Source organism: Scophthalmus maximus, chromosome 17, assembly GCF_022379125.1.
Source record: "Scophthalmus maximus strain ysfricsl-2021 chromosome 17, ASM2237912v1, whole genome shotgun sequence".
Lineage (NCBI taxonomy): Eukaryota > Metazoa > Chordata > Actinopteri > Pleuronectiformes > Scophthalmidae > Scophthalmus > Scophthalmus maximus.
In genome coordinates, this window is record NC_061531.1 from 13,406,144 (window position 1) to 13,663,580 (window position 257,437).

The following is a 257,437-nucleotide window of genomic DNA, read 5'->3' on the forward strand; positions in this document are numbered from 1 at the left end:
TTCTCCCAGCCCAGTGCTACGTCCGTGCGCGTAACACTTCTCTGCATGTCCTCGGTAACTGGTGTCCAGCAGGGAGCCTTTGGCCTGGAAACCCTGCGTTGTTAATCAGCCCCTGTCCCCCACCAGAGAGCCCACCTGCTGGGCAGGCTGCTTCATGCTACAAAGGTCAGTGGCGTCTGACAGAGAGCGAAAGAACGAAGAGGACCGGCGGCGGCGGTCAATAGCAGACAGTAGGATAAATATCAGAACACATGGTTACTCATGGAGTGGAGGCCGGTGCATGGGAGCAGGACGGAGGGGACAGAGCTCGTACTAAGACGGATGTTGGGATGCTTCTTTGTTAGTGTTTGCAACGCCTTTAAAAACAGAGAGGACAGTTTCATCACCCAGCAGACGCTTCAATGAATCAAACACTCTTCCGCTCACTTTGTGGATCATTTTGTAGCTTGCATGATAAAAATGAAAAGCAATACTGATCTTTCTGAGTCACAGGAGAAGTTAAAAACCTCACCTCTCAACGTGTTAACATCTCCAGGCCCAGGCCGCCGCTGGCTCCTGGGATTATCACGCCGACTGTTCGAGCTACCGGTTCCTCTGCCTCAGTTTGCACATTCCCATGCTCAGTCTTTCGCCTGGCCACACCCATGTCCTCGTATTTCATTGAATGTTTTCTATCTTCCACTCAACCTTAAAAGTTGTAGTCAGGCATTTGTAGAGCGAAGCTGTTAGACGAAGCCTTCCCATAAGATGAAGTGCAATTAAATTCCAGCAGGCCCAAAGTGTGCTCATGGCAGCAACTAAAAGAAGTAAACATGACGATGGTGATGACACTGTGGATGATGAGGAGTGTGGTTCATGTTCCGGTTTTTCCAATCTCTGAGAAAAACAGTGCAAAGCTGCATGAAAAAAAAAAAAAAAATCAAAGGAAAGGTCGAGTGAGCCTCTGCTTAAAAAGCACACACCCCGCCCCTTTGTTCACACAGTCTAACCTATCAAGATACATGTGAAGAGTCTTTTTTAAGTCACGCATATGTTAAGATCAACTGATGTAACACATGTGTTGTAAAACGTGTGGTCATTGGACACTACAGTAGATGAATTAGAGCCGTTTTGTGTGAGTCATGAACAGTGTCGATGTATCGCAGCACAAAGAGACAAAGAAAACATAACAACAAACAACAAAAGCAAAGAGCTCAGCGATTGTGAATTGGGTCAAATCATTTCACGTGACCACTTTGATGTCAGTCGGTACTATGACTCTATTGACGGGAAGAGGTCCTGGTTACAGCGGTAACAAAAATGACAACAGAACAGCAGTAAAGCAGTGACGTGCTGTTTTTCGGCTGACTTTAATATGTACATATTTCCATCTGTTGTTAATGGCACTGAAGCTACAGCGGCGGTGGTGGTGTCTGGCCCGGGGCGCCGGTGAGCGTTTCCACCACATGGCTGCACCGTTTCTGTGTCGAAGCAGCACATTCGGAATTTCAGACAAACGATTTACAGAGGCTTGCGAATCCAAATAAATGGCATAAATGTCAATGGTGGACTTGGCTGATAAACGAGCAGAGCGAGTCTCAGTCTGCTGGCACATTTTTTCCCCCCACTTGTTTTTGGAGAAACAAGATTTTTCTGACTGAAAACAAAATCATATTATATGTTTTTGTATTAAATTAGCAAACTATTCACTTGTTAAAGTGGATATTTGTAGCAGTGTGCAATAAATATCACAAGTATTTACTTGTATAGCTTATGTTGCAGCTTCAATACTGTTATTAGCTCTAGAAATGATGCATTAATTGCAGGGCTCTCGCAGTGGACAGCCTTATGTTACTGTTTCTGTTTCCCTGTTCCCTGCATCTCTAACATGCATGTTCCAAAAGCAAGCTGCTGGATGGACACGGCTCACGCCGACTGACAGAAGCAGAGAGACTTTGAGAAAAATGCCCTGCACTGACTTGTGTGTTCTCTTTCTCCCATTATGTCCATTACTTAAAACTGGTGCTCTTTGGGTTTCGTCCGCTGCTGGTGAGCATAACACAATTGTGTGTGTGTTTGAGGGTGAAAGCAACAGGTAGAAAGTTTCAAAAAGGCTTTATGAAGACTAAAAAAGAAAAAGAAAAGAAAAGAAAACTCACAGGGTCTCTGCACCTGTGGCGTCACTTTCAGATACGTCAAACAACATTAAGTGTGACAAAACACACCTACAGCACAGAGGACAGGAAAAAACAGAGAAAAAAAACCTCCCTCGACCTCCATTTGGCAGCAGATTCCTTTGGCCGTCCAGATGAAATTGGCAGTGTCTCGCTCTCGATCCATAAGCATAAGTACACATTCATCCACACACTTGCTGATACGTACTGTAAACACACACACATACACACTGCACATACATGATGCAGTACATAACATGCACATACACGGATATTTGTACATACGGATTTTTCATTAAATGCACTTCTGTGTCCGCAGGTCTCGAAAAATAGGAAGGTGCATAAATAAAACGTTCTCATCATTATAGAAAAGGTCCATGCAGGTCCGGCACCTCTGAGTTCCATGAGACTGAATGTGGAGCAGGGCCTTGCGCCGCCTGGCTGCGTCCCACTCCATGTAATCAGTTCTTATTTTCCACTTCTTCCTCGAGTGTGTTGTTATGTCTCCTCCCTCTGGTGGGGGTTTGAGAGTATATTTAGTCTTTTATGTTGGTTTTTTTGGTCTCTCACAGATGGGTGCTGTCGTGCGTCTCGAACCTGTGGCTCTCTGTCAGCCCGGCGCTGCACTTCCTGCTGCTCCCCTGATTGGGTACCAGAGAGAGGGGGTCTGGTCTGATCAGGTACCTGCAGATGGGGCACAGACGAGGTGGCCAATAGCCTCCTGTAACGTTTGTAGTTTTCACGCTGTGTTAATTTGACAATGCCGTCAATTAAACCGGGGCGCCGCGTACTCACACGACATCATGAAGCTCTAGTCTGGTGTCCGGGGAAGGGTTGATGAGGATGTACGACAGTCTGTTGCCTTGGTCTGTCAACCCATCTGACGCGGGGAGAACAGAGGTGAGCGAGGCAGGAAATAAAATAGGCGCAGGATATACAGCAGGCTGTGCTGCATCCGCTCACACAGATCAGAGGCTACGTTACAGTGAGTCGCAAGACAGGAAGACAACTTTAGATAAAAATGGACTCAGGTGGAGAAACAGACATTAAAGAAGTAGTGGAGGAAGAGGAGCTCAGATCCTTAAGTTAATTACCAATACAATAATATTGAATGCAAGCATAAAAGGTTGACCACCAGTAAACAGTAGATCTGTATTTGTGAACAGGAGCAGATTTTTTTTTTTTTTTACACACAAATTCACGCAGCCTTACTGAATCCGGTTGGAGAGAGGCCTAAATGTTTCATCCTCGTTCGCACCAGGGCGTTGAGTTCCTGCCTCTCCGAGCGCCTGAAGAGGGTCAGTCGCTGGTGGCTGATCCTCTCCGCCGCACTGCCCGGCCCCCCCTTGGCTCCGCTGGAGCCCCGACCCCCCTTCCTGCTCAGTCGCCGTGCCCACTGCATGCTCTTCCTCCTGAGCAGCGGGTGGTCTGAGGAGTGGGAGGAGGTGGAGATGGGCTCCGAGGAGGTGGAGTTACGGTGTGCGCCGGTCCGGGACAGCAGGGGCTCTCTGGGTTCTCTGGTGTCCTCGTAGTCTTCCACTGTGATGGATACCTGGGACTGACACACACACACACACACACACGACCACACATTTACACACACACACACACACACACACACAAGCCTTTCATTTCCTCAGGCAGCGTAATCAAGCTGTTTTCGCACAGATTTGATTAAATCGGTCCTTCACCTGTGCGGTCTCTGATTTCTCACAATGAAGAGGAATTCAGTCTTTCTAATCAGGCTAGAAATGAATGATGAACAAGATACGCTCCTCTACACATATTGAATAGTCCACCACTGCTAAATATATTTTTCATGCGACAAAAGAACCGTCGTGCCACAAGTGATAAAACCATCAGGCGTCACTGCACCATGTTTAATATAAGATATAATATCTTTCACTGTGCAAAGTTAATTATTGTCCCATGTGGAGCTGCTCTGGGTCACATGTCAAAACTAAGACCTGACAGTCTTGTCTCGTTCCACTCAAGAAGTAAATAAATAGAGACGACTTTGTCTGTAATAACTGAGAACAGGAGAGTGAACAGTTTTTTTACAGCTGAGAAAATATCCAAAACATGTTTGTCGAGAAAATAGTCTTTTGTGTGCCTTAACATAATCTGTGAAATATCATCAGTAACCCTATGGGGAATTTAATTAATCTCGTGCTCTGCCTTTATATATACTTTTGGGCTTTAGCTGATGAAGTTGAACTAACTCCTCCTTCTTGTGGCGGGTAATGAGCATCGTAGCGTCGGGGGAATCTTCAGGGGGTTAGAGTTATTTTAAGTGTCCTTCCCAATTATCTCCAGTGACTTTAATCAGTGTATTGTTTGCCACAAATCTCAACACTAGATAGCAGCTGACCTCAGAGACTGGAAGCTTGTGGGCCTCTGTTCGGTAGATGCCTATGGGTATGTCTCCAGTGGAGGAGCATAGTTTCTGGTAGAGCCTGCCGTAGGTGCGGATCCACAAGTCATCCTCTGTGATTTTCATCTAGGAAAACATACAACATCATAATCAGCCTCTAGGAGTCCGAACCGAAAAGATTCAAGCTGTTTTGTGTTCAGTCTCTTACTGCGCAGAGGAAACCCGAGCCAGGCATGGAGTCTAAACCCAGCAGCAGCCTGGTGATGGAGATCATGTAGTCCTTCACAAATGACTGGCAGGAGAACACAGCAAAACAGGTCAACAAGAGCAACAACAATCGTATCGGACTCGGGCGGAATCGGAATCGTATCGGACTTTTTTGAAACACAGAGGAGAAGGATTGTGTTGTTCACTGAGTGTGTGTGTTAAGATACCTGGTAGAGTAAAGTGTCCAGCATGCTGACACTGAACACCTTCCCTGCAGCGAAGGGCAGGCGGAACATAAACACCAGGTTGGAACCCTTCTCCCTTTCCTTCTGCAGAGCAATCGCACACACACACACACACACACACACACACACACACACACACACACACACACACACACACACACACACACACACACACACACACACACACACACACACACACACACACACACACACACACACACACACACACACACACACACACACACACACACACACACACACACGGATTACACTAGCCCTCGAGGAGATAGTATGATAATAATCATGCGTTGTCACGTTTTTTGAATCTATCTTCATCAAAAAATGTGAACACAAAAAAGTTATTTCGCCTCCATTTTATAAGCCTATTCATTTACAATGTCAAGGGATCAGGCCTCTCTCCCAGCATGCACTGGGTTTGAAACCTCCAGTTCCGACCTCCCATCTGAACTAAGTTTAACATTGGACTTAATTAGAAAACCCCCAAGGAAACACACGATCTTGCACAGCCCGAAAATAAGGAAGAGTCCACCAAAGGTTCCTTCCGGCAACACAACTGTGAAGTTCAATAACAGTTTACTCGCAATGATGCTAATCCCAGACCCATTTTAAGATGTGATGTCAAATTTACTGAATTGTTGATGAATGTTATTGATGCACAACATGAACAACAACAACAACAACAACAACAACAACAGCTCTTAAAAGAGTCGAGAAGCCACGGGGTGAAAGGAACAAATATCACCGGGCTGTAATCGGTGACAAATGTTGTCTAGAAACGTTACTATGGCTGCGACGAACGATCACGGCAGCTCATCTAAATATAACAAAGCAACATTTGCAGCCCCTGAATGGATGTATTTCTAAATCCACTCAGGATGCCTCAGGATGAACGACTTTCATAACGCAGTCTGCTGAGTTTGTTCTGTGTTCTGTTTTTCTTTCTGGCCCCTGAAGTCTGGGTTTAAGGAAACGAGAGAGAGAAATAAAGTCGTGGTTTGAGGGTGTGAAGCTTTTACCTTTTCCAGTTTGGACAGAGCCAGGGAGTAGTGGTCTTTGACTTTGAACTGCATGAAGCGCATGTTGGCCGGATGTGTGAGCTCCGTGATGATACTTAGAGCTGGGAATAGTCTGAGAGGAAGAAGTAGAAGGGCAGAGATAATGGGTTAAAAAAACACACAGCGTTCACCTTAAGCCAGTGTGTGAGACTGCAGAGTAAGCTGGGTCGAAGCAGACCTGAAGAGGGTCTGGACGTTGACAATGGTCTTCGCATCCGCCATGTAGTCCTCCTCTGCGATCATGGAGCTCTCCTTGTCAACCACCACCATTGTGTCGGCAAAAGTCACTCCGCATCGGAGCAAACTGTCCAGACTGTGGAGAGCGAGATCAGTGACGAGGGGGCAATGAGAATAAATCAAAGGGCATTTGATATGTGAAAGAAGCACATAAATGAATAAGGATTGGGGAAACAATAAAAAGATGAAATGAAGGAAACATAAAATATGAAAACAGCCCAGGGCTTTGGTCTGTCTTACTTGTCGATGGAGCCCACTGTGTAGAACACCATGGGGAACCAACAGATTGCCTCCAGGAAGTCTGCTTCGGGTCTGGACCAATCAAAACACAAATGGACTTGAGATTTCCACCGGTGGAGATTTATATATGCCATGATAAAGGGCTAATACAGAGACAGCCCCCCCCCCCACACATCCCCACTCAGCCTGAGAAATACAACACAGCCACACTGCCTGCAGAGACGTCTGAAAATAACAGCACTACACTGGAGTGACTCAGCATTTTATTGCCTTTTTATTGGATTCCACTTTTCCTTTGGCCGCCTGCTTTTGTGTACCAGCCACGAAAAAAGAAATAAAATAAATGACAGGACTGTGGAGCGCGTTGTCCTGAAAGCATTCAGCATTTCACAAATCATGTCCGCCGTGCTCAGTTTTCATCCCCTACAGGCTACTTTAATAGAAACCCAATTTTGCAACCGAGGTTGCAACCTAGATTTGTGCTGCAGCAATTTTGGGCAACACGTAACCCCCTTCTGTCCGAAGCTGGGTGTCCAAGCTCGGCCTCCACATTACACTAACAAATAGCGTAGATCCGTTCTTACATGCTCTCCAGCAGCAGCACAATGGGGTTGAGCTCCTTTCTGGGTCGATAGTAGGCTCGCAGAGGCACAATGAAGTTGTAGAGGCCGTTTCCTGCGCTCTCCGCAGACACAATGATCAATTTGTTTTTGAAGCCATAGGAGCGCGCATCCTCAAAGGGGATGTGGTGACAAGCCTGGGACAGAGGCAGAGAGCAGAGGATGACAGCGATCTGATTTTGCCAAATAAGGATAAATAAGCCGATTTTAAATCCCATACCTTGTCCATACGCAGGCAGCAGAAAGGCATCTTTTCTTGAAGAAGGTGGCACAGAGCAGGCGAGCTGCCGATGTAAGGCGAGTTCAGCGGGTATCCCTTCACCCACCTGGAGCACAAGACCCACAGTCAGGCCTGAATGAGTTTATGTTCCAACATCCCAGCTGACAAAAATTCTCACAGCCTCATTAGCACTCACTCGCAGTGTCGACCCCACCAGTGGGCGCTCTCGTCCCGGTCACTGTCCTCCTTGCCCTCTTCCCCTCCCTCATCTTCCGATTGGTCTCCCAGGAGGTCAAACGTGGGGTTGTTGACTCCGTCCACCAGCTCCAGGACGGGGGCGATGCTGTGCCGTCGCTCCTCGGCCGATGCTCCTATGGCGGGCAGGGCCAAGGTGTTGGCGCCAACCACCTCCGTCCTGGAGTTTCTCCTGCTTCGTGTCCCGCTGCCCAGCCCCGTGCTCCCTGGGTCCTGGCCCTCTGGGCTGCTGTCACTTGAGTCCTGCAGGTCGATGGCCACCGTACCTGAAACACGCACAACCACCGTGATTACCAAGGCAGAGAACAGGCTGAGGGTTGAGATACTATACATTTGCACAGATTTCTGAGAAAACCATACAGCAGTGAGAGCTTTGAAAAGCAGTCAGCAGGACAGTTCTACTGTCGTCCACCAGGTGGTGTGTTTGTAAAAGCACAGTATCTGACATTTTAGTTCATTTGACTGTTGCGCTTATCAAGTGTGACTTATAATCAGATATATGATAAATCCTCCACAAAGCTGTGAATATCTCGAGTCCCTCAGATTGGTTATGAATGTGATAACTGCATAATTCTGACAGCTTTGACCAACACAGAAACCTGGAAAAAACGAGGGTCAGTGTGTAAATGTTACATTGCGTTACATCACATTCATTCTGCAGACGGTTTTGTCCAAAGCGACTTACAATAGGTGCATTCAACCATGAAGAAATTACCCAAAAAAAGTGCAAGAATCGATCGCGTCATAAATGTTACAGTATTCGCTCATCTGACTGACCCATACTGGCGATGATACTGTGGACTGGCAGACGGGTGAGCCCGTGGTAGATGCTTTGGTGGACTCCCCTGGCATTCCCTCCACTGCCGCCCCACGACGGCTCCCTCTGGCCCCGGACAAACGCAGAGTTCTCCTCTTTGGAGATGTTGATGTAGAAGCACGTGTCGGAGGCTCCCATGATGTGGCAGGGACCGGGGTTCAGCAGGATGTTGGTGGTGTCCAGTCTGCGTATGCCGATCAAACACACCCCATACCTGTAGAAACAAGGTCAGCTCTGAGCCGTGCAGGTCTGCGAGTGTGTGTGTTTCCATTTGTTTTGTTTTGTTTTTTTAAAAATTGCGACTTACTTTTTGTGAGCATGAAAGGAGGCAAAGGTGAAACTCTTGCCCTGGTATTCCCCAAAGAATTTACTCTCCTCCAGGCGGATGTGATGCACCTCATTGGCTGAGCAGCGGCGGTAGGTTCGGTGCCATTGGTCCGCCGAACACGCCCCGCCCTCCCTGAGACAGAAAAAGAAGATTGATTGGCTGCGAGGCAATTGACCTTTACAGCACAAAACACAAAGCTTCAAGCTCGGCACCACGGCCACATTAGAAGATTTTCCACTTGAGGTTCGGAGAGGTAACATCTTACATCGCTGTCAGAGCTGCTGATCAATACTCCAATCAGCACACGGATGTGGCCAAGGACACCCAGCCCTGTCTGAACAACGGGGCCCAGATGCAGACATTCACACAGTTAAGTGGACAGCACATTTTCTCAAGGGGGATATGGCTTTGGATGCGGAGGCTAAAGAGGTGACAATAGGAAAGAAGGTTGTGGGGGAAGTGTGAACGTGGGTGGCCCGCGTCAAAGACGCCATTATATAAACAAGTGTTACAGTGAATTTGTAGTTTACAGGAACTAAGTGCAAGGCGGCAGAGGAGGAGGACAAATCCTGGGCATGTAGCATTGTCACAGCCAATACACCAAATGGCATCAGATCCAGATATAGAAGCATAATTACAAAACTCCCTGCGTTTTTAATGTCGAACACCTTAGGCAACAGCCAACAGTTATTAAATTATTTAATAGCTGTTTCATTTTTGTGTTTCTTTTCTAACCATAATCGAAGAGCATTTCTACTGTAACCAAACATTACTGAGACAGACCTTCAATGATAGAAACGTTACTGACTTAATTTAAGTTACTGTCTCTACTTCATGGCCTTTTGCTTATATTCGTATGTGAGCAACCCGAAGAAATATTACACTAAAAACTGTGCATTAGTGCTGGAGAAAATCTATTGTCAACGCTTCAACGAAAACAACAAACAAAGATCTAATTGAATTCCAATGACATCTGATTTGAATTTGAACATTTTTTTAACCACAGGTATATTTCAGGCCACAATGTTAACAAAAGTAGCAAACTAAGACATTTGTCTCCGGTGTTGATTTTGGTCACTTCTGCATGAAGTGATAAACTCAATCCTGCGAACGCACCACCAAATAAATCGTCTAACCACATTTCCAAAATAACAACCCTTTTTTTCCCTTTTGCAAAATCCCCGCGGTCAATCACGCAGCCCATCATGCAAACTGCGGAAGCTGACAGAGAGCCGGCGCTGAGCGCAGACGTGACACACGATCCCGGGGTGTGAATACAGATGAGATGCATCCTACCTGTTGAGCGCTTGAAAGGCTCCTACACGTTGTTTGAAGGCCTCTTGGGGTGCCGTTCTGGGAAGGAGAGAAAGAAAGAAAAAAAAAAAAAGAAGTGACTGCGAGGAGGAGCAACTCATCTCTACTCACTCATCTAGTGTATATTTGACTGTAAGACCGCACTCTGCACAAAGCAAAAAGAAAAAGGGTGAGGACTCACTGTCCTCTGGACGAGTGGATCAACAGAGTGATGAGTGTCGAGGTGCCGGGGCACACGCAGTTTAGAGCCAGCATGGCATATTTAAACTCCTCTTCACACACCACGTGATCTGCAGACAACAAGAGGAAAGCGGTGGCTCGCAGGGGCCGAGGTCACAAAGGCCCTCGACAAAACACAACAACTCACATTATGCTCCACAAGAGTTTTAATCTCTGAACAACACTGCAGTGAAAACAAATGGGCTGCTGGCTCCTGGTCTTGACGGAGGAAGCTGATCGTTTCTCTCATATCGCTTCATTAGTCCTGGTGTAACCAACGTCAATGGGTCAGGACATCAGATTGATTAAGCCCCTTCAAAGGGTAAAGACCACAAAAGAAAATACACATTCTCTCAGTTTCTCCCAGTTGTATTTAGTCACACAGAGAGGGAACAGCGGTGCTCCAAGTAGAGCTGAAAGGATTTCTTATAATGAAGTCTACTACATTAGTTTTGTCAAAGCAACAGTGCAAAACCCAAAGATTTTAGAATAACAATTATATGAAAATAAACACATGGTCCTTGAAACAGGCTAGTGATTCTGGATCAGCTTTATTGAACCACCTTTCACTCACCATCGAACACTTAACGCAACCCTGCCCGCAAGCCAAGCGGACCAAAGTGAACAAACACAGACGGCAGTCTCCCCTTTACCTTTTGCCACACAGACTCTGCTTTGAAAAAGGTGAAACCAACGGAGCGATTAATGTTCGTAGTGAGCCAATCGGTAAGTGAGCGCGGCACAGGGAGCATCCGTTTTTTCCTGCTGTTGTAATCCCTGATTGCATTAGGTGAGTAATGAGCACACTGGCATATTAGCGCTTGAGCTGGGTTCTAAAAGAACAATGTGTGCCCTGTAGTAGAAAATAATCTGTGGCCAACGTCAGAGCCTGACATGAATTATCAAACTCAATCAGCTGCCAGCACGAGTATCATAAGGTCAGCTGAGAAGGCCCGTGAATTTCTTTGAAAGTGGAAGCAGAACATTGGAGCATCGGAGGCTTGCGATGTAAAAGACAAAAACACTGATGCTGTATCTACGGAGCAACATCCTTCATTGTTTTCACACACACACACACACACACACACACACACACACACACACACACACACACACACACACACACACACACACACACACACACACACACACACACACACACACACACACACACACACACACACACACACACACACACACACACACACACACACACACACACACACACACACACACACACACACACACAGTATCCATTAGTCCCAAAGCACAGACACAGTAGTTACACATTAAACTGAGTCTCCAATTTCCAATTTCCAATGTCCTTCTTCCCCCTCTCGTCACCACTGCGATCCCATTGCTTCCCATCTACTTCTCTGCCTACCCTTCACCACAGCCCTCCACCCTGCCTTCAATCCTTCGGGTGCCTGGACTCAGACCACTAGAGAAACCAATCACCGACTTTGACACACTGTGCATACACACACAGAAACACAAGCGCGCAATCTGGGTTTTTAAACCCATCACTTCAAGCTGTGTGTTGTTTTCTACCACAGACATGTATTAAAGGTGCAATGTTTGTGTGATTGTGTGCGATTTGTGTATGTGTGTGTGTGTGTGTGTGTGTGTGTGTGTGTGGTTATTTGTGCCCTCTTGTCGAGTGCAATTTCAACCTGACCACAGGTCCACCAGTTGTGCTAATTAAATCAGTAGGCCCTTGTTGTTTACATAAGCGTGAGCCGCTATCAACACAATGCAGCCACAATGAGCTCAAGCGCTTGTCGTTCAAAACATAAACCGGGGAGATAATCATTCTCACTGCACTCATGTACCAAATTCGGTTTGGTTACTCAAACGCCTCAGGGTTTCCTGGCCGGCCGCCGCAGCATCATACCGACAGACCTTTTTATAATGAACGTTGAGCTGTTATTTAGCTATTCCTTTGGAGCAAAATTAAATCTAGTATCCCTTGCTCATTAATGCCTCCCACACAGAGTGGGTATATTCCAGTGGTGTCAAAACATGGCATCTGTACTTACAGTGATGCCCCATGTGACGGACTGCGTGCAGACTGCCTGGGTCTACCTGTGGTGACTTCAGGATTAAAGGGACATTAAGGTCAGATGATTATGAACTTTGCTTTGAGCTCGTTTTTTTTGTGTGATTGAAAATGGTACTTTATTTCTCTTAATAAATCTACAGGGACTTCCCTATTCATCACAGAATGGCAGTTGCATCAGCGAGGGAGCGGCTGATGTGTATTTGAATCCATGCCACCCAACATGTGTCCACTGCTTTGCGGGTTACCTACCGTACATGATGCAGCTTTCTGGCTCCCATCATAGGAGCACAAGCTTTACCCCACAGGGCTATCTGATAATCAGATAATATACTGTAGAGTTATCTCGGATGATCGTGAATATATCTTTCAGCCAAAGAATTCCTGGCTCCCTAATGTGGCTGTGGCAGTGAGGTGTTTAAACAGCACCGCAGGGGTAAAGGAGGATTTGCCGGCGGGAAGAGTTTAACTGCCAGGTTGGCGCAACAGCAGAAGACATCAAAAGACGGGGGGATTTTCTTCGCCACGGTAGCAAAGTAAAGCGTTAATCATTGATAGAGACAGCTGGGATGAGGGCGGCGAGCTAGAATTGAGTTTGACATTCTCATAGGGCTGTAGTCGGAGGGATGTGTGAGAGAGGAGAAAGGGTGAGATACTGTTTTTTAATTTCATCTTCTCTCACTTGGAGATGATTGACTCAACGTCTTCTCTTGAGCAGGGGGGAGAGGGGAAGCTCTCCAAAAGGCAGAAACCTTGAGGAGGCTTACAGCCAAGCTGGGGCCCATCTGTCCAGCACTTTTTTTCGGGGCTGGTGTGACAGAGAGAGGCCTGCCACTGCACAGGCACGCTGATGGAAACAACATGTTTAAGTCTCACAAGTCAGGCAGACAAACTCGGGTAGGAGGGAGGACACGACAGCTGCTGACACATACTGGAAACGAAGTGCGCACAGGATAGCTCAGCTCCTGATGTAATCGCAACCCAACCGTGCAGTGGCAAAATAAAAATGCTTACCTCAGCACCCATCGTTTGCATTGTCATTTATCATGAATAGTGGCAGCACAATTCCCAGCCACAAGCTGAGCACAATCACCTGTCGAACTGGGCCAGGAGACTGCATTTGTTACGCTGACAGTGTGTTGGACTTCACACTCGGCCGCCTACCTGCAAATTTGACGTGGAACTTGTTCTCTGGCTTGAGAATCTGGACGTACAGGGGGCAATTTGGTGCAAAGTCTTTCACCGCCCAGGCTCGGAGGATGGTCTGATGATCCTGAGAAAATTGCGGAGACGCAGCGAAAGTGAGATGGACGGCACGAAAACAAAAGGAGGGAGAGAGCCAGAGCCAGAGCCAGAGAGAGAAAGGGAAAAGTGTAACACAGCGAGAAAGAGAGGGAGAAACCCATCATTAGCGGCATCAGATTTCGGCTCCTCTCTAATAATCCTCTTAAACCACTGACTGAGCAGTTGAATTGAATGGCCCTCGCACTGTTTCAGAGTGATGCGGTGCGGATACACACTTCAGAGGCTTGGCGAGGGCTGCACAAGGCTACACATGGCGAGGCCACGGAGAGGGAACTGAGTGAAAACCGGCAGCGAAATAAAAAGTGTCTCTGTGCGGCAGTACGCCGGCACACAGTCGGCTGAGGGCAACGTTCATACCCTTGTAGGTATTCGCTCATTAAGAAAGATTAACTTTCACAGGGATTCATCCAATGGTTGTTAAGACATTTAAGTTTGGACCAAAGCGTGGACCGACCAACCGTAGGATTATATCTACCAAGCAGCATTGATCAAATTGATTAAATATCTTCCTAAAATAGATGAAATCATGTTATTTACATGCATGAGGTATATGACATACAGTTGTTATGAAGTTGTTGTGGATTTTTCAAGAAAATTACAGATAGATGTGAAAATTGAATGAATCCCTCTTCAAATTTGACTCCCCATCATGCATCCACTGCTGCCTAACACCCTACCTTCAAACTGCTGCACTGTTTCCTGTGTTTTTCCACACATGCCTGTTTACAGTGATGTTGTTTTTTGTGTTTATTTTACTGTCAGTTGCAGGTGTTTGTACTGTGTAATTAATATTTTGGAAAAAGCAGGACAAAAAGCCAGTACAGCGAGCTACAGTAAATCCTATTGTATCAAAAGCTGCTTTGATGATTTGTTTTCTCTTCATGAAGCAGTATTATGAAGAAAACTCAATGTGAAAAGCAAACCGCAATATTTTTTCCCCCTGCTCATTTGCTGTAAGAAAAAACAATATATTCAAATTATAACCAGGCAAGGAGACAGAATACTTGATATGCAAGTGTTTGTGAGTAAAGGAGTCATGGTGATTCAGGGAAGCAGTGAGGAACGTACAGCAGCAATGCGGTCCACTTCAAACCGGTTGCTGAGGATAAAGCAGGCCTCAGCGTCGTCCATCCTTCAGGCAGTTAGGAGAGCATGATGGAGAGATGGATGGAGAAGAGGAGAGAAGACACGGGGAAGAGGGAGTTGTCATGTTATTAAGGGAGAGGACAAAAGCTGGACAATAGAACAACACACGGTGTGTCTTTCTAGCCTACGCCATTTATGGATGAGATAGTAGGAGGCGAGGACACAGGGAGATTGAACAAATAGGGTTTCGCTCCCTTTCTTTCCTTTGTGACAAAAGCCGGCCTAAGGTCGTGTATGGCTGTATTATCGGAAGCCAGGGAGTGAACAATAGGCAATATGACGCAAAATGTAATTAGAGCCGTTGTTCAAGGCTGTAGGTGCTTTAGGTATTAATTATGAGCTGCAGCCTCGACATGAGAGCTGAGGTGGGGCCCATTTTGTGACGATCATTCCTCGAATGGATTTGTACAGACAGACAGACAGTGTACATACCTAACACATGTATACGTTCGGACAGATGGCTTCATGCCAGAATATCGATTATTGCTGTTTTTGGTCACAGGGACTCACTTGGCCCTCATCAGGTCTTGGTCTTTGAGGGCAGACCCCTGCAGGTAGATGACCCTCTGGGCCCACAGAGGGACATGAAGGACCCTCCTGACCTGGACGTCCATCTCTGCTGGGCACAGGATCACCACATAGTAGTCCTACACACACAACAAACACACGCACGCACGCACGCACGCACGCACGCACGCACGCACGCACGCACGCACGCACGCACGCACGCACGCACGCACGCACGCACGCACGCACGCACGCACGCACGCACGCACGCACGCACGCACGCACGCACACACACACACACACACACACACACACACACACACACACACACACACACACACACACACACACACACACACACACACACACACACACACACACACACACACACACACACACACACACACACACACACACACACACACACACACACAGTTGAATTGTGGCTGAGGAAGGTTTAAACACAAGCAATTCATAATTCATAAATACAAACTTAAATCAAGGCACACCTGCCGATGCCAGACCATAAAGGTTTGATACGAGTTCTCCAGGATATACACAGCATCTTACATGGCATCTTCATGAGTTGGAGTTGAAAGCTAATAAATTGACTTCAGCTTGAGATGATTTATCCCTGTCAACTTTTAATTTCAACCTTAAAATAAACACCCATGTACGGTGGCCCTGAAGTGCAAATCCCAACGACAAATGGGAAAACACAACAACAAATCAAAAAACACCATTAACAACTTAAGATGTGATGACCACCACACACAGACACACACACAGACAGACACACACACACACACACACAGACACACACACACACACACACACACACACACATACGGATGCAGCCTCAAGCAAACACACATATCTGCTCCTTTTTGAACGAGGCAGCAGTTTGATGTTCGCTATGCTGAATTAATCCTCGTGCTTTAACATCAGCCTCTTGCACTCCTGGAGAGGATTACAGACAAGAAACGAACACAAAGACCAAACCTCCCTCACGTCCTACTTAAATAAAACCATTTGGAGAGAGACCTGTAGTCGCGGGTGAGCGAAGAACTCATTGAGGAAGTCCATGAGGAGGTCGATCTTGAGGCAGCTGACGCACAGCACCACGTGTTTCTCCGTCTGTGCCCTGTAGCGGCTGTAGTTCCCCCCAGACTTCTGCCGCTCCATCCACAGAAAGGCCAGCTGCTCGAACTGCACACGGGACAACATCCACCACATTCAACAGATGGAAAACGGGATTAAGTCGGATGAAATACAGCGGGGAGCCATGTGGTACACCAAAGGAAACAAAGGCTTGTACTGTTTTGTGTTTCCGATGAATTAGGGAGATTGTTCTGGTGGAATTAAGGTAAGTGGAGGTTTGGTTCAGAAGGTGGCTGAACGGGGTTTAACAGGAGGGCCGGGTGGATAGAGGGAAAAATACTAGGTAAAATAGATCATTTACACTGAACACATTGGTTGAACCCAAATATGAGCACAAATGTAGTTGTATTTACTGCTGCAAAAAGATACAGATCACTGTAGTTTACTATAAACAATGTCCCTTTCCTTTTTAGTAACAGCAAACTCAGGAAACCAAGAGTAAATAGTTTAATCTGGTTGGTGACATGGTGTTTTTAAAATCAGATTTTCTTTTCCAATATTGCTTAAAGACTTAGGTGCGTGACGGAAAATAAATTGTCAACACTAGCTACAGTGAAAAAGAAAAGTGTTTTTTTAGCAGTAGCGACAATTTATTGTTCACTTTCTAAAATACCTTGCTGTCTGAAAATTTGTTTTTAAATTTTCTATTTCTTCATATTTAGTTTTTTCCCAAAAACATTTTGGGGAAAAACTATATAATACAGTTGGTAGTACTTACTTACTTAATACTTATTCTCCATGTGCAATTAATGTTACTGCTCTGTATAAAGTATTTATATTTAATATTTTTGTACATACCTTATTGCTCTTTTATATTCTGCTATCCACTTTGTTGCTGTAACACCCACATGTCCCCGTTGTGGGACGAATAAAGGATTATCTTATTTTATCTTATCATAACCACCATGATGCAACTTCGTCTCCCTTTGTGTAAGGAGGAAAAGTGCAGTTCTCCAAAACTCCAAACCATCCTTTTTTTTTTAATACAAAGTGGTGTTGAAAATGTTCTTGGTCATAAACAGACACATTTCGCTCAACAATTTTTTGCTTTGAGTAAAATGAAGTCGACACTAAACAGGTGATGATAAGCCAATTGTAAAAAAAATATCATCAGGCCCTATACATCAGTTTGACAGTTGTCTTCCAGCATACTGTATATGTGTTCAGTCAGTTTTCGATGGCTCACACTGTGGTAGACCTGTGGTGTCGGGATTTGCAGTTTTTTTTATTTTTTTTGAAACAGGTGAAAATGAATTGTAGAATAAGACAGTAGCTGCATCCTGATGTGCTCTGTGGCTCCCCTGTGCAGCCTGGAGACTGGTCATGGCAGGACAAAGAGTCAGATGAAAAAACACACACACACACACGCACGCACGCACGCACGCACGGTGGGGGTTGGAGCTTGGGCTAAGGGGAGGGGGGCAGTTTCTAAATGTCAAGGGGTATTCATGGATGACAGATGCAGAGAGGTAGTGGGGATGATGACACGAAATCCCTTGTTGGCGATGCACAGATCGCCGTTTTAAAAAAATAAGTCAACTCATGAAAGTATCTTCGCGATGGCGTCTTTTGCTTGTGCGGTTTTCGCCCCGGCTCGGTCACAGCTTAAGTTCAACAGCTGGTTGATCAGGCGCGTGTAGGACGCAGCCCCACGCCGACTACTCATGTGATGCACTTAAAAGAAGAGTTATTTGAGCTGCGTAGTGTCGCCGCAAAAGAAATACAATTCACAACAAAAAGGAGATTGGCTTTAAACCAAATCACCTGTGAATTGTTCAGCACTGAGTGGAGTGTCTTGGCGAGGTAAATTCCTCCTATCAGCACTTTCACATCTTTTAGCGCTCGCCTGCCAAGCCAGCTACCTCAGGGATAAAAGGTTTACACAAATATGAGAAACAACCATTAGGCTACACGGGGAGCTGATATGTTTGTCAAGGTGTTTGGATTTAGTTTTTTTTTTGCAGTTCCCCTACAAATAGTGCATGTGCAAACGTTTTAGTTCTCCATCACCGGTTTTCCTCTGTGGAGCAGCTAAATGACAGGAGAGAGAACTGGGGAATTGAGCGAGTAAGGAGGACGCACTCACTGGTCTCTGAATAAAAATAGGTATGAAAATCTACGTAGGATGCAATGAGTCATCACATTGTTGTGCGGGGGGAGGGGGGGACAAGAATTATTGGTCTAGAAAACAAAAGTTTATTATAGTGAGCTCAATCAAAGGAAACAAATTTGGTTTTTGTGGGTTGCAAAGACATCCAAGCTATTTTGGAATTATTTCACTGATCACTTTGAGACAATGCTGGTGCTTATAACTTGTGCGGCTTTCTAGACAGAGCAATCAAGCCTTCAGGAATCCTCCAACACGCCACCGTGCAGCCCTCATAGCAATCCACTTTGGATGTACGATGTGCGATATCCTGTCCTTGCATTTAAGACTTCCGCCATTGCTTCTCACCTGGATGGGAAGCACAATGAGGGCCACGAAGATCATGATGACCACCAGGAGCTGCGAGGGCCAGATCTGAGGGGTGACATCTCCAAAGCCCACCGTGGAGAAGGTGACCACGCAGAAGTAGAGCGAGTCGAACAGGGTCAAGTTGTTGCCCGCTCGCTCCAGGTGTTGGATGCCGCAGATGCTGAAGGAGGAGAAAAGAAAGGAAAGAGAGTAAGGGCGACTCAGAAGTGGACTCCACATGCTGGATGAAGTAAAGGGACCTTGTGGTGGCCATTATTCATGAAGAAGCCGCTTTCACACTTGTGCATATATGTGTGACACTGCATGTGCGGAGGTGGGGCTGGAGGCATGGGTGGACACACTTGTGGTACATTGTGTATTCACGTACACGGGTCTGCAAACGCAAGCTGTGCACATTATCCTGATCTTTCAGGGATAGATGAGTCAACAGGCAAATGTCGACCCCGGAATGGTCAGGCGGCTTGATTCATGCCGCGTGCAGGATCTTCTGGATTAACTCAGGCTTTCACAGCAGACATGCAGCACGCTGACACATCCTCCACTGCACTGAGGCAATAACTAGATGTCATTTCAGCGCACTATCTCCCTCTTGCAGTTCTGCTGTCTGTCTTTGTCTCTCTTGGCTCCAGGAGCAGCATTTGTGTTGTGTTGAAATTCTCCCCTGTCATTATTTCCCCCTGCATGTTTCACACTATTGCTTCACCATCTCACCCTCTCCTCCATGGCACCCTTCACTTCCTGTCCAACGTCCATTTAACATCGCTCTTTTTCGCTCTCTTTTCCGCCCCTTTCTTGTCACACCTCCCTCTCACTTCATCGTCAGCCGCGGGGATACCCACCATGTAAACATGAGACAGACCAGCGTGCTGATGAGTATCACCACCTGGTTAAACATGGCTGAGTGCGTCCTCTGGATTGCCCTGTGGAGATCATTCTGCAGATGGGCAGAGAGATACAAGAGACGTTAATATGCGAAACAATCCAAGTGTGGCTTGTCAAAGTGTAAGACAGGATACAATGTGGTTGATGGGATGATGAATGCTGTTAAAATGCATTAAAAAGGAGGTGAACAAGACAAAGTGCTGGAATAAATTGAGCGGTGGTCAAGCTCAGTCAGCTGGATGTGATGGAACGCATTCACTCAACACGGTTGCAAGAGGGGCGATGGCATGCCAGCAAAATATAAAAGAGATGCTGAGATGAAATTAACAGGGGGAAAAATGGACAGGAAGACGGTGCTTCACTTACTATCATGTTCTCCAGAGCGTGTTTTGCCAGCCAGCAGTTCAGAAATACGGGGATGAAGAGATTTCTGAAGGAGGGCAAAATCACCTGTCAAGAGGAGGAAGCGTCAGTCTACTTGCAGTTTTGTCATTGAAAAAATAAAATAAGTATTTTCTTCTGTCACAGGATTTCTCACAGGGAATGGGAGTGTATGAGCATGTGCCTGTTGTGATACCCTTCCCCGTGTTACTGTATCAAACATTTGAGGTGCGACTCCACAGCATGGCTGCCTGAGCCTCCCAGTGCTGTCAAGTGCCCACTAGCCCATATCCTTCCACTCACAGTGATCATGAAGGGAATGGCGCTGATCATTTCCAGAATGAAGGGGACACGTAATACTTGCTCCCAAACGTTGCCCTGGAAACACAAACCACACACACAGGGGTCAGGAAACTCTATTGTCATGGCGACCTTAAGGGATTACCACATAACAGACCCGGTTGCACGGAGAAGAAGCGGAGAAAAAAAATGATCGGCCGCCTTGCGGAATAGATCGCGATTGTTTAAGAGATATACAACACCCTAGAACGCTTTGAGAGAAGAGGCGCTTTCCACTAAGCTTTGCCATTCAATTAAGATGTCAGCCATGGTTGTCTTCATGTGTCTGCCGCCTGCATACGGCTGACCTGGATCTGAGTAGTGTAGGTGGACAGGCACGGGGTACGTCCACAGGAATCAGTCAGCTCTAAATGCTAAGGCCTCCAGGCCCCAGAATACTCTGCAGAGAGACCTCTTCATAGGCTTATGGTGTCAAGTACATCAAAGGCAGGGCAACCCGTTGATGGATCGGCCCCCCCACTGCGGGAACACAGAACGCCCCCCGCCCCCCCCGAATGTCTTTCAGATGAACCAATGACAGCACGGTGCTGGGGAAGCCTCAAAGCTCAGGTGCTCTCCTCCAAACGCACGAGCAAGAGAAGTAGTTTACTCAGTTTAGTAAAGAGAACACACAGAGGAGTGCAAAGTGGACAACATGCCCTCTCTCACACACACACGCACGCACGCACACACGCACACGTAGACACCACAAAAGGCTTGGCGGGCCACAAGTGTCTCACCTTGTAGCTCAGATACACGAGCAACATCGTTTCTGAGAAGCTGATGAAAGCCACAAACACCTGCAAAAAAGAGAGAGAGAGTGAGGCCGGGAGGGGGAACAGAGGAGAGTGGAGATACAGTAGTCAGACGGAGACCAGAGCAGAGAGAAATTAGGAGCAGAGATGGAGGAGCAGAGCGTGGGAGGAAGCAGTAGGCGTGCTGATGATTGAGCTTCAGAGGGAACAGGTTTAAGGGAAAGCGCAGAGACAACCCGGTGTCTGATCGTGTACATATATTACGTGTGTGAATTTATTGCCCACGAACCAATAAAAATGGAATGCAAATGCACGGTCAACCCGTGTGCTCATTCATGTATTGCAGAAATGTGTGTTTTAACAGTCCGAGGCCTTGTTTACACAGGAGTGAACCGATCTATCTGACCTGCAGTGCCCACAGCGGCAGCGGTCTGTCCACCCAGATGATCAGCTTCCTGCAGAGCGCAAGAACAGGAAGGACAGGAGGAGAGGAGAGGAGAGGAGAGAAATGTGTAAAGGAAAGGAACAAAAAAAAAAGGACAAGATATTGAAATCATTTTCGACCCAACATTCAACGGGGAGCATGAGCAGCATGCTCGAGAAGTAACATTCACACACTCAAAAGGAAATTTACAGTCTCATTGTTAGATATAAGGCTGTTTCCTTTTTTTCTTTCAAAGACACCCTGGGGCTCATCATGGCCGCTTGTCTGCCTGTGCTCCTCCGAGTCTGCAGCCTGGAGCGGCAGTCGGCCCGTCCCTTTCCTGAGCTCACTCTGTCAGGCTCCTTATTCATTTGGAGCCAGAGCTTAGCCAGTGTCACCGGCCACCAATTAGATCAATAGGTTCGAGGCATGTACACTTTCTGGTTCCTCTCCCTCCCCCATGTATATTACGCACTCTATCTCCACTAGATCGCTGCTGATGAGGCTTCGCAGGCATCACGTATGTATTATGTCGACAGCTAATCCATTCAGTTAGATTGTGACAAATGAATGTGGATCTGTGATGCTCAATATCAGCACTGTGAATTGCGTCAGTTAAGTGGCGTCGCATTGATTGGGTTACACAACATTTCCGACCGGTGGGGCCGGCGTTGGGAGATGCCAGTCCTCCAGGGTGTGCGGTTTCCTGGTCCCCGTCTACAGGCCACCGCCATCGCTCCTCATTAGGAAACACATGCTTACCAGTCAAACTCACTCAAGGGACGAGAGGATGAGTTTGGTTTGGTGCAGTTTGCCCCGCTTGCGCTGCAAGAGGGGAAAAAATAAAATAAAACAACCACTAAGAAAGTGACTTCTTGTCCAAATATCACTTTACTTTCCTTTTTGCATCTCCACTTCCCTCTCTTCTCCCACCATAATCCCACATCAAATCTTGTTTTTTCTTTTCCAGGATACTCTATACACACTGTTATCTCAGTCTTTTGCCCTGGCGCTCGTTCTCCTGCTATCAGGCCACACTGAGACCTGGTTTCAGCTCATTAGGCCCCTGTTATCACCAGTTCTCTCACCAGTCCTGTCTTTCCTCTTGCGGATTGTCCAGCAGGACTCTGACAATGTAGAGGAGGCAGCTCAGCACCTTCAGGGCAAAGTTAAACATTCGCACCCGCAGACCTGCAACGCAAAAGCAAAAAAAGTTTTCAAAAAAAAAAAGAAATATCAACAGTTGATTTTTTTTTTGAATACAACTATAAATATTGAAAAAGCTCTTAAAAGTAGTTTAATGCTCTGTGCACCTAAGTCACAAATAAAGGTTTTAGAAGACACAACACAAATAATAAACCAATATAAATCCCTGGAGCAATAGCAGCTAATATGCCATTTATCACAATAACCCAAAAAAAATGTACAAAAACACAACACTTTCCATCTTTTACATAAATCATTTGTAGCCATGGTTGACAGACAATGGTTGGTTTAATGAAAATAAAAAAAACATGTCTGATGAAAGTTAATCTCTCACCCCTCAGTTCATATAACTATAATAATGATTATTACTTCTTAATAAAAAGGGATCAAGGTGATGAGAAGTACAAAATAAACCTGACATACACACCTTCTATTTCAAGTTAAGGTTTTATAATTTACTTTTTTAATGACATTTTTTTTACAGGAGAAAATATATAAAATATATTTTTTTAAACACATCATAGAATATATATAAATATAATCACTACAAGTTGAACAACTGCTGATGAAATGCAGAGCAAGAGTGACAACACATCACGCACACTAAAAGGAAACACGTCTTGTCAGACAAAAAAATAAGAGCAACTCAAAAACGCACAGACACAGCAGACGGAGAGAATTCGCCCGAGTATTTACAGACAGAGAAAGCGTGATCCCAAACACAGGCAACTCACTGGATCTTTGGTTTTTGATGAAGAACAGCTTGAGGCGCTCCTTGAAAGTGTTCTCATTCACATAGAACTCTACCTGCACCCTAAGAGAGGGACGGAGAGATGGGCAGAGGCAGTGAGAGAGAGTTGGAGATAAAGAAGGGGCAAGAGAAAAGAAGGTGCACGGAATATTTCCATGTGGAGTCAAGTCACGGGACAGAAGAGAGGAAACACGTGAAGAGATGGGAGATAAGGAAGGAAGGAAAAAGTGCACAATTGAGCAAATTGGAGAAAGAAGGGGCGATAATGATTATTTGAACCCTGGAAAGTATGGAAATAAGTAAATGTGGCCGGCTGTATTAAAGAATAATGGGGTTCTGGAGGAAATGGCGTTCCTGCTTGTCCGCCTGCCCATAAGCCCAGACAGCTGCAGTCAGTCTCGTTATCTGCACTGATTAAATATAGAGCAACAAATTACTTCCCTCTGATGTTTCTGCTGAACATGGGAGGCCATAATTACTGCTCTTTCTCCCTTTCCGTTCTGGTACCATTCTGTTAGAGGGAGGGACGCACGCACGCACGCACACGCACACGCACGCACGCACGCATGCACGCACGCACGCACGCACGCACGCACGCACGCACGCACACACAGGCCTAAAATACACACCTGCAACCAGGTCAATGGGATTATTATACCATTCAAGCGCCTGTCCGACATCGACGCTCAAGAGGAGACATGAGAAAAGCGACAAAGAGACCCTCTTCAGACAGCCCTTACATGTGTAGAGACACACAGGCAGACAGACTGAGGGTGACTGTATTTCCTGTCTGGCCACCTCCGGGGAGGATTCTCAGTAGCCCTCCTTTCATCCTATGGAGGGACAGAGTGGATGACTCAGGTTGAGGATAAAAAACGCCAGCCCCGGCTCGCCGGTGGTCCCTTCACCACACAGAGACAGATGAAAGGGAGGCGGAACAACTGCAGTCTATTCTCCTGTCTGCAGGAAGAGGAAGAGGTGGAGGTGGGGTCTTCCCATGGTTCCAGTGAGTGACGCTATACGAGCGCGCCCCCCACATGTTCACACACACGCACGCACACACACACACACGCACACGCACACACACACAGAGAGAGAGAGGGAGAGGGACCCAAACGCACCACATTCCAAGCAACATTTTGGGGGTGTTGCTCAGTGTTGCTATGGCAACGCAGGATTCGTTGTCTTTATTTCCCTCCTGCTCACATGAGCAGATGTGAGCAAACACAAGTACAGCAAGTGTGTTCAGCCACTGGAGCCGATAGCCCTGCTCCAACTTGTTGACGGCTCCCTCCGCTCCCGCTGGACCCTCTTACAATAATGCTCTTGCACACATGACGGGAAACAGAAAAACATGCAGATATGCACGATGAGTCCCCAGAGTTAAAAAAAGAAAAAGCTCAAGGTAACTGCAGCTTTTGACTGGACAATGACTTTGAATGAATTGCTGGAGAGATGGGACGCCCTGCAGTGTGTGTGTGTGTGTGTGTGTGTGTGGTGAGTCCTACTTAGCTAATCGACCATATGACTGCGTGAGTTCTTTTGCGCACGGGGCAATCAAACGGTCAACACCATGGTGGCACTGAGCAGAGAGCAACATCGGTTTCTGAGGTAAATATCACCCATCCACATTAGGGTTGGGAAGTAACAGAATACTTGCGATTACATTATATCATTTATATCCAAAAATAAAATGACTGTACTAATAAGAGAAAAAAATATATATTTCTGTGTAAAAGCTTGCTCTCTGTGAGAAACAGCAAGTTAAAACGTAGAGGAAGACCGATAAGGTTCATATTTAACTAGCACATTTGATTAGCAAATCAAATATAACCAGGTCTATTACATACAATGATGCAATGGAGACGACTGCATTACATAGTAGAATGGAAACAGGATAACTTGTCATCTCGGGCACATTGCAATTTCAAAAGTATCCTCTGCAACCATTTATAAAGAACTGATTTCCCTATATAGGAAATTTAAAGTGACATACATTTGTAAATCCATGCATTTCTTAGTTCATCAGGGCTCTTCAAGCTCCGTGAGGACTTCCCAGGAGAGGACGATCGTTTCAGAGGCCATTGTGCCCCTTGATATCTTTCTCTGAGCGAGAGCTTTTCCACTCGAGAGTACGACGGAGGATGAAAAAGTAAAGTGGAAATATATAGCCCAATAAAGAGTTGAGCTGTGGGATAGATTGAGAGCTGGGATCTTTAATCTAAAGGGAGGATGGGGGAGAAAAAACACATTAAAAACTCATAAAGAGCCTTATTTCAAAACAAAACACAAGCACATGACGGTGGCACCTCTGGGCGTATCAGTGCGCCTTGAGGTCCTCCAAATGCAAAAGGAAAATAAATGATTAAGTAATCGTCGAGGAAAAACTGCTCTGGGACACTGGGGAAAGTGTAGGGGCGCAGGGGAAAAAAACATGGCCATGAATAAAAAAAACATAGAGGTCTGTCTCGTTCTCTTCTCAGCTCCTAATTCAACATATAGGTTTATCAGAGAAATTGTTTTGAGCCACACAACTCAGAGAATCTCATGGGCTTTGATAAAGCAAGACGAGCAGGTTTTAACGGCTGGGCGAATTGCATAACATTTGAAACCTGAGCCCGTGGAGAGAATTTGCATTCGTGTATTTGCATGTACACTCAGCGCTGGAGTCTGAGAGAGAAATAGAGCAGACAAAAACCAAAAAAAAAACAGACAACGTAATAGACACAGACAAGATGGACAGACAGACGGGGGGGGGGATGAACCTTGTTCTCCCGCTGCTTCCACCCGCCTGTGCTCCATAATGACGCAGCACTGGCCGTCTAATGACACAGTGGAAGAGAGGACGGTACCCAAATCTCCGTGTGCACAGCAGCACAGCACGGGCTCATCACAGACCTCCATACACAACTCAGAAATAGTATTCATGAAAGTGAAGCAGAAAAAAAAATAACATAAAGGAACCAGGGTAAATAAGGTAACAGGAGAAAAAAAGTCTACCTGGTAACACTCTTGTTCAGAAAGCAAGCAAATATGTTAATGAGTTAAAAACAACAACAGCCATGATGGATATGAAACAATAAATAGTTCACAAGAAGTACAGATTAGAAAAAGTAAGGGTCAAGATGAATACAAATATTTTTAGCCAGTAAAAGTAAAACTGACATCAGCAGAACAGTAAAGATGTTATTTTTTTAAAGAAGCTGCTCTCATCGATTGAAAGAAATATATAGATTTCAATCGGGATGCACTGTGAAAATAGGGCACAAATAACGGGGGGGGGGGGGGGGGAAGAAAAAGGGAAAACGCAGACAAAAGGCAAAACCGTAATTATACACAAACGGTAGAAATTATGGCAGGGGAAATTCAATGGGATGAAGAGAGTCAAGTAAATTGCACACCACCATGGGGCCGCTGTAACAGCCAAGGTGTGCTCTGCTTCATTCAAGCAACAGTCGAACAGGACAACTTGTCCCCGACCCAAAAAGACACCAATCACACCCATCAGAAAGCGACGGCGGCAGATGGTAAAGTATGAAAAAAGAAAGTGAAATGAAAAAGGAGAATATGTGTACAAATCCCCGCTGTGGGGAGATTCATTTTCTTCCGGACAACATTTTTCTTTTTGACTGAGTCACAGTCAGATGAAACAGCACTCATCATCCCATCCAGTGAGACTTGAACGTACATTTCTGTTCATAATAACTTTATGATGACTGAGACTGTTAAAGATTCTCTTTCTCTGCTTCTGTCTTCACCCGTGTGTCACCGAAGGAGAAAACCAACCAGCCTGTATCGAGACCGATTCATCTACAATTTCATCTTGTGTGTATACATAATTGCATTCACGCATTCTACGTATGTCTGTTGCCTCCAACAATCACTCCATCTCTAAGCGCAGCGGGGGTAAGACGGTAATAACGCACGAGGCAACACGTCAAGCATCCCACAGTGTAATGACACTAAGACGTGCACTGCGGCTTTTATTTACAGGCATTCCCTGGACGACCTCTGGGTTCCCACGGTTAAAAACGTTCCATACATCATCAGTGGAAGTGCTCCAGCCACCCCCCCCCCCCCCCCCCCCCCCCCCCCGACGTAACCAGCCTTGCCTCATCCTTTCCTGAAATCATCAATCCCCTCTTAATAAGAGGATGCGTTGACACGTTCACGTCGTCCCCTTTGTTCACGTGACGGAGGAACACTGGTTGCTTCACCACCTCTCGGGACGCTTTTCAAAACGCCACGTTGATTTAAAGCACTAAAAAAACAAAAAACACCCACTTCATCCCACCTAGCATGAAACATAATACGGGTTGACTTGGCGACTCAACTCTATTATAAGCCATCCAATGACACTCCATCTGCCCGTCCCTTCAGATTACATTAGCCTCAGATGCGGACAGTTAAGATTTGATCAAACCAATATGAGATATCAGTCCGTTTCCAAAGCCGTCGTATTTCAAATCACTGCTTCGAGACATGACATGCACTAAAGGAGTGAAACATGAGAGGAGTCGTCTCTATTGCCCGTCCCCGGTGTCACCGGGGCTGCATGGATTTGAAAGGCAACTCCCATGTTGTATTGAGCTATAACTCAGTTTGGGAATAGGGGAGCTACAATAAGTGGACAACTGTGATTGGGATCCCCCACAGCAGCGTGGCACAGCAGCTCCCTGCCCCCTACTCTATGATGCCGCAGCATCGAGCTCCGCGAGAGCTCAGATGTGCTCAGGCGCATGCGAGTCAGCCCGATGGCTGTGATAGTATCCACAGCAGTTAAGGTGATGACAGGGCTCCTCTAAGAGAAAAGCTGGTTGGGGAATTCAATATCTGATTTATTAAAGCCCAGTGGCAGCAAAAAAAAAAAATCTGGTAGTAAAAAATGAGGGGGCCGCGGGTCTGGATGGCCTCTGGAGACACACCCTGCACTGCCTCTGTTCTCTCCTCAGCTTCGGGCTATTGCTACCATTATAAACGATACACAATGATAAAGGGAATCAGCTAATATGTGTCCAATGTGTTCCTGTATCTTTTAATGCATACATGTATATCTGACGTTATCCACACCTTGCAGGATGCAGAGGTCACTCGAGTACAAGGGACAAAGAGTAAAATTTAATAAACTCTGACTGTGCGGTGAGTCTCTCACTCTGCCTTTGGGTAATTTCTCCTCTGTACAGTACACAGCCTCCTCACGAAGAGCAACATGCGCTCAATATTCCTTGCAACAGGATCATGCTCAGACTTAATGTGAGCCCTTCACACTCTCACCATGCCGTGTCATTTTTTTCTCAAACAGCCCTTTCGTTAGTGTCCAACCTTTACTGGCCACCTTTCCGCTTTGTCGATATTAATTAGCATGTTATCCACGTTGTTGGTTTTGTTTGCCTACCACACTAAAACTGTTTTTTAAAAGTTTAACCTAACTCTGTTTACCGGACGAATTACGTGCACTGCTGCGAGGACAGAGAAGAGAAGTTATGAGGTCTGCCTGCGCCCTCATCCCCCCCATCTATCTCACCCAGCTTCAAATCTGATAAAATCACCTTTTCACAGTGACTCTTCTCATCATACAAGACATCTGTATCGCGAATAACCTCCATTGATGCCAGGCCTGGCTCTGCAGATGATGACGCATAACAGATCCACAGTCCTAGGATTCTCGACAGTGAGTGCCATCGGCTCTCTGAGCTGCTGCTATAAATCGTATGACTGAAATTCATAGTCTCCCTAAACGACTCTGCCATCCAGCTTTTAGTGAAGTCAAAGCACAAGACTGGCACAATAATTAACAGTATTGATGGATCATGCTCCAGGACGGAGGCGAAGGGAGCAGGAGCATGAGGAGGAAGAATGGCAGAGATCAGCGGAGACAGAGATTGATTTAGGGACTGTCATTTCTATGGTAATCCTGGACTCTCAGGGAAACCCCCACTGAGTCTGTCTATCGTGGAGCAACGGAGACTTATATTTAATTTCACATTTCACACATTAGACAGACTGGCAGAGATGTGATAGGAACCGTGCGTGTGTTTACAGGCTGTCATCTGCATGCTATCTACTCTGAGATCAATGTTATAATGCCCTGGGATTTTAAAACATGGTAACCTCTATGCATTAAGCTACCAAATTAACTATTTAGATTATTCTAAAACAAATGCTCAGGATATTGTAACAGGAGCATTTGGGTGAAAGACTGAGAAAAGCGTATACTAAACAGATTTAACTTGGCTTTGATAACATTCACAGAAAGGCAAAGACTAATGCTAATATCAACAATCAGCCAAAAAAGAGTTTGATATCAGGTTCATTTTAGTGGAAAAAACAGATGGCTCCCTTTGCCTGGCTAAATCCTTATTGTCAGCCTGCAAAAAAGAGATGTTTATTTAATGGATTAATCATCTGGCATTTTACTGAAAACAGACGCCTCTGACTCACTGCCAGAAATTATACCTGATGTCGGTGTAATCAGAACAGTGGCGTTTAAATGTTCCATCTAATTCTCTGTCCTTGACACATTTCTGTAACTACAGAACACTTATTGATCAATTACAACACACAACCTTGGACCGCGCAGACAGCCATAATTGGCTGCTGTGGCCAATTTGAGCAGCAGGCCGTGGAAATTCTGTCTGAGAGCGAGAGGGGCTTGTTTCGGTATGTACGGAGAAAAGCAAGCAAGATCTTTTGTATGTTTTAGTCTAATCTCGTTCCAAGATAAGGGCGGTCACGGATACACACACGAGGGCCAGGGCACCCTCTGCCCACACAAACCACAGCGCCCCAAGAGAGTAACAAAAATACAAACACTGCCAGAGGTAAAAAAAAAAAGGAAAAAAGAAAGAAAGAAAGAGAAAAGATTAATTGACACACTTGCCCCACCAGATGGAGAGGGAAAACGCCCACATAAAGGACCCAGTAATGTGTGTTTTCCAGAGTGCAATCATATGCGTCAGGGACATAAGTTATGCCCACACATGTTGACATTCTAATGTGTGGGAGCATATTGTTCTGAGATGTGGTCAGCTATTTGTGACCCACTGGGAGCGTCTGGTTCTGGGGAGGGGAAGGTGTTTGTGTTTCAGTCATAATTAAGCCTTCTGTCACGAATCAATCACAGCCCTCGCTTTTGTTATAATCAGTCCATTTTATTGCAACTAATAACCCGGGCACTGAGATCAACATCTTGACCCTCTGACAATCTCTCCCCATCTCTCTCTCTCTTTCACACACAAGTTTTCTATACATTTGCACACAGACAGACACAATGCAATATGAAACAGGCATGACATTATCAGTGATTGTTGTTATCATTATTGACAGCTTACTCCAACCATCTGGGCCTTCTTGAGCTTTTTAAATGAACAACACCGGGGTATCACTCCTCCATCCACACCATGTGCTTTATAGGGTATGACAGCACGTGTGGCACTGTGACACGCTGCATTTTCATTCGTCCAGGTCGTAGTTATATCCGCAGAACTGAAGAAGCCAGTTCTTCAGAACTGAAGAAGCCTGTTGCACGAGAGGTTTGAAACGTGAAATCGCAACCGAGTGCAGTTGCTACTCGTTCGGCACCTTTGTTCTTGTCGCAAACACACAGACTTTCGCAAATGTCTCCGGCTGCAGCCTCCAAATCTCTTTATATACAGTCTATGCGCCAAACCAACCAAAGGAAGCACAGCCACGCTGCCACCACACACATATTTCATCCCTGCGGCGTTCAGCTGGTGAGGTCATCCGCTGTGTTGTCAGCTGTATCCGATCACCTTTTTTTTTTCCAGAGGAAGAGGACTATAAAAAGTCCCTTTATTGATGGACTTCCAAGAAAAAAAGCAGAAGGCCCCCTCCCGCCCCCATTACTGCGGCTCTGTCATCAGGTGACTGAGATCACCCTTGCCCACCGGTTTGGAAACATTAGTCCTCAGGCAATGGCCGACAAATTACAGAAGGCCAGAGAGCAAGACCAGAGTGAGCAGGTCTTTTTTAGGCTTCAGCCGTGCGAAACAAGACCCGTTGAGAGGTAAATATGGCTCACCACATAAAAGGACAACAGAGAACGTAGTTTCGTCAATAGTAGAAGTACTGAGACACTAGGCCACTATTTCATGTACAACATAGCAGCAGCCGTGTCTGTTATAACCCCTGGCCAATGGCTGGCCTTGCATTGGTCACCTCTTCCATGCATTCAGCATCATGTTTTCCCCAATTATCTGAATTCGAACCTCCTGCTCAAGTCCAGAAGCACTTTGGTCGTCATCTCAACCTATAGCAACAGGGGACACCACGCGTGAAATGAATGTTAAGCCTTTCAACTGGTGAAATGGCCAAATTAAGAAATGCATCTCATATAGCACGTCACAGCCCGCTAAATGGAGTGTAAGCAAAGGTCAATTGCCAGTTACTGAGAGCACCCAGTTGAAATTGCATATATGCAAGTGGCAGATGGTTCACTGTAAATCTCATTCAGTAAATCCAACATAAAATATGGTGACACATATTCCAGGTCTACTTGTCTGCTTCATTTTCCATGGTGAATTTCCACCAGATGATTGATTGATGTTGCAAATGCATGGAAAATAAATTGAAAATAAATAAATAAAATTCATATTTAGTATCTCCATCTCTTTGGAGTGTTTTTTCTCTTCATATAAATTAGGATAAATGCTTCTGGTGTGATAGTATTGCATGATCAGTCGCTTCTGCGCACACAGGAGGGCGAGTAAAGCTGCTGCAGCATCCATAACATATGTGCAGAGCTGACAGTCAAACACCCCAGTACAGTATCACACCTGAATCCATGACATGCCAGAGAGAAAATGCAAACGTAAAAAAAAAAAAGAAGAAGAAGAAAAAAAAAAAAGAGTAGCCTACGTCTAAGGTGATACGACCCTCTCATGGCGCACAGATGCGCAGCAGATTCGGCGCGCCGTGCGTAAACGCTGCAAGTAGCGGCATCCTTACCTGTCGTCGGCCTGCCAGTCCCCGAGCAACAGGTCTCGGAACCGGTACCGGGGGGGTAGCGGGAGCACCTCCTTCTCCAGTTCGACCATGGTCTTCCTCCTCAGAGCCCGGAGACAGATATCAACGCGTACAGCACCTCCAAACTGGGAAGGTGGACACCACAAAATCCAACTCCGTGCTCCTTCTCCCTTTCACCAATCGAAGCGTCGATTAGTGAAGAACACATTGATCCATCTCATGGCATCGTCTTCGACCGCCCTCCCCGTCAGAAACATTCCACTCGTCTCCTCTCCGGCAGCGTGCAGCTCTACTTTTCTTCCAGCCGAGGCAACAGGTCGAGGATGTCCGTCCGTCGGTGTGCAGGCGGAGGCTCCACTTTTGCTGTGGCAGCTGGAGAGCAACTGGTTGCCTCTCTCCTCAGCAGCATCCTCCCCGGCCGAGCTCCGCATGGGCGCACTCACTGCGAATGTGTGACCAAGCGTTGGGGAACGGCGCACTGTTGCGACCACTCTTCATCTCAGGGATAACAACAAAACAAAGAAGAGGAAAAAAGGGGGAAAAAAGATAAAAAATGGGGGGGGGGGGGGGGGGGTTGACAATAACAAGAAACCCCAATACGCGCTCTCCATCATCATCTGCGCTGCATTGCAAACACTGTTCTCCTGAATGACAATAAAACTCACGTCACATCATAACTGAGCGCACCTCCGTCTTTATTTATTAATACTGATGGAGGTTTGTCCTCATTATCACCGGGCTTCTTTCAAATATTGCGTTCTTTGTCGGATTCGGTTTCAGGGCGCACACGTGGCGTGCTGGTAATTGCTCAGGTTGTGAGGAGAGAACACATCCAATTAATTTAGTGCAAAGAGCTTCGCTCGTGCTCATTCGTTGTCAAACACTTAACAGGATTGTGCACGGCTGAGCTCCGAGGGGCTGTTCTTCTTCTCTCACTTAGCATGCATGCATGCATGTGCTAAATATAATCAAAACACACTTGTGTTCTTTCCCACAAAGAAGAAACAAGAAAAACCACCATCACATTCACAACCAGAAGTTCCAGTGGACGTTTAATATTAAAACTCACTATTGCCACGGCATTATTCTCCTCATGAATATTCTAGTCGGCTCATATTGTCACTGAACAACATAAACTTGTAATTAAGGGTGTAGCCACTTGAAACGACTCTAATTATGCACCAAACCAATCATTTCCTATTTTTTTGACCCCCCCCAGCAAACTGTTGCTAGATGTTAGTTTGCCTGCCACTCAATCACATGTCACATGGTTTAATCTGGTGGAGCCTGTGGTCATAACAGAGGCAATAATGAAATTCAAATGTGGTGCTTAATGGGACTGTTGACTCGGAGCCACAGACAACAGGTGTTATTCAAATCAACTTCCAATAATTAATATTAATCGCACAGGCGAGCGGCGTCTCTATAAGTCCCGAACAAAACCTCCACTCAGAGCATCGAATAGGATTATTGCCTTTTGAACCGAGGAGGAAAAACAACAATGGATCATGAATTGAAACCATTTAGAAAAATGCAGAATGTGGATTGTTAATGATTTTTGTGTGTTTTTGATGTGTCCTCCGACATGCTCCTAATCTAACTGTTATCACATGTTATCTTTTCTCTGAGACAGCTGAACTGCTATTTACTCTATTGAAAAAAAACTTGTCATTACTGTCACCGGTTTTGTGTATTTTGCCCTCTGGTGGTCATCATGGCGCAGACACTACTGAGCCTTGAGGTTCATTTATATGATCAAACCAGTTGGGGGACTGCTGCCGGTGAGTTAGTTTGTAAAACATACATGTACATTTATTAATATTGTGCATTTAGGGATAATGAAATACCCCTTAAATGCGCTCGGGCATAAATAAAAATACAAAGAGCTTGACAGGCAGGCAAAACATTTCATTTCAAGTGGGCGGGCCTTGCTGTGTAGCCATGGTAACAACAAAAACTGTCTGAGAATATCCGAGGAGATAGTTCATGTGTTTCAAATCTCATTTAGACCCCATACTGTCTCACATTATCATAATGTGTACTCGGAGAGCAATTTGCAAGGCTGAGTAAAGAAGTTTGTCGTAAAAAATGACAATCAGGCTTTATTCTCTCAGTTCAAAAGCCATTTGCTTACCTGCCAACAAAGCAGCTGATACAAACATAAACAAAGAGTAGAAAAACAATCATCAATTTAAAAAGGTAATTCAAAATATATAAAATCTTTCCTTCCGAGTTCTATTCCACTGTAACATTGACGGAGGCCAGAGCGTCCACAGCCCAGCCGGGGTACTGGTCACGAGACGGAAACATTCGCTTCATGAACGTCCGTATAAATTCGGGGAAGCGGTCCTCCACGATGCTCTGCCGCACAGAGCGCATCAGGGTGAGCTGCAAAGAAAAATGTTTGGTGACTTTAGGAAAAAATAATAGTCATTATTGCGCTGTGTAGCTTCTCTTCTGCAGGTATGGGTCAGCTACAGGCCAGGTCAACATCCTCAGAGCATACAGGAAAAATGTATGGCAACACATCTCTCTGGATAATAGAAAAGTCAGAGCCCATCATGTTTTCTGCTGGAGGAGCTTCAATGGGAAAATGGATGGACAGTATCTTTTACTCCCTCTTAACAAGAACATTGTACTTTGGGCCTGATCTGTCACAAGAGGAGACTCTAGTTGTTTTGATAATGCCAGAGCAGCGAAGCACGTCTGTGTCGTTTTGGAGCTCAGAGAGTACTGAGAGACCTAATTGCTGTGACAAAAATCACGTCACATTTTTAAAGTTCAACATTTGCCGTCATATTTTCTGTTAGAGAGATTAGAGTATAAAACACACTGTGTTGCTATGTGGCACAAATAGAAACCTTAAGAAGAGATGAAATAGACTTGATACAGTGTGTGCAGTGTCCCCCCCCACAGACATATCAGCTAATTTATAGGAAATTAGTCAAATCAAATATTATGCTAATTTGGTGTGAATGAATTGAAAATGTCAATGTACAATATTTAATTGTTTGATGTTTTTATTCACTTTTTTGTTTCAGTTTTTTTAGTGGTCAAATGGATTGATGGTGTGCTTAAAACTGAACGCATAGTGGCAAGAAAAAGTAAAAGAACCATTTGGAATAAAGTATTAATGTGTTCAAATAAATATATTTTAACTAATAAAACATTAATGATTGCATTGTTCTTGTTCATACTGAACACATCATTCTAACATCTGCTGTGTAGGTTGGAAAAAAGTATGTGAACTGTGAGGATGATGACATTTGATGAAAAGTTAGTGAACCTGGAGCACATCAATGAAACAGGATTCAAAGGTGTGGGTTGCTTAGAGCTAGTTTGACTAAACTAACAAAACAAACAGTTTGCTCTTCACAAGAAGCATCTGCTGATGTCAAACACGCCTGAGAGGCCTCAAAAGACTCTCGACCAAGAATCGTCGATTTGCATGAAGCTGGAAAAGGTTACATGTTTTTTTTAAATATGAAACCAGTTCAAAGTGCAATAATCTCTCTATAAATGGAGAAAATATTCACTACTGTGGCTACTCTCCCTAGAAGTGGGCGTCCACCTGTGTTGAGTCCAAAAGCACGACGGAGAATGATCAGTGAGGTTAAAGTGAAGAACACACAGCACTCACCTGATAGGCGATGTTATGGATGGTGATGTGATGCATGGCTGCAGTGTCGCTCTTAAAAAGGGCATGAAGGTAAGCTCGAGTGTGTCTGAAACGAAAAAACAGGCACATAATTTACACCTTTGTTCAAGCAAAAAAAGTTTTACAACATTTCCCACAGGGCAAAATGTCTAAACATCATTCACCACCAACAAACTGCAGGAAAGACCAAATCTGTTTATCCACATATTTAGATCCTCATTCTCCCACAACACACACTTTGTAAGTTGTACAAATAAACCACAAATAAAAAAAACAAATGGTGAGAAAAATCTTAATGAGGTTGTCTTGAGCTTCATAAACTTCTGTTTCTATCCTGAAAAGAAAATGTTTTGACAAACCAAAGAGGATGAACCTTTAAGAGATAACATGTGAGCCAAACCTCCAAACGGACACAATGATCAGCTGCTTGTTTCTCAACGTACCTCTTGCACGTGGGACACTGGCAGTCTGGGTCAATGGGTTGGAAGTCCTTGGCATACTGCTTATGTTTTACTTGGAGAGATCCCCAAGGCACCAAGGCTGAGCCAAACCTCTGAGGGAAGAAGAAACACAGGTGAAATCAGTTGCTTGACGTGGCATTATAGCTGTTTAATGAAGATCTAAAAGTGAAGTGTGAGGTAAAATCAGCTTACTGCAGTGCGTGTGGGGAACACGCAGTCAAACATGTCACATCCCAGAGCGACACACACCACCAAATCCACGGCGTACCTGCAGCGTGTGTGGATCACATCATTTCCCATGTCAATTGACAACATCATAACCTACAAACAACAGTTATCATTAGGAATCTTACTGCATTACGGGCAAACGTACCCCACACCCATGAGGTATCGAGGCTTTTCTCGTGGCAGGTGGTCAGTGCTCAGCGTGACCATCCGCCAGAAGTCATCCTTCTCCTCCCCTCCACTCAGGCCTCCGATGGCAAAACCGGGAACATCGCGCCTGGTCATTTCTACAGGAAGGGGAAAAGATTTGTTAAGTGCAAGTCTGAGCCCTCATCATCAGTGTCTCACAGTCAAACTGGTTGTTTGCTGCCAATGATCAATGTTCATGACATTTGAATTTGATTTGATCGTAAATATTTTTGTATTGCTTGATTCGTCCTCATATCCTGGCACGTTGAACAAGATTTGTTACTATCCAAGCTACCTCCCACCTGTGTGATTCACACATCATTCCTTGTTGGGTCAGGATGTAAAAGCTTATATACATCATTGGACACACGGAGAGGAGAAACGTGTGATGTGAACATTCTAGTTAATATGGCTATGTTATAAATTATTCTAAACAACTGGGTTTTCATGCTTGTCAATACCAGTATACGGACACAGAGATGGGTGATCAGAAGTGGGGAAAGGATCACTTGTTCCGAGCAGGATGTTTTACCGTCTAGACAAGCTTTGCGCAAGTCTGCGTTCAGCCCTCCTTGTATGATGGCAAAAAGGTTTTGTTTGTTTGGATTTTTATTAGCTGCTATGCAGCGGTCCAGCCAGCGAATGGATCTGTGCATGGCCTCCTCCACCCGCGGGCCTGTCACAGTGCTGCTGACCACGTCATCCAGCTGCATCATGATGTCTGACCCTGGAAACACACAGGGTCACACGCAGAGTTAGCCGCTGGGAAACTGAGGGGGAGGTCCAAGTTTTCGTGACTTAACAGTGGTTCCATTTATTTTACTCTGTGCGGACCCAGACTGTTCTGTATGCTGATGGATTTCTCAGGACTTAGGAGGATCTCTTTGTCGTCGTAGGGCGACTTGAACTTGACCCCTTCCTCGGTGACCTCTGAGAGTTCAACGAGAGACACCATCTGAAAGCCTCCGCTGTCCTGCAAGAGGAGAGGGCAGATTTCAGCACAGCAACAAAAGCTGCTTTGGAGAATACAAACAAAATCTCCTACTCTATTCAAATCTCTCGTCAGCTAATAGAAGGTTTATTTAAGAAAGTCACACTCACAGTTAAAAGATTTCTACCCCAGTTCATGAATCCATGTAAACCATTGGCTTTCGTGATCAAGTCGGGTCCCTGTGTGTAGAGGAGATGAAATGGAAGAACACATTTACTAAAGAAAAGGTTGCATGAGCTCGTGTAGCCACTCTGAAAGCCCGATAAACACTGAGGGAGAAAAGTGGTGGACCGTTATTATAGTGTTGCGGCTTACCGGTCTCATGCCCAGGTGGTACGTGTTCCCAAGACAAATCTGACAGCCAAGACCCTCCAGCTGATCCACGGTGATCCCCTTCAGAGTCCCCTGAGTACCGACGGGCATGAACACCGGTGTGCTGACGGCGCTGTGCGGCAGAATTAGATCACAGGCCCGGGCTTTTGTCACTGAGCACTCCGCGACGATCCGCAGGGTGAGCGGGGACGCCGCAGAGAGAGCTTTCTTTAGCGGCATTTGGCTTTCTGAAGTGTGGTGTGTGCCAGCTCCGCACGCCACAACAGCAGCGGCCATGTTGCAGCGAACACGTGACAGGGAGCTGCTGCGGATGACAGTCGCGCTGACCAATCTGAAAACAGCAATTTGATCAGCGCAAAGAGCACGCCCTTTTAGTTATCCAATCAGGAGCCGGTCTGAGCAGAGAGGCAAATCAACTAGCAAATAGGCTTGAGGTTATCTCAGACAAGAGGCGGGTCTATAGTACACCGGTTTCGATCGGATGTCGTCTCCCTTGACCGGATGCTGTGTGTGTAGAGGAAGTTTTGTTTTGCGAGTTTTTCCGTCCGTTTCGGCTGGCTGGGTGTTTGGGTGAATGCGCTTAAAATAGCACGAAATGATATCAGTGTGAGTCGCATTACCGCCAACCAAAGTGTTCAAGAGGGAGTAAAAAGCCCGAGCCGGTGGAAGCGGCGGAACCCAACAGAGTAACCCGAGAGCACCTTGTTGCTAAGCTAACGTTACCTTGCTAGTTAGCGCGGCTAGCGTTAGCCTCTGGTCTGCGTTGTGTTCGCGGGAGGGCTCTCTGAGCTAACGAAGCCATGGGGAACCGGGGCATGGAAGACCTGATTCCCCTGATCAACAAGCTCCAAGACGCGTTCAGCTCCATTGGCCAGAGTTGCAATTTGGACCTTCCTCAGATCGCTGTGGTCGGTGGACAGAGCGCTGGCAAGAGCTCGGTCTTGGAAAATTTCGTCGGCAGGTGAGTGACTACGGTAAACGCTAAGGAAGTGTAGCTGTGTGTTTATCTCAAAGTGTATCCGGGTACTGTGGTGTACCCTTCGCGAACTGTGTTGTTTTAAAAATTGTCTGGCAGGCTCGATAGGTGTGTAAATGGCATATGCCGGCAATATCAATTTACGTTCTTGTCGTAAAGTTGCCTCGATAGTGAAGAGTGGCTGCTGTTGTTAAAAAAATTGACGTAGTCCTTTACGTGACAGACGAGCGGACCACAGCTTAATATACAAGGATAAAGACGCTGTATGAAGCCTTGTATTGGCCGTCTAAGTTTAAACAATGCAATGATTTAACTATGATGGGTACAAAAGTTAAATGTTAGTAAATAAGAGTAGAAATAGAATACGTTTTTTCCTCCAGGTTGTTTCTTTCATCACTGTCAGTAACTTATAAATATTCCAATATTGCTTTGGGAAACTATCTGTTGTCACTGGTCCATCATCACTGATGGACCTATGTAAGAATGATGCCAATGAAGGTTTCTTTCAGTGCATGTTGTGGAACATACGATTATTTTGGCCTTAGTTCTGAATGGAAACTCTTTCCTATTGGTCTATTTATAAATCCAGGCCACACCCAGAAAGTCCTACAGGATTTCTATTTACTAGTAATTGTTATTTGGTCTTCAGCCGGCAGCTGTTGATTGGAGTTTTAGCGGATCACATGAGATTTTTTTGTTTGAGCAGCATGTGTATTATTTCAGATGTGGGAGCACAAATGTTATTGGGAAGGGCTAATAGACTGAAGTGGTGGACGTAGAGCAAGTCACCTCTCCTTTGGGTAGAGTTTTGCTGCTGGATTTATCGCCAGAGCATTTTATGTAATGCATCACCTCTGATCTCTTGGCCAAAAATCATCAATCAGCACAAGTTCACATATTAAGCAGACGCAGCAACTTCCTCCCTTTACTATCTTCCCCTTTGTTACCCTGTTCTTTTTCAAGAAATTAGTGAAACGTGTTTCTCCATTGTCTGTGTTGTGAATATAAGCTACAGGCAGGTCCTGTTGCCTTCTCCCACATCAGCAGTGAATGAGATCATCCCGCAGATAAAGAAACAAAAAAAACTTGCTCTAAAAGGAGCCTGTCAAGCAGGTTTCCACCACATTGAGAGACACCCTGTTTGTGTGTGCGTAACACAACCCACACTGGGTCAAACTATCACGTACAGGGCAGCCGACAGGGAAGAGGAAGAGAGAATAGGAAGTACATTGGTTATGAATATGGCATGCAGACAGGCCTTTGGTTATAAACACACAGGCGAGAGCATGTCGTAACTGCTCTCAGGCATGAACACGCACGCGCGCACACAGAAAGATTAGACTGCCACTTGATGCACATTAATTCAGATGAGTGGGACTTTGCACTGTGAGAACACTTGACACATATCAGCTGTAATTAACACGGAACATTTCATGGTGACCGCAGTTTCACTGCCTGTGTTTTCCTTCCACTTTCTGCCTGTTGACAGGACTGACATACATGTCTTTGCTGAGTAGTTACACAAGCACTTAACGGTCATGTTTTAACATGACAACACATGTACATGTTCATGTTCCTTTTATAAAGTATGTGAGTGGCACACTTAAAGGCTTTACCATATCCCCCCCCACCCCCAACAGCCTGTTCCTGCTGTACAGGTGAACTTGAGGTGGAACAGTAGAAGTCACATGTCTTCAAGGTCGAGTCTTACTTCGACCTGGAAGGGCTTGGGAGCCGCTGCAATTTGCTATAGCAACAGGGGCGTTGTTGTCGAGGTGACTCATTGTTGGTCTAAGGGTTTGTTTGAGCTCAGTAGCGGCCTATACCCAAAGCCTTTCCATGTTACACAAAACTGTGGGTGTTCAGTGCTTTAGGATAATTGATTTGTGGTGACAACAGACTTCAACCATGAGCACTGAGCTACTGTTGCTCTATGGTTTCCTCAGTGACTGAGGGTTTCTCCTTCCTGATTAGTGTTTTTGTGTAAGAGGATGGCTTCATCTGTCTCACCAGGCATGAAAATAATCTCTCTCCTCGTTTCTGCAGCACTGACGACAAAAGAAACGGACTCACTTAGTTCTGGGAAGAGACACGTTTCAGACCATAGACTGTATGATCCACCGAGCGTTAATGGTTAAATGGTAAAATCTGAACTCCACATCTGATCTGATGGGTGCTGCCGAGTGACTTAACTTACTGCTTCACTGGCAAATTGTATGCCTTTTTATAATTTGCATGTCTGCCATTGCTCACCACGCAACTCATTCAGTTTCTGCTTTAATTTCCTGGCAGCTGTGAAGTGAAAGGGGAAAGTAGGGGGAAGATCATACTTGCTGTGTAGTTACTGTCTCTCAGTTGTGTCACAGTCCGGACTTTCACTGCAGGCACGTCAGGTGGCAATGAGATTACTTGCTGTTCTGTGCGACCTATCTCGTTGATGTGATCTGGGCCAGGTTTGTTACTGGAGAGACTGTTACACATTGTCTGGCTGGTCTGCATACTTTGATTGACAGAAACAAATCATATCACTCTGGCTCAGCAGCCTCATGTATTTGTGACTGTTTTCTTTCTTTTGATGGGGTGTGTACGTGTTGTTCTTATATTTTACAGAGGGGACTGTATGTTGCTGTACACACGTCTGACTTGGACAATCAATTCATGTTAGCTGTACTGTGTTGTAACGTCATTGTCCCAGAGGGGAGGCGTCATATCTAGCTCTGCAAGCTGGCCTGGGTGGAGGTTCTTATCAGATCTGTAGCACGCTCACACTACAGTGCTACATCAGGAGTCTTTTATTGAGTTTTGGAAAAGTTGTCCTGAGTTTAATGCAGCACTAGATCATTATTTGAAATGCTTTGTCCTTAACACAAAATTAAATTTGACGGCCTTACCACTTTTGTAACAGCAGACTTGCTCTGTAAGGGCAGCATGACTATATAGAGAAACTTACATGTATACAAATCTTGGTTTGTGTGTGTAGCACCATGGGCATCCGTGTACGAACAGCTGAGTGGCAGAGAGCATAGGGATTTTCCATTTAGCAGTTGGATTTTGGATATGCTTGCAGAGGTTTTGCTGCTTAGTGATGCCTCTTGGTACCCACAGTGACAGACTAAGGTGCTGCAATCATGCGGGTAACCATAAATATATGTTGGTCGCCCACACCATAGAGCCATGGGATATGTCCCACCAAACTACAAACATTTTTGGGATATAAACCCTCCATTGAGAGCACACAATAACCTCAGAGTTTCACACGCCCGTTTCTACGTTTGAAAACCCCTGTCAGGCCTCCGTAGACTCAAGGAAGAGGAGGATCTGCTCTGGGCTGAGGCTCCTCAGAGTTGATCGGCCTGTTTGTAATAGGCAGCAGAGAGTGTTGAGGCGGGCAGGCAGGGGGAGGGGTGTTGGCTCTCTTGTTCACTCACTGCTCCACTCTCTCTTGCTTTCTCTTGTGTTAGATGGAGGGAGGCTCACACACTGATGCTCTTTGCTTGGCCATCCATAATGCATGAAATGATACACAATCTGCTCGGCCTCGTCTATCATTTACAGCGCATCAATAATGGAATCCTGGCCCCTTGCTTCTTTTCAATCTGCCACTGCTATTTATCCAATTCAGTCTATGGAGATCAACAGGTTCAGTTCTCTTGCGTTACGTTTTTACAGAAGAGTATTTTTTTAACAAACCCTTCGTAGGTGCCTTATTTAGTTGCGTGAATCTTTGACCAGTGGTGTTTAATGAAAAATCCAGTAGGATTCACCTGTAACTGGAGAGACACATTAATACATTAGAAGTTCCTCGACATGGTCGCCCTTGCTTTGAGCAGCACCATACCACTATTCTCCACATCTAGTCTAATCTGTCTGTCCTTTCCCTCAACCTATAGTGTTTTTTGTTTTTTTAAATCTCCCACGCTCCCAATCCTTATCCAGGGATTTCTATACTGTTTCCCGTGTGGACATATGCCTGCATGCTCCACATTATGTGCATGACACAGCACCAGCACTGAACCACAGACCTGTGGATTTTTGCTGATGCAAGGGACATCCAGAACGTTCCCCACTGTTTCACCACAGGACCACAACCAACCTAGGAATAGCAGGCAGTATTTATTGTATACGCCAGCTCCTCTCTTTTCTCGTGGCCTATAGCCGACATATTGCTTCCAGTCTGAAGTCAGCAGCCAGGCTGAGCACCGCCATAGTCTCCTCGGGCCTGTAGGTTTGGCAGTAAGGAGGATAAGGAGAATGTGGGTTAGTGACACGCTAAGGCTTGGTTCAGGACTGGGGCTTGTGATTACCACCAGATGTAGTGTGTTTGCAGAGCAGTGCAGGGGCCTTCTGAAATGGGAGGGGAGTGCTGAAGACTGGGTGGAGGAGTCGGCCCCTTAGAGCCCTCATGTCTGAGGGCTGACTAAGCAACTTGGAGCATGTGGTGAAAAATTCCTCAGGTACCATGTCACCATAGGAGCAACAAACAAGTCAGTTGTGAAAATTGTCATTGTTTTCTGGAGGCCACAGTTTCAATAGGGCTCTGTCGCACCAATAACGTTTGTGCCATTGTTTACTGTCATCCCGGTGCATCATCCAGTTCAGAAGCATGACTCAACTCTGTAGTAGAGAATATGCCCAGAGCAAAACGGTTTCAGGCCTGAGGCTACATCCACACCACTACATTTTAAAAATAAAATGCAGTGGTGTGGATGTAGCCTCAGCAACGCTGCTGCCACATCTATGCCTGCTGTCCATGCTAGTCTGGACTGGATGTAGACTAACGCTAGCCTATTATAACACAAGCCTTTCCCATCCTTGTAATAAGCAGTAAATCCAGCAGCTTAATCGCTCAGCAATGAATCTAATTCATCCAATGAAAAACACCACACTACAAAATCATTGCATACACACATTCCACCCTAAAAAAATGTATATTGGGCTTTACAAGCATTGATAACTTGCTCCCCAAATTGGGGATCTTTTCTGTCATCTTTTCATCAAGACTGATGATAACACAAACGGACATTTTGGATTTGCTCTACTGATACTGAGTCGGTAGTGCTATATATTATCATATCTATAACAGTGTCATCTGAATGTAGGCCGTTCAGCTGTGAATCAAGAAATGTCTTCATGTCCCAATAAAATCACTTGTTTTCTCTAGGCTCTGACGCTAATATTGATCAGCAAAAATCATTAGCATTAGCAGTGTGGGTTGCTGTCACCGGTAAAATAACAAACGTCGTTGGTGGTGGTACATTGCAGCTTTAATTGACGTGCTCGCAGGTGTAAATCATACCTGGCTCTCTGCACTGCTTTAGTTTTCTCCAAACTTAACCTTACATTCAAATCATTTTTTTTACTATGACTTTTTGTATGTGGATCGAGGACCTCTTCAAAAATAAGGTGTATGTGTGCGTGATTATCTAGTCTATGCCTGTGTCAGATACACAGACAATTTAATCGAGATTTAACTAATGTAAATTAAGAATGGGATCGGTCCCAGTATCTACAGATGCCCAATTTGAAAAGACTCTGATTGGACCCAGGTGTCAGGTTTTTGAAAGGGAAGGTTGGGTATCACAATGCTTGGCAAAACAGTGTGATGACTGCATCGTCCATTGGCCCAACCTTTACACAGTCTGTTTCAGCATAAGGAGAGACTTGTTCAAATTTATAAATTAAGAGTGGTAAATATTGTGGATGTATTTCAGGGTGGATTCATCACATTGCAGCAAGACTGGATGTGTATGAATTGATGGTTAAAGCTCGAATGATGAGAGAAAATGACTTTGTCATGTTTGATTTGTTGTGCGACAAGTTGGAGGCGTGAAATTCCCCCCTGTCCATTAATTTACCAGAGGGCACGCTGTGAGGAAATGGACATCGAGTTTAATGAATAATTGAGTATTCTCTCTGGCTTCTTCTTTTTTTTCTCTCTCTCTGTCTGTTGCGCCTTTTTTGGGTGGGTTCTGAGCTGCCCCTTAAAAACCCAACATGTCCTAACCATGTTTCGATTTCCCTTCTTTTCATCCATTTTACTCCCGAGAAGTGTGGTGTTCAATTTTTTTCCTCTGTCTGCCTCTCTCACTCAGGGACTTTCTTCCACGTGGATCAGGCATTGTTACCCGGAGACCTCTCATTCTGCAGCTGGTCAACAATAAAGCAGGTGAGTGTGCCTGTCCACATCCCTGTCTCCTTTCATCACTGACCTGTGTATGCCCCCTCTGTTACATTGCCTCAAGCTAGGCAGCCTGTCCGCTCTTTGCTGCCTTCATCTCTTTAATTTAATATTCTCTTTTTCTCTCTTTCTCGCTGTCCTTTTACTCCCCCTCTTCCCTCCCTTCCTGTGTGTCTCCTTGTCCTCGTTTGTCTAGAATATGCTGAATTCCTGCACTGCAAAGGGAAGAAGTTTGTGGATTTCGAGGAGGTGCGGGCGGAAATTGAGGCGGAGACTGACAGGATAACAGGCTCCAACAAAGGGATCTCTCCCATCCCAATTAACCTCAGAGTCTACTCCCCAAACGGTAATGGGCACAGGTCTTATTGTAAAACACATGCATACATACACACTCAATGATGTTTGGCTTATATTCATTTTTGCATACTGTCTATACTGTGTGTATGATTCCTTAAATTTTTCCAACAGTGTCAGGTTATGATAACAGGAATGTGTCAAATCAGAATGGTGAAGTTTTGTTGATCTGTCAGAGTTTTATTTCACCTTTTAACTTCAACGTTTTTCATACTATCCATAAACAATTTACCTATTGAATTTCAAGAAAATGTTATTGTATATATTGTTATCATCATATGATATCAGATATCAGGAAAAATAATTAGCGTGGTTTGGACCAATGAGGTTTTGGTACAACATTTAAAATCTAATAGTCACTTTTGTGATGTTCTAATGTGTTCACTGAATGGCTGTCACAGACATCTATTAATATCCTTGTTGGAGCTGCTGTAGGGAAATTCTAAGTCAAATTTTGACATTTTAATGTTTATTCCTTTCAGAGGAAGGGCGATCATTTGAGGTATAATACAAATTAGACTTTGTTTTTCTGCAGCAGAGGTCTGCCTGCTCAGTTGTTTGTGCACAAGACGAAAGCTTCCCCTGCCCCCACAGACACCTATTAATGTGGTAAATTGAGCCTGATAGTGCAGATGTGTGTTGATGTTTCAATGAATAGGAAGGGGAATGAATGTGACAGATGAATAAAAACACAGGGCGCTATTTAACTTAAGCCTGCCATGTAAAAGGAACATATCAACAGCACTGTGAATAGGCTGTGTTTTCCCAGCACAGTGATTGCCCTTTCATTGAGAATACTCTTGATTAATCAAACATATATTTCCCTTGCATCCGCCATTAACTGAGTTTAAATTCAAATGCTGTATCAAGTTAATGATGTGTCAAATTAAAATGAAATGGCTATATGAAACTTAACAGCTTTATTTAAAAAATAAGGGGAACACATTACATGAATGATTGAAGATAATACTGTATTGCCAAGATATGTTTAGGAAATGGAGATAAAACTCTAATTTTAATAACCTTTTCTCTTTGTGGCTTAGTGCTCAACCTGACCCTGATCGACCTTCCGGGAATGACTAAGGTGGCTGTTGGTGACCAGCCCCATGACATTGAGCACCAGATCAGGGAAATGCTGATGCAGTTCATCACCAAGGAGAGTTGTTTGATCCTGGCCGTCACCCCTGCCAACACTGACCTGGCCAACTCAGACGCTCTGAAGATCGCCAAGGAGGTGGACCCACAGGGTAAGGGTATAGCGCTCTAGTCCCAATCACACAACGTAACACTCTTTTTATTCAAGCAGGCCTATGCTACTGAAAAATTATTCTGCTAATGCAATTTGGTCTGTTTTTTTGTCTTTCTAGCTGTCTTTTCCATCTATATTATTCTGTAATAAGAGCAGTATTAGGAAACAAGAAATGGTAAAAGGTTTTTGAAGTCGTGACGTGACAGTTAAGTATTTATTTATTTTGTTCAGGTCTACGCACTATTGGTGTTATAACAAAACTGGACCTGATGGATGAAGGGACAGATGCAAAGGACATCCTCGAAAATAAACTGCTGCCCCTGCGTAGAGGTGAAGATTTTGCACACACCCACACACTCAAGGATCAAAAGAAGAGAAGGGGGGGGGGGGGGGGGGTGACACTCTGAGCCCGACAGCTGCATGAAACTGTGCGATCTTGAACGTAGGCTATTTGAAAGGTAAATAGAACATTAATGACCCAAACACAAATAATTGTGTTGTCCAGAGGCTTGTACATACATGCTTTTTTTCTCAGTTGCCTTTGGCTTTGTTTTGTTTGTGTGCCTGCCACTTTGAGGCTGTTCTGTGACTTTGCGTTTTGACAGAAGTGTGAGTGAAATACAACTATTTATAATTTGCAAACAGGCAACTGTGTTTGAAAACTGCAGCCTGGAAAAAAAAGATGTTGCTTGTGAACATGCATTCATATGTGCGTTCATAAAGTGAAACTTGTGCTTTCCAGCAGCAACCTGAAGGGACCAATCCAGACTATATATGGGCATGATGACACTCTTCAGATGCACATAATTTAAAAAAACAAGACAATGGTCGTCTAGTCTCTCAGTCGAGGTTTGGACTTATCTTCAGATTGTATAGATAATGTTCTATTCAATATTTATTTTGTTTATACTTTCTGTTTTGTCTAGTTCTACTTATTCTTAGACCAACAGATGGAGCAAAATGTTTTAAAGGAGTGAGTATAGTGGGAGCACTGGGGTTGTCCGTTGTGGCAGATGGTTTACATGGCTCAGGGGTCAGGTACAAGCTCCCCAGGGCGGGGGGAAGGTCAGGACTTGCTTTTGGCATATTGGGACAATTTCCAGTGAACCAAAATGTCTTTACCGACTGTCTCTATATATTTGTAAATCGGGATTGGTCATGAGAGTGACTGGGACTGGGCTCATGGGCCAGTCACAACCAACCAAGTAATTTAATGCATGTTAACATTCATGACTTATGTGAGACTAGTGCACAGTGAGTATACTGTATGTAATCAACCCTTCGTCCCCTTCAGTCAGTAGAATGTTCTGTCTGCTTTAATCCCCGTACATTTACAGGCCTCACTTCTGTGCAGGCTACATTGGTGTGGTGAACCGGAGTCAGAAAGACATTGATGGGAAGAAGGACATCCGTGCTGCTCTGGCTGCAGAGAGGAAGTTCTTTCTGTCACACCCTGCCTACCGACACATAGCAGAGCGCATGGGCACGCCTCATCTACAAAAGACACTCAACCAAGTCAGCTATCAACGATCTATTTTAGTTAAATTTTCAGTCATGAAATATAACATTCCCTCTACCATGTCATTAATGCTCTAAAATAATATCACTTCCTCTGTCCTCTCTAGCAATTGACCAACCACATCAGAGACACCCTGCCTGGTCTGCGCAGTAAGCTGCAGAGTCAGCTCCTCTCCCTGGAGAAGGAGGTAGAGGAGTACAAGAACTTCCGTCCTGATGACCCGACACGCAAGACCAAGGCCTTGTTGCAGTGAGTGCAACTCAAAATGCAACATCTGTGTACCATTTACTGTTGAAAACTTGTGTGTGAAATGGAGCAGCCATATTGGATGCTCAATGTACAGGGAAACTGATAGAGTTTTCAATTGGTACTAAGTACAAAATCTGAACAGTAAAGAATAATGTTGAATAGTGTTTATTGCAGAGTAGGTTTTCACATTCAAGGAATTTATTTACTGCGTGGCATTATTTATTATCAAAATATCATCAATGTTTATATGGTCTGGACCTGCTCTTTATTAAAAGTATGCTAAGATAACTTTATGATAATGATGTATTGCTCTATAGAAGAATACAAAGATGACTTTACTGTCTTCAACATAATAGTTGTTATTTTGTGTGTAGATGAGATTAGATCAGTTACAATAACATGATTACCTCAAATTAACATGAATATTTTACAACTTATGTCAGGCATCATTGTACAGAAGAAGTTACATTAATGAAGTGTTGTGTTTTTTTTAAATTTTGGAGTGGATCTCAAGGAAGGATTTAGCTGAAGCTGAAGGTCTTGTGTCTTCTGTGCGTCCCCCTTATCAGGATGGTGCAGCAGTTTGGTGTGGACTTTGAGAAGTGCATTGAAGGCTCCGGGGACCAGGTGGACACCAACGAGCTGTCGGGCGGCGCCAAGATCAACCGCCTCTTCCATGAACGTTTCCCATTTGAACTTGTCAAGGTTAGTGTTCCATGAAGAATATGTTGAGCATTATTGGTTGTAGGTTGTAAACTGTAGTTGGATCTGTGAAATGTATCATTTGCCTCTTCTTCCCCTCCCCTGTCCCTCAGATTGTGTTTGATGAGAAGGAGTTAAGGCGAGAAATCAGTCACGCAATCAAGAACGTCCACGGTGTCAGGCAAGTGGAGCGGAGACAGAAAACCTACCAGACCTCCAAAGGAGACGCGCACAGAACTCGATAGATGCCTGTATTCTGTTTTTACATGAAGTACTCTTGTGCCCAAATGCCTCAACCTTCTCTCCTCTTCAAATCCTTTATTCTCCTATAATTTAGATATTATAATCAAGCCTTGCAATCGCAGACTAAAAGCACAGAGTCAGCGTGGTGTATTCTCAAAGCGTTTTCTGCTCTATGTGAATATTTTCCCCTCATTGTTCCTCCAATCCCCTTATCTCCTCACTGCAACACCACCCACTCTTTTTCTGTTTCTGTCTGCTGAAGCATTCAATTATTATAACTTGTTGTGTTACATTTATCTCCGTCCGCTGCGTTCTTGTTGTCATGTGTTCCACATTGATACTGTTCGGTCAGCCATATCTCATTTGTGGCAGTATGCTTAATTACTTTTACACCTTGCTATCTTTAGTGCCTTATCCTTAATCCCCATGTTGTGGCGTTCATTATGTTAAATTTCATTTTCTTTCCCATTTGTGTATAACCTCAAATCTTTTTAGTCACCTGTTTGTCTTTTTTGAGTACCCAATCATTTGTCTATCCATCTGTTGGCCTACATGTCTTGTAACCGTCCCATCTGTCTGCCGCTGTGCCTCTGTCTCTCTGTGAATCCTCAGAACGGGGCTGTTCACTCCAGACCTGGCGTTTGAGGCCATCGTGAAAAAGCAGATCGTTAAGCTGAAAACACCCTGTCTCAAATGTATCGATATGGTCATTCAGGAGCTCATCAACACAGTCAGGCAGTGCACCAACAAGGTACTGCAGGTGTCCAGCATCTCCCGACCCAGCCAAGACATAGGGCAATGGCAACCATGGGTGTGGCAGAGGGTATCCTGACGGAGAACAATAGCTGTATGCTTCATTTATGGCGTCACTATTGATCACTTAAGTTATTGCATTCAAACAGGAAAAAAAAAACGTTCTATGCAGCTTGCCCTCAGCCCAGCCCCAGCCCCGTGTGCCCTGTGTGCAGGCAGCGCTGTCGTGTTGTGGAGTGTTGTGACGTGTCGTCGTGGAGTGAGATGTTTCGGAACCTCAACCAGTCTGAACATCTCTGGTCTCTCCTGGACAAGCTGCAGGTTTCACAGCTCAGTACACATGGCCAGCAAAACATGAAGGGGTGGGTTGTTAGCCATAATTTGGCCTTGAGTTGGAGGTGATGTCAATCTTTACCATAGTGACCTAGCTTTAGAGGAACTGGCAAGTCAGGGATGAGGATGTGAAAAACCTGTGGCTTGTCCCTCTCCACTGCTTGATTTGTCTTTCAAAAAACTAGAAATGACTAACTGAACAAAGACTTTTTTTCTCTTTTTATTTCCTTCTCCCTCCTGTCTGTCCTATTTTCTCTTTTCTTAATGTCTGCCTATCCCCCTCTCTTTCTACCACCACCAAACGCAATCTGAACCCATGACCCTTCAGAACGGGGCTCTTCACCCCCGACCTGGCTTTTGAGGCGATAGTCAAAAAGCAGATCCTCAAACTCAAAGAGCCGAGCCTCAAATGTGTGGACCTTGTGGTGTGCGAACTCACCGCACTCGTCATGAAGTGTGCCGTTAAGGTAACCAGGGACATGACAAATACGAGGGGATTACTCTTCTCTGGAAACATGTATTTCTGTATCATCCTAGTACAATGGTCACCTCAGTGAAATCCGCCCCCACCCCACGTGCCACTACACCATCCATGCCCACTGATTTCAAGTGTGTTGCTGCCCCATCGCTACTCCTTCCCCACCTCTGGAGTCTCCCAGTCTCCATATCATTCAGATTGAGCAGCAACTTCCATATCACGTCTGACATTTTAAGCACAACTGGAAATTCCCACCACCCACAAGGTGTTTGACCTCAGCCTCAGATCATTAAAGCAATTGTTTTTCCCCCACCTCCACATTGCATCCTCCCCCTGTCCCTGCTCTAAGACCCTCCTGCCTGGTCTGTCAGACGGGGCAGAGCCGAGCCCGGTTTCGCTCCCTCACTGACCCACATGGCCGCCTGACATTCTACTATCTAACCGTTGGAAAGGGAGTGATATGGGGGGGGGGGGGGGGGGTGAGAGACGATACTAAGAACCAATCTGTGGGCGCAGTGGTATCTTGAAGGGAGTGTTTCCATAGCAACTGCTCCACTGCCATCTTGTGGACAGAGAAAGGAATTGCACTCCCACTCAGTCATCCTGCCCCTCTTGTCTCTCAGCTTTACTGGAACTAGTTGTCTCTGCCTCATCCCTTCGCTTTTCCCTTCTCACCCAGTCTTCACTAATCTGAAACACCACCATCAGCTAGAGATGACTGTAGTAAATGTTTTGACGTGTCTTCAAATTTGGACATTCCTCTGTTTAAAACATAATGCCTTCATCTTTTGCCATTCAAAAAAAAAACTTCATGATTTAGACAATGGAAAACATTGATACTTTTTTCATTACGTCATCCCTGGGTGATAGTGCCGTGCCACCATGTTGGTTTGTAGTTACTATTTGTGGCATTGAAATGTCACTTGACTCTCTCTCCTTTTTCCTTTTGTTCTTTACTCATTCTTACTTCTCACACCTGTTTCTTTCTGATACTTATTGGTAAGTCTTACTAAGCTCAAGCTCACATGTTAAGTGTGTCTGCGTGTCTCTGTTTGGTGCTGCAGTTGTGTGTTGTGTTGTTTTTCAGCTCAATTCTTACCCCAGACTGAGAGAGGAGACCGAGAGGATTGTCACCACCCACGTCAGAGAAAGAGAAGGAAAGACCAAGGACCAGGTGAGCTGACTGGATGTTAATGAAACAGCCCAGTGGCTCTCAAGCACATGGAGTGAGCTCATGTCTGGAAAAGTACAGTTAGAGCTACAATCTTTAATTCATATGTTGCTCTTTTCCAATAATATGTTTGAGATTTGCTGATTACATTAGGTGAAGTTGGGAACTGACAACTGAAAACTGATCGTGAAAATGTGTCATCTGGGATTGTCAGTCTCTGCAGATCCTGCATCTGCAACATTTAGGAGAAAAACCTGTGCATGTTGGGATCCTTCCAAGCATCAGCTACAAAATGTTTTAGCATTTGTCAAATGGAGACCAGTAAGAAACTAGAGAGATGTACAGTTGTTTTGTTTACGATAGCTGATAGCTAATATCTTCAGTCATTGCTCAACTAGTTAACACTGTTCCAACAACACAGGATCATCCCATGATTTACATTTGAGGAAAAGCAGATAGCAGCATTAAAATTAGACCTCAGTCTGAACATTGGTATTTCCTCTGCTCAATATGTAAATGCAACAAAACAAAAAAATCCAAAAACTTTGCTTTTCATAATTTTATTCTTGTCATGGGTGAAGGAGCCTTGGAACTAGCATCAACTGTAAACGTAATGCGAGTTTTAGGGTTGGTAACAGCTCTGCCACTAAGGAAGTGAGGCAGGTTGAATGAACCAAATCTTTTGAGGGGAAATCATCCTCGCAGCTTTACCACATTTGAAATTTCTTCCCACTAATGACACCAGTTGGGTTGAAGATAATCGGCATAGCTATGTTTAAATTTAGACATAATATCTGCCATGGTTGAGTGTGAAATATTAGCAGTGAGACTTTCTGTGAGTGGGGTTTAATTGAGACCTCTCAAGTCTAATTGTGATTTTTCTGCTTCTAATTAAGGTTCTGCTGCTGATTGACATTGAGCTGTCCTACATCAACACCAACCATGAGGACTTCATAGGCTTCGCTAAGTATGTGCGCCGCCTCTTTCCCCTACCCCCCTTTTTCTAGCCCAATTTACAGCTTGTTGCCATTGACCCCAGCCTCAGCTCACGCATCGTAATCCGGATTAATTACATGCCGGTTGTCTCTGGCACACTTGTGATTATGTGAATTATAAAAGAAAAGCCATAAATACATGCGCAAACCAACTGCCACTTCAGAAACTTGACACAATCACCACCATTTCACCGCTTCACTGCTACTGAATCAAAGTGTTTATAGCCACGTTGGCCACGTTGGAAGCGTGGGTGCATCATTGGGATGTGGCATGCACATTAGTTATCCAGCCACATCAGAGCATGCGTTTCCTCATAGGGTAGATGGATACAACAATGATCAAGGTTGCATAAGTTGCCCACCGCTTCTCCCCCCTGCATGAAAAAATACTACTTCCCCTCCAAACAAAGTCAATCAAGCGGCTGTTTGACTGTCAATAGAAAGAATGTTTACTGTACCAATGGACGGTCGACAGTGCTAATGTTTTACTGCTTTCACCTGTAGCTGCCGTCGTTACTGGAAACTCGTTTGCACACTCCAAAGCACTCACTGGTTGTTGTTTTATTCTGCTATATCTCGATTTCCTGGTTGAGTTCAGTTACAGTAGCATGTAGTTGAGTGGAGCTCCCCTCCTCTGTGTGGGCCATGCCATTGACTGAATAAAAAAAAGCAAACCCTGGTGTGTGTGCGTGCGTTTGTGAGGGTTTATGCCGAGCCTCTGCATGGCACGTGGACTGCTGTAATGTGTCGGAGGTAAGCCGGAGCTGTTTAACGGTTCTCATGACGTCAATTTCAGTCTTGACTACAGAAGGCTGGATGATGGTAGTCCCCCAGGGTTCGGCAACAACAGGTGGGCTGACAGAAAGGTTGTAGGGTTGTGTGTACAGTATGTTTGTGAGAGACAGCTTGACCCCTTCATATAGTCCAAATTCCTCTACAATCCACTCACCGTCATGTATGTCGATAGTATGTAGTAGTATAATAATAATGAGAACATTCAAAACCTTTAATTTGCACCAGACAGTTGATTTAGATCAAATACTAAAGGCCTATGAAGCATGGACATTGAGTGTTCATATTTTACGCGCCGCTGTGTTTGGTTTGTCATCTGTGTTTCTTGTCTTTTTCCCCCCCTCCATCTTTGTGTAATGACAGTGCCCAGCAGAGGAACACAGCTGCAAACAAGAAAAGGGCCATACCCAACCAGGTACGTTTCATCACTCGGCTCTGGCCTTTTCACCAATCCCAGATTTAATCTCCCCTGACTCATGGCTCCCATTAGCAGCCTATTAATCAACCATGTGATAATAACCGACTCCAGCAGTGATCTAGCTCACAGCCTTTAATCTATCCTGACCTATGTGTCAACGATACTCCCCTGTACATTATTTAAACTACTGATTTGTATCCAGTCTCTTGTCCCTAATATTGTGAAGATTGTATTTTTTTCTTATCTGTTGTATTCAGACTGACATTTGTTGAATTTTAATGTGTATTTTTAAGGTCTTGAAACACAATTATAATGCTGCCAATCAGCTTTAGAGATTGCAGTCTCAGTGAGTGGAGAGTTGCCATAGCGGACTTAAAGAAGACCCTGCTTCTCTTCTCTTTTCCTGAAATGAGCATTTGTTTCCATGGCTCTTATTAATTGCTGTTTGCATGAGACCCAGGCATGTTGTTCCACAGCAAAGCAACAATTTATCGCAGGTTGATTGTTTTGTTGCCCTCCCGTTAACTCACACGCATCTTTTGTATTGAGATTCAATATGTGCATGGACCTTGCACCTATCAACCGAGCAACAAATATGACATAACCAAATTGTGGTATACTTGAAGTAATTCTAATTGCATGTAACTCTTGCTCTCTCTCCCTCTCTTTCTCTGTCTCTCATCATCTGTCTTTCTCTGGTTGGCTTATGGATTTCCTGTTTCCTCCTCTTTTTCCTCCCTCAATTGTGTCATTGTCACTATTTGTCCAACCTTTTCTTTTCCTTCCCACCCTCCACCTGTCACCCCCTTTCCCTCTCTACCTCCTCTTATTTCTCATCTGTCTTCCATCTTTGCTTGCTTACTCTCTCATTTCTTTTGGCTATGATTTTACACTGCCCCCTTCCCCTTTTGCTTTAACCCCTCCCCACCCCCTTCCTATTACTGCAGGGTGAAATTCTGGTAAGTACCCCACAGATTTAAACCACACCCTGCCCGGGGGGCAGCAGTGGTAGGCCATACAGAGGAACTGAGGCCATCACACAAAGGTCAGCCAATATGGCCAGGGTGGAAAAGACAGACTGCTGTGAGAGAACCGGATAAACAGTTGACTCCTGCAATTACAGGAGTCAATACCTTACGCCATAATAAGTTGTTCTACCCTCCTGCAGCTTGGCGGACTGGGGGAGGCCCATGAGGAGAAGGTAGACTCTCCAGACGAATCAAACGGATGTTTGATCAGTTACCAGTAATTTGGACTGATCAAACTGATGTTTGATGAATTGCCAGTAATTTGGACTGTCTCTTAAAGTAACACCTGGCACGTTTGATCTCGTAATTCTTGGTTTCATTTTAATACGACAGTAATTGTCTTTAATTGTACACACCTACTAACATTTGACTTTATTCCAGCAAATATATTTTAAATAAGATATTCATTTTCCTCACAAAAGATTCTATTATAGCATTCCTGTGTTTTCTATGAGGGAACCGCAGAGAGCAATCTTCCACCAGCGACCGACGGCGGCTTCAGTTCTGACTTGTCTCTGGTTTTATACCTCTGCTGCTGCCTTATGCACGGTGATGCAAAACTTTGCCTCGTGAAAATCATCCTAAACATCACTAAGAACAAAATGGGGAGTGATTGGGTCGAGATCACATCAACAAAATACAAAAAACATAACTTTTGGATTCTTCAGAATTTTCTTCGATTTTTAGTGTTAAGTTTTTACTCTTAGATTAAATGCATGGTAAATTTTATTTTGAAATTTCTCTTCATTTCAAACCACTTCTCTCCATTTCTTTATTCATAGCTGATCAAAATTTGTCATTATTTTATATGGTGACTGGTCATGACTTTGGGATCAGTGTTTTTCAATGTTTTAATCAAAAATTCCCCATGGCATAATTTTTATTTTAATAATTCGATAATTTACTGACTATCAAGACAGATTTAAAAAGACAGGTTTCTTTCTAATCTTCTAATTTCTTGTTCTTTGATCAAAGATGTAATCTTTCAGATTTTTTATTAACAGAAATAACATAGGATCTCTTCCATTTACAGAACACGATTGAACATTGTATTATAGTTGTCTACCTGATACAAAAAGCATTTTTCTGACACTCACCTCTCATCATCTCCTCTTGATTAATATCAACTTGGTCATAACATTTCCAACTGACGCAAATACAGGGGATTTAAAACCCACTTTTTTTCTGAGAAGTTTAAGTAATATCCTCGCCAAGGCAAAGTACCAGTTCAGCTCCTATGCTCTCGCCTCCTGTCCCATGTTTGAGTTGGCGCTTTTGAACCAATGAACCTTTTTTTTCTCCATAATTCACTCCTGCTCTCCTGAATGGAGGGGGAGTTCAGGAGAGAGGGGTCTAAAGCAGGCTTTGAAACTGACATTTCCACTTGGCTTTACTTTCCACAGATAGCTCCCCCCCCTTTGTACTTCAAATGCATGGGAGCCTATTTTGAGTGAAAAATGAGAGACAGTAGTGAAGAGGGCTCCTCTAAAATACATGGCTTTTTTTTTTGGAGTGATTTATTTAACCCGGCCTCTCAGTCTGATGTATTTCCTCCCTCTCCATCTCTCAAATTTTCACTTTGCTGTGTAGATTTGTGTCACTGCATGAATTACTAACTCTGTTGGACTGCTCGCCTCTGCATTTAATCTCTCAGTGCAAATATTCTCTCCTGATTTACAACTGTCTGTAACAGTCACTTCTCGTCTTTTACGTATCCAGAGATTTAACCCTCTGTATATCAGAGTCTAGTTAACCCACTAAACCTGTTCATTTCGAACAGCCATTGCACAGACTAGCTTTTACTAACCCGATGACACTAACATACCACCGCTGACCTTTGGTTGACTCTGTGTTGGGGGTCTACAGCCTGGTCTGGTCACCATCTGGTCCTGTTTGTTGGTGAAACCGAACAGGGACTACATCCCTCTTCAGCTAAACCTTCTCAAGTTTCTTATTTAAGCTATTACTATTTAGCAATCATCTATACTCCAGCGATGTGTTTGCCTATGTAAGTCATATTAGACCAAAAGTGATTGATATTAGGATTAAAAACAACCAAATTCACTGTGACGTTGCAGGTAAGGAGGTAAGATTTTATTAGTGTCGGTCACATTGCAGTATTGTGTCACAAGTGCATAAGCCTGATTGATTATGCTGTTTTCCTCCACCCTCCTGGTACCCCCTCTCTCCCGACCACCCTTCTCTTTCTTCTACCTCTTCTCCTCGCCGTGCAGGTGATCAGGAAAGGCTGGCTAACCCTCAACATCAGCATAATGAAGGGAGGCTCCAAGGAATACTGGTTTGTCCTGACCGCCGAGTCCCTGTCCTGGTACAAAGATGAGGAGGTGAGGGGAACGGCAAGCTAATATCACACGGGACCACAGGGATGCATAAAGATCAAGATACCATATTTAGCACAGCAGGGATAAACTATCCAGAGTAAAGATTTAGTGACATTCCCCACTGCGGTCGGAGGTGTGTGTCTGTCCCAGCCCAGCCTAACCAATGTGCAGACTACTGTTCAGCTGTAGCCTGATGAACAGGTAGTCTGAACACTGGGCAGGCGGGGGGGTTAGGACTCTGATGGGAGGAAGGACCCTGAGGTCATTGCAGCTGCAGGTCGCTATCCTAGGACAGAGGACACGGAGAGTAAACATTACTCGGTTTCACTATGAAACAATTGAAACCTATTTGGAAAAAGCCACGTACATGGAAGACCAAAACACATTTGAAACACCACAACACTTTTTATATTGTGAAATGTGTTGGTAATTACAGTTTCATAACTTTACTTTCAAATGACTCGGGTTTGTCAATCTAGACATGGTAGGATTGTATTTCCTCTTGAGTAAATATGTTCAGTAAGTGCACACAAACTCAGCTCTACAGTTTGTTATGTTATTGACCTTTTCAAAGCTTCTATTCAAGGACTTGGAGAGAAACATTTTGTACCGGAGACATGCAGTGCAACATCAAGTTTATATGATCTAAAATCAGATTATTGATCATGTCATTTTAGACTACGTTCTAAAGACTGAACTAAACTGAACGTTTGCCTCCATCGATCTTAAGCATTGAAATTTTCTTACTCACCGCTTGATCTTCTTCCCAAGGCCTCAGTCATTCCTCTCCGAAAAAAAAAAAGACCACTACAAACCACGACTAAAGACGATCTCTGGTGCGGCTGCCTCAGTCTGTCCGGACACCAACTGGAATCGGTTAATTTCTTTTAATGTTAGTCGCCTTTAGCGAAAAAGCAGAGAAGGACAGAACGAGAGAGGGAGGATGGTGGAGGCAAACTGACGTGGCAGGCGGGCTGAAATGTTCCAGCCGGGATCTGACTTTGGAATTTGCAGGAAATCGTACTGGGTTACGGGGGCCGGAGGGGGGTGGGATTGTGTGTGTGTGTGTGTGTGTGTGTGTGTGTGTGTGTGTGTGTGTGTGTGTGTGTGTGTGTGTGTGTGTGTGTGTGTGTGTGTGTGTGTGTGTGTGTGTGTGTGTGTGTGTGTGTGTGTGTGTGTGTGTGTGTGTGTGTGTGTGTGTGTGTGTGTACACAAAAGTGTGCATGTGCAAGATGCTTTTTTCCCTCTTGTATCTTTTAGTGTTTGGGCAGTTGATCATGTCTTTAGAAGTCTATGCACACTGCCAATTCATTGAGACAAGCGTTTGTTTGTTTGTCTTTGCACGTGCAGTTATGTATTTATCTCTCTCTCCCTGTGTGTGTGTGTGTGTGTGTGTGTGTGTGTGTGTGTGTGTGTGTGTGTGTGTGTGTGTGTGTGTGTGTGTGTGTGTGTGTGTGTGTGTGTGTGTGTGTGTGTGTGTGTGTGTGTGTGTGTGTGTGTGTGTGTGTGTGTGTGTGTGTGTGTGTGTGTGTGTGCGCGCGCGCGCGCTGTTTGGGGGTGGGGGATTGTGTGGAACTGTGAGTGATGTAACTGTTGGGCTTGCGCTGCTCTCTGTGTTAGTGTGGACGTAAACACTTCCAGATGTCTCTGCTCAACGGTGAAAGCTGGCACCCCATCCCCCCAGAACTTGCTCATGCTCCTCCTCTCCTCCTCCTCTCCGTCACCATACATTTCTCCATCTCACCAGTTCGGTGGTCGTCAGCACAGAGGAAATGCATTCCAATGTATCTGCTCATCGGCGGAGTAGTGTCAGAACTGTGTTGAGAAGTGTTCTTCTCCCTTATCCAAATATAAACAGACTCGCATGTGTGAAGATAAAACTTCTGTCTGTTCAATACTCTTTTTTCAAGGTTGTTGTTTTATTGCAGCATCTGCTGTAAATACACTTTTCTTTCCGTGTCTCGTGTTAGGAAAAAGAAAAGAAGTATATGCTGCCTTTGGATAACCTGAAGCTCAGAGATGTGGAGAAAGGCTTCATGTCCACAAAGCACATCTTCGCAATCTTCAACACTGAACAAAGGTCAGGGTCATGATCAGAGCATTTGTTTTTTGATCAGACAGAATGACCACAGACATCAGCTTTGTGTTTTTCCTGTGCTTGCATTCCCTTGTGCGCTAACACATTCACAAGCACTTGTGTTTCTCTATTGTTTATGTGTGCAGGAACGTGTACAAGGATCTTCGCCAAGTAGAACTGGCCTGTGATTCTCAAGAGGATGTGGACAGCTGGAAAGCGTCCTTACTCAGGGCGGGGGTTTATCCGGAGAAGGACCAGGTTTGTGGGTGCTACGTTGTGTTTCTTTAACAGCCATGGTTTGGTTAATATTACAGTGGTCAGTAACACATGCGCTTCCGTATTTCTTCAATTACGATTTTGTGACAGTTGTCGTAATTGAAACTTCAACGGATATAAAGTACAAATTATGTATGTCATTATATTTATGCTTCATCTTTGTTGCCTGTTTGTGTTGCACTGATCAGACGGAGAATGAAGATGCTGCTCCAGCAGACACATTCTCTATGGACCCTCAGCTGGAGCGACAGGTGGAAACCATCCGCAACCTGGTGGATTCGTACATTGGCATCATCAACAAATCCATCAGAGACCTCGTGCCCAAGACCATCATGCATCTCATGATCAACAGTGTGAGTCCAACAGTCCTAGGCAACACACCCGAGCCATTAACACACCAAACAGTAGAATGGCACACAGTAGAGCACATACGTCCACCAAGGCCAAACAAAATATACACTTTTCACCAGATCTGCACCAAAATGTAATTGGTTTTTCACTGGCCCACTCTTCCACTAAGTTTGAATTATCGGTTCAGTTTTTTTTGTGAAATCCTTCTGACAAATAAACGAGACAACAAACGGACACGGGTGAAAACATAACCTCCTTGGCTGAGGGCAGATAAGAGTCTGTTAACATCTGAGCCTGTCTGCTTTACTGAATACTGGCACTATCTGGATTTCTACCGTAACAAACCATATAAACATCCAATTTTTTTGGATGCCCTGTTGAGTTAATATTATAACTCTACATGGTCCCTGTCCTTCTTACTAGATTAACTTCTGTTGGTGTACAAATCTGTGTATGAATGGATGTAATATGCCTTAAGCTGTGTATGCGTGCAGACAGTTATGTTGCCTTTATCGAGCAAGTATAGCACCCTACATAACGATATTACCTATAAAAGTAATCGAGGTACCTGATAAAACAGTGAACTGAGCTAAACTGCTGTTTAATTAGGTCTGAATGTCACTGTGTGTTTTATATATATAAAAAAGGTAATTAACTCCAAGACACTAATTAAGAGAGTTTATGATGCATAACTTTTCCACTGTCCATTTATTATGTTTTATTATTCTTGTGAGCTCACTTGATGTCTTTCAGCAATCCAGCAGCCGACATACACACACACACACACACACACACAACCACACAACCAACCAAAATTTGCACCGTTGTCCACTTAGCAGCTCTTTTGCAAAGAGTTATGATTTATGAACCATTTTCTGTTGGGGTTAATTAGCCCCTGGCCTTTCACTTCTTTCAACCACATTTTCCAGTTCATGAACTCTGTGATGTTAACTCTTTTGGCTACTGTTGCTCCACGTCTTTAAAAATTCTCAGTGTTAATCAATGTAAGTTGCCACCTTGTGTGTTTTTAATAATCATAACTTCCATTATAGGCAAAGGATTTCATCCATTCAGAGCTGCTGGCCTACCTCTACTCATCTGGGGATCAGAACAGCCTCATGGAGGAGTCGGCGGACCAAGCCCAGCGTAGAGATGAAATGCTACGCATGTACCATGCACTCAAGGAGTCGCTGGTTATCATCGGTGACATCAGCGCCAACACTATTACCACCCCTGTACCCCCGCCCGTAAATGACTCCTGGATGCAAGAAGCCAGGTGAGAATCTAATGATAAAGCCAGTTTTACACAATGATTTCACTTATTAAATATATATATATATTATTTAAAAAACAGTGAAAATGACAAACCTTTCATCTAAGTATCATGCCTGCCTGAAAAACAAAGTATCAAACAAAATGGGCTACAATACATACAATACATTTTGTGTAATTTTCGTAATTTCAGTTTCATTATCTCAAAACCTTTCCTCAGCCCAACCCCTCAGCGCAGGCCTGCTCCCGCAACGGCCCCGCCCCCCGGCCGTCCACCCGCTGTTCGGGGCCCAACGCCAGGACCACCCTTGAACCCTTCCCCTGCCTTTGGGACTCCGCTCAACCCCTCTCCCGCCTTTGGTGCGCCACCGATCCCGTCTCGCCCGGGCCAACCCATCAACGCCTTCAACAGCAGCCTGGATCCCTTCAGTGCACCCCCCCAGATCCCCTCCCGGCCAGCACGAGTCCCACCCGGTGTACCAAGGTATGACTTTGCTCTATGACGTGATCGTCAATGTGTCGTTTGTTTATGCTGTAACTTAATTGTGCTGTATTTGTAATGTTTTTTTCCCAAATACATCTGTCAGCATGCTCTTGTTTTCCAAGAGTCACAGTCGTCGCCGGTTGACATTTCTCACACTCTCCAGTTTCCCTCTGTATTTAAAATCCTTTCTTTGCATTCAGTCTCTCTCTCTCGTTCTGTTCTGTCTCTGTCGGGTTGTTTTAGTTTCTCCACTGTCACTGTGTGAGCATGTCTCACTCTTTGTTCTATATCTTCTCTCCTCATTGCAGCCGAAGACCCCCCGGTGCTCCTTCTCACCGGCCCACCATTATCCGCCCTGCTGAGCCCTCCCTGCTAGACTAGACCCATGGGCAATCCCACTTTTGCGCGTGTGTTTGTGTGTGTGGGTGTGTGTATCTGGACACTGTATGGCGGGGGCCTCGAGGGGAGGGGCCGACTGATAGCGGTGCATAATGTGCATCGTCCAGCCGTATCAATGTCTATTCAAGCAATGTTAATAAGCTGCTAATACTGTCTGTATCAGTGCAAATGAATGAAAGAAGGAAAGAAAGCCCTTAACCACTTGAATCTTACATCTGACTGCTGTGGAAAAGAGTGTAATACAAAATAAACCCAGCTGATCAGTGGGATGCATTAACTCCGACCAGTAGGAGGCGATGTATCGCATACAGGCCAAGAACTTTTTTTAAATAGTAATAACTTTATTTCCTCGGACGAGGTTCTTGGCAGAAGCCCATCAAATAACAAAATTAATGTTAAGGGCTGGCTTTCCTCCCCCCCCCCCCCCCCTCCACCTGTTGTTCAGATTGGACCAGACGCCCGAGAATAGATCGCTGTGTAATATACACACTTAACCGGTTGTTAATGTTTTACTGGGTTTTCATTTCCTAACTGATTTCATACTGAAAAACAAAAGCTAATTATCACCATTGTTATTTTGGTGGTGTTGATAACATTTCCCCCCCTTGTGTTATTTTATTGGAGTGACTTTCTTCCTTTTTAAAAGACCCTTTATAAATGTAGCTTTAAAAAATGAAAGCCTAATCTCAGCAAAAGCAAAGCATGAGGAGACACAGGGCCCGGGTTGCATGAGACAGAGTGATAGAGTAGCTAAAGCTTCCCATTTGTAATATATTCTTCCACGATGAAAAGATGTCAGTCAGATTGACCAATGTAGCCCAAGCACTTCTAACCGTTTTAGCCTTACATCAAGCCACACACAACAGGGATGATGTAGTCCGTTACCAGAACACTATGCACAAGAACCCAGGAAAGGGAGAGAGACGGACTGAGTGCTGTCTGCACTTTGTTGGGACGTTTCCTCTGCGCTAATTCTGAGTTGCTAAAGCCTTGATTTGAATCCCTTTATTCTCAGCTGAACCCCGGACGAGGCCTTCAGCCTTCGGGGTAGACTTTGTTCATTCCTGGATTAGCTGGTTAATATAGAAGAGATCACATACAGTTTCCTCTCAGACAGGATGAGACTCAGCGAAGCGGCGGGGTTTGTCGATGAGGACAGATCTGTGATTTAGAGTATAATGATGGTATTAAGAACTGAGGAGTTTGGCACATCTCTTTTTCGGCTCAGTTTGTCAGGGACATTTATTATTGCTCTCCAGTTCTACTTCCATGCATTCAAAAATATTGTATATAGCTGGCCTATACTGGGGAATTAGCACTTGTATTTTCATTTTAATTGCAGGGATGATGACAAAAACATGTTATTATAATCAGAGCCCAATATGTCAACATGCAACGGTAGGCGTCGATAAAGGAAGCACTAACACAGTCATTGGATCAGCTTTGGATGTAGGGAAAAAGAGATCGGCATCTCCTGGTGCATTATTTATAACTTGGGCATTTGTTCTTTCTTTTGATGATTTGGCTGCAGTTGTATCAGCTGTGTATAACCTACACGCTCCTCGGACTCTTATTTTGAAATTCTGCTACGGGGTTTACTGCCCTGTTCATTGTCTGAAGGTGTTTTCGGAGACGTGACGCTGAACATACACAGCTGTGATTATTTGATGATATCTTTTTTCTTTTTTTTCTTTTGGTCTTTGACCATTTAAAACCAAATTTTCTTCAAAATTAAAAAAAAATATATTTTTAGGTGTGAAGTGGAAAACTGGTCAGGCAGTGGGGGGTGAAAGTGGGGTTATCTGGATGTTTCCCATTTTTGGTTTGATCAGTAGAACTGGTGAACAGGTGGTGGGAGTTGTGGTGTATGACGGCATATCCTGTCTCTTCTCACTACAGACGATTGAAACTCAATTGGACATCCTGACAAAAAAAAAAAAAAAAAAAAATGAATCAAAAAAATTTCCCAAACCACAGACTCTTGAGACAGAATGTGTTGGGGGTTTTTTTCCCTCGGCTGAATTTCTCAACAGGTTTGGCTTTCAGTGGCAGTGCCAGAAAGAAAAAGAAAAAAACAAATCTTAAAACTGATGAACCAACAAATTACATGTGATAGAATTTCCTATTGACCATGTTCCTTGTGCCTGTCACTCCAGCCTGCCTGTGAGAAGCCCAGACTGTAAATGTCCTGTGATACATCAGGTTGCGCCCCCTCCTTCCTTCCTCCTTCCCTCCCGTGTCTGGAGGCGGAGGAAGAAGATGGGAAAGCAACCTGCAAAAACAAATTATTTTCTTTTTGTGTTGCAAACCCTTGTCAAGTGCCTCTGTAGCAAATTAATTGATTTCAATAAACAAAATGGACTAATTCAGAAAGGAGAGTCAATAAAGAGGTGTTGTGTACAATAAAGGGACTGGCTCTGGTGGTTGGTGTCTCCTGTTTCCTGTGTGATCCACTCGCTCTCTCTCTCTCTGATATCGTACTGTAAGGCCCCGTCCGAGTGTCCTCTCCCCACTCGCCTCCCTCTCCACATCTGATCCAATACAGACTGACATAAACCTGGTCATGTTCCTATGGCAACCCCTCTACTGGCTGCTGCAGAGAGACACGGCTCAAACAATGGTCACCGGTTCCTCAGCACATATGAACATTTTCATCAGTACCTTGTCATAGTAATTATCTGCTGTGCCTATATAAAAATAGTTCACCCACCTTGAAGGAAGGGTTAGGGGGGTTTATAATATTGAGTCAAAGTAGATTTAATGTGACTCTTCGACACTGATTAGCCTCTTTAATGTCAAATTTTAAAGGGATCCACTTTGTTTCAAGCTGTACAAGAACAAAGCATAAATACTTACAGGTGGGTGGATATTTTTATATGCACTTTACGTAGAGTTCATCCTATTTTTCCCATATGTTATATTGACTCAAATCTACTACGAAACAAAGGGAGTAGCCTTTTGTTTTAATGTAGTTTTCGTGTTGCAGCTGCTGCGTTCATCCATAAATGATGCGTCTAATGATGTCTCCTGTGAGAGCAGAGGATGATCTCTCTTCACCAACTCCCTTGCTGTTCCAATGACTGGGTTGTGCACTGTTGCCTGTCGCCAGGTTAAAACATTAACGTTGGTTGATTGTTCCTGAACAGGCGGCCGGCTCCTCGTCGAAACCAGTGGTGACCTTGAGCATGCAGCCTGCAGTGGACATGAAATGACCTCACTCCACGACAGCGGCAGGACCACAGAAACAACTGACCTATCTTAGTTTCAGTTCATTCACAAAGCTACAACACTGTCAGTAATGCTTTAATAATTATACAGAAGCATTGAACTTCAAAACTGAAGTAAGTTATTTTCTTTTACAGGGAAATAGTTCTCCGCACTAGATATATTTGAGTATTTCCACAGATGGTTAGGGTGGACTATGAATCCAATGCAGATCTTTTTCTATTTCCTAGTTTATGTCACTCATTTTTCCAGATTCAGATTTGTAAATGAAATGCTGTTTTATATACAGTGTGTTTTTACTTCAGGGGATAAATTGCCAGACCAGATTGCCGAGCCATAAACGCCAACAAAATGTATTTGTTGTAGCATCTGTTATGTGACGACAAAGAAAAAAGCCTTTTTAGTTTGGTGGAGTGTAACCATTTAATATGATGTTGACGATGGCTCAGGAAGCTGAACAGTCCCAGTGATTTCCAAAAGGGTGTCAGGAGAACATAGTGTATAGGTGCTTTCTGGCTTTATGTATTTTTTTTTTCTTTTACCACACACTGCTATTGAGACGAATGACTGCAGTGCGTCCAGATAATGGCACACTAACTTGACATCTGCATGATTTCACTGTGTTCTGCCTATTTCACCTCCAAGTGGGGAACATGATAAAGAGATTACTTGTTTTTGTCTTTTTAAACAGGCTTTGGTTAAAAAAAAAAAAAAAAAAAAAATCAGGAGTTTTCGGACACAACTTTGTTTTGTCATAGATTTCGGTGGAGTTGATGTACATTGTAAAATCTTAAATTCAATAAAACAACAGCTTTGGGTTTTCAAAGCTTCCCTGATGACATAATTAACAAATATCGGTGCTGTGGGTGTTGATATGTGTATGCATGTTACAATAGTGTAAAACTGATTTTCAGTTGTTGATGTGACCGAACAAGCCTCCTCCTGTGGCAGTGATTAAAAGAGTGCATGAGCACGAGTCAGTTGTAGAGTCAACTATCCCTTTAAGTTCAGCTCACAAGGCACGTCAGTTGAGCTTTTACTGTCAAACGTTCAGGTGCTCTTTGTTGGCCGGAGGTCAGTGAATCACTTCTGCAGCACTAGGTGTGGGTCCGCTTGGTGTCGTCGAAGAGACGCTGCACGGTGTAGATTTGCGCGGCGGCGACGGTGAGCATGACGAGCATGTTGAGGCAGGACCAGAAGGACACCCGCCACAGGTTGTCCTCCAGAAGGAAGCGGTCCCGCGCCTCAGAGGCCCGCAGCGAGGTCAGGACCTGACGGCTCCTCTCCAGTCGCTGGTACACAGAGTCCATCCTCGCCTGGCGGAGGACGAAAAGAAGAGCAGGGAAGGAGGAGATGAAAACACACTGACACCAGGTTTTTCTTCTTCTGTGTTTCACCACTCACCCGGATGTCCTCCAGTTGGTACTCCACCGTGTTCTCTGTCATGACCATGTCCACCCACTCATCTTGGCCTCTGCTTGTGCCGCTCTGGCTGTTGGGCGTCATGATCACCCCAAAGAACACGATCTTCTCGTACAGTTTACTGAAGCTGTTGTCGAAACACAGCCGGTAGTCTCCATCCTCTGTGGGAGACACCCTGCGGTAAAAACAAAATTGGCACGGAATCTTTTAGACAGAAGGGATTTGCCCTCAACATCATCATGGTGCAAACTATTCACTACTAAGTTGAGTGTAATCACTTTTTTTTACAGCTTTTCATATATTTTGGGGGTGTGAGCTGCTTTCAGGATGACTGGTTTGAATACAAACAAAGAGCGGGCCTGCTACAGGGATTGAGCATCGCATCAGAAGGAGGCGGTTGTTGGAAATCATTTCAGGTGACGCACGTGTGGATGCCGTCAGATCTCCTGAAGTCGGAGACCAGCCGGTGTCCCGTGGGGGAGATGAGGGCGAAGCCGACATCCAGACCAGACCCGGCTATCACCTGCAAGAGACAGTAACACAGAAGACAAGTTCATTTAGTATAGCACCTTTCACAGAGCAAATTCACAAAGTGCTTCGCGTAAATAAAATAAAACATACAGAAAGAGGGTGAAAAAAAAAAAACGTAACAAAAGTAAAATACATGGTTTCAAACTACGAGGTGAGACAGAGGTCATTTTGAATAAATGGGTTTTCAGCTGTCTTTTGCAGGTCAGAGGTCAGGAACAATATTCTGGTTGCCCAGAGTTCACCCGCACACACTCCGTTATCTGCGTATTTTCATTCCGCACCAGCAGCTCGCAGCTCAAACTTTTAATCAGACTACGTGAGCAACGGCTGTCTGGAATTCAAATGAGAGCCCTGATAGCGCACTCGGCAGCACACATAGCGCACACGACACGTCACGCGACGCGCCACACAGTCCGCGCATCTGCGTCTGGAAATTCTTTATTTCACAACACACCACATGTTTGTGCCGCACGCCATGAGGCGGCCTTTGACCTTACAGGAGTTTACAGAAGGAGACTTCCGCTCAGCATCAGGGCTCCTCACTGACTCCATGCTCAGAGAACGCAGGGACGTGCCACCGCGGCCAGAGGTGCAGCGGCAGTGAGATGACTGTGGCGTGAAGGTATGAGGTGATACAATGCAAAGGTCATGACCATAAAATGACTGAAGGCCAGCGGCACGTCATGAATGACCCCGAGCGCAGGTGTGCTTTTAATTTAAAGCTTTATGTTTGTAAAAAACAAAAAAGCACAAAACAGGCAACAATATTTATATTTTTTCTATGATATTTATTTGAAATTCATTTTTCTGGTCATCATGCGTGTTGGTCGCACTTAACAGTATCACCTTGTGAGCACACATTGTGGGATCATTACAGATAAGGCGTCTTATCTCTCTCTGCACGCACGACCAAAGTCCATGGGCCTGTTCTCTTGTTTTTCAGTTAGACAAAGATTCACAAACTTTAATCAAGCTGCTCAAAACTTTAAACAGAACATTGCACTGTCACTGTGCCAGACTGTCAAGAGAGAAAGGTACTTTCTTTACCTGGTATTCAACTTCAAAGCTGTCCTTCCTCGTGGTGGTTTGGTAAAAACACTCGGTGCCGCCGGCAGGTAACAGAAATGTAAATTCCGTGTCTTGATTTGGCCCCAAAGACAAAGTTAAGTCTACAGTGAGAGTGACAAATGCCAGCAAACAGAGCAGAGCAGACACGTTCATCATCCTCCGGTCACCGTGCATAGTCCATTTATTCCACTTCCACCTACTTTGAGCAGCTTGGTCCTATGATACACATGCACAACAACAACAAAAAAGTGAATCACTCTATATCTGTAACTGCTATCTCTCATACTCGGACGGCTGCAGAAGAGCCTGATAGGAACCGGCTCCCTGGTCAGAGCTGAATGCCACTATCTGTGTCAGCCAATAGAGCTCTGCACTCTGGAGCCACATGCACAACTGAAAAGCAAAGAGGTAGCAAGGTGCAATTTGTTCTTTTTACCCCTGGGGCTGAAAAGGCCCTTCACCAGCCCTATTGCATTCCTTAAATCATACGGATTTATTGTTGTTCTTTTTCCAAACAAGTAAAAAAAAAAGATGTTTTTCAACAAATATTGTACTTGTCATGTGCTGTTACATCCTATAGGTGGAGCTGTGGGCCAAAGCAGACAAAATGAGGCCATGGCCTCAGTATGGAAATAGGCTAGTGACAGAGTCAGTATAGGAAAACTCAATAGATGGTCAAATGTTAACAGCAGCTGTGTGACATTGAATCACGTCATGCTTTCTATGTTCTTAGTTCACTCTATTTGTCTTCGTGGCCTTGTGCCCCTTCCACCTGCCCTCTCATCCACAGCGAGAACTTTAACAGAATTCACCCAAAGCATAGGAGCCGGATTCCCTCCTCACCCTGTCAACCGCAATGATCCGAATCAAATCATCCATTTGGAGTCGGAGGAGTCCGTGTGTGTGTACATACAGCGCAAAGATAACACAGTGATGTGTGAACGAGTTGTGAATGCAAGAGAGGAAGTGTGAATGGAGATATTTCAACATTGCTACAGTGATGTGGGTGGGTGTCATGGGGAGGTCTTGTCTTCCACCATGAGGCTTCAAAAACGGGTCGTTTGTCTGGTTCTGCAGCCACAGAAGAAAAAAAAGTGCAATCAACCACAGAATCATTTTCATGTTTGCAGTTGCTGAGTGCAGACAGGTGGAACCTCTGGCGGCCTCCCAAAGTGGTCCCTGGTGATACCGCTCATGGTTTCTATATCTGAGTCTGTTCTACTCGTGAGCCCTGCTCACTTGAACCAACCACAAGTGAGCCCACCCATTTTGCAACTTTTTCACGCTGTCTCTCAAGTCTCACATCTCTTGTTTGTCTCCGCCGCCTTTGAATCAACACCCTCTGACGACTTCTGGAGGACATTCCAGACCCTCAGGCATTTTTTTGTATTAAGTTACTGAAAGAGCACTGTAGCTATGGATGCTAGGGCTAAGGATGGACATCCCTTTGTGTATGTGGTGGACAGCCACGCCGGCCTGCCTCCAGTCCCACCCAGGCTGAGACCGAAGCGACGAAGGGCAGGGGCGGCACAGACCCTGCTGTTCCTGCTGGTCGTCGTGGCGCTGTGTGGCATGGCCCTAGAGGCCTGCTTCCTCTACCACCTCTACACACTTGAACCTGTGAGTATCAGCTTTGTCTCTGAGTCTTCAACAGTACTTTGTGATTGCTCATCAAACGAACGTCACGGTTGTGGATTTTCGGTTCCTCACGTTTGCCTTTGAATCTCACTGTCCTCATCAGAGCTCTTTACCAGATTAACCACCCTTTTTCACACTTTTTGATTCCTTTTATAGTTTTACTTTTTGAGCAAAATTCTTCCAGTCTTGTGTATCTATACTTGTTTCCATGCACCAATGTAACATGCTCTCAAATGTTAAGACAAAAACAGAGAAATTAAGGATGTCACAAAATTTGTCTTGATGGCGAGAAAGTTCCATCAGAGCAAGAAAGTTCAATTATTAAATAAAATATACAATACAGGATAGAAATGCGAGGACAGCTGTTTGATGTACCATGTGCCACCTGGAGGAAAATGTCTGCTCTGCTTTTCCACACGGTGTCATCACAGTGGGGCTAAAGAAAATAACGCCATCAGCATATTGTGAGACAAAAGCAGGCCCACACTTCTAAAATTTACATTTCACATTTGGGGGATCTAGCTCGGGGTTTTGTGAAACAAAGGCATCCGTAAACCAAAGGACCCCTGTGGCAGAAACAAAAAAGGGAAATTTTACTCTAAACCATCCGAAAAACTGCTGAGGGTGACATAATTTCACTATTATGGGGAACAGAGCAGAAGAGATGGAGAAGTACATTAAAGTCCGGCCCATTTATTTGTAAACTCCATTGACGTCCCTGGAGGAGGGCGACAGGGGGGCAGGGGCATGCAGAAGGGTTGATGGTCACTGTCTTTACTGTATCTCTGTGACTCACATGTCTGATGCTCCGCGTGAGGGCCACAGTCATGGGGGGGGGGGGGGGGGGGGGTATGGTGAAGAAAAAAGGAAGTGCTCTATATCCTGTGACATGATTACGATCTACCTTCTGCTCATTGCCAGAAACACAGACCTTTACTTTTGTTATACAGAAAGGTCAAACCTTAAAGTGGTCCTTCAAACACAGTTTTTAGATTTTTACGATGTGGAGAATTTCATATATATCTGCTTGCTTTTGTCGAGACCGTGGTCTTTTACAATGGATTTTCACAACTGCTTGGAATATCCTCCCAATGGGAGGATATATGGAAGTGCACATTCATTGACACACTTGCACAACTCAGAGGTGACTTACTTCTGTTTGCCTTGCAGGCTGCCTCAGCATCCTCCTCTCAGCTCACTGGAGGTATGTCTCATCTATTTACTCACATGATGAATATCTTTGGTCACTTGATCCACACTGAGACGGATTGTGTCTGGTCCTCACACAGGGGAAGAAGGAACTTCTCCCACTGACTGGCCCAGCTATGATGTCCTTCCTTCCAAACCAGTTGCACATCTGACAGGTGAGACCATCGTCACTGTCGTAGCCATTACCGCCATTTTCAGCTCAGTTCTGTGTGTGGTGCAGTTTTCAAAGTGGTGGGTAATCATCAAGTTTGAGTAAAATGCCTCCTTGGTTTTAAAAATAATCAAACTTCACATTGTCTCCCCCCCCCCCAGATGGACAAGATGTAGTTCATGGACAACAGATCATGTCATGGAGCCAGACCGCAAACCCCATCTGCTACGGAATGGAATACAGAAACGGAAGTCTCATCATTCAGAAGGAGGGTTTTTACTATGTCTATTCAAAGGTCTTCTTCAGAAATGGTGGTCCATTTCACCACACCGTTGACAAGAATACTGAAAGGTATAGTCAAAAAAGCATTACCCTGCTGATGTCCAGGACATACTCCACAAAGACTGAGAGCAACAGTTACTTGGGTGGAGTGTTTCTCCTTTACAAAGACGATGCTCTGTGTGTGAAAGTCAGCAACCCAGCAAGAATTAAGCGCCACCATTCCTATGAGAACATCTTTGGCGCCTTCATGATATAAACATCGCATTGAACATCGCCGTCCCAATCGCCACAAAGCTAAAAGTTCGGAGTTTAATCTCTGAATGTTACGTGTCTTGTCGCCGAGAGAAACTTTGATATATTGTTCGGTCTTTCCAATTTTCATCTCGCTACTGAATTTAAGCATCAAAAGTACAAACATTTCTTATCACTCTTGCTGTAAAATACACTGCGCACTATTAATTTATTATTCCTTCAGTGGTAGATTGAATGACTGCTGTAATTACGCTGTATTTTTTTTTTGTACGACAATGTACGACTGTTTATCATGTTAATAAACAGACAATCATTCAACGTGCGCTGCATGGTTTTTCTCACGACTTTGCCCTGGGCCATTACCGCGCTGCAGTGAACTCACTTCCTGCTGTGTCAGATGAGGCCGGGTCTCAGTAGCAGCCGGAGTCATCACACTCAGTCTAACCACACAACACAACATATGTTTTTTTCTCTCCTTACCACAGTGATACATGAGCAGTATAAGCTCACCCAGTTGACCACCTCTAAACTGCATTTCTTCATGGCGTAAGATGCAGCAGTGTGACTCTTTTCCACTTTGTGACAAAGGTGCTGCACACATTCAGACCAGCGCACTCAATCATGCTCATCGTATTGTTGTGTTATTGTAATGCTGCAGGTGATCATTTTACAGATCATCACCATGGTGACATGTCCTGTGCGAGAGCCTCGTGACTTCTTTTGTCATTCGTTCTCTCTCATGCAGTCGCACTTTCCCTTCAGCCGTGCCTGTTCGAAGAAGCTGCTCTTGGAAACACCCACGGGGTTGTGTATTTGTAAACTGGGGAGGAAGTGGCAGTGGGGGCCGCGGGGGTGGGGGGTGTCAGCGGCAGATTACCTGACTCACTTTCCAACCCCACGACTGGAGAGCGATGTTTGGTGAACATGTACTGTAGTGTATGTGTGCGTATACAGGAGGGTGTGTGTGTGTGTAGGCTAACTGAACCACAAGTGCATTTTTTTTGCTCATTGCTACTGAGTTTTCTTCAAATCAGTAAAACAACTTGACTTGAGGCTGTACTTACGGCGTGGGGCATCAGTTTATAATGTGAATGCATGAGGAAACATATTATCTCTCCGATCATGGGTGGCCTTGGCCCAGATTTTTGTCTGTGTCCTCCTTGTAGTTTCCTCACACATGTGTCATCGTCTTCCAGCGCTGGCAGACATGTGAAGTGCGAGGCGCTGTAGCAGTGAAAGAGGGGGAGCTGTATCTGCCGTGTGGGTTTTCACCGCTTGGTCTCGACGTGACTTTTACAGAGAATCTGTGTGGGACAAGAGGGACAGAATAACTGCTCTTGATCTCAAATTAATTATTCACGATTCCATGAACGACACAAATATATTTCCCATCGCTAAGCAAGGTTGTGCGACGAGACATCAGTTCTTTTGACTTTTTTTTGTTTACACACTACCCGTGAAATAAACCACTCGGAAGCCTTTAAATTTACACTGAAGCGACGCGTGATGACTAGAGCGACATTTCCAAACAAATCAAAACTGAAAGAGGTGATGGTGGTGCGCAGCTAAATGCTGTCCCCTTGTGTTGGTCGCTAGATCAAGTGGAGAGCAGGAATTCATTTTCAATAGTTAGCAGTGGCAACTTTTAATCTGGATATAATTGTCCAGTGATAAGATTGGGGATTGTCGATCTGTCCTTCAAAAAGCATCCCTCACATCTTGAACTCTGGCCAATCTTTTCTCGCAATGTGAGACAATTTCACAGCAGTTACCAGCGGTCACTGAAATACGACAGCAGTTTCTTTCAATGGCCGCACGCTGCACGTCTAGCTGATGCAAGCCGTCGCTGTGACGTGGGTTCGTGAAATGATGGAAAGAGGCGACGAGGGTTTTCACAGTGATGTCACATGTCTTCATGTGGACACGCAGCTCCCTGTACGCAGGCAGGGGAAAGCAAGGGTAGGAACAAACCAACCCATACAGAGATGCTGCAAAATTAATGCGAGAGTGGGTGGGTAACTGGGTATGTCTGTTGTCTGCATTTGAATTCAACATCTTGGACGTCGCCTCGGTGCAATCGAAAGCTGCGGTGGCAGCAGCTAATACAGCATGCGGTGAGGGCTATGGGACTCTGCAGCTGATGTTTGGAAAAGAAGAGTTTTTCAGACGAAACCTCAGTAACTCGGAAAATATGTATCTTGGCTGTGATGACTAATATCATGTTCCAGACAGTGACGTTTTTTTTTATCTGTACTTAATCTCTGCTGTTGGTAGTGTAGGTCTGACAATATGCTGTGTGATGTGTTTTTTTTTTTTAAATTTTGCTTTGTCAGAATCTTGGGGGGTAATATTCTTCGACAGCATACTGAAGGGAGGGTCCCACCGTATCCGCGGGGTCCCACTGTACACTTATGACCTCTCTCTTTCACATTTTACCCAGGGTCTTGAAATTGACTCAGAGTCAAACGCTCCAGTCATCGCAGTTTCATTCACTCTGCACAGCTCTTGAAACACAATATAGAAAGTTAACACTATTAAGAAAACAAAGTTTTTAATTGTTACACATTTTAAAGACAGTAACTACGCTGACGTAGTCGAATATAAAAACACAAAATGGCTGATTTTGAATGCATAAACACGCTGACGTATACATATTTTCAGGGGCCCAAGCAACGACTGAAAATCCTTGACGAAACCAAATTAAAAACCTCACTACATGAAACTTTTCACACAAACCACCACAACTTGTGATCCAGGCGTCTCAATGTGCGTCAAGTAGTGACGGAGAATCGGAGGTTAGTTCTGTCAAGAAATCTCACTTTTCATTCCCAAATTCAGATTCGGAAATGGAATATTAATGTACGCAATTGTGTTGATTGCGTTTACATTGTTAATAAATAAATGAATTACATTGCTTAAAATCATTACAGACTGAAAAGAAATGAAAATTCTACAATACCATGTCAAAACAAATAAATCCACAATTCCTGACCCTTTTTCTGAAACACTTGCCAACCATTTTTTTCCCGTTTGTATTGCATTAATTAGAAATATAGAATATTTATCCACTGACTTAATAACAATGTATGTATGATACACAGTGACACATTGTCACACAGTGACATATATTCATTGGTTATTAGATGACCTGTCCAAACAATTTTGTTGAATACAATATATAGAGTAGCTGCATATAATGTACAGTATATATTTAATGTCCACATAATAAATAAGCACAACATAAATATTTAATTAAAACAGTTACAAATATTTCAAGAAATAAATTATCAAAATGAGCTGTGAAAATATCCAAGTCTGGCAACAAAACGTAGGTTTTCTGCCAGATGTTGCACTTCAAAATAATACATTCATGGAGCAAACTATTTTCTCCGACAAGGAAATAAATTTTGAACAATCAAGTAAAGACTGGTTCACCGCCTTAAAAGTGTTGTCTTCGGTCACAGCTGTTTTACAACCGATGAGAACAATCCAACTTTGCTTTTCTAACCCAGGCATTTTAAACCCCACCCAAACCTACAGTTTACTCCATGTTGTTTCTACGGCACAAGAAGTGTGAAGTTCCATTGAGCACAACAGCAGAGAAACAGATTTGTAGTGATGTCATCAACCCAGGACCAATCCTGGAGCTGCTTTACGGTATATTTACTTTACTGTCCAAAAGTAACTGGACGTTGAATCAATGTGAATTCAGTTGGGGATAGGGGGGGGGATTTTTCTTTTCTTTTTGTAGACCAGAATTTAAAAGCTATGAGGCCCAGCTTCAATCCAGTACTTTCATCCATTCTCTGACTGCAGGAAGACGCGTCTGTTTGGTATCATGAGAACAATAAGCACGCTCTGTCCTGCCGTCTCTGCATCTGACCAGGGTCATTGGGTCCTGTAAGGCTGGGACAGGTGACCTGGGAGATGCCAAGGGTTTTTTTGAATGGATGTATTGTGTCAGAGCTACGGCTTGCGCATGTAGATGATATCCAGGTGAGTTTCAGATTCAGACGTATTAATAGAGGTTTTCGGCTCGAGGGTGACCCCCAGGGTCCCTCCAGCAGACAGCTCCTCTACCTTGCCGAGCAGGCCCGTGCTGCATGACTTCGTATTAATCCAACCGTGCAGGAGGAGTTTGTTGTTCCACTTCAGACTGACCGTGTGCTCCTTTTCCTCTTCACATGAGCGCAGTGTCACCTGAAGATTCAGGAAGTAATAGCCGTCCTTCTTCACGGCCAGGACATCTCCTTCTGAGATAAGGGTTGCATCTGGATTCTTCGCTAACCATCTAATTCTCTTGTCATCTGTGGGCGACAGAAAAGCTGCTGTTAGATGTGCGTTTGTTTTGATTACGCGCGGTATCATATTCCCGCTGACCAGGATCTTAAATGCATTTCATAAGAGCTTATGCATGATGGCCTGACTCACTGTGAGCTAATTTTTTACACCGAGTACAGAAATAGTCAAAATGGGACAGCAGTTACCGTCGTGGGCCTCGGTACCATCAGTAGCCAGAAAGCTGAGCATTTTCCCTTTGCCCAAGAGAAGCCCATGCTCGGATGGAGGCTGTTGAAAAAAGGAAGAGCTCTGTTGGTCTCGCAATTTTAACATTAAATGTGATGCCATTAAGGCTGCCACGGTGACACGCAGAGGTTACATTTCTCTGAAGGTGCTGACGAGACAAGGTCATTCACATGTTCAGTGGGAAAATAAAGAGGTTCAGTTTGGTGGCAATTCCCTGAAAAGTGCTTCCTCCATGAGGACAGTGGTGGGACTGTCTGACATGAGTAACACTGAGACGAAAGGGAAGTTGTCTGCTGCAGGATTGCAGTTGCAAAATCATTTTTTACTTTTAAAAAACGTAAAATAATAGTATGGCATCCCAATCACCAGAACCTTTGAATTACTAATGTATAAAACAGCAGCCAAGTCAACAGTGAACGCACAAACTCTCTGAAGCTGTGGTTGTCTTACCGAAGGTGTGTTGTTCGCATGGAATTGCATAGTGCGCGTTGGTGCTACAGCGATACTGTTCTGAGGCTGCAGAAGGAAACAGAAGCACAAAATATGCCCATGATAAAAGTGACAAAAAGGTTGTAATTTTCCGGTGGATGAACTTTGACCCAAGTAGGTTCAAATTGTGTAAATCTTTTTGTATGTAGGACAAATAATGCAAAAACTGTCTTTTAGAAGCAAGCGCAAACACTTCCTGCTTAGAAGTCGACCATAATGCTAAACCGTTACTTTCAATGAATTAGACCAGAAATGTTGTCGTACATATTGTGTCATTGTGTATGATCTGTGGGATATGCACTGATGATGACAGAGGTCTATAGGCAGCAGCAGACCACAGGCGGGTGTGTCTGTCTCACCAGCTGCTACTATCAAAACCACAAGAAATAACAGATGCACTGCTCAGGTGCTGCGTGCTCAATACAGCAGTCTCACATTCCTCATCTGCACTTTGTCTTACTTTTTAAAAAAGCTGCTGTGCGAGTTCTCGATGTAAAGTTCTCATCATGCAGACACCCTTTAAGAATTCTGTAAAGTCGGTCTGCCTCACCACACCGCGGTGTCCAGCTGTGATGTAGAAGACGATGAACACAACTTGGACGATGGAAAGGATGGCGGTCCACAAGAGGAGGACGTTGATCAGGGAATGTCGCGTGTGCTGTGGCATCGTCAGTCCGACGGCTGTGCGAACAGCTACCTGAGCCCGGAGGGAGAGCAGGAAGACAGATGTGACGCTTGTACAGGTCCTGAGTTTCCTCTGCTGTGCGCCCGGACGGTGTCTGTGTGTGTGTGTGTGTGTGTGTGTGATCGCTTCCTGAGCTCTGTGTGTGCATGTAGTGAGGACGATGTGATGTTTGAATGTGTTCTGCCGTGCTCTGAGTATCTATAGAACAAAAGAGGAATCCAGATGGTACTTTCCCTGTATGTTGCTGATGGCCTACACGGCGAGCCCGTGACTGTTTGTGTCTGCTTCCCGGGGCTGGCCCTTTTCTTTTATTAACCACCAAAGACAGAACAAGACTCACTAAGGAGATAAAGGAAGGAAAGAAGAACTTTGACATACATTTACTTCACAGCGATTCATTCAGTTCCTTATTTTTGATGAGACCTGCGGAAAAAACTATGACCCTTTATAATTTATTTATCATTTATATGATTGCTATGTCAACACTGAAAGTCATTGCTTTGCAATTTTTTGCTCCCAACTTTTTCCATTTTCCCCTCCACTTGACTACAATATATGTACTCCATATTCCTAAGATCACTCTGCAGCAGGAACATTTACAGGATGTGATTGAGGGTTGATTAGAGCAATTATACAAAGATCGGATGTATTAGTTCAACGCTGAAATATAGAGGCTTTCAACCTGGAATACTAGATTTTGACAGCACAGAATTCTATAGGGATAAAGTTAATGAAATGAATACAACAAAAATAAATTTAGTTATAGTTAATGTGGCGAATGGTGCATTTGAATGAAATCAAACCAAACAATCAGCACTTGAACGGAATAAATGTGTAAGATCATAGAGGAAATGCATCAAAGAAACTATCACTGTCCTAGTGGAACTCACAAATGTCATCAAATGTTGTTAACTCATTGCACTTCTTGAAAATTCGCACTTGTATCTAATTTGAGTTCAGGTCAGTGACCATGGTTTCACTTTCTCTGTTGATACTTTGCTGTGGGGAAGTTTCATGGCAGCAAAACAGGATGGGCTTCGGTTCAGGTATGTGTCATCAGGGTGAACAGACTCTGATACCTGTGGTAGAAGGCAGACTATATGAAAAAAAAGTTCAGGTCACACAATAGCAAACAACATGCCCAGACTTGTGACTGACTTCAGTAGGATTGTATTTTAGTGAAATAATGGCAGACAGAATATATCATTTGAATTTCATCTGAAAAGCAAAAAGAGCGGAGGGATATTTGAGAGGCAGCCGCAGCTTATTTCAAGCATGTGAGACTTCCTTGGAGGGGATTGGCCTGTGGTGGCAAATGTGATGGAAATGCAGAGGGACATAAAAACCCACCAGCAATGTTTTATAGTTGAGTTCTGCATTTTCGGGTGATAATACCAAAACCCAAAATGGTATGAATCATACGTTCATTCGAGAGGAAAAGAGGAAACCTAATATTTAAAAATGGTCTTTTTTGTAAAAAAATTATTTGGGGGAGTTCGGATGTGATACCTGAAATAATGGAATAGTGGAGAGATTGACACGAAATATCAATGATGGATGGATAATCAGCTCAGAATTTCCTGAGGGCGATGACACAGAATCACAGTGACTTCACTCATTTTAGATCAACCCTCGAATTACTAATGTCGCTGTACATTATGTTAACTTCCTCTGACTTTCTCACCATGTAAAGATGATTTACAGCCATCTAGTGGATGTAAATCAATAACGCACAAGATAAGTGAAAAATTATAGAAACCAGATTAGTGATGAATATCGGGGACCACGCTGTTATTCTACCTGTCTTTATTAGAAATTATATTAGAACAGATCTTACTATAGTGTGCCCCCCCCCCCCCCCCTTTTCTCTATTGCATGTTTAGATTGATCTTTTGTAATTCTGAAACGTTTTATTCACTTTTAATGCTCAAGTTACAATTAAATAATGTTCGTTTTCGGTCCCAATATGGACAGACTTTGTGAGTTTTCTCTGCATTCAATTATAAGGAGCCAATTGTCAACAACCTGTTTCCCATCTTTCCCCAGGAAGGAAGAAAGAACGAAAGAAAGAAAGGAAGTAGGCTTCTTCTTTTAGAGGTGAAACAATCTTTCGATCAATCATTAGGCTACAGGAATATTTATTGATTTTGATTTTTTAAGTAAGTAAAATGCCAACGATTCACCTTTTCCAGCTTCTCAAATATAAATATGTGCCTATTTTCTCCCTTCTAACCAATATAGAATATGTTGACATTATACAGACATAAAGATCAATGAAGATGAATTGATAATAAAACGAATCTTTGTCACGATTATGTGCAACAAACAAACAAACAGCAGCAGCAGCCATGCAGCTGAAACATGTGAGACAGTACACTCAGCTGTGCCTCAGTCTTTACACCAGGTGGCAGGAAACCTCCAGGCTTCACACACTGAGAAAGCCAGAGGGCCAACATGCAGCCAACTGATAGATTAAAAACAACCTGCATTTCATGAGCCCCTCGACTCCTCATAGTTTCCAGAGGGGAAGGCCTGTGTGTTCAGATTATATGTTTGGGGCAGTGAACTGGCTGACATTCAAACAGCAGGAGTCAATATTGTGGAAAAATCAATTTGCATGGGACAGTGTTGCACGTAGAAGTGCACAGATGGAGCAGTAAAGATTTCATAATAAAACAGAAGTTCATAATAAAGGATGATAGCGGTTCTTTTATTGTCGTACTTTCGCCACAGTTGCGCAAAATCTGCCCTGAGTAGGATCATTGACGTTGGAAAGATTTATCTTTTACAGCTTTTATTTTTTTGTATATGTTTCTTTTAATGTAGGGTTTCGTTGCAAAAAAAAAACCCAACCCCAAACAATAAAAAACTTTCTTTAAATAGTCTGGAGAAAGTGCTGATGCTGTGTGCGGGGGTCTGCAATCACCATGTGAAGAGGAGAGAGGAGAGAGGAGCACACTCAGGATTCAGGTGGATCGAACATGTTTTCGGCTCCAGTCTGATCGGTTCACATCGACTCCGCTGGAGGAGGAGGGGGCGGCGGGGGGGGGGGGGGGGGGGGGGGGGGGGGGGGGGGGGGGGGGGGGGGGGTGTCAGGAGCTGCAGCTGCGTCAAGTCGAACGGAATAACACCGGAAATAGTACACGACTTTTCAGCCGAAGCTGCAGTTTCACAGGTGCATAAATCAAGGGTGGGAGGGGGGAAAAACTTTTATTTTGAAAAGTTCGAACCGGATCCGGGTTTCGGTCGTGTCCGCTTGACACAGCTGTGGTCGCTGGGCTGCACGGGACGGGTCGCGAGCGCGGCGTCACTCACAACCAGCTCCCGCGGACAAGTCGGTTGTCAACTCCGGCCCGAGTGGAAGTCGACTCGGGTGTTTGTGGTGCCTCGTATCTACCGTCAGTTTTTCTTTGTGATCTTTTCCCCTTGTCCTTCGCCCAGCGCGTCTCGCTGCTTCGCGACCACCGTGGAGCGGTGCCTCACCTAGCGGGCTGGCTTGCGGGCTCGACCGGGCTCTGCCTCTTGTCCCACCCGCGGTGACATGGACCTGACGCGCCGACGACGGACGGACTGAGCGCTTCGGGAATCTGCCACACATCGTTCACCGGCCAGCGACGACTGAACGAACAACCTGCGGCGACGTTGTTGTTGATTATTCCTTGTTAGCAAGTTGTCAGAAACCCGTTAAGCCATAAGGACATGCAGAAGTTCAACTCCCCCGGCACCCGCGGCGACACGCTGCCCCGGGACGCGGAGCTCCAGCTGCGGCTCGCTGACGGCGGAGAGGTCGGGGACGGGATGGAGAACGGAGCCGGGAATCATTTCCTCCGCCAGACCGAGGAGGAGAGCTCGTTCTGCACGAAGAGGAGGATGCTTGTCGGGTTGGATTTAATATGTCTCATTGTCGGTAAGAATAGGTGCATTCAATGTATTATTGCAGCCGTAGTTTCCATTTGAATTTACCATAACCAGTTTAAAAACTTTGCACGGATGTTTTTGTTTAAAGGGGTTATGGGGTTTTATTATTTCACCAATGTCAACAGCAGCGTTGTAAATCACGTCGACCGTTTTCTTTTTGTAGAGGTTACAAGGAGGTTAAACGATGCTGGATTCCGGGAGCGAAAAGTCACATTGGATGGGGATTTGTTAAAGTTAACGAAGCTGCAAAGCATTTTTCCAGAAGTCGAAGGGGGAAGTGTTCAAAGGGGCAGACACACTTTCAGTTCTGTCCTCACAGTGCACGTGGGTGAGAGAGAGAGAGAGAGAGCGAGAGAGTCCCGGGAATTCATCTGTTCCCATGGTAACCCCCGAGAGTTCCCGGGAGAAGAACGTGGGAATTCTGACATAAACATGCCCCCGCGCTTGTGTTCTCGTGCCTCGTTCACTGCAGGATCACTGAGCATCAGACACAAATAACTCTCTGTGCTCATTCATCCAACAGGTCACACATGTCGATTTACAAAAAAAAAGAAGGAACACAACATGTGGACAACAACTCAGGGGACAGTGACATAACCCAAAAGGAGCGAGTGGAGCGAGAGGAATACGTTGGATTTAATAAGATAATTGTTTCTACTATGAAGTAATACGGCAATCAGTTTTTGTTTTTTTACATTGTATCGTGCAAAATCATAACTTATTGCGCGAAGTGGCAGTTGTTATGTATCTTTACCTGAAATGGTAAAAAACAGTTTATAGATATTAGCAACTGTCATGATTTGCACAATCTAATAGGTGTTGATTATTTTGAGCAGACTATTTTCTAAATGAATTGATTAATCATTTGGTTTACAAAAACATAAAAAAACAGTAATAAATGTCCATTACAATGTCTTTAATTAAGCGACAAATAACTTATATATTAAATATTTGATTATCAAAACAGTTGGAGATTATGTTTTTGTCCAATAGATTAACTAATTAAACAACTAATCATTGCAGCTATATTATCTTGCAGAAGGACACATGCACTGAACAAAAAAATCTCAATACTCATATGAGGTGCCACTACCTCAGAATTTTACTTGAAATGTATTGACGTATACTTTCCACCTCCGTTCAGATTAGCGGGGAATCATCTGAAATCCACTAAAAGCTTGAAGGCTCACTTTGGCACCCGCTGCTGGGAAAGTGAGTTACCTTGTTCAGAGTGAGCCAATAGTTTCATGTTGTCATCTCACATGATAGGGAAGGGAGCATCGGCGTTGTGTGACTGACTTGAGGTGTTATTCGGTCCGGCAGCACGGGGGAGGCGGAACCCGTCGAGGCAGACCGACAGGTCTCGGCCTCGTTGGCAGTTAGGAGTATATAGGAAGTAGTCTGGCATAAAAAAACAGCCGTGTGAGGCAGTTAGTTTCACTGCCGTTTCTTCACCCCTGCAGGTATGCTATTAACTCTATGCTCGTCATACTGCTCAGCAGCTTTGTTCTGCGTTTAGGAAGTGGCTAAGTGACCCAGCATTAGTCAGCACAATGGAGGAAATGCCCTCTCTCAGTTCTCCTCCTAAGAAACACAATGTGCACGCCACTCGCTTTCGTCACTAAATTGCACACCCTGACCTCTCTGTACCAGGCGCGACAGTGCATCTGATCTGTGTGTGTTTCCTATAATGGCATAGTGTGGTCATAGAGATGCCCACTGTCCTGGGAACTATGGTTTTTGTACTTCGGCAGGTGTCTGTCTGTCTGTCTGTCTGTCCACAGATTTTGTCACTGTGTCACAGCTGTGTGAGAAACCGAAAAAATGACACGCGTGTAGTTGAGATCAAATCAAGCCCGAGTTCGAAGGCGGATGAGATGCAAGCAAAGACGCTGGAAATAGGGGGGTTAGAAGTAGGGAAGGGGGCCCCCCCACTTTACGCCCCTGGCCCACATTCATTATAAGTCAAGGATAACCGATGCACAGTTCGAATCATTCCTGCCAACTATAAGCTATTCAGTAAAACTACAGCCCATCCACTGAGTACTCATGGGTTGGAACGTCAACATGTTGACGAGTGTGATCCCATCGGAAGATGGTTTCTAGTTTCTGAGCCTCAAAGTGGACTCAGCTGAGAGGAGTGACAGTCAGATGGACCATTTGTGGCTGAAATATTCAAGTTCACCCTCTTACTGGAGGTCCCTGTTTGATTTAATTTGTTGATATGTTTCTGGTACAATTTCAGTTCAACAAACACTGAAAATTTGTTCTGTGTTTTCTGTGTTCAGTTTTAGATTTTTTAACATTGTCAAGATACAAGGTCTTACTGAGAAATCACTCATATGCATTGCCTTAACACCCTCATAACCACAACAACCAATCACCGTTTTCCTGCTCGGGACACACAACATAGCCGTCTTTCGTGCTAACGTGTCATGCAACACCAAAGGGAAGTAGAGGGGGAAGTAACTTCTCAACCAGATGAACATATAACAGGATATCCAACTGCTTCCTGCCTCCTCTCTCCACGCTCATTTAGACTTCAGACAGAATCTGTATTTGTATAAATGCGGTTTGATTGGCTATAGCACCGGTGCCTGGGATTTGATTGGCTGGTGCTAGCTGCTTGAAAAAGCTTTTCTCAACTAATCCCGCACGCAGCGAAAAGCAAAGCCAAGCGACAGAGGCACATTTAACAGGTTTCTGTTCAAGTTTCCAATGCGCGCACATATTTTCTGACCTGCAGTTTCTCTCCCGCAAAAATTTGGCAAAAACAAAGACCGCTGCTTTACACTTAGAGTTCTATCACACACACGAAGCAGTTGTCACCTCAGATCAATACCTAATGAACAACACATGGTGAATTGTTCAAAATGCTCAGCAGCACTGGAGTGAGAGCACATTATTAAATGATACAGTACAATATGATGTATTGTCACACTGGGAGAGATTATTAGCAACTGGGTCGCTGACAGATTCACGTCTGTCTGATTGAATCCTGCAGATCTTTGTTAACCACCGTGTCAGTTATCAGCAGAGGCCTGACCTTGACTCATCTGTGGGCATTCGGCCCTCAATGCCATCACTTATTGGAAATGAATCGGGCCATTCATTTAGCTTAATCCTCTTATCTCGTCGTGACTATTGCAATTTTCCTTTTAAAATGCCATCATCAGATCCTCTCAGACGTTTGACCTGCCGTCATTACTCACTCTGTAAAGGGGCTCATTCACAACGGCAACTGTGGAATTTTACCCCGAAGCATCCGTCCTCATTATGCTATCAGCAGAAGATGGATTCCTTTAGGGTCCTGAGGTTTTCACAGCCTCCCCCTTCTGTCTTAGTGTTTACTTCAGATTTAAAGGGGTTGACATGAAGTTATCATGGTGTGGCGTCATGAATTAACTCAAATCTGCTGGGATATGAAGGACATTAACTGAGGCTTTGACTCAGGTTACCTGATCATACTCCTACTGAACACCTGACACGTCTAACATTGTTTCACCTCAGCATGAAGGCAGGGTCGTTCGTGGGTCTGTTCTGACAGGCACATCTTCACAAAAAGATGGATTGTTCTGGTTCAGCTCAGTGTCAGTAGGCTCCGTGTAAGAGGCAGAATGCAAATGCCTGAATCTGTTCAAGTGTTTGTTTGTGTGTGTGTGTGTGTTCGTTAATTCCTGCCGTGGAGATTTGACCAGGAGAGAGCCGACAGAATCTCTGCCCTGTGGCTGCGTCTAAGATCGGGGGTCCATCCAACTTGTGGTCAGAAGGTGTCGGGTGTTTGTCATATCTACCAAGCGTGCGGGGACAGGCCTCCCGGCCTGCACTGCTGTTTCCCTCCTGCGCAGGTGGTCCCTTGTCTCTCATCACCCCAATAAAGCCAGTTTATTGCTTCTCTGAAGAGTAATTGGGAACTGAGTGGAAGTGGCCGCAACCATCAGCTTATGCGGCTTAGGAAAACATAACAACTGCCACTAGGTTAATTGTGAAATTGTTTCACACTTGATATGCATTAGTTGTGAGGCTGAGTGAGACTAAAACAACAAAGAAAGGTTATTCACGCCATAATTTACATAGATTTTTCGATTTTACAGCAAGAAAGTGATTGATTCAATATTAGGGTTAGGAGAAGTAGTTTTTGCATATTTCAGAAGTGTAAAACTGAAACTGTTGTGTGTAAGTGTGTTTTTTGTTCTAGACGTGAAGCAGCATGCCAGGACCAGACGATAGGTATCTACCTGAGTGATCTGAATACTAAGAGGGCCCCGTCTTTCCAGCTTATATCTCTGCCTTTGTCCGCTCCTCTATTTCACTTCTTTTCTTCAGACAGTCTCTATTTTGGTAGTGAAGGTGTTCGAGCAATGTAGGGAGGTGTGTGAGAGTGTGTTTTTATGTCTGTGTGCACGTGCGCGCGTGTGCGTGTTTCGGGCAGGTGGCGGGTTTATGTTCGAGGATTCCTGGTTCTGTTCTTTTGGCAGAGAAAGCTGCCAAGTGAGTGAGACAGCGAGAGGCCAACACGTCACAGCATGTTTGTGCGTACAGGGCCAGGAAAATTAAATGTTCTCCCGTGCGTGCGTATTCATGTGTGCACGCGTGCTAATGAGGAAAAGTGTGGGTGTGGTTGTTTGTGTCATCGCGACTGCGAACCCAGACACCCTACTACAGCTGCCATGTGTGCGCTGTTTGTTGACAAATCTGCCGGTGCCGTTTTTTGCTGCGCATTTTAGGCCACGATCAAACAGTCTCCGAAGTTATGAAACACATTAGCGTCACTCGGCAGCTGACATATGGAGGGCCATTAAAAATGGATCAGTCAAATCATTAGCGAGCGGAGGAAGCGATTTTGCTTTCTCTCTTACGCTGGTGTGTTAATGCATCTCCTTCCCGTTCGGACAACGCTGCAGAGGTTCAGGAATCCATTAGCTGCACCCTTCCTCAGACAGAATACACGGTTGCATTCACCGCGCTTCGCTGTTGATCCATCTTCTTTCACCCATCAGCACAACGGAGCCAACTCAGGCCTCAGAGATGTCTCAGTGGCCTGAAGGCTCAGGGGCAAGTGAGAGCCTGAATGAGCAAACAGCCCCAGGGAGCGAGTGAAGAGTGAGGTGTGGAAAGAGAAAAAGGGGTTGAGGGTCTACTGTAGGGGTCAGAGTTCAGACCCAGGGGCGCCTGAGGGATCTTATCTACAGCTGTGTATGTATGTACTCAGGAGGAAGTAGAACTCGGAGAAGGAGCAGAAAGGTTCAGACAGCAAATATGTTCAGATTAACTTTTAATGAGACAGCTGCAACCGTCTCCTCGAAGATGGTTCTATAAGTGCCCACGGTGGTCCATAGGTATTAGCTCTAATGACTCAATCAAGATGTGTGTGTTGCCGTCATCCTCAGTGCTCATTAGCTGGAATGGGTCTGAAGAGGTTTACCATCAGAGCGTCTACCTGAATCAGAGTACAGCCTGTAGCCCGCCTTTGCATCTGTCTGGATTAATGACTCGTCCTCCTCTATCTGTCTGTCCCCCTATTGTCAGAGACTTAGACAGCCCCCCCCCCTTGGCGCCACGGCATGGTTACACATCATTGGGAGAATTCAATCATTGTGTCACATCTCACCTGCTGGAGTCTTTCCTCCCTTCATCCCCTCACGTTCCTCTCTGAAGTTGCTCCAACTGTTCTTTTGCAAACATGTTCTTCTACAAACCAAAACACAAAGACAAAATAAGGCAGCCACTGATGCCAAACACCTCCCCTGCTGTCTCGGCCGCAGCTCTCCCAGTCGTTCTCACATTGCAGACTGCCAGCCCTCGGCTCACCGGGCACACCCTTACCTTCTCACCGCAAAAACCACCAGGGAGCTCCTTTAAAGTTTTCAAGGTACATACCACAGTGGCGGGTCCTTTATGTTCCTGCTGAATCAGACAGGCACACAGACAGCCCAGTTCAGGCCTCACCACTCATACCCTGAACTCCAGAGCCGGGCTCCAGGAAACAGGTCAGTGGAGTGTGGAGAGAACAGAAGCAGCTGTGGGAGACATGTCTCCACTGGCCAGCGGCTACAGTAACCGTGGAAGGGGCAAGCGAGACCTTTCCTGGTGCGATGGTGGAAGGTGAAGCGACAGAAAGGCAGCGGGATCGCCTGCAAAAGAAAAATACAATTTGACTTCACACTCAGAGTTTTCTTTTGTGTGACTTTTTTGATTTTGCACATCCAAAAGCTTCAAAATGTATCAGAATTTTTGGCTGCTAAGGTACTTTCAGTTGTCTCGCAGTTCCCCTCTGGGCCTTTTTGGAAGCTGTGTATAAGAGGAGGATACATGCACTGTATGCCTTAAAAATTTAACAGAGTCTGGATCACTTGAATCTCATATTAGCATTTTTGATCCAAATATTGGTTGGGGAGTGATGAATGAAGTTGGGGAAGAGGTCGTATGGAGTCCAGCTGCAGATGCTGATGATAGCAGATGGTTGACAAAGTTCCAGAGCTGTTGTGGCTCCTCAGTCCCTCTTTATTCTTCACGGATTACTCTCTTTGTGCCGCCATCAGGGCAGACCAAACAGATCAGTCTTGCAGAACTATCCAGCTAATTATGGGGAAAGAGTTGGGTGTGTGTGTGTGTCTGTGCAGGGGGCAGCCAGCCACTCACCCGTATCCCATCTCTCCTCTACCTGAACTGGGCCACAAAGGAAGAATTGGATGAACCACCTTCGAGGACACTCACTTTAATTGGGCTCGTTGGAGTTTATGGTTGCCAATCATAATCACAGTCTTGGTGCGAATGACTTCATCTCCTGTTTTTAGTGTTACCTACCTTAAAGCATGTGTGTTTGTGTGTGACGGTGCATAGTCTCTTCCCGGACTCCCTCTTTAAACAAAGACCTTTTTTTTATATCAGCCGAAACATCAAAGAATTGGCTTTTCCTGTAAAGCACCTGACTCAGACTGAATAGCGATCAGATGAAAGAGCGGCTCATGGCTCACTTATGGAGACAGCTTTGTGCAGTTAAAGTCATTATAGCACAAATAATAGCAGAAGCCAAACTGCAGACGACCACTGTTTAGGTTCTTTAGGCCGACACATTGCAAACTGTTATCATGACTATCATGCTTGCAAAGATTGAAATTACGACACTTCGCAATTCAGTTCACTAGCTTTTATTATTTTCTTTAAGCAGGGTTGACTCAAAAGTAAACAAGCAGCTTAAAAATTTTGTTGGGAAACACTGGCACATGCAAGCTGGGGAGGGGCCCAGTGAGGGTGGACCACCCCGGTTGGGTGCTGTAGCAAGCTGTAGCGGCCAGATGGGTCCGTATTGACGGGTCACTTATTGCCTGTCCTCCAGTTCTAGCAAAGGGCAAATTTAGAATGAGGCCTGTACAGTCTGATATTATTGGGTGTGATGACACATATTACCATCACTGTGGCTTGGATATGGCCTCCGGCTGTGTGTCATGCCAATCTATTAGGATGCGCCGGGTGTTTTTATCCAGCAGCAGCAGCAGCAGCAGCATCCAAAGGAGTTCATTTAGGTCTACGCGTGAGGCTATTTGCCTCAGTGCATGTTTTTTAGGATTGTTTGACTTGATGTGGTTTTCTGGCTCTGTGGTAAATTCGTTTGGTGAGCTGGGGGTTTTTTTTTTCCCTGGGTGCTAGTTGGTTTATTTGCGGTTTGTTTGGTTGTCTGTTAGTCTATGTGGCTGCGGGTTTGGTTTGTTTGCATCCAAGTGTGGTTTATATGTGTATGTGAGTGTGTTGAGCTTGTATGTGCATTTGGGGGTATTCTGCTGGTCGAGGCGGGGTTTGTGTTTACAGAGCGGGTCCCAGCAGAGCCCAGATCTCTGACCCTCACATTCCAGAACCACCACTAATCGCCTCCGTCTGCTGTTCTCTTCGGAGAAACCCTTGAAGCATCTCTCTTGGCTCCATCTTTGCAGTTTTCTCTCACCCCAGTAATACTGCCCCTCACCCCTATTTGTCAATTCTCTAGCCCCTTGGCCATGAATTTTAGCCTAGTTTTGAGTTTTTGTATTGATCAACAGATGTTCAGCAATATGACCTGAAAGTACGTCCATATGCAAGTACCATCTGTCCTCTCTTCTTTGCACTGCCTTGAATCACTTTCCCCATAGTTTTCTCTTCTTAACTTTCTTGCTTTTGGTTGTTGTTATTCTCCTCTCGCAGTGAGCTCATTCTGGGCTGTGGTCATAGATGTGTAAATTAGAACCAGAACAGTTTCTCAGAGTGAGGCACATATCCCCTCTGCACTCATTCCTCCTCTTCTCCTTTCTCCCTCCCTCTCTCCTCCCCTCCCTCCTTTCTTTCTGTCGCTTTTGACTATTTGAAAGCATTCCTTCTTTGAGTGTCAGGCCCAGCGAGCAGCACATTTGGGCCTTGCTGCGTGAGCCAACCCACTCCTCCGCCTCCTTTTTGGTTCCCCTCGCAGGCCCTCCAAGCCTGGCACTCATTCGAGCATGTCTTGGCCAGGTGCAGAGGTTTGCTCACAGCTGCGTGACAGATGATGTGAGGGTCTCTGAAGTGTTTTTGTGCCTTGTTGTGAAAACTGTTGTAATGTAGTTGTCGTTGTAAAGCATAGCCGCTGACACATGGGCTCGTAATTTGTATAGGATTGTGCAGATACTCAGTAACTATCTGCATGTGGCCAACGTATGTGGTTTTCTTTGCATTTATTTTTTTTTTTTTCAGCTTTGAGAATTATTACTCACTCGTGCACTACTTTGCCACACTGTGACCTTTGGTTAATGGCCATTAGGGCCGTGTCTGTCCATGAACTTGGTCCAAAAATGGGAAAACAAGTCAAGCCATACAGCCATCGGTATTGGCAGGCCTGAGGTAATAAAAGATGCTGCTAACTGGCCCAGCACTTCATGGGATTCCATTAGACCTCCATATGTATTGAAAACGATCCCTACCTGAAGCCAGTTTCTTTTTTAGACATTGATGGGAATCTGCCCATGACCTCTCTATCAGCAAAATGATGATTGTTGAGGGAGAACTGGCCATTTGGAGGACACAAGGAAGATCTGACCCAATACAATTACTTTTATGGCAGATTAAAATGTAAAATTATGTACTTTATATTGCAAAACACTTTACTCAAAATAACACCCCAAAATATGATATGATAAAAACAGATTTAAGAGGTGGGAAAAAACAGTCTGTGTAAAAATGTCTTACAAAGTGCTTTAAGTGTTAATATGTTAAGTTTTTACAATTATTATGATGCACACTGGTTATTTCTGCCATTAAACTTCATCATACTCACACGTGTGTGTAAACCCAGTGAAAAAAATCCACCCCCACTCCTTTTAAACCAAAGATGAACCAGGCCATATCTCCGCATTTCCTCACCAAGGTATGACACAAACAGATAAGGAGATTACGAGTAGGAGATTAAGAGACGTGTCTGCGATTTCTGCAGGTGGCGAGCCAGGAAACCCTCACACAGGTCATGTAGGAGAGAAGAAGAACTTGAACAAAATATTTAGCCAATACTCCAACCATCTCAGTGAACAGATTTCTGTAATATAGGACATGTAATGTACTGTGTCTAACATCAAGGACCCCTTTCGTTAGGATGTAGGTCAATACAACACCAGTTCTAACTGTGCTGTCAACACTGTTTCCACAAATTTTCATAAATTCATTTGTCAAAACAGACCGCACCTGTAGGTGACCTGCGCGTGCATGTTTCAGCCCGTGACTGAACTGAACTTGTGTAGGTGTGTGTGAGGAGACGCCTGTAGATGCAGATGAGCGAGAGATATTGGTCAGATGAGAGGTGTTTCCTATCTCTCTCTCTCTCTCTGTTTGTTGGCTTCACAGCCTCTGCTATCTGCCTGCAACGTGTTTCCCTCTCTCACTTCCTTACTCAGGCCCCTTTGGAAATAAATAAGAGTGTGCTGGCTTTTATCTGTGTTTTGTCTTTCTGTCAGGGCAGCGTGACTTTGACTACAGGGTTCACTTAAACACACACTTTTGACTACAGTATTACGTTTTTAGTCTGGCCATGTCTCAGGTTCAGTCGCACTGGGGTTCAATTGCCTCGTTATGCATTTTCTGTGCTGATAGCCTCAAATCTGTACTGTAGATTAGTCCTCTGCATTATCAGTTCAGTGAAGCTCAATGAGTGGTATGGTTGTTTTCTTCGTGGACCTAATGATAGTGATAGCACGCATACACACACACACACACACACACACACACACAAAGGAACAAAGCCAACGTGAACATAGTTACCTTGGTCAGGTGTTCACTTCCTGTGTTTGTGTGCGATTGCTTGTACTTTTGAGTGTGTACTTGTGTCTTGTGCCTTTTGGCCTGGTTTTCTGAGTGTGTATCCTGTGGACTACTCAGTCACGTAGTCTGAGAGATTCCCTGGCAGGAGCAGTGTTTTGGCCTGGGTCCGTTCCAGCCAACCAGCGAGCCTGGGATGACAGGGAGAGGCACAGAGGTTAATGATTAGTCCCATGTTCTCGCTGCATTCCATGGGGTGACAAGGGGACATGGGATAAGGGACAGAGAAACGGAGCAGGCTGCGCAGGCCTTTACATGGCTATTGGCTGTCAGTACATTTGCGCAACACAGAATGAAAAGCTGTGCAGCTCAGCCGTCGTATGTGGGGATGCGAACACCGTCTCCCATTTTGCCATCATTACAATTGTTGAACACATCGTTGCCAGTGAACCTTCACCGTCAGGCTGGGAGGTTTGTTTGCTCAAGTGAACTAGACCTTGTCCCCGTTCACCGGACACAGATTGGTGACCATCCAGGAATCGTAGTGAAGTCATATGTAGAACAATTGTAATGTAAAATTAGACGGACTTAATTAAAAGTCAGCGCATTTCACTGGAACAAAGTGTCATTGTTCAACAATACCTCACTCTCCCCACACTGGGTTTATTGTCTACTTTTGGCCGACTGAAATTTTCCGTGCTCTCTAATATCGTCTTCCTCCTTTCTCATCTTAACTCTCCACAGTCATTCCCATCTCCGTGTCTTGTCTTTCTTTCGATGTCCATCATCTCTCCTTCTCCCTGCTTCCCTGGTGGAGGCAGCTATGTGTGGAATGCTTAACCCCCTGCGAAATTTGGAAGTCATGTTGGATCTCATGACATTCTCCTGTCAGACAGGGGAATGTCACCTTTATGTTAGTCAGTGGTGTACTGTACCATTTATCTATGAATCTTGCTGCTTCTGTGGTCCTTGCCGCACAGACCATTATCATATTCAGTTCATTTACATTCATCAAGCCATCTTTTGTTTTTTGTCTGCCCCCTTTATCTCCCACATTTCATCAGCCTCCATCCCATTCTTTGCATGCGAGCTGAAGGCAGTGACTCCGTACAGACGAGGGTTTTTCTGTGGAGACTCCAGCATCACTTATCCCTACATGGAGAGAGAGGCCATCCCTGACAGCCTGCTCATCGCTGGTGGTATAGTCATCACTGGCTTAACGGTAAGACAATGATCCCCGTGGACATTAACCTAGTGATTTAAAGTTGTCATTACTGTAATAAAGTGTATTGTCTGTGTTTTTAAGAGTAAAACAAACCCAACCAGGATTTGTGCAGATATGCGGTATGAGTTTATTTTCTCTCGTCTCACTCCTTCCTCAGATTGCACTCGGCGAATGCTACCGGGTACGCTTCCGAGGCGTACACTCGCGGGCTTTTGTCCGAAACCTCTATGTGTCATGCCTGTACAAGGAGCTGGGAAGCTTCCTGTTTGGCTGCTGTGTGGGTCAGTCTCTCACCAACATGGCCAAACTAAGCGTGGGACGCCTGCGACCCAACTTCCTGTCCGTCTGCAACATCACCTATGCGTCCATCAACTGCACTCCGGGCAGCTACATGGCCCAGGTCAACTGCAGGCAACCTAATCAGAAGATGGTAGAGGAGGCAAGGTGTGTGGTGTGTGTGTGTGTGTGTGTGTGTGTGTGTGTGTGTGTGTGTGTGTGTGTGTGTGTGTGTGTGTGTGTGTGTGTGTGTGTGTGTGTGTGGTGTGTGTGTGTGTGTGTGTGTGTGTGTGTGTGTGTGTGTGTGTGTGTGTGTGTGTGTGTGTGCATGGGCAATGATTCAGTGTGTCTACTAAGGGTGGGGTATACAGTAACCTGCTTAATATCGTAAATGTTTAACCTTCAGCATCTTGTATTGATTTATGTCTTTCAGGAAGTCTTTTTTTTCTGGCCATGCTTCCTTTGCAATGTACACCATGCTCTATCTGGCAGTAAGTCACCTCTACCTTACACACACACACACACACACACACACACACACACACACACACACACACACACACACACACACACACACACACACACACACAGTGGAATGTGACCTTCACATCCACCTGAGCTTGTGTTGTATAATTACACCATTTGTTGCCGTGTTTACAATGTTGGGGGAATATTACAGCTCTCACTTTCGTTTCAGTTATTAGAGAGCGACATCGTTCCCTAGAGGCCAAGAACACCGTGTGCAACTATTAATAAGCTAATCAAACATGCACGAATACATCAAGGCATATATTGTTAAATATATTCATACTTCCTGATCGTGAGGGAGGAGATCTTTGAGAGGCATTTCTCAAAGGGCTGGTGAGACAGGGAGGAGGGAGGAGGGGGGGGCTGTTTTCCACGAGGAACATGAATAGATGAAGAGACTCTGCAGACAGAGGAGGCCTTGTTGTGGGTCTCATTTAGAGGAGGGTGGTGGAGGGCTGAATATGCCTGCTGAGAGATCGACAGGCTTCTTTCAGCATTAGACAACCTCTAAGCCCCCACCACCACCACCACCACCACCCAACTCCCCCGAATCCCCCATCCCTTCATCTTTCTCTTTCGCCGATCTCTGTGCCTTCTGGTCATGGGTGCATTGGGGGAGAGAAGTGACAGTTAGAGGGAGACAAAAGCACATATTTATCCATACAAATGTTCGTAGTATTTCCAGTCATTAAACCCTTAGGTGGCCTAAATATTTTTTGTGTGTACAGCTAAAATTGTGAAGTGAAGATCGTGCTATGGAAAAATCAATGACTTTCCTTTTTGCACTTCTGAATGGAAAGCAGCTACTCCAGCCTGAAGGACCTCAGTGTTGGTTAGCCCAGTTTTCTCTCTCTCTTCACATCACACTCTGTTGTTTCTACACACACTGCAGGCACAAACACACAGCCTGCTTCTAGCCTGTGTTTCAGCACACAACCAGGGGAGAATGTGTCAAACCTGTAGCTACATGCCACCCAGGCCGTGGCCAGCTGCTCGAGTGTAAAGCAGGAACGGTGACACCTGCTCTCGGCCGGGATAGGGAAGGAGGAGAAGGACCCGGTGAGGGTCCGTCTCAGTGCAGGAATGTAGGCCATGTGCTCCCCGGTGGTTGACGGGTCCAGACAGACCGAGCAGCCACCTCATAAAGCCTCCGCGCTCTGCATCACGTTCGCCCTGCGCTGTGACCCCATTTTTACAGACAAACATCCATTCTGCACTGCAGCGCTGAGGCGAGCGCTGGTGATGATGATGGGGATGATGAACAAAAGGAGGAAATGGGGTTTCAATTGTGTCAGTGGACTCATGCCAAGCTTCTCATTCCCTGTCTGGGTAGAGCGGATGTCCTTGTTTCACTCCAAGGGCTCTGGTCGCGTTAATGGAACTCGAATCATCAGACATAATCACGAGTTTGTGTTTGTGGAACATACAGTATATTCACTTGTCTGTTGACAGGAATTATTATATTATTATAATTATTATATATATGTGCTTTTCTGCAGTTCTACCTGCAGGCACGGTTGTCATGGCGAGGAGCCCGGCTGTTGCGTCCGCTCATACAGTTCCTCTTAGTGATGATTGCCATCTACACCGGCCTGAGCCGCATATCTGACTACCGGCACCACCCCACCGACGTCCTCACGGGCTTCATCCAGGGAGGACTCACGGCGTACTGGGTGGTATGTTGGAAAAATCACTGTCTAAATAGTCTCGCACAACAGTTATCTCTGTCTTCACGGGATTTGTTTCTCTCTGCTCTCTGTTGACTGAGCTAAGCTTAAACAATAGGCTCTCTCCCTCGTTTTCCCCACTTGGATCTCTAAAGGTTGTTATAAACAGCGAATGATTGTCAGTGCGTGTGTGTGGTCTGTGTATATGTCCTGACATATTTTGTGTCTGTGCCCGCAGGCCTTCTACATCTCCTCCATGTTTAAGCCCTGCGCCCGTCCAGACCTGTCTCCTACTAGCATGTCCCTGGAGAGTCCACTGTCCAGCCAGCAGACTGTCTGTTAGCAGACACATGCGGCCATTACAGGAACCAGATGATAAGTGGAGATGGCCTGCAGAGAGACAGGGAGAATGTCAGATAGCACAGGGGAGCAGCAGGAGGAGGAAAGAGACATTTTTCTAAGAAAGGGATTTATTCTAATACAGGGGTACGATTAAAAGTGATGGCGTACAATCTACACATGCTTATTGTTTGGGGCATACTGATACAAATGCAAACACACACTCACACAGATATCTAACATGTTCACACACACACACACACACACACACACACACACACGTGAAATACAAGAAGCACATATGACTGTGAGTCAAACCCGTCCAGTGAAAACAACTGTACAGATATTTTTTATATGTGAAAAAAAAAAGAATAAATAAAAATGTCTATTTTTCAAGATCATTTTTAGAAGCTGCTAATGTTGATAGTTCCCAAGTTTTTAACTTGTTTTCGTCTGTAAACGGAGGCATTTTGTCAGTGCATGTGGTTTGCTTTCAAAGCAAAACCGGTCGCTCTTTGGCCCAGGGTGAGAGAGAGACGAGAAAACGCAGGCTTCCTCTTTGTTTTCTGATCCTCCGTTCACCCGACAGCTGTGAACTGAGACCATACACACCTCGGATGTATCCACCTCTGACCGTTTTAACCGTCAGTGGCCTGAAGTGTCACTGCTCGAATCAGACTGCCCTGCATCACTATGTCGAAACAATAACCTGTATGTAGGCAAAGAACAACAAAAAACAGCATTTGTTCTGTAACACCATGTTATCCTTCTTTTTTAAGAGTAACCAAGGCAGCGTCAGGGAGGAATCAGGTAACCCCCCCTCCCCTTCACTGCCTCCTTTCTGTACTAACCACTTTGACTGTGTCTCAGAGGCGGAGGCTTGACTGAATTTTAACCTTTGACTTTTGCCCCTGGACTCCAGTCTCTGAGCTGCACCTTGATTTATGCCACTCTGACAGGAGAGCCGACAGGGTTGTGGGACCCCAAGGGCCCTCCTGTGCATCCTTATTAATAGCACTTGAACGTACATAATGGAACCTTCTAGTTATAATCAATATTATGTATTTTATCACCAGTTTGAATAATCAGTGTTTATTTTTGTTGATGTCAGACTCATACGCTATATTTGTTTGTTTTTCCTGAAATGATAATTATTCAAATTGAATGTAAATAGGTATGACATTTTATAAACCACACAGAATTCTAAAAGTATTAGTTCCAGTTCTGGACAGTTTTTACCTGTTTATATAAGTGATTGTATTTACATTTGTGTCGATCAGGTACGGAGACTTACTTTTGTATCTGTTGTAACTACTAGACTGAGCCACAGATATTATCAGAAAGCTATATTTTTGTGTGTTCCCAGTTATTGTCATGTGCTTGTTTTGTCTGTGAATGCCAGAAGGCAAAAAATAACCACTGTAATCAAAAAAACCAAACCAATAAAATGAAAGTCGAATGTTTGTAACTTCTTCTGTCCTTGTCCTGTCTTTTATTTTAGTGTCAGCAAAAGAAAAGAAATAACCCTGAAAGTTCATGCAGTACAGTCTCTCTCCTGCCGACCAGACACATATGCTTCATCCCAAAGTCACAATATTTATGTCATCTTGGTTATTTCTGGCTTCTCAACAGCGGAGTTGGAAAGGAAAGACATTTGTAAGTCATTATACAATAAAATCTGTGCTGACACAAAATGTAAAAAAACTGAAACGTTAAGTGGCTTGACTCTTGTTGTGTTTGGAAGCTTCCACTCCAGCGCTCCCCCAGTTTCTTTCATTACTACAGCTCCCTCTCCCCTGCGCACCCTTCCTCACTCTGCCCCGTCTCTGCTCCCAGTCCTTTTCAAGTGCAGCGGAGCATGATGGGCTTTTTCAGGGGGTCATGCTGCCATGGAGATGCTTAAAGAGATACAGGTTGGGTCGTCTGAGGCATTTACTTTCTTTCTTTTTTTTCATCTTTCTCCTCGGACTACTTCCAGTGCTGAGGGAGGAGAATAAAAAGCAGCCCAAATCAGACAGAGAGGGCAAATGGGAGAAGGAGGGAGAGCTTCAGTAATGGGTGTGCCCAGTAATGCTGAGGTAAGGGAGACATAGGAGCAGGAAAAGTGGTCCGGTAATGAAGAAAGGAGCAGTGGAGCAGTTGGCAGAACAGATGGGGTGGTAGATTGGGGAGAGTGAGGGTAATGGGCGTGGGGCGTCAGGGTGGGAACAGGGTGGCCTGTTTTGTTTCATAATACTGTAACTCAGGAGACATATTTCATTCCTGAGCAAAGCGTATGTCTGTGCTTGTGTGACAGGTTCCTGTCGATCGGCGTCTGCCTCGCTGGTTGTTATTGTCTTCTGTTTAGGTGTGTGTGACGGAGCAGTGGGCCACTCCGCCGGGCTCAGCTCACACACCCTGTCAAACATGACATCTCCTTTACACCGCGACTGCCGTCCTCCTCGCTAACCCTTTGGCCTTAATGCAAATGAATTGGGGTCGACAAGTGGAGGCGGATCCTGTATGCTCAGATTACTGAGGTCCAGGCACGAGGGCCTCACTATTTACACTGCTGTGACTGTGCACACAGTAGCCTGGCACTGTGGTCATTGAGAATGGGGGGTGTTTGAACTCTTATCTCAGCAGGTGAAAGCCATTACCGTCTTGACGCTTCACTGTGAGAGAAAAACTCAACCCACTTTCTCCCTCCTCCTCCTCATATTTAACTGTGGGGAATTCCTTGATGAGATTATGATTGTCCTGAAATTGGAACAAAAATGGCAGGGGCGGATGCGAGGGAGTGCCGATCCGAATCAACGCACAGATAAGTGCGCTGCGGAAAGCACGTAGCTCACCTGCATATGTCTTCATGTCTGAGGAAAGGGCACATGTATCACACATGGGTTTTTTTTGTCTGACATTGATAACCTCATCAGAAACTCTGCCCCTGTTTAAAGTGATGAACTAGTCCCTTTCCACAATCCCAGTGTCAGAACTTTGTTACCTACCAAGTGAAAGCTGCTTGAGGCTGTAAAATTGATTCAGCTTTGAAGAGGACAAGAAATTTCCTTGCATATGATTTTTCTTTTTTTTGTTCAGTAGGAGCTTTTCATTGTGGGTCTCCAGGGCATTACAGAGGTAGTCTCTGGAACTCTGCTGGCCTCTTATCCAGCTGTAGTCCAGTTCTTAATAGAATTTAAAAGGATTAATGGGCTCTTTAGTATGCTCAAATTCAGGCCCGCTCCCCCAGCCTCCATGCTATGCATATTTCTAAATCTCCCATAGAAATGACAGTCAGTGAATGCACTGGCTGCAGCCGTTAGGACGACAAGGTGGCACATTGTGTCCTGATATGAGTCTGTGAAACGCCTTAGTTTTGCATGTCCCTGGTTAGATAAAAGTACCTGTCTTCTCTCTCTGCTCTTCAGGGATTGGGATGTGCCGAGTCATGTTGCCTCAGTGAGTGAGCCAAGAGGTCACCTCCAAAATTGATCCTCAAAGAACTGAGGGGGAAACCACTGGCGGATAGCCGGTTCTAAATCACTGCCAAATGTGAAAACCGTGCTGTGTTGTTGCTGAGGCGTTCAGTGTCTCCTCACGTACACAGGTGCATACCTAATTTATCGGTACAGCAGACTGTGCACACCACGTAGATATTATACATACATATCTGATGAGGACAGTGTCCTTGTGTAATCTGATGAGGATAGCATCATTTAGCAAAGCAAGGCACAGTTATGCAGTGCGCCATATGAGGAATCTTAAGATTATTTGACTTACTGATGAGTTGTAGAGAGACACGGCATGAGAAACTCACATTTGAGTCGGTCACTTATGCGAACATGTATGAGAGGGATATGATATTCGTCCCTGGAGTTATCAGCAAAGTGTCTGTACACGACTTAGAGTAGCGATTTGCAGAAAAGAAAAAAGACTCGCAAGACCGTCTTAGAACCAATTTCCTGTCACCTTTGTATAAAAATAATTTGGAATTTTATTGCATAGAGCTAAACATTTCCTCAGGGCACAAGTTATTTAAATAAGAGAAGGTTGTTGATATGCAAATGTCTCTCATAGTATAACCCACCATGACTTGGAGATTATGGAGCAGAAGACATATTCATATGCCACTACCTACTAACTCAGAGGTCATATTTTTTTTTTCTTTACAAGGCTGAGGAGGTGTTACGAAATCACAAAACAGTGGAAGGTTTCCTTGATAAGACATGGCGCCATAATGTGTGGTGTGTTTACTTTAGTGTCAAGCTGATCGTTTCAGGGTAGGGTGACCTTTGCAACCCGCAGCCTCTCTTTGTCGAGGGACGAGACAGTCTCAGCCAATCTCCCTGTTCTGCCTCTCCCTCTCTGTCACCTGTAAAATGAACCAGACGTAAACACATTTCAATAGCCCTTCTTGACACCAGAATAGAACGGACAGCCGAAGATCGGACTCAGAACCATAACAATCGAGTTGGACTTTGACATAACATTCTTCAATAAAACAAACCTATCTACCAGGACCCAGACAAGACACATTCTCGATGGAGATACAAAACCACTTTGTTTATATTGTGCGGTCTGACAGATCCGAGATTGCGCGTGTGGTTGTCTGTGTGTGTTTGTTCCACAACTCGCCTGCTGCTGATGGCCAACTGGAATGCGAGAGACGATAATGGGAATGAAAACAACAATCAGGGCCCGTGGGGTGTCAGTGACGACTGCAGTGGAGCGGTGGGAGGACGATCCGGGGCTCCAGGGTCAACACGCTAAGCCTCCCGGAACACTCACTTTCACACGTTGCGGTAATGTAACAGTGACATGACACTCAGCCCGTGTTAATACAAGCGGGGGATCATGAAAACAGCCCGTTCATCACTAACGCAAACTACAGTAAGCAGTTGAATGAAAGTTGGATGCATTCAACTGACATCACTGCTCACTCTGAAGAGATGATCTCACTAGAGAATCTGTCCTTTTCCCCAGTACACCACATGCTTATGTCTTCAAATGTGTATGAGCATGCACATACCTGTGTGCACATCTGTGTCTGGTCAAGACGTTGTTTAGGCCGTGAATCACTTTCCCTTACACACACACACCATCATAACCTCACACACACACAACTTCACTTTACTCTCCCCTGCACATACTGTCACACACGCCTGCATACGCTGTTTTGTCTTATTGTGATATACCTATTTTATGAGACAGAATGGTGGTGTGTATGAGACAATGCTATTAAAGAGAATGAGATAGTGTGTGTGAATTAGTATGTGTGTATGTGCGTGTGTAATGTCTTACATTCTCTACATGGTAACATATTGTAGACGAGGTGAAATAAAATGTGTGTATCGCATACATGTGTGTGAAATATGCTTTTAATTAATTGATGTGAGAGAGAGAGTCCCATTGAGTTGTGTGAAGAATAATGATGGTGTATGTGGGAGATAGAGTGAGATTATTATTTTTGTGAGCCAGTGTTACATCCTGCGAAGAAATTACATTGAATAAATGTAATGTCGTTATATTAAATATATATATTACTAACGCTTAGTGAGAGACAAATTGCACATATTTCCATATTGCAGATACTTAACACTATTACAAACAATTTTGTATACATTTAATTTTTATGTATCATTTTTTCATTAAAGCTCTAAAGTACTTTCTTACTTAGTTTGTTTTGTTATGCTCCTTGCATGTGAAAACCTATACGGGCAATAAACACGATTGTGATTCTGATTCTACACGTAAATATTTTATCGATATTAAACAGGAGTTTCGTCGATACGGTCTAACTTGGTCTAATATGACCAATTGTTTATGCTTTTAAGCAAACTCATATATATCGCTGAATAATTGGCATTGCCAGGTCTGTCAGTGGCACTGTTACACTGCATTGTATGATGTTGAAGAGCTCCATGTGGCCTCATCCTGTAATCGCTACTGGTGGCCACAGTGCTCACTGTTTAAGGACACCGGAAAAGTCACCTTGTTCTGCCAAAATGATAACAACAAATGTGAATAATGTATGAGGTTGTTGGCCAATGTGAGTATGAGAGAGAATAAGTGTGTGAGCGTTTGAAGAGAGCTCTGTGTCTGTGTGTGTGTGTGTGTGTGTGTGTGTCTGTGACAGTAACAGTGGTCCTGTCGGTGCAGCAGCGCTTCCTAATTACAGTCCTCCCCAGGAACCAGCTGGAATAACACGGAGAATTAAAACACCTCAGGTGCCGGGGGTCACACTCGCAACACTGCAGCACATCAGAGAGCCAATCAGGTGTGCAGGAGCCTGTGCGATGAAGTACAAACCTCTTTTTCCTCCCTGCACCTGTGTGTGTGTGTGTGTGTCTGTGTGTATGTCATGTGTGCACACACCTGGGCTGCTTTTCATGTCAGTGTGATGACAGCTTAGTGCCAGTAGTTCAATGAGCATGCACACGGCAGATACCTGACAATATTACTTTAATTCCTAGTTATGAGTGAGGCGAACTGGCGAGTCATTTGTGCATGTAAATGCCGATCCACTAACATCACTTGCAGAGGAGAGCCGGTGTAATTGGCAGATACATGGCAGATACAGTACAATGCAGAAAGTAGCAGGTATTAGTTTTAATTACAGTAATAACCTATTATGTATTTGACCTGTTCCCCTGTTTGTTTGTTTGTTTTTAGAATATCTGATCCTTTCCTTGCCCTGTTTTGCGAAACAGGTGCAACTTTTACGGTGGATCGTTTAAAGTGAAATTGGTGTCATTGTTGAACAGTGTCAGCCTGACAGCTACAGCTGCTGGCTACTTTTGTTATTAGTGCCAACCTCATGGGCTGAGTTAGTGCTGCCTCTGTCCTGTAATTATCTTCCTCCTTCCCCTCAGCCGCGGTGACAGACGACGGCGGCAGTGGCAAAGCCGGCGAAGGAAACTTCCCTTTGGAGGAAGAGGATTGATGTGACTCGGAGGCAATCCCAGGCCAGGAACCGCAGAGATATCTACCTGTCTAGACACTGCGCAGCTGTGTTCGGCTGGAGCTGACACGCTGCAGAGAAAAGGGTCCACAGGTCAGTGATCTAGTCTCAAAATTGTTCATGTTTTTAGAAGAATCAGTTTTTTCTTCATCGGCGTTGATGAACCGAAGCTATGAGCTTATTTAAAGTGACTAAACTTGCCACCATCTTGAGCTGAGAAAACAAAATTAGACAAATTGCAAAAAAAAATTCATATCTGCATATATTGACTTGCCCTTGCATTAAAGTCACAGGTAATAAAAACCCCAACGAAGGCTCCATTAAATTTGTGTGTCCCACTATAAGTTACATTGGTCATGGAACCAGAATACCTAATGGCCATTGCTAATACTTTAAGTTAATCCTGTGCTCTTTATTTTATTATATTTTTAAATATCCGCAGCGAAAACGACCCTTTGCCACATTTCTCCCTTCAATTTTCATGCAGTTTTAAGCGTGTTCAAATGTATGCTTCATTTCTATTTCCTGTTCTTTTCAGCGCTCTCCTCGACAATTTTCTTTCCTCCATATCTTCATGCGAGTGCCCGATCACAGCTGAACACAAGGCTTTGTTTATTTCAACAATAGGGCTTAGTCAAGTGTCAACAGCTGCAGAAGGGGGGCTGCCTTAACACTACACGACAGTGATAGACATGTCGACTTAACTGACATTTTACGGCACTGCAGCGACTCCCCTTTGACAAATACCTGTCCCCGAAAACTCGTGTCATGTCACTCTAAGCTTCGGGTGAGACAGTGTTCGATTCTGCTGTGAGCCGCGGGAAACAATATGTGCAGAGAGGCGTGCAAAACAAAATCAACCAAACTGGGTAATTTGACGTGAATTTCTTACATACTTTCTCATGAGTCCACTTAGAGTGCAGTGCATGCCGGTGCTTGTACATGCACTTGTTTGTGTGTCACAGCAAATGGTTGTGTGTGTGTGTGTGTGTGTGTGTGTGTGTGTGTGTGTGTGTGTGTGCAATTGTACTGCATGTGTGTGTACATGCATTACATGCTGCGTGTATATTTACGTGTGAGGCTGCAGAAATAACAGAGGGGCAATATATAAAAATCCTGATTGTTTCCCGGGGATTATTCTTCACAATGAAGAGCTTTATCAGAGGGCCTGCACCGCTGTAACAAGACACGCTCGCCCTGGGTTCGCCGAGCCAAATACTGAGACCTGTGCCAGCAACGATTCACAAGGGGGGAGGGGGGGGGGGAGCAATGAAGAGAGCGAGGAAAAGAAACACAGGGGTGGAGAACAATTGAGGAAGAGAGTAAAGAGCAGAGGGAGAGAGTGAGGACGAGATGACGGGGGAAGAAAAACGAAAAGAGAGAGGGAGAGAAAACAGTAGAAAACGGAGAGTGAAATATACAGAGAAAGGCAGAAGTTAAACAAGTTGAACTGGAGGCCATGCTTCAAACAGAGAGGTTTGTTTTCTGACAGAGATCCGTCTCCGGAGATTGAGCTGGGAAACAGATTAATAGAGCCCGTCCAAGTTGCCTTATGGTGTTGCGCAACATGTGTCTCAGTGGCATACCAACAAAAAGCTGCCGTGCATTACACTGGGCAGTGTTCGGATGGGACTAGTATGCATGCTATAACCTAACGCAAATGATGCGGCCTCAACCAACCTTTGTATTCAAACAGTTATGAGCCCCGAGGCAGAGGTTGATCCATCAGCAAACATTCTAGGGACGAGAGGTGTTTCTGATTCGGTTGCGTAATTTGCTTCCTGTTATAAGACTTTTCTCAGCAGGATCAGGTTGCTGTGCCCAGGCTAACCGAGCTCAGCGAGGGGGGCCTGTGGTTTTGGAAATGAGGGGGAGAGTTGGTTGGCCACGGAAGGGGCTTTGATATTTGTGTAGGAGGTGTGGATGGGGTGGGGGTCTGCACTGTATTGTGTGAGGCCCGGAGACCTTGTATGTTTATATATGAATTCCCATGATGCTTGCACTTAGCTCTCGTCGGGAATATTCCGTCATGTTTGTCTAATTGTATCAGCTGTTCGCCATGACACGTCGCTACACTGTGTGTGTGTGTGTGTGTGTGAGCTTGGTGAACCTCAGAGGAAAGTCATCCCCATATTTCTCTGTACGTGCGTAAAAATGTGAGCGTCTGTCGGTGTCGGTGCGCTTCCTGTGCTGGCAGCGTCCCTTTGTGACGTCCGACCTGTGCCAGTGGTGGTTTCGGGCTTCACATTGAGCCGGCTGGAGAGACCAAAGGGTCTGTAACAGTCCCAGCACGATTTTCCGTTCTCTAAACTCACCTCTCCTTCGGTGTTGCACTCAGAGTGAGGGATTATGCATATGACCATTCACTTGAAAGCACCCCTAGTGACTTGGTGCTTTTCCTAGCCACAGTTCAATCCCTCCTACGGTTGGGGTTCAGGGGAGAATGGCATGCTGTTTTTGCGTCCATAATATAACTGTGAAATGTGTGCAATCTATAGAGAAAGTCAAAATGCGAATTTTCATGGCGTAAACATGATATTGTTTTCCCGAAAGGAGTCACGTCTGGCTTGTCCATTGTGTTTTGGTTGCAGTCGGCCCTCTCCTGGGTGTATTTTTTTCAAAACTGTTGTGCAGCTATGCAAAGTCAAGCCAAGCCGGGTACCGAGCAGCCAGCGCTGTTGTTTCAGAGCTACTCAGGATTCTCGGGGTGTTGCTTTGCCTCCGCTCTGCCTCCACAACTCACACGCCCTGAAGGGTGCACCCAGTTTTTGTTTTGAATTTAAGTTAATTCCTGGTGAACTGTACAGACCTTAAACGGGTAACTTTACCTGTCCTTCATTTGTTCATACAGTGATCTTCCACAGCCCAAACTGTCTATCTTTTAGAAGTGTTACAGAGCACAACCCTCATCCACATGGAGAGAAAATGAAGGACCGGGATGGGACAAGAGGGCAAGAGTTGAGACTCATGGGGAGAGGACTCAAAAGCAACAGAATCATAATTATTTACCCTAAAAGTCCTGTTTGGTCTGTGTGGAATTCAGTCCTTCACCCAGAATGCAGAACTAGAGACAGTGTTTGTGGGAGTGCGGGGCCGTGGGACATGCATGTTCCGGGCTCTGTGTGTGTTTTCAGACTGCCCTGCGTCATCGCTGCTCTCCTCTGTTTATGCAGGGGCTCTGTGGATACGGAGAGGGATGGTCGGATATCCAAGCCTCCCACTGTCACTTTGACGATGCCACTTTAAACTGGTTAGTCACTCCAATCTGGCTAATGAGCAAAACTGCCTGGCTTCAGTGTCACTTAGTCTATTCCCTCAGCTAAGCCAATGTGATAATTATGTTTAAGGTGGACACCGGAGGGAATGTTTTGGAGGCACATTTTTGCTCCGCCACGCCGGTGGACTATTGCCATGTATGAGAGACGGGGAAGGGCAAAGGAGAGACAGAGAGGGACTGAGAGATGGAGGGAGGGAGGGAAGTAGTCGGAGTTCAAGAGATAGTGAGGGGCCCATATTGAGTGACACAGAGAACCGTCTGTTTTTTCTCGGTGGACCAGAGAAGATGCAGTGTAAATGAAGCGTGCTGCACCATGGCAGCTTCTGCTTTATCTTCGCGCTGTGTGTGTGTGTGTGTGTGTGTGTGTGTGTGTGTGTGTGTGTGTGTGTGTGTGTGTGTGTGTGTGTTTGTGTGTGATTGTGTGTGTTTGTGTGTGTGTAAGTGTACTGACGGGGGCCTCTTTGAGAACTAAGAGGGGTCTGTCCTTCCCCTGTTCTCTCATGGTTTGAGTAAATTGGGAGGACTGCCACCCTCTGCCCATGAGCTGTCACCAAAGATAATGGGAGGTTAGATTCAACACAAACGAACTGCGTCGTAGAAACAATCAGTCACAGTAAAGACTAGATAGTGGGCTGTAGGATGTGTTCATCTAACACATATGTTTGTGCATGAGTGGTGATCCTGTTTCTCTTCAGGAGAGCCAGGTCTGCCCAGCATGTGTCTCTGACCCACAGGACAAGGGCCTCCCCTTGTGTTTAGTATGTAAAACTACACTCACGGAGCACTTTGCCCGGGGCACGGTTGTTGGCGTTAGTCAGGCTGATTTGACTATTCGCGAAACTGCTGATCACCTGGGATTTTTGCACACGGCAGTCTCTAAATTTACAAAAATTAAACACATCCAGCGAGCAGCAGTTCCGTGAACGGAAAACGTCCAGTGGACGATAGAGGTCCGAGGACAATGGGCACAGTGGTTGGAGCTGACGCACAGGCACTGAGAAAGGAGAATTTGGATTTCTGCTCAGATCATAGACTCCTCAGGAAAATGTTTACTGCCGTTATGAATCATTTTCTCCAAGACTTCGATAGAAACAGACTTCTTTTTGTAACCAGTGGAGTCAGTTTCTCCGGCACTTCTCTATATTGGCTTCACCTCATGTGCTGACCACTTGCATCCCTTAATGGCCACAATCTCCAGCCTTCTAATTTCTACTTCCAGCGTGGTGATGGACCATGTCACCGAGCAAAACACATCGCCAGATCTGAATTCAATAGAACACCTTTGTCATGTGGTCAAACGGAAGATTTGCACGATGAATTCACCACAGACACGGTGTGATGCAATTAAATCGACACGAACCAGCATCTCAAAGGAACGCTTCCACCATCTTGAGGAATCCATGCCGCAAATAACCGAGGCTGCTTAGAGAAGCACTTTACCTACGGAGTTACAACTGGTGCTCAGTGATGGCACATTAGAGACACAACTTCAACAGCATTTTGCACATTTGTAATATATGCATTATTCAATACTTAAGAAAGGAATTCATCACACAGGATAATTTGATGTAAAAGTTTAGCGGTTGTTTGTTGTCCACGGAGGAAGAAAACAACATGATGATATTTACATAAATGTGACAGATATCATTGGAAGTAAATGAATGGACTGGTTTGAGAAGTCACGCATAGCAACAGAGGCAGAGGTCATTGTTTTGATTGAATAAAGGGTGTGGGAGTTACGACCTAAGGGAAACAGTCGACAGTTGACTTTGACCCCGCCCTTTGAAATCACGACACACTTCCCCAGTCCACGTTTCCCACCTCTGTGCTGCGCTGAGGGGATCTGCCAAGCGTGTCCTCTGACAAAATGACTCCTGCAGTACATTTTATGGTTGCTTTCCTAATATATCCCTGTTTCAGCACAATAGGTAAGAGATACAGAGCATTGGGACCATGTGTTTTTAATCTTTTTTGATGGGTTCATTATTGACTTCCTGAACACTGAGCTAACTGAAAATGTTGTCGAAATAGTTTCCTTGGCTGTTCTTGTTGCTATTTTAGATTTGTGACAAGATAAAAAATGTTCTCAATGCTTAATCCTATAGTTCTGTTGTTTCACAGAATATTCTAGGAGAAACGTGTCTTGCAGCGACATAAAAATACAAGGTGGCTTCAATTTCTCACACGGGTGCCCCGTTGGAGCGGAGGTTTTCGTTTCTGACAATGAGGTATTTGGATTTGCTTTCAAATGATGTTGTAATTCATGGCTTTGTTACACAAATAGAAAAAAGAGCTTTGTTGGTCCTTTACTGAAGAAAATAAGAGAAAAGAGAAAGTGAAAGTTTGACCGAGGTTAACGAAAAAACGGTATGACTCATTCCTGTCCGTGTTGTTCTAACTTTCCAACAGATTCTTATTGCTAAAGCTGAACTTGGCAAACCGTATGAGCTTTTACGTGAAGTGGTCATGGACAACAATTCAGTTATAACAAAAGAATGCAGAGCCCTGAAAATAAAATGCATTATTCCTCATGTGAGTTTCCCCTCTGTATATGTACTGTATGGATTCATTTTTCGTAAAAGTCACATTGATTTCTTGCTTTGTAAATGTGAAATATGTGCTCTACGCTCCCACATCATAGACTTTGCTTTTGTTTTTCAAGGGTATCTATTTAGAAGAGACCCGATTGATTCTTCAACCGATTGGTAAGCAATGGAGTGTTGTAATAACCTGTTTACTCTTCACCCTGATCTTACGGCGCGCACACACAAACACACACACACATATATATACCATATAAACAGTAGATAAAATGTACAAATATCTCACCTCTTTACCCTAAACAGAGGGAATTAAGAAACCTGATCCAGATGCCTCATCATCCGAGAGGCTCAGCAGTGGGGGGAACTTGGTTTGGAGTAAGTGTTCCAGTGCGTCAAACTTTTCTGTCGTCGAATTTGTTGTTAATGACTCAAATGAATATTTGATGACAACATGTTTGCGTTTTGTCTGTCTTTCAGTAGTCTTTTTCAGTGTGATATTCGGGATCATTGGGATCATTGGGATCATTGGGATCATTGTTCTTTATTGCCGTTACCTCTCTTGGAAAAGGGAAATGAAGTGAGTTCTGTTCTAGATTAAAAAAAAGAAAAGGAGCTAATATAATCTACACATTTACTTACACATTGTCTTGTGTGGATTCAGAAATGTCTGTTTGCCGTTTGTTCCTAGTGTCACGAGGCGGCGAGAAGCAGCTACCTTCTGTGGGTTTTGTACAGACCTGGTGACTCACTGTGCTCTCAGGAAGCAGATTTCCTGTACAGGGTGTTCGGAGACAGGAGAAACTAGGTCAGTCTAATTTTTCACATACATTTCAAGTGGACGTGTTCATTTGGGGAAACAAATGCACTCCAGTCATTAAGTGACAGTAACTCCTGCACACTGCACACCCAGTCATGTTGTCAACCACTGACTTTTTACAAGAGGAAAAGTTGGTTGCTTGCAGAAAAAGTGGACTTCCACTTTTGCTGACTGTAACTTTGTGTGTCACTGCCCCTTTAAAACAAATGTGTGGAGATTCAACAAAGTGACATCAGGTGGGCCATCATTCAGAAGCTACTTCCAGCGCCGTTCTTTTCAACATGAATCATGCTTTTTCTTTGTCATTACAGCTCGGCTGAAGTGCAGTCTGCCCCTGAGCCTCATGGAAGTGGTGAAAATGATGTGGAGCAAGACGTTCACAGGTGAAGCTGTCAATTCAACAATAAAGCATGCATATATATATATATATATATATATATATATATATATATATATATATATATGCACACACACACACACACACACACAGTTATCTCATGTTACCCTGTCTGTCAAAACCCTTTAAGTGTTTTCTTTTGTAATAATACGTGGTCTAGACTGTAATCTGCTGAAAGCTGCCTTTGTCTCCATAGTATTGTTTCAGGGTCTGACTGCAAGACTCCTCATACCCGTAGTCTGGACCGCAACTCTAGCAACGGGGGAATCTGCCCAACCAACGAGTGAGAATGAGAATTGTTTCCTTTCTCTCCAGCCTGTAGCCTATTCGGCTTGGAAGATTTAGATGAAGTGTCCCTTTAACTGGACTGGTAGGTTCATGAGATTCAGTGCCTTCCTTAAATTTGTTTTGCAGCGCTGGCATAATCGCCCTTGATGACAACAGAGCCCATTACCATCGAGCCATGAACAGGTAAGCTTTGGGTATCGTGTGGATCGTCTGTGTGTTAATCATCAATTTTTTTATTATTATCACTTACTGCTGCTGTATGTGACTGTATCAGGAAACTGAGAGATGATCCAGGAGGAGCCTGTTATGTCACGGGACAAGAATTTGTGAGGTAAGTCTGTGGTCTAGCAGTTCAAATTGCGGTAGATACTGTATTGTAATGGAGTCATTACAAGACATTTTTTAAATCTTCCATTTTTTTAATAATATATATATTATATCCACATTGATAAAACATGATGAACGTTTGTAAAGAGAGATTAAAAAACTCCCCATTAGCAGCACCAGTTATAGTGGACAAAAAAAAAATCTCTATCCTGGTAACTACTATAGATCGAAATCAAACTAAATCAAATGTAACTTTGATTTTGGGGGGCGGTGCAAAAATAAATACACAGAAAGAGAAATAAACTACATCACTTAAAACAAAGAACTGTGACATTGCATACGCCACAGCTCATCTCGTGAAACAGAGGTGAAGGTGAAGTTTGTCAGTGCTCACCTTTATCCCACGGATCAGGTCAATGCACAGTGGACGTATTCTTGGTGACTGTGGTCGTGAAAACAACGAGACAGAAGCACAAACGCTGCCGTCCACTCAGACTGCTTCCGTTTGGGTCTGCCTTCTCAAATCTGCGCTGCTGTCCAATTTCCAGTCTCCTTCATAGCTTGTTTCATTTGGTCTGTTGCTGTTGTTGAGTCGGCTGTCAGATTTATGAACCCCCCCTCCACATGGACTTCAGAACTCGTCTGACGTCTGCTCGGAGAGAGAGAGAGAGAGAGAGAGAGAGAGAGAGAGCAGAAAACCAGACCTGCTCGCATCCTGAAGAGATTCAAGTCTTTGATTCCCAGTTGTTATACTGTATGTCTCCAGAGCCGACTTCCGAGGTTCTGACGTGACAGGTGAAGCCGTACCTTTGGTGGACATGGGCGGCTTGGTCCAAGACCAGGTCAGCAGGTGCTTTGTTGCATTGGTAAGTACATATCTTTCTATACATGCTTTATAATCTTGTATCTGCCAAAATGTCCTTCTTGTGTTTTTGTGGTTTGTTTCTTTTTATTTAAAAAAAAGGTTTTGGTTTTCTGCAGGACACTGATGTGGAGTCAAGGCCCAAGATGAAGAATGTTGGAAATAACTGATTGATATAATCAACAACACTAATAATGATGATGATAATGGTGATAATAATAATAATAATAATAGCCTATATTATATATACAACAGTAAGTTTTCTCACAGTCAGGTTTGGGTACATTTACTGGCAGTTCCTTTCAGATGAAGCCAAGAACGTTTGTGTAAATTACAGCATAGCGTGATCGATGCAATGAAAGACACTGGTCTCATAAAATAATAACAATAATGATAATGGGAGCTTTATTATTGAGAGTATTAAATGCTTGGCTTGTTGAAAGGATGGGTGGACCATCAGAAAATGTACCCAATGCACAGCTGTGAGACAACTTAATATTAATATACTCATAACAGATATGTAAAATGTACACTATTATTAAATGTTTATAAAGCAGCCAATATAAATATTATATAAAATGTTCCATTTCAGGGAATGAAACAGAATACAATACATATTCCATATGGTTTTCTTTTCATTTTGAATTTATACCACGTTTTGCTTCATTCCATTATTGCTGCGAAGTCTGACATCATGTTTATTCTTATAACCTGATTCATAAACATAGCCCTTTTTTTGCCATGTTAAATGTTGGTTAGTCACGGTGCCCGCATTAGTGAATTTAGAGTTCTTGTGATTCTGTGTTTTAGTTTTACTGTCTATATACTTTCGATTGCTTTTAATTGATCAGTTTCAATATATTATAATGGCATTAAGTATATTAAAGTATTGAAATTTGTTGCCATTGATTTTACAATGATTTCATTGCCTGTTTCCTTCGGTCCTGGCTTTTGAATTATTGAAGGCAATACAACACTTGGAGTATCACATTCACACCACATGGGGGCAGTAATTAGTCATGTCCTACAACAGTGGGGGACACTGTGGCGACATGATTAGGCCTACCTGTGTTGAATAATGCAGACGCAATTAACGCGTATTTATTCCAGACAGCAGAAGCTTCAAAATGCCTGATTGTACAAACATCTACAAAATGCATACCTTATTTTTATGTACTGTATTTTTATGATCAATCATCGTTGGTGGAACTTAAAAGGCTTTTGTTTCAATAAATCAATGCACGCTTATGATACTGCTGGTTGACTATTGTGTGGTTCTTCTATGCAATCAGTGTGTGTGTGTGTGTGTGTGTGTGTGTGTGTTTTAGTTGATCGCTTAATTTCCACAGTATAGTGCTACAATTTATTAATCAAGCAAGAACGGAGTAGGGTACATTACACATCACTTGGTGATTTGAGTGTTATGAACCGTATGTTACAGTATTTAAAAGATGTGTTGCCCCTGTGGCTTGATGTACGGTAGTAATTAAAGTAACACACAAACACACACGGGGTTAGGGCTGAATTTAATACATCTCTTATCTCTTGGGATCCGCTGAGAGTTGCTGTGAGTCTTGGTTTGTCTGATTTCTATTTTAAGCTTCCCTAAATCTGCAATGACCTTGAGAAAAGGTCTCTCCCCCCCCCCCGCCCTTTTTACATCTGAGTGCCAGGAAGTGTATCAGGGGTTAGAGGCTTTGTTGCTCATGTTTGGTGTGTCAGTGTGTGAAACTGTAACTGCCCCAGTAAAAAGAGGGTGATGGAATGGTCAAGGCTCAGAGCCTCCTCTCTCGGGGAGTTTCACTGAAGGGACATGAGTGGGAAGATGGGGGGGATGGGAAGGGGGGTGGGTCATCATCATGTTTCATCACACATGTACAGCATACAGTATGAGTGTGACATGAAAGAAAAGGGTAAAGGGTAGAGGCAAAGCTTCAGGAACCCTGCAATTATGGATGAATACGCTGTGCTCTGACGCACATAATAATTAGTTATCAGCTAATTAGTTACCAATCACACTCCATTGTGAACGGGATTATGAGCAGTCAAGGAAACAAAACTCAGCGGGAGCCGAACACCGATCACACCACAACGGGGATAAGGCGGCTTAGGGGAAGTTACAGGCTGCAATAACACAGACACTTAGGTGTGTTATCCCGAACCGATCTCTCGCTGAACACAATCTTTATGCTTACTCTGGAGGGTGCTAATGGTCGCCTACTGTTGTGCGCCCGCCGTGGCTTAACAGACAGCTGCAAGCAAACAGCGTTTCATGCAGGAGTCAGTAAGCTGTGCTCACACTGCAGTTATTAAAAGATTACATCAGGGATCACACCACACCGTATGATTAATTAACCTTGACTGATGCTTTGTAAAGCTGAATCCAGCTGAGCAAGTATATGCCCACGGGTCCGCATGTACATACACATACATATGAGATGGTTGAAAGCATCACTGTAGCTGGTCTCGCTGATACTGACTCAGGGTTACTGTAGTGAAACAAAGCCTCGCTTTTCTCCTGATTAGTATGGGACCAGTCTTCACTTCTCCCCCGGTACGTAAGGCTCTTATTAGTCCCTGTCCAAACACTTAGGGTGTTGGGGCTTGGGGTTTTGCCTCCTCCACTGACAGCTTGTTATTATTTCTGCATCCCTTTGATCTCTTTGTCTAGTATGCTCTGGGCATAGGCCAGTTCTTGACAGAATCATCATCCCAACCACCGGGTCAAATCTGCATAAGCATTCAGTGTGTAGTTCAAAGGGGAGCTGACTCAGGACGGGCCCGGGCTGCTTGGCTTCTGTCTCCTGCGTCTCGTGGCACACAGGTGAGCAACACAATGCTGCCGTGGCCTGCAGGACAGTGCATGAATAAAACATAACCACTGCATTAGTGCTTAAAGATGTCTTTTCATTTCCAGTTTGAGTCATGAGGTATATTGAAGCTTACGGCACAGCATAAGATTAATATTTGTTGTCTGCTTTTGCACTTTTATCACAGCAGCACATGCACAAACACTCCAATGATTATGCAGTACAACAACGCACCACCACACACCCCGATCGAACCCCTTCAAGATGAAGAGAAATCCTGAAGCGTGAACGTGCATATTTTCAATAGTTTTTTATTAATATGTGCTGATACAAGGTCGCTCTGACCTGCGATGACGCAAACACTCACAGAAAATCATCCCCTTTGGCCCAGACAGCTGTCAAAGCAATGACCATGAGAACAAAATAATCAGTAAACAGAAACAGAATCAAGGAATATTATTAACCTCGGTATACAAATGTCTCAGTGGTACATGATAAATTATCCATTTCATAAAAAAAAATCACAGAAAGCTCTGTAAATGGTGCTATATGTAGAACTCCACATGGCACAATGTCAGTTCTCACTGTTCCTACCAACGCCTACGCCCTGCTATGTAAAACCACTAGCACCCAATAATATAATCCCATAAATATGAGCATTCATCCAATACTGTCCCGGTTCTGCTGTAAGGAACTCATTAACACAGCCCCTAGCTGATTCTCAGAATATCCCAATTGCAGCTGCTCTAACCTGGCTATTCTAGCGCTGATGACAGACAAAGTCCACGATGGGGCTGGACTTTTCTTTTTTTAGGGGCCGGCCTCAGGTTTGATCATCAGTTTGAGATCTCTGTAGCCATGGACGAGCACATGCAGGCACAGCTCCCCTCGTCTCCACTCTTAGAAACAGTGCACTCAGCGGAGATAAAGGAGGAAGCAGGAAAAAAACCCAAAAAACATGCCTATATATTCAGCTTGCAGCTGAATGTGGACACGTTAAAAGCTGATTCATGTCCTTCTGCACTTCAAAATATAAAACTGCTTTACCAGGCTGAAGACGTGTAGCCTACTGTACATGTGTCTGTGTGTTTGTTTTGGTTTGTTTTCCGGGTCTGTTGTGTCCCACCCTGTGCGTCAAGATGGCTGCTGGCACAGCTCCCCATTTATATTCAAGACAAAAGAGGAACAGCAGAATGCTCGTCACTGAGTTTGTCCCGCATCCCTACCACGTATTCGGAAAACTATAAGTACTGAACTGTAGTCATGTAACAAGAGACCGATAATAAAATAGTACTACTTCATCATTGTTTGCTCATTTAAAAATCTCTATAGGAAAATCCTGCTGCATTTGATAGCGCACCAGAAATCTTGCTTTAATCAGCTGACACGGCAGTGGATTCATATTCACATTATTTTAAGGGAGCATCCACAAGAGCAAACAACAGTTTCATTGTATGAACGGACTTAAGAGCCAATAACATGCCAGGTTGCTCAATTTAAACCACAGAGTGATTTTAAACGTCTCAAACCACCAACAGAGAGCCATCTGAAACAAAGTCTCACTCCATCCTCCCACTCTCACTGCCTCTGTCTATGGATTTGGGATTTTTTTTTTGACACCTTCGCTGAGGGTTTCCTCTCCTGGACCAGTCTTTGCAGAAATAATGACGTTCTGCTCCTCTGCTACCGTTAAACAGCGCCACCTCCCCTCCCCCAACCCCGCGATATAGGCCACAAAACTTGCTAGAAATAAATAAATAAAAAACAGTCTGTGTGTGAAGGGGTCAACCCGAGAGTGAACAGACCGCGGGCCTGCTGGGAGTTCTGCTGTCTAATGATAGGCTGAACAATGCCACAGCTCACTCTCCACTGACACAAAGCTGACACGGGCGAGACATCGGCGTGTCAAAGGTTGGGCGTCCCACCTTTTAAACAACCTCCTGCCTAACCGCCTGTCCACAGGCACGTCAGGGTTTCCACCAGCATGGAAATGGGAATTGCGTAAAATATTTGCAGGCAGAAATAGAAAAGAGAGCAAGACAGAGAGTGGGTTCACCGCGGTAAATTAGTACCCACAGTGTGATTATTGTAATCAGAGGGATTTGAATGGAGGAGAAACTCCCGTGATGTGAGCCTCCATCCGACAGCGTGGGCCCCAGACCTTCTACAGTATAATCACTATCATTTACCACAGAACAGCACTCCTCTGTTTATTGAGATATTAATCTAGGGTAAACAAAGCTTTTGACAAAACAAATTAACACTCTCAAAGAAGTGCTGCACTAATGGAGTCCATTGAGATTGATATTAAAATGTGGATGAGATGGGGGGAGGCTGGAAAAAAAAAATAAAGAAGAGAAGCAGGCCCAAGGTGACGCACATGCCTCCTCTCACAGGGAGCGCCTGTCCAAACAGTGTTTCTCCCTGGGGCAGGTCCCAGCTGAGCACTAGAGATCGGCATCAGCACATTATGTCAAATGCATTGAGGGAGGGATGGCGTTAATGATGATGGGTGATGAGAATGATGGGGATGAAGATGATGACCGTCTTGTGTGTCCCATTAACACTTCCAGCCTGCAGTGAATCGTTTTATCTTCAGTCCTGCCTGTTAAAATACATTCAGTTGTCCTCAGTTGACCAGCGAGTGCTGCCTCAGCATGGTGCCGCCGCGACAACTGAGCCACGAGAGCCGTGCGTCAAATTGTCCTGCTCTGCAGCGGAGCAGGACACATGTGCACACCGTCTTTTCATTTGTACACAGACAGCTCACAGGTTCAGCTGCAAATCCAAGTCGTACACCATCATACCAGTATTGCACATGTCCCCCCAGTGGCTCATCTGATTTTACCAGGGCCTCCTTTCTGAGCCGCTCTTCTGCGGCTCATACACTGTTGCACAAATGATTTGAATAACACGAATAAATGGAGGCAAATCCTTGTAATCCCTCTCTGTTATCTGACTTTAACCCCCTCTCTGTCAGCCCCAGGAGCCACCGTTGAAAGCTATCCTTTGGGTTCCCTTAGAAGTGGGACAGTCAGGCCCTAGCCAAATGTCACACTGCAGTGGAGGCATCTATTTTCTGCTCACGTTCAGTCCACACACACGCACGCACGCACTCACACTCTCCCATTTGCTGCAGGTTTATGAGGGAGATCAAAAAATGTAAAAAAAATTAAATAAATAAAGAAAAAATGGCATGAATAAATCCATGCGAATAAGTATTCCAAAAACACACATAAAAACTGATAAACCATAACAAATACCTATAAATAAAGCGTAGAAGAAGGCAAACTCTCAGTCGTGTAAAGGTCAGACAGATTTCAGCTGGATGAAAGGAGATTCACGAGTGGCTCTCTCTTGACAGCTAATTTCTCAGTTGTATCGCTTGCATAAAGGTGGCATATTGAAAACATGTTCCTTCCGATCGGTCAACCATACTTGTCATTTTCATGGTATACGGGGGATCTCGCGTTTCCTGTCCTCGTCGTACCTGAACACCACGACAAGAGGCGGAGAAGTAATGGCAGCTCTCAGCGATGAGTATCGCCCCCTTGTCTAAAATGCATTCACGTCACGTCACGTCAAAAAAAAATATAGCCTCTCAAATCTACGTGCACATACGAATGTCTGGTGCACGGCACACACTCTGACACACTTGACAAACAGCCAACGGGACACACACATGCTCACGGACACATGCACACAGGAAAATTAATGAATCGCCACATCTGGCTCTGGAGTGACGCTGAAAGAAATCGCAAAACGCAATGTTTTTCTGAAAGCAAAACAAATGTCATTATCATACATGCTAAACCCATGTTATTAAAAGTATGTCATCTGGTTATATCTTCCAAATAATACAAGAACAAACCAAATCACTTAATGGATGCTGTTGTTAACCCACAACGCTTCATCGTGCCTGCGAGGCACAGCGTGACATTTGACGACATCTATCTCGCTTGCCCCACACCTCCCGCCCACCGCAGTTCCACCCGGATAGTGTCAAAGGTCAAACATTAACAACACATAATGGATTATATTACATACAAATTGTGCCAGTTTTTCGATGTTGTTATTTTTTTTTTTTTTGTATAAATAAAAAATCTACTACACCTAATAATCTCTCGCTCCGACTTTCCTCTCTCCATTGGATCACCGAGGAATTTCACAGAATGGCACAGTGCTGGGGCACAGAAGAGCGAGAGAGACTGGGCAAACAGGGGAGAGAGATAGAGTGTATCATTCAGGTCACAAACTCCAAAACATTTTATTTTTTTTTCTTTTGGCTGTTTGTTGCAGTACAAGAAGTCATTTTTCATAGTATTTGTTACTTTTTGTTGCTTTTGATCATCTGGTGTCTCTATTTACATAGCAGGAATAAAGTAGATTCACGTGTGGTTCCTATGTACACGGTTATACCAATTGGTTGACCAGTGCGTTTGCGACGTTCACAGTCTTGGGTGTCACAGCCACACACAGGAAACAAGTCCACTTCAACTGTCTAGGCTCTAACAGCAAAGTACAGTCGGGGGGAGGGGGATGGGGGTGACACCAGTCTGCTCCTGCAGCCCCCAGAGGATGCAGACCTAAAGTCAACAAATAAAATACTCTCTTCAAAACAATAGCAAGGCAGTCATTTAACTTTTCAAATGCCTAAAGCAAACAACCAGAGAGAACAGCGGAGAGGACTGGCCAGTCTTATGGGTGCAGGGTTCTGCTGCTCTGGAAGGGTGGTGCCACACCTCCTCGGTCTCCGCCTCTGCCCTTTACTCCACTTTTGTCCACCGTCGTCGATCATAGCATGAGAAGATGAAGGCAACACTGAATCAACTCCCTCTGCCAACTTAGGACAAAAGCTCTCGCTCTCGTTTACCGACTCGGAGAACTGTTTTCATTTTTGACGTTTCGTAATGAGCACTTCCGGATGAGTGTGTGCGTTCGTGCGTGCGTCTCTGTGTGTGCATGCGTGTGTGCATATGTGTGTGTGTGTGTTTGCTTTGTGAGTGTTCTAGTTTCTGTTCTGGCTCAATAAAACATATTTTTGGCAACAATGAAGAGCTTTCTGTGAGACATTTTTTTAGGTTATAATAGTGTACTATATTCCCCGTCTCCACAGTTAACTATTTCGATCAAATGATGACTCGCAAAAGACCTATGTATGGTAAGAAAGGGAAAGGAGATAAAATATTAAATAATATTCCCATCTCCGGAGGCAGGTCTGAGAAGAAATTACATAAAAAAACTTTAACAAAGTTTTAAAGTTTTGAAATATCTGAAGGTAAAGGGGGTGGATGGGTACATTCAGAGTGCTGGACTTGGCCTTAGGGTACGAAAGGAACAGGGGAGGAGTGGGTTTGGGGAGAGCATATGAATTCTCTATAGAAAAACACCCATAACTCATCTCCATAAGACAGAGGAGGGTTAAAGATAAAGGCTGCTTCTGCAGAGTCAGCCACGACTTCCCCTGAAGGTCACTCTGTTTGCTTAATCTGTTAGTTAAATAAATGTCAAGAGAAAGAAAGGCAACCAAACAAGCAGAAAGTGGAGAGATGCAAGAACGAGGCGGGCTCGGAGGAGGCTCTGGCCATCACATTAGTCCCCAACTTCCTCCTTCAGGCTTCAGTCACAGGCTGGTGACCAGCTGCATCTGTCCGTCCCCCTCATTGTGGGCAGGCTCCTGAGCCTGGTGTCCCTCCCCACTCGGTCTCCGGGGTGGGGCCTGGTAGAAGGTCTGCATGGGGGCCCCACGAGAGCCCAGGGCAGGCCTCCCGGAGCTGTAGTACAGCTCTTCAGGGGGCTGGGCTGAGCGGGGCACCACCTCCAGGGGCTCAGGACTGCTGTCAGGGTAGGGTGAGTCTCGCAGGTTGGTGATGCTGGTGTACAGGGAGTCACGGGCAGGGGAGTCTGGCGCTCTGCTGCCTCCCTGGCCGCCAGCACTCTGGCCACTGTGACCGCTGTGGCCCAGGCTCTCTGTCAGGTCGGCCGTGTAGCTCTCTGACTCCTCTGGATCGCTCTGGTAGAGGACCGACTGGGCACGCTGCAACAGCAGGGGCTCCTCCAGAGCTTTATAGAGTAGCTCCACATCCTGCGGAGTGCGCTGCCGCCCCTCTCTCAGATAGTCCTCGTCTTCATCCATGCCAATGGACGGCTCCGGCCCGACCCCCACTGTCCCCCGACCAACTCCACCGTGAGGACGTCCCCTGGCCAGGCTGCCACACGCTCTGTCCCCTACATCACCTGCACCTCCTCCACCTCTCAGGTTGTTATGCACGAGCTCCGAAATGATCATTTTCTCAAAGGCTGCGGCATCGGAGAGGTTTCGTCGGACGCCTCCACCAGCCAGGGCCTCCTGGCCACGGGGATTGAAGAGGGGCGGGGGGCTCTCTCCACCCCCACCACCTAGGAAGTCACAGCTGCCCCCGCCTACGCCCCCTGGGCCGCTGCGCAGGGAGTAGCTGTTGTTGAAGTTACCATTCAAGGGCAGGGTTTCCATCCCACAGGGGTCGCGGGCCTTAGATAATGTGCTCTCTGGACCCAAACAAGAGAGACAGTAGACAGAAGGTTTTGGAATTGTTGAAATATTGAAATGTCAGTAAGAAAAAAAAAGAAGGAAATATCAGATATAAAATGTTTCTCATATGATGTGGAATTACACTTACTTGGATCACGGAAGGTTCCTGCGTATGCCAGAGAAAGTTATGCGGAGTGAATAAAAGGAAAGACACTAATCAGTAAATATTCTTAAACTGAGCAACATTAATTAACTCTTAGTTAAAATGTTTTTTAAATGGAACCATTAATGGAACAAAAAATATGCTTGTCCATTCGCCACCTTTCTCATCTCTCTCACATCTAACCTCCTGATTTAAACCACACGCATGGTCGCATTCATTTTGATTTATGCAGACTTAGTCCTGCCTGTTTGATTCCAAAAAATTCTCCAACAGTTACATCCAAGCCACAGCGAATACTCAGGATACAGGGTATTTATTTACTACTGTCAGTGATACCTAGATACATACATAATTCATGCAGAACCTTGTACAGTGGCAGTAATGTTTATTTTACAATCAATATCAATGAACCAACACGCCAAAATATGTTGTGGTACCAAATTACCATAGCACAGCAAAGCAAAAAGCCACAGCCGCCCGTCAGTGAGAAGCATGTTCATTTTTAAAATTCAATGAGTAGCGTGACTTTAATCAAAGCTCTTATTCGTTGGTGGTGTGGGTAATTAGACATTCTAATGAAGTGCTCTCCCTACTTCCTCCCACTCTCTTCTAAAAATGTCTTGGCTGCCAAGCCTGTGGCCATCAGGCTTGACGTATTGTGCGGAGAGGATTTAAAATATTAAACAGAAACGTTGCCTTAAATTTCAGTCCTCAGACACGAGGCCTGATACTCTGCGGGTGCACACTCAGCCCGAGAGCAGCCACACGCGCTCATTGTTCTCCAATAATGAGTGAATATTGGTACTGTCACGAAGCAATTACCAGAACACGTCTAATGCAGCAATTTTAGACATCCAACGAGCACAATGGGAACGCAGCAATGTGATAAAACATCTATCAGGCTGATTAAAGAGCCCCACTCTGAGATAAAAGCAAGCACACACACATACACACAAACAGGCACTGACAGTACACGCCTGACCGACCTACACCCAGCCTGACTGTCCCCGGCCAGCGAGCCGTCTGATCCCTTTCCACCGCCGTCACGATTAGGCCACTTTTTCTTCCCAGGAACAGGAGAAATGTCGTCAAGATTTCTGGCATTCCCAACTGTAAATAAACTTCTAATCAATTTGTGGCTGTTCTCTTGAAGATCCAAGATCTGACCAGATGGCTGGTTAGGCCATAGGCAGGGTTTGGCTTGGCTCTGCTCAGGCTTGTGAATCTGTCTGACAGCTACACAGTCTGAAACAACACCACACAAAGACGCTCACACCCACACGCGCGCACACACACACGTGCAAGCACTCAAACGCAGGAGTGTGCGTATAGCACGTCAAAATACCGACAGAGACACAGACAGAAGGACAGCAAGCTGAGTGCACACTGTATCTACACACGTGCGCCGACGCGACGGCTACACACACAGACTGGCGTGTTTGTGAGGAGCTGACCGGTAGAGTTGAAGACACCGGGTGAGGGCGGGGTGAAGCTCTCAGCCAGCAGAGTGTTGTAAGGAGAGGTACCGGTGCGAGTCTGTAACACTGGGTTTGTCAAAAGGTGGTTGCCCATCGTTGCTGAAAGACACAAACATTCAAAAAATTAATATTTTCTTATACTGTGCATGCAAAGCAGGCAGGAGCAGCGATGCTGCACACAATGGGTGTAATATTCTGAAACTCACATTTTTCCAGACGCAGTTATAACATCTACAATCATCATGAGATATTTACAGTTTATTCAGATGGGGTTATTTTTTGTTATGCCAATGATTTATAGAGTAATGCATTTTACACTGTTCCTCTCAATGTTTATGCCTGCTGATTGTAACCTTTGAGTAACAATACAATTGCATGGGGAAGGTACTGTCTGGAGGATTGCCATACATTTTTTTTTCTTTCCTTTGGCTCCTGCCAATGTAGTCAGATGGGGGAGAACAGTAATGCTTGCCATTATGTAGTCTAGGGGTGCAGCCATTGAAACACAGTTAATTTCACTGTGAAATGTGAATGCCACTACAAGACAAATATAATTCAAAGAAATGGCACACTGAGAATGTTGTATAATGCCCATGTATGGCTCCAGCCTGAGGCAACTCGAATAGAAATGCCATGAAATTAAAAATAGGACAGCATGACGGAGAGTAGTCCAAGGCAAAGTGCAACCTTCAGGTCTCACGCCTACCGTTCATCACACAGCAAGGGAGCAGGGAGTTCTAAAAAAAAATAAAATATGCACTCAGACACAGCTATTTATTTGTCATTCTCCATCGTCTTACACTTCCCCTGTCCATCTCTTTGGCATGCCACACAACCCCCTCTCCCTCCGTTCTCTGGCTCGCTCCGCTGTGTCTTGACTCAACCACATTTCCTCAGTTCCTCGCGCCAGAATGTTTTTCAAACCCCACCAAATTAGTTGGGATTAGCAGCCTGTCTGTATCTCATAGGAATATCCTGTAGAAAATTAAAGGAACTAGCTTGAAGTGGGGGGGGGGGGGGAAGTAGGGCAAGGGAAATCATGGGAGGCTGTGTGTGTGTGTTTTGTGTGTGTGCATGCGTACAGTGCAACGCCTTGTCTTCTGGACACATTACCATTGTCAGGAGGAGATTGTGGTTCATGAACAAGTAAAGTGGAGAAATCAAAGAGATCCGAGATGCCAGCGATAACGCCGCCGTGCTTCTCCTCCATATTCAGCCTATTTAATTACTCCACCATGATAGCGGCTCTCTCTACATCTCACTCCCCCCCCCCCCCCCCCCCCCATGCTCCCCCTCGTCTTCCACTTTCTGTGAACTGACAAACTTTTCTCGGAAGTACAGAAAATAAAGGCTTCACGGCACACAGTTGTTTGTGTTTGACAGCGCAACATAGAATGATCCGTATTGTGCCTCTCCTCCAGAGCTGGTGATTGCTCTATCGTGACGAAAAGCCCCCTGAAATCGACCCGACCCGACCCCCCTGCATCCGCCCACACACACGCACGCATGCACACACACACACACACACACACACCTCATCCATTGAGCTCACTCACAGCACCCCTATTCCTCACCCCCTGCCTTGCTCCTGTCACTCTCCTCAATTAGAATAATTGCCCCCTGTTCGCTCACACGCTAATCAGTTCATTAAAAACCAAATGGATGAAATTAGCATAGAGAACGATGGCTGATTTAGCTACTGCCTCTGTGTCATCATCAACGCCCCCCTCTCGATTCCGGAAACAAGAGACAACCTCGACCGTCGCAGTGTCACTGACGGCTGCGACACTGACGCCACCAGTTGCCGAGGCTAACACAATCAGTGACTTCACACACATTTCTCACTTCTTCGGGTCTCAAATAATCCCCAGAGGCCTAATCATGTGCCGTGTGATTGGCGACTGCATGTGTCACTGCATCCACGCTAAGAATTTATGGAAGTGTGTTTGGATGTGATCGATCCAATGCGAGAACAAAAGGCTGAGAGTTTAAACTAGGGCTGGCAGTGTCAGGTTAACTAACTTGTACAATATTTGTATTACAATATTTTGCTGTAATGATGAACATAACAGCTGCAATTATGTGATATACGGCCTGACACAACAGGATTTCTGTGTGACTCGTGGAAATTATACTGATACGTAAGAAAAACATATGTTGTTTTACAAAGCAGGAATTAAGGAGAAACAGAAAATATGTGAAGGCAATAAAATGTCCACACCTATTGCGAGAGACTCTGACAATTAGTTTTTTTCAATAAAAGATTGGAAATCACAAAATAAAATGAACAACTAAAGCATAAACAGATGACTAACTTTTCACTGCAAATGGCTGCAAACCGCTCGTGACGGTTGTGGAGTGAAGTAAAAAGAATGACATTATATGTAAAAGCTAAGATATGGTCAAATGGCTACTGAGTCAATTACATACTGTATTGCATATACAGCACAATACTTATACTAATACACACACACAGTCGGTCCACTCCGGGGTTTTTTTTTAAGTCAGCTGTGTAGGTCTTCATACAAGAAGTAAATTAGAATATATGTATTTCTGTGCATTTAAGTGTGAATAACTTAATGAAGGGGAAGCAGAGCAGTGATAGAGGGAGGCCTCACCGCGGTTGAGTGTCGGGGTGCTGTTGATATCTCCTGCCATGAAAGAAGATTCTGTCTGCTTCCGCACCGTGTCGTTCCACATCCTGCGGATGCGACTCTGGAAGAGGGAGCAGGGCGCAGTGAGTGGCAGATAAACAGACAACAAGTTAAATATAGAATCGCGGCGGGCAGAGTTTGTAACTCAGTGGGGCTGCTGTAATCGAAACTGTGGGGCTCGCTCTAATCCACAAAGAACAATAGTCAAACATGGCAGATAAAGAGACTGAGGCGTCGGGGCAACAGGGAACACACAGCTATGTCATGTCATCATGAGAGGTGATAATAAACTCGAGATATGTAAAACACGATTATGATGGAATTGAATTTAAATGTGGGAAAGCCTGTTTGTTCATTGTGCGTTGTCTCCGCCGTTACACATTTGCCGGCATGTAGAGTACCTCCTGATGTCTGGTGTGGTGCCTATATATAGCACATGGACTTCAAAGTATACATTTTTTTCCACGAATGAGTCAACTACTCTGCAAACCATAGGGACTGGCACTAATGGATGGGAACAAAGCAAAATATTCACAACAGGCGAGTTGTGCTGGCTGATTAGAACCAGGTTTTCAACAGAACTAAACCTAATGAACACACCAAATATCAGGATGTAACACAAAGTGCAAAATGTAGTGTGACACCGATGTTCCACCATCCTCAGAACTCTTTGTCACTGGCAAACAAAAACAACACTGTGGACTAGAATGAGTAAGTACATTTTAGTGCTTTGCAAAGTAATAGGTGAGTCATTGATATTGACTGGCAATCAAACCCCCACAGATACACTCACGTTGTACTTCAGAATCTTACGCAACAGACCTTTTTTGAACAAAACAGTTGACACCACTTTTGACAGAGTTCTACAAAAAGTCAGATAAAATCAAGAGTCATTTGATTCAAGAAAAATGCATTTAGAAAAAAAAGCTGATGTCCACTGAAAACAAGTAAAATCATTTTGCTGCGCAGGCAGGTTTGATTGATGTGAAGAAAACCGACAAACAAGTGTGCCTGTATTGCAAGCTTATCGCCTTTTGTGCGCCATCATTTCATGTGTGGGTCTGTGCTTCCCGCACCTGTCTGTGGGCCGCTGCGTGGCGAGCTTGGCTGCCGCTATAGTAGCGGTTGTTGGCACGCAGACCCGAGTTCTTCAGGGAGCCGTGGGAGCTGGTGGTTGAGGTGCGGCTGCAGCAGTAGGAGTGACGCAGACACTTACTGTACTCCTTATGGACCTGTAAATAAAATATATATATATACAGGTTTTAAAGCCACTTGTAAACACTTTCACTTTCACAGTTTCAATAGGCTGGACCCAGTGCAGAGCAACACTGGCTTTTACCACATGGCCACAGCAAAATGCACTTAATGCAATAAATCTGAACATACATGAATGTCAAATCAGATGCGCAAACAAACACGAGTCTTGTACAGCTACCTTCTTCTGCAGGGCACAGTGGAAGATAAAGATGAACATGCCCTGGAAGGCGTTGAAGGTGGTGAAGAGGTAGGCCATGATCACTGTGTTCTCATTGATAAAGAGCAGGCCAAAGGCCCATGTCAGCCCCAGCAGGAACAGCAGAGCAATGGCCCCCAGAGCCCACGACCTGAAGGACAAGGACCAAGAAACGTGAACAAATAGTGACTTGTACACTGACAAGCTGAATAATCCACCAGACAGTGTGGTCATTGGACTCACTTAATGTTATCCAGGCGGCTGGAGTCAGGTTTGAGTGCTGAGGAGTTGCGAACCATCTTGTGTAAAGTGATTATGAGGAAAATGAGGTTGAGCTAAGGACAGAAGGATATGAAAAAATCAAATGGATGTGTCGTGAACTTTGCAGTCTGCCACAAAAAACACAGTTAATAACCTCACAAAGTAAGCATTGCAAAATACGTTATGATATAAAAATAGAGAGAAAGGGATAATACTGTTTGACAGTAAAGCGAATACCATGATAACAAAGGAAACGGGTCCAATGAAGCTCCAGATGAAGTAGTTATCCACTCGCAGCCAGCATCTGGAATGACACAGAGGACAAGAGAGTTACACGCAGCTAAACTCACGAGCAAACACGCGCACACACCCAACACCCAACACACACACAAAGGAAGGCATGCACACACCCTGTCTCAGCGGATGATCATATGAGGGCTAATCATCAGGCTTTGGCTAAGAGTGTTCAGAAAAGCCCTTCTGCGGGGAGGGGCAAGAGCCGTTTACACAGCACTGCATATTACATTTCCAGCTGGGGGAATAGCATAATCCTACTGCTCAATCTGCAGGTGCAAAAGGCCTGTCTTCACACGTACGCTTTCTTGGTCCCATAGCTCCTGTAGTCTATGGCCGCGGAGATGCCCACCACCAGTGCGGGGAAGCAGTAGCCGCACAGATAGTAGTACTTTTTGCGGGAGTACTCGCTCTCAAAGACCTCCACCAGCATGAGGTAGAGTTGCACACCCTCCAGACACATCCAGGAGAAGGCAGCCAAGAAGAAGAAATGCAGAAGGCCAGCAAAGATGGGACATGCAATCTGAGGGGGAGAGTGGAGAGAAGAGCAGATGGGGAAGGAAAACATTAAGATGAAGAGAGAGAAACAGATCAAAGTGAAGTGAAGTGAATGAAAGACAGAAGGAAACGGAGTAGATCCAGACACTCAGAATCTGGTAGTAGTTTTGGAAATTCACAGAGGAAAAATTAAAAGTTGCCCCCTGGGTGATTGGCTCTGTGCATATTATTGAGTGGGTATTCATTACTCTGAGCAATTAATGTTTTATAAAGAAATGTAATGACACACTGCCTCAATTTTAGTTTCACAGTCACCGTTCGATAATATAGTTCCGTCATTTTCAAGAATATACAACAACTAACCTAATCTTGTGATTCACCTTTTAAGGGGAACGGGTGTGTTACTTTGAGATTGCTTTTAGCAATGAAAAGTGCTCTATAAATGAAATGTATTATTATTATTATTGTTATTGATAATGGAGATTTAAAGGAAATGATGTTCTGCTGTGAAGCTGTAAAAACTGAGTAATACATTTCCTTTCCAAGAAATTAAACAAAACCCTATTCACGAGTGAGAAGCTAATATCCTTGGCAGATATAAGACAAATATGGTGGCTACAAACTCACTTGGTATTCTGTCTTGTCGATGCCAATGAGGAAGAGCAGCTCGGCGATGAAGAGGTTGATGCAGAGGTTCTTGTGGATGGTGTTGCGGTCGGTCTGCAGGCCCCGCAGGAAGCAGAAAGTTGAGATGCAGATGGCGAGACACACTAGGGAGATGACAATCCCCACCCAGGTGATCACAAACAGGATCAGTTCATGCATCCGTCCCTGGTACTGAGGTCCGGATCCAGTAAACACAAATTGTGGGTTTGAGTGTGGAGGGGGGATGGGGGGAAAAAAGAGGGCGAGGGGACAGAGAAGCACAGCACAGTCAGAAAAAAAGAATCAGAGAGGTAAAAATAGAAGACAGAGTGTTAGTAGGGATGGTAGGAAGTGAGGAGGAGGTGGAAGAGGCGTGCAGAGATAGACATGACAATAGTGGAAGGAAGAAACAACAGGGGATAGATAGACAGAAGAGGGGGAGGGGAGAAAAAGAGCAAAGTTGTTTTATTTAATATTTGTAAATATATGCAAGGAGCTAAAGTGTAGAGACAAGAGACAAGACGTGCTGAAAAAAAAATACATGACATCCAGATTCATGTGAATGTCAGCTAGAAGTAGCAGGACGTGAATTCGGAAGCATGCGCCTTTCTGTCAGCGTGAAAGAGAAAATTCTAAACAAAGAGCTTGTCAGCCTTGAGAGGGTACATTAATGTGCATGCGTGTGCGGCAGTGTGACTGAGAGTGAGCGAACACGAATACTCGCGCCAATGACTGTCGGCATAAATTACCCCGGCTTCCAATTTAACCATGTGTCTGCCACGCCCCTGTTTACTCACATCGGGCTCGTGGTGAGCCATGAGCACGGCGAAGTTGGTGAGGTGGCTGCAGGAGCAGGTGGTGTGTGTGTTGTTGGCGTCGAGCAGCCTGCAGCCCTGCGACGACCACTGCCCCGTCATGGAGCGCTCAGAGTAGTTCCAGAAGGAGCAGTTTGGAGTGTAATAGTTCTCATTCTGCCGGGAAAAGAAAAGCAGCAGCAGGGATGATGGAAAATGTCAAAACTGAGTTGATTAGTGAGAATGTAAAGTAAGCATGATAAGGACTGAATTAGGCCACCTCTAGGTGTTTGAGTGTATAGACCACCGGCTCGGTGAGAAACACTCTGCTGGACTCTTTGTTGATGGAGGCGGCGATTACGTGGGAGTTGACTGCCAGTCTCTTCTTATCGTGGCTTGACCCCTCCACTTCCATTTTCACCGTGGCATTCTCGGTGGACAGAAAGGATCCCAAGTTTTTGTAGAGAACGAACACCACCTTGACTTGTCCTGCACCCGGAGGGAGTAAAAAAAAAAAAGGCGTAAAGATGAAGGGAAGGCGAATGAAAGAGAATGTGAGAACAAGAGTGAAAAGAGAAGGAAGCATAAAAAGGCAGATTTTATATATGAAAAGACAGACAGAATGATAAAGGGGGAGGAGGGAGGAGTGGGAGGGATGGATAGACCAAATACAGAAATGGGGGAATAATATGGTAATGGCAGCAAGAGTGACAGAGATAGAGAGTGGGGAGTGACAGGGTGAGCAAGAGGGAGACAGAGAGAGAGAGTTAGTGAAGGTTAGAATGATGGTAAGGACCGTTTCATTTTGACTGGTGGAAGAGAGAGAGATTTAATGTGGAGGGCAATGGAACATTCATCCCTCAAGCATTCACAGATCTCTTATTATTCCATATGAATATTTCATGTGCGTTTGTTTCAATCATTCTAATCTCGTTCCCACTGCAGAGCCGAGTGGAGACAGAAAACAGAAAAGGGTAGGGGATGAGGGGCCATGGAGGGAGGAAGGGAGCGGCGGATGATGGGGTGTGATGGGGGGGGGGGGGGGGGGGGGTTTGGAAACAAGAGAGATGAGAGAAGGGGATAAGATGGCAGAGAGACGGGGCGAGGGAATGGAATGGGGAAGAGAGGTGCTGAGATTGCTCTGTCAGACTGGGGCCGATTGTAATCTACACGCTATTCTATTAAGACTGCTGTTAAGAAACCATCAGGAAAAGAAATTGTGTCAGCGCTTTTGTTAATCTGATTAGCCTATTATTATGAACCAGTAACTTAGTCAACTGCACGCGGATTGTTTTAGGCATGCAGGGAAATGCAAATGTAAACACAAGACAGCGAACTGCACAGGACAGGGACAATTTCTTTTAGTCTTCGGGGTGAGGGTTGCTGACCGTTGCGACTGTACTGTTTGATAGTTGAGGCCGAAAGCTGGATGGTGCTGTCACTGGCGTAGTTCTGTGGAAAGGACAAGTCCTGCAGATCCATCTCTGTGTTCAGAACATGCACCTCGAGGTCTGATGGTGGAAACACAGCAGACAGACTTTATGAAGACGTGTGCATTATCATATATTAAACACACCCTGGAGAAATGCAGTTACAACCTGGTAGCAAAGTTACACAAACAGAGGTCCACAATATGTTGTTAATGTCCGCCATAATTAAAGCCAATAAGACTCACCAATGCTGGGCGCTCGGTCAGAAAAGCGATTCCCATACATGTTGTTGGCCAGCAGGAAAGCTCCTTTTTCCAGGACGTCCAGTAGCATGGTGGCAGTGTGAGCCTGCTCCGTGCTGTTCATGTCCTGCCACGACTCCAGAGCCTCGGGACGCAGCAAGTTGTCTACTGTCTGCACCACCGCCTGTCACATACGGGACATTCCTTTTTTGTACAACCAGGTAGTTTGACTGAGCAGTTAGCAAAGGAACAAGTTATAAAACAAACCAGCAAATGACTGATATTTAAAGGACAGATCATATGTAGTCACAGATATGATGTGTACATTAGAGCAACAATGAATGCTCTGAATAATCAATACTTTTTCTATAAATATCCATTTTTCATAAAGATAACATTTGTTTGTCTCTGCTTCACTTGAGTATACGCGACAATGTGAAGTCATCTTAAAGCAATGATGCAGTGCTAGCAACCATTTAGTATGATGCACAACTGCAAATGAGGGAACACAAATATGTTCATGATGGGGCAATAAGGCCGTAATGATTACTTATTGGTTTTGTGCCAATTAGTACATAATTCTGAGTGTACTCAATGGCACAGAACAACCCTTTAAGAAAAAGTGATTAGTAAGCAGATTCACAGATTTTTTGTAACTAATCATTAGACACTGGTTCATTAACACGGTTTCTCACAGTCTGTTCTCGGTTATCAGGAAGTGCTATTAGCTATTAATTAGCTATCAGTCAGTAATTATCAGTTAGTTCCAGATCTGTTTATTACCTGTTCCTTGATCATTATTAAATATTTTGAAGTGTGACCATATTAGTTGAGCACTCCAAAGTAGAAAGTCACCACTATTCCACTATAATTTCCTAGAAACTCACCAATCTCCTGCAGTAGATTTATTACAGACATATTACCATTCTATTTCACACTTACAATTCATTTAATGGCAATTTTGATGGTTGTATCAGCTATCCAATTTATTGGAGTAGCCTGCTTGATGAATCATGTAATTCTCTTGCTCAGGCCTCTCAAAATGAAGGATTGACTGCTCTATGGAATAAAGAGCACTGTTGTTAACAAAATGAATTTAGCATCAGAACTCCATTGCCATAGGAGACAAAGATGGAGGGTGTTGTCAGTTTATCCTCTGATCAGCTGGGTAATACTGTGCCGGCTTGCAGCGAGTGACAAAAAAGAATGGTCGAGTTACATACTACGCAGCAGCCTTTACTTCATCCAACAGAGATCAGAAGATGTGGTGTCACATTACAGTATGCTGCAGACAGGTCAAGACACAAAAGACTGTGTGCTGCATAGTGCCGCATTTCATCATTACAGAGAAGCATGCACAAGGCCTTTTCATGATATTAGATTACAGCTTTCTCAGAACCAGAGATATTGCACAAATATTGAAAAAGCACAGAGAAGGGTGGAGTAACACAAACGGATGCCTCTTATGCTATCATCAAATTACATTTTCTCAGAGCCTCATATATTGCACCTTATTGTGCAACACAATGGGGCCAATGCCATGGTTACACTTTTAGGCGCCATCACAGTGCAACTAAACTAAGATTATGTCCCAGACCGTTGATTTCCAAAGAAGCTGAACCCACATTTCAAAGATGTGTACACTATGGGCAATACAAAAACTACAAATCAACTGTCACTGCTCTGGGAAATACTACACCGGCCTTTAAATACTGTACATGCTGCCTGCCGGGAGTTATACCAAACGAGAAATCCCATAAGTAATGATTCCGAAGGAAACATAAATCATAATACAGAGCAGTGAGCCAAAGGAATCTCATCTACAAGCCTAGTCTACTCAAGGATTTATCTTCCTTCTAGTTATTTCGAGTCATGGAGCAGTCCTACTCCACAGGCATGTAAAGTAGGCAGATAAAAGAGAAAAGCTACCTGGATGTAGGCCCGACAGGTCCGCTCTCGCTTCTGGAGCTGGAAGGGAAAAAACAAAGGCTGGAATTAAATAACTAAACACAAAAACTGTAATTTAAAAACTCACTGGTCCTTGCATGTGCACCAGGGGGGTAAATTCGCATTAACCTCAGCCTTCTTTGTAATGCTTGAATTAAATAGCCTGTAGCATGGGTGTATGTGTGTGTGTGTGTGTGCGTAATGCTTGTATTTACACTATCTTATACCTTGTTGTAGTTCCGTGCAGCCGACTCCTTGTTTCCAGGCCTCAGGGCCTGAAGCTGGGCATCCAGTATGTCCAGCAGCTGCTCAATGAGGCGCACGGACGAGCTGACATCTCCAGCCTGGATCCGACCCCGAGTGTGGTTCACCAGCTCTCCAGCTATGTTGGCAGCATTCTCACCGCTTTTTATCTGCACATGAAACCACGCACACGTCAAACAGATAGGTGTACAAAAAGGCTTTGAGCTCATTTCGATGCTCAAAAAACAAACAAAAAAAAACATGTTTTTAACTTGTTTCACTTGCAAATCAGAACCCTTAGCAGTCACTTTGCAATTCACTTTTGCCGATAGGAGAACAATGGATTCTTACAATGACTGTTATTTTTCATCGAGATGCTACTCACCATTACAGGCACATTTAGACACATAAAAAAAAAACATTTAAGAAAGCCGGTCAACAGAATGAATGTCAGAATTATGTTTGACTTTTTTCCTGCGCAATAACCAGTTTATTTTAATTCAAATTTAAATGGACTTCTATGAAATCCGATCACTGCCACAACTGTGTATCATCTACAGATCAGGATGCTCAGCTACTGCACAGGCATAATGTATGGTGAGACTATAAAGGGGAAACTGAGGCGCGAGAGAGAGAGCACATTTCAAGCTGTGAAGCCAAGCCTGACTCTTAAAAAAAAATTTAACCTAGCTGTAATTAATGTACATCAGTGAATAACAGAGAGTTAATTAAGTATTAGAGCAGATGCCTTGTAATGAAGGGCCAGTTGAAATGAGTCTATATTTTAATCAGCCGGCCTTGGAGATATGTTAATGTGTGTGTGGAGGTGGACAGGGAGGATGGTCAGGGCAGTGGGGCAGAGGAAGGGGACAGACCCATGGCCAGGGGGTGTGGCTCCAGGTCTCACCTTCTGGGCCACCTGGTTGACCCACGGGGAGGTGCAGTTACTCAGGTCAGGCCCCCTCGGATTCCACATGACCTGGTCCGCCAAGCACTGGAACGAAGCGATTCCTGGAGACGAGGACAGGGAGAAGAAACGGAGGACGGGGGAGTAATGGAGAGATAATACGTGTAAGGTATCTGCAATTAAAGGAGAAAGTGTGCAGCAGCGGGATGAGCACCAAAAAGTGATTGATTTTTTTTTTTTTTTACCAAAGAAAAATGGAATCAAATGAATTTTAAAAATGCAATACTCTTAAGTGTTTGAAGATGAGGGGGAGGAAGTACGGAAGAGGTTAAATAATGGAGTGCAGGGCAGTGAAAAGTAAGGGAAGAGAAAAGGAGGAAGAGGATGGAATGGGCCGAACAAGCTTTCATGCTGTAAATGGAATGATTTAAAAGGAACGTATGCACACGTGACACGGCAAAGACATCGGATATGATCCTTCGCTGTCAAACAAAAACACCTACAGGGAAGCACCTTCCACCAGCCCTCATTTCCAAGCTTGAATTTTCTATTTAGCTACAAGGGTTCAGAGAAAGGACACCGAGCGGGGATAAAACGAGAGAGGGGTCTATCTGCTGTTGCTAACACAAATAACCGGCGTCAAGTCACAAAGACAAGGCAGAGAAAAGACGAGGAGACAGACCACAGAGAGAGAGAGAGAGAGAGAGAGAGAGAGAGAGAGAGAGAGCGATAGAAGCGGATTGGAAGAGCGGAAAAGACAGAAGAAAAAAAAGACGTAACAACATTTCACAGTTGTAGAAGGATCAGAGCAGATGTGGCGTTGCATTTCATCCAGTTTCTCTCTCTCCCCCACTTTTGTCTATACTCTCCTCCAGCGACCACAGATTGGAAGCTCTGCCAAATGTGGCAATTAAGCCAGCTGCTAATTTAATGTTACTGCCGTTCTCACGGAGAGAACATACAGAGCCATTGGAAGGCAGTGAAGAGGAAGATGGAGGGAGATGCCTTTTTTTTTCCCTGTGACTAAAGATTGCTTTTTGATGGCTGCAATGTTTAGAGGTACAGAGCGTTGCATGAGGGGAGGTGAAGCCTGTGTCGTCTAGCCTTTCATTTTATTATTCGCCACTTTCAATCAGCTCTGTTTCTGTGGGAGATGAGCCTTTCATTTGTGGAGGACGGGCTTTCATATGCGGGTCCACAGGGACTGTGCCTGCTGCTGGGACCAACGCAGGGACAGAAGAAGACAACAGCGGAAAAAGAGAGCACCAACATGCTGATCACTCGGGTACATGCGCAGCGATACACTGCATGCACAAACAGTGTGCGTACACTTGAAAACACACCCAGCCTCACTTGTTTGTTTCATGGAGTGGAAAAAATGCAGACACGTTTTAAAATATACACATGCGGCTGTCCTCACCTAGAGATCCTTTGGGACATGGGCGGTCGACTGTTTCTCCTCTCTGTGTGGTGGGCCACTGGACACCACGGACCAGCTTCGCTTCACACACATGGGGTTCTGGGCCTTCAGGAGGAGGTTGGGGTGGCCGGCGGGTGACCGGCACAGTGGCTGTGATTGGTCGAAGATCAGGGTGCTTGTTGATGGAGCCAATTGGGCGTGACGTGGGAGCCAGAGGGCGGGCAGTGGAGGGGCTGGCACTGGAGGTGAACGGCCTGGCTGGAAGAGTGGTGGCGACTTGGGTGGTGGTCAAAGGCCCTGAAGTAAGAGAGAGAGAGAGAGAGAAGAGCAGACAGAGAGAGTTTATAGGAGGATGTAAGGGATTTGTTGGAGAGCTGCAAAACCAAAAGCCCCCCAAAAAAGATCAAGAGAATGAAGGACACATGCATATGAAAGAAAGATGTCTCTCAGTAGTTGAGTTCAAAAGTTAGTCCGACAATAATTGGGGTGACAAATGCCTTTTTTCGAGCCTTTCAAAGCTTGTTCTCCTGAGAAAGGAGGAGAAGCAGGGGAGGAGATGGAGAGAAAGCATCAACACGAATCAGAGAGGAGTAAATAATTGATCAAATGTATCAGTGAAGTCACCATCACTAACAACCAAACCTAATGCGAAGATAAAAGCAATACATCACAACTACAAGATCCTAACTGATCAAACGCAGAGTCAGCGCACAACTCTGTGAGTGCTCCCGCCCGTCTGTCTCTGCCTCGTCTCTCTCTGGGCATAATCTGAGCTTTATACAGGCCTTTATGCGGCTCAGATATACAGTACGTCCAAACCTCCCTCTTATATTGATGGACTGCCAAAATGCAGTGTGGTGTTCTCGTTTCATCCTCCCTCTTATCATTTCAGAAAGACTTTTTCATTATCCATGACACAGAGAAGTTGATTTGAAGTGCTGCAGCAGTCAAACCTGAGAGGCTGCTCTTTACTGTAACTATGTCTGGATGGAAATACAATGATTTCGCATCCGAGGTATCGAAATGTCAGATAAGACGCAGTCACAAGCACATCCTGCATGGGCCGTTTGAAGTATTTCCTGCTCCGACTTTATGCATTATAGCACGGTGAATTACCCATATGCTTGGTGTGACTGAAAAAAATTAGTTTTTAGGCGAATAAAATAAATTGAATAATAAATTAAATTATGAAATAATCATAAAAGAAACAGTCAGTGGAAGTACAACTCCTTTTTTTTGGTTATAAATCCTTAATATCCAAATCACAAATGTAAAATATCTCTCCATTGTAGACCAAAAAACCCAAACTGAAGTTGCTCCTGTCCAAATGCTGTGTTTGTGTGCTGCCTGCTGTGGGATCACTCCTTACCTGTGGTGGGGTCTGGTGGTCCAAACTCCAGCGGGTAACGAAGCACATTATAGTTGTTCCAGACGTAAAGCTGGTTGTCTCGAGGGTTGTAGTCCACGGAGGAAATATACTGGTATGGGTTGGGGAAAGGGATGTTGACAGGTTCCTCACGGGCATGGTTAGTATTGTAGGCATACATCACCAGATCGCCGCCTGCTTCACTGTCATCATCCTGATACACCGACCGCACTGCGTAAAGCACACCGCAAGCCATGAAGGCGTTGGACGCCACCCTTTTGTCGAAGCTGGTCTCCCACGTGCCTTCGAAGCGCAGGGTGTAAGGGTTTACCTAGGGGCAAAGAGGAGATGCTGGAATCAGCCAAGGCTTAATGAACAAATTATTACGCTGGGAAGGTTTGGGTGGAATGTTATTTCTTTTGAGAGTTAAATTTCTTCAAGGCTAAAAGAAGAAGTCTATTAACACTGGATTTCTTAACATCTTTTTTATTTCGCTTTGGGCACTTGAATTTATATTGAATGGTGAGTTTAACCTTTCTTAGACAAGCTCAGTTATATGGCAAAGTAGCAGCTCCATGGTTGAGAAGTGCACCAAGGACTTTTAAAGATGAAAAAATAAAGATGAATGTAATCAATGAAGTCTCTAATGACTTTGACATAACATGAGCCAACAGCAGCACAGATTTATAAGCACAAAAAATTTAAAAGTAATTACACCATCAACTTCGGAGAAGAGATTTGTTTGCTGTTATCATTTTTTTTGTCTAAAGTTGCTTCTGTTTAATATACCTTCAAACTGTATGTTGAGGTATAGCAGAGCATATGTTTGCTGCACTCTGAGTAAGTAAGAAAAATAATAAAACTCCCCCGAAACCAAACAATTCCTTTCTTGTTTATTACTTTGTCGGACCGGTATGCTACACTCTCGTAGCTCATGCAGGGTTTGATATTTCAGATGCATAGTTTAAATAGTTTAAAAAAACAGTTTGAAAAACAATTTCCTTGTAAGGTCAAAGACAGCGATAATAAAGGGGACCAGTCTGTTGGAAAGATACATTATTTCAAACTTTCAAAGAAACAATGAACCAACTGGTATAAGAATATGAATCATATTTTGGGTTTGTCCAGTGAAAAAGACAAAGCACTGTGACTTTGGATTCATAGATTTATGATTGTAAATCATATAAATGACAAAAATCATAAAATCTATTTTCACAGCCAGAGACAAAATGGTTTCCTTACCAATGAGGATTGCTTTTTGGATATTATGGGATTTGAAATTAGGCCAACCTTTTTGCAGATGATTTTCATGCAACTTTTTTTTTAACATCTCTGCATGTCATTTATTTATGTGTTACCCAAACAGTGAGTACTTCATGTGTGACATATGACCTTTCATCTGACTGGTGAAATTAGATTGTGACATATTCCACTCCTGCATTTATAATCCATATCTCATCCCCTTCTGTGCAGCGCTGTTCGCCCACCTGGCTGACCACCAGTCTCCCGTTGTTGGACTCTGTGGCGTAGATCACCCAGAGGCCATTCTCATCCACAGCTAGGTCGATATCTGACTTCCCTCCCCAGCGGTAGGGCGACGTGTCGTGGTAGTTGGCATTTGTGATAATGGCCTCGCCGCTCTTGATGCGCGTTCGTAGGTCATACTTGACTATGTTTCGTGTGCGTTCCTTGTTGTAAAATACTGCTCCATCATACACCACAAACCCTGTGCCGTCAACTCTGTTGGGCAACCTGTTGACAGAAAATCACATGAGTGGCACAGAAACCATAAATAATAAGTCAATTCATCTGCCCTGCGTGACACAATCCTACAAGGCAACGGCACGGTGAGCATGATGACACCACAGTGGAACCATTTCGATATCACTTTTCATATTCACGTCAAAAGCCAATAAATCAATACAGTAGCAGATGCTATTTGATCAATCAGGACAGTGGGAGACGCCTCACTTGTAGGTGGTGGTGGCTCGGCTCTTTTTGAAGTCTTCCCAGGAGGCATACTCATACAGCATGTCGGTGCGATAGGGGGTCCAGGGCATGACGTACAGACGGTCTCCAGACTGCAGCGGGTCCTTGCACCACGCCCCTGCCTGGTGCTCTGCCTCCTGCAGAGAGCTGGCCGCCTGCACCCGCAGCAGTGTCCCCGGACACACAAAGACTGGAGCAGAAGAGGGGTGTTGGAGTAGAGAGGAGGAGAAGAGGGGGGGAGAGGAAGATATAGAAAATGAAAACAAAGCATTGTAAAAATGAAATATATCATGGAGATGGCAGGGGAGGAGGAAGAAAGGAAATAGGAAACGGCCAAAGACCATGGGAGACAGAACAGGAGAGGGATAAGGAGGCGACAGAAGGAAGATGTGAGTTGATAAAAGTAAGTTGAGAATTGAAAAGGAAACAAAGAGTAAGAAAATAATGGGATGGGGGAGTGAAGTGAGGTACATTATCAGATTTAAAGTGAAGGAATATATGAAAGCTCATTTGTAGAACATCGGCATTGTGGTTGGAAAGACTCTGGATATGATAAATGGGAGATTTCTGGCTGCCGCTGCGGCTTAAATGTAGTCTCTAATCTAATTCATCTTGGCCTACTTTTTATTTGATTGTGCATTTTTTATTTCAAAGGCCTCTGCTTCCCTGTGATGCGACTGGGTGGTAAAACAATAATTGTGGAGCTTGTTTTATTAGGACTCAAATTTGGCTCTCAGTCAAGAGTAATGCCTCAAAGAAAGAAAGAATCCCGGGGAAAAAGATGTGAGGTTGGCCAGGCCTCCTCGTCCACCGCAACTGCAACTCGGCGTCATTCACCCACATTTGTACAACACGCACAGACAATCAATAGTCTCTATTCCAAACAGACATAGATGTACACAAAAAAAATACAGAAGAACCCTTGTACACAATCCATACATCAACCAAACGCGCGCACACACACACAAACACACACACACACGCACACACAAACACACGCACACACACACACGCACACACACACATCTAAACTAGGCAGGTGGAGGTCATCGGCTGGGGACTAGTGTAAATTGGCTGTTTGACGCAGTTTCCCTGCCTGAGTGTCCTGGGACTACTGGGCATGCCAGGTGATCTATGAGGAAAGCTGCTGGCAATCCTCGCCACTCTGACATCACAAGGGTACCCAGCAAAAGAGAGAGAGAGAAGGAGGGGGGGGGGGGGGGGTGTCGTTGGAGGCACTACAGAATAAAACAGCTGAGGAGTCCCCATGTCTCCTCTGCCAGCTTATTTATTTGGCTCTCTGGCGCGTGGTTGCGACAAAACCAGGCACCTGCTGGTCACCTCATGACTGAACGCATCTCTGAACTAATTGGACGCTGCAGGGGCGTTTGGACACGGATGACATACAGCACACACGGATGCACAGACAGACAGACAGACAGACACACACACACACACACACACACACACACACACACACACACACACACACACACACACACACACACACACACACAAATACCATACACACCTGCATGCACACGCAAACATACAAACATACACTGGCACACTGTGACTGTTAGAGTGATGGATCAGTCTGGGCTCAAACTGTCTTGAATATTGCATGGAGTCTGGTGCAGGAGGAGAATCATAATAGAGAGAGATGGTGGAGTTACTTCAGGATTTTGGGAAATTCAGCTTTCACTTATTGCTTTCTGTCGTCCTGTTGTCGATAGTGGCAGGTGATCTGTAGCGCTGGGCCACTTAGGAATTAGCCTGTTCTTTCTGCGGGGGTCCAAAAGGGATTGAGACTGACAGCCAAATAGGAATCTAATCATGCTTAGGCAAAAACAAACACTCTGGATACAGACTCTTCACAGGGAGCAGGCTTGTAGTGCTCCGTTGTTAAACCAAAATGTGCAATCGAAAGCAGGGACGCCTGAGGTGTTTGCTTTGCAAATATGAACGTGGGTGACTGAAACATGCTAAATAATGTTCAGAGTAATGGTTGAATTACTTCAACAGCTGAACAACGCATTTCTTGACTAACATATCTTGCCGATTCTCCATCATACCACAATCAAATGACATCTATATCAATCCAGACACAGCATTAGTGCATTGCAGACAAACGTTGCGGTTGTGCTGCAAAAATTTTTTCAAATAAAGGCTGTAGTGGGTGAGGTATTATTAGAGCACAAAGCTATGGAGCAGGAAAAAAATAACCAACAGAAGTAGGACACTGCCTCAAAATTACAATGCTACTGTAAATAGGGAAATAAACTGCGTAGACAAAGCCATGCAGCGTCTCTGCATTTAGGTGACCCATAAACAAAGCCAGGAACACTCTGCCTCAAGGTACAATAAAGGACAACGAAACCCAAACATGCAAGCCTGTTCTCCTCTCTACAGTGGGATGACCTACTGGAAAAGTAAGTATATTTACTCACGTGAAAGATAATTTTGTCTAATGCAACTTCAACTGAGGGAAAACACTTAGGTATTAAGTATTAATATACATGCTAGAATCCAACTCATCTATTGCTGCAATACAGTGAAATTGGCTACAATATCACACTACAGTTTTTCAGGACAATAGGAAGCAGATATGTAATTCCTCCCTTAAATCAATGTTGAATAATAAAAAAAAAATAAGGGGGCAAATCAGAGCTAGTTTGGATGCTACTGGATGCCAGTGATTGATTGATAATTAGTGCCGAATAAGGATTATATTGTAGGATTCAAGCTGTTGAAGTCAGTATTTTTTGGATACCACTTACAACTGGGATTCAAAATTTGGACTTTCAAGACATTCATGATTGTGTCCTGATTAATGCTTAGACAATGATAAAAGCTCCAGAGTTTTGGAGGCTGATGTCCTTAATCATGATAAAACCATAATATAACAGTAAGAGACTGACAATGCTCTACAATCTATCATGTCTCCAAAATAGTTGTTGTCTGCAATACAATTTTCTCTCAACACGCTGTGCCCGCCACAGTGTCCCTCCAAGAATACTATGTGATTCTGTTCATTATTGCGCCTAACCTTGCAGGCCTGTCCTAAATTGGCTGCCGTCTGTACTCTATTGGTCTCATCATCACAATAAAACTGCAGTCTGTCATCCTGTGCCTTCCCCTTCCATGTTCTTCTGGTTCCCTTCTTTCCCACATGAACCCTGCCGGCTGCCGATCAGCGAGCCTTGGTTTATTCTAATGAACTGGTTGTTGGGAGGGCCCGGTGTCAAAGGGGCTCATCAACGGCCTCCAGGCTGCACACACAGGCTGTGAGGACACACACACACACACACACACACACACACACACACACACACACACACACACACACACACACACACACACACACACACACACACACACACACACACACACACACACACACACACACAAGCCAAACAGAAACAGTGGCCACGCTTCACACCCTGCAAACCCCTGCCTAGGGGGCTTCATTAACTCTGACCTGCACTCCCCATCCTTCCCGCCTGCCTTCCTTTTTACCAGCTCTTTTTGCCTTTTCTTCGCTCTGCCTCCCTCTCTCTCTCCCTCTAACTGTGAAGGGTGATTGTAGCAGCGGGAAACCAGGGCAGTCAGTCCCCAGCAGTACAGTCTGTAGGCTATTATGACCACAGTATGAATGAGGTATTAGGAATTAGGCATTAGACATTACACCTAAATCTTGAGATTAGACATTATCCTAGTCTGGCAAGAACAGGTTTGCTGGAGCGAGAACCATCCGGGATTATGTGAAATAGTTAGATTAATAGATTAATTCCTCCTTGGGCGAGGATGGAAATCTTGTATTCATGATCATCCAAGTGAAGTCACTAAGCCCTGGAGACACTACTTTACCCTATAACTAGCCATATGGCTAATGAAACTTACCTTATCAGGGATTAAAACCAGGGCTGTAGCTATCATACTCATGCCTCATACTCATGCCAATTACTGCCACACACACAAGGAAACACTGCTGTAATAATTGGCTATTTATCTCCATAATCCCTTTTCCAGGCACAGGTCAGGTGTTACTTGTCAATATGAGGCTGCTGTATGAAATATTGAAAGTGCCAGAACTTTCCCAGAAATGACAGTAAATATCTCCCATAAGTGTCGAGCGGCAATTTGTGATCGACTAGTAACACAATTAAAAGTGAGCGCTGACAGCTTGAGGCTAAATTTAGACTTTTCATTTGGATGGTCTTCTATTATCCATGGTGTCCTCGCATTTGATGTGACAGCATCACGGTGACGGTTAATGTACAACTTTGATGATCTAAATACCCCCTGCCAAACGTTGGCAGCTGTTTTCTAAAGTGCTGTCCTTGTGGTGTTTGTGTTTTTTATTTATTTATTTCTCATAGCTACAGGGAGCTGAGAGCTCTGCTGGCCCAAGCCTTTGCCCAGTCCACCGTCATGGCCTGTTCACAGGACTGGCTGCTGAGAGCATGCTGCTCTAATTGAATCCCACACCTGTTACTGGCAGGTGCAACATGCAGGCAGCAGGGGGCAGAAAGGAGCATGGCATGGTACCCCACATCCATGCTGGACAGTTAATGGGCTATAAGTGTGCAGCAAGTCTCTTGATGGTATGCCGATGTGCATTGTGCAGCCCAGTGTGTGCGTGTGCGTGTGCGTGCGTGAGTGCAGTTCAGAGAGTAAGAGAGGCAGAAAAAGAGAAGCAAGCGTGAAGGAGGATGTGAGCGTGTTGTGTGTGCAAACAAGAAGAGAGAGGGGTGGAGTAAGAGCGTAAATAGGTTATTTCCTGTGAAATGAGAATTAGGAGTGAGTTAATCGGTTGAGAAGTGACATATAGTGACAGAGAGAAGAAGAGAGAAATAAGGAAGGAGACAGGGGGGGCTCCCATTGTGTTTCCGCTTCCTTTTAGACTACAAGGGGGTCAAGTCATTGGAGTAAAAATGCAATACAGTACAAACAGCCGTGCACAGACATAAACATACAGTCGTACACCCATAGGATACACACAAACTTTCAGACAACGCACACAAGGGCAGACAGTCCAGACAGTGGAGGAGGCAGGTGTCAAACCGGCACCTTTATCAACCAAAACATTCACCCCAGAGAATACCCTTCACTGAGGCCAAAAAAGCTGGCAACAGCGAGAGATACCGTCCATTGAAAGCAAAGTCTTATCTGCCTCGGAGTGAAGCTGACACTGAGTGACAGGAGAGTTGGTCGGGACATGGTTGTGGAGGCTACAGGCTGTGGATACAGTAGACAGCGGAGGGTCATAACCTTTACTGACTGACTGAAGCCTGAGTGGCCGGGTAACAACGAGACTGCATGGCTTGCATTAGCCTAGCCCGCCCCCGCCCTGCATGTCCCTCCCTCCTGCTCTGAATTAGGTCTCCCTGAGGTGTCGTCTGTCCATCGCAGTCTTGAAACCAGCCGCTGTGATTTATATTCATGACCACCTGCTTCACTCGTTCACCTCTCTGTGCTTTGGCTCTAACAATGCAATGACTCCTGCATGTACAGTCAATCCTCACACCCTTTCTCCATCTCCCTGTGCCACTGAATGGGGTGTCTGCGCTGCCTCGGTCACATGACTGTGCTTGTGTGTGGTGGGTCATTCCTAATGAGGCGATGCTGCCTGACTCATCGTCTCTATAGCGACCGCTTTCTCTCTCTTTCTCCATTAGCAGCCATTCCTTGTGTTTTCCTCTCACAAAATGCAGTGGTTTTTCCCTCATTCCCTCCACTTTCCGGTGGAGAGCTGTTTGTGTGAGTAATGGTTTTGCCCTTGCACCATGCCCTCCGTGGAAATACCGGGAATGTGCACAGTAGTCTACCACTGCTTTCCTTTCTTGCCTCCTTTCCTTTAAAGGCAAACAAACTGGAAGGGAGGAAAAAATGGCGGACACGTGTTTGGCCCAGTCAGCAGTGATAAAGGAACTATTGATAGTCTACTCCTCATGGCTGTCGACGAAAAGGGTGATAAAAGTAGTCATGGGAAGGAGGAGAGATGGCTGACGCTGACACGGTCTTAAAATAGCCTGGCAGCATAGGTAGGTGGAATAAGTTGAACATTCATTAGCAGGATCTCCACATTGTGTCATCATCACGGCCAATCCCAATCTGTCAATGATCTGATCATTCAGTGAGAATTAATTGGACAGTCGTGGGCAAAGCACAATTCTGGAATGTTAAGTATTGAGTATGTTTAACAGCAGTGAAGGAATGTATTACAGTGGGAAAGGGGCAGGAGTGCAGACAGAGGAGAGGGGTATTCATTTTGTGTGTTAGTGGGAGGAGTAGTAGTAAATAAATATAACCAGTTGGGTGAGGTGGAAGCAGGAGGAGGAGGAGGAGGAGGAGGAGGAGGAGGGTTTTGTTGATTCATATTCCACCGCAAGCGGGGGGAGTGAGCTAAAATGGCTGCTTGCGGTGAGAAAAAAAAAGCGAGACAATGATCCATGTTAATGAAGAGCCATGGACATGACAACAGACAAAGAGGTCCATAAACCATTTAATGGCAATGTCTATAAGAGTCAGTTCCTCCAACATATGGATCCAGCCATGAGGCCAGACAGGGAAATGGCTGAGGTTGAGACGGATGTGAGTAGGGGAGTTCAGAGGGAGTTGAGGAGGGTGGGGACCTGAGAGGGGGAGTTAAGGTTCATTGGGAAGCTGGCGTTTAAGGCAACTGCTCTCAGCTTGACCCCTGATACTCAGGTCTATCTCCACTCTTTCAGAAGCTAGTGATTGAGGTGCCTGGCCATACTGATTGGCGCTCTTATGGAGCGCTTGTGGCGTGGCCCTGCTTCATCGGAGAGGTCATTGCAGGGGGCTGGAGCGCTCCCTGCAGAGGATGCACCTCCCTCCCCCAAACTCTCCTCCCCCTCCGCAGCCTCGCTGAACACATGAAGAAAAAGGAGGGACTGACTGATGTGCATGGGTAAAGGGGGGAAACAAGTTCACGGGGAAAAGCAATAAAGAAAAGGTGGAAGTGTCAAACCATAGAAAGAGGCGGGGAGAAGGAGAAGAGACAAAGAGAAAGAGACGTGAAAAAGATGCTCATAAGAGCCTGCGGCTGCTTGTGATGGCCAGGTGTGATCTGAGAGATAAACCAATCAAAGAACGGCAAGAGAGGACAAGAGAAAAGGGAGGATGAGAAACACAACACAGAAAATTAAGGAGAGATAAATAAGGGGACAGTGAGAGAAAAAGAGTTAAATGTAAGAGTGATTAAGTGAAAAAGAGACAGAATGACAGAAAGGACACTGAAGCACCTGGAAATTGGATACTGTCAACATGATCTGAGAGCAACTTTGGCCAGTTACTTTCTTATTTTAACACAATGTTTTTGTTTCGAGGTGGCGGCAACAACACAGTTTGAATCAGTCCTGAGAAACTAAAACAAGAGGAGGGTAAGAGATACAGTAAGGAGCAGCTGAGTGATGTGAAGAGAGAGATGAATATGTAAGTTGTTAGGTGTGTGAGGCAACAGTGTGAAGAGGATGGTTTTTGAAATGGATGGAATTTGCCATCCATGAGATGATATAAATGTATGCTGTCTGTAAGTTTAGAGGGTTGGTCTACGTCATACAGGAAAAGAATGATGTTAATTTCTCATTTATCTCTCATAGATACTCGACTGACCTCCCATGATGCCTTTTTGTGTGTGTGTGTGTGTGTGTGTGTGTGTGCGCGCGCAAGTATTTGCGTCTGTGTGTCCGTGTGAGTGTGTGTGTGCGTGCGTGCGTGCAGGTCAGGCTGGTGTCATCAGAACCAAGGAGGAAATCTAGAAGGATTTTAGAGTTTTTGGTTATAAGTCAAAGAGAGATAGAAGGATAAGGGTAGAGGAGGCGATTAGAGATTGAGAAAGAAAAGGAAGGGATATCAACATCAAACATGACCACTACACAAGGTGCTGGGTTAGGAAGGGATATGGGGGGAGGAAGGGAGACAAGGGAGGAGGAGGAGGAGGGAGGAAGGGGCGAGCTGTGGTTGTTATGTTCATTGTGGTCTTTACCTTTTTGATCCACTTCTATTCAAGCATCGGAAAAAGGAGAAAGAAGGAGATAGAAAGATAAAAGAGAAAGACAGTAAGGAAGAGAGAGAGAGAGGGAAAGTAAAGAAAATGAAAGAAAAACAGGTGCAGGAAAAAAGAGAAAATTGAGATTAAATAAAACGCTGTCCTTTCTCTCTCTCTCTCTTTTTTTAAAGCAAGTTATCTGTCTGTGTTATGGTTGGCTACTCGGAGAAAGGATGGCTCAAATGGAAAATGAGGAGGGGAAAATGGCCTGACCTGGGTTTAAATCCATTTCCATTTCATTTCAACTTTATCAATAATCCCCCAACAACACAATCCACCCCCAACCACACACTCTCGACCCCACCTCCACCCCTCTTATTGCCACATCTTATTCCCCCCCCACTTTCCCTTGAGCCGAAAGTGCAGCCAGAGGAACCTGTTGGAGAAAGACACCAAGGAAGAATATCGTTGTGCTGTGGTCCTCTTCAGCTGTGGAAGTAGACAAAGAGTGGGAAAGGTGGAGGAAGAGATGGGGGATGGTAGATGGAAAGGTGGCGATGAGGATGTCTCTATCTTTGGCTTAGTTGTCTGCAGACGGATCGCTGTATCCCTCGAACTCCGAGTATAGTCTGTGTTGATATTTGAGCTGTCCCTTGATCTACAGAAAGCGGCGCTTTTGGCTTTGCTCAATTTACAGTCAGGATGCTCGCCGTAGAAGCCAGCGAAAAAAAACACTCAACCCATCGACCGTCCAATCAATGGGGAGCTGCTGGCTTGCCTGACCGCGCCTGGCTCATCAAAGACAGGAGAACAAACAACAGGGGAAAGGGAGGGCTTGACAGCGTGGAACGCCTCAGAAACATAGAGGGAAACCAAGACACGCGGTCGGGGGTTCTGGATGGGGGGGGGGGGGGTTCTACAGTGGGCTCAACACACACAAATCAATAGGTTGGTGTGTTGAGTCACACCGAGGCCTCGGCTGACACGAGCAGGTAAGGCGTGGCTCCCTTCGGCGTCCGCGACTCAGTTTTGGTGCCTGCTTGTGTCGCCGAGTCTGGGGAGGTCCATGGGCCGCCGGAGACTAGAGGAGGAACGAGAACAGATCTCAGCTCCGCCTTTAAAACTGCAGCCACACGCACATGCCTTTCCCCAGTGTTTCTGGAGGCGCAAGTTTTGCCGAGTGGATTGTCATGTCTCTCGGGAAGGGACGTGTCAAAAGGCACTTGGCTGGTGGATCCCTGCTGTGAGCGTGATTGTCGAGTGTGTGTTGCAGGAAGTCTGATGTCCCCCGGGGAGCCCTGTGAAATTGTCACGACACCTCATAGGGTTGCCCATAAAGAAAGAAAAAAGGTGTGGGAGAGAGAGAGAGAGAGAGAGAGAGAGAGAGAGAGAGAGATAGGGAGTGAGAGAGATAGTGGTGAGGACAAGAAGCGAATAAAATAAAAATAAAAAGGTGTTAGGAGCCATAGCCTGGTCTGTGTGGAGGATGGCCTTGGCAGCGGAACAGTGCAGGCAGCATTAGTATCTGCGGCCACACTGATCATTTATCATTTAATGTCGGGATCAGAAAGGACAAACAACCTCCATGAAGACTGGAGGGGTAAACATGGCAAAGCTCTGAAAGCGAGTCCTGCGAAGCTAGGGCAGGGGGCAAGAAAGCATTACAACCCCGCCACCAACTGCGAGTGCAATCATTAGCTCCAAGGTTAGTGGCGAGAGAGAGAGAGAGAGACTGGCCACAGAGCGTCCAGAGCTTTCATCCTCTCTGGACCGACTGCAGGGGGTGCATGGGAACACCGGATATCAGGAGAGCTTGAACACTTTGAGCTTTTTTCCAGGGAGGAATTTACTGACAGCAGAGCTCGTCCGCTTCATGCAAGTCTGAAGCTACATTCATCGAAGATGGCGTGCTAAATGTGATGTTAAAGATGGACCACTGAGGATGTTTTGCCTGAATAGGAGGAAAACAGAGCGGAGATGAACATGTAGAGAGAGAGAAAGAGAGAGAGAAAACTTCTTCAGCCCTGCAGAAAGGGAGAAGAAGAACAGGGGAAGTGGATGACCTCTGTTGACTCCATATCTTACGCTTTTGGTTGTCCTGAAAAATAAACAACGTCATCACACAAAACGTCTTATCACACACACACACACAGACGCGCACGCGCACATGCACACGCACACGCACACAGGCACACACACACACTGGCGCACACACATACACACACATACACACACACACACACACACACACAAACACACACACACACACACACACGCGCACACACGCACGCACGCACGCACACAGGCACACGCACACAAACAGAGAAGAGAGAGACAGAAACTCATCAAACTGTCCTCACACAGTGAAACAGGAGGTTAGTTTAAGGCCACCTTGGCTGTTTGTTTGATTCATTCAGCATTTCGCTTTTCAGGGCCCTTTTGAGAAATAAGCCACTGCCCTCTCTCTCCTTAATCACTGCTCAGTGCTCTCTACAACCCTATCAATTACTCCCACACTAATGAGTACAGCTAGAAACACACACGGACACACACATTGTTGGCGTACTGCAGGACAACTTCGCCTCCTCCGTCACGTTCACTGTGCTGAGAGATAGTGTGTCCTCTCCATCTTCTTCTGTCTTCTTCCCCCCTCTGTTTTCTTTTTCACTCACTTTACATTTTTCACGGTAGAGTCATCCCTTTCCACGGCCTGAGCAAAGCCTCCTGCTTCTCATTCGCCAAACATTTATGAGCCCGACGTCTAATGGTGCCCCTATACATATTAATAGAATTTCATTTTCAGCTACATCAAAGTGTTTCCTCTGCTCCCCTGAAAACTTGTCATATTACAATGCCATTATTCCTTCTACTGACAAACTCTTCCTGACAAGTCAACTATCATCTCCAGTGGCTTTGTGTCCAAAAAGCGATGTCTTGTAATGAATAGGCAGTGCTGAATACATTTGTGAGAAAGAATCAATTTTATAAAGTGAAATAGTGACAGAGCCACAAAATATGAGTGTAAAAGTAGAAAATATGGAGTTACCAAAGCAGAGCTGCAGAATCTTTACTGTACAGCCTGAGTATGCACTTTTAAAGACAGGCCTACAGCTACCTGCACTGTGCATATTAACAAGATATATCACAGATGGTGGAATAGCCGAGCCACAACACTAGGTCTAATGGGTCTGGCATGGCTAGCATGGATGCCCCCGTGAGCAGCATTAGGAATCAATAATGATGTAGCACAGTGTCCTGAGGAGGGAGGGCGGACAGGTAGGTTTTTGGCGCACATCTGTGTTAAAACTGCAGTGTAGACTTTTCCACTGCATGAAGTACATGGTGCGGCTGTGTGCGTGGATCGGTGATGTCTCAATGGAACCCAGCAGTCTACGTCGGACTGTGACAGTGGGAACAGAGAGTTCAGTTGAGCCATTTTGTCTTGCTCTTTTCTGGCTGGCAAAAACAATGCTTTGTGGTGGGGAGGCCTCGCAGGGCTTTTTGGCTCAATGAGATACAATTTGACTTGTTTGGCGGATGTGGTACTTTGCCAAGGCGATCCCACGTGCAGCGACGCACTCACATTCTGGACCCTTGTCTGAGCTCAGCATACAGAAGTCTATGTGTGTGTGTGTGTGTGTGTGTGTGTGTGTGTGTGTGCGCATGTGTCAGCTCGGCTCAGGCTGTCACCTTGCCGTTTCAGGTGACTGGTAACATGGCATCTGTGTGACATGCACATAGAGGACCCCCTCGGATGCAAACATCACACACAGCCATCAACACGGCTGTCATACCACCTCAGCTGCAGTGACACCCAACCTTTACACATCACCTTTTTACTGTTCATCCTTTTGTCACGACAGACGAGGAAAAACATGCGTCAGCCTCGGATGATGCCAGAGTGCCCAGCGTTCCCAGCCAGACGTGAACGATGGGGCATTACCAGAGCGATTAGCAGCAGCAAATTCAATTAATCTTGACAAATCTCTGCTGAGGCAGAGCTGAAGAGAGCGATGCGCCCCCTCTCCTGGTAATTAAAAGTGGCCGAGTTGAGTGGCGTGCGGTGCGACTGTGTCTAGGATTTGGGATGAACAGTTCCAGCGCTTAGTCTGAATGTGTCAGGTCATATTTAGTTTGTCAGATGAGCACAAACATTTAGAGCAGCCGCAGAGCGAGCCGTGTGCATTCGCGTGCACGTACACTTGTTTCCAATTCTATGTACGTGCACAAGTGTGTATGATAAGTGTAGCGTGGTTGTGTTTCTCCAGCGGGAGGAAAGTGGCAGAGGACGGGGGTAATTGGCTCTTCTTTGTCATCTCAGGCAGGTGGAACTTTTCATCATAGAGCGATCAGCTTCCAATTTTCTAAGCCGGGCTATACTTCAGACGCAATCAACAAAGTTTTTCTTTTCAAACATGGGGAGGAAAAATGCAAGTCAGCAGCTATTTAATCATCCCTCTGATTGCCTTGTGGAAAGAGAACAAGCTCCCTTGTGCAGTCAGACGTAAAAAGACAAGGTTAGAATGCATGAGGAGGAGAAGGTGGATAGATACAACTAAGCGATGCTACCTTGACCCCACTATTGATACAGTATAGGACACCACCAGAGGCTTAAAAAGCTGAAACATGCTACCGGAGAGGGCAAACTTCTTATCTGTGACTGTGGCCACAACCTGACTCAACTCAAGTCTCTCGAAAAGGTAAACTGAGGGCACAAAACCACTGAGCAGGGGATGCTGCACTGAAGACCCTGAGAATCTCTGAGCGTCCCCATCAGAGCTGAATGGTTGGATATTTGAATATTCGCAGGATCTGTAAAAGAAAAAAACAACAGAGACAGCAGAGGAGACACAGCAGAATGATAAGATGTGGCAGATTGATGGACAGAGTAAAAAAAGAAGAATAATGAGAGAAAGAGGGCAGTGCATGAAGATTAAAGACCTTGTAGTGCAGACGGGAAGTGAAAGTGAGAAAAGCAAAATAGAGGAGTTAAGACGATGAAAAGAGGTGATATTGACTGTGTTTAGTAATAAGTAAAGGGAGGACGAGTGAGAGACCTCAGAGAGAAGAGATGAAGAGGAAGAAGAAGTGAGCAAAGTAGGTTAGTGGCTTGGCGTGGACTCGATTCCAGTGGCTCACCACAACATCTGCACCTGAGGAAAAAGCAGAGAGAATCACCCAAACACCCCCCCCCCCCCCCCCCCCCCCCCCCCCCACTGTGATAAACTAAACAGCTCCAGCACCCCAAGAAGACCCTCCCCACTTAAACCCCTCTCATACCTTCCTCCACCCATTCCTGAAACCCAGTGTTGCCTCTTCCTGGTGGAGGGGAGCGTCACTGCCCCTCCCCTCCAACCAAGTGCTCCTGCACAGTGGGGGGATCAATGCTGAGAGTAATAATACATGAGAGGGAAGAGGGGAGACTGAGCGGAGATTTTCACATGAGCGAGGATCAACACATCATCATATAATCCTGGCTGTGTCTGCTTCCTTGGCTCTGTGAGTGTGCTCTTTTTTTGTGTGTGCACACGCTTTCTTGGCGGAGAAAGAGCCAGAGGGAGCGGGAGCAACTGTGTGTCTCCCTAAGTGTGTGTGTGTGTGTGTGTGTGTGTGTGTGTGTGTGTATGTGGGTGAATCTCACACCTCCACGCAGCTCTGAGCAGTGCCATGAGGAAGTCAGCCGTTACCATGGGGACATTAAAATGTGTGGCGCTCCAGGTCATGTGGTCTAAAATAATCCGTTTGCTGTTTGTGTTAACATTCCTATTGTGAGGTGCAGCATGCACACATCGTCCCCCGCCGCCCAGTCCCACGGTGCCCAATTTTAATTTTTATTGGAAATCACAGGGACAGCAAAGGTGTTTGGCAACAGATAAAGGCAGAGGCATGCCCCCGGGTCAATTGGTGTGTGAGTGCGGGGCGGTGTGTGCTACACTGCAGTGATCGCCAATAAGGGCTGACCCCATGTTTGCAGTGGGTGAAGTCCTTATCGGACCCTGTGTGTTTGTGGAGCACCTTCCCCCATGTGAAAATCCCTCTCAGCATCTGGTGCGTCGCTCTGTCGATGAAGAAAAAAGGTTTAGCGCTCTGTGCGAGTGTGTGCATGTGTGTGTCTTGGTGCAGTGTAAGTGTACAAGAGAGAAAGAGCAGAGAGACAGAGAGTGGCCAAGGATGACTGTCTGTCTTGTTTTGTTATGTTTTTGTTGAAAGAAGCCAGAGAGAGCGAGTGTGCACGAGTGAGTGTATGAGCGTCATCGGTCGTGGGTTTTGGGGGGGGGGGGGGGGGGGGGGGGGTTTGAAGAGGGAGCAAGAGGTTCAGGTGGGGGTAAAAGGAGGGATGGGAGGGCGGTGAATGGGGTGAGGGGAGTTGGGAGATGTGAGGGAGTGACAGGGTCTCAGTACTCACTGTAAGGGACACACTCATACTGGATCTCCAAGTACTTGTAGGTCCCTGGGCAAGGGTCTGGGAACACATCTGACCCCGCTACCACCACACACTGAGTGCGGTTATTACACCTGCAAGAGGAGACAGATGGGGAAAGGAAGGGAGGGAACAGAGAGAAGAGAGGAAGCAGAGGAAGTGTCATTGTAAGAAAGACAAAGAGGAGTGGGTACAAAAAAAAAACATCTTCAGGCTCTGAAAGACGAATAGAACGGTAGGGAAGGGAGTAATTTCACACTAGACTAGATCATGTGACAGCTGCACCCAAGGGGAGGTGGGAAACAGACAGGGAGAGAGGGAGGGGGGAACAGAAGTGGGATGAAGGATCGAGAGAAGTAAGGAGGGAGGGAGGAGGCAGAGAGAGGGCGAGTGACGTAAGAGCCACCTCTCATGGGGGATTGTGAGTGAGAGCAATTAGAGGTGAGAGAACAGGGAAGGACGGGGGGTAAAGCAAATATTCTATACCTCACGCACAAGGAAAACATTCATATGCACATACACTGAAATACCTATCTAAACCGTATCGCTTCATGCCTTCTCACGTTTGCACACCCCCGAGGAAAAAAAACACAAACACACACACACACACACAGAAGAAAGGACCCACCTCTGCACACACACATACTCTCTTATTCTCATCACATAATCCGTCTCTATCCAGGTTTTAGCATTTCTTCCCTGCACCGCCTCTCCCTCTCTTCATATCTCAAATCTCTGCTGCACTCACTCTATCATCTCATCATTTCTAACTGTCACCCTCCTTCCTTTACTCCCTCAATTTACCGCCCCCCCCCCCCCCCCCCCCCCCCCCCTTCCTCCCTCCCTCCCTCACGCTCTCCCCAAGCTAGCACCCTGTGCCTCCATTACATGCGTGATGGATAGCTGAGAGAGCGCCTCCATTGATCTGAGCTCAGAGGAAGCAGATGCTGAGTACAAACACAGTGAGCAGCCGGAGGAAACCCAACAAATACAACGATTCCAAAACATATGCATACTCATACATACACTCATGCACGCACGCACGCACAACCAAAAACACATACATACACACCACCTTACACCGAGATGTAGTCAAAATATCAACACCTCAGAAGGAAAAGAAGGAAATGCCGGAGGAACTATGTTGTGAAATAGTATCTCGTTTCCTCAGCCAATAACAGGCTCTGGCTCTCCACAAACGCACACAGATCAATAGTTACCTCTGTGACATTATCTTGAAAGCGTCTGGCAGGTAGCACTGCACATTCTCCATCTGGAAGGGGTCTGCGTCACAGATCTTGTCATCGGTGCGGCCGTAGTTGGCCGTCTCAATCATGATGACATCACTTCCAGGGCAGCGCAGCTCGATCGGGTAGCCTTCGCACGCCAGCTCTCGACGCATCAAGCCGAAGGGCATCATTGACCGGCTCAGAGCTGGAGTGGAAAGAAGGAGGGAAGCAAAGTTATTGATATTCAATGAACCTTAATACTTTTAGGAGGCACTTTATTACTCAACCACATTGTAAATATGATGTGTAGTATTTGACAAGAGCAGGCGGAATGAAAGAGGTTCTTATTATCCTCATGTAAAACACAAATTAGCCATTATCGACTCGCCTTCGCTTAGTGGTAATATTCCAGAACTGTTGATGCACAGCCAGGCAATCCAGTTTTCACACTGGATCATCACAGATCACATATTGGCATAAAGGATTTGCAGCAGCACCAGCTTCTCCGATGAGATATTGCAGCACTTGTGAAACAAACTGAGAGTTTCGCACATGGAAAAACTCCTACACACAGAATCAACTTTATCCCCACACCAGAGAAGCACTGTGTCCTTCAGAGCATTAGTTAGTCTAGAGCAGCACCCCAGGATTCACTAAAAGAGATGGTAATATTAGAATAGGCAACAAAAAAAGAAAAAGAAATGTCTGTGTACACCTTCACCCCAGGGGCGAACACCATTAGCACACCCACTGCTGTTAATCAGCCATCTGAGAGGCATGTCAATGCACTGCTGTGGCCAGCAGCCGGGCTCTTTGTGGAGAAGGGTCAGCAGAGACAGCGGGGTACTCAGGGTTAATCGCTGAGCCCGGCTGAGAGGCATGAAAGAGGGCCGCAAAGAGGCGCTGAGAGAGAGAGACTCTTGTCGTCTCTCCAGCTCTCTCCATAACTGCATGCATTTCCAAATGTCTCTAAAGTCAGCGACTCACAAACACACGCGCAAAATGGCTGCCAAATTCCTTCACGGCCCAGGTAGAGGAAGAGGCGCGCACAGAACAGAAGCGGCGAGTGAGTGATCCGGCCGTGAAGCTGTACGTGGATTTGAAGGACAACCGGTGTCTCTCTGCGCTGAGGCTCCTGCCAGCGACTGTGGGAGCCGCTGTCCGTGGTGCTGAACTCACCAAACCTCTTTTGGGAAGTAACATCCAAGTGTTGGAGGCTGCGTCAGAGACTGGCAGGCGTGGGACCGTCCACTGTTTCGAAGGAGCACTTCTCTGCTTTTTTCAGCGGGGAAGGACATGGCACACATCAGGGTGGTAGTGAGGTAACGGTCAAATCTAAACAAAACAGTACTAGCGCTGCTCAGGCTGGAACAAATTCAGATGATCTTTCTTGATAGACTGAGTCTCTCTCTACACAGCATTTCCCAGCACCACACGGCCCCCAGCAGCAGACAAGGGCACTGAGTCAGTCCCTCTCCCCCACTGCTGTTGGTGCTGAAACCCACAGAGCAGGGCTGTTTTCCCTTCCTGACTCTGGGCTAGCACTGCTTAGGTTTCAGCCGCTGTCCATTCAGGAGGAGTGCCCATCTGGGTCAATGTCAATGTCAGTCATCCCAGACATGCTCTGCAGCGATGCGCTACATGATTCACTGCCATCGGACTAGCTCATATTTCTAAATGCCCCCCATTTATGCAGCTTGAGTTCAGTTGTGTAACTAACGCCATTAAGGCTGAATGACTAGCACAGACAGACTTCAAACCCTTTATGCCTCGCCAGCATGCAGTGCCAATGCCAAATCACAAAGGCCTAGATGCAAAAGTGCATACTAATTAAAGCACGCGGAATTGCAAACAGCAGGCGAGGCCAGACAAACAAGTCACCACACAAACGGCACAAGCGAATTAGCACAAACGCCGACGTACCGGGCAGACGAGTGCGCACGCTCACAGTCAAGCACACACGCACTTACATGTGTGCATTCACACAGAGCCCTGGTGTCACAGTGGGATTACGATACGTTGTGTCAGTGTGTGGCCTTGTTCTTTTAACAACCCTGTGGTGTAAGTACACAGCAGTGTACAGCTGGCCAGCGATTAGAAACACAGAGTGAGCCAAGAGCAGAGTGAAACTGAAGGGGGCCACCAGGAGCGATCACACTCCTACTTACACTGTGGACCAACACAACAGGAACATTTAGCCCCCGTCGGAGGGGGCCGATCACACGTTGAATGTCTTTCACATTCCTCACACACTTTATATGGCGAAGATTTCTGGCCATCCAGGGCCCTTTCAGTGCTAATTCAAATAGCCACAATGTGTCGGTTCAACTTTTGGGAGAAATGAGCCGATTTGATTTCTTGGCTGCACGTTAAGTTAGGACTAGGTTGTTTTGATAGCAGTGAAAAAATGCAGATCATTTTCGGCTCCGTTTTGATCAATAATGGGCCTTTTGTTGCTGGTGGTTATGTTTGTGTAGATAATTGCAGTTTTTTGCCACCACTAATGTCCGGTAAATCACCATTTATTTATTCAAAAAGATCAAAACAGAGGTTCTCTGAGGAAAAGGGATAAAACAAAATGCAATGAATCTATTGAATTTCAATGATGCAATCTTGGTTAAAAAATAAAAAATCATCAGTCCAAATTTACACTGAATTTGATTCATAACCCAAATTAATTAACTTTTTTACAGGTGTTTCTTTTTCTGGCCTGGCTGTTGCAGTATATATATAGCCATAATTGAGCACAGTCATTATTGAGTGGGTACAACTTCGTAGGGTGGCAGCAGCCATGACAACTAGCATATATCTGGCACCATTGCAAATTTCTATCCCTGCCATATTGTATCATATTTCACACCTACACAAGTTTGACAACTTCCAGGTTTAAGGTGGAATTCACTGTGTAAATTCAGCAGGATGCAACTTGCATACTGACTTGCTCAGAGTTTTTTGAATGGCGTATTCACAAACAAGGGTTGAACTTCCGGGATTCAGTGTGTGTGAGAGTGTGCGTGTGTGTGTGTGTGTGTGTGTGTGTGTGTGTGTGTGTGTGTGTGTGTGTGTGTGTGTGTGTGTGTGTGTGTGTGTGTGTGTGTGTGTGTGTGTGTGTGTGTGTGTGTGTGCGTGTGTATCAGCCAGATGGCCTGAGGCCTGGCTGGAGCTGTGGCTAGCTCTGAGCTGAGATGAGATGAGCAGAGGATAAGCTTGGACTGACCATGGGCAATGCTTGTCCTTCACTCTGCAGGAATCCATTAGGGTTTCAGGGTCTCTTCTGCCAACACACCCACAGGCACCCACACAAGCACAAACACGCACCTACACAAGCACAAACACGCAGACACACACACACACACACACACTCATAACACATGACCATCTAGTAGTACCTGTCACACTCATAATAGCTGAATGAAAAAGTGTATCTCCCCGCCATATGTAAAGGATCTAATTCCTCACGGTGAAACTATGACTCATCTCCCGTTGTTTATAAAACTGTGTTAATATCTGTCAGCTGCAAAAAAAAAAAAAAACGGTTATCGATTGACCCACATACCGATAATGATATAAGCCAATTCAATAATTACACAGACTGATCTGCATGGATGTGGTGGTGTGCAAGACAGCCTCTCTTCATCTCCCTCTCACACACTAGACAGGGGTCTGGTGTCACTCCAGGGCAGCTGGTCAGAGGGCTGAAGCAGTTGGCTTCATAACAGAAACTCCATACAAATTAAGAGCAAGAGAGAGAGAGCTGATTGGATTTGACTCATTATCCTCACACAGTAATTAAAGCCTGAGGGTGGATAGCTGCTTGGACCCTCTGACAAGATCATAATTTTGTCTTTGCACCGTCATCCTTTTTTTCTTTTCTATTACGTGTGTCTCTAAATGGATTCTTGCTCCCGTGCCCACACACACGTACACACACGTGTTGGGGTCAATTGGAGAAGACATGACCTGCAACCAAATGTCACGACCAACACTTTGCGGACATTTTAAGAAAACAAAGTTTTTGACTAGACAAAGATTACCCTTGATTGAAACATTATCAAAAACTTTCCATCATAGACGGTGTGCTTTCAAATATAAAAGCAGCATTTCAGCATTTCAGACAATTTGACCTTGGATGATGCTCTATAGCGTGTCTTCTCAGAAATAATTGAGTGAGACGGTTTGGCCTTGCAGGGAGCCAGAGACTGTGATACTGACTTTCTGAGTCGCAATAGGAGATTATACTTCTGGAGCTCTGTGGCCACAAGGCTGACTTGTTAGCTGGCTGTCTGTCTTTTGGGGGCAGAAAAGTGATGAGCCCCTCTTAGCCCCTCTGTCTGTTCCAGCAGTCCTCTCCTAATGCTACTCATTAGCATAGGACTGAAGCACATGCAGTTCCAGAGAACATTTTCACCGAGCAGTATTTGTAGTTGAGAAACAGAGAATGCTGCTGATGAGGTGGGATTTAAAAAATACATATATATTACTGTCCTTAAAATTAACTTTAAGTGGCATTAAGGCTGATAGGTTACCCTTGGTTTACCCAGAGATAGCAGTGGAATATCAAATGTACACTGCATACATCTACATACAGTATGACCTCAAATTCAACCCAGGCCACAAGAGCTAACTCTCTCATGAGTTTCAGGTTACTTCCTTAGTTAAGCTGGCAAAGAAGAACAAGTTATTTTACACTCATTGGACAGAGCTGAGAGGTCTCAGTGATGGGAATCCCGCTCTAGGAGAGAATCATCCACTACCAATTTGTCCAGTACTTTATCGGCTTAGTGCGGTATCTTAGCGACTCACTTAGCACTCCGAGTTAGCGTAATGACTCGCTGGAGCATGGCCTGTCACTGCAGACGAGCAGAGGCGATGTGGCCAGAACTGTCACATCCAGGCAGCCTTCAAGCTGAGGAGTTGTGACAAAGTGACATCCTGAGACAAACCTAAAGGCCAGACATGAGAGTGCAGGGGACGGGGCTGTGTGAGCTTGTGGGTCTGATTCTTTGTGTGGGCTTGTTTTTAAATTGTCATTGGGTACAAAAAGTGGGAGCCCACTATAGGCTACCTGTGGAGTGTGAATGCTTCGTGAGGACCAAAATGCTGGATCCCACAGGTTTAAATGGCTGCTTGGCATTTAAGACACGGTTTTCTGGGATAGAATAATGGTTTAGGTTAGGATTCGGAAACTATCAAAATGACTCTACTTGTGCTGTCCGCTAACTACGCAATATGGAGTGGAGAGCCAAAGGGAAGTCATGGGTCGTACGCATGTCACCTCCATACTGTGTGCACACCCAAATTGGAGAGGGCAGAATACCAAAAAATGGCATCGGGGTTAGGTTGGGGGTTAATGTTTAGGGGTAGAGGTAGAGTTAGGCATTCAGTTGTTATGGTTAAGGTTAGGGAATGCCAATGACAGGTCCCCACAAAGATAGGTCAATAGGAGTAATGCGGGCCCTAAAGCTAGGATGCTATCTCCTCTCCTCTGTCTCCTCAGCCTGTCAGGCGGGAGGATTCAGCGGAGATTAGATGAGGAGCGACTGTATGGGAAGTCACCGGCCTTGCTATAGGGTCAGAACACAAAGCAGCGCCAAAATGGCACACGTCCACTGCGATGGAGCCAAGTGGAGCTAACACAGAGAGAGGGAGAAAGGGGATGGCAACACAATTGTGACCGGGTAAAAATAGAAAACGATAGAAACAATCAAACTAGATGCTGGCAGAGGAGGAACACGGCGACCATTCTTTGCGGAAGTACAAGGTCACCGACATAAAGGGAGTGAGGCAGACAGATTTGTGGGAGAGGACCTCCTATTGTTCTGATCTGCTTAACACAGACAGCCTCTCTCCTCAGCAGCCAAGTCCTCTAACTGAACTGAATTACAGCACAAGCCATAACATTACATCAGTCATAAGAGAATTAAATGTGCCCCCCCACTGGAAGTGGGATACACACACCCCCTCATGGGATGCACACGCCCTCATGCCACACATAATCATGCATTGGCAATGTAAAACACACACACGATGCAAAATTCTTGCAGGCATACACATGCAAGCGCTAACCCTCATCCATCCTCAACCTTGAGAGTTCTCAGTGTGTGTTGACAAACTGTGTGTGTGTGTGTGTGTGGGGGGGGGGGGGGGGGGGGGGGGGGGGGTCCAGGCATAGCAGATAGATTAAGACAGGCAGCTAAAAAGCCACTGAGACACTGAGCAACACACACACACACACACACACAAGCTTGAGGAGCGAGGCGAGCCCAGACGTGCTCATACTGTCAAACCACTTCACTGCCGGCCCTGGCGCCTAATTATGCAATAAAAGTGCCTCAATCGGGGGCTGGGGGGTGTCGGGCTCGGTAGGGAGAGTACAGCCCCGAAATAAAAATCAGCCTGCCTAAAAAGCTGGAGATTCACCCGGTGTAAAATATCCTCTTTTCCCCAGGGAGGGGAGCTGTGCTACAGTCCCAACACAACTATGGTTTCTGTTCTGCTCTCTGTTTCCAGCGCATATCACAAGAGGCGGACCAGCCGACAGTGAGGCAGACCTAGATTCGTATAAACCGTGGTAGAGTAAATTTGCAGGTGCTGCAGGGAAGCAGCCAAGGGGATGAGGGAAGAATGGAACAGAGGCCGAGAAACAGGGAGAGGAAAGTGAGAAATATGATGAGAGACGGAAGAGAGGAAAGTGATAAGAAAAAGGAGGGGGAGTGAGAGATAAAGTGTTGAGGAGAGACTGCGCGAGTATACCGTGTAAGGTCTGCTGTCAGAAAGATGTGTGCGTGCATTTGGAAGAGTTGCAGGTCACATCCAGAGGCATGAGGAACGATGAATGTCAAATCCCAGGCCCTGCCTCTGCGTTTGACACTTAATTAACCTCCTTACACACTAAGCCAAAGGTTTGGACGTGTGGACAGTGCGTATTTACTCTGCATGTTTATGAGCTGATCAATATGTTTGATGATGCTCCTGGACCTTCATGTACTGAATCTATAAATTAAAGATGGATTCAGCTGTGAAATGCTGATGACTCCCTCTTATCCATGTTTGCCATCTTGTTCACCTGCAGTGCAATGAACACACTGTATGTTTCCTCTTTTCGTTGTGTTTTTTTTTCTTTTTTGCCTCAGCACCATCCCTCGATCCCTCATCCAATTACATCTACCCGGAAACTCTTTCACCCACCCCCTATTGCCCCTCCATGTCTTCATTGCCCCCCTCTGGTCTTGACCCCTCACCCCCAGTTCTCCTCTCTTCCCTTCCCGTTCTCCTCCTCGACGCCCTCTTGCCGGTTTACCAGCCTCTCCACTCGTCCATCTCTCTCCCTGCATGCTTCTCTTTCCCCCACTCTACTCTCTCTGCCCTTGGCTGCCAGCCGTAAGCTGCTGCTGGTAATTATCAATCTGCAGTCCACAAAACACATGAGGAGCAAACGCACACATGACACGCTGGATGCATACACACAAGCATTTCTGTGCGCACACAGGCACACACACACACGCGCAGAGTCCTTCACGGCTACAGAGCCTGAAAGTTACACAGCTAGGTCCTGAGAGAAAACGGGCAGCTATCACAAAACTGCACAAACAGGAACGCAGTCCCCAATCCTTGATGTAGAAGCGTGTTTGCAGTACACAAATAAATGTACATGGACTTACATACCCTAATGCACACAACTACAAGCAAACACAAACAAAATGGACGCAGGCGCGCACACACACACGCACGCACGCACGCACACACACAGTGAACAAATGAATAAACAAAAAGGCACGGCCTCTGTGTACACGCGCACACGTGCGTCATCTTCAAAGGGAGGTTTGAAAGATCACACCGTCATTCCGCCCCGGCCTATCCTTCCTACTCCCGCCCACCCGCGACACCCAATATATGTTCAAAGGCCATCCATTAACCTTTCACTCGCACACTCCTCCCTGTGATCTACTGCTCTCAGCCAAGGGCTTTGAAGGCACAGCCTCCCCCAGCACGAGGGACCGAATGCGGACGGTCACAAACAAGGGAAAGACGGAAAGAGTCAAAAGAAGAGAAAGGAAGGAAACGACAAGGGACGAGCACTGTTAACAGATGTAAGGCACAGGGGTACGGAAAGGCAAACGGTGCAGGATGTGGTGATACTCAGGGAGGAAGGTTGGGTTAAAAGTGGGCTAAAGGGAAGAGGAAGAAGGTAGAAAAAACATGGTGGGCTTGCTGGTAAAAGGAGAGGAGCAGGAAAACGGAACAGATAGAAAGGAGCCAGCAGAACGGGGGGGCTTTAGGGGCGCGGCATCACGACACAGAGAGGGAGTAAAAGCTACGGTGTTAGTGGAGAGAAAGCAGAAAGATTGGATGAAAATCGAAAGTGAAAAATGAGAGGCACAGATTGTTGCTCAAAAGGATAGGGATGCTACAGAAGCTTGAAAACGCACACAAGAGGCAAAGAGAGAGAGAGAGATACAGAAGCGGGTGGAAAACGGTTTTACAGCATTTCTTTATTGCAAAATCCAGATGATGTGCTGCAATATTCACAAGCCACTAGATTAGCAATTAGTGTCAGTGAAGCCTGTGGTTTTCATCTTTTTGGCAGAGAAAACCATAGTGAAACATTTTCAAAGGTCATATTCAAAAGAAAAGAAAAAATGTACTCGTCTCTATAAACACATAAAGCTATTAGACACTTGACAATGCAACTTTGTATACAGTATTTCCAGAAGTATACATTTAAGGCAAGCATAAATCATCTATTTCGCTGTGATTCTGCAACTTAAATGTTTGAATGCTTAAATTGTAGAACGGGGCACATTGTTCAGACTTGTCTCATACAGCTGCAAGTGTTAAGATTACAAAACACATATTAAGCAATATAATATTCTGTTCTTGCAAATGATTCCACGACGAGAATCGAGTGTACATAGCAAGGTTAGCGGGCCCAGTGCTTTATTGCCTTCTCCCGAAATATTATTGCTACGAGCCCGTCAGAGAATCAATTCTTATGAATTAGTGAGTAGGTCGCAGTTTTGAAATTATCATTTTAATATTACAGTATTGAGGGACTGGAAGTCTACTCTCTCTCGCTCTCTGCAAAAATTCAATATTGGATGTGGTTTCAGGTCAAGTATTTTTCAAATCTTTGCTCAGAATTTCAAATTGAGGGTTGAGCAACACTTAGACCCGAAATAGTGTCAGCTCAGTCATAAAAAAGCATCTGGCCTGTAAAGGCATGGTGAATTCTTCATGTTGCCCTCCATGAAAAATAACTACCCAGTGCTGCATTATAGAAACCAAAATACTGCATTGAGATCAGACCCCATTGAGACATCTTGCCACCATCCAAGGACAGTCAAGAGACTAAAGCACTTTGTTGAGAAAAATGTGTGAAAACAGCCAGTCCCCCATCCTTAAATAATAGCTAGGGGAAAAAGGCACTGGAGAAAAAAGCCAGGGAGAGGAGGGGAAGACGGATAAAAATGTCTGCGTGTGCACTAAAGGACCAGGGGCCTTTCCACGCCACTGATCTGAGAGCAAAGGCTTAAATACAGTGAAGATGAGAACAGATTCCACCAGTCAGTCGGCACTGGCGCCCTGATATGATTGTCACACACATGCACATTCACAAATGCTCACACACACACCCCCATCTGGACACGAGAACACGCTCATATATTCACAAAGATCCAAACACATTCTTGCATGTACACATGACTGTGCACTCATGGACGCGCGCAGACAGAGTATACTGTACGTACGCATATGCAAACTCATACACATCACAGAACATAGAAATAGAAGGATAATGGTCTGGTTGCCGCCACTGGTGCACATAAATAGAGACACACATAAAATAGACCCATGCCGATGCATGCACGGTGCTAAATGAAACCTCTGTGTCAGGGCCTCATCATGTACGCCGCAGATGCCTGCAATGCCTGCCACATTAAGCAAGCCTAATGGGCTTCCACAGCAACAACACTGCCTTTGGGTTGTACATTCTCGAGCATTCCGTGGAATCAGCGGGACATTCTGTTTGCCAGGGTATGCGTGTCAGTCTGTCAGGTAGCCTGCCGGACGGGCAAGTGGAGGAGTTTTGTACATACTGCTGTGGAAGTGGCTTTATTTGCCCGGGTTAGTAAGAGTTTGCATTCATGAATGAAATTATCGTGTTTGTTTCACACAGCCGCAGAATTGAACGATGATTTAAAAGGATGAATGTCCACTGTGTGAGATGGACAAGTGAGCGAGGTTTGTAGGACGGGGCAGGTAAGAAGCACGTGTCCAAAGCTCATGCTGGCAAGGAACATTTGCATTTAAGAGCTGCTTCCAGAGGAGAATAAATGTGTGTGTTACAGCTAAATATTAGAATGTGCAGCCGGGAGTAAAGTGAGGTTAAGGCACTGCAGATGAGTCGGGACACAGAGGAAGCGCATGGGTACACATTAGACTGTGAAGCCATGTGTGATGATCCTGCAGGTTTCCAAATGAGCTCTGATTAGCCTGAGAGTGATTTCAGCAGCTCTTGTCATTTCAAAATGCTGCCTTCTTCCTGAAATTCCTCTGCCTTTTTCCCGTTCCCTTTTCTTTCGTGCTCCTCCAGTCAGACGACATTAGAGAGAAATCATTTCAGCCAAAATGTGGCTGTGAATATTATACTCACCAAAATGGTGCGGGGGTGTTCGTACCCATGTGGGATTGTGCATGTCTGTGGACCTAATTTCATTAGAAAATAGATTTTAATTATTCCAAATGTTGTGCGTGTGCAAATACCGATAACAGGCAATTGATTATTAATGCATCATTAATACTCCCCCAGTGCCAGATCACATCGATAATTGTAGGCTAATTTTGACACAAATCCCCACACGCGCACACACACAGCAACACAATGCCAGAGGCCAAAGGTGTCCGATGGAACAGAACGTACACGACACAAAACCAATGTTACAAAAGCAGCCAAATTGAGATGGAAAAAAAAAAACAGCACCTACTCAAATTAAAATCGCATCTGGTCAATCAGAGCTTACAGTACACAGAGGGACTGGTAAAACCAGTGCCGACTAAGGCACACAGGAACACATTTTAATTATACCCTCCCTCCCTCAGTTTCTTCAACTCCTCCTGCTTCATCATGGCGTGGTGACCATGACTCTCCCGGATGCTCCTCCTCCTCCTCATCCTAGCTGTCCATCACCCAGCGGCCGGTTGGCACAGAGCTGACTGAGAGCATACAACAGATGGTGTGATGCTGTCTGTGTGGCAGGCCGCTAGCAAAACACCCAACAGCCAACAGTCCCTCCTCGGCCCTCTGACTCCCGCTGCAATCCCTGCTCCTTCCCTGCTGCACATCCTCTGATGATGTGCACACACGAGCGCTTGGAAAAGATATATAAACTTGAAAAAATTGTAATCTAAAAGACTTACTGACAGATTTCCTGCATTTCTTCGCCGAATAACATCTTGGATTAAGTCAAGAAACAACCACCTGCACTATAGATTAGATTGAGGCCGCCATTAAAATCAACTGTATCAACCACCACCATAATTGGGTGGCTCAGGGCATGTCTGTTTATATATATAAACATAACGCATAAATCATTATGAGCCTAAAATGGAAGAAGGTTGCTATAAGGTCATTTTCAAGGAAAAAATGTATTCAAATGTGAAAAGAATTTACAAAACATTGCAATATGTTTAGGATAACTAAACCTGGTTAAACTATGTTAAATGAAAGGGTCTCTGTGCAGTACACACACACACCTTACAAAGTCACTTTATCCCAACTAGTAGCACACACACAAACACATGCAAACACAACTATCGAGGAGGTCGCACATATGGCGCCATTACATGCACGGATTCCCCCTCATACTCTTGTCACGCTCCAACTAACATCAGGGTGACAAGAATTTTTATTGACATTCACACCTATCGCCACCTCCCTGACACACTCGATCTCCTGTGGAGACAGTTTGGTTAATCAGTGCAGCGTTTCTAGCCTGGTCAGCAAGTCAATACACTCAGAAGCGTCATCAAGTAGCTAACATATAAATATTACATCCTCATTTGCAATAATGTGGTTAGGACACTTACAGTACAGGGTACGGGGAATACAGCAGGAGCTAAAGCAAACAAAATTATTCATATTCTCTATAAAAACTAAGAGTTATATTTAGTTAAACACCGACTGCATGAGTAAAATAATCTGCAATGTGATTCAATTATATAAAAAAATACCACAAAATATTAATATTTATTACATACCTTGCGTGGATGGCGTAATGTTGCTGAAAGCTACAGCAAAGGTGAAGAGGATCCAGACGGCAAGAGCCATGTTGGAGGCTGACCAGGGGGGCGGGGCTACAGTGTAGAGGCTGCAAGCGGGCACGGGTGAGTGGGGTGGCACTTCCTCAGCTAACACCCTCCCTGAGGGTGATCCTGCAGGCAGAGGGGGATAGGAAAAATTTGAGACATTTGAATTAGACAAAGTTGCTTAGTTTATGCACCTTTTATTATGGGAATATGTGTAATAACTCCATACAAAACAGTGGTTTGTGACTGGTATAGAATCCTCAGAGAAGAGGAGAGGAGAGGAGAGGAGAGGAGAGGAGAAGCTCCCCCTGTGGTGGTCAGGTAGAATGATCAGACCAGGAGATCTGAGGCCATTTTGTGCAGAATGGCATGGCAACAGCTGTTGCCACTACCAGCTCACCACTCTACAGCGTTTGAACGCCTGATTGAATCCGACATGCTACATATGTTTTAGGGCTGTTAACAGAGCAAAATTAAACATGTAAAAAATACGTATATATTCTGTGTGTGTGTGTGTGTGTGTGTGTGTGTGTGTGTGTGTGTGTGTGTGTGTGTACGTATGTGCGTGTCATACACGCAAAGCAAGACAGTGAAAAGCAGTGAATCAGTCAGCGGTGCCGTAGGGCTCACACTTCTCATTTGCCTAATGAAATAAATCACTGTGTGGAACTTTAGCTCAGATTTTTTTGACAGTGAAGCCTGATCCGCCCTCCAGGGGCAGAGAGACAGAAAACAGTAGAGATCATATTGTTAGTGCTATTCCTCCTCCTGGTGAGTTCCCTGATGAAACAGACAGATTGGGTTGTGTATGTATGTATTTGTGTGTGTGTGTGTGTGTGTGTGTGTATGTGTGTATGCAAGTTTTTTTTCTTCTTTTTTTCCCAGGCATATGGAGAGGATTTCCTTTGAGCTGTCCAACTCTCTCCCCCCTTTACTTGATTGATCTACCAACTTAAATTGTGGTATCATACAAAAGATGAATGCACCCCTCCCCCCCCTCTCACAGATGCACACACGCACGTTCAACTACTATGCAGTGCTTGTGTTATGCTGATAAGCTCAAAGCTCAAACATTTTTCAGTAGTAGCACATAAGTCACACTGAATCAAAAATAAATGTAAAGAGACAATGCACAAGATTTCATACAGCGGTTCAACAAAATTCAAGATTCAGATCAAGCTGGGGTTTTTTTACACTAAAGTGGAAAATCATGTAATGTCAGGCAAAAATTTTGAAAAATGGGTTTATAATGTATTCTAATTCTAATCTAAAAGTCAGCCACTTAGAATAATTCAGTAAATGCATTATCCACTTTTTGAATCTTTTTTCACTCAGGAACACACACGACATGCAGGCACGGCTAAGCTCTCTTATCCTGGCAGCCAAGACGGCAGGAACTGAGGGACTGGGTGGCTCTCCCCCTCTCGTCATCAACACCGATTTGGCTTCTCCTCCATCTCTCCAACCCCTCCCTCTCCCTGACCTTCTCTGATATTTACCCTCCTCCCCAGTGGCAGAGCCCGGCCCGCAAACACCGACCTGCCTGGGTGTCTCTGTGTGGATTAGTATGTTGGATGACGTAAAGTGCGAGCAAGATGGAGTGAGAGGCAAAGGGAGGGCAAGTAGTGAGGAGGGAGAGAAGACGAAAGCACGGCACGGCGTGAAAAGCGGTTCCACCGGCTCCAGCAGCTGTGCCGTACACCAGTGTTTCTCTCCATCGTATGCACACCACAAACACACACAGACAACTTGTGCAGCTTGTGCCTTGATGTGAGTTTGTTTGCTACCACCCTCACTAACCAGCAGCTTGGAGGAAAGGACACACTTGGAGGGATGTCAGGAGAGGCAAAGAAAGAGTAGAAAAGCATTAAACAAATAGCGATAGACATGTGACGTAGTACTGTAGAGGCCTTTACTCCCTCTTTCTCTCTCTCACGGCCTTAATCCCACCCCCTACCCCACATCTTGCTGTATTATTAATGTTCAAAACCTGATCCCCTCCTGTCACTGCACAGGAGGGGATTTTTTTTTTCCCTCAAACTTTGGTGGAATTAATAAGAAAATCTGTCTTTGCTCTTGTTTCATTTGACTCTGCTTCTGTCTGTGCTGTTCAACAATAGCTCTCCTGGATTCAGAAGATGAGCAGGGCCAGGGAAAGAGAGCAAGAAGGGAGGGAGGGCAGGTTGGGGATTGAGAGAGGGAAGGAGAGAAAAGTGCAGGGTAGATAAATTGATTTCATTTTGTGACAAAACGAAAGCTAGCATTACACAACACTCAATTTCAGTGTGGTGGGAAGGGAGAGCAGAAGGAAAGGAGGAAGGAAGGAAGGATGGATGGATGCCAAAGAGAAGGAAAGAAGGAACAAACGATGAGGGAGTGAAGGAACAAAAGGGGAAGTGTCACGCATCCAGAGTAATTAATAAACACAGAACAGAAGGAGCAAAGGAAGTAAGGAACAACTGAAGTTAGGGAAGGATGGTTTTCTGTGTTACAAGAATAAACATGAGCAGGTGGGAGGGGAAAGTGCTGAAAATAGTCAGGTGAGAAAGGCAAAGGAATAGTAAGAAAGCAGGAAGTAAGAGCAAAGAAGAGTGCATTTATTTTGCCTTTGTCAATGAGTCAGTCTGCCTCTGGGTAGAGGAAGATGGGAAGTCGTTGCAGGGTGAGAGATGGGAGTCTTCGCCCTCCCCCTACTCCGTGCGCCCCCTACTCGGAGGATGTTACACGCCAGAGGCCAGAGGATGACCTTTTGCACTGATCTAATCCACCATCATCATCACAGTACCTCTTCTAATAGAGCTGAACATCACACCCCTAAGAGACCAGAGCCCACGAAATAGGAGAATGGATGACAATGTCACTCTACTGGTGGAAAGGTGACGCAGGCGTGCGGGGGAGCGAGTGTGACAAAGGGTGAATCACAGTCAGTCGTATTCACGAGACTGTCCTCCACCCTAAAACGACCAGATAGGTCATTTGTTCAAGCGGCTTACTACGACTTATGTAGTCGTTTTAAAGACCGCAGACCTCTGGCAGTTGGGATGAACACGGCCGCTAGAGGCCAAACATGCGTTGGTAAAGCCAAATAAAGCCCCACAATGCTCTGAGGCGAAAAGTATTTGTGGCGTACCTCCTGTCACAGGTAGTGGCGCTGTTTTAGGAAACGGTCGATTTGGTAGTTTTTACAACACACGACATAGTTCGTCATAAGAGTTGGAGGACTTACACAAAGACAGACATGCGGTTGTCTAACTGGAGCAGCAGTGGAGTTACACTTACAGTGTACAGCTCTGTCATCTTGTTTTCGAATGGTACCCTCTGTTTCTCCGGCTATTAATTTACAGGCTGCCTTGATCCAAAGCAAATAAGCTCATTATCCACCTTCTATTGGATCATTACGATAATCACCATGATCATTAGGTCCTGTTTGCTTTAGCAGACACGCTCATCAAGAACATGGTGTCACAAGTCCTTTTTTATGCGGGGTGGGGGGTACTGGTAAAGGCCGTGTATGTCTGTCACAAGAACTATTCATGTTTACCCCATCATGCAAATCATTTCTGCCCAGAAGAAAGAGGCATTTAGGAACATTACCCGACCATAATCAAAAGCAGGGAGAACAAAGAGTTTACGTAGACGGTTTTTGCTGCATAATTAGAAAAGCTGGTGCAACTCTCTGAGCTGGTACGGCTTCAGGCTTTCTCGGCAGAGAGTGGGAAAACACAAGCACACAAAATTATTTGGTTGGAAAAACACTCTTGATTGATTTAAAGAATTGACAGTAATAAATTATGATGGCCAGTTTATTTATGCAAAAAGAAGTCTTTGCATCTTAAGATGAAGCACCACCATTTCCCATGTTACCAGGATTGATGTTTTTATACCTCAGATGCTTCAACAACAAATAGATGGCTCGGTTGCAATGCTCCCGCTATGGAGGAAAATGATTCGGCTCCTTGCAACTGACAAGCCTGCAAAACTGAGTGGCACTCACATCTCACTTAGAAATCAGAAAGTTTATCTCAAATGATATCTACTTACTGGAATAACCTGCAAACAGATTCATTGTTTGACTCGGTGCTCATGGGATTTGGTATCAGTCAGGTCTGAGACAGGCACTTTATTTCAGAGGAGAGAATCACTGGACTCAGTGAAGGCTAGCCATGTAGTATTAGAGTTTGATGAGACTGCGGAGAATGACAAAACCGTATGCTTTGCCTGGGGACCTCTAAGTAATTCTCCCTCTGACTCATCGGTGGTGAAGCTTTGTCACACTCGATACTCTTTTGTACTCTCCTGAGTTAGGCGAGGGGGAGCAATACAAGGAAGTGTAACAATAATTGAGGATGAGATAGAATTCATTAATTACTTCTTCACCACCATAAAACTAATCACTCGCCAAAGTGAATATAATTATCCTACTTTACCTTTCAAAACGTAACAGACATACCATGAAATATCATTACCCTCACCATCTGCGATCGAGCATTGCTGAGTAGGAGACGATATTTTTAATGTCAAATCCACCTTCCAGGATGCTTAGGTATGACAGTTGAATGTAACTCAATGATTATTCAAATTAGCCACAGTGAAAATTTGGACACACTTCCATTTGCAGTGTGTGTGACAAAATCACCTATTAGCAGAGCGTGTGGAATGAGATCACCCTGATCATGAGGACGAGTTTGTGTCAATCTGAAAACTAAAAGTGGCATCAAGGGAAATGGCCTGGAACAATTGGACACCATTGTCTATGTAATTCTAAACAACAGAAGGCAATGCCATTTTCACATGGAATGTCCTAAGACTCTCAAATTAAAAAAAAACTCCAGAAACATAAGTTGGACGGAATTTTCCACAAATTGCGCAATCCCACCTCTGTCTGCTGAACAGATGCCAAAACAAGATCAAATCAATGTCACTGCAGAAAAAGAAAATGGTACCAGCTTGTATTAACTGCTGCCCTCCCACCGCCCTTTATTGTTATCTTCCAGTTGGGCCCATCACTAATCTCCCTAATCCTTTTTGGTGAGGCTATTGCTAGCAAAGACAGCGTAATAGCATTAGATATTATTCCTCCACAAAAACCTGAGTCTATTACACGCGCATTGATGCACCACAGGCTGCGCAGTCTCAGCCATGGCGACAACTGATAGCCTACTGTAATGTTAACACTGGAGCATTCATTCAGGATGGCTAATGTTGTTAAACTACCACTGACTACACAAGCACATTCAGGTCAGATCATCCCAACACTCCTCCATTTACGGCGGTGGGTCAGTTAAGGCCGGAGCTCTGGTGTGGTAGTATCTCGCTGGCTGCAGCAGCGGGGCTGTTTATATAATGACACCATTGTGCCGGCTGTGTGCAGATGGAACATCAGAGCTCTTGTAATGGCCTGTGTATTAGGGCCAATGTGTTTGATTACTGACTCAGGCAGAGTGGGGATACGGTGTGTAGTCAACGGGGAATAAGACTCCCTCCAAAACAGCAACCCGAGGAAAAAAAAGACCTATTTGAAGGAACAGAAGGAACGAGAGAAGAGACAAAAAAAAACAGGGGGAGACTTTAATGGAAGTGTGCTTTAAGGGAATGCAAATGAGACAAGGGAATCTGCAGAGCTGCAGAACACAGCGGAGGGATATCAAACAGAGCTAGTATGGCTGTCAAAGAGGTAAAGGCAAAGGGGAGAAAGAGAGAGAGAGAGAGAGAGAGAGAGAGAGCCCCTCTCACTTTATTCAATAGACACTCCTGTACCACTTTTTTTCAGCTTCAGCGTTCGCCCTCAGCCGCAACTCTCCACAAACCCCAACCCACACACCTCCTCATCTGTAGAGTCCACACTTTTCCTATTATATGTTTCCGAAACAGTAGTAGTTTGCGAGGGAAAAAAGAAAAGCTCAGTGCTGATAAAGTGACCGGTAAGAGACCAATATTCCTGATTGACAGTTGCATGTGTTAATCAGACTGCACAAGCATGTGAGGAAGGTTCAAAGAGTCTCCTGGCCAGCCAGCGCAGTCCGTTCATCAGCAGTGACACCACGCAGCGGAGAGAGCATGCTCCCCGGCCTGGTCCTCAGTGTCTCCACTGTGGCCTGTGATTTATTGTGGCGGTGGAGCGCTTGTCACTGTTCATTATAACTGATGCAACAGGAGGCAACGCCACCACCCATCAATGCTTGCTCTGTGATGCCCGCCACAGCTGCCAGAGGAAGTGACCTCACTGCCCACCTGTCTTGTCACACAAACACTGGCTGCAGCTCCACTCTAATGGGCTCTAATATCTTACAGGGATCAAACCTCTGACCGAGTCGGGCAGTCGCCAGACATCAGTTCAGTCTGAAAATTACAATTTTGCACCAACAGAACGGAGGAGCCTCAAATTTGTGATCTGAAAACATAGAAATCTATTAAGCGTAACACCCACGAGACAGAAAAGTCGAGAAGCTCAAGTGCTACATCTGTCGGTGCACTGTGACATAAAACATTGGCTTGTGCCTTGCTTCTGACGTTTTATCTCACACTTTTGACGCCACTTCTTTCTCACTGCTTCACAACTTCACAGTCAAATTCGATATACTCAGTATCAGTCAACCTGCGCTGTCAACTTTGTCAGCATCAGTTGAGTCACAAATCAATACGAGGAAATGAATTATTCACCGTGACCATTAAGTCTCAACAGCAAGAGTGATAACTGAAGGGGCCTGACGTTAATCTTATGAGCCACCAACAATGGATTATGATACAACATGATAATGTTATGAAATTGTACTCTGGTGAATCTTGCTGCCTCCCACCCTTTGCATTGAGATGTCACACGGTCGTGACTGGCAAGCTGCCACCCCAAGTGCCTGTGCACCGCCAGGCTCGGCTAGATCCATCTTCATTAAGGACAGAAGCGCTGTGTGTTGTGCGTGTGTTATTATCACTGTCTATTAATCTGAAAGCTACAGCACACCATAGCCCAGCCTTTCGCTATGTACACCCGCACACGACGGATGCACACAGTGTGTGTGAAAAGTTGCTGCGCATCTACAATGACGCACAATCCTATTACACTCTGCCTGTTCACAGCTCTGTCTAGTAATGAGTACGCAACAGACTTAAATAATTTGCAGATAACGCATATTCACCCCTAATTGGGAATGACAGGCAACAATTATGTGAGGGGAACAAAAATCATTCATAATTGTTTCGCTACCTTTGGGATTCACAAACTGCCTCCTACAGTAAATGTTGGTGTCACCGTTTGGTAAGATACACATGATCATGGCTTGGAGCCTTTGCACACATGTTCGCCCAAATGCACACACTCCCCACATGTTCACACACAGAAGAGCCCATCAGGGCGCCACATGTGATGTTGACCTAGTTTAGATCTGTGACACAAACTGGAGCAGGGATTCAGAACAAAAAGAGACAGTGACATTTAAAAATAGGTTGACATTCTTTTCATCTCATTGCCGAGACCCTTGCAATGGAGGTATCCATCTTTTGTGTCAGTTGCACCATCAACTAATTATACCATCACATCTTCAACTTGCCACACTGGATTCAGTGAAGCTGGTTAGAGTCTGGAGGATCCAATTGACCACAGACAGAACTACGACGTATGTATTCATATATCAATCTGTTGCATAGTTCAAACTAGTCAGTCATTCTTTTCTCCCCAATTGCTGAGACTTACCATTTTCTCAAATTCCCATTGCTATGAAGTGGCGTAAGCATGTATATGGAACATCTGAACGTACATCTGCTTTGAATTTAACTCGCTTATAAACTGTGTCCTCCTTTTTACTTCAACATGTTGGATATTAACATGCTTCATCCCTTTCACTGCATAAACTACTACAGGCTGCTAATGAATATGAAGTGGATGTTGTTGCTGTGCTGTGGTGCATTCAGAGACCTTCTTAGCAGTCAACTGATAAAGATCAGCCTCTTTACTGTTAACAGCAACCAAATCTGTGATAACCTTATGGCAGTGTCAATATTGGATTAATTCTCCATGTTTCAGGTTTAGATTTCTGACATAATAGCTTGAGGGCACTGTTTACGAGCACAACTGAGCTCCACACTCATGAGCCTAAAGTACATGTACTGTATTAGTGACACACAAATGCACAGAGCAGTTTGCATTCTGAGCACTTCACCGGGGCGAGCTTCCAGCCTTTAATGTGAGTGCACATAAATTAAACTTCAGATGAGTGTATCAGGACTTTTAACCCGGTGCATTCTCTCATCATGATGGCTGGGCAGTAGAGTACCCAGTTTAAGGCACTTTGAGCAATTCAAACAGACTACGACTTTAAAAAGTGCACTTTCCTTGACCCTCTATATACCTGTCTCGAGTTACTTGGATGATTTTGTTGTGCATCGGCAGAGAAGTCTTTGCTTGTGCATGTGGATGCAAACATGTCTACTTTGCCCAAATGAACATGTCTAAGATTTGTGTATAGTGCAAAGTTGTGTGTAAGAATGTGTGTGTGTGTAAGTGATGTATCTAATTTGATAGTAGTGACCCCAATCTGCCTGCCAAGGTTACCCAGCTTTGGGATGGGCAGTGGGCATCAGGACATTCTGACACAGCAGGGCCGGGATGACATGCCCCACTTCTACAACCTGGCTGTCACTCACTACCTTTAAGTCTTCCCCTCTCTGTCTGATTTTGTCACACTCACATATGCACCCACACACAGTACACGAAGGCACACTGACGCTGTCCCACATACAGTACAGCACAGTTCCAACCTTCAAAACTGAATAGAAATAAATAAATAAAAAGACTTCAAAAATAAACAGACATGCATGGGCACACACTATAGGGCTGTTTATTGAGGTTTTTTTTTCTCACCAATGGTGGAAGCTTGGTAATCATTGACCATATAGCATAACGGGTTTAAATGCACCATTCAGAATGGATGAGTGTCTGTGACACATAAAAAAAGGAAGAAAATATCACAATATTTCAGATATCCTGCCGTGTTGGTGGGCTGGTGTGCCATCAAAACATCCAAGTTTGTACCATCTTCGGCAGGCAGGCCGTGGCGTAACACTTGACCCCTCGTCACTCCGGTGCGCATGAGAGTGAACTGTGTGCATGTTCAGTGGGCAATCACAATAATCAACCCTCATTAACAGGCCTGAATCAGTTCTCAGCATAGCAGACAGCTTGTCGACTTGGTTTTATTCAGAAATAGCAACATGTCGACATGCTGTGGGGTAAGTCCTGTGCGCAGTCTGTTAACCATGAGACCCGTAGTAGAGAATACCTGCTCAGATGGTACCAATGTCCCAGGAATGCAGGGACTGCACCATGCTAGAGTGGCCAGCCTTGGGAAACGTGTCCGTTTAAAAACTACTCTTTAACTGAATAACAGATAGTATTAATCGGTCAAAATACTAAGGGTCAGTTAACGGTTTAACAGTTAATTATGAACATCCCTGGCACTTGCAAAAACAAGCATGTATTCATTCAGTTCAGCTAAATCTCAAGATGAAACCCCTCTTATATTCATTTTTATCTGAGATTTGAATTGACATTGACATGGTCATGCTATATCAAGTCTTGAGAACAACGATGATCACGAAGCAGCCGCATCAGCAGTTCATTACTCAGGTGTCCAGCAGGCAAGGTAAATATTCAACACTAGCAGGCACATTTGCCAGAAACCACACAGACAGCTTCGGGCAAATAATAAAGCTTCTATTACAAATGCAATTATTGACAGTATTGTAGAATCGCCTCTGCTTTGTCGCCCTCTTCCTCCTCTTAATCCGTCTCATTTTGTCCCTGTTTTGAGCAACACGCACACACATCATCACACAAGAGCACACAGACGTGCTGTGATGTCCCAGAGAGGGAGGGGCGGCGGTGGCCTGATTATTAAAGAGGAGCAGTGGGAGACACAGCCCACAGCCCAGAGCTCAGGGCCTCAGTCAGTCAGGCTGTAACAGGTGCTGCTTTCCACTGCCTGCGTCTGTTAATTACCAACAGCACAGAGCTGGAAACGCTTTGCCAGGATCCACACCAGGTGAACACCCATCAGTGCATGGAGAAGATCCACAGGGTGTGAGCCGACTGCCCCCCCCCCCCACCCGCCACCACCACCGCTAGAAGACTGACAAAAACACAGACATGTGAAGACTCCAATGCATTCACTGCACTCGCACTTGCGTCGTTACAGTGTCTGTACATCCACCCATTATCTGTCGCACTTATCCTTCGAGGGTCACGGGAGGGCTGGAACCAACCCAAGCTGACACTGGCGAGAACAATGTTACAATATGTGTGCATGAACTGGATAATCTCGCCAAATGTTACAGTACAGTATGTGCGCTGGTGTAACGACAGCGCCTCGAGAGAAATGCACACAAACACATTCCTTGAAAATACTTTGCATCTACCAATATTTTCCTTTTCTTTCTCTTCGAACACTAATTTTTCCCTCTATCTCCTCCCGTCCCCCGAGGCCTGAGTACATCAGATCGACACATTTCGTTCAAGGTTGGTGGTCTCCATGGAGCCTCCTGTTTCATGTGACCTTTCTCCCACTCTCCACTCTGGGAGTCTCGGGCGTCTGGTCACTCTGAATCACTCCCTCCGTCGGCCTTTGTTCGGGTAAAAAGGTTCGTCAGAGAAAGGGAACCAAGCGCATAAAGGGATATGAATCAACAGACATCTCATGGCGCCTGCTTCTGCTATCCAAGTGAAGGATAGTACTGTTTGTACTCACCCACCTTATCACCCCTCCCCCTCTACATCTCTCTTTTACCGCACGTCCATGCCCCTCCATAGTCCCCCACCGCTCCTGATTTGTACTCACATGCTCCCTCCATCCCTCTGCAGTTCTCATCCTATTTTCACATCTCATCATCAGATCCCACTTTGCTTCATTCCCATAAATAATGGAGGAGTTTTTGACTGGGGGAAAATAAAAAAACTCTCAGCCAATCAAGGAGGGGCTTTCAGTTATTCCGCCAGCCGCGGTCGGCCAATGGCAGTGGAGCATTGGTGGTTCAAATGAGATCAGAAGTGAGTTGGTACTCTGATCCCATTGAAAGAAAAGTAAATTATTCAGGTGACATTCATGCTGCAAATTCCCTCTAAACCAGCACAGCACTTTCCTCTCTGTGGGGGAAGCCGGTGCATTGAAGGAAACACTGTGTTTTCCCACACAGTTATAGATATATAATGCAAATATGCATCCACTGACAGCAGCACCCAATAATAAATTGAAATACCCTTAAAGAGAGCTAAACACATGCAAATTAGCTGATTAGCTGAATATGCAAATTGATACATTATTTGTAGAAGGCATTTATATGTTAATTGATATGGTGGCTCACTATAGATTTATTATATATATTATACATTAAGTATAGAATAATCTATAGCAATGGATACAGATAAAAAGATATGGATAACAATTAGCTGCCGTCAGTGCGCGCTAGTAGTCTCTTTCCCTCCCATTAATTTGTCATATGGCACTGACCCAAGTTACAAATTGAAGAAATCTCATTCTAATGTTCACGAAGCTGAGCAGAGCTCCTCTGAATATCCACATCAAAGCAGAGAGCTGGCTCTGCATTCAGAGAGGATGGGTGTGGGGCGAGCGCTGCCAGCTCTAAGCGCTGAAGGTTTCTCTCTCTCTCTCTGTCTCTTTTTTACTGTCTCTCATCCCCTCAGTCTCTCGGCCCTCTGACCTGTGCAGGTCTCACGTTCCTGACTCCTCTCTCAGCTAGCAGCCGATCGATAGATGGATCTGACTTTACCCTGACTCAATAACCCCTCATGCACATCCTCTTCCTCTGAGGCATGTGTGTGCCAATAGAGGAAGGTTATGGGTCTGCATGTGCAAGTTGGTGCTTGCGAGGCATGGGGTTTTTTGTTTTTTTTTTGGTGGGGGGGGGGGTTTGGCAGAGCTGTGCACATACGTGTGTCTGTGTCTACCCACTCCTGTCTCTCACCCCAGGGCATCGGAGTCACGGCAGTGAGAAAACAGATTGATTTCTCCCCCTCCCACGCACAACAATTAACTACACAGCGCTCAATTAGACACACGCAGGAGACGCCTTCAGACAAGCCTTTGCCTTGACCTGGGATCTGCTTCCCGCAAACCGACCTATAGTATTTCTTCATCCCTCCAACCAGAGGTGTGGAGACTGGTGAGATCCAGTGAGATGATAGGAGGGAGGTGTTTATGTGCCCTGCACTGGCTAAATCAGCTCTCCCTGTTGTTCGTGGCATCTTCCTCGGAGTATGCGTGCCCAGCACAAAATGAGCCGAGATTATCTTTAATGATGTCTACGGTGTGCAGTTTCATTATCACCAGCGTTCACACACAGCTCCACACCTTGTGCTGCTAGCTGAGTAAGCGGAGTGAGGATGCTAATTTAAAGGTAGAGGGATACCAGTGGAGCGTGGAAAACTCTGTATCAGCCGCCCGTGTCCACCTTGGGGACCCATATCCCCGTAACACATGTTGATCATCCAGTAAAGGACAAACAAGGTTGTCATCTCTCCGTCACTTTTCTGTCACTTTTCATTGTTCCAAGTGAAACACTCCAGTGAACATGTCTTTCTCTGTATCTCTCTTTCCTTGAGCCAAGACATTTGTCAGAATTGCAACAATGTCCTCCTACTGCTTCAGTAAACTGGGCTCTGTTTGTTGACCGCCTGAAACTAGATGTCCATTGTCTATGTATTTTCAAGGAAATACAAATATTATTGCTATGTGTTATTTACCAGCCTTAATTCTTATCATACAGTCCGGTTCATGATTAATTTGACATCTCTCATTCCATTTCACATTTTTTTCCATGTTCCTTTCTTAAAATACTGTAATTAATGGAATCTAGGTATTTTGGTGAAATATCAACTTTGCAACAAACTCACTGAACAAATGAATAATCCCATGAACAAAATTTAAATAAGTATTTCTTATTAAAAGTAGGAAAAACTGGTCATCAGCACATTAAAATTGAGCTGTGACAATTATTTCCACAGATGCTGGCGCTGACGTTAATTGTGATCCACTGCTGCATGGCCAATTCATCCCAGAGTTTAAGTGTGTCATGCATAACACGGGCTATGGGAGATAATAGAATTTGAGGGAGAGAGAGAGAGTGTGTGTGTGTGTGTGTGTGTGTGTCTGTGTGTCTCTGTGTGTGTCTGTTTATGACAGACAGGAGAAAGTGCAAATGAGAGAGAGTAAGGGAATGAAACTGAGAATTCATAGAAGTACAAGCTTCAGTGAGTGTTAACATTTCTAATTATCTCTCTGTCACGTCTGGAGGCTAAGAAGATAACACCCGGAGTCACCAGGGTGGCAGCGCACACACACCTCCCACCTCCCGCACCTCCATGCTACACCCTCAGATTTGTCTTTCTGCATGATTGACTCCACCTCGCGCTCCTTGTTTCCCCTAATTTTTATTCTCCCTCTTCGTGTGAGTGAGGTCCAGCTTGTGGGCGCTCCACTGTTCACTAAAGTATGTTGTGGTGTAAAGATGCTGCACTCACCCCTGCTGTACCTATATGCAGGCGAGAACGTCAGTACGTTGCATGTTTCCACTGATGTTTATCCTTGTCATGCCTATTGAACATGGCTTATAGCCTGTGTTTGTTATTAAATCCCGTGCTGAGGGGCTATCTGGTTGCTCCACTGATCAGATAAGCACCAGAGGAAAGGAGGATGGATTTAACTGGTTTTAGTAATCACAGCAGTCCACCTCCCTCTTCTATCCACGCTACTGTACATCCCAACTCAGGGATTTGCATTAATACTGTAGGCTATTTTGGACTCTGCAACCATATAAATGTAAACCCCTATTTCTATATAGCCTGAGACATAATATGAGACTTCACAGTATAGCACTGCATTATAGCTGTACCACCATCGTCAACCGCCTATATTCTACAACTCGCTTAAGGGCTGATGAAATATTCACAGGCCTGAGTGTTACAGCAATATCTGGCGCTGTGAAGCTTTTTAAGGTCAACTTTGAGAATCTCTCTTGCCTGCCTGTCCCTTTTCGCCTCTGATACCCTGCAGAAGGCCTTTTGGTAGTGATAGCCATTCTCCTGTGACTTCCGTCTCTCTGTCACGCAGCCCCCCCCCCCCCCCCCCCCCCCCCCCCCCCCCCCCCGTCCTGCTAACCGCAAGTGGTGTGAAAGTTGGGAACATTTCCACTTCAGGTCCAGGTCAGGGTGACACACTGTGTGCAGGAACCTGGGCTTGCGGTCTTCGAGACTGTCTAAAATGATAGAGGCCTTCACACGGAGGGGAGCCTTGAAATATTAATCACGTTAGAATTAACAGAACTGTCAGTCACACCAGATACAGTGCGTCATCCTATTGTCCTGACTGTGTGGGCTCCGGTGCCACTGCCATCATCTGCAAAGTGAAACAAAGAGAGAAATGCATCTGTGGCAAAGTTATGTGTATTACACAATAATGCCAGCCTATTAGTGAAGAAGAACAAACGTGACGCTGCCCACAAATACAGGCACACAAATCACAACAGCCTGGTGTCAGTGACCCTGCATCCTGGTCAGCAGCACAGTTTGCCCCCTCACACCTCATCATCCAACCCGCTGATGCTCAAATAGCTATTGTCTGCACTACGGCCCCACTGGCGAGCGTTAACAGCACAGTTGTCCAAACTCCCATGGAACCCAGAGCTCCTTTGCTGTGACATCATAGCTAGGACCCTGATTGGTCACCAGATGGCTGCCCTGATTGGATTCTGGCCCAAACTGTGCAGACTGAATCACTGGCTCAGTGCGACTCTGGATACTGATCCAGCCCACCTGCATTGCCCAGCAAACACATGCACACATTCATACATGCACACAGCCCCTCATTTGGAGATGTGGACAAATGCACATAAGCTAAGACGCACGCCACAGAACAAATGTCCATGACATTCAATTAAAATGTTCATTCTAAAAATAAGTCACTTAACTGCCAACAACTTTACCTTCCTCCTCTCAATCTGTCTTTATCTTTTATATGTCTTATCAATTGATTTTAAAGCAGCCCTTTTTGAAGATTATGGCCCTTTAAATTCTAAGTGCCCTTGTTTAACTTAGCTTAAACGACTCTCCCTCTTTGCTTGGTGGGTTAGGCCCCATTTCAACATTTCTGAGCACTGTCCTGGGAGACATAAAGTGAATGAGAAAGCAAGGGTATTCAAAGGGAGAGAGACAGAGTGAGAGAGAGGTTTTGCGTTGCTGTGTCAGTCAGAATGTACCAAAGCTTTTACGTATGTATCTACTCATGTTCACTGTCTCTGTTTTGCTGTACGTGAAGCAATAAGTAGCCCTTAAGTGCAGGCATTCTCTTTTAAATACACTACAAATGGACGTTAGCTTCTACTTGTGCCTCTAGAGACACTCCTGAAGCTTTCCTGATTGAGACATGAAACCAGAGCGCTCCTCTATTCCCTCCCCTCCTTGCAATCCCAAAGGGACCCCCGCAGCGAGCCTCTCCGAAGATACCCCTGGCATAAACATCTGCACCAAACACAGTTCCCCAAGGACAGCTGTACCCTACGCATACCGCAGTGTCCATCCGGACCACCGGACCTCCACTCCATTTTTGGTGAGTCCTAGAGCTGCACAGCACTTTTGAAAAAGTTGCATTACTATTATCACTTTTTCCACTCCTACAAAATCCTCATTGGATTTTATTCTCCTCTGATGTTTCAGAGGAAGATTTTATTTTTTCTTTAGGCACTTTTTGTCTCACTCCCTGCTCCCCGTTGTCAGCAGGCTGATCAAACACTTGCATCTGCAGCTTTTTCAATCCCTCCAGAAGCGAGAGAGAGAGAGAGAGAGAGAGAGAGAGAGAGAGAGAGAGAGAGAGAGAGAGCGAGCAGCACAACCCTTTTATAAGCCCAAAGGAAACAGAAGCACTACATTTGGCAATGGGACAGACCTCCTGCTGCACCTGTGCCCATTCAGGCAGATCACTATTTAGCTGGGATCGCCTGCTGCCTCGGGAACAATGAGAGGGGAATGGACGGATGGACCGACGATTTGAGCAGAGGACTTGGACGCCGTTACCAAACCTGTGTGCCAGCGTTATGGGTCAAGTGGACCAAATGTCCAGTCACTGGCACTAACACACAGCTGTTTGGTGATCAGCCTCAGGCTGAAAAGGAGCACATCCAACATCTTGTCCAACATTGCAATCTCCCCTTTTTTTCGCCTGACTAAAAATGAAGAATTATTAGGCGTTTGATTTGATATATGCAGGAAGTTACAGATTAGAAAACTGTAACTACCACACGGTGCTTTGCAACTGTACCTCGATCTTAGCACTACATTTTAATGCCTGCTGGTGACTGTGGCAAGGTTTGCAGAACTGCCTCATGCTCTTTCCCCAAGTTCATCATTACAATAGAACAAGCTTCACTCTAAATTCAGAGAGAAACCATCCCTCCTGGTGCCAAACACTACCTCACACCTCCCCTCTAATATTTAAGAAAGCTGTTGATCGCACATGTTCCCACTCCATCCTTGGATGTGGGAATCACAATGAATGGAATGGCATCAAATGTGTTATCTGCTCCCGAGCTGTGACGTTGCGTTTCTATGGCAACACTCCGCCTGGTGTTATAGTCACTTTTCTGTCTTTACTTCTCTGCCAGCCAAGACGGTCTGGGTCCTGTAAAAAGGGCAAACAGGAGTGGACTGTGGAAAGAAAGCCAGTAAAAGAGTAGGCACCTGATATAGTACAGTATGGGTATATTTTCCCCTAATGCCTTATCTTTTTCTCTCACATTAGCTATTAAAGCTAGCATGAAGAATATGGCGCTGCTCGTCTGCTGTTCAATAACCACATTTAGAGCTTATTATTCACCAAGGAAAATTTAATTCATTAATCTATTCTCCCATTGACTAAGAGATATGTCTACCTGATTATGCACAAAACAGACATTCATCAGAATGGCGTTTGTTTGTGCCTATGTTTCCTCTTTAAAAAAAATGGACATAGATGCCTGTGGTGAGGTAGTAACACCCTCCCCGAGCCCGGTGTCCTGCAGCGACGTCGATCCGCGCGGTGACAAACTGTTGTTTCGATCGATACGGCCCATTATTGATCGTTCGCTGATGATCAATGTCTCCTCTTTGTCTCTATCATTATTGCAACGGGTGACATTAATGAGCCTTGGTGCTCCCATTATCCCGGTCTAGTCTCACTCTTTCACACCTTGTATTTTGCACTCACACATACAATATGCTCTCAGGCGCGACAATACCTGATGTGTCATTTACCAAATAAATATCATGACTTGTACAAGAGAGCACACACACACACACACACACACACACACACACACACACACACACACACACACACACACACACACACACACACACACACACACACACACACACACACACACACACACACACACACACACACACACACACACACACACACACACACAGTATGTGAACACAAGCCCAATTACACAAAAGCCAAAAATCTTTGCCAAAGTGTCTGCAGCAGAATGATAAACTGGACCTCAGTCCACACAGGGGAGAAATGGAGAGAGGGGGCAGCGAAAGGAGAGCCAAGATGAGAGAGAAGGCTTCAGAATAAAAGACCGGTGGAAATGAACACTAGCGGTGTCACTCTCTCCCTCTGGCCCTCTGGTTCTGCAGCTTTGCTGGAGAGACGGGAAGGAGAAAGAGTGTGGGAATGAGAGTCAGAGACCAGTTTCTGAGGCTGCAAGGAGCTGTGTGGTAAAGAAGGTAAAGCTAGACGCCCACTCTAATAACTCCGCCACTGCATACAAACACAGACACACACCTACTGAGGGCCTAAAACAGACAGTAATGGAGACATGAGGAGAAAATACAGGAGAGACAGCAGCGCAGAGGGGAGCCTGATGGGTAAAGACAAAGAGGAGGGGAGGGAGTGAGGGATTAGGAGGGAGACTGAGCACATAAAAGAGTTGGAATTTGGCTAACGAAAGGAGAGAGTGACAGATAGTAGAAAATGAGCATGTTGAGGGGAAGAGAAAATGGGGGCTAGGGAACGTGGTGGTGAGTTGTAAAGGGTTGAAAGAGAATCAGCACAGATGAAAAAAAAGAAAAAAGGAAAAGGTCAGCGATACAAATGCAGGAAGAGACAGAGGAAAGAGTGAGAATAGGGTGTGACTCTACGGCGCTATCTTACAATCCCCCTGGTTATGTCCTTTTTGAGTTTTCTCCCTGCTGGGCCTGGGAGAAAACTCAAAAAGGACATAACCAGGGGGATTGTAAGATAGCGCCGTAGAGTGAAAGGGGAGCTGATGAAGATGGAGGAGGGCCGGGTGGGTGGGGGGGGGGGGGGGGGGTGGTCTAATCAAAATGTTTTTCAATTAATCTTACAATTAAGGAGCTGCTCGTTAGCTTTGGCATACACAAGAGATGACATTGCTAGCAGTGCTATGCGTGTCATTAATATAATGATGACAGATTGGCGCTCCTGTGGGACTGCCTCTGCTCCGTGACAGCTGGGCCTTCCAAACGTCACCTGACCAGCACGACATCACCTAACCTCATTCAACATGGCTGCCAGTGGCACAAGGGACATGGCCAGGACACGACAGCAACTGCATACCCACTTGGCTCTGCCAGGAAGGGCAATGACAAGGGCTGCTCCTTTCTATCTCCCTCCATCCATCCTTCCCTTCTTCATTCATACAAAGGCGTACCACCAAACCAACAGTTAAGGGAAATAAATTCTTACACTTATCTTTTTTACTGTATATTGTCAAACTGACAATCAATCATTTGAGGGGCAGAGCACGCACGCACGCACACACACACGCACACACACACACACACCTACAGCCACACACACCTACAGCCACACACTACACTCTCTGCTGGAGCCTGACTCTCTTATACACTGTTGTCATGGCAACCCCATTAAGAGAGGACACTCAGGAAATCAGCCTGTCTCTCCTCCACCTCTCTCTTTCTTACACACAGACACAGACACACACACAGACACACACACACACACACACACGCGCGCACACACACACACACACACACACACACACACACACTTACTTTCCTTTCCTTTCACTGCCAGCCATTTCTATTTGTCTCCCTCCATTACTTTCTCTTCCTCGCCCATTGTCCTTCTCCTCCTCTCCTTGCATCACCCTTGGCGCACCTCTCCAACCGTCTCTCTCCATTACTGTGCAACCTTTTCATCTTCTCATCTCCTGCCTCCCACTTCCCAGGCGAATGTAAATATGTCATCTCACTCATCGTGTTTATATCTCTGACTTTTGTTTGGTCCCCACCCACATATTCTGGGGACCTCTCAGGCAGTATGTCCCGCTGCCTGTCTCCCACCCCCTGCCTCTCTCTCTCTCTCTCTCTCTCTCTCTCCCCCGTTTTCTCTCTCTGCCATCCAATCTTAGAGACACAAAATGCATTTGTTGAGGTGGCACCTCTCTTCTTGTGCCCTCTCCAATTAAAGGGGAGATTTACAGGGGGAATCAGTCAGAGGGCAGCCTTGGAGGACAGCTTTAATAAGGGCTATGTGCTGCACCGCTCTCTGTTCCATGCTCTCTCTCCCCCTCTCTCTAAGGAAGATGGCTTGCCATTTAGCAGGTGCGGGGACAGGAGACAGGGGAAACAGGTTACATGATAACCACTCCCTGACAGGAACATTAAACAGTGGCCCAGCCATTAAAAGCAAGCCAAGCAACAATGATCGATGCCAATTTGTGCGGCACCCTAATGCAGTTAAAAGAATAACATAAAAACAAGCTCTAGATCTTGACGGCAAAGCCAGCTCATGCCTTGAGACTCAGCTGCCACATTAGTTCCAGCAGTCATCACAACTTCATGATATTGATGGTACGCCTTAACAAATAACGGCTTGTTGTTTAGAAACCATGCCAGTTCAGAGAAGATTGCTATAGAAACGTTTACATCCTCACGTTTGCGTTTGCATGTACCGTGGTTAGTGCACATCCTTATGGGCCACCTGTTTGCAACAAGCCAGAGCATCAAGCCTCAACCCCCACCCATCCTGATCCACTCCTACCCACTCGATGAGCTAGATAACACTGTATGGTGGAGAGAACACACTGAATCCCCCCCAGAGAAATAATCTTGAGATACAACGAGTGAATATAGAGGATAAGCAGCGGGGCCCAGGGCTAGCAGGTGGCCTGCATGATGACAAGAGAAGCAGAATAAAAGAAAGAGGGACATGGATGGACAGAAAACATAGGGAGTGAGTCAAGGAAGGGGAGGTGGTTGATTAAGTGGGAGATTGAGAGGAAAGGGTAGAGCAAGCGGGGAGTAGTCTTCATTGAAGGAGGCAGGCAGGAGTGAGCAAGAGGGAAGGATGTGAGGTGTAGAGTGTGAGTAGGTGCTAGGATGTGAGTGCAGAGGAAGGGAGGAGTGGGCATTGGAGGGAGACGGAGGCATCTGCTGCTGCTCCACATGAATGTTTATCCAGCCTGTGGCTTCCTGAGAGACACATAGTAGAACTTCTCTCCCCAGAAGCAACCTCTCACATCACTCTGGGCCTGAATGTTTGTGTGTGCAGAGTCTGGTTTCATTTCTGTGCTCAATAGTCTCTGCATGAATTAGGAACTGGTCCTTTGCAGTACATGTGAATGCATCGCTGTCTTTTTTTTTGTATATATACTAGTTTGCCCTTCACGTGTTCTGGTTGGTTTTCAGCATAGTGTAAAAGCAGCACAACCCCTTTAGCAGGCTGGTGGTTGTGTTCAGCCATGGGGGAGGGTTGGAGGTGAATCGAGAAATTGTGGCAACGAGAAGAAATGAGTGTATATATTTAGCTCCACACACATCAGTCGGGAGGCCACACTGAAGTGCAGCTTAATACCAACAGTGCATACAGTCAATGCACATAGACCAGGGCAGTTGACTCGGAGAACTCCTGAAACAGTGTTCAGGCTAACAGCAGCTATGGCCTGACAATTGCCTCTCAAAATGGAGGGGAGGAGAGAGCTCCGAGTTGCAGTGTGGCTGTTATGAATATTTGACGCACCCATATCACTAGACTCCTGGTTGTTGCTCGAGGGGGGAAACATGGGCGCAGGCACAGAGTGGTTGGCAGTGCAGAGGGGCCCGGGAAGGAGGGGGTTGGCGGGCAGTGGCAGAGGCAGCGGCCCATCCTGAGGCTGGCAGCAGGCGGCTCAGTGAATGAAAGCAGGGCAGGTCATGAGTGGGTGGGGAGGCGGGACGCTCCTGCTGCTGAGACAGATGCCACGGTTGTTAGGCTTAATTTCTTCTGCCAAGCACCACCCAGCACTGGCCAAAAACAAACTCAAATGCTTGTGGCCTGTAAGTGTGTGTCTGCCTCGGTGTGTCAATAGAGAGAAAGAGCACTGTTTGATTTGGTATCAGGCTCCACCAGGAGCACACACAGGTAGAGCAGTAATCGTTTACTGTTCAGTCCCATCAACCTTGCATCTCCTCCTCTGTTCTCCGAGTCTCTTTCCTATCTCCATTTCTCACCATCCATCTTCCCGACTCTTTCAAGTCCCTCTTTCTCTCCCTCTCTCCCTCTCTCCCTCTCTGTCTATCTTTACTCCATCTTTCCCTCTGCAGCAAAGCTGGCTCTCACTGCAGTGAAAAGAAAAAGGAAAAGAGAGGGTGGTGGGGGTTCACAGAGAGACAGGGAGAGAGAGAGAGAGAGACAGAGCGAGAGAAGTGAAAGATGAAAAAGGAGCAATGGGGTATTTTGCTCAGTGTTGCATTATTGGCTCTGGTTGATCTGATCTGAGCAGATTACAGGAATACAATACTCACAAATCACCTCGGCCTCACACCCTGTCCCTGGCACACGAACACAGCGCACAAATGCAAACTCTCTAACTGACAAACGAACACAAACACCCTCCCCTGAGCCGCGGCCCACACCTGTGGCCCGTCTAGCCGTACTGTGGCCGCTGCTCTTTATACCTCACATTACATTCACCCCAACACTCGGGTGCACATGTCATTCGCCAGCCTGCTGCCGTCCTTGACAAGAGACAACACCCATGCAGCAAGAGTCAATACGTTTCAAGTAATAATGTGTTCAATAAATTCTCCAGAAGAAAGACTTATTCAGATCTACCCCAATAATCTGTTCACTCTTCAGTATAAATCAACACTCATTTCTTCTCCTTTACATGCTTCACATGATTTCTTTCACTTCTCGCCCGTCTCGACTTCACTCAGCCCAGCTGGGTTGGAGGCTTTCAGGGGTGGGGGGCGTGGCAGCAGCCTGAGCGACACATTTTGCCTCTTTACTTGAACATCAATTCAAGTATTGATCGTGTTTGTGTTATTGCGAGGAAAAAGAGAGGACTAAGGAATGTGTATTAATTCATGGTCATTCGCTATTTTTCCAATCAGGAAACACACACACACACACACACACACACACACACACACACACACACACACACACACACACACACACACACACACACACACACACACACACACACACACACACACACACACACACACACACACACACACACACACACACACACACACACACTTTTGTATTTCTATTGTAGGGAGGACACTCACTGGTATAATGCATTCCCTAGCCCCTTACCCTAACCTAAACCATCACAACTAAATGCCTAGCCCCAACCCTAACCAAATTCTAACTGTAAAACTAAGTCTTAATCCTCAAACAACCCTCTGAAGGTTTGTCAGAAAGTGAGAACCGGCCAAAATGTCCTCACTTTCCCAAAATGTCCTCCCTCCATTAGATCAGGTTCTCAGAACCCTCAACTCTCAAAACACATCACACATTACATGTATACAGGTGAAGACAGATTCAGGGCATCCCAGCAGCCTCCCAGTCTATACCAACAAACATACACGCACACAAGCACCACCACATTCATTTCAGTACAGAAGGTGTTTGGATTCCAATACATTTTTCTGTTTAATCTTTTATTAATTTATACATTTCACGTCAAATAAGTCAAAGATGCTGCGACTGCAGTCTGGTTATTAATTAATGGATGGACTCATTTCAATATTTTTGACTCATTTGATTTAGAAAATAGATCAAACCTGTCAATCAACAGAAAAAAACACTGCATCTACTGCTGCATTATGGATTTGATGTATACGGTTTTAACAGTAAGTTGCCAATGTAACAATAAAGAAATAAGTCTGAGCCAAACTGCAGCACAATGGAATTACAGTGCTTTGAAATACAACAGTTGCATGTGCATTAATCTCTCTCTCTCTCTCTCTCTCTCTCTCTCTCTCTCTCCTCTCTCTCTCTCCCTCCCATACACACACACAATGGTGAAAGCAGTACCGAGGAGGCGCGTCATGGTGTCTGGGTGGTAGACAGGCTTCGGAGACAACAACAGTGAAAATTAAATTCCACTTAAGGCTAATCCCATTTCCATCCTCTGCCGAGTCTCACTGCTTTTGCGACAGTCAAGGAAATCTGTCTCAATTGTTCCATTGCCGGAATTGATGGTGAAACGCGATATGGCATAAATAATGGAGTTTGATCACCAAGAGACAGGCCCTGAAGGAGACTTTGACAGGGTCAGACAAGCATGCTGCAGCCGAGGGTGGTGGAGAGGGAAGGAGACGGACTCATGCCGGACAAGCGGGTGAGAAAGACAGGTGAGCAGATAAAGGGGAAGGAGAATGGGTGAACTCTAAACAATGTGTGTGTATTTGCACCGTGCTAATTCTCTTGACATTTCACAGGCCGTATTGTTTTGCTGGGGCCACGGTTACTGACAAAGATGAGGCGAGAAGGGGAAGGACCTGAGCGTAGCACGGGCTACAGGGCAGACAATGGTCTAGTCCCAAACGTCCAATGTTTGTCAGTGTCATAAACATAAACAAACCAACACACACACACACACACACACACACACACACACACACACACACACACACACACACACACACACACACACACACACACACACACACACACACACACACACACACACACACACACACACACACACACACACACACACACACACACACACACACACACACACACACACACACACTTCTTGATGAATCGGCCATTGGAATACCAGGAGAAACAAAGCAAGATAATTCTAGTTGTCTCACTAATCTAGCTCTGGCATCGCTTAGCGTTCCTCTCTCGTTGATAGTTAATATACTCATCTATACAATGAAACCAAATTGTTCCCAGTTACAGCATGTCAAGAAAGATGGGATTATTATTTAATAAGAGTTTAATCTGAACTAAAAATACCAATTTAAATTTTGGTTCCCTGGTGATGACAAGAGGCAGGGATAGAGGACCCTCACTGAGAAATAAAACACGGATGTAATTCCACAGGAGATGAGACGGGGTGTTCAAATGGAGCTGCGTTTATGCACGGAAAGAGACTGGAGAGACGCTCATCTCCTGGGCTCATCTAACATGATGTACAAACGACAGGAGGCTGACATATAGAGACGGATGCGCAAACACCATCCACCTACTTTTCCCATTTGCATTCATTTCACATTCAACAGCAAATTCACATGCAATTTTACAGTCACTCCGCGTTCAAGCTGGCACTCACACTGAGCCACTTGTGCATGCAGCCTGTATCCGTGGGTCATTGTGGTTAAAGCTGACACTTTCTGTCAACACACCCATCACTAACCCCCATTACTCACTCACTTAGTCTTTTCCATCATGCCTCACTCATTCATTTGCCTCCATACTCCCGTGCTTCAGTTCCCCCTCCCAGTCTGCACATCACCCACTTGTTTGTTTAGCAATTTGTTCATTTGCTTAGGCCTTCACTTGTCCACAATATTCTTACCCACTTATTCCACATTCATTCATTGTCCAAGCCACTTGTGCTCTCATCTGGTCCTCCAATCTCTGCCACCACTCCTCAGTCACATGCTCTCTCTTGCTCTCACCCACTCGCACCTTCTACTTATCACCCCATTGTTCCCAGTCACACACTGTCTCTCCCTCTCCCCTTCACTTCCTTCTCTCACTGTCTCTATCACACACTTCACATCTAGGCCGTCCCTCCCCTTCATTAACCCCCTGGATGACACAGTCCCTCACCTCGCCTCTCTTTTCATTCCCATGACACTCTCGGGCTACGACTGTCGTGCCCCTCTCTGCATAGATTGCCTCCACCCATTCCAATAAAAGATTTAAGAGCTCCTTTAAGTGCTAATCAGGTTGTCATCAGTGCAGCCAAAATCAGAGGCTTGATAAATAAAGGCTTGTCTCTGTTGGCTAGCGGCTCTATGTGTTTAAGTAGGTGACACCAGAGTGCATTCTGAGCACACCGGATCAATGCCAGAACCCCTGGGGTCCCCTGAAACGGTGAACAGAGACAAAGCTTAGTGCTCAATAGTAACGCAGCTTGCTCCCTATTTTCAGGGGAACTCTCTCTAGGATCATCCTCCACTCCCCTTGCTCTTTTTTTGTCTCTTCCTTGCATTACAACAGGCCTTTCCAACGCGCCAGTTGGCAGAACTGCACAATCATACCGACTGAAAACCTTCATTTTCGTACATTACAGAGAAGGTTATGTTGTTGCACTGAGGGAAGTGCATTAAAAATACCAACAGACACGGACTGCTATCTTCAAGCCCCAAACAGTACACTCTGTCCAATCATCCCATCACATCCCACTACGGTCAATTTGCCAATACGCCCAATCTCTCCTCCGCAGACAAATTGTTACTCAAAATAGGCCCCTCACCATGCCTTATCACCAAAACTCCCGCCCTTGTCCAATTTATCCAACACCAAGTCCGGCTTGACAGACATGTGCTATCACCCACCCATGCATCCTATGACAAAATCCTCCTCTTTAACTCTCCTCAGCCCCCTACCTCATCTCACCTTGTGCCCACTTATATTCCCTCCCATTAAAAGCTCCACACTTTGGGATGGCAATATAAAGGTCCACATCCAACTGGGGCTCTTCTACATCGCTTTGATTTTCTGTCCATTAAGGGGGCGTGGATTAGTCCTCTCTTGTTTATCTGCTCGTCAGTGTTATCTTTCTATCACTAAGCCATCCGCTGTGCAGCAGCGGCCTCAGCACTGCATTAATCCCCTATCAGCCCGCCAGCCATCCATCACCCTGCTGTCTATCACGTCAGATCCATCATCCGCCCATCTGTCTCACACTGCCCATGCTCAGAAATGATCTACTCGAAGAGTCCCACTGGCGAGTGGGTCGGGGGGAACAGCGGGACAGGAGGAAATTAGAGGGAAAGGCAAAAAACAGAAAACAGGGGTGAGGGACTGAAGATTATTCCCTGCCCTTCCCTCTCACTCACTCAGTCTGCATGCTGCTGAAAGCGTTCTCTTCATTTCACTTCATGCTTATTAGCTGTTGTGTTTGTTTCCTTGTAATTTGTTTGTTTTCTTCGCCTGCTAATTCTAGCCGGTGGGAGACGTGCCAGTGGAGGGAGAGATAGCTGCTGGGGACGGGGGTCATAAATCCCATAAAACCCCGATGTAGTGAGAAGCGCCAGCCCCTCCTTCTCCAGCATGTTAGAGCAAGGAAGGGATATTGTCTGAAGCCTCCAGCTTTAAAACAGCTCAATATCTGGGTTCATCGGGGGTCATTTGTATTTCCATCCATATCTGCTCGCATCATAAGGTGAGTGTGGGGGGAGCACATGAGCAGGAGAGAAGGTGAGTGTAGGGCAAATGTTAGTACACTCACAAAGGAAGGGGACTCCACACAGCTGCATGTAAGTGCAAGGTGCAGGGGCAAGAGAGTGTAAACAGACACACAATGTATTAGGAGAAACAGTGAACACCTAGTTTCAAGTCTGTAAATTGCAAATGGGAGTTGAGCAAAGAGGTATATATGTGGGGGGACCAATATCATTTAGACTATAGTCGACAAATACTCCTGAGGGCAGAGCAAATTGTTTAGAGGTTAACAGAAGGAGCACAAGGAAAGAGTAACCAGGTTTATGGAAAGATGAAATGAAATATGCAGCCTCACGCCTTTGCAAAGACCTAAAGTAGTAGATCTGTGTGAAACCGTTGGTATAAAGAAACTAAAATCAATTTACTGTGAATAACTACCCAACCACCTCAAGGCAATTGTATGATTATGGTTTGCAGAGACTGGATTTGTCTGGTAGCCATATATGATTTGTTTGCCAAGTAGCCGAGCGAAACATCTTCTTAGCACCACGGGGAAAACGGAGGGACTTTGTGTCCGTGTTTTGTTGTGATGATGAATTTACAGAACTCCGTAACACAGACTGTGTGACTTGCCGAGGTAGTCGTAACATGAAAGCCACTTTGCTGTTGCCCTCAAAAGAGGATTTTTTTTTTTTGCTTTGTTTTTGCCTTGCTGCTGCTTGTGCAGAAACGCGGCTTTTGCACAGTATCAAACAAAACACGAAGAGAAATCCATATGGAGGTACATGCCAGAGTACAGCAAAAAATTGATTTCGGGGTCAGACAATTAAGTTATCCTTTCTTCAATTCTCCCTTTAATTCATCTAAAATAATCCATTTAGCATGTTTACATGACAGCTGCAATAAGTTGAGTACTGCCTTAATCTGGTCATAATTAAATTAGTGCAAAGTACAGTAGTTCTGTAGTTGGGTAGTACTGAAGGTTACGGTTTCCTTGTGAGTCTTTGAAGGCAGGGAAATGATTTCAGACATCCACAACCTTGTAACACTCCACAATATCCCATGGCTCATCCTAAAAACCAACAAGAATATAAGACATAATGATTTATATTCAGTCATATTTCTTAAAAATAGAAGTAGCCTTCATTCTATTAGCTTGCAGGCCTAAAGATCAGCCCAACAGTAGGTCTTTATTCATTTATCTGATTAACTACAGTATATACAGTATATTATAATGCACGGCAGAACTGTCAGTAGAATACAGAGCACTGCCCTTTGCATTTGTTTAAATGAAGATGGTAATTCTGACCTGAGCCGTGGTCCATCATACATGATTAAATAAACATGTGGAGTAGGAGTTTTAATTTCTGCTGGATTTCATTAAATGGCATGGTTACCCTCCGGTACCAAGCTACCACTGCTCTTGCATGGATTTTACTCCCAGAATCCACAATAGCTTTCAGGATTTTCAATACAGTATACAACAGTATACAGTGTTAGGTTGCGGCTATAGCCTCAGAAATTCTACATTTTCTTTGCTGATGATCTCTTCAATCTAGTCAATTTTTTTTTCGCCTGTGTACTCAAAAAGCCTTGTAGAGTTACAGCTCAGACTATACACAACAGAACAAGTTTGAACAAGGGGGCAACCAACTGACAGCGGAGATTCTCTGCTGTGTAATATCAATATCGCTGGTCCTACATTACACACAGAATAGGGGGGTAGAGAAGTGCAAAGCTTCTACTTTTATCCATAATGAGCCTAAACAAACATCTCCAAACAAATGTCCACAGGCAGTCGAATCAGATGAGGCAGCTGTCAGAAAGCATCCATATCCATCCTGAGTAAGCTCTAATTAGATAACTACTCTTCTTCCTCTGGCCCTTTATGACAGATACTGCTCAATCATCGCACCGGTGCTGAACACAGCTCCAGTCCTACTATAGACTGCAATTCCCGCTGTTACACATTGCACACATCCCAGCACGGTGCTTATGCATGCATATATTGCACTTATGTGTGCAGAGTGTGTTTCTGTGAATATGTATGTGCATGCATAATCACATGTGCATCAATTATGTCCACTAGTTATATCCATGCATAAGCTGATGAAGTATCTGATCTGTGTCATTTCATAAAATACAGCTGCAGTATGGGCAGTAAAGAAAAGATGTAAACTGTAAATGCTGCTATTACAGAAAAAGGGTGAAACCTTCGGTCATAATAGATGCAATTACCAGTTACACAAATATACGGAGGGAGAGGGAGACACACAAACATAAACGCTCACACATCCTCATAAACACACCTACATTATTTCGTACACACTGAATTAATCAGCTCGTGGACAAATAGCTGAATAAATACTGTGGATAACCAGATCAATATTGTACACTCAATTCATTTGAGTTCACAGAGATGTCAAATTCTGCATAGTTCCACAGCACACTGATTAAACTGGCACCACATTAATACAGTAAATCAATAAAACCAATCTTTCAAATAAATCTAGTCGCAAGGACGGCTACAGCCAATTGGGGGACTAGGACACATTAAAATTCCCTCGCTCCAACTGCATATCTATGTCAAGCAGGCAGCACACTGATTTGCTATGTGGATTCCACAATTTGTGAAATGAAAATGATTAATCCATGAAACAATAACCAGGGTGCCAAGAAGGCACATGGTAATTCTATAATGATCAAAGACTCAATTAAATCCTTTTCCATTCTGTTCCCTAAATGCCTCATGTCTCTGACTGCACAACACAAGTGTGTGTGTGTGTGTGTGTGTGTGTGTGTGTGTGTGTGTTGCTGTTGTGTATTCTCTTTGTGTGTTGTGGGGCTGTGAGTTACCAGAGGTTAAGTTGTGGTCTGGCAAGTGTCTTTTGTGGTCAGATGATGTATGACATGGGGTCTATGCTCATACTGTCATGGCGGCACAAGTGGTGTGATAGCAATCCTTATTGAATTATAAGTGCATTCATATCATGACAGACTAGCCAAAAATATTAGAAATATTCCCCTCACCATCTTCCACAAAGTTGATGTTTCCTGGTGCCAATCCTTTAATTCTTTTATACAAAATTCTCCTTTTCTGTCTCTGTTTACGACTCTGCTCAGCTGCTAAAAATTGCTGCACTGCACTGTAGTTTAAAGAAAAAAAAACTTCACATAACCACGGAAGGTTTGCTGAGCACACATTGTCATTTTTAGCAGCACCTTACTTCACAGTGTTCCACACCTGGTTGCTACTGTAGCTGTTGATCAGCTTCAGTGGAAAATAACAAGAGGCTCACTCCACTCAATGGCATGGGACATTTCAACCATAATCCTATCTTTGTAATGTAAGGGGGGGGGGGGGGGGGGGGGGGGGGAATCCCTCTGCTCCCCTTGTTTACAGAGATCTGCCTGTCTACCCAGTACTGTTGTGGTCTCTCCTGAACCACAGGCTCTACGTATTTGCCTCATATTTAGTAGTTCCCAACTCCAAGGGAGGTGCAAGATGTCCCCAAAGTCAGACAACCGAGAAATGTATCCGCCCTCTGGTTTTCGCACTAGTATTGGAAGGTATTTTAGAGCATACTTGCTTTACTTTAGAGCATATGGACATGTAACGTGTGATAAAACATTTAGGTTTACACCATAGCAATATAATGTAAACTTTGCTATGCATACTGGGAACAATAGGAAAAGTTGCGAGTAGTCAAAATAGTTTTGAAAACAGGCAGAACCTTTGTTCTACGTCAACATTAATATGTTATTTTAGTAGTTTGTATTATATCATGGACAGGCAGAAACTGAGACTTAAAAAAAAAATGATGACACAGTCACCAAACTGATCAAGCCACAGAGAATAGCTCTCCCCTTAGCTCTCTGAAGCATTGTAGAGTCTTTGAGCTCAGTGTTTTGGTCTTATACTCCGCGACCTTGCTGTTTTGGTTCAGTCTTCCCATCCCCATCCTACAAAAACCTGATAAGTGAAGAAGCTCAGAATTGCAACCTACCCAGCACCAAAATAGCAGTCAGTGAAAGTTAGTGATTGGCTCACATATCGCAGCTAAAGAGCCACATAGTTCCCTCAGGAGTTGGGGGAGAAGAAAACGGAGCTAAACTGAGTGTGAACACTTAAAACATGTATAATGTTTGCGAACACATTCACCATATCAACATTACAAAATCATATTTTCAGCATTGTATTTAAAGCTTTTTCAATAAATGAATTAATGCCGGTTTGAATATGAAATTGTTAAACTGCCCTTCAACGTCAGTTGTGTTCACTACACACACTAACTTGATTTAACCAAATACATTTCAACCAGTTTGTCAGGTTTGCAAAAACATTCATACCTCAAGTTAAGTCTTGTTGCACTCAAGAGAGTGTGGATCACATTTACTGCATGAGCAGTAACATTATAGAGACCAATGTTGTAGCGGACTGATTAAAAAAACAGCAGCAGAAAGGTTAATATGCTGCAGCGCTCACTCGTGTCTGTGCACAGTGTCAGAGAGGTGAATCTATGATACCGCAAGTGTGGGTAGTATTTTCCTGTGTTTTGTGTCCATATGTGCAGAGGAGCAGAGGGCATGAGGATTGGAGAGGAGCGGCACAGGGCAGTCTCAGGTGAGACATGCACAGTCCCAACATAATTATAATCCTTAATTAATCCACTCCGGATGCTCCCTCACTCACTCACTCCCTCTCTCTCGCTTTCTTTCTCCATGTTTATGGACTTTTTCCATCAAGGTGCACCTCCCCCTCTCTGTCTCATCTGACATCTGCCTACAGTATGTATAATGCTCTGGGTGTTTTTGCAGCTGTTTAAGAATATACCTGCCCTTTCTCACCTCTCTCAAGGAGCTCCATCCCCCCTCCCCCTGTTCCCTTACCTGGTGTCTCTTCTCTCCACCTGCTTCCCTCCAACTCCCATCTTGGCAGACAGGCAAACAAACAGCTTCTTTTGGTCCTGTGATGTTTCTTGGTGTTACCTATTCTCATAGCTCATAGCACAGATGCACACACTCACTCTCTGCTTAACAAAAACATGCTCTCCCAAGTCCAACACCATATAGTCCAAGGGGAGAGCTACTGACACAAATACGAACTCACCGGAGCCATCCTCAGTGGAATTACTCGGGTTAGTCTCAGGTGAGCATCACTGCTCCTCAGGGCCAGACAGCCAGACACATGCACACACAGATGGAGCGTCTGTATATATACATGTCTCTCTTAATTCTGCTTCCTTCCGAGTGTGAGGGGTCAGTGGCAGAGAGCGAGCAGCGGACCACGTAAACGGAGGTGTAAAGGTAGAGGAACATTGGAGTCCTGCCGTGGCAGAAGAAGGGACTGTACATGGCACTAAGCTGGAGGTAATGAGGACAAAGGTGTCAGTATTGACGGCGGTAGAGTGAGTGCACCAGGTCTGAGGAGGAGTGGCGACTACTCCTGCCATTACCACTCAGCCTCCCGCTCTGCGTGTTCTGGACAAACCAATTAGAGGGGCTCATTCACCACCCTGGTCTGCACCCCCAGTCGAAATATCAGGAATACATAAGGATTGCTTGGACAAGCTATTAGGTCAATTGATCCCCGTTTCTTTTCATCTGAGTGCACCTCCTTTTTCAGATTGACAGATTGGGGTGGGAAGGTGTTCCAATTACCTGAGGACAAAGGTTTAACTAAGGCTGCTTCACACCTTCCCTATGTGCCCTGCACTCAAGGACTTTTCTGCTGGGTCCAAACAAATACACCAGGTGTTCCCCGTCTAACAATAAAAAAAATAAAAAAACATAAGTAAAAATGAGGCACAGTAGCACACAGGGAGCGGAGGAGACGAAATATGTATGTATGTATGTAATTTGTCCTGATCGCGGAATCCAAAGCCATAATAATAAAAGAAAGTGGTAAAGAAAGGAATCCGCTCTTGTATTTTTTCTCCATTCAAACAGGAAAATGCCAACCAAGAATACACGCTCAACTATAATGCAAACAAGGTCAAGGGAGACGCAGCACGTCGGTGATGACAACAGGACTAGAGGTCGACTCGAGCCAGACATTTCTGTCCGAACCCGACCCGAGGCAGAGCGAGTAGTGACCGAGCACAACAGGCTTTTCGTCTTTTCTGTCCTAAACCAGCAGTCCACTCTACATCAGAACTCCACACGTTTAACATTTTACATAACCAACTGATTCTAGTCATCTGCATTCAAAAATTACCATACTGTCGATTTCCCTGCATGGTTTTCCAAAAATTTAAACCAAATATAGTTTGATGTCCTCTATCTTAGCCTTTATTTATTGCCCGAAACTAAACGATATTGACAGCATTTTTTTTCTATTTACAGGGTAAAAGCAAAACTAACTGGATTAAACGCACATATACTGTACATCGTAACAAAATGTAACATGTAACAAAGTAATTAAAACATAAACCTCGGTTCGGGCCTTGGTCCAAACATTTGTGAAAACCGATGGCCTTATGGATCTTGTCTCCATCTCTTCCTTTCAGTCATTTTAGGATTTATATAAATTTAGCACTCAGTTTGTGTCAAAAGATGGTAGAATAAAATTATTATAGAATTTTTCATTTTTGCTGTTGTCTTTGAACCGTGTATGTGTGTGTGTGTGTTCATTCAGTCTTCAGTGCATATGTCCGTATTCATGCATTTCTCTGTCTCTGTCTTCTGTACGTGTGGTTTGCTCCTGGTGCAAAAAGGGATCATAATTGGTCTCGCATTGTTAAGAGCACCAATGCCATTATACACCTCTGGCAGGATCTGCCATAGCTGATTTCCAAAAAAATGCCAGACAATTAGCAGGGTGAGATTATATTGATTTGTGATCATTAGTGAGTGCCTTCAAAATTGTGTTTTGGCACAGGTCCTTAGTTCCCATTATTTATGTGTTAAGAAATGAAAACCAACAAACACCGAGAGCGCTGATAATTGGTATTTCAAGGTGCTTTTTTAGAACATGAATAGGAAAATCAGTCTGGATCAAAAGGGCACCCAAAGCAGGTCATTACAAATAGCAGTTAGAATTTGGTTGTCAAAACTGCAGCAACGCACTTTTAAACACCAATTCACAGTCCCCATCCCCCAGACAAATCTGTGTAAAGCTGAATGAATTGCTGGTGAGGATGATTGGTCACATTGATTGAGCATCAGTGAGTCTTTTCACTGCTGTACACCAAGTCGTCTCTCACTCGATAGAAACAACCCAAATGCACCAGGCACTCAATCCAGTGTGTTCCTACGCGGGCCCATCCAGCTAATTTAACACCCACTCCATTTATGAAAAAGAGCCCTCATCGATTTTTTTTTGCTGTTCATGTGCTCTTGTTGCGCCTGTTCATTTTCGCCATGCTGGCGCCTACACAGGCTCAAGACTGGCAGCAATTGAATTGAATTAGTGTTTGCTAGGGTTAGATTGTAAGATTGGCTTCTCAAAGCCCACACCTCCAGCCTTTCTCCAGATCCAGCAGAGACCAGGAGCCGGCAGTCACAGGCTGCTGCGTGCATGGCTACAGTACATTCACAGAGACCTCCACAGCACAGAGGCCTTGAGCTTCAAAATGGATGCACGCCGCCGATCGCATTTGCGTCTACAGTGTGTACGACAGCGAAGACACTTTCTGCTTGTTGCCCATTGTCAATCTCTCCCTCTTTTGTGATTTCACTCTCTACTCTACGCCCTCTTCTACCGTCTTTTCCTCTCCTTAACCCTCTCATTCCAGTCCGTTACTGCACGTTCATGCTCCCACAATGTAATCTATCATTTAAGGGGAAACAGCCAACACACACAAATACCTTAGAAAACATAAATGGTTATTTCTGATTGCCATAATTAGTCCAACAATAGCTGTTTAAAACCATTTCCAGTGTGTTGGTAGTGGTTAAACTCGGAACCACAATAACTGTTATTATAATAATGGCTTTCCTGTCAGGACAAGTCTTATCGAGCTGGTGACAACCACAGAGCTCCCACTGCCAGGTAAACAGCACTGCCTACGAAGGGAAGGAGTCAACGTGACGAGGGAATAGACAATAAACAGTTTCTAGGTCAGTTCAGGGAAAAAAACTGCCAGACAGAGACACAGCATTTTGACACAACTGAAAAGGGCATAAAAGATTACCTTTTCCTGTACACAAGAGATACATACAGTTGCATCCCACCCACTGCAGTGAAGCTACGATAGATATTTTAAATCTTCAACCCATTAGGATAATAGCATCTGCCAATGCATATCCATTTCATTGAAAATGTCAGCAAACACGTCATAATGCTGCTTCATATTTGTTGTTGTGGAGGTAGTTCAGCTATCAACATGATTCTGGGATTTAGATCACAATGAAATAATGAAAAATAAAAAAATAAGGGCAAAAGTAGACCAGACACAATTCAATCTTACAAAGAGTTGTTTTCCGTGGATTAAAATTGCAAATAATCCTCAGAATTGCAATAAATCAATATGGACTACGAACATGATAATTCAAAATGAATTCCCCTGTTCAATGGACCATGAGAAGCAAGGCACCGGCAGACTGGCTGGTAAGGCCTGTAGTTCCAGTCAGATCCTCTCATCATCAAAAGGCAAGCATGAGATTAAGTTTATCATCTGAATATAGATTGCCCGTGTACAAGTCCTTTGTTCTGTATTGGCACTAAAGATTCTCCAAATATTCCCTCCTGGATGTTGAACACGATTACGTGTGCTTGAAGACTAGACATCGGCAAACATATGGATATGCTAAATATATGGTGGTGCAACAATTTTAAATTCACATTAAAAATGCAAAATTATTTGACGTACATAGATATGGGATCGATGTGTCATTAAGTCCTGAATATAATCATCTAAGTTTTCTCGAAAAAAAAGATGCAGAAAATCAAATAGCACCCTATTTTGTGCTGTGTAATAACAGCTACATATGCAAGTTTAAATGTATTAATTTTGGCATTGCATTCTAAAAATTTAACTTGACCATGTTTTTTTCCCTGAATAGACATTTCACCATTGTGCAAACAAAACAAAAAAAAATTAGGAAAACCAACACATGACTGACAGGCTGCTTAAATATGGTTCCCAACCCCTCTTTTTGTTATCTGTAATGGTTTTTCAGTTTTTTTCATTTCAAAATTTATAAATCGGAACTGATAAGAAAACAATGGAAACCATCGTTTAAATCGTCTGCTCAGTTGAGGAAGGACATTAAAAAATTGGAGACCATTTCAATCTCAAAATAGAAAATATGATTGAATCGTGGATTTGGTGAATTCTTATATCCGTGGCACATAGTCTGTTCCTCTCTCCCTTCTGAATAATGTTAGCCTATATGTTACCCCAAAGCCCATTGCAACTGTAGAATAATGTGCTGATACTAAAAGCAATGCTCATTTTTTATTCTATACCATTTTATGCCTGAAAAACTCGTCGGTGTCCTTCACAGAATAAGGACAAATCTCTGTTAAGTGTCAAAAGCAAAATCTTTTGGTCCCTTAGAAAATATGGTAAATGTTTTAACCAGAATAGATGCAATACATTTCACTGTCCTGTGGGCGTGAAACATCATAGGTCATTTTATGAAATTCATATCAGTGCTCTTTCTGCTTGTTTTCTGTTAACATATTCATTGTGTCTGCCTTGTCAAAGAGCTGTAGGGGTTGCATTCATAACACAAAGGAGAGAGTGACTAAAATCCAAAAGACACCTACTAACTTGGGGAACATTGCATTATTATTCCTAAAAATATTATATTTGTGTGTGCGTGCTTGTGAGCGTATATATTTGAAACAATGAGTCCCTAAATTTTGGTGTACAGACGTGCAAAATTAAATGCATCTAATAGTGTGTATAATCCCGTCCTTTGTTTGCAAAGACTGTCAGGCAGGGTCTGTGTACAGTATTTCCCGCTCAACTGGAACCTTCAACAGAATAATACCGTCGTTGAATCCAGACCAAAGTTATTACAGAGCCTCCCAAAATGCTGAAGCCACACTGAAATAAATCTAATTATGATTAATGACTTATTAAAAGTCTGACGATCATGCCATGCTAATGTATGACTATTATTCACCCATTGAAAGCCGAGAATAATTTTTTCTGATGGTGATGTGACACACAGACAAGGGGGAAATAAATCCTTCTGTCTTCCCGGGGAGAGAGTTTGGCAGTAAACCAATTCCAAGTCTGGCTTCTTGAATGCCCAGATAACACAATCAGACAGTTGCAATATTGCTGTTTTACCACCTGAAGAATTTGAATTTCATACAGCCCCTTCAGAATAGTAGAAATGCCAATTTTTCCCCAAGAATTGGCAGAACAAACACAATGCACCCCGGTGGAATGAGGACGAGGCTTACCAGCAGAAAATGACTGTTTTCAGGGTTTCTCTCTGCATCCTCAGGTCCAATTTTATCATAATAATACACAAAGACAAAAGGTTTAATTTATTCTATCATAGCTACAATGTAGCTTTTTATTTGATATTTTATTATTAAATGGGGAATTAGTCAAGCATGTTACAATATAAGAGCGCCTCCGTTTTCATGTTGAGAACCCCTAAACATTTGATTAAATCTGATATACGGGGGGATTTTTCCTGTTGTGGGTTTTATGCTGTGGCGAAGTGGCACGTTATTCATTATTCATTATTTGAACTCATCAGGATGGCCGTCCATATAGATTTCACATTATTTAAATTTGTTGGAAATTAAACCTCGTCTTATTTTGTTTGGGACATCCTGAAAACATACCTCAATGACTCATGTGACTCCCCAGACCCCTCCTGAGAACAGCTGGCCCACAGGTAATGACTTGAAGTGGCAGAGACCCAGTGTAGTCTGTGGCTGAGTACTTCACATTGAAGCTCTACACCTTGCTCTTATCATATTCTGATAGTAATGAGCCTATTTAATTCTTTAATTTCTTCCTCTCTTGGAATGGAGGTAAAGAAGAAGAGGAAGAAGAAAAAAGTGAGAGGGAGATTTTTGCCAAAAATCACATATAGCCAACATTGCAGGACACCTCATTTCATTTTCTGATAAGAGATGCACTGATGGAGGTGGTAACAAATTATTTGTGCAGGAAATAACTTATATTTGGCTCATTCGGCTTTATTTCTGGCTATCAGACAGTCTCAGTGTTTCCTATCCGCGTCACCTGCCTGTATTTTGCCAAACTGCAAACACTCCACCACTTCGCTTTTATAGGACATCGCAGCCATTTGCCCTTACTCCCAGACTGTATGCAGTGATTCAAACTGTCCAAAATCTATTAGTGTGCAGGCCACGGTGCATGATAAAGGCCCCAACACAGGGAGTCCTCTTCAAATAAATCAGACTAATTTCGCGCATCCAGCACGCACTTTAAATGTGAGGCGACTTGACGCAGCGTCAACACGCACTCGTAAAATATCAATACACAACTCGGCTCACACGCCTGCACCGGACACTGGAAGCCCTGGATGGTGCATATAATATATATAAATATATATATATATATTTATTGTCACAGTTATCAACTGTATTAACAACACGCACATACAACTGCTTCATTCCTACCTTGATCCCTCCAATGTCCTTTTCCTTGACTGCTCAGTGCGTCTCATCCATCCTCGCTTCCCTCCGCACTTCGCCTCCTCCTCTCCCCCTTTGGTTATCACTCGTTCTCTCCTCGCTGGTCCCGTCTTCGTGCGGATGCATAAGAATTCAAAATGAATAGCCTGCTATCTTAAAGACAAACTGGAGGGAGGGGGGGGTCGATACTACCGACTAAAAAAATGACAGTCTGGGGTCAAAATCCTCATGGCCAGAGCAGATTCTCACGAAAATGCGCCCGCGAGGGCATCAAGATGAATAACAGCAGCGGCACCATTGTCCTGCTCCAAACACAACAACGACAATGCGCGTTACGGCAGCGTCATGTGGCGAAGGACATGTCAAAGCTGTGGTGGAATATGAAGGGGGGGGGGAGAAGAAAAAAAAATGGGAGTTGTTATCGTGTTGTCCGTCCGGTTCGTCCGTGCGCGGTTCGACGGCCAAAGCGAGGGAGCGAACGAGCCACCGCTGCAAGAGCGTCGTGCGACGCGAATCAGCCTGTCGGGTGTCTGGTGTCGGTCTGTCCGCGGGGACGGGTCGCCACTTCTCCCGAGCTGCCGACTAAGACAGAGAAAGAAGCGCCTCGGCTTGACACGAGCAGCTGGAACGAGCACGGGCTACACGAGCCATCTGCGGCGCTCCTGTGCGTCGTGGCGCACGGCGCGGGTCGCTCCCGTGGCGTCGCTCTTCGTCGGCAGGCAGCGCGCACTCTCATCAGGACCATTCGCACGATGTGTTCTGCCACTGCAGTTGTGCATCGGGCCTATATACCTACAGCCCGGCGCGTTCATCGTCGCCCTTTCACATAAGAGCCCGGGAGCCTAGAGACGGTGTCAACACAGGTCGGGGTTCTTTTTACAACCGGCCCTGATTTGAGGTGGGAAAAAAAAAAAAACACGCGCTGCTTTCGTCCGCCCACAAGTTAAATAGCTCCCTTGTTTTTATGTTGTTGTGTTGTGTTGTGTTTTGTTTTTTTTACAGTTGCCTGACCCACGTGGTCTTTAAAGGTGGGGTTCAGGAATCAACAGAGGTCCTTGAACTGGTCAAGCCTAAGTGTAATTTATCACTGGTGTAATTCTCAAGACGCAGCTGGATGGGGGGGGGTCTGAATATTCGACCCTTACGATTAAACCTCTCCTGTAAGACCTCAAACTCATTCAGTTTGATGCAGAGCCGAGGCTGTTGGACAGTGTATTGCATGCAATGTTTTAAGTGAGTGATAAAGATTTACCATTTGAAAAAGATCCAACAACTTCCATGTAGTTTGCTCAGTGGATTAATAAACAAGGCCGTAAGAACATTGTGTGGGATTCATTATCATGCAACCTTACAAACAACACCAACTCATCTGTGTTATGAGACTTGCGGATTCTTCACTTAAGCGCACCGTGCTGAATTCAAATGCATCTCAGAGGGCTTTTAATATTTTTTCATTAGTTTTACACGACTAGAGTCAACACGTGTGTCTAATGTCAACGCGCTGGTACTCAGGAGGGGGCAAATAAGATAACAGTTTGCTGCCCCTGCACACAGGCACAGATGGATTCATTTAAAGATGATTTTTTTCTGGTTCTTCAACTGACAGACACGTTGCTGAAAACCGAGATTGAGTGCTGCACCGGACATGAAGAGTATCATAAATTGGCAGTTCGGGGGCTCTCCAGGATGTTCATACGTGAACAAAAATAAAAAAAAATAGAAACATTATCTGAGGAATACAAAGCTGTGAAGAAGTTCAAACCATTTAGTGGAACATGATTGAGCGGCTCCAGCATACAGGATTCTCAATGGGAACAAAGTGAGTCCGGGGATGCAGCTACACTTTTACGCTGTGTTGGAACTCCGAGCATTTAAAGTACATGTTACTCATCAGCCTGCATGCACCATACTAAGTAGTCAGGTTTCTCACTAGCAGTTTTTCTCCTAGAGATATAAATAGAAACCTGGCCTGAAGCCACTTGAGTCTCGTTATTATACGTTAAAAGTAGCAGTGCAGGTCGATGCTGGTATCACGCAGTCGCTGACAAATCAATTATTCACCTTCTTACAACATTTGCTTTTCTTTTATTTATCTAGTTATCAGACACATTACGATCTTAAATAAGAGCTACACGAATATTAGGTCTACATGTAATATATTACACAATATTATACAATGTTATATTGGATTTTCATGCTGCATTTGCTATATTTCCACTGCATCATTTATTTTATGTACTGGACCTGTATACTTGTTAAATACAGTGCCATACTATGTCACTGCACAGAGGAAAGTGCAGCACCAGAACGAAGCAATATATAGTATTACGTTATATATTTTATAGTATATCACGTACACACAGATATGTAAGGTTCCATATATGGAGTACATTGCATACATGCACATATAAATAGCTACATCAATTTACATTATCATGTACACATTTTTTTCCTTACTCCTTGAGTAACTTTTGAAAGAAGCGATAACATGTTCTTTCTCCGACAGATGAAAGGTTGAATTAAATAGCAATAATAAACCTTTTTTCAGTTCAATACACTCAGGGGTTTCGCTGCCTGCTACTTACTTGATCTGGTATGGACAGTAATTTACGGTAGCTAATGTTAGCAAGCTTTATGGACACTACTGTATGAGTAATACTCTTTATCCACTGCTTTTTAGGACTCTTTGATTTAATCTGCCACTATCCTCCACTTGTCATTATGGACATCATTTTCCGTGCATCTATGGAAACTATTCCCTTGTATCGGTTATTCATATCACTAGAATAATTGCACAGGTGCACAGTTCAGGTTACAATTTTCCCCTCCCCTCGGAAAAAAGGTCTTTGTCACTTTATATCATGATGGCTAATATAGGGTTGTATTGAATGGACGATATACATGCCTTTGCCACTTGGCCTTCTGTCACACAGCACCTACTCTGTTATACTGCTCTCCAATCCACTCAATTGACCTTCATGGGCCGCATGACTCATTGTGCCACTAAACAGCTAGCATAATGGGGTTTGTGCTCCATGACACTCGCACACTATATCGGGCTTTTTTCCTTTTCAAGATCAAATGTCATTTATGCAAAGTCACAGTGCTCGTTGTGATCAGAAGAGGCTGCACCGCATCCCCTACTGTACTGAATGGATCACTGAGAACCAAACGCGGAGGGATTTGCAGCATCAAGTCATGCTCAGCAGTTGTTCATCACACGCCGGTCTCTTAGCAACAACAATAGTGACTACCAATGATTAAGTAATGATTGTCCTACTAAGCACAAGCAGTGGTCTCTTGTTATAAATGCGGCAGCTCTCACTGCTTGATCACTCAACTCACCACAAACATAGTGCAGAAAGCAAAACGTTGAAAACACGTGCTCGGTGTGTGGGTGTGTGTGTGTGTGTGTGTGTGTGTGTGTGTGTGTGTAGGGCTATATATACTGAATATAAGAATATTATAAATCGAATCAGATTAGGATGTGACATGAATCGTCAGCGATTCATTCTCTGCTTTTTTCTTACTTCCTTTTCATAAGGACATTGAGTGTGACAGCAATGTTCGTCGGGAATGTCGGGGAAAAAAATGGTAACAATAAGCCTGAGACTATATTGTATAAAGTTGCTTCAAGCTGTAAATTCACAGCTTCTAAGCAGAGGACAGAAAATAACGTTTTCTTGGAGTCTGACAGAAAAGCCCTGGCGTCAGTTCCGCAGCTGTACCTGTACCCATCGTAGACATCTTCAACAAGCGGACAGGACGACTTGAGGCACTGGGATGATTTTACTCCAGACAGTCCAAATGTCTAATAATAAACAAAGGGAAAAACTTTGTGTAAATCACACAAAGTTTTTCCCTTTGCGTGGTACCTGTTGTCATAAAGAGGCACCTTCTAAACACAATGAAGAGCTTATCTGAAAAAATAAAATAGACTTACACAACAGAAGTGTTACCTCAAAGCATTAATGCATAACCTATTAATTCAAATATTTCCAAGTATATGGATTACTCATGCGCTTTCACACACAACTTTTGTAAAGCTCACAGACCTCTTATATCATAATCATCCACTTTCAGTTTTTCCTGTTTTTGTTGTAGGGAGGTCAGAATAAATAATAGCGCGTACTTAACATTCAAAGTTACGGCTTAGGATATTGTGTCAGACTTCACTTCAGTATTCAATATTGTTGTATTGTCCGAGACCTTTAAATAAGTACATGCACCTCAAGAACAAACAGGTATTCAAAATAGATTTCAATTTTTAGACTTTCACCAAAGTAAAATGATTAATGTAGTGGTTAAAATAGACAGGAGATGGGGAAAAAACAAGATTTAATGAAAGCCAAGATAAGAGTCTGCCACTGTGAAGCATTGCTGTGGCTTTGTACTGGTGTGTGGGGAAGATCTAGCACAGAATAAATTCATTGAGAGACGACCATGTCTGTGAGGATTTTGTGATTGATAATAATAAAAAAAAAATGTTGTTACATGTTTCAATACAGCGATGTCTTGAATGATAAGATATACTTTATCACCAAAGCATCAGAGGTCCTGCTTTCCCCGAATATTTCTTGTTTTCTTCTAAAAAGGAGGAGAAAATGGTCTCGTACACCTGGCACATTTTAATTTGTTCTCGCTCATGTTTGATTAATGCCAATTTTTCCTAGTCAGGGCTGATGTTTATGCGGTAGCATTATTTAACACCCTGCCCTACTTGCAAATTGCTCCTGTTTTCACAGTTATACACCTTCTTGGCTTGCGGTGATTGACAAATTGCCTCCTTTACCGAAAAACACAAAAATCAGACAAATATTTTTGCAAGACACAGAAGGAGAAAACGCTCTCTTTGAATCTGACAGACCAGCCCTAGCTATCACTTTCCAATGTTCTCTCAAATATTCTGCACAATATAGCTCAAAATGAGTTCATGCAATTTGTAGTTAGAATGAGTCAAGGACAGGTATGTTTTGCAGATACATTTTAAAAGCGGCAATGCGACTTCAAAACGCAGCAGTTTCATAGAAATCACTATTATGCCTTTGTTTGTGTTCATGCCAATCTGTGCTGTGTTAATCAACAAAATACCTGCATCTCTTTTCGTCATGTCGCTGTGTTGTGAAAACAAGGAAACCAGACATATTTTCATGATCGAAATGGGAAAAAAAAATATTTCATTTGTGATACAAAAACAAACTACTACAGAAGCAGCCTCACTGGAGAAAGTCTCTGTGGTCTTTCATGCATGCCCGCGTAGTAGAGGGCCTGTAGGCACAGAGCGGCTGGAAAGGAAACTGTACGGCGTTTCCAGTAGTGTAAGGGGAGGAAACCAATGAAAAGGATTTAAGAGGCCAACAAAGCCAAACAGACTTTTGTATTTGGAGCCAGCAAAGCGTTGGTGTAGCACCTCAGCTTTTATATAGCAACCCTGTGACCACCGAAGCGCTCTTCCCATCATGCTCTTTCCGTTGGATGGATGTTCACAGCAATCGCAGCATTTCACCGTGTTCAGAGACCACATCCATAAAGACACCTCGGTCATCCCTCTCTCTTTTTTGCCATCTCTCTCCCTCGCGCTCCCTTTCTCACTCACACTCTCAATCTTGCTCTTTTTTCTCTTTTTCCCTCGCAGTGTCTCTATGTCTCTCTTTCCCGTTTCGCAATATGAAATAGTCCATTATCTGCTCTTAGTACTAATTGGTGTATTAACGCCATGCTGTGGGTGACATAGTGAGAGAGAGAGAGAGAGAGAGAGAGAGAGAGATGCAGGATGAATATGGATGAGGCAGAAGCAGGGTGGGAGCGAGGGGGAGGCAAGTACAGAGTGATGCTGCGGGAGTGAGAGAGAATGGGAGGCCAAGGTAAATCTTTTCAGCTACACAAGTGGGTAAGAGCAGCATGGCAAAATGACGAGTGGAGGGGAGGGGGAAAAGAAAACCATCCTGTAATGGCCTGTGTTTTTTTTGGTTTTTTTTCATTTGGCCTTCTCTGTATCCCTTTCTATCCTGCTCTCACCGTCAACACTTTCAACCCAATTATCCACTCTGCCTGGCGCCACTGGCAGCATATGGAAATGTAAATTGCTGGCAAGATGTTTTTTCTTTCTTTTCTTTTTTTTTTCTCTCCCAAAGCTGTGGAAGGTAAGCAGCTCTTGAGGATGGGGAGAGTAGGAGGAAGAAAAGGAAGAGATGACAAACAACTGAAACTGAGGGGCTTCCTTTAGTCCCAATGGCTTGTCAGTATTGCTACTCTATCAGATACACAAATCCACCCACGGAAGGAATTTTAGCAGACTGAGGTTGATTTATGCTGCTGCACACATACACACTTTGGAGCTCATACAATGTTTGTGTGTAAAGTGCATTAGCCATGATATCACATATTTAAATGTGACACTTTCAGAGTCATTGAATAAAACTCGCATGTAAAAATTTTCATTGAATGTACACACACACACACACTCAGTCTCTCTCTCTCTCTCTCACTTTATCTCCATCTCTAACTATTTCTCTCTTTCCCCTGTTCACACATTCCCAGAGCCAAATTCACATACTTACAGTAATTGTGAAGAGCCCGGATGATAGATCGGTTGGCTGATAAAATCAGCCGATATGAGACTTCCACAGACATCAGTGTCAGCTTTTATGTTTGTCGATATATAAAGCTCTTTATACAGAACTGTATTTCTGTTTTCTTTTACGTATAGCTATTTAGAATAAAGTTTATGGTTAAACTAAAATATCAAGCCTCAATTAAATGTTTGGGTCATTAAGGGTTTGATAACGACTGCTTCTTTCTTTTTTATACATACATATATATATATGCTGATATATCGGTATCAGAAATTTCTTTAGTCCCTAATAACGGTGTCAGCAGCGCCCCCCCACCAAAACCCCTATCCTTGCGGCTCCAGTAATTATATGCAGAGAAGTAAACACAGCTGCACCAGAGAGGTACACACCCTCTGTGCTTGCGGGACTTTCCGGATCGGGGCCAGGATGTAAGCCCTCAGGCCGCTGAATAGCTGCTGAAACTCGGGCTGCAGAGATCAAAGGTGCTCATCTTCTCCCATGCATGTGACATTGAGACATACACAGGTTGATTATTCAGATGAGCCAGATCTATCCTCGGGGTTGAAAGCAAAATGGAAGCGAGTGTTTTGTTCATTATCATTAAGTTCTGCCTTTTTGTTCACCTCTGCTCTCTCCACATGCTCATATTCCGCCCCTGCAGTGCTGATGAAGCCAACTTCTCAAATCCGCAATTTGCTCAATTATTTTCAATTATCCCGCCATCACTGCTTCTATCATTCCCCTTAGTTTAATTGTGAGCAGAAATCACTTGTTGATTGACAGCAAAGGCCAATTAGAGGCGGGAGGAAAACTCAAACCCCTATGGTAATTACTGCTGATTGGTGTCACACAGGGATTTTGCAGGTCCTACCCACAGGACTGAACCCCCTGTACTGATAAATGTCCTTTTCACCATGGAGCCACTCTTGTATTATCACCAACAGACTGTACATTTTAATGGATTCATGCTCGCGTAGTTTAAAGTCGGCGGGATTACATAATCATATGCATTAACATTTTTCGTCATATGCTCAAGGAAAATGGTGTACTGTTAGACATTTCAAAGGCAAGATTGAGATAGTGTGAATTTCCATCTCCCGACAGCACCATGTCTGTGTGCTGTTGGCACATTAACTTCAAGGTGGTGCTGTCTCAAGGCTTTAGAAAAACTCTTCAGCAGCAGGCAGAGGAATCAATGATTAACTGCTTTTGAGCCTGACAAAGAGACCCACCAATTCAATATACCTTCAGCAGATTTGTTTTCTGGGTTCATTCAAAGTCTTTTCAGCAGCTTAATGTGGGGTAGTTTGGGCAAAATAGAAAATCTGTTATTTCATATACTTTCGTTTTGTTGTTGTGCATCTGTGGTTATTTTGTGTATTATTACGTTTTGTTTGCAGTAATCCATTTATTTCTGTATTATGCAGTCGGAAATGAAAATCTAAAAATTGATCTTGCTCCTGCTTTTGTTTACAGTTGTGTTACAAGAGAGACATGTTGTTTGAGCAAATTTCTAGTGAAAAATACACTAAATCAACATACTCTGTGATGTCACGACCAAGGCTTCTCTGTTTGACTCCTGCTGAGTTTCTGAACTTTTAAATATCAATAGCTGAACTCTGAAGTTACACAGCATTTAATTGAATCTCTCAAATGTGGGATTGCGCTTTCGAAATCCTAATCTCCTCAGTGCTACCCTGTAAGAAACAGATCATACGTTTCACAGCAACTGACTTGTACTGTTGTTTGTGATGAAATGGCCACCTAAGCTAGCAGCAGTTACTCAAGACTCCCATAATGACATTATGGGCCTAATGAGTTTTAATTGGGAAGAGATCTTAACTTGCAGGTCTAATTGCATCTGATTAAAGACAATATTAGTTTTACTGCTGGCAAATTGGTTAGGGAGGGTGGGTGAGCGAGTTTTGGAGGGATCGATGGTGTCCTTGTGGAAATATCCTAAATGTCCTCTAAATGGTGATGAAGAGAAAGACCAAAAGCACGAGAGGAGGCAGAGCCAGTTGAAGAAACACTCAACATGTAGGGATATGGTGTCAAGGGGACGAGGGGAAGGGATAAGAGGAGCAGGACTGAAGGTTAAGAATTGATCAAGAACAACTGTCACCTCCACAGCGTTGGAGGACTCTGTGAACAACGGCAAAAAAACAACAACATGTGACTCAATTACACATACCTTGCCTTATGACTGCTCCATCTGCTTCCTAACAGTTCAAACTTTGACTTCCCAAAAGCTGAACTGATAGAGCCTCATACTTCTAGATGTATTTTTGGATATCACTTGGCTCACAGTTTTCTCAGGAGTAGTACACTGTGGAGCAGTAAAACTCTACCCTTAAACAAAATGTTCTGTGTAATTTGTGTGATCTTCCACAGGTAAATCAATATTTGAGAAAACGAACACAGCTCGCTCTCCAAGATGGGAAACCAGAGACCCGTTGTTCTCATATATGAAGCAATCCATCTTCATGGAAATTTCATGTCTAAATTAGCTTTGTTACCACTAAAAGCTAAAAATATGGTCATATCTCAGATGAACTGCATTAGGCAGTGTATCTCTCTCTACAGTGTTGGCTTTCTATTCTTAAATCCACCAGGACTTAACTGGCCTTTGATGACATCTACTTACCCACAGAAAAGAAATGCTTCTTCACAGAATTTGGCCTAAACTATTCAAAACCTTAACATTAATATTTAGAAATGCTGTTAAGGGAAGGTTTATAATGGTTTCACTGGGTCAGGAGACTTGTTTATGGACCCTGCAGCGACAATATTACAGAATTCAGTAATTTGCATTTCAGTAATTGATTAAAATTTGCAGTGCCACCACCTCAACCAGAGTTATTATGCATAATTATACACATCTACACCCATACATCATATGAAAACTCCCATGCACAAACATACATATGCATACAAGCACACACATATATGCAAAGAAGTACACAAATAAAAACAGTGCACGTTCCCTCTCCATGCCACCGTAAATGCATGCTCTGGATCGGCTATGATTTAAAGCCAGACACTAGAGAGTATAGTAAATTATGTGTGTATGAGGCTTCATTTCCTGTTCTTCTTAAGCACTTGCTTAATTGCCATTCTCACCTGAGCAATTGTATAATTTCCTTTATTTTTCTCCTCCTCTGCCCAGAATATGAGTCTATAATGAGCTGTGGGTGTCCCCCAAAGCTAAGCCTGGTGCCTTGAAATAGGTTTCACTAATTTACCAATTAGTCATGAGATACAATTAGTGTGCAGGTTCCCTAAGTCCATGCATGCCCCCACCACAGGCCTCCCCATTGTGATTGTTCAATCTCTGCAGTGATCATCACTCCATTACTTGGCTCATGCTCTCGCCCGGCTTTGTTCAGCCTCACAACGAAAAGCAAGGTCCCACCTGCACTTTGGATATTACTCTAACCCTATGTGCCTCAGAGGGAATCGGTGAGGGAGTGGGAGTGTGTGAATGTGTCTACGTCCGCAGCTCAGGGTTTCTGTTTAAGTGCAGCTGGGACCAGTTTCACTGACCAGGAGGATGAGAGTTGGAGAGGGGAGGGGGTCGTCTGGAGACTAGAAAACTTATGAGAACTGAGACAAGTTACCAAGTAGCAAAGTGAAAGTTTGCTGGAGGTGCAAATCTAATTTATCGTTGGAGAATACGGTGTTGTGTTTCTCTCCTTGGTTCACTCAACCATTAAAACTAAACCTGAGGACAAGAAAAACAAAACAACAACAACAAATATCAACGCTACTGTGCTCACTGTTGGTTGTTATTATTCTGTGCGTGAGGCTGTGGGTGAACAGAAATCAATATGTGAGAGGTCATTTATCAGTGCCTTTTTCTGTGCGAGGCTAGTTCATTTTTTTTTTTCTTTAAGGCGGAACAGTTCTCCTATATTGGATTTATAGAAATTGCTGTAAATTCCCAATTAGGGGGTCTTTGCTTGCATGTCTGAGTAGGTGGGCTCAAATTGCTAACTGATCACTGAGGGGACATTGTCTCATTTGACAGTAAGGTAGAATATAAAAAAAATCTTGAATTAATTATAATGCCATGTCATATTAACACTGAAGCCGTAAAGACTAAAATTAATTCTCACTCACCTTTGGCTCACTGAGAAAAGCTTGCAGTTGGTAATGACTGCATGAGCATCTACATAGAAGACACTGATTGATGACAAGGTTAATGAAATAGATCTTCTATGCATCTTTGTCGATAATCGTCAATTAAAAGGTTAATATGTATGATATTTATTGACACTAGATGTCGGACTAGAACCAGCATGTTGGACCAAAACAAATTCATGGGACACACCTCGCCCCTCCCTTTGAATTTTCAGCAGGGTGTCGCCCACATGGTCGACGGGTGTTGGCGAGGACCAGGGAAAGTGGCCTCTGAAAACTAAAACGGAAGCACAACCGAATAAAGCCAACCAAAACAAATGCAACCAGCTAGCTGCATGCTGTGCAGATTTAGAGAGGTTCATCCACAAGTTGGTACTCCTGTCGGTGTTAGGGCCTCCGGGTGAGATGCTTCAGTCAGTGGATGTGTGTTCTTAAAACCTACTTCGGGTCTGCGCTAACACTTGCAGCCCAGAGTGCAGCGTGCCCTCAGTGGCCAAGCATGGCGGCTGGCTGGCGGCCTATCAGCGTGGCAGGCTTCATTAGCATAGCTGTGCCGTGCTGTGTGTGTATAGGGTTTAGCTGTGGCGTTTCTGGTTCAACAGCACCATTGTGCCAAGTGGCAGGTGTGTTAACAGTGCTTGTGTGCTCTGAAAGACCACCGATCACGGGAAAGAGGCAAACATGATCCGGAGCCATCTTAGGCCTCGGTTTCACACGGTGGGACTCGCGTGCACTAACACGAACCTGCGTCTGGACCGTCTGTCAAAACAAAGAGCAGAAAAGCTTGGAACTCGACACGCACAGAGGGAGTGTGACTCACTTCAAATAGTGGTTGTCTGCTAGATTAATGTTTTAAATCTTGTGTACTGCATATAACCTTTACAATCTACAATATATTCATTCAGGTTTGTGAAGGCGAATATAACATCCAAGGATTCAAACATGATATATCAATCAATCAAGGCAATGTTACCTTGAAATTTTTTCTCAGGCATCTTTTGTATGAACTGGTGCAATCAGGTTTAAGTTTCATCGACTCCTCAGCTAGAAGAGACTGAGGCAAGAGTTTTGTGCATCAATTGTAGGCTGCATGAGGGGACACTTAGGGGTGTGATCACACCAGTTTTTTTGGAACTGTATAACTGTTACTGTTTCATTTAGACGAGCAAGAACAATGCCATTTGCTCTCCAAATAACGGCAAACAACTGCACTGAGACTGATAGAAGGAGACATTCTCTTCATGAGCTTTGTTTGCAAAATTGTAGGCTCTCACAGTTTACCACAGACAAAAGGCTTGAAAGACAAAACTGGAGTACAGATTACTCATGCATTAATAATAATGATAATAATAATATCTCAAGTGAGTATTACTTTTTGACTTGTTGGTCATGACACTTTGCATCAGACATTGAAGCTCTAATTTATACCCTTTTACCACTGGTGATGAATTTTACATTTATAGATCTCAAGCTTTCAATCCCAGTTGATTTAGTGACACCCATGGTGATATTATCAAATGTTATTTATAACTGAGCAGCTGCTATGTACAGAAATACAAGCAAAACTATTGTATGTGTTTCTAGCAGAGCCAAGCAAACTTTATTTAAATAAAAAAGTCAGTCACAAGTAATTGCAAAATGATTTCACAATGCATGAGATGTTTTCCACACAACAGAAAGCTGCTGAAGAGTTTGTGGTGTGTAGCCCGTTGCCTGCGTCTCTCAGTCATCAGATAACGGCGTCTGCTGTTAGTCCCTTACAAAAAGAACAAATGATCCACAGATGAAAAATGTTGAATGTTGAAAATGACCAATATCTTGTTTTGTTGACCCTTTTTTCGACGAACTGTGGCAAGGATAAAAACAGCGCGTCCCCGTGACTGTTTTAAAATAAAATCCACCATGTGTTTCTCAAAATAAATGCTTTTAATGCGTAGCAGCATTGGGAAAGGTCTGGTTTGCATTAGCAGTAACTCTGATACGAAACAGCAAACATTGAGGACAGAGTGTGGCAGGAATACATGCGGCATTGTTTTTATGAATCTATCAGTGCAGAAAAGGTGAACTCTGCCACTAAGGGAATACTGAATGTAAACACATTCAATTTATATTGATGAAAAGGCAGACTATAAATATTATTGTTGTCTTGTTGTTAATACATTTTTTTTTTTCTAAGAGAAAGAATGTGTTATTTACTTCAAACATAGACTTTCTTACACTTTTCCCTTTCGCTGCATATTAAATCAGCAATAGGATCTCTTTTTCATGTATGTTACAACATGAAATTCCCTTTTTGACAACAAGTTGGTGTCTTACTACCTCATATAATTGTCCCATTGCCCCCCGAGGATCCTCCTGTCATGAGGACCCTGAGCAGCCTCTTACAGCGGGAGAAAGGATAGCATGGTTAGCTTACAGTCTCACTACCTGTCAGTTCCACTCAGGATCCAACACATTTAATGTAATTCCAGATATGAAGCTTTCAGACACGAGGAGGAGCCTTCCTCTTCAACTTGAACATAAATATCCACCTTTTCCTAACTGTTTAAATGTAGCACAATAAGTGGGTGTTGCCATTGACTGGGTTAGATAATGTATTCTTCGTGATTGAATAGCATCAATAAAAGAGTTGATTACAATTATACTACCGTCTGTCTGCATTGCTCTACCTCGGTTAAGCACTTTGAATTGCCCTGAGTCTGGGAGGTGCCACTGTAACTGGCTTTTCCTTCTGAGGACGTTTCTGAGCAGGAGAGGCCCAAGAGAAAGAGTTTCAGGACGATCCTGGAGTAAATTCGGCTCCGTGAATGAGTCGGACTTCTGGTAAAATAAAAAGGGTCCTTCATCAGTGAAAACCTTGACAGGGTGTTATGTAGTCAGCTAAACTGCAAAAACCACTTTGAATTAAAAAGAGAAACGCTCAATCACTGGTGTAAATGTGCATGTGTTTACTTGTCATTCGCCTCACAGTGTCTTTGACAATTCTACCCCTCTCCTTTCTGTACCTTCCTCTCTCAATCTCCTCGTCTCAGCGGTTCATTCCCCTCATGCTAATGGACGACCCCTCCTCCTCATGTCTATCTAATCAAAAATCAATTAAAAACACCTCGCCGCCGAGTCTCCAGAGCCGAGCCTAGTTGAGGGTGGAACAGAAACGCTTCCCGCACTCTCTCCCTCTTTCTCCCCCTCTCACAATATCTCTCTCTCTCTTGCTCTCAGCCTCTCCCTCCCTTTTCCTCCTATGGCGTCCCTCTCTCTATCTCCTAAGCTCCTCCCTCCTGTCTACTGGAAGTTGGCAACATGATTTACGAGAACGGAGAACTTAATTTATATATTTTTTTCCTCTTGCATCCTCTCATTTATTTATTAGATTTTTCTCCCAGCCGCCTCTTCCTGTCTCTGGCGTGGTGGGGAGGCGGAGGACAGAGGGAGAGAGAGGATAGGATTAGATGGAGAGTGGTCTCGGGGCAGACCAGTAGACTGGCAGGCCTGCAGACATGGAACAGATCTGTCCCACACTTAATGGCATTAGTGCCGTCCCTGAAAGGGGGAGGGGAGGCCAGCAGGGAGACAGGCTAACATATTAAAACTGCTTCTGTACCAGACGCTTGTCTACCCCACTAAAACTCCAACTTCAACTCAAACTCTCTTTTCTTTTTGGGTGCGTCTGTGTGTTGGTCAACGAGTATGGCATGTGGAAGTTGTTGTGTTGAAACTAAGCTCTTAGCTGAGGCAAACTCCATCCTCTCAGCAGACCCCATCAGATTAGATTTTTTTGAATTCAAACTGAACCCTCTCAGACACAGTACCAAGAGAGTGCCATTTAACACACATGTGGATTCAGGCAGAAAACTGGCTCCCCTTTTGTGTCAGGTGCAAATGGACTTCAGCTCAACCGCTAACGTGGCCTCGGTGGAAAGTGACATCTCTGTTGACTCTGACTGTGTGGATAAAACTACAATCACTCCTTTCTCCTCAACTCATTTACACTAACACTCTTCCCACCAGGATTTTTTTTTTCACATCTTACATCTTTCTGTGTGACTTTGGTGTGATCAGTCCCGGATTGCTGACTGTCAGCACACCTTCTAAAACTAGATCCATAGCCCACAGCACCCTCGGAGCCTCAAATGACTCTCTCTAACCTGCTTGGACAGCACGCTCATACTACACACGACTACTGTTCCAGAGGCATTTGGGATTGCATACAGGAATTGAACAAGAAAGAGGGGAATACAAAGACGGGGGGGGGGGGAATACAGAAAAAGGTGGAAGATTGGAGTCAGCAACAAAAGACCAAAGAAAAAAGTCTGGAAAGAGAACGAGGAATGCGCACTCCTTAAACATGCACATATCAAGTACAAGGGAAGAAGAAAGTGGCCACGGAATGTGAGAGGACAGTACAGTGACAGACAGGTGGAGCCAGCATACTGTGTCTTTTGATGGATGGAACAGAGAGTTAGTAAATATACATGGACCCCGCCCTCGAGCTCTTTCAGCTGTCTCAGCAGAGCCCGGCGTGGATGGATGGGGGGATTCTTTCCCCGCCTTTAAGCGAAGGTTAAGTTAAGACAATATTGTTGTGGATCATGAAAATATTAACAATACTTCCCCCCACTGTCATGCGAGTTTGATTTATCCACCTTTCTCTGTGCGGGTTGAGGAGGAGGGAAAGTGGCGAAAGGAGGAGATGTGGGCAGACACCAACAGCCCGGGGAGTGTTTTCTCTTCATCTCTGTGTCACAAAGGCCACCCCAGGTACTGCAGGTGTGCCTGGGAACAGCTTTAGAGAGAGCTATTGATCCTGCTCAGTTACTCCCACTGTATAGAGCCCAGCTCTGCCCACATCCCCACACTCTGAGGAGAACTATACGGGAACAGGCCACGCTAAAGGTCACCGTCTGATGGAGATCGGGTGGTGCAGCTGGCTCTGCATACCTATTTAGTGTCCCAACTGGCTTGTAACCTTATTAGATTAGAAGTCAATCCACATTCTTGCACAATTTCGAAGCAGCGGTTATGTGTAGTAAATGCTAACATTGCACTGGAAACTGAAGAAGAGAGAACAACAAAAAGCTTGGCCTTACTGTATTGTAAAACTGTTCACGCAGCTCAGCCATTATCAGTATCAATTATTACATCCTATTAATTTAATTCGAGGCATTATCAAGGCTTTTATGTCACTAAACCATCTTCTCAAAGGTTTTCAAAATACTCCTTTAACACGTACTTTCGGAGGAGCCGATATTTTTTTATTCTGCTAATGGCAAATGGTGAGACACCAGTCAGACTAAATAAGAAAGAGAGACTTTCTGCATTCCATTATAAATTGTTATTATAAATTAGAATGTCATGTTGCTAATGTCCCAACATAACAAGAAAAATGTCCACCTTAAAGAGAAAATTAATATCAAAGCATCATTTTTTCCACATCTGTTCAAAACAATGTCACAATGAAATCACAGTATTCCCTGAAAAAAAAAATTCTGCATATTTCTTTTTCTTTTAAATTGCCCAGCTGATGAATAAATACATTTCATCCTATTTATCCTACAGTTCAGTTTAAGCTCTTCATTATTACGTAAAAATGACATTCACTTAAGTTGTAAGTAATTTTATGCGTCTGTGTCTTTTTCAGCCATTTCTTTAAAAAACGGTTACTGAATTGGTTTGTTGGACGTCATGTTATGCGCAGCTGTATGTGTTTAGCCTGCAGTTAATCCTGGATGGGAGTGAATGTCCATTAAATGTAATCTTGTTTTTCAGTCCAGCGCTCAAACCACAACTTCAGAGAATTGGCCACCGATGAAGACATCATCCATCATCCCACTGACGCTCTGCCAAAACACTTGGAGATAAATATGGAGGCTTTTCAAGTTGTACCTGTCTTTGAGAAACCGCACAATCATAAACACACAGTGTAGGCATGCACAGACTCATAATTCCCAATATTTCTGCATATCAAAAGTGTAAAAAAAACAAACAACTATCTTTCTTGTGCCTGTTCATCAAGCACCACGCACTCCGTCAGCTGCAGCTTCATCGCCTTTTATCAGCATCATTATTTCACATCTTGACGCCTGCTGCTACATGTCTAGGTGTGCGCATGTATGCGAGCTTCTCTACGACATCGCACCTCCTCAAAACGTACAAAGGGAAACCAAAATGATCCACTCAGAAATTTGAGTTCTTGGTTTAATGAAATAGTACTTTTAGAGTTGATCTTGAGGAGCCCACTAGAACACTTATCTCAGCATCAACAGTGCTGCAGGAAGAAAAAAAGAGCTGCCTTAATCGGATTGCTGGAGCTCTAAAAGGTTTTATCCACATGGTTCATCTGCAGGCTGCTGGGCTCCAGAGTCAGGCTGGGCACTGGGGCCTGACTGCCAGCCGGACTCCGTGGCTGGACGGGCTGATAAAATCCACAGACTCATTGGTGTCTTTGTTAGCTGCTACAGGCTGACATGTAAGACGATACTAATTAGGGGCTTTGAATATATGATTCAATCTGTGAACATTACACACAGACAGATGCAGATGCTCACGCATACAACATCCACACTGTTTCCATTCCAAAAAGATAAACACACACACACACACACACACACTTAGAGTGTGATTTGCTTTGTTCTCTTTTTCCTCACTGTACACCTACACATCAGTCCAAGGACTCACACTAAGGAATTCATCTATCAGTGGTTGACTGTGCCCCCAGCAAGTGAGAGCTGCAGCAGACATTGATCAAACTGACTTCTTACATGAAGAAGTTCAAAATCACACATTTCAAATCCCTTCACTGCCAGCAACTTTCCACTACACTGAAACAAAAGACACACACACACACACACACACACACACACACACACACACACACACACACACACACACACACACACACACACACACACACACACACACACACACACACACACACACACACACACACACACACACACACACACACACACACACACACACACACACACACACACGCACACACACACGCGCAAATTATTACAGCCAGCTGTATGTATTCTAGCACACATGAGCACATTGATGCAAACATTACAGTTAGTACACACCGTCTCTTAGAGGGAAGGTAGCCCTGACATTTGTAGCTCACACAGATATAAACATGGCATCAGTGATTTTCAGATTCCTCAACTGAATGTCAAAGAAAATATTTCAGTAATAACTAGAATGGCACTCAGTAGAGCGCGTTTCTCCACCAAGACCCAACAGTCACCTTTTTAAAAAATGATTCTTGTCAGATCCTTACTACACAACTTTCATGGAAATCTGTTCTGTTGTTTTTGCACAACACTCCTGACTAACAAACGGACAGTGGAGAAAACATGACCTCCGAGATATTTCAAAAGTGACACTGGGAAAAATTTCAATGACATGATGCAGAGCAAGGTGATTTTTTTTTACCTATGATATATTCCCTAAATTAGCACATTGTGCCCTGCAAGAACAAACCATCCCCTCACATTACTAATTTGTACCCTCAAATGACTTGATTTGGTGCCTTGAATTAATAATCCATGCCCTCACATGTCTACATCACACACTCAGATTCCTTCTCATTATTAGTACAATCACCTTCCTTCCATTCGACCTCGTTCCCCTGACAGTTCTTGTGCAACATGCTTGGATTTATTACAGTTTAATCAGGTTTTTGGTTAGACAATTTTACATTATCTTTGGCTCTACTTGGGCTTATTTTACATGGTGACAGATGAACTCTTCTGAAAGAGAAGGAATACAAATGTGTGAAGGCTAAGTAGTTTTGAATTCACCGTCAGTTCTCCATTGAGACTGACAATCTCTCCCTATGGTTCCAAACTACTCGAGGAATAACATAAACCTGTGCTTCTCCTCCAAACAAAGTCTGTTAGGCTTCAACCAAAGTCAAGGGAATGTACCTTCTTTTTGCACAGCAGCTCCAGATTTATTAGCCTTTGTTCCAACTGTTTTGCATATTCAGCCTCCCTTCCAGCCCACATGGATGTTAATGCACTCCCACACAAACAGATCGGTGTGAACAGGTCAAACATATTTTCCATCTCTCTCACACACACACACACACACACACACACACACACACACACACACACACACACACACACACACACACACACACACACACACACACACACACACACACACACACACACACACACACACACACACACACACACACACACAGTCTCAACTCCCAACCATCTTTCTCTGCACCTTTTTCTAAAACCCACTTACGATACATGTACCTTGGCACACACGTGTCCAAACAGACACGCACACGCACACACATGTATGTATATATATATATATATATACACACGGGGGTCCACAAAGTAAGTTTGAGACTCTGGCAACCCCCTCGCCGTGTGCTGTATCAGCTGAAATAGGATCCATCCCTCAGATCCCGTTGTACCTCTCACACATACTGATGTAGCCTGATCTCCTGTCAGTGAGACGGCCTGCGGGGAGCGAGTCTGGGGCTTATATCACATTCTCCAGAGAACACCTCAGCCAGATGCTCAAAGCTGGAAAGCCAGGAAACAATAGCCTCCACAGACGGCCAAGGATATTGTGGGGCCAGGGGATGCTGCACTAAAGGCCCGTGCTCCTTTTAGGTGCCTTATATGACCGCGCTCACCACCGCTTACATTAACCACTGCTCGCCACACAGCTCATGCCTGGCAAGTCACCACTGTTTTGACGTGAGACAAGTGCAGTATACCGATACGCCTCAGGACAGGCGCAAATGTACTTTAACACGCCCATGCATACTTGTACAAAGGCATACAAACACACACACACACACAGGGCAACCATGTCCCTGTGGCAACCATGTCACAACAGTGGGCATGAAAACAAGCCATGTCAAAGCGAATATACTGTACAAAGGCTGTGTGTGACTGCATGATAGCATTCAAATGAAACCACAGCTGAGGCTCCGACTCTGCAGTGGCAGGCTTACAAAATGTTCAAGAACAGATAAGTGTTTTTTCAATCTGGGCTTTATTTTGGTTTAATCTTGGCCAACGAATACTATAGTTACAACATTTTAATCAGTATTAATTGTGTGTAATGTCCGTTTGTGACATGTCTTTGTGCATGAATGCTTTGTGTCCATTGACATACCTGCCTGTAAATGGGGAAAAAGTCTGTGAATGAAAAGAAAGTTGAAAAATGTTGTAATCAGTAAAATGAATGGCCAATATAGCAAATAGATAAACAGAACTAAGACAATTTTCTTTGTCTGGAGTTATTAGTGAGTTAAGTGAATTAACAATTCATCAAAACTCACCTATGCCTTTGTTTCATACGATAGGATTGATTTATTTCTCCCTGCAATGCCATTTCTTTTCCTCCCAAGAGAGGGAGGTCCTCTATCCTCTGCAATACAATGTGCTATACTCCCCTCCTCTGTGTCCTTCTTTTTATTACTCTCTTTGCATGAGAATGTGTAAATGTGGAATTATTGGGAAATTGATTGTTGCTCTCTTCTGTCCAATGTGGCCTTCCTCCCATAAATCTCATAGGCCCCAGCAGAAGAGGCTCAAAAATCCATCTGGGGCACTCGCTGCAGACAATGGTCTGAAAGACTTGTTCCATCCAAATTGAATTAGAATCAATGTGGAACATACACAAGCGAGAGAATCATTAGATCAAGAGATGCGAGCAAAGAGAGTGACTGAAGAAGAAGGAGATGAAAAGCAGCTGATCGCTCTCCTCCTTTTCAGGCAAGTTATAAAATAAGACCAGCATGAATGAGACTGGGTTTTGGTTTTTCTGTTTCTTCAAGTGTTCATCGCATCTGTCAGTCACTTGCTTTCTCACACTTTTACACACAAACAGTATGCACACACACACACACACACACACACACACACACACACACACACACACACACACACACACACACACACACACACACACACACACACACACACACACACACACACACACACACACACACACACACACACACACACACACACACACACACACACACACACACACACACACACACACTTTTCTAAGTGACTGTTGAGCCCAGCCTTGAGCTTTGAAGTCTTAATGTAAGCACCACTTACACTTTACAGAGAAAAGGAGGAGGAGGAGGAGGATGAGGAGGAGGAGGCGTACAAGGAGTTGGTGGAGGAGAAGGAGGAGGAAAGGAAAGAGGAAGCGACAGTTTGTCATGAGCAAAGACACAGCTGGTGTGACTGGGCTGCACGAGTGAGAGCAAGACGGGTGACAGAGACTGAAAGGAAGATGAAAGGCTGTGAGAGGGTACAGTGGAAAAAAGAAGAGGCGTATTAAAGTCAAGCTGAAATGCCGGTCAGCGACAAATGGAAATGCAAGGTGATTGATATGCCCGTCACAGAGGTAAAAGCTAGAGATGCGAGTTAGGGAAATATGGTACAGAGGAGTCAGCGGGAGATTAGTGAGTGTTAGATAGCGAGATTTGGTCGACAGGAGATGAAGAGATACTTTGGAGAGAGCAAAGCTAAAGAGCAAAGGAGGATCGGGTAGGTGGATGATTTAAGTCATTTTGAAAGTGATACAGTTTGTAGGAGTTGTGTGAGGGGGTTGAGACGGAGAGAGTAGATATGGTGTGAAAAAAGAGAGATATAGGGAAAGTAAGATATGAGAGGGGGTGGGATAGAGATAGATAGGCTGGCCTGGAGTGAGACAGAGTTATCGGCCGTGATCGATCTGGCCGGCTGATGCCAAATGGGGGGTGTAATGACGGGTAATGATATGAGCCTGGAGAGAGAGTGCACAGTGTGCGTGTGCGTGTGTGTGTGTGTGTGTGTGTAAGTGTGTGTGTGTCCTAGATCCATGACCAACACTCTCACACCTTCATTAACAGAGCCTCACACTTCACTGAGAGGGTTTTATACACGCCCCCATAACAAATAGATGTACTGTACATACATGTCACACAATGCCTCGTACACGTTTCTCTCCATTTACTGTAGGTGTCTTCATCTCTTTCTTCTGATCCAGACTGACGGCACTCTTAGTGCATCTGTCTCCGCCGTCACCAGCCTCCCCTCCCACGTTTACTTTTACATTTCGTTCTGACCCACCATGAATTCAAATGAATCCATCAAACATGCATTGTTGCCGGGGACTGAGACATTTCAATTGATAAAATACATAGTATGCCAAGCCACACACTCATACACACACACACACACACACACACACACACACACACACAATGACATGTTTATCTGCACACCCTTGGCAGACCTCCTGACTCTTAAACAGTTTCCACAGCAACATGAAGTGGCTAAGAATAATGTATTCTGTTATGGCTGGGGATGATTATCCTGTTCCGTTACAACATCAGTGCGACGCTCCTCATCTCACACTGATGTTTCGGAGGCACGTCAGAATTGATTGTAACCTGCTCAGTGAAAACACAGAAGACACTTGGTTATCTATATGATTAAAATGAGCAACATTTGTGCTAAAAAATATACTAATATCGGGGGGAATAGATGCTAAAAATTAAACAAACAGGCTTAAAAGTCATTAAAATGAATATCCACTGGCACCACTGAAGGGATGGACTAGTCTGTGCCATTACAATAGAAACCAAAACCAATCCAATCCAGAAATTTAGGCCAAAATCATATCTTTTGGAACTAACTATTTTCCAGCAACAACATTTGGCCATACTGATAGTCACTCACGAGCAGGCTTAGAGTTAAATGTTTTTCAATCTCAAGCAAACCAGCAGCTCATTTTAAACTGGTAAATATTTGCACATATTCTTGGTTCTGAGCAAACACAATTTTACTGAAGCTAAAACTCCACTGGTCGACTTCAATTGTATTGAAATTGTAAAATAAATCAATTAAAGCTCAATTCTAGTACAATAGCAATCACCAATTATTCCATCCTGATTAATTCACAAATGTTTCAGACGAGGTGGTCAAACAGAACCAGTTAATCCGAATGAAGTTCAACTTTGCGAGACGACACCCTGCAAGACCAATGATCCATGAGGAGGAAATATGTTCCTGTTAACAAGCTTACAGTCAACGAGTATTAGGCATTTAAAGCTGTATGGGGAATTTTTTAAGTTGAGTCTCTTAAATGGTGTGGCAAATTCTGTAGGCTGGATCCACCTCTCTATGACGGTGCAGCAGGGACAGGACAAATGGAGAATAAATAGAACCGTGACACGAAACTGTCATAACGAGCTGAATAATAACACTGTAATAGCTTGTGGAGGGAGATGCTATTCATCATGAGCTAAATCAGCCAGTTAAACGCAGCTCTCGCCTCACCTCACTGTTTTGTTCGAGAAAAATATTTTTATTTCAAAACAACAACAACGACGACGTTGTTTTGTGTAGCAGAGGTGAAATCTGGTTCACCCACACAAATCACAAACTGATGAATCCTCACTCACACCGCTTAACATTTACAGGGCTACTGTGTCGCTGTAATGAGAGACAGTTAACCTACAGTATCAGCACGCACGGAAAGAAGCAAAGGCAGATCTATTCGTCTTGACATTATAGTAATGAATTGGACTCAAAATAACTTAAATGTTTGCGCATGAACCTTACTGTACCGTACCTTCCCTTTTTCTTTCTTTGGCCACTTGTGCATCTGAAATGCCCAAAGTGACCGATGAAGCCATTAACTTTCAGCTCACTGAGTCACAGACACAAATCCCCACATTGTGGTGCCATTACAAGGATCGGAATACAGCTACTCATTTGTATGCCTCATTCAGAACACACAAGAGCTCAAATCTGTTGCTTAAATGTCAGAGGCTGCACTGCCACTCCAGCGACAGCAAAAAGAAGTTGTATTAACTTATCATCGCACAAGGGATGTGCTACATTCATGATGCTTTATTTGTCAAAATAATGCAAAGCCAATGGTTCCAACCATCGACTGCAAATAAAAATGGACGTAGCAACAGAGTCCGGAAAATGAAGCCAATGCAGAAGTGCCTGAAGCCTGTATTCTCCGGAATGTCCGGCAGACATTTTGGTTTTTGAATGAAGTTCCTCAGCCCTCTTTTCTAATTTACATAAATAAACAGAGACACTTTCAGTTGATGTAAAAAGTTGGATCTCTCTTTAATAGTTAAAGTAAAAAAGTAGTTTAAGGGAACTTGGTAAAAACCTTGGTAATTTATTTTGTTGCAAAAGTCAGACCTCATTTATCAAACCACTTGCTGCAATCTGTTATTTCTGTTTGCTCTCAAACATTATTCATATAAGCTATGAATTGTCAGTTTGAACAACTTAAGTGGCTATTTCATTACCATTATGTTACTGGGTTTGACGCAGGCTTTTTTGCAATTGATAATTCAAATGATGATGAGTTCCTGATGAAGGCCTGCTTGAGGACCAAATATAAGAAGCAGTAAATGTACACCACGCATCGGCCCATTATCTTTTCTCCAGCATCTCGTCCCCAAAACTTCACAAGCTGTGCCTAAAAAAACACTCATGTGGACAAACTGGCAAGTGAGAACGAGGAAAACAAATGAGAGGGAAAGGCTGGTTAATGAGAAATGCTATTTTTGCTGCTTTGATGTCCCCCCATCCCATAAGCACACAGCTTAGACAAAAACAAATTAGAGATGTCGACTGCTTCCCAAAGACATTAAAAACATATTAGCACAAGAACCATTTGAGACTGTGTCCACACGCATGCATATTGGAGTGTGTGCGTGTGCATTTCAAATTCAGAAAAAGTATCCTCGGTGTGTTTCTTCGCGCTTGTCCAGACTGCCTGGCGTTTTACATATCACTGTGAGCAGTTGTTCCTTGTGGCTGATAGTAAACAAAATATCAACATAATGACACCATAGTTTCTGCACAGCTAAAGGACTCACAGGCATAGTGCCATGATTCATTTCCCCCGCTGAGAACTGTATAGAATACAGATCGACAACATTGACGCGGTGATGAACACATCCAGAAGGATCTAAAGGCACTTTGTCTCACCTTTGACACTGTTACTGATAATAATTTACTCCTCGAATATCATCTATTTATGCACGATGCCTGGATTGATGAGAGGGAGGTCAGCCAGTCAAGACGCAGAGCTGGAAACCTGTGGGGGAAATGAAAGGCTATAGCCCAAAAACAGTCAACTAATTTAGGAAGCAAAAGTCTTTAAGACGTACTAAAACAGACCTTTCATAATTTGCATTACCACGAAGATCTGATCATGCATCACGTCCTTTGGCATTTCTTGTTTGTTGTTGTGACATGCCAACACTCATGGGCTTTGGCAAACTTTGCCTATTAGCAAGCCTTGATTAAATAAGCAACCCACCATTTTCTCTAGGAATTTGCATGACTGCCAGAGAAGAAGCACTTCATTTTGTGTTTGGTGGTGAGGGTCATACATAAAAGGAGACCCAGAAACAATTATTTTTCGCCCTGCACAGATATTCTTTCACATCAGGCAAAGATAAGACTTCGTGGCCTACCCCATTCCTCAGTTTTTGACAAATCACTCCAGGCAAAGATTGCCCTTTTTTTTGAATGAAGTTAAACATTTAACCTTCACGTACACGACAATCCTGAGCCGCCTGCTGTCTCACAGTGCCGTCTCCACTGATCCACTCAGTTAGCAGCAGACATCTTGTACAGTAGTTGGCCGTCAGAATTCAGTGGTCCCACTTTTTTGTGTCCTAAACATGATTCCAGTAGCTAAACTTGGGGTATAGCACAGCAACACCTGGTGCTGACTCATTAAAAAATCTGTAAATCTCTAATTGTTTGGGTGATCGTGATGAAATAATGTGGTTTAGACACATATAGCCAAACTACACAGTTAAGTATGTTGTAGGTCATTTACTCACAAAATGATCCATGTGAGCACTTTCCGATCCAGTGCCCCTATCGGCAGAACGATGTGGTTAAAATTGCTTAAAATTACAGAAACATTGACTGTTCAGGATAAGTCAGTCACTCGTCGAAGTCCCACAGACCCAAACATGCACACCAACATCCTTCCTGAGAGGTTTTGTGTCGCTCCAACATTTGAGCAAATGAGCTAAAACCATAGGTTTTTTGCAGAGAGGATTCTCTTATATTAAAGTAATATAGGTTCAATAATGACCAGAACATTTTTAATTATGAAACTCATTTGCAGGACAGTTTGCAAAAGTTCAAAACACAAGTAAAACAAAATACATGAATCATAGCAAAGCAAGCAGATGAGAAAACGGGAGAGACACAGGAAGACAGCGAGGGAAGAAGGGTTGAGTGTATTTATGACATTAAGGGAGCAGTAATGAGTGACACGGAAAACAGAGGAGACAGGGGAGATGAGAGAAGATTGGTTAAAATGAGGAAAATAGAAATGGCTGCAATAACTGACCACTGACTCTAGACCACAGTCAATATATCTAAGTGGATTTTAGCTGTGCCGGGATAGTAGAAAAGCTCCAGCACGCCCATAATGCACACACACACAAACAATTTCAAACACACACACACCAAAACAAACTCAGAATTGGTTTAATTCCACCAGCTGGGTTTGAATGTGAGAATAGAAAGTGACATTATACACACACAGTGCTATGGTTTCGTGCTTGCCTGCAGCTTCATTGGGTAGGTGGGGGCAGCAAGGTTGCAGGCTGCAATATTAAACCATCAATCACCCCCCAAATTAGGCATTTTACATCACACAAGCACTTACAGCTCTCTCTCTCTCTATTTCTCCCACAGGTGGGGTCCTAGCCAAGGGAAAAGAGATTACATCACAAAAGCAATGATGGTGCAGCAAGACCCATGAATACATTACACCATCATATATACGCAGAGCATGGGTGGAAGGCAGCAACAAAATAATAAATCATAATGAACAATATCAAATCAACTAGTTATTTCTTTACTCTAAGGTACATGAAGTATGCATATATGCAGGAACTTTGGGTTTGATGTATCTCTGTTGCGAGGCGGCTTACACCAATTAAAGAAAAAACAAGGAAGCCGTATTAACAGTTGTTGACAGTATCTCATATCTGATTCTTTACACAATACAGTGTTTGTCTTGTGCCCATGTTAAACACAACAAACAGCTCGTTTCAAATCAACCGTGGTGGAGGAGACGGCATCGTGTCCACTCTGCCGTTTCTCATGTTTTGATTATAAAAAACATCTGGGGCATCAATGAGCCGGGAAGCCATTAACAAGCACGGAGGGGAAGACGCAAAGAGTGCAACGGGAGACAGAGTGGAGAGGAAAGACGGGGTTAAAGTAGAAGCATTGGAGGAGGAAGAAGAAAACGGCAAGGGAAGAGACAGAGTGGAATAGAGAGCGTGGGGCTAAATGAAGCATGAAGTTGCATTTATCCCAATTAGCAACTGCAGGGGTCTTGGGTGAGAAGGGAGAGTGTCCACCCCTATTACCAGTGTTTACTGACATGCCTGCTGATTACAAGCTGGCGAGAGAAACTGGCTGCACAGCTCCCCTCTCTTTGCAAACATGAAAAGGAAAAAGTCACAAACGTGTGCAGAATGACACAAACAACCACTAGAAAAAACCCTGCATAGTTCATTTCCGTGACCTAAAACAATTTTACTCTCTTGTTCCCACAATCCCTTTCCTCCCACTCTCTATGCCTTTTTGATTCCCAAGGAAAGGGGCTTTTTCTTCTTCTTCTTTTTTAAATAAATAAATTACATCTCTGTTTGCACGCAGCCTGCCCTAGCTGCCAATAAATATCCCCCCAAAAAGTGAAAACCCCAAAATAAAAATGTCAGGTCAAGAGATTGGTGCCCCAGGGCGATGCCCTCTACCCCCCCTCCTTGTTTCCTGCCAGCATTGAGCACTGCGACACAACACACACGCTCAGTGTGAGTCAGTTGGGCGCGATGAGCTTTGAGGCAGACATCAGATATGTGGCTAAACCACCCCCATAGCCAGCTATGAGGTCCACAATGTCAGGACCTCAGTAATTTTTTCCGAGGTGCACATAATAAAAGCCGTGAAAAATTGCCAAAAAATTGCTCTAATTTGTAGCCGATATTGTACAATGACAAGATCACCGACTCTCTCATCTGGTCACTGACGTAATTCCTTGTATGTGGGTGGGTGGAGTGAATGATCTCGTTGTTACTACAAAATCTTCATCATTTATTTAATTATTGCTCCCCCCTGCTCCTCTAACATCCTCTGCACGTCCCTGAAGAGTTGACAGAAAGCCTATGGATATTTCTGTGCCTTAGTTTTCACTCCCTATTCATTCGTCCAGTATTTCACTGAACTCAAATATGTTATGCATGCAGTTTCAGTGGGATTTGCTGGGATCTAGTCTTACGGTGTAGTTAATAAGCTGCCCGTTGGGCGAACATTCTGCTACACTTCTGACCCCACAGTAAAACAATAAGATAACCTCTGTAGCGCAGGATTGCATTGGATACAAGGGAATAGAAGAGCAGACAATAAGAGCGCATGGAGGAAATGTGTGCGTTCCTCTTAAAAAGAAGTAAGGACAAGGAATGGAAATGCAGAGCAGCATATCTGTACAAAACCAGAAGGGAAGGGAAATAGAATGAGCATTTGGCAGAACGAAAGGCCTAGAGAGGTGAAAAAGGAAGATAAATAACAAACACAAAGTACTTGCCGGGTAAATGAATAGACGACATTTCATTCACTGGCTTTAGGAATTTAAGAAACACTGCATCTCTGCAGAACTCAAAGGCAACTGTTACGCATTCTGCATTTTACATCACAGATGAGTTGAGGCAAATACTGTAGGTGAGAAGAGTGCACCTAAACCCATTGTTCTGAAAAACAACAAACACAGTTCGACTGCGAGGACCAAAGCCTTTAAGGTTCTCCTGGCAGCAGAGCATACAGTCACGTCTGTGTACAAACAAGCGAATAAAGAGAAGCAGAGGACCCAGTGGAGTTGCCCCTGCTTCTTTCTTCTCCCCTCCCCTCTTCTTCCGCTCCACCTTGTTCTCTGGGTCTGACCTCTCTCGGCCCCTCTGTCGGCTCCAACCCCAGACTCTAGCTTATCCGAAGAGAGACACCTAGTGGTGCAGAAAAAAAACCCCATCTACCCCTGGACATGGACAATACTCTGCATCCCAACTGATTTAACTGCGCAACACCATTGCGTGTTCCCTTAACGAAGCCACATTAATCAAGTTGAAGCACTAACTACAGCAATTATTGGTGTGATTTGCACATTGCTCGCTATCGGCCAAATACACCTTTTGGAGAGGCTTTTTTTCCCCCTTTATTCCCTTCCTTTTTTTGGTAGGATTGGTCTGCTGGTAGGACAAAATGGAGAACAGTTGATTATGGATGAGGTGCCAGTTTTTGTGGCTGATCAGCTTGGTGTGTGGTATACAGGAGGAGTAGTATTAATGACCAAGGATGATTAAAAGTCACCCTTCGGGTAGGCCGTGTAATTAGAAATCAATTGAATTCATAATGCAAATTAAAAAAAGATTGCTTTTGGAGACGCCTGATAATGAGTGCTTGAAAGTTAATTTTTTTAATTATTTTTTTCTGTTAGTAAACAATGACTTCTGGTGTTTTCATGTCTCCACCTTAAAAAAAACACACAAACACACACACACACACCCAGTCCAAGCATAGTGGGATATCCAACCAAAAACAACCGACATCGCATGAACTGCAGGAAAGGGTGAGAATTAATCAATCACACCTCCCAAGCTGGTAGCGGGTCTCTTGAAGGGTTAATAAGAGTGTTCAAATTAATGTGACAGGTTGCATACAGGTTGTCATTATTCTCTCCAAGGGGGGCATAGACATGAAAATTATGAGTGGACGGTACCTTTAGAATACCTGTCTCACCTTATAGGTCTATCACTAAATCAGCTGACACAAACATCAAGAGGCTCCTGTCCAGTCAAAAAACGGTTGAATCATGAAGCTGTTAAAAAGCTGATATGCCATGACTGCTCAATGGGATCCTCTGATAAAGCCAGACAATGTGTTATTACACTAGCAAGCCCCAATCAGAGTGGCCGCAGTCGATCTATCATGGCGTTATCTGCGGAAAAGGTATATTACCTGGGGCCCAGACAGGCCTGGGCATGCGTGGATGTATGGGGCCGATAGCAGAGCTGGCTGTCATCCCTCTGGGCTGATTAATGAGGAGCTCGGCCCAGTGTTTAATGTGTTTAATATGGGCCGCTGACGAGGCCGTCACACTGACGGAACCCACTCGTCTTTCTGACTGATGAAGTCACCTGCGGCTCTCGCTCTTTAGCGCTCTCTCGTAGATACAGTAAAAATGGAAACACACGCACACACAGACACACCCGCAAAAACCACACCTTCTCCGACTTTCACTACAAAATCCCTGCCCCCGTTTATCGACATGCGAGGAACACTTTGGGCACACTCGTCTCTCAGGGAATTCTTGTATGATGAAATTTACATTACCTAGAGCACACTGCTTGCACAGAACAATATTTCATCTTTTCCAAAATAGTCCGCAAATATCACAGACAGCTCAACGCACAGAGACGGTCATGCCTGCTCACCACTGTGATGTGACCCTGCCTCCACTGTGAATGGACGGGGAGATTAGAGTCAAATGGACAGCTCAGGTCTTTGGTTATTTCGCAAGCCAGAGCTCTTTGCTGTGTGTGAAGATTCAGGATCTCTTGCTCTGTGTAATGAAACAGCTAATATTCTTGCACCTTATCAGCTCAGCAAACGGATTTCTCCCCTCCTTCACCCCTTCTGCTCCATGGTCTGTCTGTTACTTTCAGTCCACCTCACCCTCTCTTTTTTCCCCCTCTTATTTCAGCTCTCCTACTCCCACCTGCTAATTTTCTCTTCTTTCTGCCTTTCCCTCTCCCTCACTCTGCTGCCTTCCCACTCCTTCCCAGCACATTTCTATCTCTTTTCATCCATCACCTCCTCTGCAATGTTCTCATTTAATCATCCCCTCAAGAAATATATTCACCTTCGAGCCACTGGGCTCCTATTAGATCATATAGTCTGTTGCTACAGCTGTTATCATGGCAATTCCTATGCTCTCGGAGTGGCCAGGGCCTGCGATGTAAACGGTCCACTTCAGGAAATGCAGGCACATAGAGGTGCAAAGATGCATATAGTAGGAAGTTGTCTATGTAGAGAATGATGGCAGGTGATTGTTAACGCCATGGGAGCACAATGGTAGTTAACTCACAGCAGCACATGTGCAAGACAGACACATATGCATTGACAAAATGCTGTAGCTTTTTTCCCTTTTTCTTTTTTTTTTTTCCCCAGCACATGCCTGTGTCTCTCTCATGTGATTTCAGGTCTAAAATTAATAACATCTACCTCGCAGCAATTTGGTGTTCAGATATTCATAGCAACTGGCATGGGTAATGTGTTTTATTCTCCTGTCAAGCAGTAGGCCTAGCATTTCATTTTACATGTTCAGAGAGGTAGCATCTACGAGAATCAAGCGCTAAGTGCTTGTTGAGTCATCCTAACATGTGTGGGCAGGATTGAAAATGTCATTTTCCAGTCCAGGGTCCAATGTGGAGCTGCACAGAATGGGCTACGCTCCCACAGGGCGACTCCAACTCCCCATGAGGTAGGTACAGATCAAGCCAGGGAGCTGGTGCGGGGCGAGGGTGATGAGGGGCGGGGGTGCACTCAGTCCCTCCAGACTGGAGTAATGAAATATCAGCTCTCCGAGTGGCTTGATCTGCCTTCAGGGCGGTTGGCTAAGGCCCGGTTTAAGTTTACATTATGGACAGCATCCTAATGATCCCTGCCCCAGTCCTCCTACAGTGTGCCTTGCTGTTTTTAATATATACGGATCTACTTTTTTTAATTATCTTCATGTCATGTTACACTTCCTTTGCACCGCCTGTGAGGAAAGACAGGCAAAGCGTGGCTGCTACTCCCACTGCAGCCTTCCCCGTTCTAGCCACCCGAATCCCATCTGCACATTTATTCACACATGCATAATTTTCACGCAGCACACACACACACCAGCAGCAGAAGTAGAAAACAAATGCACACTTTCATGTGAGCATACAACCAGGCAAAAATTGCATATGCAACAGCAGCAGAACATAATTAAATCAAATAAATATCTGTACTTTATGCACGGTGGAAAACCTGACGAACATCAGACAGGCACATCAGACATGTGCAGTGAACATGAACAAGGACATAATCTACACAGTGGAGGGAAATAAAAACCACAAGATCTAAAACAGACCTGTACATGTTCCTTGCAAACAGTGTGCAAATGTAATACATCTATTGTATGCGGCTAATCAAAGTACACGAGCACACAGCGTGTATATACGCCATAGAGCAATGTAAAGAATGTTTTCAGCACTCAGTTCCACAAGTGATGTATCAAAACAATAATCACTGTCAAGCCCAGAATGAAGGTGTTTCTTTCAGAGAGGGGGAAGAAGGCAGAACTGTGGTAATTATGCTAGCGTAATGGAGTTGGTGCCAAGTGAGAGCCTAATGAGCTTACTGAAGTCTACCATTGAGAATTGATTACTGGGGGGGGGGGGGGGGGGGGGGGTGCTGTGCTTGCAAGAGAGGGCCATTGGAGGTGAGCTTGTCTCGATTGTTATGCATTTAATTGACAGGGAACCAACATGCACTGGAATTCCCTAAGGGATATAATAATAACAATTTTAATATTAAATAATAATAATAACAACAGGCACAGACATTTCGATAAACAGAAAATCCTAATGCATCTAAACCTTTCATTGTACGGTCACCTGAAGCTGTTTGATCACATTCTTAATACGTGTGGCAGTGTATATCTCCCTCGCTTTCCCTTTCAGCTTTACTCTGCCTTAATGAACAAAATAAGATAGAACTCTCCATATCAGCAGGGGATATGGAGATGTCTATCCTGTGCTGGCAGAGCTGTGACAGGAGAGGATGAAAAGAGAAGCACTTAACACTGAAAATGAACCTGACCTTTCTGCACTCCCTAAAGAACTGGCACGTAGACGAACGTGATGCAATCTTTTTGTTGTGTGTGTTCGTGTGTGTGTGTGCTGCAGTTACAAGCCAATTCACGCATTGGTTCATTTTAGTGTGTTCGTAAAAGGGCTGTACTTACTGCAGCCGAACGTATCATTTGATCATCCTATTGCAGAGGTGCACACAGTTAAAAAAAACAACAAGTCTATCTTATGACAGTACAAGAGCTTCATATTTTTTTCTCCCACATTCAGGCTGTGACATGGCCCCAAAAACAGATTAGTATGGCGAACAAGCCGGCCTTTCACCACATCTGCCAGCCACAGACAAAGCTTTCAGACTCAATTTTCACACATACTTCACTCAATAAGTACACTCTGAGCTTTTTACACTTTTCCTTCATTACCAGCCTTTTCTTTTTCGCCTCTCGCTTGCCCTGTCCCGTCGGCTCACTCACCATTAATGAATATCCAATTCATTAACAAAATACAGTCAGAGAAAGATATATTTTTTATTTTATTTAATGAAACTTCTGGGTGGCAGTGACCATATGGACAGTAGTGATATAATTCTGGCAAGTATAGGCTTATAACAGATGCCACAGAGCAGTTTATTTTCCCTGGCAGCATGGATTCAAAGTAAACTTGGTCTGTTCTAGTGAGGTATTTTTGTAATTCTGAGAGACAATGTTTCAGCAGAAGAATTATTTCATTTTGGGAAGAAAAACAGGTGTTGGGTGCCAAAATGGGACATACAGTAGTGCTTATGGGTCCTTTCACAGCTGTTCACTGAATCAACTGACTTTGTTTGTCTTCTTCAACAAATGTGGGCATTTAAAAGTGGAAGTTGTACTGAGCCTTGTAATAGTTTTTTAATTGCCAAGCCGTAAATTAATCCGAGAAGACGTGTCTTGGGGTAAACGTTGAAGCCTAGGAAGAGTTTCGAGACTTTATCAGAACCTTCCCTGCTCAAAGTTACATTCAGTCAACCCGCCCCCTCCACCTCCACCCCCATCCTCCTTACCTGAAGATTCAAATTTACACAGAAGCAAAAATAACTCGCAGTGTAAGTGTTAGTGTAAGCTCAGGAGACGGGAGGGTTTGTATGTACGATCTGCCCATCTGCCACATGGAGACAATGCATTTCTTAAATCGTTGTCATATTCCACATTCAAGGCGCGGTACTGACCATGTGGTGGGGGGACCAAACATGCAGCAGCTTAACATGCAAGCTGTCTAATGGCTGAATCTCAGGAAATTCATTTGACAGCTCGGCTGAAAAAACATCCACCGCTCCGCGAGTTGTTTTTTAAGTATAAACAAGCACAGTGCGCTGATGTTTAAGCAGTCGCAGTGCATCACAGCTGAGCATGTTGCAGCAAGGGTTTTCTTAATTCTTTCCATGAGACACTGGATTGTGACACATTCTCAAGGAGCAACATGATCAGTTTCACTGCCACAGTGCATCCATGGTATAACAACAGAGGGGATCAATACAAACGACTCAGTGATTATGTCCTTTGGTTTTGTGATCTCTGGCTTTTAAACCTCACTTTCAAACGCACACTCGGTTGATACGTTCTCTGGAAAGGGGAGCACTTCTAACGCTTTGCTAAATGATGGAGGACAGTGCTTCAAGCAGGCGAGCAGCGTTTCACCAGTTCAGCCACAGAGGCTCAAAAGCCTTGTGCTCAAGCCAAGAAAGCAAATGACACAGCAGTATTGTTATTGCAGTGTTTTGTATTTTGCATGGTGATGCATTACCTTTTTTACAGGCCATTTCTGTTGGGTCTCTGGTCTAATTAGCCACCTTATTCATCTCACTTGTGAATATATGGCTTCATTGTTTGTTTCAGTTAGAGACCACCGGGGATCAAGGGAGCGGGAGCAGCTGGGATGGGGTGGAGGGGGGGCGTTGGCTGTGTGGGAGGAGATGAGCTCTATTAATGTTGTTGCAATTCCTGATGGTTGCCAATAGAGGTCATAGATTACTTAACAGACCTTTAAAATCAGCATACTGCCGCCTGAGGGGAAGAGATTTTTCATAACACAGAGGGAGTGCAGAGATTTTCTCTGTTTCAGAAAAGGTTTTTTTTATTCTTCCCCAAATGTTTGCAAAGGTAAATGCGTGCGAGTGAATTTGAGAACTTATTACTATACCTCTTGTGTATGCACTCCCCGCGTGAGATGGAAATGACAACATGAAATCAAGCAAAATGGAGTGTTATTATTCCTGTTAAGTGAAGGAGTGTGGGAACACTTGAGGATGGCGACCGCCGGAACGCGTGCGGAGCCGAGTTTACGCGTCGCTGCATCGAGCCACAGAGGCGTGTTGCTATAGAAGCGAGGGCAGGTTTTACAAAGGGACATAACACACCTACACACTAAAGAAATGTTCACTTAATGTGCTCCTGCAGCACACTCCATTCATGCCTCCCCTCTCTACCTTTCAATCATCATCCCTCCCTCTCTCCCTCTCGCTCGCTCTCTTCTTTTCCACTCTCAAAAGGTTGGAAGTTTCTAAATCTGTTTATTAAAAACTGCCTGCGGTCCATTACTGTTAACATTTCATGTTTTTAATTTTTCTTGGGCACTTAAAATGTGTCTCTTTCCCCTTCTTCTCTTTATTTCTCCCCACTCAACAAGTTAACTGCTTTTACTTTGATCATATTTTCAGTACAAATGTATTCGATCTGACCCTAACATTTACACTCAATAATGCAGGCAAGCAAACAACCAACTTCATCCGTCCAAATTTTTCAAATCTACAATCAGGTTATTAAATAGTCAAATGGAAACCCACAATGACTTAACTGGACCATTGTGGATTTCTTTGTGTGTGTGTGTGTGTGTGTGTGTGTGTGTGTGTGTGTGTGTGTGTGTGTGTGCGTATGTGTGTGTGTGTGTGTGTGCCAAGGCCAAACATTCATAACGACTAGAAAGATTAAAAGCGGAGGACAACCAGTGCTGAATAATAATCATGCATAAGAAATGACACAGGATGGAACAGCATTTACAGTCTACCCCCAATGCCGCTTCAAGAAAATGAAAATATACCAAGCAAATGAAAAGCCTTTGAAAATGCAATTAAACATTGGCCCTGACTTAATTAGCAGGCAGGAGATACCAATGGTTTTCATTAAGTATTTCATTGAATCCTCCTCCCATTCTCAGTTTGACCCTGACCATTTGAAAGTAGACATTTTAACCTGCAGACTTTGTCCGCAAGTTAAAATGCAATTCATGAGTCATTTCACTTCTCCATTTATAGAACCACTTTGCCCCCCCAGGTATACTACAGTCCAGCTCTGGGCTTCAATTCCAGCCTTCCACTTCCATCAGGCGGTGGAAGAGGGAGGAGGGGGAAAGAAGGATGAGGTCTGGGGTGTGCATACCCCCTGTTGAGTCAAACAGGCCCAAACATTTCCAGGCATGCATCATGGCACCCGGTGGGACCACAGTGATTAAGACCGGAATGAGATGAAGGGGTCGTGGGTTGCAGTCAGTCTCTTATAGGTCTCTGGGTCTCTCATTGCTCATTGATTGGTCACCTGGAGCAGCAGCACCATTCTGCAAAGTGCGCTATATAATTACACTACTGAAAAATAATACTTTCAGCAAACACAAAATCATACACATACTCATAAACCGGCACGCAACACCTGGACTCTGCAGACATTTTCCTGAGAGCACAGAGAAATAAATGCATAAAGCGTTTGAATAAATTCTATCTGAATACAAACATTGTGCTCATCTGTCAGAGTGGGTTCAAAGCTTCTCCTTGGTGCCCATTATTTTTTAGTTTTTATGACTAATATTGTGTGCAGTGTGGAGCCATGTATTTTCTTGTTTCTTCTGGGTTTTGATGGTGGAGATGCAATGTCACAAGTGACAGGGAGATTATAATCGAGCGACCCTAAGCTCTTGTGTTACATCTTTAAAAAACACATATTAGTTTCTCATTAGAAAATAATCAAAGATAAACCAGGTATTTAGCTTAAATTAAGAACCGTTAACATTCGCCCTTTAAGTCAAGTAGCCCTTTTTGTTTAGCATTGAGCACTGTCGATCCAGATTTTAAAAGTCAAAAAGGGGGATTAAAACAAGAAGGATTCTGATGTGCATTTGGTGCAAGTTGGATAATTTACAAATGATTTAATGTCTCTAAACATCTGGTGGATTTTCTAACTTTCCAGTTCATGAGAGATTTAGAAGCAGTGACGCATAGTCATTATTAATGATTTGCCTGTACAGGAACAATATATCGCCTGTGCCCTTAACACGGCTAATCACGCACAGGCCATAAGTAAGCAGGACAAATGAACTGTCCGTGCTCGCATTGCTTCTTGCTAATTATCTCAGTAACCTGATGCTAATTAGTTTTATGTCCATCCATATGGTTGGTTTCAATTTATCACAAAACTGGTAAATCTGTGCTTCCCCGTCATGATCAAATATCTTATCTAATACTATTACGGTATAGCATATGATTACAAAAATATGATTGAAGTGTAAGAAGTTATTTCCAGCTACCTCGATAGAAAAATAAATGCATGCATTAGACGCCAGGAAAAAGAATTCTGATTTATTAAAATCAAATTAGACTGAGGTCACGTCAGAAGCTCTCCTGGGCAGCTCCTGGTGGTGCAATAAACGTCCGCCAGCAACAGACGCTCAGACGGAGATCTCTAAGAGCACACAACCTGCAGAGATAGAGGTCAGCCATGTTAACTGGACCCTTGGAGAACAGAACAGATCTATATCCCACTGGCAAGTAGAAAGACCACCGGCTGCAAGAGGACCAGAGTATTTACACAGAACATATACATATATATATATATCGAAAAAAAACATTAAAAGGGCAGTATAATGTGTGCTACTGCTGCACACGAGGACTTTATGAACTGTGTGTTAGCTACTGTAAGGAAGAGATGGAGGTTGAGTTGTTCAGTAAACTCCTCTGACCATCATCGAAAGTACAAAACATATTACCGAGAATAATGATATGATTATTTCATTATGTTTCCAGACCAAAGAAAACACGGACATGAATTGCTAACATAGCAGGTGAGTTTGAGATCATTATTGTTCAATAGACTTGAACTCAATTTCACCTCTTTCTACTTGTAGAAATATAAACCAAACACAGAAGCACAAAAAAACTGACAGGAACATTTTTACGTCAACAGTATCACTATTTATATCTCTGTAATCAAAGTAATATCCTCCTTGTGAAAATTAATTATACTTTACATTTTTCATTCACAACGTGGGAATGAGTTAATTATCTCACTCAATCACTTACAACCATTACAACTTGATGTATTTGTTACAGTTCAGTTTTATTGGCCATAGTTAAGTGATCAGCTGCACTATCCATCACAGCAGATCAAAAATGTGATCTTTAACCTGGCCGAGACTTTTGTGCGGGTTGAGAACAAAATGTGTTGTCAGCTAACTTTTCCCTTGAACAATAAAAATAATGATGCAATGAGATGCCATTTTTTAAGGAGGAATCCGTCACATCTGAAGAATTGAAGCAGCAACACATAAAGACAACCTCAATGTCCCCGGACATTTCCCTGACAGAGCCTCAGCACTCTAATTAATGGTTATGCAGATTCCTCCACCTTATCCTGAGAGCAGGGCAAGACAACAGGGATGTGTAGGAGCCACAGTAATTACTGGTTTTCAACATGCAGTCATGAGGAAAAAGAAAGGCATCCAACAAACATGTCACCCTACAATGAAGAAGAAGAAGAAGAAAAGTAAACTATCTTTCTTCCATGAACTCAACATCAGCGTTTTTGAATCATTTTCCTGTGTTTTCTCAAACTGCCCATTGAAAAAAACTCTCCAGAAAATCATTGACTCTCATACCTGGTACCTGAATTCTGTGCTGCTGTGTCACCGTGGCTGCATGTGTATTAACCTTTTTTTTCTCATGCGGCCACAGAAGTGTAAAAGTAGCTGCTTTTCCAGGGTTTGGGGTGCATGGTAATCCCCTTGCCAGTGTGGTTATGGAGGGAAAACACATTTCCGTGCTCATGCTCTGTGGCCCGCAGCACCGGTGTGTGGCTTAAGCTCTGAGCAACAGGGAAGGAAAGATTCAGCCATTTTTTCCTTGGGAGAGATTTTTTTTTTTTTTTTTCCCAGTGTCGTGCTGTTGGACGCGTGTATTTTGGGGATTAGTGGCTTAATCGACCTTGTAATGGGGAGATCAGGGTGGCATGCAGGCATGGAGAGAAGTGCACACACACACACACATGCTGATACACACATACTTTAGTCTCTTTCACGTGCACATACTTTGGCAAACACACTTGAGCACACAAATCTGCGCATCCTTACTTTATTAAAAACACACACACCCGACATCTGATGCTCTCCTTTATTTCATAGGCCACCGCACGACAAACTACAATCTTTTCCTTTAACAGAGCAATATGTACAGTACACACACAAGGCGCGCACACACACACACACACTCACACTAAACTAATAACCTCATACCTCTCCCCATAAGCAAGAAAATGTACACTCACACCACATCGAGTACTTTGGACACCTTATCGCCACGTCCACCCACTGCTCCCTCTGTAATATGCTGTGGCTGTGTGGGTACATTGCAATGCAGACCGAGGGCTCTCCGGGGGGGTCAATGTATTGTCTCAGTGAACAATGAGCACTCTGGCTAATGCTTCTGTGCACTCGAGGGGTCAGCCCTGCAAGTCACCCTCTCCCTCTATGAATTTCCTTCAGTACATGTCCGTCTCTCTCTCTCTCTCTTTCCCCGAGGGTTTGCTTGCCCACTCTGCCTGGGTCAGTCCTCCGTCGGATTGGTGTGGCTGGGTGGTCGGAGTAGGGGGAGCGGAGGCTGGGGTGTGTGGCGTGTAATCTGTGTGCTATCTCATATCAGCCGCACTCGTGGAATCCAGTGCAGAGTGGCTGATAAGATGAACAAACAGTTGGGATCATTAGAGCGAAGACATTGTGTAATCACCGCTCTAATCTCCCTCTAATCCCAACATCTCCAACCAGCCAGGGGCTCCAGAGCACGCAGACCCATACACCAGTCCAATAGCCAGACCTCTGCACACACACACACACACACACACACACACACACACACAACAAACTCAGGGCACTCTGACACCTCATACACATGTGATTCCACTCAGGCAAAATAAACTCTCATACAGAACAAAATCACATGCAAACAGCAGTGCAAACAGGCAGCGCGCACACACGCGCAAACACACCAACTCGCACACATCAACTCTCTCCACTTTTTTTTGTTTCTAAACTAATAACAGGCTGTGCGCACATGGCCAACCCAGAGGGAAAAAAATCAATACTCTCTCAGACAAAATCAAGATTTCTTTTATCCTTCTATTTTTTTTCTCTTTTGCTTTTCTCCCATCGCTCGGTTTCCTCTCTCTCCCCTTCTCCCTTCCTCAATCGAAAATCTGCAGATTCTTGGTCTCAGTGGAAGTCGCTGGAGGGCCGGGCACTGGTCACTTCTGGCAGATGAGTGGTACTCATCCCCTGAGGACGATCGATTAAAATAATAAGAGATCATCTTGTCTCCGTATCGCACACCTCTGCTCTGGCCCAGTTCATCCGTGTGTAACCAAGACAACGCTTGCAACACCAGATCTTCAGAGCTTCAGCTCTCTCATCACCCAGGACAAACAATCCAGCAACAAATGATATGCTAGTGAACCTTGCTAAAGATGGTGAATCACCCACCCACCCAACTGGACAAACAGAGAGAAGAGAGTCCAAGGGGGGGAAACAGGGTGCAGAGGAGAAACAAGCAGAGCTGTAGACAACACAGCCTCCAATCCATTCATATTGGCGTCTTTTCATCTCTAATGGGAAAGACAAATAGAGTATCTTTGTTTCAGGGCACAGATGGACATAAACGGAGAATACCCAAACAGAGGAGGGGCTGAGGAAGATGGACAACAAGAAAGGAGATAGTTAGCGCTTTCTGCTGGCGGAAGTGTTTGCACGCTGGCAGGGAGAGAGTGAGGATACGCGAAGGCTGGAAAGCGAGGGAGACATGGAGAGGCAGATATAATGCAGCATGGTTTTTTTCCCGTCTTTTTTCGCAAAGCTTTGGCACAATCAATATGCCTCTGTCATGCCAATAAAGTCTGTTTGAAATTAATTGAATTGACAGAGGCAAACAAAAAAGGGGAAGAGAGGGAATAGAGGGGGGAAAGGTGTCAGAACAGGGAAAAGGAAAACTCATTACAACCCAGCTTTTTTTTTACATAATATATAGATCCCTCATTTGTCTTTGCAGTTTGTTTTATTCATTTGAAGTTAGTGGCTTAATGAGATCCCAGTGGTACTACAATAGCAAAGGATGAGAGAGAGAGAGAGAGAGAGAGAGAGAGAGAGAGAGATTACAAGAGCACATCAAGAGAGAGAGAGAGAGAGATGGGAGACAAATGATCTCAGAAAAAGAGGTAGGGGGGGACGCAGGCAAGCAGAGAAAGGGGAGGCAATAAGGGCCGTGGATCAGAACAACAACGAAAGTAATCTTGGCAAAAGAGGACAGGAGAAATTAAACCATTAATGTGCATCACAGATCTCCTGTAAAGCTCAACAGCTGCTTTTCCTCTTTGCCGCGCACCTGTTCTGACAGACATACATTCAAACTCCTGGAAAAAGACAACAGCGTGTTCAGCCACGGTGCTCTGAGCGTGAATGAGACGAAGCCCAATACAGATTGTATACCTCAACCCTGGCTGAGAGAGATTGGCCACAGTGTCGAGGCAGCCGGCCAGCTCTTTGTGCCCAGCAAAGGAATGGAAAACAGATGCCACATAAAATGCCCTGGCATGGGGACTGTGTATTGATTCATTTGCTGTATTTTCTCTGTTTAAACAATGCTGCTTTATTACCTAGCTAAATATGCTGTATGGTCGCATGAGCATGCACACACTGTGTGGGCAGTTGGCTCTGTGTGTGTGTGTGTGTGTGTGTGTGTGTGTGTGTGTGTGTGTGTGTGTGTGTGTGTGTGTGTGTGTGTGTGTGTGTGTGTGTGTGTGTGTGTGTGTTCTTGTACTTCTATCTTTCTAAGGACTAGATTAGTTTAGACTATTAGATCTTACAGAGTGAGGACATTTTGTGCAATTTGACATTTTGACTGGTTAGACTTAACTAGGCCTAGGTTAGGGTAAGTAAATGTTAGGATAAGGGGCAAAGGAATGCATTATATCAATAAATGTCCAGAGGGCATGTACAGGCGTATGCGTGTGTGTGTGTGTGTGTGTGTGTGTGTGTGTGTGTGTGTGTGTGAAGGTCCATTGAGTAGGCTTCTTCCACCGAGTTGTAAGTTTTAAGTGTCTGTTAAAGTGCAAACATAAGATCTGCGGATAGATATTTCCCAGTGTAATCTTTGAAAGCCATAATGCTCGTCTGTTATTTGGAAACCTCTTGTTATCAGAAGTACCAGAAACCGGTGAGGTACCTTCCAGAGAAAAGGGTCGACACTCTCCTGAGTGCCAGGTCAGACCAAGAATGACTCAAACACATCCTGTCTGTATTTTTTTTTTCCCTTCCTCACTAACACAGAACCATTTTCTCCTCAAGGTACACTTGATCATGTAGACCAGAGCAGTTCTTCGTCGGGTGAGTTTCCCCCCTTTACATGCTTTTTTCTCATCCTGAGTAATTGTCTTCCACTTGGCTCTTAGATTAGGTCTCTCTCGCTCTTATCACCCGCTTCCACTCTCACACTCTTCTCCATCCACACGGCAGTTTCTTTCACCATCACCAAGGTTCATGGCCATCTCATAAATGTCAAACGCCCACTTTTTCAGACAAGGGTATTGCTTGATGCGGGCTACCTTATTTTGTCTGCAACTCTCTGTGAGGGGAGGTGGTGGTGGGGAGCTTCTTTTTTTTTTTTACTGTTTTTTGGCAGGGTAGGAAGGGGTAATGAAAAGGTATGTGTGACGAATTGAGGCAAAGGGTGTGGAGGCAAGCTGTGTGGCGATGAGGAGAGGAGAGGAGATGAGGGCACAGTGGAGAGGGGAGAGTCTGGGAAAAAATGCAGAGTTGAAGGGTTTGGAAGAGCAGAATCAGCACTTATGCAAACACTCGGAGGAGCGAGCCACACACACACACACACACACACGCACGCACACGTGCACACACACACACACACGCGCGCACATGCACACACATACACACACACACACACCTGTACACAGCCATCCTGCAAGTTTTGCTGTAGCACTGTTACGAATATCTTCCATATCAGGATGTCATACTGGGCAGAGTCGGCTCTTGGAACAGCGACTCCCTGTTGCGCTGTGAGGCTATTACATGGTCTAACAGAGCTCGACTAATAACAGGGACCGGATCAGCCACTTCCCACTTCCTCCTCAGATCATCACGTATCGCGGGGGTTGGGGCATTTCACCACCTACTCATGCCAGAGACCTCTCTCAACCCTAATTCTACACACAGAAACACACACGTACAAAGTATAAAATCTTCCTTTTTCTCGCGTGAACCTCCCATTCACTGCAGTGCATCCTACAACACAAATCGCTGGTTGCCATCGGTCAGTTGGCGACCCTCCACTGTCAGTGTTTTATTGTGGTTTGTTGCCTGGCTGTTTGTTGCCATTAATCTGTTTGAATAGCTGTGGGGGGCTTTCAAAAAGCAGGTCCCGCTGAATTTACTGTCTTGGTGGCTGAGCACACATCTGTCTTTTCCTCAAACAGAATTCACACCCAAATTCACAGTCCAATCATCTGCACACAAACACCGTCAAACAACCCCCAATCCCCAAATCCCTGTTTACTAATTGTATGAATATGCATGTGTTCCACTGAAAGGGTGATTTTTTTTTATTCTTCCAGCTTGTGTTTTGTGCTTTGCTGCTGATTGAATCAATTCTATTGACCGACCTGAGTGATAAAGAGAGATGACACGTGAAAATCATTGTATTAAACAGTAAGGTCTGATCGACTCTATTAATGTTGCAATTGCAGCAAGCTGAAATGTCTCTCTGATTGGGTTTTAGATCACATGCGCTGCTACCACCGCTTTTAAAAGAGATCTTTAAGGTTCGCTTCAGTGCTTTCTGTGGCACAAAATGAACCCACGACAAAAGAGCAGAGAATAAAAGGCGCCATTGGGCTCTTTCTTTCTACGAAAGAGTATCGTGCACTTCTTCCACAAAGGGGGTGATTTGGCAGTAGTCTGCAAAGTAAACATGAGACGCAGTATTACAAACAGCTCAATCGCTTTGCTACAATTTTTTCCATGTCTATATGTTAGTGTCAGACAATGCACTTTGGCCTCAGGTTGCACAAGATTGCATAATACGATGGTGGAAATGGATGCCAGACTGTGTGTACATACAAAAACGTGTCCTTTGGGAGACTGTAATGGAACACCATTAGAGGAGTCACAAGCACCAAGGCTGTATGCCTTTATTGCGAGCGGTGGTGCACAAACTGCCAAGTGTGTTTTTTTGCACACCAGGATGGAGCATTTTACACAAGACACACCCGCAGTCATAATGTCTGTCGCTCCGCCTTCCTGTCTGTCTCTCATTCTTTCTGTCTCCTATATCAACGTGCACACGCTCCTGTCAAGCCCCTCCCCTGCCTGAGTCCTCCATTTTTTTCCCTCCATCAACTCAGTGACACCCAGCAGTGGGCCGTGACATTACAGAAAAACAGAGCAGGGAAGGGGGGGTCGAGAGAGGAACATTGCAGGAAAAAAAGAGGCAGAGAGATTGTGAAGGCAAGAGGGAGAGATTTAAAGACGGGGTTAGGAGGCCGGGAGCTTGAAAAAAAGATTGAGAGGAAGCAAGCGGTGGACTGAGTGACAAGTAAGTGAGGAACATGTGAGTGATTTCCTCAGTGTCATGAGGCAACATGGGGGCGGCTGCAGCCTGGGGTGAAGGAGTGGTGAGGCAAGCTTGATGGCATACACGTCTGATGAGAAGAACTGGTCCCTTTGCAAGAAAGAGCTCAATAATTCAAAGGGAGGTGGAAAGAGAGAGAGAGCAGAGGAGAAGGAGGCGACAGAACGGGAGCTGCCGGCTGACGAGCATTTAGAATAGAGCGTATGTACAGGGTTGGAGGGAGAGTTGATCACCCACAGGTCAGAAATTACCAATCAACAGCAGCGCCACTGCTGCTGCATGTGGACGTCACGCGTGCCAGAAAAGACCTCGCATGTGTGCCAGTGGTTGTGGCGCAAAGGCAGAATTCCTGGCACATTTACAATGCAACAAAATCCGCCGCGCTTTGTTCCCAGGTAGCTCTTTGTGCAGGACTTCACTTTGGAATAATTCATTCACGCTGGCAGGCACACAGTGTGGCCACAATCAGAGCTGCCACCAGCCTGCACTGCAAATACAAGCAGAGGAATTATACTCTTATGAAAGCCACAGGGGGTCCATTCAGGGCCCCAGCGCTCAATGCACAAGTCCGTTCTGCGCAGCAAATGCTGTGTAACACATCACAAGTGTTGTGAATGAAAGTGAAGAAAATTTGCTGCAGACAGTGAACTTCCAATTGCCTCGTGAAAGGTAAGACAGCCAGCACTTACACGGCATGTAATGAGGGCGACACGTTGAGAAAAAGCAATGAAGGGATATTAATTCAGAGATTTCACTCTCGGCTAAATTAATGTTGAGCAGGATGAGAATTAAAAAGGAGGTCACAGAGGGTGAAGCTATGACAAGAGGACACAGATTAAGATTTCTTCATAATGTGGTCGCTTTAAATTTATTTCTCGGGGCCAAGTTCTATTCTTGCCGTGTTGAAAAGTTTGAAAAATCTGGAATTGTTCCTGTTGGATGATAATACCCAAGCTAATTAGAAGCAGGCTTCAATTAAGCATTAAGCAACAAGATAATCTCAACCTCTAATTTGCGTGCAGATATTCATTTATGTGAAAAATGGTATTCATTTTCCCATATGCATCAATATTCATCTCAGACTCACTGAAATGGTGCTTTTCAGCCTGATAGTCTTCCGGACACTGAAGCGGCTGCGTGATGGGGCTGCAGTGCATCCTGCTGGCTGAGCACAAGCACAGCAAGTCTCACACCCTCCACAGCTGCGTACGGCCACTGGACCAACTGCTGTTTTATCTACACTTAGTCATGTGAAGCACAAACTCTCTGCAAACTCATGATTTAAGCTAAACCAAAGAGCACAGTCTGATTTTGAACAGGACTGGGCTTAGAGATTTTGATGGATCTGTGACTGGGAGATTACGGACTTTCAATTATGTTACGGTTGCCAAACGTGTCAGTTGCTAACACATGAAGCACAGATAAGACCGTAGCCCTGATACAGACAAAACACACTGATGAGACTTAGAAACTGTGCTGTTGTTGTTCTTGAGGCGACTGCTACAGCCTCATCTCGGAGTGCTGATATTCAAATGAGTTGTTCTGTATTAATCTGACACAGATACATTCTTATACATGTTGTGCTGGCATAGTGTTTGGGGCAATAGAGATTTATGTACAATGCAAAAGAACATCAAAAATCAGTGTGCGTCAGATGTGAGTTCAAGAGAATTTTAAAAAGCTCAAGATGAAATCTGGGATTTGGGAGTGCGACAATCATTCGTACCACAGTGTCTGCTCACACTAATTGCTGCTCCTTTACAGTATTCAGAAAACAAACAAATGTAATAATGAATACGATCCACACACCACCGCAAAACGTGTTGTCTCTGTTAGTTTGCAACAACTGGAATAAACAAATACCCATTTAAAGCAGGTTATAAGTCTTTGGCATTGAGTTTTACACGATTCCACTTTTCAGCACTATTTTTTGACTTAGACTTTCCGTCTCAAATGTATTTCCATAGTTGTACAGTTTTCGTAGCCTAAGCAGAAAATCTGAGCCTAAGCACTCTGGTGGATCCAAACACTTTTGCACTCATGGCTCCTAAAAGACCTATGGGTACAACTCTGTGTTATTCCCTTTACACATGCATGCATGGACACAGCTAATGGTATGAAGTTATGAACACAACTGAGGATAGCGCAATGCAATTATCCTAATGTTATTGTGTACAGGGGTTTGATCATTTATCCCTTGAGCATCCATGCAGCTTTTTGTTTATTCATGCTTTTCAAAAAGTGAAAACACATCTACATTTATACTGTAAACGCTTGCTGTCTAATGATGGCATAATCAAGTTCAAATGTGTTTCAGACAATATGAAGTACATCAGTCTCTGATTATTAACTTAGTGATCTTGAATGGGTCTAAGGGGCCTCACTTTAAGACAAATGGGCCATCTCAGGCTTATTGCTGACAGGAGTGAATGCTTAAATCCACATTAGCCACAGACATCAGCTCTCTGTGGTGTGCAACTGCTGAGCTGTTAGCGGTTCACTATGGCTTCGAATGCAGTGCTTATTTGCACAGATCCCCCAGTAATATGACCATGATAATATAATAATATTATCATCGAATTAATTCGTGGTAATTTTGCTTCCACACTTTGCCCAGAATATGGCAATTCTGAATAGTCATTTCTTTTACAGCTCTGCCCTCCACTGAGAAACCACTCCTCTACTAACACAGAGTGCTCACTGTATAGAGTTGGCTCAGTAAGAACATAAATATCCTCATTATTAACCATTAAAACCACTGTGCATCAATTGGTCCTTGCAAAGCATAAATGTCTCAGAGTTAATCTGGCTAATGGCATCAAAGAGGTTAGTAAACAATATTTTATGAAATTATTTCACTAAGACAATTAACGATGCATTCTACTTTTAAACTTTGGTGGTGCGGCAGTATACTAGGTGACAGCTTTAGTGGAGGGTTGTAATGTCTGACAATCTGCCCATTAACATGATTACTGATATATCCAAACATGATGCACTGTGGTCCAAACTAGTGCACTCTCCCCTAAAATCTGCAAAGTGCTTTGAGACCTACTGATATTCACAGACTTTTTTATGAGCAGCATACATCAACAGGGTCTGTGAGGAAAGGTAGAGCATTAAGTGTAGAAAGATTTCTGGTCGAAAATAAACGTTGTGTGCTTCTCACTGTGATAGGAGATTGAAAGAAAGAATATGGATGAAGCTTCTCATAAAGAAATTGCTTCTTTTTTTAAAAATGTATTTTGTGATTCCTCAAAAAAATATCACTACGACTGACAATTATTTTGTTTTAATATGTTTTTAATGTTACATTGAGATGTGTTTTTCCAGTGTGGTACTATATGCTGAATTTCTCCTCCTCAGTATCACTGCAACATACCTGCCTGCTTTATCTCCCATAGTGTTGTCTGTTTTTAACTTTTGCATGCATTCTTTATGGGAAATATAGCCTACTGGGGTACGGCTGGCTATCTAGTTCTTATCCTCCAGAAGAGAAAGTGTTTGGCCAAATAATGAGGCAAAGGGGTAAAGTCCATGCCGATGACACCAGGGATGAACTCACACCTCAGGGGCAGAGCGTATCCTCAGAGAATTGTGCAGCCTCCTGGTGATGTTAAGTAGTTCTCAATCATGGATGAGGTTCATAAAGGCAAAGGGAGATGGTGTAGCATTATCAGGCTATATTCACAAACATGGGGAGCCGAACAGACCCTCATAGATACGTTTTATTACTCTCTTCTGCTGTATCACTCCAAACGATCCAGGAGACGATGTCAGGGTTTTTTTGGACAAAAGACAGTCTTCACCTTCGCTGTCCTGAGAATGATAGCACAGGGGCAGGATAATATCCGAGTCGTGTCTCTGACTCGTGATCCGACTGAACCAATTATGCAGACCAGATTGCATTGGAAGACGATTCAAAATTCATACACAGTCAGTCACGTCTTGGTGATGTGGCCCTTGAGCCTTGGAGCCACATTAGCCCAATCTTTTGGTGGGGGATTTAAAAGGGCACCTGCCACTCTGCAGCAGCAGCAGCAGCAGCAGCTCTACATGAGCGTTTTCAAAGTTGAATCTTGACAAACAAGAGTTCAAGACAAAAGGCTTTTTCTTTTCTTTAACTTAGATAAAGGTTATTTCAAAGCCACCTTCCACAGATTGACCAAGACAATTAAACAAGAAGGACACTGCAGGTCTTCAATGAGCTTATAGAATCAACAGCCTACAAAGCATCAGATACACAAAACTCCACAACCGCCCAAACAAACACGTCAAGCCAGGAAAAGAAAAGGCGCAAACAAAGCAGCGCGCGCAGCGCGGGAGAAGACGGACAACGTCCGTCGGCGCTTCCTGTGCTACTCACCTGTCTGTACACGTCATTCTGTGAGCCTGGTCCCCCGCGAGGTCCTCCACACAGGCCGCTCCAGGTTCGACTTCTCTGTCCTCCTCTCGGTTTCCCGCCTGTTCCTCTCCTCACATTCAAAACGCGTCGAGCCGCAAACATTTGACCCACGTGTGATTCGGGGGAGCATCACACTGCACCACCCACAGTGTACCTGTCGCAACTTTCCGGGTCTACGTGATTTGAGGTCACTCGAAGTGATTAAACCAACACATGTGACCTTTACTTTTCGAGGCACAGTCATGTTTGCCTTCACCAATGTCGCTCCTCGGCCTACACCTCCTGAAACTCCTGTCCTGCATTGGTGGTGGCAGCCATGTGTCTGAGCTCCGCCCTCGTGTGGCCAACAGGCGCACTAACAGCTTCTCATATTTGACGTCGTGTGTGTCCCACACGATCCCTCTGATTGTGACAAGGTTTCTCATGACTACCAGGAGGACTTTTGTGATTATTCAAGTACAAATGTGTGACTCAAGACTTTGAGTAAAAAAAATAGTGCATATTAAAAATAAAAAAGTACACAATAATAACATTTTGTACAGTCACAATAGCAAATGTCACCTGTTTTTATGTTACTTCATAAAAACAAAGTTCTTTTTTTTATTGTTTAGAGTGACTGGTTAGTGCTCCAAGTTCTTTGTATGAGTTGTATCATAAATTGTAGACGGCTGTTGTGTCAGTGGTTGTGCACATTTTAGGAATCATCACTGAATCTCAACATGGACAGAAAAATATGCACAGAAATAGTGAAAAGGAAGCAGTTCAGTGTTCCAGCCATTTCCCATTGTTTAAGTTGTTATGACTATGTGATTAATGTTAGATCTGTCAACAACTGTACCTGTGATTCGGGCTTCTGGTGCCTTCATCTGTGTCAGCAGACAAGGAAAATATCATTCATTAAAAATGGATAAAGTATCACATGTGACAGATACATAAAATTAATCATTTGTACCAAGAGTTTAAATTATGATAGAAAATGTAGGCTAACGTATGCTGCGGGAGACTTAAGGTGCAGCGTGTCTAAGCATCGAGTACAATATGATGAAAACGAACACAGTCAAAAAGATGCAGTTTTGGATCTGGGAGGTTCGAGAGGGTTTTTCAATGCAAGTGTTTCTCTGTTAACACAAAACATGGTTTGATCATTTGCCCTGGAGGGGCCTTCCGGCTTTTGCACTGTACATGTAAACCAGCATCGTGTTCAAAATGCACAAGTCGGCATATTTTAGAGTTTTCTTCAAACTTGCTGAATTTGCTGAAGTTGGCAAATCTGCTTCAATTTCCGACCCAATAACAGGAGGTAAATTGTTGTTCCACATTGAACCAGATAAGAATAATTCTCAACACTGAAAACTATCTTACACCCATTACCGTCTGAACTCAGAAACTCCCTGCCCTAATCTGCACCACCAAAAATAGTTTTTACAAATGAAACAAGGTTTTCGTTAAACAAACGTGAAAATTGCCCCAATGGCAATATATGCACTATTGCAGCCACAACCATAGATTGTTAGAATTATAAGTAAATGTGCTACAGGAGGGAATTGTACATAGGGGATTAAAATTGAACGGATGAGATTATGAAAACCCCTGCACATCTGACGTCTCCAACAAATGCAGTTTAATTTACAGGAGGAGCTCCATGAGTCATGGTGTAAAACTCATGTTTCTCCACTAGAAGGTTCTATTTCACAAGGAGAAAACCTGATCATGAGTTAACACAAGCACTAACTTGTGTTAAATCTGTGCAGAGAATGTTTCTGTCTAAACACAATGGATAAAAAAAAGTGGATATTCAATGTTTTTTTCTGTCTCAAAAGGCACAAAAAAATATTTAGAAAATAGACTTAGAAAATAGAAGAGAAATTAACCTGGATTCGCTCTCAAATTGAGTGGAAATCTCGTTATATTGGGCTAACACTATACACAACTACAACTGAGAGTTTTGTGTTTTCTGATTGTGTTATAGCTATTTTTTATAAGTGATCTTCTCGTTGTGTTGTCATGATAAAAATTATGCTTTTCCACAGAAGTCACCACATGAAAAGAGGAATTAGGTCCGTAAATTCACAAATGTACAAAACAGCCACCCTCTTACACCGTTGTTATCACTTCCTCTTACTGCCACTGCATCGGTGACAACTGTGGCAAGAGGCTTTCTGCGTCCGTACATCTGTGCCATTCTCTTGACCATGAAATCACTGGAAAGCCTCAAGGGAAGTCCTCCGAATTTGGCACAAATATTCACTTGGACTCAAAGACTGAGATTTTGGTGGTCAAGGGTCAAGGTCACTGCGACCCCACGAAACACGTTTTTGGATTCAATAATTCTTACACTAATTTAAAGAGCATTTACACAAATGCCTAATATGATAACTTGCAATTACATTTCATATTGAAAAGGTTGAAGGTCAACTGTGACTGTGACACCATAATGTTATGCAAAAACATTTCTTTAGCCAGGATTTCATAGAAATCGTCGGCAAAGATGAGTCATAACATTTGTGAAGAGCTCTCTGCATAATTCAAGCTGTAACATTCAGTTTATGACTGTCCACAATAACTGCAACAAGTCTCTCAACATGTGAAGGTGTGGACACAGTTCCTCTGTATGTGTCATGACTATTTTTTCACATTTATATAAAGGAAATGTCATGTTGCACATATTGTTAAAATGTTCTGTTCAGAGGAGCATGGTGCTCTACTCTGCATTCAAAAGCATGTTGGGGTAACTGGTGGTTCATTCTGACAATGCTCAGCATCTATTCATATAAAACCACGGTTGGTATTATGTGATAAATTTACATTTAAAGTCAACTATTAGCTCTT

At 44.5% G+C, this 257,437-nt stretch overlaps 9 protein-coding genes across 20 annotated transcripts; 4 read left to right on the forward strand and 5 right to left on the reverse strand.

Annotated features, from left to right (window-relative positions):
- Positions 1 to 1,321: 1,321 nt before the first annotated feature.
- On the reverse strand, positions 1,322 to 33,230 carry LOC118289524 (potassium channel subfamily T member 2). 3 transcript variants are annotated; one of them, XM_035616599.2, is made up of 31 exons: positions 32,665 to 33,230; positions 23,681 to 23,760; positions 22,829 to 22,931; positions 22,503 to 22,565; positions 21,723 to 21,771; positions 21,302 to 21,361; positions 20,526 to 20,600; positions 20,208 to 20,291; positions 19,799 to 19,893; positions 18,939 to 19,119; positions 16,367 to 16,531; positions 15,326 to 15,462; positions 14,738 to 14,801; positions 13,529 to 13,637; positions 10,268 to 10,376; positions 10,069 to 10,125; positions 8,752 to 8,904; positions 8,405 to 8,658; positions 7,569 to 7,893; positions 7,373 to 7,478; positions 7,117 to 7,289; positions 6,533 to 6,604; positions 6,234 to 6,368; positions 6,017 to 6,128; positions 4,962 to 5,063; positions 4,736 to 4,819; positions 4,525 to 4,653; positions 3,366 to 3,711; positions 2,949 to 3,033; positions 2,751 to 2,837; positions 1,322 to 2,666 (listed from the first exon to the last, which is right to left on the reverse strand). In XM_035616599.2, exons 1-31 carry the CDS (start codon positions 32,751 to 32,753, stop codon positions 2,615 to 2,617), a joined length of 3,735 nt encoding a protein of 1,244 aa, XP_035472492.1. In that variant the 5' UTR covers positions 32,754 to 33,230; the 3' UTR covers positions 1,322 to 2,614. The 3 variants fall into 3 exon arrangements, with proteins under 3 accessions (XP_035472492.1, XP_035472494.1, XP_035472493.1); XM_035616601.2 differs by lacking the exons at positions 21,302 to 21,361; positions 21,723 to 21,771; positions 22,503 to 22,565; ... (1 more) ...; positions 23,681 to 23,760; positions 32,665 to 33,230 and adding an exon at positions 20,870 to 20,984; XM_035616600.2 differs by lacking the exons at positions 21,302 to 21,361; positions 21,723 to 21,771; positions 22,503 to 22,565; ... (1 more) ...; positions 23,681 to 23,760; positions 32,665 to 33,230 and adding an exon at positions 20,765 to 20,880.
- A 1,238-nt stretch (positions 33,231 to 34,468) lies between these two features.
- Positions 34,469 to 38,955, reverse strand: qtrt1 (queuine tRNA-ribosyltransferase 1). Its single transcript, XM_035614262.2, has 9 exons — positions 38,522 to 38,955; positions 38,317 to 38,385; positions 38,050 to 38,188; positions 37,748 to 37,942; positions 37,175 to 37,313; positions 36,994 to 37,069; positions 36,784 to 36,893; positions 36,323 to 36,407; positions 34,469 to 35,070 (listed from the first exon to the last, which is right to left on the reverse strand). The coding sequence occupies exons 1-9, from the start codon at positions 38,813 to 38,815 to the stop codon at positions 34,918 to 34,920; spliced, it is 1,260 nt and encodes a 419-aa protein (XP_035470155.1). The 5' UTR covers positions 38,816 to 38,955; the 3' UTR covers positions 34,469 to 34,917.
- An 88-nt stretch (positions 38,956 to 39,043) lies between these two features.
- dnm2a (dynamin 2a) lies at positions 39,044 to 67,140 on the forward strand. Of its 6 annotated transcripts, XR_004785839.2 has the most exons (22): positions 39,046 to 39,500; positions 45,608 to 45,681; positions 45,890 to 46,039; positions 47,091 to 47,294; positions 47,528 to 47,626; positions 48,651 to 48,811; positions 48,922 to 49,064; positions 49,634 to 49,769; positions 49,880 to 49,947; positions 50,622 to 50,760; positions 52,661 to 52,747; positions 53,641 to 53,711; positions 54,895 to 54,946; positions 55,897 to 55,908; positions 58,212 to 58,322; positions 60,290 to 60,399; positions 60,543 to 60,654; positions 60,861 to 61,025; positions 62,076 to 62,299; positions 62,516 to 62,779; positions 63,088 to 65,180; positions 65,212 to 65,601. XR_004785839.2 is itself a non-coding variant. In XM_035614260.2 (21 exons), the coding sequence occupies exons 1-21, from the start codon at positions 39,340 to 39,342 to the stop codon at positions 63,158 to 63,160; spliced, it is 2,616 nt and encodes an 871-aa protein (XP_035470153.1). In that variant the 5' UTR covers positions 39,044 to 39,339; the 3' UTR covers positions 63,161 to 65,601. The 6 variants fall into 6 exon arrangements, 5 of the variants coding, with proteins under 5 accessions (XP_035470153.1, XP_035470154.1, XP_035470151.1 ...); XM_035614260.2 differs by lacking the exon at positions 50,622 to 50,760 and adding an exon at positions 51,424 to 51,562 and having other exon boundaries at positions 39,044 to 39,500; positions 63,088 to 65,601; XM_035614258.2 differs by lacking the exons at positions 63,088 to 65,180; positions 65,212 to 65,601 and adding an exon at positions 66,325 to 67,140 and having other exon boundaries at positions 39,045 to 39,500.
- On the reverse strand, positions 67,097 to 69,872 carry tmed1a (transmembrane p24 trafficking protein 1a). The gene is made up of 4 exons (XM_035614263.2): positions 69,404 to 69,872; positions 68,251 to 68,348; positions 67,808 to 68,000; positions 67,097 to 67,719 (listed from the first exon to the last, which is right to left on the reverse strand). The coding sequence occupies exons 1-4, from the start codon at positions 69,596 to 69,598 to the stop codon at positions 67,501 to 67,503; spliced, it is 705 nt and encodes a 234-aa protein (XP_035470156.2). The 5' UTR covers positions 69,599 to 69,872; the 3' UTR covers positions 67,097 to 67,500.
- Positions 69,873 to 70,461: 589 nt separating this feature from the next.
- Positions 70,462 to 73,274, forward strand: tnfsf14 (TNF superfamily member 14). Its single transcript, XM_035614264.2, has 4 exons — positions 70,462 to 71,044; positions 72,233 to 72,266; positions 72,352 to 72,426; positions 72,584 to 73,274. The coding sequence occupies exons 1-4, from the start codon at positions 70,841 to 70,843 to the stop codon at positions 72,958 to 72,960; spliced, it is 690 nt and encodes a 229-aa protein (XP_035470157.2). The 5' UTR covers positions 70,462 to 70,840; the 3' UTR covers positions 72,961 to 73,274.
- Positions 73,275 to 75,490: 2,216 nt separating this feature from the next.
- On the reverse strand, positions 75,491 to 78,874 carry tnfsf18 (TNF superfamily member 18). Its single transcript, XM_035615530.2, has 4 exons — positions 78,523 to 78,874; positions 77,934 to 77,999; positions 77,444 to 77,525; positions 75,491 to 77,263 (listed from the first exon to the last, which is right to left on the reverse strand). The coding sequence occupies exons 1-4, from the start codon at positions 78,637 to 78,639 to the stop codon at positions 76,923 to 76,925; spliced, it is 606 nt and encodes a 201-aa protein (XP_035471423.1). The 5' UTR covers positions 78,640 to 78,874; the 3' UTR covers positions 75,491 to 76,922.
- Positions 78,875 to 81,914: 3,040 nt separating this feature from the next.
- On the forward strand, positions 81,915 to 98,333 carry ppap2d (phosphatidic acid phosphatase type 2D). The gene is made up of 6 exons (XM_035615529.2): positions 81,915 to 82,564; positions 93,891 to 94,048; positions 94,209 to 94,495; positions 94,761 to 94,818; positions 96,355 to 96,531; positions 96,761 to 98,333. Exons 1-6 carry the CDS (start codon positions 82,357 to 82,359, stop codon positions 96,863 to 96,865), a joined length of 993 nt encoding a protein of 330 aa, XP_035471422.2. The 5' UTR covers positions 81,915 to 82,356; the 3' UTR covers positions 96,866 to 98,333.
- A 10,512-nt stretch (positions 98,334 to 108,845) lies between these two features.
- LOC118289351 lies at positions 108,846 to 113,568 on the forward strand. 4 transcript variants are annotated; one of them, XM_047328341.1, is made up of 13 exons: positions 108,846 to 109,006; positions 109,200 to 109,306; positions 109,488 to 109,610; positions 109,741 to 109,783; positions 109,925 to 110,008; positions 110,099 to 110,198; positions 110,310 to 110,426; positions 110,750 to 110,821; positions 111,032 to 111,118; positions 111,250 to 111,306; positions 111,398 to 111,454; positions 112,217 to 112,316; positions 112,432 to 113,568. In XM_047328341.1, the coding sequence occupies exons 1-13, from the start codon at positions 108,946 to 108,948 to the stop codon at positions 112,480 to 112,482; spliced, it is 1,059 nt and encodes a 352-aa protein (XP_047184297.1). In that variant the 5' UTR covers positions 108,846 to 108,945; the 3' UTR covers positions 112,483 to 113,568. The 4 variants fall into 4 exon arrangements, with proteins under 4 accessions (XP_047184297.1, XP_035472195.2, XP_035472196.2 ...); XM_035616302.2 differs by having other exon boundaries at positions 110,102 to 110,198; XM_035616303.2 differs by having other exon boundaries at positions 109,925 to 109,996.
- Positions 113,569 to 119,359: 5,791 nt separating this feature from the next.
- On the reverse strand, positions 119,360 to 206,574 carry adgrl1a (adhesion G protein-coupled receptor L1a). Of its 2 annotated transcripts, XM_035616169.2 has the most exons (26): positions 205,605 to 206,574; positions 167,340 to 167,513; positions 155,076 to 155,289; positions 153,841 to 153,950; positions 147,432 to 147,446; positions 139,400 to 139,607; positions 138,916 to 139,180; positions 137,432 to 137,759; positions 136,063 to 136,359; positions 134,643 to 134,746; positions 133,720 to 133,905; positions 133,475 to 133,513; positions 131,549 to 131,729; positions 131,262 to 131,384; positions 130,154 to 130,362; positions 129,877 to 130,050; positions 129,062 to 129,271; positions 128,239 to 128,459; positions 127,880 to 127,946; positions 127,625 to 127,716; positions 127,364 to 127,532; positions 127,005 to 127,160; positions 125,893 to 125,989; positions 123,251 to 123,373; positions 121,782 to 121,799; positions 119,360 to 121,650 (listed from the first exon to the last, which is right to left on the reverse strand). In XM_035616169.2, exons 2-26 carry the CDS (start codon positions 167,407 to 167,409, stop codon positions 120,746 to 120,748), a joined length of 4,581 nt encoding a protein of 1,526 aa, XP_035472062.1. In that variant the 5' UTR covers positions 167,410 to 167,513; positions 205,605 to 206,574; the 3' UTR covers positions 119,360 to 120,745. The 2 variants fall into 2 exon arrangements, with proteins under 2 accessions (XP_035472062.1, XP_047184283.1); XM_047328327.1 differs by lacking the exon at positions 147,432 to 147,446.
- Between the last annotated feature and the right edge of the window lie 50,863 nt (positions 206,575 to 257,437).

What these genes read in the sequence shown, in the direction of transcription:
- qtrt1 (XM_035614262.2), bottom strand. Translation starts at nt 38,815, where the DNA reads ATGGCCGCTGCTGTTGTGGCGTGCGGAGCTGGCACACACCACACTTCA. An exon ending in ACCACCTGGGCATGAGACCG is followed by an intron (nt 38,386 to 38,521) that starts GTAAGCCGCAAC and finishes CTCTACACACAG; the next exon opens with GGACCCGACTTGATCACGAA. An exon ending in TGTTCCCCACACGCACTGCA is followed by an intron (nt 36,894 to 36,993) that starts GTAAGCTGATTT and finishes TTCTTCCCTCAG; the next exon opens with AGGTTTGGCTCAGCCTTGGT.
- LOC118289524 (XM_035616599.2), bottom strand. Translation starts at nt 32,753, where the DNA reads ATGGTCGAACTGGAGAAGGAGGTGCTCCCGCTACCCCCCCGGTACCGG. An exon ending in AAGTGGACCGCATTGCTGCT is followed by an intron (nt 13,638 to 14,737) that starts GTACGTTCCTCA and finishes CAATTTTCTCAG; the next exon opens with GATCATCAGACCATCCTCCG. An exon ending in ACAGTGGGCTCCATCGACAA is followed by an intron (nt 6,369 to 6,532) that starts GTAAGACAGACC and finishes CGCTCTCCACAG; the next exon opens with TCTGGACAGTTTGCTCCGAT.
- adgrl1a (XM_035616169.2), bottom strand. Translation starts at nt 167,409, where the DNA reads ATGGCTCTTGCCGTCTGGATCCTCTTCACCTTTGCTGTAGCTTTCAGC. An exon ending in ATACACTCAAACACCTAGAG is followed by an intron (nt 130,051 to 130,153) that starts GTGGCCTAATTC and finishes TTTTCCCGGCAG; the next exon opens with AATGAGAACTATTACACTCC. An exon ending in AGCCGCCTGGATAACATTAA is followed by an intron (nt 127,533 to 127,624) that starts GTGAGTCCAATG and finishes CTTGTCCTTCAG; the next exon opens with GTCGTGGGCTCTGGGGGCCA.
- tmed1a (XM_035614263.2), bottom strand. Translation starts at nt 69,598, where the DNA reads ATGCACGGTGACCGGAGGATGATGAACGTGTCTGCTCTGCTCTGTTTG. An exon ending in GCTTTGAAGTTGAATACCAG is followed by an intron (nt 68,349 to 69,403) that starts GTAAAGAAAGTA and finishes TGTCTCTTGCAG; the next exon opens with GTGATAGCCGGGTCTGGTCT. An exon ending in AGATCTGACGGCATCCACAC is followed by an intron (nt 68,001 to 68,250) that starts GTGCGTCACCTG and finishes TTTTTACCGCAG; the next exon opens with GGTGTCTCCCACAGAGGATG.
- dnm2a (XM_035614260.2), top strand. Translation starts at nt 39,340, where the DNA reads ATGGGGAACCGGGGCATGGAAGACCTGATTCCCCTGATCAACAAGCTC. An exon ending in GCTGGTCAACAATAAAGCAG is followed by an intron (nt 45,682 to 45,889) that starts GTGAGTGTGCCT and finishes TCGTTTGTCTAG; the next exon opens with AATATGCTGAATTCCTGCAC. An exon ending in GACTTCATAGGCTTCGCTAA is followed by an intron (nt 53,712 to 54,894) that starts GTATGTGCGCCG and finishes GTGTAATGACAG; the next exon opens with TGCCCAGCAGAGGAACACAG.
- tnfsf18 (XM_035615530.2), bottom strand. Translation starts at nt 78,639, where the DNA reads ATGCCACAGCACACGCGACATTCCCTGATCAACGTCCTCCTCTTGTGG. An exon ending in CAGCTGGACACCGCGGTGTG is followed by an intron (nt 78,000 to 78,522) that starts GTGAGGCAGACC and finishes TTCCTTCTGCAG; the next exon opens with CCTCAGAACAGTATCGCTGT. An exon ending in TGGTACCGAGGCCCACGACG is followed by an intron (nt 77,264 to 77,443) that starts GTAACTGCTGTC and finishes TGTCGCCCACAG; the next exon opens with ATGACAAGAGAATTAGATGG.
- ppap2d (XM_035615529.2), top strand. Translation starts at nt 82,357, where the DNA reads ATGCAGAAGTTCAACTCCCCCGGCACCCGCGGCGACACGCTGCCCCGG. An exon ending in TTTAATATGTCTCATTGTCG is followed by an intron (nt 82,565 to 93,890) that starts GTAAGAATAGGT and finishes ACATTTCATCAG; the next exon opens with CCTCCATCCCATTCTTTGCA. An exon ending in TAGTCATCACTGGCTTAACG is followed by an intron (nt 94,049 to 94,208) that starts GTAAGACAATGA and finishes CTCCTTCCTCAG; the next exon opens with ATTGCACTCGGCGAATGCTA.
- tnfsf14 (XM_035614264.2), top strand. Translation starts at nt 70,841, where the DNA reads ATGGATGCTAGGGCTAAGGATGGACATCCCTTTGTGTATGTGGTGGAC. An exon ending in ACCTCTACACACTTGAACCT is followed by an intron (nt 71,045 to 72,232) that starts GTGAGTATCAGC and finishes TTTGCCTTGCAG; the next exon opens with GCTGCCTCAGCATCCTCCTC. An exon ending in ACCAGTTGCACATCTGACAG is followed by an intron (nt 72,427 to 72,583) that starts GTGAGACCATCG and finishes CCCCCCCCCCAG; the next exon opens with ATGGACAAGATGTAGTTCAT.
- LOC118289351 (XM_047328341.1), top strand. Translation starts at nt 108,946, where the DNA reads ATGACTCCTGCAGTACATTTTATGGTTGCTTTCCTAATATATCCCTGT. An exon ending in ATTGATTCTTCAACCGATTG is followed by an intron (nt 109,784 to 109,924) that starts GTAAGCAATGGA and finishes TACCCTAAACAG; the next exon opens with AGGGAATTAAGAAACCTGAT. An exon ending in GCAGGTGCTTTGTTGCATTG is followed by an intron (nt 112,317 to 112,431) that starts GTAAGTACATAT and finishes GGTTTTCTGCAG; the next exon opens with GACACTGATGTGGAGTCAAG.